The sequence below is a fragment of the Rattus norvegicus genome, chromosome 15, assembly GCF_036323735.1.
Source record: "Rattus norvegicus strain BN/NHsdMcwi chromosome 15, GRCr8, whole genome shotgun sequence".
NCBI classification, from domain to species: Eukaryota; Metazoa; Chordata; class Mammalia; order Rodentia; family Muridae; genus Rattus; species Rattus norvegicus.
This window is the reverse complement of record NC_086033.1, coordinates 69,700,863-69,946,825: the sequence shown is the minus strand read 5'-3', so window position 1 is coordinate 69,946,825 and position 245,963 is coordinate 69,700,863. Positions and strand designations below refer to the sequence as shown.

Here is a 245,963-nt window from a genome sequence, read left to right as displayed (position 1 = left end):
GTGTGAGAAAGCATCCTCACTTGGGCCTTCCTTCTTGTTGAACTTCTTTGGGTCTGTGGGGTTTATCATGGGTATTCTGTAATTTATGGCTAATACCCACTTATCAGCCAGTGTATTCCATGCATGCCCTTCGGGGTCTGAGTTACCTAACTCAGGATAATATTTTCTAGTTCCATCCTTTTGCCTGAAATATTCATGATGTCCTTGTTTTTAATAGCTGTATAGTATTCCATTGTGTAAATGAATCACATTTTCTGTATCCACTTTTCAGTTGAGGGACATCTGGGTTGCTTCCAGTTTCTGGCTATTATGAATAAAGCTACTGTGAACATAGTGGAGCACGTGTCCTTGTGGGATGATGGAGCATCTTTTTTGTATATGCCCAGAAATGGTAGACCTACTTCCAATTTTCTGAGAAGCCGCCAGATTGATTTCCCAATTTGCAATCTCACCAGCAATGGAGGAGTGTTCCTCTTCCTCTACATCCTCACCAACATGTGCTGTCACCTGGGTTTTTGATCTTAGCCATTCTGATTGGTGCAATATGGAATCTCAGGGTCATTTTGTTTTGCATTTCCCTGATGACTAAAACTGCTGAGCTCTTACATTCAGCTGCCCTTCGCCTTTGTCGTCTGAGCATTCTTCCCTCTGAAGCTAACATCTAGGAGAATGAATTAAGGACTTTGAAGTCAAGTGCCCAGGATACTGTCTACTCTCCAATGGATACTCCCTTGCTTAACCCATGATGTCAAAATACAATTGGATAGTACTTCAGCTCCCCACAGCTCACCCCTCTCTTTGTGTTCCCATTCTTTAAAAATCTTGTACATTCTCCCTTTGGTTTAGATCCCAAACTGGCCACCTCCCTGAGCACTCAAAAGTTTTCATTTTTAAACTTTCATATCTGAAGTGAGTTGTCTCGACTCTCACACCAAACCCAGCAAGCATTAAAGAGACTCCATTGCTAAAGAGAAACCAGGAACTTTTCACTGGGACAATAGGAACGTTTAATGTCAAAACGACCCATCAAAGGTTCTAATTTATAAAATGTAGACTCATTAGAAAAACTTGCTTTTGAAAAGAAAGTATTCAAATAAAGAGCTTCTAGGACAAACCATTCTAATAGATACATCTGGAGAAGTGTTTCCATAGGTTTAACCTCAAAGGCACCCAGAACCCACCACATCTGTGACCCAAAGGGGCCAGGCCTTATTAGGGAATAATAATAAATTTCAATATCATCCATGTGGTGTTGATTTTTTTAAGCGTACTACATACAATTAAGAGAATTTCAGATGCTTGCACAGCAGTTTCAGTAAGATGCTAAAGCCATGCAATATGTAATAAGGTTACATTAACTGTGTGCAGTTCCCAAGTAGGCTGTACATAAATGTGTGAGGGTTAAGTCCTAAACTACAGTAGAGACTATGAGATATTTGAGATGTCAGAAATGGGAGACATCAGCTAAGGAAAGTAGCAGGCACAAGTGGAGCCAGCTTAAGAGAGAGGTCATAGTTGTCAAAGGCAGCAGCCACAGAAGGAAAGGATTGCCGAAATCGGTTGCATCCTGTTAGATGCTAACATGAGCCCATCGATGCAGACATGGAGCTGCAGTTCGGTGTTTGCCTTGCTTAGTTTCCATTTTGCTTTGTTATGATGATTCCCTGCTTTGCAACAACTCTTCCCCTCTGGAAAGGAATGTTCACTCTGTGTCATTGGTTATTGGAAGCACATAATTTGGTTTGTTGTTTCCAAGAGTCCCTTAAGTCTAAGAAAGGACTTTGGAGTTTGTATTTTGCATATTAAACTCTTAAAAAGTTGAGGACTCTTAGAGACAAATTAAATGCACTTTTTTTTTATTATGTGCCTTTTAGGAGACAGGGTTGGGGGACTATTCTTCAATAGAGCAATATATCTGACACGTGATAAGGAGTGACTTACGGTGACTAATCTTATTAACGTGGTCAAATTAAGAAACATCTAGGGCACCTGTGTGTCTGTGAGGGTATTTTAAAACAGTAAAGAGGCTAAACCTGAATGAGAATGCCATCATGCTATAGACAATGTTCCCAGTCTAAATAAAAAGAGAACAAGGAGAAAACTCTCCTAGTACGACCACTACCCTTTTCTCTGTATCCTGGTCTGTTCTGATGCCAGCAAGCATCCTCACATTCCTGTCACCAGAGCTGAGGGCCACTCTCACCATCATGCCTTCCCAGCCACAATAGACTGTATTCTTAAATCATAAACACAAATTAATTCTTCCTCCTCTAGTTGCTTCTTGCCCAGTATTTGGTCATAGCAATGAGAAAATTAACTAATACAGTAAATGTACTATTATGTAAATTTTTATGAGCTCATATATCATGAAATTGAATTTAAACTTAAAATACATATTTCAAAATTTTGTCGCAGGCAGTCAGTCCTGTCCCCAGCACATGGAACACCTCTCCATGGAAATGAGGCTTCTCAGAAGCCTTTACCTTCAGCCACTGGCCTTTCCCTCCCTGGATATTCTCATGCCCTTCCTCAAAAGGATATAACCCTTAATTCACCCTGAATAAAATGTATGCATTCAAACCTACCCCCAATAAAAAAAAGTTCGAGCAAGCGAGGATCATCTCATAGAACTGCTTCATCGAAGATCATTGGGGAAGGACTTTGTCTAAAAGAATTGTCCTCCCCCACCCCACATTTGCTCCCAACCATACTGAGATCCTGCTCATCGTAGACTCCTGTTCCCTCTTCGAGCCTGGCAGGCAACAGCATCTGACAGCCCAAAAAGAGAGACTGCAGATCCCACCCATTCTTTGCCCTGTCCTTGCCTGACCGGAGTACTAGCAATGCCAACACAATCTGAATGTCACCTTGTCTTCTCCCAGCCAGTGTATGATGTATCTGAGGTGTCCAGACACCTCGAGAGTAGAGGCAGAACCTGGCACCACAGACTAATCTAGAATTGCTTTCAACAATCTTACTGAATACATCACTGTATTTCTCCCTGGAATTTCCTGGCTTTGTGTGCCTCACAGATCTGTAATCACAAAACACTAATGATAGAAAGGGGAGTTTACAATATTCTATGAAGGTTTTAGAAGACAGTGAAGTAAGATCATACGTAAAGAGCTCAGAAGTACAGAAGTTGTAAGTGGCAAACACAAGCATCCAAACAAACTAAATATCACAGAAACTATCAGGCTCCATTTAAATCCCAACAACCTGAATGACATGTGTTGAAAGTGTCACCAAAGACTCAAGTAAGACCCAATGATGGTGCCCCAGGCCAAACAAAGATGCTCAGGAGAACTGGACTACTCTAAAGATTTTTTTTTTTTTTTTTTGGTTTTTAAAACATTTTTCTTTTTTTTTTTTTTTTTTATTAACTTGAGTATTTCTTATATACATTTCGAGTGTTATTCCCTTTCCCGGTTTCCGGGCAAACATCCCCCTCCCCCCTCCCCTTCCTTATGGGTGTTCCCCTCCCAACCCTCCCCCCATTGCCGCCCTCCCCCCATAGACTAGTTCACTGGGGGTTCAGTCTTAGCAGGACCCAGGGCTTCCCCTTCCACTGGTGCTCTTACTAGGATATTCATTGCTACCTATGGGGTCAGAGTCCAGGGTCAGTCCATGTATAGTCTTTAGGTAGTGGCTTAGTCCCTGGAAGCTCTGGTTGCTTGGCATTGTTGTACTTTTGGGGTCTCGAGCCCCTTCAAGCTCTTCCAGTTCTTTCTCTGATTCCTTCAATAGGGGACCTATTCTCAGTTCAGTGGTTTGCTGCTGGCATTCGCCTCTATATTTGCTGTATTCTGGCTGTGTCTCTCAGGAGCGATCTACATCCGGCTCCTGTCGGTCTGCACTTCTTTGCTTCATCCATCTTGTCTAATTGGGTGGCTGTATATGTATGGGCCACATGTGGGGCAGGCTCTGAATGGGTGTTCCTTCAGTCTCTGTTTTAATCTTTGCCTCTCCCTTCCCTGCCAAGGGTATTCTTTTTCCTCATTTAAAGAAGGAGTGAAGCATTCACATTTTGATCATCCGTCTTGAGTTTCGTTTGTTCTAGGGATCTAGGGTAATTCAAGCATTTGGGCTAATAGCCACTTATCAATGAGTGCATACCATGTATGTCTTTCTGTGATTGGGTTAGCTCACTCAGGATGATATTTTCCAGTTCCAACCATTTGCCTACGAATTTCATAAACTCGTTGTTTTTGATAGCTGAGTAATATTCCATTGTGTAGATGTACCACATTTTCTGTATCCATTCCTCTGTTGAAGGGCATCTGGGTTCTTTCCAGCTTCTGGCTATTATAAATAAGGCTGCGATGAACATAGTGGAGCACGTGTCTCTTTTATATGTTGAGGCGTCTTTTGGGTATATGCCCAAGAGAGGTATAGCTGGATCCTCAGGCTCTAAAGATTTTTTTTAGCCCCATGTTTCTCCTCTAAGGAATATAGTTTGAATAATAATAATTGGTTCCCCATCTCTAAGTCTCTATATAGTTTACAATTAAGTGACCTAAAAATTAAAATGCTAAAATATTTCTATGAAAGTAAGAGAAATAAACTGGTAAGTAAACTTTGGTCCTCCCAGGGATGAAAGGGAAATCCAGTCTTACTATAGTAGCTGGGAGTTGAGCAAAGAGAAAAGTGGGAAATCCCACAAAAGTCAGGGAAACAAGAGAAGGGACAAGAAAGCATGAAAAATTGAAAAATTGAAAGACATGAACTTTATGGTTTACCCAAGATCTACATCAATTAGAAAGACAAAAACAAAAAACAGACTTAGTGCTATGTGGAAAAAGACTCAGACGCTCAGATAGATATGGGCTCATTTGAGATGGGAAAAGCAAAATGAGCAGTGATGTTTCCAACTCCTCCTCCCCTTTTGCTCCTATTTCAGAAAGAACGCTGCCTCCTCACATACCATATGTTGGAGTCACACAAAAGGTCAAGACTGAGCAGAGCCAGCACCACCAAACATGTTGTATCTCAGAGAACAAGCCCATGGGAAACAGCTTCTCTGTTACTATGTATGGGAACTCAAGTACCTTAACTGTTCGAATAAGATGGAGATAATAATTCTAACATCACTGGGTAGTTGTTATTTATTCTATATGAATTATTTAATATAGTACTTGTTATATAATAGGTGTTTGCTTTCACCTCCTAATCTATAAAACAGACCAAATACAACAAGACAAATTACAATACTACGGGAAGAGTCCAGAGTTGATTTAATGATGTATTTAAAATGCATTCATGATTATCATACATTGGAATAAAAAATGAGACCGTTGCTCATTACATTATTGTTGTAGTGATTTGGGGCTGTTATAGTAAGCAGTAGGGCATCTCAGGCTAGTTAAACTGGACTACTCTAAAGGTTTTTTAGTCCCATGTTTCTCCTCTAAGGAATGTAGTTTGAAGGATAATAATTGGCCCCCCGTCTCTGAGTGGGCTTGGGAGAAATAATTTATTGAGAAACTCCCGAGCATTTCAGGAGACAAACCTGCACTGAAAGACCAAAGCACAGATAGGAAAGGGTGCTAAGTGTACTTGAGGCCTGAACTTGTGAGCATAAAGTCCCCTGAGCCTGAATAAGCTAATAAGAATAAATGATAGAGAGTTTGGTGTTCAGGTAGATAGCATTAGAAGGCACTCCTGCTGGGAAAGATACAAATGGACAGAATCTCCTGCCTGGGCATTATAGGAAAAAGTGGAATTTGTGAAGAAAAGGCTAAGGGAGGTGATCTTCATGTGTCTTTCTTCCTTTCTTTCTCTCTTTCTCTCTTTCTTTCTTTCTTTCTTTCTCAGTCCATTTTCTCAGTATGCTCAAATCTACTCAAATTATTTTGGTAAGAATTCTTATTCTTAATAGGTTGTATGATCTTTGCTGCAATGCTGCTCTTGGTGCTGCTGTGGCTTTTTCTGTGAAAGATAACTGAGGCCATCTAACACAGAGCCTGCAAGAAAGTAGGGAGCTAATTATGAGAGAACAAAATGAGCAAGAGTTATTGGGCTGCAGAGCTCTCTCAGCATGTGGAAGGGTTAGTTAGTCAATAATCCTCGGTTGACCAGATACCTGTATCAATGAAGAGTGGGCCAGCTTCATCTATTTCTTATGCTAGTCTCTCTGCAGGTATGATCAGAAATTGTCTCATTTGGAGAAATCTGAGATGAGTCTTAATCATAAGAGATTTCATCTGACTATCTGCCTAATAACTGCCAAACTAACAAATGTTCCCTTTTCCATGGAATTTTTTAGGTTTTAGCACCATCCCAGGCAAAGTAGGATACATGTTGATACTACACCACAGAGTCTGTTCAAGGACCTTTCCTTAAAACCCTCATGAACAGTATGCCTGGGTCCCCACCAATCAAGACACAGAGAGCTGATTGGACTCCTTTGGTCAATGGAAAGTTACCATTCACACTTGGTCTTTAATTGATGCAGCAAAGCCTCAAACAGGAGAAGTCTTTCCTCATAAAAGTTTTGCTAAGCTCGTGAGGACATGCTGTGTCTCCTTCTGGGATCCGCTTTTAAATAGGATTATGGAATAAAAGAAGATGGGGAAAGAATTCGTCTCCATACTCACAGCTAATTAGACCTCCAAACCAACCTACCTTCGCAATGAAAAGCTGTCTCTAGCAGCTGAAAGACAAGTGGTGAGGCAAAGCACCTGCTTAGCAGTAAACATAGCTACAAGGCTGACTTAACAGATGAAAATGAAAGGCAGTCACCTAGACACAGTGAAGAATTCATTAACATTAAGTCAGTCAGATTCCATTACCGTGATCTTCCACCAGCACAGAAACAAGGTGGGCATTAGCTAAGTCCTTTTGATCATCTGGGTAAATGGAGATTTTTAACATGAAAACATCCATTGCTATGAGATCTATTGGTCCCAATTACACCAGCCAGGGAAGTGATTCTGGTGCGATATTGATTTGTTCCTAAGTGCCAAAACATTGATGTCATGACTGGAGACTCCTTAACTGATGGGCATATTTATGTAAGACATTAAAAATAAAATTAGTAGAGAGAAAAGGCAAGCAATTCAAATGCACGAATAAATACTTCAAGAATTTGAATGCTTTCCTACTCCAATTTGTGCTACTTGCCTAGGACGATGTTTATCCCGTAAAATTTGCTCACAACTGAAGCTTAATTTAGATCTGATAAAACTGAGTCCATAAGATAGAAAGGAGCAGATTTCCTATAGTTGTTTTGTTATTTTGTTTGGGTTTTGTTTTTCTGTTGTTGTTGTTGTTGCTGCTGCTGCTGCTGCTGCTGCTGCTGCTGCTGCTGCTGCTGCTGCTGCTGCTGCTGTGGTTGCTGTCATAGTTGCTCTGTACGGGTAGTTTGAAAGAGAGGTTCCCTGTGTAGCCCAAACTAGCTTCAATCCACCATCATTCTGCCTTAGCCTCCCTCCCCAGTACTAAAGTAAGAAGTATGAGTGCCACCTAGCCTGGTTTACCTTTCCCTTGACTGCTTGTTATATTACAACTAGATTTAACCATAGTAAACATGTTTTAGCCAACTCCCTCATGTAGGTCTAATAAATTAATTATAATCTCCATTGTGTATGATTCTATATTTCTGAAGACTTGAGTATACTCAAGTCTTTAGTTCAAAAATAGTAAATGGAAATTTTCAGAAAACAAACAATTATGACAAACCCCACGGAATTTCAAATGCACACAATTCTGGGCAACATGATGGAATCTCATGCATGGGTCTGTTCCAGTCCATACAAATACAAATACCATATCTAATATACAATGAATACTCTACTCTCTAATAAGTCACCATTGTGTGACAAAAAAAAGTTTCCTGGGGAGACAGAACACACAGATCTACTCACCCCAGATAGGGAACCCATGACAGACCATTGTCTGTCACCAGTTTGGTGAATCAATGAGTTTTATTGGGGTTACATACAGAAATATGGGTGAGGGGCTACTTACAGTAACAGAAATGACTCAAAGGCAGCTGCACCACCAAAGCCCACTTCAATACAGGTGACAGCTCATAAAGCTGGGAACTCCACTAATGCTCTACTGCTCTGCAAAGCCTGCAGGTAGCTCAACAGGTCGAGGAGTCATTTCCAAGTGATTCTTTGGTCTGAACCTCTTCCAAGCAGCCCTCCAGAGCTCTGCTTCTTCCAAGCTGCTGGTCTGGGTTTCAGAATCTCTCTGCATCTTGGCTTATCTGAGAACCTTCATGTCAGTTATTGCTTACTCTGAGAGGCAGGGTCCTAGTAATCTAGTTAATTCTAGAGATTTCCTGGAGCTGTATTGAGTTAGTTTTCCTTAAGGAGCTTCCGCTGCTGGGTGGAAAGTTTCAGTTGTTTTAGTCTCAGAGCACACTGTTACACACAATCACTTAGGACTACCTCAGTTTTCAAGTTGACTGTCCCCACTACTAGAATATCTGTTTGCAAGTAACTCTTGCCTTAGCTAATCATGCTCTTGTTGCTCAAAAGTGTGATGAAAAGGAGGTATTAGGATATAGGACAAAGGCAGACAGATTAAATCAGGTACTATGTGGAGACATAGTCACTTCAGGCTAAGTAAGAAACATCACTGTACAGATGGATTTCTAGGTAAGATTTCAGGCATCTAGTAGGAGTGTTAGGCAATCTCCTTAGACAAAACAGACCATTGAGTGCACTTTTAATGATGAGGACAGGAAGGAACATGGTAAAGTATTAGAGTTGTAAACAAACTACTGGAGGATATAAAGTGGGTGAATCAGTAGTCACCAAGGAAGCAAAGAAAAGGTAGCAAAACCTGACTTCTCAGGGAACAGTAACTAGAAACTGTGATCCATCCTTTAGAGCTAAAGTGTTACAGCTCAGAAGCTGGCTGAATCCTCTTTAGGGAGCCACTCAACACCAAGTTTTCTTTGGTCAACTGGTTAGGCAATTCTCCTTGTGTGTGAGCATCCCAATAAGATCAGATCTTACTCCCTTGAAGAATCAAAAGTGATACAGTAAGTAAGTAAGTAAGTAAATAAATAAATAAATAAATAAATAAATAAATAATGAAAAAGAAAAGAAAGAAAAATAGCAATTACCTGAAAGTCTACTTACAGGTCCCCTGACAATTCTTTAAAAAAAAAAAAAAAAAAAAAAACTTCTTGTACTTAGACTGTACTGCAGTCCCAGTAAACTGGCAGCTCTCTCAGAGCTATGGTTTTTCAAAAACCCTAAATGACTCTTCAGCAAATACCAATGATACTGATAGTTGATAGCTGCAAAGAACACATTTCCTCATAGTAACTCCTAGGTAAAGCCACAAGTCAGTTATCTAATTTTGCAAACAGAACCTTCCAGAAGCTTTGGACATCTCCCTGTGTTTCGATAAAGAGACGGGGAACACTGGCCATTTGAGAAATCCTCCAACATTCAAGAGGCAAAACGGAAAAATTATACACGCAGCTTGACAGCTTGATTTTTATCAGAAATGCTTCAGATCAAAAGTGTTTCAGGCTTTGGAGTCTCAATATAAAATATTAAAGGCAATGTTTAAATGTTTTCGATGTGCATCCTTTTTTTCTTTTTTGGTTGAAAAATGTTTTATTGACAAAATATTTCATTGAAAAACAATTATCTGATCATGCTTTCTCCTCCCCCAACTTCTCCCAGATCCTTCGGACCAACTGCGCCACTCACTTTGTCTCTGTTTCTCTGTCTTTTGTCTCTGCCCCTCTCTGTTTCTCTCTTTCAGACTCTCTGGCTCTCTCAAGCAAACAAAGAAGGAGAGAGAGAGAGAGAGAGAGAGAGAGAGAGAGAGAGAGAGAGAGAGAGAGAGAGAGAGAGAAAGGAAGGAAAAGAAATGCATAAAACTAAACATGGAAACCCTTGTAATATGCAAGCAAAAGATCAATACAACCAAAACTGCCCAATAGAGCAATATGAGGTAAAAAGTTTATCACATGAGATCAAATGTGGAATTTTCCACTTGTGGTGTCATATGGACATATAAAAATTGGAGATTTTGAAGCATTCCAGGGTACAGATTTTCAAGTAAGAAATTCCCAAACTGTACTAGAAAAAAAAAAAGAACTTTTAAGAGCAAAATCGGTGGCCTCAATGGAACACCTCAAACTAGCCAAGAAAACTGAAATAGTAAAGCTGAAATAAGAGGTCAGAGATTTTTAAATCTGTGATTTGAAATTTGTCTTAAATATATAAAAGAAATATAAGACAATGGCAGAACATGAAGTAAAACTATGGACATCAACCTGAGAGATTCTAAGAGAATTATCAGAAGATCTAACCTAAAACCTATTTTCATGAACCAAAAGAAAGGCAGAAGAACACGGAGAACTATGCAGTATTTCTCAAAGCATCGCCATGGTTGTGCAATCCACCCACAGGAGGAAACAGCTATAGGGCCCATCTATTTTTAGCAGAATTCTGCAGGAAACTGGGTAGCAATTATTCCTTTAAATACATATGCATGTCTCAACTTGCTAAGTTCACTACACTCCTCCACCTCCCTGATACCATGCACTGTTATATTTATAATTTTCATAGTATACTGCTTTATGCTAGCAATAAAAATCAAATTATCTTTCTGTATCTGTGGAACACAAAGAAAAGGAGAAGAAGTGATTGCATCAAAAAGTCCACCTTCATGTACACTCTTATGTTTCCTGACGAAAGTCATTTTGGTCCTGATCCTTTAATAAGCCTGTTTTGTCTAAACCTAATTTTAAATAATCTGCTGGATCTTATGCCATCCAAGACATTCTCTGTCACTAGGCCACTAATAATTTGTATTCAATGCAATCTTGTGTGCTTCTCTATCTGCTTGATTGATCTCAGATTACCTCAGGGCCTGTTATAATACACGTGGACAGGTTATTCTGGAGTAGAATAGGAGTAGGGTCTAATTCTCAGTCTACGAAAGACTATGACCTTAGCATCTTTGTAGATGTCATGTTAAGATGAGATCACAACAGGATGGAACAAGTTCTCAATCCTCTATAAGAAAAAAGACAGGAAATAGGACTAGAGAGATGACCTAGGAGGTTATATGCTTACTTACCACACACAGATGACCAGCTTCGGGTCCTCAGAAGCCATCTATAAGTAACTGGGTATGCACCTTCACCTGCAACACCAGGAACTTCCAGGTTAGAACCTCCCACTTCCTCCCTATCTCCTGTTTGCTATGTTCTCTGAGGCAAACTCAACATCTTTGAGTTTATGCACTGCCCCCTGAGTTCCATTGCCAAGCCCAAGGCTGCTACCTGAGGCCTGGGAACATCCTTCCCAGTAGGCCCACCTTCATAATACTTGCTATACCAGGAATATCGAGGGACAACCAGATGCTTAAAAGCCAACATTCAAGCACAATCAAGAAAAGCCAGGGCAATATGGCACCTCCAGAACACAGCTACCCTGGTATGGCAAGCCCTGGACATCCTAATACAACAGGAGCACAAGAAAATGATATTAAAGCCAATCTTATAATAATGATGGAAGTCTTGAAAGAGGAAACAAGTAAATCCTTTAGAGAAATATAGGAAAATATAATTAAGCATGTGAAGAAAATTAATAAAACTGTCCAACAACATAAAATGCAAATAGAAGCCACAAGAAAAACAGAAACTTAAGGAATTCTGGAGATGGAAAACCTAGGGAAGAGAACAGGAACAGCAGATGCAAGCATCACCAACAGAATACAAGGGGTGGAAAAAAGAATCTCAGACATAGAAGATATGATAGAAGAACTAGATACATCAGTCAAAGAAAGTGTTAAATCTAAAAAATTTCTGAGACAAAACATCCAGAAAATCTGGTTATTAAAAAAACACCAGATCTAAGAATAATAGGAATAGAAGAAGGTGAAGAGTCCCAGCTCTAAGGACCAGAAAATACTCTCAACGAAAGTATAGAAGAAAATTTCCCCAACCTAAAAAAAGAAGTGTCTATAAACATACAAGAAGCTTACAGAACAGAACCCATTGAATCAGATTGAATCAGAAAAGAAAATCCTCCTGCCACATAATAGTCAAATTACTAAATCTACAGAACAAAGAAAGACTATTAAAAGCTGCAAGGGAAAATAGCCAAGTAACATACAAAGGCAGAACTATCAGACTTATACCAGGCTTATCAAGAGAGACTCTAAAAGACAGAAGGGACTGGACAGATGTCTTTTAACCTCTAAGAAACCACAGATGATAACCTAGACTACTATACCAAGGGAAACCCAATCAACATAGATAGAGAAAACAAAATATTCTAAGAAAACCAAGTTTAAACATTTACACACAATCCAGCCCTACAGAAAATACAAGAAATAAATAATTCCACCCCAGCAAAAAACAAAAGAAGGAAAGCACATACTAACACCACCAACATCAAAATAACAGGAATTAACAATCATTGTTCATTACTATCTCTCAACATCAATGGACTCAATTCCCCATAAAAAGCAAAGCCTAACAGAGTAAGTGTGAAAAAAGGATCCATCATTCTGCCACATGTAAGATATCCACCTCAGCAACAAAGATAATAAAAGGATGGAAAAAAGATTTCCAAGCAAAGGGAATAATATTTGAAATGTAAATAAATAAAATAGCAATAAGAAAGCTAGAGCAGCCATTCAATTATCTAATAAAATAGACTTTCAATGAAAATTAATCAAAAGAGATGCAAAATGTCACTTCATACTCATCAAAGGAAAAATCAACCAAGATGGCGTTTCAGTTCTGAATATCTATGCCCCAAATACAAAGAGACCTATCCAACAAAGGGGAGAGGGAACCTGTAGAGACCATATCCAGTGGTTAGGCATGGCCCCCCATTGAAGGATGGGGCCACCTACCTATCTCAAAAATATTAACCCAGAATTGCTCCTGTCCAAAGAAAATACAGGGACAAAGAGTGGAGCAGAGACTGAAGGAAAGGACATCCAGAAACTGCCCCACTTAGGGATCTATCCCATCTGCAGACACCAAACTCAGACACTATTGCTAATACCTAGAAGCTCTTGCTGACAGAATCTGATATAGCTGTCCCATGAGAGGCTCTGTCAGAGTCTGATCAATACAAATGAAGATGCTCACAGCCAACCATCATACTAAGCACAGGGACCCCAGTGGAGGAGTTAGGGGAAGGAATGAAGGAGCTGAAGGAGTTTGTAACCCCATAAGAAGAATACCATAATCAGCCAACCAGACCCCCAAAGCTCCCAGGGATTAAGCTACCAACCAAAGAGTACACATGGAGCGACCCATGGCTCCAGCTACAGATGTAGCAGAGGATTACCTTGTCTGGTATCAATGGAAGGGGTGGCCCTTGGTCCTGTGGAGGTTTGATATCCCAATATAGGGGAATGCTAGGGTGGTGAGGAAGGAGTGGATGCGGGGGGGACTCCCCCACAGAAGCAGGGAAGAGAGAGAGGGGATAGGGGATTTGTGGAGGGGAAATCTAGAAGGGGAATAACATTTGAAATGTAAATAAATAAAATAGCCAATTAAAAAAAGATTATGAAAGCTTAAATTACACATCAAATCCCAAACATTAATAATGGGAGACTTCAAATGCTCCTGTCTTAGTTAGGGTTTGCTGCTGTGAACAGACACCATGACCAAAGCAACTCCTACATGGACAACATTTAATTGGGGAAGGTTTACAGGTTCAGAGGTTCAGCCCATTATTATTAAGGCAGAAGCATGGCAATGTCCAAGCAGGAGGAGCTGAGAGTTCTACATCTTCATCTGAAGACTCCAGGTGGTTAGGAGGGTCTTAAAGTCCATGCCCCCAGTGATATACTTCTTCCAATAAGGCCAATCTATTCTAGTTAGGGGACACCTCCAAACAATGCCACTCCCCAGGCCAAGCATATTCAAACCACCACAACTCCACTCTCACCAATGGATGGAGAAAGAAACTAAACTGAGAAATAATGAAACTAAAAAAATATTATGAGTCAAATGGACCTAATAGATATCTACAGAACATTTCACTCAAACACAAAGGAATATACTTTCTTCTCAGAACCTCATAGAACCTTCTCCCAAAATAGCTATATAATTGCTCACAGAGCAAGTCTCAGCAGATACAAGTATATTGAAATAATTTCATTTATTTTATCAGACCACCATGGATTACACTAGTCTTTAGACACAACAGGAAGCCTACAAATTCATGGAAACTTGATAGAAGCCATCTAGGAAAGGCTATAGCAAGGCAAGCAAGTGAGTTTCCTAGAGATGGTCCACTAGTTTGCACAGCACTGATGGGTGCACTCTGGAAAGACACAGTCCTAGAGACTTCATCCCAGAATTGCTTCTCACTACTGATATCCCATTCATGCTCTTATTATATGACCTAATGATTCCTGGGCATCATCCCACCCTATTGGGAAAATTTCCTGCAAATCATCATGAAGATGAATTTCATGAATTAATGACTTTATAGAATTCCTGATTTGATTTAAATGTTTTTAGGAAGAAAGTTTAAGGAGATGGTTTTAGTTGTTTTGCCAGAAAGATGTAATTAGAACCAAGAATAGAATGTGCTCCCTTCTCGAAGAAGAGTAAGTAAAGAATGCATACTAAGGAACACAATGGTTATTCATAAATTGCACTAAGAAAGGAAACGGGTTTGGGACAGAATTTTTTAAATTTTTCTTAAATATTTTATATATTTACATGTCAAATGCTATCCCATTTCCCTTCCCTTCCATACTCCCTTTCCCCTCCCTCTGCTTCTATGAGGATGCTCCCACTCCTATCCACCCACTCCAATCTCAATGCCCCGGCATTATCCTATATTGGGAAAACAAGCCTTCACAGGACCAAGGGCTTTTCTTCTATTGATGTTGGACAATGCCATCCTCTGCTACATATGTAGAGAGTCATGGGTCCCTCCATATGTACTCATTGGTTGGTGGTTTAGTCCCTGAGAGTTCTGGTGGGTTCTGGTTACTTGATATTGTTGTTTTTCCTATGGCGTTGAAAACCCCTTCAGCTCCTTCAGTCTTTTATCTAACTCCTCCAATGGAGTCCCCTTGTTCAGTCCAATGGTTAGCTGCAACCATCGTCATCTGTATTTTTTGATCAAGGAAAAAACATTCATTCAAGGTCAGATTCAAGGATAAGGCCTCAGATGTGCACTATGATAAAGCAAGACCATGCAAAACTGTTGCTCTGAACTTGTAATTAACTTATAGAAAGAAACACTACTTTGAAATTACAACCAATATCTTCTTTGCTTTTGTGTAATATTTTATCTATGAGGTAATTTTATGAAAGAGTTTTATCTAAGAAGGTATAAGTTGTCAGAGAAAAGAAATAAAGTATAGGGGTTGGGGATTTAGCTCAGTGGTAGAGCACTTGCCTAGCAAGCGCACAGCCCTGGGTTCGGTCCTCAGCTCTGAAAAAAAAAAAAAAGAAATAAAGTATAACTGTTGGTGTTCTGCTCCATCTACCAAATGCATGTCTTTCTGTCTATATTGTGTACGTGTGTATGTATGTATGTATGTATGTATGTATGTATGTATGTATGTATATCAGTATGCATGTGCACTGATGAAACAGGTGATTAGGTCCAGCCAGTGTGTGTGGCACACGCATACACACACAAGCATGCATGCACACATGCACCTCTCTTTCTTTCTTTCCTTTTTCTTCTCTGTGAAATTTCTGAGACCAGCAGTCTCAATTTAATCTGGACCCCTGAGATCTCTCAGACCCTGAGTCACCAACCAAGAAGAATATATCAGCTGATATGAGGCCCCCAACTCCTATAGAGCAGAGGTCTGGGTTCAGCCAGGGAAGATGTAACTGACCCTCAAGAGACTGGAGGCATCAGGGAGTTTAGGTCTGGTGAGGTGGAGGAGGAGGTGGGATGGGGACATCCTCATGGAGACAGGGGGGCAGGGAGGAGGTATGGGATATGGAACAGTTGGAGGGTGGTCTAGGAGGGGAATAAAATCTGGAGTGTAAAAAATAAAATAAAAATGAAATCACACACACACACACACACACACACACACACACACATATATATATGCTGGCAAAGATTACAAACTTGTACAACCACTCTGGAAATCAATCTGGCCATTTTTCAGAAAATTAGGAGTATGTCTACCTCAAGACTCAGTTATGGCACCCCTGGGCATATATCCCAAAATTGTTCCATTATACCACAAAGACACTTGCCCAACTATTTTCATAGCAACTTTATTCATAAGAGTCAGAAAACTGGAAACAACCTAGATATCCTCCACCTGAAGAAGGGCTAAAGAAGATGTGGTTCATTCACACAATAAAATGCTACTGAGCTATTAAAAACAAAGGCATCATGAAATTTGCAGGCAAATAGATGGAACTAGAAAATATCATCCTGAGTGAGGTACTCACGTATAAGAACCTTAGCCATAAAGTACTGGTAACTATGCTACAATACACAGACCCAAAGAAACTATTAATAGAAAGACCCAAGAAAGGAAGCATGACTCTCGCTCAGAGGGGGAAATAAAACAGACATTGGAGGGAACTTGGTGTGAGATAGTGGGAAGAAGGAAATGGGGGTGTGGATCAAGTGTGGAATAGGTAGGGTGGAGAGGGCTGGAAGAGAGAGCAGAAATCAATGTAGGGCATCTCTGGGACTATCCAGAGACCTGAGATAGGAAAGGTTCTGGGGAGTCTATGGGGGTAACCCTAGCTGAGACTCCTACCAGAGGAGGATATGGAGAGTAAAATGGCCATCTCCTGTAGCCAGGTGCACTTGAAGTGGAGGGAGAGGAACATCAAACCATACACAAAACCTTCAATCTTTTTCCTGCTTACAGGATAGGCAGACATTAAAATGGAGCAGAGTTTGAGGGAATGGCCAACCAATGACTAGTCCAACTTGAGATGTATGCTATAGGAGACAGCCAACCCCTGATACTATTAATGATACTTTGTTATGGTTGCAGACAGAATAGCATAACTGTCTTCTGAGAGGCTTCATCAATCAGTGGATAGAAACAGAATTAGGGACCCACAGCCAAATATTAGTCAGAGCTTGGGAAGCTTCTGGAAGATTACAGGATAAGATTGAATGAGAAGGAGGGTCAAGGATGCCACAAGAAGACCTACAGAGTCAACTAAGCCCATGGGGGCTCATAGAGACTGAACCACCAACCAAAGACCATGCAGATGGGACCTAGGCCCCCTACACATTTGTAGCACATGTCCAGCTTGGTCTTCATGTGGGTCCCCTAACAATTAGAGTGGGGGCTATCTTTGACTGTGTTGCCAGCCTTTGGATGCCCCTCCCCTCACTGGACTGTCTGCTTTGGCCTCAATGGGAGAAGATGCTATTAGTCTGTTAGGATTGGATGTCTAAGGATGGGGCAGTACCCAACGGCGACTTCCCTGTCTTGGAGGAGGAGCGTGAGGGGAGGTATTTCTAAGGGTGGAACTGGGAGGAGAGTAAGAAAGACGGCTATAATAAGGATGTAGAGTGAATAGATAAATTAATGAATAAATGAAAATATGAATAAAAGAAACTAGGTGTGATAGCATTTGTTTATAATCCCAGGGGACGAGAGGTAGAAAGAGGAACACCTGTTATGGTCAAGCCAATGTAGCCTCAATTGTGACCTCCAGGTCAATGGAAGAACCTTTCTCAAAGTCAGTGGATGACATAGAGAAGGATGGTACTTGAGGCTGTTCCCCTGTACCTGCACCAACAGGAATACACAAACACACACACACACACACACACACACACACACACACACACACACACACACCTGGACACACAGAAACTAAAAATTAAACATGGGAGACACTCTGCAATGAAAAGAGTAAATTTCTACCACCAGCAGCCATCCACTGCCTAGGACTATAAAAAGCCCGGCCAACTTCCCCAGAGGGTGCAGAAAAAGTATGTCCTTCATCAGCACCTAGATTTCAGGCTTCTCACTTCCAGACCTGTGAGGGAATAAATTTGTTCTGTTTGAAGACAGTTGATCGTGACACTCTGGGAGCTAGCTCTCGAACCCAAATAGAGTGTTTTGGCCCCATGATGGAGTGTTTCTCAACTGAAAAAGCCAGAGGAGGACAGCACAGGCTCTTTTCTTGAGCTCATTCGTGAAGATTTATCTCGTTAAGTGTTTCAGGATGACATCGCTTCCCAAAGAATTCATTCTGTCCCTAACAACATCAGTCAGCAAGCCATACACAATTTAGTATCAGCTAGGTTAGGTGGGCACAGGACTGCACACTTTCTAGAGAGTCAAATTCTATAGCACCCATAATGCCATTAGGAAGCAGGGTCCTCCCACATACCAAGAGCACCAGTAATCATCATGAGTCCCAAGCAGCAGCAATCATAGGTAATTAGAGCTCTGAGCAGTGAGAAGGAAAGGAGGTCCAGGTGATCCTGTTGGGGTTAAAACCCAAACGTACAGGCAAGAACAAGAATAGTCCAGAAAGCAGTGTTGGGATTATGGCCTCTGATGCAAAACAAACAACAAAAACCATACAGAGAACTCCAGGCTCTACCGCCAGAGGGAGTCCTGAAGCAATTCCATCTTCCCTTGGGATCTGAAAGCTACCCAAGGGAAAGTTTCCACCAAGGAGAGAAAGCAGATGTGTGTCAAGTACCTGAACTGTGGGGCTGCTGAATTGTCAACGAGAAGAAATAGCCTATTTGCCTGTAAAGGCAGCGTTGATTGGGAAGATGAGCTTCTAATTGCCTTTGGAAGCACAGCCTTGCTTTTCATTCCACAGTTCAAGGCCTCCTGCCTTTTCAAGCACGTGAAAACTGGTCCTTCACTTCCCAGTTGGCAAGTTTTCCTTATTTTTTTTCTCACAGATCACAGGCTTTTTCATTATGAAATTACAGTGTGTGTTTTTATTTTCATTGTCTTAAATCATTTAAAATTCTCTTAACCATTTTGTACTTCTAGATATACCGAGGCGCATTGATATTAAAAGACTAATGAATTTGGACTTCCATCCTGTGTTTCTTCTCTGCCCTTTTAAGTAGTGCAGTCCAACTCCAAGTACAGGCATTCATTTCGCCGTACATAGTTGTTTATCTACATGGCACCCATGGGAAAATCATTAGGGAAAGAGTTTGCCATATAACGGACAACGAGAGAGGTATACAAATATGATGATGGAAAAGCACTTTTTTTTCAGATTTGGAATAGAGAATTACCATAATTGCATAATACGTTAATACATTCTAGTAAACATGAACGTATATATTGTTATCTTGGTTGGAATTTTATTTACTCATTTATTTTTCTTTGTTTATCAAAGTTCCAATAATTAGCACATATGTAAAAATTATATTTGCTTTGTTATTGTTCTGAAACAGAATTTTGTTAGGTATCAACAGCCCATTTCTTCTTTTGTTTCTTAAAGGGCCAAATAGTAAACTTTTAGACTTGGAACGGTACAGACTCCATTGCAACTACTTCAGCACTGCAATTATAGCACCTTAGAGCCATGGGCCATGCAAACAAAGCATAAGTTGCATGGCAGTAAGGTTTATTTGTAGAACACAGGCCATGGCTGTCTGACCCCCGCTTCAGAAGAATATGTTTCAAACTTTAATGCACTTACGGATCACCTGGAGGTTGCTAAAAGCTGACTCTGCTCAGTGGATCACAGTGCAGTGCTATCTGGGGGTCTGCATTTCTAACAGCCTCTCGAGGACACCACCTCTCCTTCTCTGAGCACAATACTTTGAGGGCTAAGTGCAGCATAGATTTCATCAGTTGCAAGATACTAATAGGTCTTAGCAAAAGAGATGGCCCAGCTGATATGGATGAGAACTTGAGTTTAGATCCCCAGGAATCACATAAAAGCCAAGCTGGGAAGCCCTTGTCTGAAATATAAGGGTTGGGTTTGGGATAGAGAGACAGGCAGATCCCTGAAATTTGCTAAATTGATGAATTCCAGACTCATTGACTGAACCTATTTCAAAAAAATGAAGTGGAAAGTGACCGAGAAAGTCATTCAGTCTACAGACTACACACACACACACACACACACACACACACACATACACACACACACGTATGGACTGCCACATATTCACACAAACACAATAAATGAAAAACTCTTACACAGGCTTCACCAAGAAACATAACAGATCATTTACCCACACACTTCATTCTGATAATGCTCTTTTTACTTAATAGCTTTTTACTATATGCTGTTTTATTGAAATGAATTAAAGACATTAAGTGGAAGACAAATAGCTTTAAATATTAAAAAATATTTTATTTTATAATAATGTTTGTCATAATTAAAGAAGTCATTCTATATGGTAAGCAAACTCTATAAAAATACTTTGCTTGAGAAAAATAATTAGCTGGCTTTCATGTGAATCAAGTCATTTACTTATTAATTTAAAAGCATTTATTGGATATTTTTAAGACATAAAATTAACAACTGCTTGCAATACAGGCATAAAGAGAAGATAGTATCTGACTTCAAGAAGATCTTAAGCAACTCATGTAAGCACACACACAATTACTTTGATTAAAAGAAATCTATGAGAGGCAGACAAGCCTGGGAAACCAGAAGAGACTGCTCTCTGCACACACATCTCGGACGCCAGAGGAAAAAGCCAAAGACCATCTGGAACCCTGGTGCACTGAAGCTCCCGGAAACGGTGGCACAGGTCTTCCTGGTTGCTGCCGCTGCAGAGAGCCCGTGGGTAGCACCCCACGAGCGAACTTGAGCCTTGGGACCACAGGTAAGACCAACTTTTCTGCTGCAAGAAAGCTGCCTAGTGAACTCAAGACACAGGCCCACAGGAACAGCTGAAGACCTGTAGAGAGGAAAAACCACACGCCGGAAAGCAGAACACTCTGTCCCCATAACTGACTGAAAGAGAGGAAAACAGGTCTACAGCACTCCTGACACACAGGCTTATAGGACAGTCTAGCCACTGTCAGAAATAGCAGAACAAAGTAACACTAGAGATAATCTGATGGCGAGAGGCAAGTGCAGGAATCCAAGCAACAGAAACCAAGACTACATGGCACCATCGGAGCCCAATTCTCCCATCAAAACAAACATGGATATCCAAACACACCAGAAAAGCAAGATCTAGTTCCAAAATCATTTTTGATCATGATGCTGGAGGACTTCAAGAAAGACGTGAAGAACTCCCTTAGAGAACAAGTAGAAGCCTACAGAGAGGAATCGCAAAAATGCCTGAAAGAATCGCAAAAATCCCTGAAAGAATTCCAGGAAAACATAAATAAACAAGTAGAAGCCCATAGAGAGGAGACACAAAAATCCCTGAAAGAATTCCAGGAAAACACAATCAAACAGTTGAAGGAATTAAAAATGGAAATAGAAGCAATCAAGAAAGAACACATGGAAACAACCCTGGATATAGAAAACCAAAAGAAGAGACAAGGAGCTGTAGATACAAGCTTCACCAACAGAATACAAGAGATGGAAGAGAGAATCTCAGGAGCAGAAGATTCCATAGAAATCATTGACTCAACTGTCAAAGATAATGTAAAGCAGAAAAAGCTACTGGTCCAAAACATACAGGAAATCCAGGACTCAATGAGAAGATCAAACCTAATGATAATAGGTATAGAAGAGAGTGAAGACTCCCAGCTCAAAGGACCAGTAAATACCTTCAACAAAATCATAGAAGAAAACTTCCCTAACCTAAAAAAAGAGATACCCATAGGCATACAAGAAGCCTACAGAACTCCAAATAGATTGGACCAGAAAAGAAACACCTCCCGTCACATAATTGTCAAAACACCAAACGCACAAAATAAAGAAAGAATATTAAAAGCAGTAAGGGAAAAAGGTCAAGTAACATATAAAGGGAGACCTATCAGAATCACACCAGACTTCTCGCCAGAAACTATGAAGGCCAGAAGATCCTGGACTGATGTCATACAGACCCTAAGAGAACACAAATGCCAGCCCAGGTTACTGTATCCAGCAAAACTCTCAATTAACATTGATGGAGAAACCAAGATATTCCATGACAAAACCAAATTTACACAATATCTTTCCACAAATCCAGCACTACAAAGGATAATAAATGGTAAAGCCCAACATAAGGAGGCAAGCTATACCCTAGAAGAAGCAAGAAACTAATCGTCTTGGCAACAAAACAAAGAGAATGAAAGCACACAAACATAACCTCACATCCAAATATGAATATAACGGGAAGCAATAATCACTATTCCTTAATATCTCTCAATATCAATGGCCTCAACTCCCCAATAAAAAGACATAGATTAACAAACTGGATACACAACGAGGACCCTGCATTCTGCTGCCTACAGGAAACACACCTCAGAGACAAAGACAGACACTACCTCAGAATGAAAGGTTGGAAAACAACTTTCCAAGCAAATGGTCAGAAGAAGCAAGCTGGAGTAGCCATTCTAATATCAAATAAAATCAATTTCCAACTAAAAGTCATCAAAAAAGATAAGGAAGGACACTTCATATTCATCAAAGGAAAAATCCACCAAGATGAACTCTCAATCCTAAATATCTATGCCCCAAATACAAGGGCACCTACATACGTAAAAGAAACCTTACTAAAGCTCAAAGCACACATTGCACCTCACACAATAATAGTGGGAGATTTCAACACACCACTCTCATCAATGGACAGATCATGGAAACAGAAATTAAACAGAGATGTAGACAGACTAAGAGAAGTCATGAGCCAAATGGACTTAACGGATATTTATAGAACATTCTATCCTAAAGCAAAAGGATATACCTTCTTCTCAGCTCCTCATGGTACTTTCTCCAAAATTGACCATATAATTGGTCAAAAAACGGGCCTCAACATGTACAGAAAGATAGAAATAATCCCATGCGTGCTATCGGACCACCACGGCCTAAAACTGGTCTTCAATAAAAATAAGGGAAGAATGCCCACATATACGTGGAAATTGAACAACGCTCTACTCAATGATAACCTGGTCAAGGAAGAAATAAAGAAAGAAATTAAAAACTTTTTAGAATTTAATGAAAATGAAGATACAACATACCCAAACTTATGGGACACAATGAAAGCTGTGCTAAGAGGAAAAGTCATAGCGCTGAGTGCCTGCAGAAAGAAACAGGAAAGAGCATATGTCAGCAGCTTGACAGCACACCTAAAAGCTCTAGAACAAAAAGAAGCAAATACACCCAGGAGGAGTAGAAGGCAGGAAATAATCAAACTCAGAGCTGAAATCAACCAAGTAGAAACAAAAAGGACCATAGAAAGAATCAACAGAACCAAAAGTTGGTTCTTTGAGAAAATCAACAAGATAAACCCTTAGCCAGACTAACGAGAGGACACAGAGAGTGCATCCAAATTAACAAAATCAGAAATGAAAAGGGAGACATAACTACAGATTCAGAGGAAATTCAAAAAATCATCAGATCTTACTATAAAAACCTATATTCAACAAAACTTGAAAATCTTCAGGAAATGGACAATTTCCTAGACAGATACCAGGTATCGAAGGTAAATCAGGAACAGATAAACCAGTTAAACAACCCCATAACTCCTAAGGAAATAGAAGCAGTCATTAAAGGTCTCCCAACCAAAAAGAGCCCAGGTCCAGACGGGTTTAGTGCAGAATTCTATCAAACCTTCATAGAAGACCTCATACCAATATTATCCAAACTATTCCACAAAATTGAAACAGATGGAGCACTACCGAATTCCTTCTACGAAGCCACAATTACTCTTATACCTAAACCACACAAAAACACAACAAAGAAAGAGAACTTCAGACCAATTTCCCTTATGAATATCGATGCAAAAATACTCAATAAAATTCTGGCAAACCGAATTCAAGAGCACATCAAAACAATCATCCACCATGATCAAGTAGGCTTCATCCCAGGCATGCAGGGATGGTTTAATATACGGAAAACCATCAACGTGATCCATTATATAAACAAACTGAAAGAACAGAACCACATGATCATTTCATTAGATGCTGAGAAAGCATTGGACAAGATTCAACACCCCTTCATGATAAAAGTCCTGGAAAGAATAGGAATTCAAGGCCCATACCTAAACATAGTAAAAGCCATATACAGCAAACCAGTTGCTAACATTAAACTAAATGGAGAGAAACTTGAAGCAATCCCACTAAAATCAGGGACTAGACAAGGCTGCCCACTCTCTCCCTACTTATTCAATATAGTTCTTGAAGTTCTAGCCAGAGCAATCCGACAACAAAAGGAGATCAAGGGGATACAGATCGGAAAAGAAGAGGTCAAAATATCACTATTTGCAGATGACATGATAGTATATTTAAGTGATCCCAAAAGTTCCACCAGAGAACTACTAAAGCTGATAAACAACTTCAGCAAAGTGGCTGGGTATAAAATTAACTCAAATAAATCAGTTGCCTTCCTCTATACAAAAGAGAAACAAGCCGAGAAAGAAATTAGAGAAACGACACCCTTCATAATAGACCCAAATAATATAAAGTACCTCGGTGTGACTTTAACCAAGCAAGTAAAAGATCTGTACAATAAGAACTTCAAGACACTGAGGAAAGAAATTGAAGAAGACCTCAGAAGATGGAAAGATCTCCCATGCTCATGGATTGGCAGGATTAATATAGTAAAAATGGCCATTTTACCAAAAGCAATCTACAGATTCAATGCAATCCCCATCAAAATACCAATCCAATTCTTCAAAGAGTTAGACAGAACAATTTGCAAATTCATCTGGAATAACAAAAAAACCCAGGATAGCTAAAGCTATCCTCAACAATAAAAGGACTTCAGGGGGAATCACTATCCCTGAACTCAAGCAGTATTACAGAGCAATAGTGATAAAAACTGCATGGTATTGGTACAGAGACAGACAGATAGACCAGTGGAATAGAACTGAATACCCAGAAATGAACCCACACACCTATGGTCACTTGATTTTTGACAAAGGAGCCAAAACCATCCAATGGAAAAAAGATAGCATTTTCAGCAAATGGTGCTGGTTCAACTGGAGGTCAACATGTAGAAGAATGCAGATCGATCCATGCTTATCACCCTGTACAAAGCTTAAGTCCAAGTGGATCAAGGACCTCCACATCAAACCAGACACACTCAAACTAATAGAAGAAAAACTAGGGAAGCATCTGGAACACATGGGCACTGGAAAAAATTTCCTGAACAAAACACCAATGGCTTATGCTCTAAGATCAAGAATCGACAAATGGGATCTCATAAAACTGCAAAGCTTCTGTAAGGCAAAGGACACTGTGGTTAGGACAAAACGGCAACCAACAGATTGGGAAAAGATCTTTACCAATCCTACAACAGATAGAGGCCTTATATCCAAAATATACAAAGAACTCAAGAAGTTAGACAGCAGGGAAACAAATAACCCTATTAAAAAATGGGGCTCAGAGCTAAACAAAGAATTCACAGCTGAGGAATGCCGAATGGCTGAGAAACACCTAAAGAAATGTTCAACATCTTTAGTCATAAGGGAAATGCAAATCAAAACAACCCTGAGATTTCACCTCACACCAGTGAGAATGGCTAAGATCAAAAACTCAGGTGACAGCAGATGCTGGCGAGGATGTGGAGAAAGAGGAACACTCCTCCATTGTTGGTGGGATTGCAGACTGGTAAAACCATTCTGGAAATCAGTCTGGAGGTTCCTCAGAAAATTGGACATTGAACTGCCTGAGGATCCAGCTATACCTCTCTTGGGCATATACCCAAAAGATGCCCCAACATATAAAAGAGACACGTGCTCCACTATGTTCATCGCAGCCTTATTTATAATAGCCAGAAACTGGAAAGAACCCAGATGCCCTTCAACAGAGGAATGGATACAGAAAATGTGGTACATCTACACAATGGAATATTACTCAGCTATCAAAAACAACGAGTTTATGAAATTCGTAGGCAAATGGTTGGAACTGGAAAATATCATCCTGAGTGAGCTAACCCAATCACAGAAAGACATACATGGTATGCACTCATTGATAAGTGGCTATTAGCCCAAATGCTTGAATTACCCTAGATCCCTAGAACAAAGGAAACTCAAGACGGATGATCAAAATGTGAATGCTTCATTCCTTCTTTAAATGAGGAAAAAGAATACCCTTGGCTGGGAAGGGAGAGGCAAAGATTAAAACAGAGACTGAAGGAACACCCATTCAGAGCCTGCCCCACAGGTGGCCCATACATATACAGCCACCCAATTGGACAAGATGGATGAAGCAAAGAAGTGCAGACCGACAGGAGCCGGATGTAGATCGCTCCTGAGAGACACAGCCAGAATACAGCAAATACAGAGGCGAATGCCAGCAGCAAACCACTGAACTGAGAATAGGTCCCCCGTTGAAGGAATCAGAGAAAGAACTGGAAGAGCTTGAAGGGGCTCGAGACCCCAAAAGTACAACAATGCCAAGCAACCAGAGCTTCCAGGGACTAAGCCACTACCTAAAGACTATACATGGACTGACTGTGGACTCTGACCTCATAGATAGCAATGAATATCCTAGTAAGAGCACCAGTGGAAGGGGAAGCCCTGGGTCCTGCTAAGACTGAACCCCCAGTGAACTAGACTATGGGGGGAGGGCGGCAATGGGGGGAGGGTTGGGAGGGGGACACCCATAAGGAAGGGGAGGGGGGAAGGGGATGTTTGCCCGGAAACTGGGAAAGGGAATAACACTCGAAATGTATATAAGAAATACTCAAGTTAATAAAAAATAATAATAATAAAAAAATTTAAAAAAAAAAGAAATCTATGAATCACAAATTTGGTTTTCCTGGATCATTCATATCTTTTCACTGAAAACACAACTGTTTGTGATACTGTGTGATGGACTCATCTAACTTCTACTAGGTCAAGATGACTACACAAAAATCTATTTAAAATGTGCTACACATTGTGGTGTGTCTTAATTAGGGTTTCTATTGCTGTGAAGAGACACCGTGACCACAGCAACTCTTATAACGGAAACCCATTCAACTGGGACAGGCTTACAGTTTCAGAATATTGAATCAATTATCATCATGGCATAAAGTATGGTGGTATGCAGGCAGACACAGTGCTGGAGAAGAAGCTGAGAGTTCTACATCTTGATCTGAAGACATCAGAAGGAGACTGTCACACTAGCCTAGCTTGAGCATATGAGACCTCCTCCAACAAGGCCACACCTCCTAATAGTGCCACTCTTTTTGTTACACCATGTCCATTGTGTACTATGAGGAATGGGAGAGACTGTACCTGTGGGCTCATGAAAAGTAAAATCTTTTATTATTCATACTACATAGCAGAGGTGCTGATCAAACACGGCCACCAGACAAGGACTTGGGAGTCTTATTTCTTTTGAGAGTCCAAAGTAGGGGCTAAAGCAGGATTTATAGGCATAAAAATCACAAGCATCTGAGTCCAGTTACAATTGTAATATTTTACCAATCAGAACTTTGGGGATTAGGGACCTTTCCAAATGTCCCATCACTGTCAACTGACACTGAATTGTAAGTATTTTTGCCCAATCAATTCATTTGTTCTTTCTGTTGTTAGCAACAGGCAGTGTGTTTTGGAGAACTACTGTTGCTTAGAGAGGGAGTTGATCAGCTTAGTAAATGGAATCTGAAGTCAAAATGGCACTGCTTAAGTTCCTTTACCTATTTCCAACACCTATGGGCCAAACATTCAAACACATGTCTACCCTGTTTTATAGGCTCACATCAGGAACAAACCATGATGTAATCCATATTTCTCAGGAATCCCTCACCTGTACCAATCCTAATGTTGGGCTAATTGAAATACTTCAAGTCTACCAGTGGCCATCCCAAAGTAAATATTCCAGAAGAAACCCCTGAGCATCTCACTTGCCTACCTTGACAAGGCTCTCCTGCCCTCTGCTCTGGTCTTCCATCCTTGACACCCTTTTCTCTTCAACCCAACAAATTCTCCTTGTTTTGTGTACAAAATATATCTCCAGTCTAACCACTTCAGATTCCAGATCCCTTGTTTTATTCTTTTACCTCATCTCCTAGATTCTAGATCATCCTCAACACGGAAGTCCAAGAGATCTATAGATCCTTAGATATAATTATATAATTGTCAACTTAAAACTTCACATATCTGTTCATTTCATAAGGGATATGTATGTTTCTTACAAAAGTCTGTAAGACCTTTGTGATTTGGCCCCAGTGAATTTTTTTATGATTTTTTTATGAATTCGTTTATTCCCTTTTAATCATGATGGCTTCCTTAGGATTAGTAGAAGGTGCCAACTGTTTTCTTACCTTAGAATCATTGTCTAAGCAATCTTCTGACTTAAACATAGTTCTCTTGGGTACTTTTCTAATGTCTTTCAATTCTTTTGAAATTGTCTCCTTCAATTCTTTACTGAGATGTCATCTTCTTAATAAGTCAGACCAGCTTCTTACCTTACCCCTTTCCGTTCCTAACTCATTTATTCTGTTCTACTTTATTTTACAGTTTATACCACTTTATACATTACGTAGCTTGTGTATTTTTTAGCACTGTCAAGTGTATATGTTATGTGTGTTCCATGGTGTAGGATAGGATCTTCTCTATTTAGTACTCTATCTAGAGTTCTAAGAGAAGTATCTGGTAGAGATTTTTTTAAGTACTAAATAAGTTCTATCCCATTGGGCCTTGTTTATCCTTCAAAGTCTTATCACCAATATGGGAGTCTCTGAAAGGGTCAACCATGAGTTAGTTCATAGTCTGCTCAGATCTTTGTCTTTGGTGATCCTGGTGTCCATGATGCTTTTTCCCCCAGACAAGGTCTCATATTGTAACTCAAGATACAAGTCCCATGCCAGTTTCCCAAGTTCTGATGTCACAGGTATACATCGGCATGTATGGAAACTATGCCCAATGCTTCCCAAGACAACTTCCAATTCATCTCTACTTCTAAACCAGTGGCCGCTCTCCCACTCTGGCCTTTACCAAGGACGAAGCACAAAGCTCTAAAGCAGAAATGCTCGGCTACATTCCCTGAGCCCCTCACTGAACTGGAACATTGTGTTCTGGAAGCAGGGCAGAGAGTTCACTTCCGAATCTGTGAACACACTTGTCCTAAGAACGTTATAGCAGAAATACAGGTAGAAGTCTTTGGACCACTGTCTTTCCCACTCCTCAAAAAAAAAAACCCAGAAAAAGTCTGAGTCCCTTGGGTGGATGTGACTTAGGGTCAGACAAGAATCTCTCTCCTTCCCCCGACAAATTTCTAATTCTTCATAAGCTGATTCTTCCAAATTGTGTTGAGCAATGGTCAGACAATGTAACTTGATGATTTGTTATGCTGTATCTCTGGTATTAATGTTGTTTTATAAGCTCACATCAGGAATATAGAACCCCAAATGCTAAAGTTAAATGAAAAAGCATGTAGGCCAAAAACTACATCTACAGCACAAATATTTGTAGTTCTTAGAAAGAAAACCACTGACTGAAGAAGGAAACCATCCCCACTATATATTATTCAAAGGCAATTTGAATATACATACCCTTATAAATTATTGAAATGCAGTTTCACAATAACAAATAAATACTCCAAAATGCTGCTATGCTAAAGGATATATCAATATTGAATGAAATTCATTCACAATCTTTTATTAGAAAAAAGAATTTTAAAGCCAGACTGTAATATTTTGGGAAATGTACATTTGGTGACTTTTGTCTTTGTTCAATTACATCTAAAGTCTGTTCTCTCAGTTACTCTAACTGCAGTATTTCTTCTCTCAGAAGAGGCAATATAAGTGCATCGAAGTGGTTCTGGTAACAGTGGGCTGTGCAATGGAGAGCACCATTGCTTCTTTTCAATTTCCTTGTCAATAAAAGAAAGTGGTTGGCAAGGAAATGTTAACTGTTTGATGGATAGGCCAATTACCTGGGTCTGATCATAACACACCGTATGCATTTGATGAAATAGCATGCTGTACCTTATAGCTATGTACAATGATTGTATCAATTTAAAAAGGTAAAAATATATATATGGAGTTGTAAAACAAAACAAAAAGAGTAGTTTGGTCAGATCACCTATAATACCTTCCCAGGCATAGGTCTTTATATTTTGTTTTAATATGAAACCATAAAATTTTAAGGGTTGAAAATGAGTCATTCTTAGTGGATTCAAACTCAAGATCAAGTAATACACTGAAACTTCAGTTCACCTTTGAAAGCTCAAAAAACAATTACTCATGTAAATTTAAGATTTCCACAAATATTACCTGACAATAAATTTTGAAGTATGATATGCATGCATTATTAATCCAATTTTAAAGATTTATTCATATGATAGTCAATTCTCATCTTATTTTTCAGCACTATTACATACAATGTGTTGTATTAGATTCCAATACAAAGTTATCTGTACTATCTACCTTTAGGCATTCAATTAATAACCAACAGAATAATGATAACAAAGTTGCTTCAAATCTAGAGTAGAACCCTGTGCAGGAGACAATGTGGATGTAAAGGAAAAGAAGTCAACATACCTGAAGGAATGGGCTAAGGAAAGGTTTCCCAGTTGAAATGAAGCTCTCCCCAGAGTTAAAAGGGAAGTTGCTAACACACATGTGGGTGGGATCATAGACTGGATAAAGAAGACAAACCTCTAAAAACAATAAATCAGGAAAGATGGCACGCTGGGGGATGAAGTAACAGAATGGCCTTGGCACATCAGTAGGGAAAGGGAGGTGAAAGAAGATAGTTGGGAACCTCAGCTCCTGTGCCAAGGAAGTAGGTTTTATCCAGCAACCTGTAACTCCACTTGGGAATTTTTGGCAGATACGTAATTTGATGGATGCCTATTTCTTGAAAGTTTCTTCTAATGCCATCTTAAAAGGTGAGTCCGATGACACCAAAGGCAGAAATATCGTGAGTTTGAGTACAGCTGCTGTAATAAAATACAAGATGATTGGCTTTCCCCAGACTCAAAAAGGAAGTTGTTTTACAGATGGATGGGATAATAGACTGGATATATGGTAATCTGGACAAGGAAGATAAACCTCTTAAAACAATAAAGCACGAAAGATGGCAACTTTCCTAGAGTTTCCTACAATTCATTTGTTTACAGATTTTTAGGCTAGAAGTCTAAGGTCAAAGAGCATTTTTAGAAATTCTTTCCCCTGGGTAGCTGTAAGCAAAAGGCAATGTACAATATACAGTGACTAACCAAAGCATGATTTCACCAAAATCCAACGTGAAGAACCAATGAGTGTACTGAACTCACTGACAGAGCATGGGCAAGAGGTTAATTACAGTAGCAAGGGTGTCTGCAAAGCAGCAGCACCACTGGAAGTCATAGTGCAAGCATAATGACTCTCCCACTGCTGTGCTAATGAATTCCCCCTTTCTTACAACTTTCTACACCCCATTTGCTCTAGGACTTCCCAAGGCCACATGCCTTTAGAGCAGAATTCCATACAGCTATCAGGGAAGACAGGAAAGAGTGATTAATGTTTCAGGTTGAGCTCCTACAACCCCTCACAACTCTCCTATTATGAAAGAATGTCAAGAGGCCAGATCTTGAGGGTCTCTAACGAATGTTCACACAGCTGTGGTAATAGTGGTTATTATTCTTGCAGGACAGCACTATGTAGCAAGGAGTGAACAGGGTGCTTCTCCTATGGCTTTTCTCCCTCCTTCTCGTCATCTTCCCTCCACATACACTGCTGTCTCCTCACATGCTCTTTGTTGAAGGACATCCATCAGTGGTGGACACCACCCACATGACCTCATTTTACATGACTGCCTCTTTAACACTTTATCTCCGTATATTGTCACATTTGGACTTACAAGAGCATAGGACCTGCACATAAGTTTGGGGTCACGACTCAGCTCATCACGGATAGGTTAGGTAGTGTCCTCTGCAATAGTTCAGGTGAGACAAGATGAAGGTATTCAGGAACAAAGGATCACATACATCTTAAAGAGTCAGGCTTAAATCACAGAGACAATAATTGCTCCTCCCATCCACTCTCTATAGACCTTCTACTCCCCAGAACAATCATCCCAATCCTTCATCTCTTTCAGCAGGCATTTTCCTGTTTATGTCTAAAGAAGGCTCATACTCTGCAAAAGGATCGAGGCAATTTTCTTTCTTTCAGGTTCAGAATTGATTGGGGCCAGCACATGTTCTTTAGATGGCTAAAGAACAAAGCATTGACTGGATCACTGGACCCTGTAAGAAGCTCCCAAAGAGTTCATCCTGAATTAGCTTCCTCGTCCAGTTAGTCACTCATCCAGTCATCCAACGGAATCAGAAATTAAATCAACTCAGGATACCACTGACAAGATTAAGGAATTGTTATTCATTATGTATTATGGGAACATCCCAGTTATACATTTTAAATATACATTTATTTTCTTGTAGGAGCACAAACTGAAATGCTGATGGGTAAAATAACAAGATGCCTGGGGTTTCCTCTAATTCATAGGAGCAGGGAATGAGTGAAAAGTCTCCATGGAACGAGATTGGAGGTTGAAATATGCCTGATTTTCATTATTATTCTTTTCTTATTTTTGCATGTGTTTATAATTCTCCATAATAAGAAGTTAAAAAGAGAAGAAAATAGATGTTATAAAGACCAAAAGTGACTTCAGAAGTAAGTTGTGAAGAATGGTAAAAACTAAAATAAGAATCCAGAGTCCTTTGATGGTGAAGGCACAGTTCTTTAGCAAGAACTATGTGCTGTCACACTGTGAGCACTGGGCTCATAATGGTGTCTAGAAGAGATAAGATGCCTGGCCTTATAGAGGCTACCTTCTAGTGACACAAGAACCTTTATCTGGTGAGTCTGAGGACAACAGTATACCTGTATACTTGGCATACTATCATATGTGCATGTGTATATACACATACATACATATGTATACACACACATATATACTTGTATAGTGGTGGACTTAATGGGCTATGAGGGGAGTATTAAAAGGCAGACTAAAACATGCAGGGAAAACAAATCCAGCATCTACAGTGCTTTTGCATATACAATAACTGAATTGAGAGTACACACAGGTTAGGTGATAGAGGCAGTTGATATAAAACAATTGTATAACCAGATAACCAGTACATTTCTGAGATAGCTGGAAAGGAGTCGAATTAAATCAGGCTATAATCACTGTGGAAACAATAATGAAAATTTTCCTTTGTCTAAAGCAGTGGTTCTGAACCTTCCAAGTGCCGTGATTCTTTAATACAGTTCATGTTGAGGTGTCCCCCCAAACCATAAAAGTATTTTTGTTGCTACTTCATAATTGTAATTTGCTTATGTTATGAATTTTAATGTAATCATCTGTGTTGTCCTATGGTCTTAGGTGACCACTGTGAAAGGGTCATTCAACATTCAAAGGGGTAACAACCCACAAGTTGAGAACCACTGCTCTGAAGGAAGGGAGTGAAAGTAGATTGTAGGCTGGTCAGGTTGCATCCAGTAAGACACAGGTGCAGTTGCTCTGACTCCTAGGTGACCTGAAGTGAGTGTTTTTCCCTATAACACAATATCCACCAGAGGCTTAGGTCGTGCATATTTCTACTTCATTTACTTCCTTAAAGTCTATCCCATATTCATTTTAGTGTAAAATAGCTCTCTGTGTATTAATTAGAATTTGTTTTAATTGTCAGAATCTTTAAACCTCACTGACAGCAACTTACAAATAGCAAGAATGCTGTTGATGTTGATTTGAAGATCCTAATCCTACTCATTCCTTGATTACTGCATTTACTCATTATCCAATACTCATTCAATATGGCTGCTGTACCACCAGATAGCCCATTCTAAACCCGAAGAACAGGAAAAATATAGCACCAGGTGTATCAGAGAAGCTAAAGACTCTTCCAACTGCAAACCTTCTGGCATGCAGTTCTCAACCTGTGGACGTTGCATCCTAAATATCAGATGTTAACATTGTGATTCATAACAGTTGTGGAGAAGCAATGAAATAATTTTATGGTTGGGACTCACCACAGTATGAGGAACTGTGCTAAAGGGTCACGGTATCAGAAGGGTTTAGGATGACAGATTTAGCAGAATTCGGTTTGCAAATTGCTGGGGTTTGAATGTGAAATGTTCCCCAGAAGGCCAAGTGGCTAAACAGTTGGCCCCCAGGTGGATTAGAAGATTGTCAACTCTTGAGAGGGTGAGAACTTGCTAGAGAAAATGAGTGAAAGTGACTGTTGACCTTTGAGAGTCCAGTTCCACTCCCTTTCTGCTCTCTGTGGCCAGTCTATGAGCACATGAAGACCAGCTGCCACATGTTCCCGCTGCCACCCTGCCTTTTCACCAGGACAGACCGTACCCTCAAACTGTGAGACAAAAAGAAGTTGTTCTCCCGTAAGTAACGTCTTATTAGGTATGTGGTCACAATGTCAAGAAAATTAATCAATCCATACATACTGGCCAAATCTATGTCAGTTGGCCATTGCTAGTTACAGGCAAGACTGTACCAGTGTATCATTGCTTGAACTAACACAGGCAAAGAAAACGCAGCCTGAAAATGAGTGTTAGTAGACAACTAACACTATCCTCCATATCATGGCCTTTTGTTGTTGCTTCATTTTTGGTTTTTTGGTTTTGGTTTTGTCTTATATAAAAAATTTATAATCCATGGCCCATTATCCTCATTCAAAATGTACAAGTTACTAATTTTTAATATATTCACTAAATTACTTCCCATCTAATTTGACAAGGATTCCATACCTCCAGAAAATACCTCATAGCTGTAAGCAGTCACATCTCCTTCCTCCCAGCTTCTAACCTGTCTAACTATACCTGTTGTACCTTCTCGTTGGACCAGAGATCCACAAAATTGTATTGCTCTGTGGTGATTCTCTCTGTTCTGTATTATATGGTACATGGAATACCACCATTATATGTTTTTTCCTTTTTGCAAACATAGCTATCATCATTGTACCTACATTTACCAATGTATACCATATCTCCCTGACACAAAATATGCAGGAGAGACACCTGAAAATTTTGATAGCCCAGTACCCATCCTTTGCCTTCTGTTGATAACAGACCTTGTCTCTCCCTTGGGGTGTGTATGAGGCCTTACCAGGTCCCTATCCTTTCAAGCTGGCCCAGGAAGCAGTTCAAGTTAATCTGTTACCTTGTTTCCTGGGAGGTAAAAATTTTAAATGCCAGGTGAAGGGATAAGTGGGTTAGATGTCAGGAGAGATTATTTTTCCTGTCCCCAAATCCTTGGGGTTTCTGTAGATGCTCTTCTGGGAGCCTTCTTGGGACACTTTCCCAAGCTCTTACTCATACTCTCGTTATAAATTCTTTTGTTTATATTTTTCCTTCTCAAATTCAACAAGGAAGCGTGAGTATTGAGAGCAGATGTTTAAGGATTATTCGTTGAATGAGTGATGCTTCGACGAATGATACAATATAAAGCAGAGGGGCCTAAAAACCAAACTAAAGTAAGAATTCGACTCTGGTTTGTGGCCAGCTTCCTTGAATTCCCTCCGTTATTTTACTTTCAGAGGCAGCAAAATGATCCTCTTTGCCAATCTCTTCATCTTAAATGTCAGCGATTATGCTTTCAGGTCTGATTTAGCTGCTCGTGCTGTTCCCACTCTGATTTCTGCTCTCAGCTGAGCCGGTGCCCTCCTTGTCCTTTTTCCTACGTACCTTGAACAGCTGCAGTCATCTCTAGCAGGCAGCTATCAGAGGAATCCTTTTCACACGCATCCTCCCGGGTTGTCAGGATGACAGTCTCTCAGGGCTGCTATATCACTGACTGCAACTCTGAATGGCACATTTTCTTCTTCTTCAGGTTTGTCCCCTGGATTTACAGTTTGGAGGTCATCTGTTGGACCTTTCGGTTTATAGCTGAGTTCTCAATCAATGCTCCTAGAGCTCCTACTTCAGCCAGAGAGAAGTTTGGAATAGAAAAAAAAAAAAACAACGAAAAACTGGGAAGATATTTGGATCCAACTTCTTCCTCTTGTGGGACAGAACAAGACAGCCAGGTCAGGGGCTAAGAAGCCAATGTGGACACACTTCCTACTAGTCCCTCTGTTATTCATCCCATAAGACTGCTTTCTGCTCATTACTCTTTGCTCATTTTCCTCTAGAATTCCATACAATTGAGAATATGAAATATGCCTGCTTAAATTCAGTACCCATTACCTTTAATTATTCTTTAACTTCAACTGGAAGATGGTATAAATAGTTTTCTTGCTAACAGATTCTGAGCTGGGATTTTGATGCACCAAATACCATTAGGAATTACCTTGGGCAAACAGTCAAAGAAGCAAGGATTCAAAAACAGGAATGAAGGCTGGGGAGATAGCCAGTAGATAAAGTGCCCGTTGTCATGAAGACCTGAGATCAAGCCCTACCCCCATACAAGAAAACCAGGTATGGTGGTACTAGCTTATAATCCTGGGCAGGCAGAGACAGATGGATACCCCAGAGACACTGGCTAGCCAGCCCAGTCCACTCTTTTAGTCCCAGGTTCTAATGAGAAACCCTATCTCAAAAAACAAGGTGGGTGGATCCCAAAAACAACACTGGAGATTGAACTTTGGCTTTCAAACATACACTACCAGATATACACATAGATAGATGAGAGACAGACAGAGAGAGAGAGAGAGAGAGAGAGAGAGAGAGAGAGAGAGAGAGAGAAACATATAACCAGAAGTGGTCAAAGAGAACAGTCAGCTTGCAAAAGCCACCAATAGCATTAGACAAGCCCACCATCTCTATGGGTCTAGAACACCCCCCTCAGAGTTGCACCCGCTAGGTACAGATGACTATTCCAGGCACTAGATGTGGCCATCTTCCAAAACTGTTCCTTTTGAGGTGAGGCAGCCCTGGGTAGGTTGGGTCATTCCTAGGGATTGGTTGGACGCTAAAGCTGTGTGCTGACAGCCCCCCAGATACCAAGTCCGTACGTGAAAGAGATTACGTGGAAGGTGCACCTATCTGAAGCCTCTCACAGACATCACCTTTCAGACAGCTGAGTCACAGATACATTTTAGACAAATACTGTTTTAGACGTTTCTCCCAATCCCTGACCTGGGGGAGTTGAAAGTCTAGTAGGAAAGACAGCTCATAAATCATGATGGTGATGTGAAGGGCAAAACAATACATTCAAAACAAAACAAAACAAAACAAAAACAGACAGCCGTACAGGAGGGGGTGTGGTGACCGGGGAACACTGAGAATACCTGACTCTTGGCTGAGGGAAGTCTCGGTAGACTGGAGAGTGGCTGCAGAGCCTCCTGATAGACCAGAGGTTCTCACCCATTCTAACGCTGCTACCCTTTAACGCAGTTCCTCCTGCTGTGGTGACTCCCAACCACAAGATTATTTCGTGCTACTCCATAACTGTAATTTTGCTACAGTTATGAATCATAACGGAAATATCTGTGTTTCGGGATGATATTAGGCAACCCCTATGCAAGGTCTTTCTACACCCAAGGGGTTCTGACACACAGTTGCAAGCCACCGAATTAGAGGACTCCCTCTTCTCTTTCAGTCTGCATTTCCTCTTTGCTTCAGTCTCTCCCTCCTTGCCAATGTCTTTTGTGGAGACATAATCCACTTCATTTCATTTCTCACTATTTCAGCCACTTTCCTGATTTGCTCTACCGTCTCCAGAGCAATTTCTCTCCATCTAAAGAGGTAGTCTCTCAGACCGTTGTTAAGTTAAGCTTTAAAACCTAATTGTTGTGCGACATTTTTGCACATTGACTGTGATTGCACACCTGGCAAATGGCATTTTCGGGGGATCTGTAGACTTAATGGGTTCAGGTTTCAAATATGTACATAATTAAATTTCTGATCTTAATAAAAAGACATTGCAGGCTACATGCTAAGTAGAAATGAAACCCTGAAAGGGGAGGGGAGTGGTGACTAGAGTCAACTAACAAATGTTTTCTGGCGAGATTTCTAACAGGTTATACTGCTAGCCCTCAAAGGTTATGTTACAAAATTTACAAAGGGAATATTATCAAAAGATGCGATATTGGGGCTTAAAATGTTGTGGCCCGAAATCCACCGAGCAAATGGAAAAACAGTTTATGGCGTTCTGACTCCATGACTGGAGGGAAGTAGCACCGCACATTGACAATAATTGGAGGATTGTGAGCGTCCTGCAAGCACCTGGCAGCCTTCCACCGCTTGAGAGCTTCCAACCCTGGGAGGAGAAGATCCGTGATAAGCTGGGCGTGCCCAGCCACAACCTCTTCCCGGGGGAGCTTCCCACACACGGCGAGAGCAAGTGGGAACAAACCCTAGCCCCCAGCACACCACCCAGGAACGCTTTCAAGCCCAGCACATTGACAGCACACTGGCGGCATAGACTTGGCGTGTGAAAAATGGAAAGTTCCCGAAGCGCTGTGGTCTCTGCCAAGAAAAGCCTGTGCAGTCAGGGGTTATGGGCTTCTGAGCCCAGAGGGCGTCACAAGGTGGGTGGGGAGGTTATCAAGATCCAACAATTAAAGCTGCCTCCAATACCTCCTCGCCTCCGAAATGGGGCAAACCCCATCAGCCTTTGATGCTCTATGAGAATCTGAAAGCCAAGGCATTCACTCTGGGATGCAGAGTGATCTCTGCTGCTCAGCCACCTGCAGCGCTTGGAAGTCGCCCCGGGAAAGATTCATCCTGTCAGTGACAAGGCAGCTTCCGACTGCTTTGACCTTCGGGATGGAAATCCCTTGGCTCTAGAGATGAAATAGAGCCTAAATACACGGCCCAAAGGTGTGCCAGAGCCCTGTAAATCCGAGAATTACTTCTGGTAGTGAGAGGAGGAAGCAGATCATTAAAGTTTCCTGGGTTCTGGCATGGATCCCTGCTGCCTTAGAGCTCAAAGTCACGCTGACTGCCCCGTGAAGACAGCCATGTAACACCAGAAACCAAACGCAAATCTCATGCCTGAGTCCCTAGGCTGTTCCAGTAACGGAGAATAACTGGATGGGTGCCTGGATTCCTGCCTAGGTTACTGGGAATGAAGGCAGCTCCGCCCCAGCCCAGCCACCAGAACCTGAGATGCTCTCTCTTTGATACAACTCAAAACCCATTTTCGTTCTTTGAAAATAAGCTAGTTATCCAGTTATTCACTGTGCCTGTTGAGTTCTTCACATAGTCAGTCATCAGCTGGGTACATGCTTTGTGACAAGTGGTGAGAGATTTTACATATATCATAAATAACCACATAATAAATAAAACTTTAAAAGAGGAATTTGGGACTAAGGTTTAACTAGTACACCAGAACATTAGTTTGTATTTAAAGTGCTTTTCTTGTAAAGAATCCTGAAGAATTAACTGGTCACTGTGTCAGAGTGCTCATGGTGAGACTTTGAAAGGAAACACAGTTTGCAAGAATTCTGAGAGGAATACTAGTAACCGTCACAGTAAGTTGCTTACGTGCTCTTTTTCCTTTATGAAATAACGGCAGTTATCTTCAAGTGCAGAAACCATGCACAGAGGAGTTGGATGACCTGCTCAAGGGCACACAGCAGAGGATGTTTGGGCTGTGAGACTTGGATGTTGCAGTTTTGTCGCCCCCTGCAGGCAGCATTGTGCACTTCCTCGCCTCTTCTCGCTGCAGTTTAATGAGTAGATTTTTTAAAAGAGTTTCTTAGCTATTTGTTGAAAACCTCTCCATAGGACATGTTTATGGATTATCAGTTGCCAAGGCAACCAGAACTCTGTATTCTCAGCTCCGTCTTCCAGGGCAAAGGCAGTGTGCTCTTTTCTCCCCCTTGATTCCCTTACTGATTTCTCTTACTGCTCTCTCTCCTCTGTTAAGTGGTTAGACTCTTCAGGGACTTTGAGTCTTTGCATCCCTACCACGGATCGAGGTATCCTGTATGCTATATGTATTCAGTGAATGTCTAAGTCATTGGAAAAAAAATAAATGAACCAGAGGATTGGGTATAAAACAGGAAAAACAAAGAACCAAAGGGAATCAAACGCAAGAAGTAAGACTGCATTTATTGAGTACTTACCATGTGCAAAGTATCACGATTTATTTATTTCAAAAATTATTTAGAACGAGGTACTTACCCTGAGAGCAAACTTGTAAAGTAATGCCGGAATATTTTCCTCTCGTTTATAGACAAGGGGATTAAGATGGGATGGGTTAAACAGATTGCCTGGATCCCACAGAGAATAAAGCATAGCACGGAATCGGAAACTAGGTGCTCTGGCTCCGAAGCCCAGGGTTTTTTTATTATCTGTCTTTCTGAGGCTTTTAAAGAGCATGTGTCTTGTTAAATGCTTCCTGTGAGCTCAAAGCAAGTCCTCCTGACTCATAGCATACCTTCACTCTAAAGTCCCATAAAGGCAAGCTCAAAATGCTAATCCTATTAGAATCTAGCAGAGTCTCTGAAGTGTGTGGTTGCTCTGGCTTGCCCCTGAGCGTCCCTCAATGGCTTTGCTGCCAATCTTTGGCATAACTAGGAGATGGTGAGACCTTGAACAGGTAGAAACCTGTGAGAGAAAATGTGGTCACTGCCAGCATCCTCTGGTGGGGAAATTGGGGACTGCAGTTTCTTCCTCTATTCTGGGTTCATTCCAGCTTCCAGGAGGTGAGCCCTGACTGCTACATCTCCCCACAGACCCCAAGGCAACAAAGACAACTCCAAGTGTAATGATGCCCCTGGAATCGTGAGTCCAAGTAAACTCGTTTTCCTGTCAAATTGGTTATTTCAGCTTTTTCTGATAGCCACGGACAGTTAGCTAGCACAGTGGTGAAAATATAAATTAATGGCTGACTGATGCCCACAATGGTGGTAGTTGGATGGCGAAATCGATGGTTAGGTGGGCTTGTTAATGCCTTGCTTATCTTGTTATTAAAGCAAAGATAATGGAAAAACCAGAGATTAAATGTTTACTTGTACAGCAAGGACGTTATCCGCTCTATTTGCTCAAGTAGAAGCACAACAGTTTCAAATTTAATTGGTTTTACAGTAAGCATAGAAGTAAAATTTATTTTCATTTCTGTCTGCCTTGATTTGTAATTAAATAGTTTTAAAGATATTTAAATTGCATATTTAGCCACTTAAAATGAAACAATTGGATTTAATAATAAAAACCAAAATGTTCATGCAGTCCAAAGGATTTATTGAAAGAGAATTGAAGATACATCACAATATCCTGTAATGAGCTCTGCGTGTTGTTCTGCCTTTGCGTCCCTCCTGTGATACTTGAGTGCACCAATTATGGAGTAGGAACAATGAGCCTGAAGCACTGGTTGGAGAAACTATCTGTAATCTCACGATAGGAGAATGTGCAAAAGACATTGTCCCTGACGTTCTGTGAAACGGTAGGAGAAACATTTACATTAATTTGTAAGTGGGCGTATGCACAAACGTAATTTGTCTCACAAATTACAAGACATTCCTCCACAGAAGCCATAATATAAGTCCACAATTCCATATCGGAAACATCATGGACTTCATGTGCTTTAAATTCAGAAATATCAGAGCGTTGGCAATACATGCTATGTGTAGCATGTGGAACAGCACTCATCTTTAACATCAATGTTCCACTCGTGAAAACAGGAGAACTGTTGCACTAAATGAGGTATCTAAGTTCCATATAAAGTTTGGCATCATTTCAGGTGCGATTTGGCTGCAAATGGCTTTGTCAAAACCTTATCAGCAAGTGACTATCCAAACCCCTCGTCCTCAGAATTGCAGAGGAAGGTGGGGAAGTTGTTTTCTTGGTTATTTTTTTTTTTTTGCATGCATCATTAAAGCTGGGAAACTGCAGGAAAATGGACACATATCAAACCACATAGAGGACCTAGTAAATAATTCATCCATCCATTTGCTTGCTCTTAATTCAACGAGTGTGACAACCTATGGAAAATAAGCCACTTAGACTTGATGGTGCATTTGTGATATGGGGCTGATGAAACTGAACCTGGGGAAAATCTGATTGTAAAAGCCCTGCCCACCTTTCCTCCTTGAGGCAGGTCTCTTCTTGACGATACCATAGCAAGCAGTGCATTTGCTCTCACAGGGCCCCGTTTCTGGTGAAGCAATTTCACATGGTCTGATCTGAATTCTACTTACTCTAAAAGCCTTATGAGGGGCCTTCAACGAGGCAGACGAGTAGCTTTTCTGTGGTTTAAAAAAAGGAATGGGGCGGTAGAAGCAGGGGGACAAGTGGTGAAATGAAGATAGTGCCACGGGACAGCACTTGCAGGGCAGAGACTGGCAGGGGGATTGGTAGTCGAAGCCAGCCTGGTGTACATGAGCTCTTGCTGCAGTCGACAAATGCAGCTCAAATAAGGTTGGTGGGCTGTTTTTGTCGCTTTCTTTTACAGTTTCTAATTCCCACTCATCACCGAACTAAAAGACTCAGTGTGTCAAACTGTGAGGATGGGCTTGCCCTCTCTCAGATCACATTGATTTTCCCACTCGATGATTGCCATACACCATGCTGCTTAACAGGGAGACTCTGAGCCCAAGGCCCAGGGTGATGTAAGAAGGGAGGCAGGGTCCTGGGCAAGCCTGGAAAGAGTTTAAAGCGTGAGCAATCTCCTCACTGCCTATGGGGTAGGATGATAAATCATGTCAGTTGATAGCAAGCTAGGTCCAAAGAGAGGACAGAAATATCACAGAGGAAAGAGTGATTCATCTTGTGGGGGATAGCTTCCACAGCATTCGGAAGGCCAGCTTTTGCATTCCCACAGCCCATGCAGGGCAGGTACTCAGTGAGCGAGAGCAGTTCCTCCTGAGACTACTGAACTGAGAGGCTGAGTAAAAGGGATCACCAGAGCTGACCCAGAAGAAGCAGGTAAGAGCAATCTGTGTATGCCCAGGACTGGCCACTCATTTCCACCTCCACACACACACACACAACTGGCCAGCACCGTCACCAGGTACTCGTCAAGGGACCTAACCTTATAGTTCTATGGCAATCCTTGGGGGCTGGCTTCTGGCCCCAGTGGCCATGGAGTAAGCTACAGTTTCTATACAAAACTCCCTGTTTCTCCTGGGGAACCTGTGATAAAAAAATATTGCCTGTTGCTAGGGCAATGGCATACAATAAAATCTTCCCTCGACCCAGAAAACCTCTCCACAAAGATAGCAGAGACAGAAACAAATCAGTTTAATTAGAGAATAAACATGAAGTCGGGAAGTGGCACACACATGGTAGGCAGTTCACTAAGAAGTAGTAAGCCAATCACATGCTGCCTATTAATTACACAGGTCTCAAAATTAACCACCTGCCCACAAGTCAGAGGACTAGACAGTCTGGATGGCATCTGGTAACTGTTGCTTTATTTGGATCAACCAGAAGGAAAATGACCTTTTTCTGGTAGGAGACAGTTCTGTAGTTTGGAGCAAGGTGCTACAGAAGTGAAGCTCCTACCGCCTCATAGAGACAGCAAGGGTGAGATTGGGTGCCATCTCCCTTGATGTCTAAGTTTCAGAGAGATGGAGGCCAGGTTCTTGAGAAAGACGTTCCCCAGTCATCAGACTCACAGACTCACAAAAGACCCAATTAGTTTCAAAAGATGCTCAAACATTTCAGATAGAAAAGAGAGTATTTATAATTATAGGTTTCTAACATAAATGGTCTAGGATAAAGAGGAGGGGAGGGAATCATAGTTTTTTTCTTTTCTTTTCTTTTTTTCGGAGCTGGGGACCGAACCCAGGGCCTTGTGCTTACTAGGCAAGAACTCTTCCACTGAGCTAAATCCCTATAGTTTATTTTTAACAGGGAGAGTTTATGCTTTTTTTTTTTTTCAATTGTCTTCCCACATCTCACTGCTAGGTACTTAGACCCCTGGTCTGTATTTTTGGTTTTATTGTTGTTGTTTGTAGATGTTTTTGGGTGTGTGAGTGTGTGTGTGTGTGTGTGTGTGTGTGTGTGTGTGTGTGTGTGTGTGTGTGTGTTTAATTCTCTGGTAGATTCTAACAGGCTATTCAAAACAGTGATTTTGAACACGGAAACCAACTGTGAGCTTTGTGGCCTCTCCTGGAGATTAATTAAAAGATGTCCTCAGAATCAGAATCCGTGGAAAGAAGTGGCAGGTGCATTTACAGAAGTCCATGGGTGGCTGCCGATGCTACTTCAGGGAAAGGTCTCTCAGTCTAAATGACAACATCCAACTCCACCAACAGATAGAAGTCTCCCCAGTTGAGACAGAATAGTCCTGTACAAGGCACACAGATATGAAGAGTCTGAAGGAATTATTTTCTAGATCCTCAAATCTCTTTTCTCATTCTTCAAAAACGGATATCCCATTAGAATATTGCTATGGTCTTCTCCCCACTTCTTTTCCTTCCGAGTGCTTCTGGTCATCTCTCTCCTTCTGTATGAATGGGAAGACACAAAAAGGAGGTGTGTGTTTTCAAGTGGTCAATACTCTGACCTGATCTGCAAGCTTTTACTAAAACTCTATACATTTCCAAATAGAAGAATGTAGTTCTTCATTACTCTGTCTTAAAGATGATGTTTTCTTCCCTGGGTGTGTACAGTCCAGAAAATCCTAGAAGAAATAATTGCTGAGGGACAGTTCTGTAACAATGGAGTTCAAAGAAGGAGTCCAGATGACACCTCTTTCACCTTGACATTAACCACATGGACTGTCTACCTCAGAGTTTGGGAGTGAAATGACTGTCTGGCAGGGAGGTTTACTGTGTTGACTTCATTTAGGGAAAAAATAAAGTTAGATGCTTCTTGAATCTAATAACATTCTCCTTTTTTTGGCTCTTTTTTTGGTTGATTGTTGTGACAAAAAAGATCTTTTTTTAACCAATCTTTGGAAAATTGTGAATTGTACACGATTGAATGGGTTAAACCCACAGCTCCCAGACTTTGAATAAAATATATAAATACATGTTTCTAACATGTATTTCTTCTCATAATATGCACATTTCTAATGTGGCAGAAATGATTTTCTTTACAACTTATAAACTTCAAGTGTAATTGATGTAATTATTAATCACTATTTCTGACTTGACTGGACTTAGAATCACCATGGAAATATCTCTGGAGTATTTACAGAAAGATTTAATGTAATGGAGGGGGAAGACCCACTTGAATGTGGGTAGAACCATTCCATGGCTGGAGTCCTTTACTGAATAAGAAGGAGAAAGCTCTCTTAGTAGCAGCACTCAGCTCTCATTGCTTTCTGACTCTATATGATAGACTATACCCTACAACCTGAACCAGAGTAAATCCTTCTACCCAGAAGTAGCTTTTCTCTAGTTATTTTTTATAGCAACAAGAAGAGAAATTAATACATTTGTTCATTGTCAGATCTTTTAAAGGTTGCTTGTTTTGTCAGTTGAGACAAAGCAATAGTTGAGGAACCAGGGAATTCTGTCTTTCCTGTCCTGTGTGAGCATTAGGTTCTTTCTTCTCTCTCACCATAGATGGACTTCCTGTTCCCTAAGTCATGTGCCAAAATACTTCCATAACTTCTCAATCTCCCTTATTATATTTCTACTTATTTGAAGAGAAACCTAGGTTAATCCACCAGGCCATTTCCTGAGCCAGTGAACTGTGGATAAATGAATTAGATCGTATTTCATACAACGTACTTGAGGATTTCAATGTTTCTAGTCACCGGACTTCACATTCACTGCCCTCTTCTCTCATGTCATCACCAACCGAAGACCAACATAAATCCACAGTCCATGAGTCAACTTAAGTTGGCAGCCTCAATTCACTGAATGAGATCACATGCCAAGGAAAGCATGGGATGTCTTATTGACAGGAGGCTGGGAAAAGACTTAACACGGGTAGTGAAAGAGATCTGGTTTCTTCAGGTTTAGTGAGCACAAGAATCAGGAGATGATAACTATTAAGAATATGACTTATTCCTCAGTTTTCAAGAGGAAGGAATATGCCAGGCTGCACAGAGTTGAGGTAATAAAAACATGATTAGCCTCCAGCATAAGTGTTGCCTATGCCCTGGACAGCTCTCTGCCTGACCCTACCTGCTCTTGGTGGTTGGGAGCAGGTTGGTGCAGAGTCAATGACTCCAGGAGCTCCTCTGAGAACTGCTGCAAGCTCCTTTAATGGAGACCCACACCCTCATTGGTTCTATTCTGAACAGCAGTTCCTGATTGTCTGGCATTATTTGCACCAGCAATCCTTGCTCTCTCAGGCAGTCCTCAAATAGGTCCTCCTGCAGGAGATGCTTCTGCAGCTGAATGGCCCCAGAGTTTACATAGAGGCAGTCCTGCGTTCCTGCTACATATCTACATTGTTCTTTTTAAATTTTGACAGCCTAGCGAGAGTTGGGGTGCCATTGCATTGACATTGTTGACCCAACCTCGGACGATTCTGGTAGACTGTACTGTGCCTGTCTTCACTTGTCCTGTCTTCCAGAATCTTTCCTGTCATTGACTACCAGCCCTCAAAGAGATATCACTCTGGAGGCAAGTCACACAAGGGGGAGACAAGGAACAGCCTACATGGTGGTCTCACAGATCTCTACCATCCATGCTTTGATCACTTCCTTAGGGGGTTCCAATTGGGATTTTCGAGAGCCATCAGCACCTGGAGGAGGGTTGCCTTATTTATGGAAAGCTGCCTGGAGATATGCTGTATGAGACACTTAAACAGAATAATTATTAGTATGACCATTCCTCCCATCATAGTATAAGTGGCTATCCATGCAGGGTCAAACAGCCTCTTAATATTGTTCCATTAAAGAGATGACCACCCTTTAGACGAGTAAGGGGGCATAAATCAAGACAATTAGAAAAACCATGTGAATCCATGTGAAAACAATTGTTCATGATGGGGTCATATCAGAATTTAATGGGATCCTTATTAACATAGGGAGTGATATTGGAAGTATCATATGATCGGGTGGTCCCCAGCAAATTTTACACCTCTCCATCACACGGCCATGTCTACTTTGATATGACTGTAGAGGCACACATGACAAAATGTGGCCACAGCTTTGGCTACAGTGTATCCACCAGAGTCTGAAGGACAGTAATATTATGTTGTGGACAATACTGACCATCTCTAATTTCCTGGTGAATGAGCTCATTCTCAAACAGAAGCAAAGATTTGAGGGAAAGAGGTTCAAATCGGATCATTTCAGTGAGTAGCACCAATGGGCATAGATGGCAGATTTTTCCAGATTTGCTAGGAACTGGTCAGACCTTAATTTGGCCAATGTCAAACTCATGTTGGAATTACTAGTGCAGGCTGGCAGTGCACCTGAGGGATAGGTAGTCCAGTGAAAGTGGGCATTTGAGGGACCCTTGGAAAGCGAAGCAGTAGTGGATGTGAAGTCCATGAAGGGCAAACCCAAACTCACATTGGAAAAGAGCAGGGAAGGATGGGGAGTTAACTGCCACAGGTAAGAGAATGGGAGTGGGGGCAGGGGTACTAAAGCCCAGAGTTCATCAGCCCTCCCAGGCTGAAGAAAAATTAATAGACACAGTATGTAATTATGTCTCCATATCCTGGTCCTCTTTTGGTTCTTTCACTGCCTCCTGTCCATGGGCAGTAAGCATGTCAAAAGGAACATTAAGATTATATTCCAGGTTAGTCCTAGCCTGTTTCTCAACCAACTCATGATATGCAGCCCTCCAATTAAGGAAAACAGTAGGGTTGAGCACCGCCTTAAGGAGATTATACCAATCGCAATAGGTCTGGAGATGCATGGCTCATTGCTTCGATGCCTGTTCAAATTAAGGGGAATCTGGGACAGAATCACTGGCAGCTTTTATGATTAGTGCCAAATCTGCCAGAGGAGTTGGAATCCAGGGACTAGCTGCCACATCAGAGCCAAGATTGACAGGGAAGGCCTCTTGATATACCTGAGGAGAATGAGGCCCCTGGGGAAGAGGCAGTCCAGCATGACTGACAGGCATTGTAGCAATGACTACTGGAAGACTGCTAGAAGACAAAGTCCCCCTAGATCACACCAGGTACATCCAATGGAGCCAGAGCAGAAGGGCTAGTGAGGGCCTTTGGACAGTGACACTAGAGGCCAGCTTGGAGCCTGACTGCTGGAGGGCTGGAGCAGAGACATCCTCATCCTCATGGCTAAAGTCAACCTGTTTTCCTGGAGAAAGCAAGATGGAGTCAGTAAAGGAAAGGTGAGTTTTAGCCTGATCCTGGCAGTGTTTGTTATGGGCAGCCAACACTTCCTCTGGAGAAGAATTCTTAAGACTGGCAATGACTGCAAGGAGGATGGAGACAAAGAACAAGGGAGGGATAATACCAGACTGTACCTCATATTTTCCGGCAAGGAAGAGAACATGCATCTAGAGGTCAGGTTCCTACATGTTCTCTGGGGATATACAGGGGGCCAATATAGCAGCCTCCTCCCAAAATTGGCCCAGATCATGAGTCTTAACCTTGAGACCACAAGTAACCAGAAGGGTTTTCAGAGCCCTAATCTAGGCTTCCTTGATGGTAGAGGGGAGAGAATCCATGATGACAGCAAGCACAGAGGAAACAAACGAACTGATGTGACAATATGACAAAAGAGACAACGAAAGTCAGTGTTCTAAGCAGGGGACTCCCTCAGGTGGAGTTCAAGGCCTTATGCTGGATGGTGTGTGTACCCAGGAAGGAAAAGGAATTTCGGAGCCAATCCCTGGTACTACAACCTTGGAAACCAGTCCCTATGTCAGGTACCCAGGATGAATCCAGACCAAAAGTGAAAAATGGACAAAGACAAGGAAGAACAAAAATGGCCACTGCATGCTCATCGCACGCTCACTGCACACTTGCCTCATGCTAGATGCATGCTTACCTCATGCTCGAACTGAACCAAGACCAAAAGCAAGATTACCAGGGTGGACAGACAGAAATAACAAAGAAGACAGAAATGAGGTCCACGCATTCACCTTCGCAGGACTCACAACATGAAACACTAAGGGGCCAACTCACCGAAGAAGCGACTGAAGGGGGCACAACAGCAGCACCGAGAGGAGAAGAGCAGAGCAGGTCAAACTACGAGCACAGTCCTTGCCGAGAAAATGAGTGCTTTGGAGCATTTAGGATAGAGGGTTAGCGTTTCTGAAAGGTTAAGTGGGCTTTAGCCGGGCCAATTCAAAAATAAAAGACAAACTCAATATGGTCTGTTATTAACCCAGCAATGGACAGCATTTATTAACAGCAGTTATTAATCCAGCAATTTTCCCTGTCAGTAAATCCTCAGATGTCCAAATATCACATACAGAAACTAGAAGCACAGTGAACAGAATACAATCTGACTACGTGGTGTAAAATGTCAATGGCTTAAGAAAAGTGGGCTTTGCCCAGCAAGGGAGGTTGTGAAGAAGGAGAATGTCTTAAATGGATGTGAAAAGGCCAGACAGGGTACCTCGATGATAATCTAGAAATGAAGAGAGAGCATTAAGAGCCAATGGCCTTATTAGTTAGAAAAGGAACATACTTGGTCACTGGTGTGGTTTAAACGATATTCTGTGAATTTGGGCTTGCTTGACCACTTAATGGTGTATAGATATGACTATCAGTTAGTTTGTTTGGTTTTGGTATCAATAGTCATACAGATGATGGCCTCTGTGAAGTTATTTGTCAGCAGTAAAAACCAGAATCAGGCAGCTTTGGATACCAAGGGAATAAAGTTTGAAAGATGAGGCTATTGGATTAAATTCACAAAGCCAAGAAGTGACAAAGCCCTCACTCCTCATTACTGCTGTGAATGCTGTCTTCCTCTTTAAACTGCATGATTAGGAGACAACACTGCAGCACATGCCCAGATTCCTGAAACTCCAAGCCGAAACAAACCCTTCCCTCCTTAACTTGGCTGTATATTTTATCACAGCAACAGGAAACCTCAGGACAAACTGTCCCAAAGAAAGAATATACATAGATACCTCAGGACATTTCCCTAGGCCCTTCTAATGCTGCCAGACAAGCTAGCCAGAGGAACTCTAGAGAGTAGGCCTTTATCTCCCTCCATATCAACTGCCTACAGACAGCCAGTACTCAGACTGCAGGAGAGAGGCTAAGAGGAGTTACTGTTTTCATGTCTCTCTGAAAGAAATAAAAATATCTGGATTTCCTTGGTGGTGGTGGTGTTATTGTTGTTGCTGCTGTTGCTGTTGTTATTGTTGGGTTTTTGTTGGTTGGTTGGTTGGTTGGTTGTTTGGTTGGCATGGTTAGAAAGAGTGAAAAACGGTGCTGAGAAAGCAGACATGGGCAATGTGTGTAATTCAGCTTCCCACCTCTGTATGAAGAACTGAAATAAATGAAATTAAAAAGATAGAAGGGTTATTTGGGCTCAAGGTTTCAGTCTGCGTGCTGTTTGACTCTACTGCTATGGGTCTGTGGCAAGGCAGAACACCACGGCTGGGCCATGAAGAATGAGGATAGGAAATGAAAGAAGAGGCAGGGATGAACGGTCCAACGTTCTGCCCATGCATGCCTCTAATGGCCCACCTCCTCCAGCTAGACTCCAGCTCCTCACACTCCTACAGCCTCTCAACAGCCAAGGTTTGTGACTCAAGCACTTAACATAAGATTGATGGGCGCTGTTCCAGACTAAAAGCATATATATATATATATATATATATATATATATATATATATATATATATATATACATACATACACAGTCAAAAGGCATCCCAATTGTACAAGGACATCTAAGAGGATCCACAAGCATTCCCACTGCAACACCGGACTGTTATTCTGACAATATCATTTTCTTTTATCTGTGTCCAGAGTGTGGCACAGGCTCTAATTCAAAAGTGAAAATATCAACAAAAATAACAAAAATCCCAACCAAGAAAGAGACGGTGACTCTGATACCCTATGAACTGTGCCCATGAGGATTCCAACGATTAAGTCCCAGGAAGTGGTATAAATTGTACTAAAATGGAGCAATTTCTGCTAAATATATTTGGTTTCATACAAACAGCTTATTTGTAACATATGGCACAATTTTTGTCTGTATTTGCTGCATTAATTAAATTAATTCATGGAAGAAGTCACTTTAGGAGATGACTAAATCGTTAACCCAGCCAGCCCAAGATCTATTTCTAACCATGTGTCCTCAGATCACTTCAGCTTATTACCAGGAAGATAAAGAAATGACTTTCTCAAAGTTTTAAGGGGATACAAAGAAGGTCAATAGGGACTACTGTACACAACAGCTATTTCTTATTTCTTATGATACACTGATTTCAGGAAGAGCCAATGAGGCTCATGTGAAAATTGAGTGCTTTATACAAAATGGCTATAGAAATTTCAACCTGTGTTTATCACACTTGTCTTTTGAGTCCATAAGTTTTATTATTTTAGAAGCTGGTGCAACATGTTAAGACCAAGTGGGCATTTATTCTGTGTACGAATAAATCTTGAAGAATAGTTTCAGAAGATTTTGGATGGAATGTCAGTGTTTCTATATGAATGTTCAGTGTGGTATTTTTCTGTAGTGTATATGTAATATGAAAATAGGAAGAAATTACATCATATTTAAAGCCATACCATGTGAAATTTTGAAAATTTTAGAATATGGTAAAAATATTATGGCTATTGGCACATGAACTGTATTTTCCCAAGAATTTAAAAAGTTCCATGAGATTCAAAACACTTAGCCTATTAGGGAAAAAATAGATACCTGAACTATGTCTGTTAACATTTGAATCTAAAAACAAACACTGAGAAACAACTAGGAAGGCCTCAAATAGATGATGACTTTCTATTTAAGAAAGAAAGGAGGGATTGTTTAAAAAGAAAAGTGCCTAGATCTACTGGTGAACTTAAGATTAACCATAGAAAAATCTAGATGTATACACACACACACACACACACACACACACACACACGTACACACACACACACGTACACACACATGTGCATACACACACATGGAGATAGAGACAGAGAGAGAGAATAGAAAAAATATTGTAAAAATCTAAAGTAACTGGATGAAAATGACAATAATTATAGCAGTTTATATATTCTCCCTAAATCAAGGATTAAATATGAAAGTAACAATTTACTTTTAATTGTTTAACTGTCCTACCAAGGAGGGTTATTGTTGTCATTGGTTTTTTTTTCCACAGTCCACTGAAGATAGAATCATTATAACTTAATTTTTCAAATGAGTAGAGTTTGATATTATCTTAATAAGTTATATAAAGGGTATGAAAACAACCCACATTAGAATCACAACTGCTTTTTTAAAGCAGTTTTATAAAGGTTTAACTAACATATTTTTAAAAAGCACACATTGGAAATACATAGAAAGAACTATTTGATGATCTGTACATGAATATGTATACACACAGAGGAAAACAAGATAGCTGACATGCCCACAGTTCAAAAAGTTTCTTCATGTGCTTTGGTTATTTTATTCTTCCCTCTGGCAGCCATTTCCTGGTGTGTCACTTGTCACCATGAGTTATAAAGTTTTCTGTGAATGTAGTCATATAGCATGTCTCCTGACACCTCCGAGTTCTGACCTCCTTTACTTAGCATAGTTATTTTGAGATTCATCCAAGGTGGTGTGGTCCTCAGTGGTTCATTCCTCTTTATTGCTTTTTAAAATTCCTTTTATTTTACATTTCATTTATAGATAGCCTCAATTTGTTTATACATTCTGCATGTTAATGAACACTGTGTTGTTTTCATTTGGGAACTATCACAGATTAAAATATGAGTGACTCATATGCAAACACAAATATGAACATGTTTTCACTGTCATGGGTAAAGAAGTATGGGTAGAATGAGCAACGGCAAAGGTTTAACTTTTTATCCTCTTAGGGTCTCACTATATAGACCTAGGTGCCGGCTGGCCTAGAACATTATATATAATGTAAATATTGTGTATACATACACACACACACACACACACACACACACACACACACATATTTAGTGACAGAACTTACTGTCCTCAAACTCAGAGTTCCAGCTGTGTGTGTGTGTGTGTGTGTGTGTGTGTGTGTGTGTGTGTGTGTGTGTGTGTGTGTGTGTGTTTCTGTGATGCTGGTCTCCACAGAGTTCTCAGATGTAACACCAATGAACAATCCACAAAAGAACAAACAGTTAAATTGTACATATCCTGAATTAAGAATCTGTCTTAGGAAATACTATTAAGGAAGTGAGAAGATAATAAATGTAATGTAAGTTATGCAACTCTTAACGTAAAAGAAATATTAACAGCCTTGTGATCAGTTTTGAGACCTAAAATCTTCATATGGATAAGAATTAAAAATATTTACATATCTGATAAAAGAGAATATGTAGAGAATTCTCAACATACTGAAAATGTCCAAAAGTCACTAGAAATAACAACTAAGCAATGACTACAATTATCATTAGCCATTAAGGAAATGCAAACTGACACCATAAGGTGACTACTACCACACCTGCTAACATGACGTGTGGGAAACATCTGTCCTCACAAGGGATGATGACTTTCGGCCTTGAACTTAATGGGAATGTAAAGCATACTGACCTTGCTCAGCTCACATTCAGGCAGTCATGTTGGTGAGACTCTATGGACACAGCTCCTGACAGTACAGTTCCCAGTGTTACCTTTAGGGTGGAGAGCCTTTTATGCTATTTGTCATACAGTTCTTCCTAACACCCACCACCATTCCCATCTCTGAGATAGTAGTATTTCCTGGGTCCCCCCGCAGTACTCCACTGTCCTGGACTTCTCTCCAAGCAGCCATCTGGACCATTTGGGACCCATCTGGTCTCTGTTTTCTAAGACCCCTGTGTCCTTGCCTGGTACCTAGTAACTTGAGTGCAACATTTCCTATGTTTTAACTATTTCAGATGAAGAGATGAGCCCATGCCCTGTGGTTCTCTTCTAAGCATACGCAGGAATCCTGCAAACACTTAGACTTGTACAAACTGAATCTTTTGTGGTCAATGAGCCATCTGAAGTTAGAATACATTCTAATCCTTTAAATTGTGTTCTTTGCTTACAAACCCAAGGCATTTAAAAACCTTGCTAATGATGGATGTTTCCTTTCAAGCTACCTGACATAAAATAGCTATTTAAAAACAATTCTACACAAGACAGGCAGTCTATGCTCCAATAGATAGCCCTACAGATACTGATACTGGCAGCACTAGCTGGATTTAATAAATTAAAAAAAAAAAATGGCCATGAAATTGGCGGGAGGGATCACGGGAGTATGGCTGGCAGGAGTTAGGGGGAAAAGGAAGCAGTTATGATGAAAATACATCATATACATGTATGAAATTCCCAAAGAATGCAAAATATGTAAAAAGGGGTATTATTCCTACTCTTTCACAAAGATACATTTTTTAAAGGTTTGGGGCGTGTGTGTGTGTGTGTGTGTGTGTGTGTGTGTGTGTGTGTGTGTGTGTGTGTTATATGGTGTATGCCACATGTATGGGTGTCTGCAGACACTAAGAGAGAGCAACAGGTCTCCTGAAGCTGGAGTTACACACGGGGAGGGCAACAGGAGCAATCCCTCCAGCCCCTCGAGGGTACTTTTGCTTAGGGCAGAATAACTAAGGTAATTAATTAAGAAAAATTATTTAAAAAAATATAATTTCCCAAAGCCGGGCAGCTAGCCTCTCACACACTTTTATAAAGGTTGGCCCCAGTGGCCTGAGACAAATCTCTGTATTCCTTCACTTCAGTCCCTTCAAGTACGAACTAAGAATGGTGTCAATGGAAACTTTCGGACATTAGGGTTCAGCACTCTTGACAAGAGACACAGAGCAGTGGCTAATGGTGGTTGCCAACTTGATGAGATCAAATAAAACCCAAGCTGTGGGGCATTCTTCTAACCAGGCATGTGAATAAGAAGACTCACCCTAAATCTGGGTTCCATCTTCTGGTGGTTGTCCAGATAATACGGGGAAGTGGAAATTCAAGGTTTCTTTGGAAAATCAGTTGTGCTGGATGATGTTTTGCTGGGGCAAACACATGAAGGAGACAAAGGTGAGAGGATGTGTTGCTAAAGGATGCATGGTGAAGGATTCCTCACTAACAACATGCATGTATTGGTTCACCTTATATCGCAGAGAGAGAAATGCACCAAAAATTTCTGGTGGTGTTCTGGTGGCTTTTTTGCTGCGTCTGCTCAGCTGATTGGAGAGTGATGTCATCTGGTATGGGCTCACGTGGAGTTTTGCTAAGAAATTCATGTGGTGAGGCAATACACAGGGAGGACATGTTGTTTGGAGGGACCAGTGATGGGAGGCTTGCACAGCTAGCGCTGCAGTCCATCCTGTGTCTCGGGTGACCTTCACTTCATTAAGGCACAGGCAGAGAACTTCTCCTGGCAGCCCTATAGGTCCTGGTTACCCCACTGCCTCACACTGATTTAACAGACGCTGGTTGTTTCTGCATTGTCGTGCCACCTCCGCTGACTCATGTCTGTTACCCAACAGTACTGAACTGAACTGCTGGTATATTCAGGAAGTGTGTGTGAGCGGCTCGAGCTGCCGCTGCTGATCCTGTGATGAATTTCTGACAATGCAGATGGGATTCGCTCCAAAGAACAATTTCTAAAGAACCCATCTTAAAATTATGGTTGACAAAAATGCAAGCCTACAATGGGGCATGGTAAAAAGAACCTTTGCCTCTTGCCTAAGTCCATCTATCCTGTTGCTATAGCATCTCTCCTCTGAGATTATAACCAATTTCTTTGGGAATCCAAAATAGATTAATGACAAACAGCTCTCCAAGAATTCCCCACATCACCAGAGCCACACTGGGACTGGTGAGATGTCCAGCCCTGTAGACAGACCAAGTCCTCGACTCTCTGCCTCTCCAGTGTGAGACGCCACTTTCGGACGACCTGGATCATATCCTCTAAGAGAGTCTAATAAATCCCCTTTGGATACATGTACTATTTTAATATATTTAATATATATTCATTCTAGCTCTTCTGTTCCATTAGATAACTAATATACCTTGTAATTAATAAAATGAGCTGTTGTTTGAAAAGAGGACAGATGAAAAATATAGCAAGAAAACCCCTTCATGGGATGTCAGAAAAGGCCATGCTGTACAGACTGTCCGCTGTGGGGAGTGAGCGACCCCTTAAGTGCAGACACTGGGCCAGATGCATCTCTATTAACCCTGCGTCCCTCACCATCTGTCGAATATTCAGTGGCGCTGAGCCCCAAAAGTTTCCACTGGGGTATGTAGAACAGAACTCTCTCTGAGTTACCACTTCCATTAACTGATTTTTTTCACTTTCAAATTGTGTAAACTATGACACAAAACCCAATGTTTAACTTCGGTAGTCATAATAACTGAGATAGCCCTGTGTTTTTCCTGCATATACAAAGCTATATTTAGCACCTGTGACCTTGCCTTTTTCTTTCTACAAACATGCTAATGAACACTTTGGTCTTCAGTATTTTAATTCAAGATATTCCTGGAATGGTAGATTAAAGAATAGTATCTCAGACAGTTTTTACTTTCAAAAAGAGTAAAGAAACTGAAGATATATTTAGAGTTGAGCAACTAGGAGTTAGATTTTTCTGGTAGGCAGACTGATAGGGAAGGGGAGGCCATGGCTAGGTTAACAAAAGGTGGTGAAATTCCAAGATGGCTGGCTTCCTCCTCACCCTTCTGACTTACAAAAATCTCACAGCTTAAAACAAAGGCCTTGTAGTCTTTTTCTCCTGCCAGTTGGGTTCCTGTTGAAGGTCTAGCTTAGTAAGTTCAAGGACATCTTATACAACAGTTGTAGGCCATTCTGTCTTTCTGATCAACCCTAAAATTTGGGAGGAAAAATCTTTGGGGACTTGAGAAACTCCAGCCCTCAAGAGGAGACTGGATTTTTCAGTTTCTCAGCAGCGCAGCAGCAGCAGCAGTTATTATTATTATTTTTTTTTTTGGGAGTGGGGGGTCAAGGGGATCTTTTTCTTTGTGTGTTTGCTATATGTATGTATTTCTCACCCCAATAAAAGTCTTTCTTCAACTACTACCTGATTCTCTCTGTTCCTGTCTACTGTATTTTCCTTCTTTTAATTCTGAAACTGGCAGAAAAAAATGAACCTGATCAAGACTGCTAGAGGGTAACAGTATTATAAAACCTCCTACCCACCAAACCCTTACCTTGCTTACATAGGATATGGTCTCGTGGTTCAGTGTGTGCCGAAGGCTAATGCTGGCAAGTGTCTGGCTCCTTGGCTACATGTGCCAAGTTTTTATTTCCTTCCTCTGTGCCCCGGGGAAATGGTATGGGATTAGTTAGGGCGTGTTGGTAAAGTCACAAACTCAGGCTCCTAAGAGAAGTAAGAAACTCTATAGGAAACATAGATACAGTGAGCTTTGGGGTGTTTTCACTGTGACCTAAGGCTGGAAGATGAAGTACACTACAAACTTCTCCTATCCAGGACAAGGGCAGCCTGCCCACAGTCTCAGTCTCCTGTAAACAGAAGTGAAAGTTTAAACAGGGAGGAAGGAAGTGGAAGTCAAGTCCTATGGTCAAAACCACAAACCACACTTAGTAAATGGCTTAGAAAGAGAACATATTAAGCCATCTCTTGGCACCTCTTACCGCTTAGTTTTCCTTATTAGCTCAATGTTGTTTCTCCACAATCCTAACCACGCCTTAGGCTAGGTTCTAGTTGGGAAAATGGCAAAATTTTAGAGATTCAACCTGTTTCCTCATGCCTTGACCATAACTTTCTTTAGAAAAATAACACTCCTACCTGTAGGTGAAAACATCCTAAAATTGAAAGGAATATTTTTTAAAAAGTAGTAAACATAAAATAATAAAGTAATATTGTAGTTTTAAGAGTTTAAAAAATGGAGGTTAATAAAAATTACATTAAAGAAATGAAGTTCTGATAAATAAATGGAACATGAAAAGTATAGCACACAGATATTGTATAAAACAGAGTAACGAAGGGAACTTGACCATGAACTCTCTGAAGCCTGCGATAAGGTTGACTGCAGCACAATGTCCAGAACACAGCACTTAATAAATGTTTACTGAGTAAATTCATACGAAAGGTGTTTAAACTACAGATACTCTGCATTGGTAGGGAAAGAACAACCTGAGCTAAGAATACAAATGTGAAAAGTCGAAGGGAAAGCAGAGGTTTGAAACAAGGAAAACTGAAGAGAGGAGAGGAGACGCAATGCAGGTGAGGAGAAAGAGCCGTAGGAGAAAAGCCGATCTGCTTGGGAGTCAGAAGGAAAACAGTGAAAAGCATCGCTCAGTATGCAAGACAAACTTAAAATGAATCTACGGTGCTACTGTGTTAGTCAGGGTTCTCTAGAGAAGCAGAGCTCACAGACTTAGAGAATTTATAATGACTTAATAGGCTGTGGCCCAACTAATGCAAACAATGGCTGGTTATGAATGGAAAGTCCAAGAATATAGAAGTTGTTCAGTGCACAAGACTGAATGTCCTTGCTGGTCTTCAGTATGTGCTGGAATCCCAAAGAAGTAGCACAAGATCTTCCCAGCACAAGATCTGGACCTTCCTACTTTAAATTAAGCAAAATATCCCTCACTGGTGTGCCCTCCATTTTTAAATTTTAGTCAATTTCAGATGTAGTCAAGTTGGTAGCCATCACAGCTATCAACATGGCAGAAGAGTCTATAACCATGCCAAACTAAACCTGGGGAAAGGGGGGCATGTAAAATCATCTTGGCACCCTGACAGTGGAGGTGGTTTCCTGTGACTTATCTGTTTTGGAACTTCGCTCTATCCAACACTTCTACTCTGTGGCCTTGGTAAGTTGACTTAACTTTCCAGAGGCCATCTCCTACTATACTGTGGAATACAAACAGTAATCCATGCTTCCCAGAGCTGTGGTAAAAATTAGAACTTTTAAATCAACAATCTGTTGCATTGGTCTGGACACAGAAAAGCCTTGGCAATACCAGTGATTATTAATACACACATCAATTACACATCTAAGCCTACAGCTGCCCTAAATAGCAAAAAGTCACATCGGAAATAAAGTAGATATATTCATCCAAATACGCTTTGTTATGTCAGAAATAGACACCCATTCTTTAGTGCCTACAAGTGTCCTCCAGCAGTCAGTAAGTTAGGCTGATTTCTTATGACAATTTGAACTTTTCTTCGTGTCTTTGGGTCAACTCAAATGTTAAATGTCAATAATATTCTTATGAACTAATAAGGAATGGTAATTACCAGTTAACATGATTGCCTTCTATGGAGTATCTATGACAGATGAGCTCTGTATTAGTACTGTCATCCCCAGCTAAGGACAAAGATGCAGTTTTCTAAACCACAGGTTCTCCAACCGGGCTTCACAACCCCATACAAGATTGCAGCAAGGAATGAGAGGGTTGTAATCAATCCGGAAACAGTAGGGTTCTGAATACTCAGTGGCCAAATAGGAATTTAAGGCATGCCTGGAAGCACTTACCCATGTACTGTGTAACTGCAATGAAGCCTTCTTTTGAAACACACACCTTTCATGCATACTCTGTGGTGTCTGTGCCTGAAATACCTTGGCAGAGATTTCTAGCATAACATGTTAAGGAATTGTAGTGTATTTAATACACACGCAAACACACAAAGTTTTCTGTTGAAAGGTAATAGTCTAATTATGGAAATAGTGTATCTTTTGGATATACTACAACTGTGGTTTACAACCCTATACAGTGTTGTGACAGTGAATGAGAGGGTTATAAACCTCTAGGAACAGTAGGTTTCTGAATGCTCATTGGCCTAATATTAGTACAAAATCAAAATACGCTCAGTGACTCTGAGGCGGGCCAGACAGCACTTATCCATGTGTATTGACACAGTGTATAATATATTACATATATAATACTTTAAATTTTACACTTATTATTTTTAAAATCATTAAATCAACTTTGGTTTGGGATCATAGCAATATTTCCACTGCTTTATGAAATGGCCCTAAAAAGACTGCCATTCTGTAATATGTATTTATGCAAAGTGGTAGTCTTAGCATTGACAGTTATAAATTAATATATTAACCAAGCTGGAAAAATACCAAAGATGCTCTATATCCTACGAAAAATCACATATCCAGTTAAGATTACATCTTTAAATATTGACTCATCACAGTAGTATATAAATTCACCTATATATTTAATGGTAAAATGAATATGTATCCCAAAGAATTATTATAAAATATTTGTCAGTGAATGTTTGACTTATATACCTGTATTCAAATATTCAGGAAGAAAGGGGTCAAAACAGAGTAAGTCCAAGAACCCTACTCTAAATGCTCTCAGTTTCCTAAGTTCTTCTGCCTCTAACCTTATTAAGTTTTCAAACTTCAAAACTACTGTGGGCAGCCTGTAGACACACATCAAAGTCATTTGGAAATCTTTAATATGACAATCAGAATTCAGACCTACCCCACTGTGATATCCAGGAATAAAAGCCAAAAGGTATTGCCAGTCACATCCACAAGCAAGGGTGGGTTAAAAACAAAGAGTGTGTAGGTCATGAGAGAATCTAAGTTCTCCACTTTCATTTCCCTCCTTTCTTCTCTTCCTCTCTCCTCAATCCTCCCTCCTCAATCCTCCATTTAATTGATCACTCTGGCTTCCAGCTGGTATGATAAGAAAACCGCCCACTGCAGGAGATGCTGCCAGGTATGCCGAGTACCACAGAAACTGTGGTACATCTACACGATGGGAGTACTACTCAGCTATCGAAAACAATGCCTTCCTGAGTGAGGTAACCCAATCACCAAAAACACAGATGGTATGCACTCACTGAGACCCACAACCACAATACCCAAGGTACAATTTACAGGCACAGAAAGCTCAAGAAGGATGACCAAAATGCAGATGCTTCAGTCCTTTTTAGAAGGGGGAACAAAATATAGGACGAAATACAGAGACAAAGTATAGAGCAGAGACTGAAGGAAAGGCCATCCAGAGACTGTCCCACCTGGGGAATCCATCCCATATAGAGTCACCAAACCCAGACACTTGCTGATGCCAAAAAGTACATGCTGCCAGGAGCCTGATATAGCTGTCTCACAAATACAGAGGCAGATGCTCACAGACAACCACTGGTCTGAGAATAGGGTCCCCAATGGAGGAGTTAAGAGAAAGGATTGGAGGAGCTGAAGGGGTTTGCAATCCCATAGGAAGAACAACAATATCAACCAACCAGATACCTCAGAACTCCCAGGGACTAAACCACCAATAAAAGAGTACACCTGAAGGGACCCATGGCTCCTGCAGCATATGTAGCAGAGGATGGCATTGTCTGGCATCAACAGGAGAGGCCCTTGGTCCTCTGAAGACTTGATGTCCCAGTGTAGGGGAATGCCAGGGTTAGGAGGAGGGAGGAAGTGGTGGGGTGGGGGGAGCACCCTCATTGAAGCAGGGGGAGGGGGACAGGATACAAGGTCTCTGGAGGGGAAACCAGGAAAGGGGATAACATTTGAAATGTAAATAAAATATCCAATAAAAGAAAAATAAAGCAAGCAAGCAAGCTGTCCACTGAATGAAGAATTTGTAGCTAAGGTAACTGTCATTAGCTTCTCCAGAACACCGTCCTCTCCTCTCAGGAGGCTGTCGATCAGGTGCATAAGCTCTGCCTCCAATCCACCCACTGACTCCTCCTTCTAAAGCTGTGAGACTCAAGCCTAACACACTGGTAGAGTTTCTAGTTACAAGAAGACAAACTGTCCAATGCAATACATGTGGCCTCAGCTTCGTCTTCTAAACACACTTCACTGGGTAGCCCTCACCTACACAGTGGGAATTCCCAGGTACCATCTGGGGTCAAATGTGGCAAGTCTGTTCTAGACAGAAGCCGATCGCAGGGAAATCAGAAATGAGAGATACAAAAATCAATCTTTCATAGCATTTCTGGGATATGCATCACTAAATTAAGTCAATCCTGAAACACGGAAGACATAGTCATGTGGTGGGTCAGTCAATACCCATCTGTGATCCAGGGCTGTGAGATGGCTTCTTTGTGACTTGCAACCAAATACATCCTAAGAACACAACTGAAATGTAAATGAAAGGGTATGCCTGCTATTCCATTACATCTGTAAAAACTGTGAGGGTACTAGAAACTACAAGCCTAGCTTTTCATTCTTCTGCCATATTTGATAGCTGTTACCATACTAATAACTGCTATTTGGCTTCAGGTTGTATTAACAGAAAATACTGTAAGCTATGCAGTCAGTATAGTATGTAATTATAGGGAAAGGCTTCCACAGGATGTTTGGTAGATGGCAATTAGTGTGGGGCTAATGCCAGATCAACAAGGAAACAAGAGGCAAGTCAAACAGCACAGCATATATAATAACACACTGGTTTTATTGATGGCAGAAGAAAAGTTTTCCATTGTAAAGATATTTGCTCTATCAGACTCAGTATTTCCCCCCTTGCTTTGTGTAGGTTGAATCTTTCCCCTAAAATTTCCTTATTTTTTTTTTCTTTCTCTAAAAATCATATCCAGCACGTTGAGTCACAGTCTGAAGAAGTGGAAATCTATGAATGGGCTGCCAGGATCTTTCAGTCAGTGGTTCTTCCTTCACAAAAACCCTGTTTCAAAAAGAAGAAAGTAAAATTGAACCTAAGATACCTCTTCTATACTTTATCAAGGCAGAACTTGGCTGAAACCTTTTTTAAAAAATGTCAAATGTTCATATACATATCAGTAATCTCAGTAATCAGTAACCAGAATGAATTAGAAAAACAATCTCACTCATAAACTTACATCTCTATTAAAAAACAACACTGAAACACCAAAATTTAGGCCAGGCTGTGGTGGCCCAGGCCTTTAGTTATAATACTGGAAGGGCAGATCTTTGAATTCAAAGCCAGCCTGGTCTACAGAGTGAGTTCCAGGATAGCCATGACTACTCAGAGAAAGTATGTTTTGAAAAACCAAAACAAAACAAAAACCCCATCTCTAAAAACATATGAAGTTATTTTTCTTTTGAAAGTATTATCTCTCTGGTGCTGCTAGATCCTTCCGTTTTAGGTACTGACTGCAGGAACCTGGATTAAGTGAATACCTTCTTCACAAGGAAGACTTAAATGAGAGGCAGTCAGCCAGTCGGGCTCTCCACCCTATGCTACCTACTTCAACATTTTCTTAGGAGACCTCTGGCCTGAGTTAGTTCACCTAGGTCATTTATCACTTACTTTGTTCTGTCATTGTTTTCTGCCTTGTCAGATATCTGTATTTTTAAAAATTCATTTTAATTTCTTTGAATGAGTGTGTGTGTTCTCACGTGCAGGTGTTCTCAGAGAATACAATAGGATGTTAGGCCTCTAAGGCTAGAGTTACAGGTGCTGGGGACCTCCCCGTATTGATGATGGGAGCTGAAATCAATTCCCTGTGAGAGCAAGCAGCAAGCGCTCCTAACTGCTGAGCCATCCCTCCAGCTCCAGGTATTATACTATTTGAAACCACAACCATTATCAGTGGTGATAACGTAAGAGCTGAGATACATAACGAGAGCTTGAGTTAGCATCATGAGCAAAACAGTTTGTGGGAAGGAAGAGGTAATCTACCACTGGAAACATTAGCTCCTAAGTCTTTCAAAGTGAGTAGACTTCCTGACCAATACATAGGTCCCCTAGATCCTGCTTTTCTTTAATTACATAAGTATATACGTGCATGATGGAGGGGCAGCATATGTACCATGGTGTACATGTGGATGTCAGGAGGCAATTTTGTGAAGTATGTTCTTTTCTTTCTTTATGCAGGCTCCATAAACAGACTCAGGTGGTCAGGCTTGTGTGAAAAGTACTGTACCCACTGGACCATTCTGCCAACTGGAACTCTGGATACGACATTCTTACATAATGCCAGTCCTACTGGCATCACAGGCTAATAGCTCTGTTCATAAAGATTGTTTTCCTAATTACTGATATAAAAAAGAATCATGTGTCTACAAAGAATGCTGCACAAATGCATCCAAAAATAATCTACATGTTAAAACATACCTTCTACTAGCTAAATATGTTGTCTTCAAGAAGAAACATACAGTATCTACAGATAACTATTCGTTTCAAGGTTTTGGGTTAATTAACTCTGAATATTATTCTTCCATTAAATAAGAAACTAGGACCAAAGTTCAGGATGCGTTCACAGTACATATTGCTAGTCTTCATAACACTAAGGAATTCTAGCTAACCTGCCTTACAATTTCTCTCTTCATAGGCAAACATGCAACTTGAACTACTTAAGCAGTAGATGCACCAGTTCTCTAGTCCTACTGACACCCAACAGCAATAATTCTTAAATTCAGTAGTGATCTTACCGTTACTCCAAAGTTCACGACCATGCCAAGCACATCACATTAAAACTCAAGCATCAGTAAGTATCCCTAACAGGCTTTGGGTTCACGGCTTACTGGAGCCACTTGCTAGGGACAGCTGTGTGCTCCTTTCCACCTATCCTCCTTCTCAGGACTCTCAGACGCCATCATACAATGAGTTCAGTGACTGGTCCTGTGGATTTAGATAGCTCCTAAGACTCAAGTCATATTATGAACTCCTCTTATTGTCCAAGGATCAGCCCGATTTGCTGTCTAAAAGCTTTGTATAGACTCACTTCGATATCCACTCCCGTTTCTAAACTGCACAGAACAATTCCAGGCAGTGTCCAGGTACTAGAATTTGGGGAACCTAGGCTAACAGCTCCCCTCCAATCTCAGGCCTGATTTATCAGCACTTTTCCTCACACCTGGAGCTGTCTTTTCACTCCACTGATTCCCTTCTCTCACTGGGCCCTGCCTCTGAGCTCTGTGTTTCATGAGTCTCTGGTGCTGGCCTTAGGGTAAGACCCAGGTGACTCCAATGTGTCTCCATCCTGGAGAAGAAGGAAATAGGGTTGTATAGAGAGTTCAAGGAAATGTTCCTGGGAACTAACATGCAGATGCCTAACTCAAATTCCATGTAATTTACACTTCAGGAACACAATCCAAATATAAATGAACGGATTTTAAAATTATATTTTTGGAAGTGATAGCAGAAATGCCTAGAGTATTTCTCACCATCCTATATAATTTTTGAGAAAAAAATAGTACTTGACCATACATAACTTTATATTTATATTTATGGAAAGTCATAGAGCTGACTACCAAATATGCTCTTCTTATTGGATATTTAAATTAATAGAAACATAAGGGAAGTGAAAAGGAAAGTTTTCAATTTTGTGACAAGAACAGAAGTTTCTGCACCTCACTTCTGAACATCCCATTAAGACCGTTTGGCAGGAGTATTTCATTACATTACATGGGCTTTGATGATGTATTTCTGAGTTACAATGCCAAGTCTTCCTAGCCAACATTGCATGTCTTGCTCACTTTACTTTTATGTAAACTTTACAGCAAAGTTGTTTTTACAATGATACAGAATACGATTACCAACAATCTAAATTTTCAGTGTCACCTTTCTTCCCTGAAAACAGTCCAAGCCAAGCAAGCATCTGGACCATGAGGAAGACTGACTTATTAATATTACTTCATGGCAGAACACAGAACTCAGGGCCTGCCACATGCTAAGTATGCAAGCTCTACCAGAGCTGTACCCCAGCATCCAAGATGAAAGCTTTAACTTAGGGGGCATGAAAAGTAAGACTATGACACTTAAGTTGATTAGGAAATGTTTGCATTGTATGATTTGATATGGTTAGGCCAAAATTACCCTCAGGGCTATGGTGTATAATGTATTTTTAAGCAGTGTACTTTTTCAAAGAAAAATTTCCATGGAACCTAAACATACAAAATACATGAAAGACACTCCTGGGAGGCTGGGAGGACTTAGCCCTCCCCACTGGGTGCGTGCTAGCTTTCCACTGCTTCCAGCCATCCAACCCTCTCCATCAACCCAAACAGCAGAGCCAGAGAGCTCACATCCCGCTCAGAACCTTTAGTTTCATTAAAAACTGTTTTAAGTGATGTAAAAATCCCCAGAAAGTAGGAAAAAGATCTCTATTTTCATTTACTTTAAAGTGTCATTTAATTGTAAGCACAAGGAACTTATTTTAAGAGTATACACTCAATCTTCTGCAGTGTATAAGCTCCTTAAATCCTTGTATATACTTTGATTCTGCTTTTTAAAAAAGACCATGAGAACTGGTTCCTGTATGCTACAGAAAAATGCCCAGAGTTATGCAGCAGCTCCTCTTTGATCTGCGTCTGGGTCAGAACTGTTTGCTTGATAGCCTTGTTCTGAGCGCAAAGAGGAGGTGGTGATAAAAGGGAAAGAGCTACACTGGCTGGCTCTGAGGGTCAGAAGTCAATTAGCATTAGGCTTTTGCTTAAGGCTGACTGAGATATGAAGTTAAATGTCAGGAAAGTTCTGCGTTTCTATTAGAATACTGTAAATAGTTTCAGACATAAGTAAGTTTTGGGAGCCGAAGGACACATGGCTCAGGAACACTGCATTCATCTGAAGTTCGGGAAATGTGAATAGTTTAAATGTTGGTCACAGTTCAATATGTTTAAAACATTATTTAACTTAGATCAACATTAAATTATTGAGATAATTTCCTTTTCCCCCCTCTTTGATTTTTTTTTCCTTCCACCCATATCACACCTCAATTAACACTCTGACTTCAAGGATTCCATAGCCACTGCTGGCTACTGGTCAGGAGAAAAGAGAACCTGATTAAAAACCTTGGCAGAACTAAGTGTAAAATGAGGAACTGAGGAGTTCCTAGAAATTTCTCATTCTTGCTACTGAAGACAGAAAAATATAGTTAAGTCCAGAATAGTCTATAGGACAATAAATACCTGATAGAAAATTCATTTTCAATTCTCCAAAAGTAGCAGAATGGACTGAAAACAGTAAGAAGACAAGCTGTTTGCCAAATGTGAAAGTATTTTCTTCTAGAAACATATTAGAAAATAAGGTCTTTGTCAAGCATGTGATGTCTGAGACAGTTTCCTAAATCTCCTTCCTGCTCCTTCTCCCTAGTAAAGATAATTTTTAGACAGCTGTTCTTTCTGAAAGAGGTATGAATGCTTCTAGATAAGCAAACAGCCTCCAACTGAGTAAGAGGCATGTTGTCTTTCTGACCTCTTCCTTAAATAAGCTCAACTAGATGAAACCATACAAGAGCACTCAGAAACGAGGCATGCTCTCACATATCTGTGGGTTCTAGTTCTCGATCTTCAGATGTGAGTATTCAATTAGATTAACTGCAAAACCCAGAAAAGAGAGAAGGGATGGGAAGAGCATTAGAGAGAGAGAGAGAGAGAGAGAGAGAGAGAGAGAGAGAGAGAGAGAGAGATTCAGAGAGAGGGAGGGAGTACACAGGGGGAGCTGGAGTCAGGGGTAGATACTGCATTCATTTATGAAATTCTCAAAAAAATATAATAAAACTATGAGAGAGAGAGAGAGAGAGAGAGAGAGAGAGAGAGAGAGAGAGAGAGAACGAACACAAAATACGTACAGTGGTTTGGACCAGAATGTTTGCTCATGTTTGCTTGGTCCACAGTTAGTAGGAACTGTTTGGAAAGGATTAAGAGGCGTGGCCTTGTTGGAATGAGTACAGGTTTGTTGAGGAAGGTGAGTCATATGGGTGGACTTTGAGGTCCATTTTCCATCTCTGACTGTATCTTATGGAGCAGGTGTGAATTGTCAGCTACTGCTCCATCCCCATGACTGCAGGCTGTCATACTCCCTGCCACAATGGTCACAGACTAAAAGCCTCTGAAGCAAGGTCCCACTTAAATGTTTCATTTATGCAATGCCTTGGTCATGGTGTTTCTTTACAACAGAGCAGTAACTAACATAGCAGAAGTGGAGCAATAGATTTCTAGAAGGATTTGTGGGGAAAGGCTAGTGGAAAAGTGGCAAATCACACTGTCACTTGAAAGCTGAATCACAAAATCGGCTTTTTCTATGTGCATTATTATGAAACATCAGTAGCTGAACTTGTATTGAACACAAAGTACATCTTTTTTATATGAAAACTATCTGGCAATGTCGCCTTACCTTTCACATTAGTTCCGAGCTCGAGGAGGCTGGTAAAACTGCTGTGTTGGCCGAGTGGACCTTCGAGGCTGTCCGTCACCCCCTCTCCGGAACTCAATGGTGTGATCATAGGTACCCTCTTCTTCCTATTTGCAAGAATAATGATTTAGTATCTTCAAAGTAGCTCCCACTTTCCTAAGTTAAACATGGTTTATAGTCTTCATGTTAATATACCTTCTGAAGCTGTCAACAGAGAGAGGCAGGGGTAAGGAGTAAAGACAGAGATCTTAAAGGAAACGATTTCCAAATAACAGTACGACTATCACATCAAGTGATGAAACGTAAGGAGCACAGAGAAAGTCAAATATAATTTTCTTGATTATTTCTTCTGAATATATTTCAGGTGTTTATTACAGAAAGGAGTCTTGGTAAGATACCAAAAAGGGTTGTTGAAGAGCCAGAGGCCATTCACCAACTATCCATCCTCATTTGATGAAATCTTCCACATTAAGAATCTTACATCTACAGATAGAGAAAATAATAAATTGGAATGGAGGTGGGGTTATGCAATTTAAATATACAAAAAGCTTCATGCAAGAGAAAGCAGAGTAAAGCATTTATTCACTCCCGTCCTTACTGTGAGAGGGTGGATCCACTAGCTTAAGGGAGAACACAGGGAAATTAGGAGACTCTGATTAAAGAGCGAGCAGAGAAAGTACAGTTCATTATAACAGTGGAAAAGGACTTAAAGGCAACAAAATATCGTCAAAAAGCACACTGGTTTCTTACTGAGTACTGCTGCCCTGGTTTTTGTTCCTCTGTGTGTGTGCTTTCTAAAACATAATTTGGCTATGAATTAGGTACCCTATCAGAAATGGGGAAGAAACTGGCTCTCAATTTTATTTATGCATCTATTTTTACTTTTTAGAATTTAAATTCCAACTAAATTATCAGAGTACAATAATTTGCATGATTTGGAAATTTATTCTTTCTCCCTCCTCCTCATGTTATGGAAATCTTTTTATCTCACAGCTTTCCTTTGACTCTAATAATAACGTAGGAAATTATCAGAAAGTCTGAGTGACATTTCAAGTTTCATGTATCCTACCACTGCCCTGGAACCTGCCAGAAACAGGGAGATGATAAGACATCCTGCCTGAAGAAGTCCTGTCACGGAAGAGTGAGTTAGTGATGAGTAGGAAAATGCACGAACACTCGCCTCATTGTTAAGCATCCTCCATGGTATTCAAAAGAAAGCACCATATTTCATTACTCTTAGGAAGGACACTGAAGTCCAAGAGCTGTATAAGACAACTAAAACAGATTTAGTTTGAATTCAAACTTTGCTCTTTAAATGTGTCTCCATCTGTATGTAGAAGAAATGAGCTGTAGCCAAAAGAATTAATGATCATTTTCAAGGACCTGTCATGCCACAAAGAATAGTGAAATCTAACAATTCATCTGATATTAATTCAGCAGCCACTTTTTAGAGAAAAGTGTCAGATACGTTCTCCTTTCCCCAAACCCCTTTCAAAGGTCAAGCTCAAACAGTTTGGATCTGGAACTCAGCACAGCAATTAAAGTGCAGGAAGAAAAGTTAAAAGGTTCTTGGGAAAGGAGAGAGCTATCGCTTTATTATTCCGGTCACTATTCTGAATGATGATTATCAAATATTACTGCAAATTTGAAAAGGAGATATACTTAATTTTATGACAAATGACAACACTTAAAGCTTTGCATATTAAGTGAAAAGGATGAAGATATATCTGGTACTTTAGGAGAGGAAGTAATTATTGCAGGAATCAGAATAGAATGTTAATTTTCTCTACACTGCAGAGCTGGCTGAGAACATCTGAAAGTCCTTGCTTTACAATGAACCACATTGTTAGAAGTTAAGACACTGCATGTGCTGATCAAGTGCCTAATAAAAATGATATTGCTATTGAAAAGCTGTCTCTTCTGGCCTTAAAAGATTCAGACTGTACTCACTAGAGCCAATTAGTGTTATAGAGATGACCAACCATGAAATTTCTTTCACATAATTTGATGTCTTCACAAGCTTTTTATACAAAATAGCAGTCAAAAACTGAGATTCCCAAAGCTTACTATTCAATTACTGTCAAAGGCAGTCTTTGCTTTCATTAATTTTAAATTTCTCCTGCAATGCAGCTGAGGGCAAGCATTGTTTACATGCAATACCCACTACAGTCAGCAGGAGGAACGCTTGAGTGTTGAGCACATCCCAGTCTCACCTCAGACTGCATAGTTCTATTTACGGATGAGACATCTGACCTGTGTCTAATGAAATCTGTCCATTGTCTTGGCCTATTTCTTCCTTTAAGCTTCAAAACTCTACTAGAGATTGAAAATTCCAAAAATTATTTCATATTTCATGAGCATTTTAAAAACGACAAAACCTGCCACTGAATTAGAGTCAGTACCATCCCAGAAGGCCATCTAGTGCATCCCTTTAGATGGACATATCTGTCAACCGAAAGAGATAAAGTATCTCTCCCAAGGCACAGAGCTCAATATAAGAAGTCCTGGTGGGAATTATTTTGTTTCTGACTCTCAACGAGATTCTTTTTGTGCCGTGGAATAACTTCATGTGATAAAACATCCAAGTCATCTCTTTTCAGACTTCATATTAGTTATTAGGACTCCAACTTTTGCTCACTTCACCCATTTTATCAAATAAAGCCAGGTTTCAAAGAACAAAAATTCAAAATGAGCTTATATTCACTAGCCCACTGAAACCTTTCATGAGCAGACACACACACAAACACACAGGCACACAGACATACACAGACACACAGACACATGCACACACGTGCGCGCGAACACACACACACACACACACACACACACTCCTGCAAGAACCAGTCTGGCAAGCACATTTCAAACATATTTCAAAGCAAAGCAAAATAACCAACAGAGATGATATTAATAATTTCAACAATAAAAAATTGAAAATTTACAAGTACTTGTCTTCTGCATATTGCCTTTGACCTCTGTGTTTAAAGAGCACACATCCAACTACGCATGTTCCACCTGACAGTGAACTGTTCTATGAAGCTTCATCATCACCTGGTCACTGAAACCTACAAGTAGAGCTTTTAAACATGCTTACATCACATGGTCTCTGTACTCGAGGAGCTGACGGATGCGGAGGCTTACTAGGAGCTGCTTGGTCTTTTTGTACAGCAAAGGACATCAGCATTTGAGTGAACAGACAGTCCGGAGAATGAGAATAGGTTTTCAAAATTAACTCTCAGGACAAAACAATTTTAAAATGAGGCATGCATGGACCTAAAGAGAGTTCTCAAGAGATAAAACACAAACAGCTAAGAAACATCTTTAAAATGACCAACATCCTCAACCATCAGGGCCTTACATATTAAAATTACTTTTATCCCAGTCAGAATGACTAAGACCCAAAGAAACAAACAATGACAAATGCTGGCATGGACCTGGACATAGGGGCGCACACTCGCGCACTGCTGGTGGAAGTGCACTCACAACCTGGGGCAGCCCCCAGCGAAATCAGCGCAGACCATCTCCAACAAGAGCTGGAGACTCATTCACAACCCAGATGCACTGCCTTGGCAAAAAGATGAGACTATCCCTTACTCTAGAGGTACCTGCTCAGCCATGGTCATTGCTGCTCTATTCACAACAGCTAGGACACAATCTAATGTCCACCAACTGGGGGATGGATAATGAAAATATCACATATCCAGAGTAGAATAGTACCCAGCTAGTAAGAAAAATGAAATTATGAAATCCAAAAGTAAATGGATAGAACTTAAAACAACCACCTCTGGGAGATAATTCAGACCCAGAAAGACAAACATTTCATGTTTTCTCCACTTACAGATGCTGGCTTTGGATGTTTACATACGCATTTCATTAGGAACCCCACAGAGGTCAAAGAAAGAAATAAGGGTCCATGGGCAGGGCAGAAAAAAATAGTAGTAAAGGACTAAAAGGACATTGTGGAACAGAAAGGGCAAATCATGGTGGAGGAGGATTAGAAGAGGGAAACTGGGAGGGATAAAGAAAACAATGACTTTTTAAGAAGCCATAATATGGAAACCTAATACTATAGAAGCTCCTAGAAAGTATCTATCTACAAACATTTTTTAAAAATTGAAATGAAATTGTCCTGTAATAGGGGAATAGTGGCCCCAAAAGATACCAGTTAGCAAACGAAATACTCAACGGCAAGAACAAGTTACTTCTCAGGAGTCCTTGGCCAGGGAGGTCCCAAAGGCCACCAAACACTATAGGCTGCTGCAAGTGCTCTTGGTTACAACCCAGAGCTTGACAGTAAGACTGGATTGCTGAATTCACAACATACTTGAATCACACAACATGGAGAAACCAAGCTAGTAATGACTGGAAGATTTGCCATGGATTTTATAAAATACATATGAAGTTCGATATACTTAAAGATCTTTGAAACTTAGGCTATTTTACATAATGCTAATGAATTACATATCTTGCAGTGATTCATAAACAAAAAGTTTACTTTATACATCACTAGGCTATACCTTGTGTGGTCAGGTTATATTTAGAGGAATACAAGCAAACTTGGTATGAAAGCTAAGCAAACAATCACTATACACACAAACGTCCCTTCACAAACCATTGTGCATAGACTCAAAGTTACAACTAGAAATTCTGTAAGTGATCTGTTCATAAGTTAAGTCACATTAATATTTTATTGTACTAGAACAGGTGAAAACTGAAATTAAGGATGACTCGGCCTTTATTTCCTGGAGGTTTGTGCATAGCCAGCTCTATGCTCTGAACAGTTACATGTTATCAACACTAAACTTTACCATTTGCCTTCTTTGGGACATGTTCTATGTTAGCATTTATAGTTCTAACACAAAACAGCAAGGCCCATGATATCCCAGAACCACAAACTATTGGGCAAAGTTGTAAAAAAAATAACAAACTAAGGCATTATTATTTTCTTAAGTAATTAATTCCACAACTTGAACTAAGGCCCAGGCCCCTTTCACACTCCTGGTTTCCCCTCTGCTATGCTTCCAAACGGTGACACAGACATCACACACTTCAGTACTCTAAAGGGCACTGGAGAAGATATGGGAAGATTTTCTCATTTCTATATTGTCATTAATTCAGAGGATAAAAGCGGTGCTCCTTTTTTTTCCCAAATGGAATCTTGTTAATACCAGTGTGAGACAGATGGGCTGAGGTTGAGAAAACTAGCTGTGCACACACCGGTCAACAGTGTCCCGGCGTTCTCTTCCTCAGTGCTACCACACTTTGGAACCTGTGAAGCACAAACAGTGCAAACTCAAGCCAGCTTCCCTTTGCCGTATGCTACAACTACAAGGTGGAGCGTGTGGCTGGAAGGAGAGGAACTGCAGCACGGTCTCCAGCTGCTCACAGGAAGAAAACCCATGGCCTATCAATCGGCTCACTGGTTACAAAGAACTCACCGAGTGTAGCTAAGTAGAAAAAAACTTAGACTCAACAATATATGAGATAGCTGTTGCAATACAAAACCAAATACAGTAAATGTTAGAATAAGAATGATTTAGTTTAGGCTTAAGAAATTTTAGAAAATAAATACCATTTAAAAATAAAACGAGGGAGGAAATTCACCTTCCATTTTTATGTACCATATCTGGTAATGTTTTATTTAAAATAAAACATTTATGGCAAAAGAGAGGGCAGGAACATTAATTGAAGAAAGAAAAAATCAGATTCAAAATCTAATTACCAGGGGCTGGGGATTTAGCTCAGTGGTAGAGCGCTTACCTAGGAAGCGCAAGGCCCTGGGTTCGGTCCCCAGCTCCGAAAAAAAGAACCAAAAAAAAAAAAAAATCTAATTACCAAACAACTGTTTCTAAATCTACAACACTATACATAACAATACTGTTCTCATTCTGATAAAATACAGAATTTCAGAAGTTCTGTGGACCATGTTACTGACTAAATGGCTTCTGACCTTTGCTTTGTAAAGACTTTATTTCCCATGGAAGGAATGGCTGAGAATACCTGCCGTCCTGGCAATGGAAGACAGAGGCAGGGCCTGTAGGCCAGTCTCAACTAGAGGGCAAGGAAGAGGCCAGCCTGAACCACAGAAGCACTTCCCAATTAACCAAAGCAAATAAGCACATGGCAGATATGAAGAACAAGTGCCAAGCAAATTTAAATGTGCTGAGATTACACTGAAATTGATTCTACAGGGCAACACAAAGTGATCTGAATGCATGCATAGCTAAAGGTTTCCGCTCCTCACTCTGCTAAATAAAGCAAAATGTAAAGACAACAACATTGTAACGTGGATTTCCAGTGACAGCTGAAGCAAACACAGCAGTATCATTATTCTGTCCTGACTAACACCAGTAAGTGTTCTCCCCATTAATGCAAAGTAAACTGCCTTGATCAGTGTAGGCATCCAGGAAAATTCAATTAACTATCAAAAGGCTGCACTGTGTCTTAAGTTGGGAAAAGGAGCTTTTTAAAAGAAAGAGTAGTAAACTTACATAGTAAAAGTCATGGGCCCTCTTCAATACAACGCTACCTCTAATACATATCTACAATTTGCAATAGGTTTGGGGCGTGTTAACTTTGGTATGTGACATGTATTTGTAAGGTTTTTATAATAAAGGCTCTAAAATTCAAGAAATAGAAAAGGGGGTTAGATGTTTATCTTACTGTAGTCTGACACTTTTAAAAAAGATTCATTTATTTATTTCATGTATATGATGAGTACACTGTCGCTGTCTTCAGACACACCAAAACATGCCCATTACAGAGGGTTGTGAGCCACCATGTGGTTGCTGGGAACTGAACTCAGGACCCATGGAAAAGCAGCCAGTGCACTTAACCGCCAAGCCATCTCTCCAGCCCAGTAGTCTGGCATTTTTAATGTTATTTAGTATTTACACTAATTATTTGAATTACTTCATCTCACCACTTTCTAGAAGAAAGTAATGCTCAGAATAATTTGTTCCACAGTATTTAGTGGACACCTTTCAGCAAGACTGTTAAACTATACAATGTAAAAGCCTTCATTTTGAACAGCACGGCACTTTATTACTATTTCTCGATTTGAATAGCTTTCCTTTAGTTTGCTAGTAGTTTACATTTTCTAGGCTCACTCTTTAGACATCGACATTTTCCAGCTTTCCTAAGGAATATTTGAAAAAGGAGTTATACATTTCGAAAATATACATGGAAATAAAATATGTATGTGTATACCATGAAATGATTACAAGCCAATCATCACCCATCACCTCATAGTTACCATGCCCTGATGGTTCCTTCTGTCCTTGTGTTTCCTGTGAAACAGTGAGGAGCTATTCACCGAGCACTGCGCAAGTGCACATCACATGCACGCTAACCACCACCACCAAGCCACACAGCCACAGGGCCCTGCCCTTCTGCACAATGACCCTTTGTTCTGTAGAACATCTCATTTAACTGAGCCTTAATCCTGGAATCACTGTCCTACTCACGGGTTCTTTTAATTAAATTTGACTGTATTAATCCTCTGTATGGATGAAATCATACACTCCCATTTTACATAGCATGCTTTTAGAAGATTTTAAAATCATGAGTGCCTGTGTGTGGATTGTGAACATGTGAATGCAGACCTCCAGAGTCCAGAGACAGGCACTGGTCCCCTGGAGCTACCATGTGGGTGACGGATCTTAACTACTGAGACTGTAATCAACTATCATCATGTTGTTGGAAGAGCAAGAGCAGTAGGAGCTCTTACTGTCCAAACATTTCCCTAGTTCTGAGCATAATATCGTGAGTCCCGTGTTGTGTGGTTATATGCACAGCCTTAGCACAATCATCATTTAACCAATGGCCACTATCTTTGATGAAATGCTACAGTTAAATCCAAAGGATTATCCCTTAGAAAAAGAAAACCCATCTCTCTTGAAACCAACAGTCTTAATAGGTTACAGACTTGCCAGGAGTCCAAACAGGAAGTGTGTATCTACTCTAAAGACATCAGTGTGCTGAACGCCTTCTGAGAGATTCAGGAGTCTCAAGAACACTATCTTTAACCAGGTCTAAAACTTGGCATAGAGTCAATCATGTCCAAGACACACTACTTCAATATTCCCATCGCGTTTTCAGGTAGGAAATTGTAATGATGTGAGTATATGAGAATTAGATGAGAAAATAAAGATGCCAACAAGTAGGCAATGCATTCGACATTAATCCAAACTGCGTAACTGTTAATAAAATACACGCTTCCTTCAACTGAACTACGTAGATTGAGATACTCTGCTGAGAAGGAACTAGAATGTGCATTACACTCGCTCTACAGCACAGTAAACACGTAAGTTATATACTGTATAGTGAGCACTAATTACAATAATAAACTCCTACTGCACTCTCATAATCTATATTTTTTACAATTTACAAGAATAGGCTAATATAATAGAATTTAAGATAATAAAACTAACTCTGTGGAAGCAGTAACTGCTCGACCTGCTGCTTTCACTGCTTTAACACCAAACTGGTTTTTATTGTAAAAATTCCTTTAAGGGACCAACTGAAACAGATATATATGGTATGCTACAGGGACCTGAATACAGATTTCAAAAACTGAATTAGAGAAACAACAAGAACAACATTTTATGTACAGCTGATAAATTAAAGACATCTCTGCATTTTAAAGTGTCCTGTAGACTGAGGGAAGAAAGGGATAGTTGATGGGAAATGTCTCATAAAATTATCAATATCATAATAATTGATACTGAGATAATGTCCTGCTGTTTTCTCTTTACTAAGAACTAAGGAACTTAGTAAAATAAAAATTAATCTTAAAGCATGTACAACCTCAAGTATCCTGCCAAATTTATAATCAAACATATGCAACAAAACATGTGCATGACAAACCATGGCCATTTCTCCTGAGTGAAGAAAAACACATTTAAACCACTCCTGCGGGCTAGCTCAGCGGCTAAGGCTGCAGTCCAAGGAGTGTGGGGTGGTTAGAGGCACAGCTTTTCCCAAGCACAGGAACGGAGGTGGGGCTTCCTTGAGATCAGGGCCTAGGCACTGGAGATTCTGCCTTTCCTACATAGGCAGCACTTTTACAAACGCTGACTGGGTTTTCCAGCCGGACTGCTTCCTCCTCCATGTATCAGGCAATACCATGGTAAGATGAATGATTTTACCTTTCCTCGTTCTTTCAGTAAGAGTCACTTGTCAAATGTCATTATTTCCAGAATCTCCATCACTGTGAATATTTTTAGTACCGATTCTACATAACCTGCTACTTGGGCTATCATTTCAAATATGACTTGTCTAGAGTATACTATTAAATATCTCTCATGAAGAAAGTACTCTCCTCTCCTTGACAAATATACGAAGCAGTTTCTTTAAAGCTTTTATCAGTTGCTCAACTAGTTTATTCATATTGTGCTTGACACTGAGTGAAATCCTTACAACAGACTCCCAAGGCTAGTTCATAATTCATTACATCTTCATGGGGAGATTCTTTTCCAAACCTAAGCACAGAGCTCTACACTAATATAGCTGAAGTTTATGCAGTGGGCGTAACCTGATCTGGACCCAATATTCTTACTAGTATATTGTGAATAACTGTGCACAACAGACCATACAGCTTTTGAGTGATTTGTCAGCCTTCATTTTTGCAGAATGGGTAGAAGGTAGAGCATTACTATCCAAAAGGGAAACGTCTAGGCAGGCAGTTACAGTACAACTGAACCTTGATGTAGCTGGACTAACTCATAGTACATTCAGAAATTGAAAATACAACACAGCACAAGATTAAAGTCTTCCGGCAGTGGGCTGTATGAGAAAGGAAGAAGTTGGCTGACTTTCTAACTCCTGCCCACCCTTGAGTAACATGAGCTGATACTTCTAGACTTAAATAACATAGAGAGTTACTCGTGTGTTTGGAGAAATAAGGGAACTCAGGTGACTGACTCTGTCATAACTAACACTGGTTGAAAGACATTTTGTCAGACAAACGTATGAAAATATAAGCTTACCACAATGATGTACATTAGTTAACCTGGCATACACCTGGAGAGTGAGTAACCTTTACTCCCATCCGGAGAGGATTGTACTCTTGTTTCAGAAACTGTCAAATCTAAATCAGTCCTTCATCTTAACAGTGCAAAGATTTTAGGTAGGTAAGTTAATGGCTCAGACTTTGTGATTTTTCTTGTGTGAAGTGGAGATACTGATATTTACTTCATAGGGATCCCAGTGTGGGTGTTTTGTCTGTCTGTATATATGTACAACATACATGTGCAGTGTCCATGGAGGACAGGCAGCATGGGATCCCCTGGAACCAAAGCTACAGATGGTTGTGAGCCATGTAAGAGTCCTTGGAATTGAACGTGGGTCCTCTGGAAGAACTGTTAGTATTAATCACCATTACTAGCAGACCACAACCAACATTTTTGGTTTTCACTTTCTCTACAAACGAAAGTCTTTTTCCTCTGTATAATATGAAATCCTTCACATGAACATAAGTTGGGTGTATTAAAAAGTAAATAAGTAGTAAAAAGGCAGAAGAAGTAATACATGTTTGTAATCCTATCATTAAATAGTCAGGAGGATCAAAAATTCAAGGTCATCCACAGGTACAAAGCAAGTTTGAGACCACTGTGGGCTCTGTGAGACTCTATCTCAAAATAAGTAAGTAAATAAATAAATAAATAAAAACTATTAAAAACATAGTAAGTAGGTCTAATAGGATTCGAGGGAATGGCCAGCTATTGGTAATAGTGTTTAAATCACAAGGCAATTTACAAATGATAACAGTGAGACTCAACAACAAATCAGAGATTTCCTATACAAACCACTTCCCTAGTGTAAAATCCATGATTCAGATATCACACTCAGCACAGGGTTCAATACTAAGGTATGGACAACAATCCAGCCAATGTCAAAAAGCAGGTCCATGTACTGTGTGACTGGCTGAAAGCACCGTGTCTGCGCCCAAGCAGAAGCCATCCACTTATGAACGCTATGACACGCCACAGGGTTTCAGAGGTGTAGAGGTAAAAAAACTTTAGAACTGTAGAACAAGTCCTACAAAGAACTGTGTGCTACAAGGAAAACTAATTTACTTAAAAAGATTTGTGAAATTTATATTAGACCCACATTTCAAGAGTCCATGAAGACCTCCATTTTATTAGTAACATTAAAATGGAAACGTTTAATAGCAAGGAAAAAACGGTGTGAAAAAGTGTTTGGTTTCCTTCCAAGAGAAGTAACGTGGGACAGGTGTGCAGCTCCTAGCTCTGGTCCAAGCTGTTTCTGCAGTTCGGAAAACTCCATCTCGCTTAGGAACTGAACAATAGCGTGGTTCTTCCTTCCCAAGCCACAGAAGCAGGCACTTTGATATGAACAGATGTTCTGTTGCTCACCATAACTATGAGTTTGTCTTTTGGTTGGAGTTTTCGGAGAAGAGCGCACGGCTGAGACTGTAAAGTACATGCCTTACCCAGGCCGTGCTGGCCTGGACTTCATGCTCTCTCTGCTCATTGGTGGCAGTGATGAACAGGCTGGATGAGCTTACATCCATCATGGTAAATCCTAATGCGGTTTATACAGTTACAGACCTCACATTTAATAAGACAACAGTATCTGTATGCTAATGTAGAACACAAATCAACCACAAGGTTCTCTAGAGTGAGCACAGTCTACTTCACTCTAAGGTACCCTAAAGTACCACCTCGCCCACAGCAGCTGTGGTACCTAATGCATTAACATTACGTAAAGACCCAATCCCTTCAAGTGAGATATTAGTTCCTAAATGTGAAATTCTAATTCTTTACAATATTAGATACAGCACAGTCTCCCTCCCTGGCCCCCTCTCTCTACAAGACAGGGTTTGTCCATCTAGTCCTGGCTGTCCTGGAACTTGCTCTGTCGACCAGACTGGCCTCATGTGGATCATGGACAATCACGTGCCTCTGTCTCCAAGTGTTGGGATCAAAGGTGTGCACCACCTCAGCCTAGCTCACTTTTTTATCGGTTTGAACCAAACTAGTCTCCTCTTTTATCACTAGTGACTTACAGAGGGGATGGACCTAACACTTGATGTCAAACTAGCTTTTACTTTGCCTTTTAACTAACAAAATTATTTTTACCAGTTGTTCACATTAATAACCAACATAATACTGAAAACAGAGTAAGAACTGTTAAGACTTACTAACAGAGTAAGTTAGTACCATGTTTGTTCATTTTGCTTCCAATCAAAAAGAAACCTCAAGGCAGTCTTCACAGAGACAAGTCACACCAGCATATCAAATACATTAATTTTATTACTAAGTTTTTCAAAATATAAAGGTTTTCTCTTCCTTGGTATCTGCTGAAATGGAGCCTAACTCCTTCAAGGACATGATTACTAGAAAAAAAAATGAAGTAGTCAAGTTCCTGAAGGCAATTATTTTCACAACACATTCTTTATATTTACAGTTCTAGATTCTAATATATTTACCTCCAGAAGTTTCGATGAACATAAATATCTCCCTACAATATATTTAATTTGCTAGTTCCTAAATTTACCCAAGAATGGGCCACCATGGCACATTTTAAGTAAGGGAGGCTTATCCCTCTTATGATTTAAAAAAAAAAACATCTTTAGTATTTATTTTAATGAGTAAACAGCAAGGTCTCTGAAGCAAGCTCTTTTGCTAAGTTCTGTGGTCTTAGTGGAAGATTATAAGCCAGTGGTTCTCGCGTGTGGGTCACAACCCCTTTGGAGATTGAAAGACCCTTGCACAGGGGTCGCATATCAGATGTCCTGCATATCAGATATCACATTTCAATTCATAACAGTAGCATTCATACAGGTATGAAATAACAATGAAATAATTTTTAGGTGGGGATCACCACAACATAAGGTACTGTATTAAAGGGTCACAACATAAGGAAGGCTGAAAACCAATGTTATTCTATTCTAGGTTGTCCTTAGAAGTTATGCCAATATTTTGGCATGGTAGCAATTAGAGATCAATTGTCCATGACAGGATCTACTCTCCTGTGACACACAGAACTATAAGGTAATCTACAAATTAACTTTAATTCTCTGATCATTAAAACAACAATCTGTTCTAAATAGGATTTCCTAGTTTCCTATTTGCATTCTACTTTTAAATTCTATAGCTGTAGATGGGTAATATATTATTACAATACAAAAATTATGATGAACACGTATGAGTTTTCCTTCACTTTAAACTGTTCCATGTTCAGAAAATTTCTCTTAATGAAAGAGTCAATAATAAACAGATAAATCAATGGGTTAAGTTAAACTTGATGAGATTACAGATTTTCTGTTTTGCTTTTCTTAATCATTTACTGTTGCTAGTTTTAGGTCTGGTTTCCTGTCACCTAGCTTGATTTCAAAGTCTTCAGCTCAGGTCATCTGCTTGCCTCAGCTTTCTTAGTGAAGGGATTTGGCATATATCAACACAGCCAACAACACAGTAGTTTTTAAAAGTAATTTCCCACCAAACTTTCTTGCTTTTTTTTAACTGAGATAACCCCACCACGACCACCACCACAACCAAAGAAACAATAAATACAGCAAACATCAGAATTTAAATCACCTTCCCTACCAAACACATGGGAATCTAACATGTGATACTGAATGTCTGGGTATCTGGCATCAAGCTAAAAGCCATACTGTATGGAGTTAGAGTACCAGCTGCTCTTCCAGAGCTCCCAGCACCCACACGGCAGCTCAAAGCCGTCCCTTAATTCCAGTTCCAGGGGACGTGATGCCCTCTTCTGCCTCTCGGGCACATCACACTTATGATGGACAAAGATACATGGAGGCAAAGGACCCAAAATAAAATCTCAGACAGGAGGCTGGAAGGGGTTAATATTCTCATGATCATATAAATATTAATAGCAAATTCTGAAAAACCATTTCTAGAGGCATTTTCTAAAAACTGAATTTTATTGATGTCTTTGGGCAGCATGTGGTAATTACTCTAGACACTTTGAAAGGAGTTCACAATAAGAACCTCAACTTGAAACTAGATGCAAGGCATACTGTTAGCTTGTGCTTAATAAACACAGAAAGGCTGTCTCCTTTGTACATCACGTGTTTTTCATGCAGGTATGAAAAAACTAGAAACAGAGAATGAACTATCACAGAACGAATCTCGATCAGTTTACTTGCTTTTGACTTTTCTAATTGAAGACATAATGGAAAGTTATAGGAAATTTATAAGACAGAGTGTGTGTGTGTGTGTGTGTGTGTGTGTGTGTGTGTGTGTGTGCACCCCACAATTATGTCTAACTTTATTTATTACTTTAAAACAACTATGTTGATATATTTTCATTCAGGTCTAGAAATTCTTTTTATTCACTAACACATATATTTGTCATATTTCTGTCAGGTAATATTTCAACATTTTTGTTGTCAGACACTTATATGGCTTTAAGGATGGTATTGTAATCCATTATTGATTCCTTGGAGACTATTGAATGACTGGCTGTAAATTTGAGTACTCTGAAATCTTGGAGGTAGGGCTGGAGTGTCAAAAAGGTCTTGTCAATTTTCCCTGCCTTCAGCACTGTACTAGGGTCCAGATTTCCCTACGTCCTTGACAGCATGAACGTATCATTAAACTTTTCCACTGACTGATAAGTCTACACTGTACTGTGTATTGTGTCAACCTGCATTTGTCACCATGGTTTAATTATAAAAGATGGCACTGCTACTTCAGCAAGAAACCATATGAAGTATAAGTCAATGGTTCAAGGCCAAAAAAAAAAAAAAGCAAAATACTTAAAAAAAAAATCTAGTAATGGTATGAGTGTTACTACGCTGCATGGCAACCAGGCATTAATGGCAAGCAATCCTCAGTAAATGGCTACTGTTATTTCCAGTGCCAGACCAAGCACTCTTGGACTGTGGGAGAAGTTACACCACACTTTCTTCTTTAAGCCCTATAAGCATCATTTGGTCTGAAATGTGATCCAGAAAGCATATCATAGTCCTCAGTTCCATGCATCCTTCAGGACTAGACACTCAGAAAGGCAAGCATTATGAACTAAGGTGGGCCAGCAATTTCCTAACAGAAGAAGCTATACCATGTACTCCTAAAAGAGCTGACCAAAAGAAAGAGCTATCAAATTTCTCTCTTCTCTATGATTCTCCTCAGGTCAAGGATCTAGGTTTTCAGTGAGACTTCTGAGGAACTGATTTACACATAGAAAGTGACAGTGAAGAACATTTACACTGTTTTCCCAGTCAAACCTGCTTAACAAAGGAGGTGGGAACAAGACTAAAAGGCCTTCCTTCTACCTAAGTCCTTCTCTTCAACACTTCCTGATTCTTCATGCATCAGACTTACTCTTGGATGCTCATGAACATGCAATTCTGAGATTAAAGAGAGGTGACAGGAGGGTAAGAAGGGATAGGAATATCCCGCAGTCCAGCGTGAGGATTAGTCCATGTAGTTTTCCACTGTGAGAAGCATGCAGAGGGCAGGGCCAATGGTCCCTATGCAGAGAGGGCAAGGGAGAAGCAAAAGGAGTGCAGTCATCTGGACTGCTTCAAGAAGGCACACGTCAGAACACTTGAGAGGAACAGGGAGGAGGCCAAGCCCATGGTGATAAAAATTGTCTCTACAGATGTTGGGAGGCTACAAATCACATTTGTGTAGACCATATTATTTAATCCTCACAACATCCTGTAGCGAAATTGAGATGTCAGATAACTTACCCAAGGTCACATAGGCAGTAAGTGGCAGAACCGGGACTGGAACCCAGGTCTTCTGATTCCTCCTGTGCACTCACAGCTCCCCTGGAGCTGAAGCAGGGGCAAAAAGGGAGGTGGAAGTAATTTGCCCACAACCAGCCCTGCCCTGGCCCTTCTTTCAGAGGCTGAGCAGAGCAGACATTTACTCTCTTTCTGGGAGCCTTTACACAAAATCCTTTCAGGACAGAGCACAGAGACTCTCAGTGTTTGCCAACCTTGGACTCAAGAATGGCAATAAATGTTAATGTCCAAAGTTATATCTTGCTCCACTTTACCATTTAGGTAAAATTCATTGAAATCTCAAAGCATTGTAATTTCTCACTTCAGAAAATAAAACTTTAGTTTTTACAATTAAGTTTTTTAAAAGCGGTTTGCTCAGTTTGTAGAACAGCTTCAGTTACACCTTTGAAATTACACTGTAAGAATGATTCTGAAAACCGATGATGAGCCAAGACACCAACCTACCAGCAGTGTCCCACGGTGAGAAACCACTTTTCACCCACATAGTCATCTTAACTCAGTGGTTAATGCCATATTTAAAAATTATAATCATTAGAATGAAAGTTCATGTATTGTTTTTTCATAGTTCACATTTTCAACAGAAGCATGTATGTATATATTATTATTTAGATATAACCTATATTCTTTGCTATATTATGTCAAATACTTTTAGTGCTGTGTTTTAGAATTACATTTCTATAACAAAATTTAGACCTTCTAACATCTAGCTTGGAGAATATAACTTCTCCGAAGGAAATACATCTTAATTTTTTATTTACATTTCTAACAAAATATAAACAAATTCAGTGAGAAATTTTATTTCCTTTTCTAATATCCTAAGAATATAAGGATACAATTCAAATTGCCTGTGCCTGGGGCCACCTTTTCATCATTTCTGGACCTTCTGCAGTTAAGTCTTCACACATTTCAGACCCTGAGCATCTTTGTGAGAACAGGTAGGGTCATGTGCAAAGTATGTGTTTAATATGGATCCAGCAGGAAAGATGGGAAGTCTTCGCTCCCATCGCTGTTTTCTAAGCCTCCAACGCTACTTTAATCAGAAAGTAGTTGAACCACAGTACTGTCTGAGCTAGAAAGCATCCACCCTAATAGTCAATCACTTGACATCTTCCAAATGAGCAGGCTAACAAAGGGGACAAAACAACAGGGGAAAGACTTGGATAGGAACAAGAGAGGCAGAGAAGGAGGACAAAAATGAGGGGGAATTACCTAAAAGATATAAAAAGTTTACAGTACCCTGTTAAAGATTTGTTTCATACTTTAAAATACTGAAATCTTTACGCCATCTTATCAGAAAAAGTATGTTTCTGTGCTTTATTTACATATCATTGCAAATTTTTTAACCTAAGTCTTGTAAGGTAAGTGCTTATTATGTAGTCCTAAGTCATTCATTAAGTGATACTAAAAATAATTATCAACACTTAAAAGATTATATGATCACAATTTTTATAGAGTTTGAACCATACAGAGATAAATTAAGCTAATGTCTAATGTCATGCTTTGCATAGTAAGCTCTTTGTAAATCATGACTCAAAGGAGTGACCCTAATATCCTAATTTTACCATCTAAGAAAATAAAGTATATTTATTCATAATTTTTAAATTACCAGGAAATTATTATCTAAAAAAAAAAAAAGTCAGTCTCAGAAAATCAATGCTGGGCTTCCAAGGTTACTTTCTTCACACTGTCCCTTCCCATGGCATGTGCTTCAACAGCTGTGACCCAGAGCCACACCAGCCATGTTCCCGGACCGTGCCATTTCAGTCTGATGGTTGTCTTACCAGTATTTACCACATAACTACCAGAGAGAAGACAGAACTCACGTCACATAAGCAAGCAGCCTATTTTCCAAAAAGATTACAAGAAAATAACACAGTCCTTGGGAAAAACTCTCATATGGAGCTGTGATGTTGGTGTCTAGAAAGGAGTTTTTGATACTGCAGCTATAATAATTACTCAATACTTACTGACTTTCACTGTTGAGCTCAACTCAGTGAAATCTATATGAATTTAAAAGTCTGATGCTGTCAACCTCAGGAGAGATAGCACTTGCAGGACAGGACCACTGATTATTATGATATGATTATTATATTATTTTATTATATGTAATATAATATGATTATTATAATGATTCCTATTATTTCTACCAGCTCTACCAACAGTCAATTCTGACTCCCTTTTTAAGTACCTGGAAAGAGGGTATTTTTTAAAGTAAGAATACTCTTCCAACTCCAACAGATCTTAGAAATAAGCTCTGAAATTAGACTCTGGATCATGCATTCATCTGATTTAAGGAATGGTGCTAGGGATACAAGGAGAAGAAATCCTGAGAAGAAGACAAGAGTCTCTTTCCTCAGAGGCTTACAGTATCGGCTTCTAATGAGTCAACATTACAGTATGTGAAGACTGGGAGACTGTATTAAGCTACTAGTAAGGGAACCATGTAGTGCCGAGAGCAGAGGCGCTGTCATCCTGTCATCCACCCCTCCACTTAGAAATGCCCAGCTGAATTAACTGATTTAGATACTTTTTTATTCAGTAACCACTGGCAGCTTAACGAAAAAATAGGAGCTAGATTGTTGGAGAAAAATAAATATGAAAATACCTCATTGTAGGAATAGAGAAATATTATGAACTATTAGGTCGAGTCGTCAGAAAAGGACTTATTAGAAATGTTACAATAGAAATCCCAAGGAGCAATTTTTTAAAATTAATATATAAAAACTTGCAAAATTAGATAAAAAATCATTCTCTTTATGCAATAAAATCCAATTACTAAAAACATAAGGACAGAAAATGTCATAGTTTTAGAAAACATATTTTGCTGTTTACAGAAAGTAGAAATCTTGGGATGTTGGAGAAAACTGGTTTTATATATTTAGGTGCCATCTTATAGATGGAAATATTAAAGTAAGGGAGGGAAACACTTATACTGTACAGGCTCAAGAAAGGGAACTAAAGATTCCGTGAGCAAGTAAGTCTGTGAAGCTCTGTATATTAACTCTTTTTCTTGGTCCACCTACAGTTCTTATTAATTTGACATCAAATCAAAGAAGCTCTGTAATGAAAAATTAGACTTAATTATGTTAGCTGACATTTTCCAAATCTGTTTCCATGCTGACATGTTCCCAGAGCATAGTTGAGAAAAGCAGATCATTCAGGCATGAGGGAGCCCACGCACAATGACTTGCTGCCTTAGGCTGCTGCTCTAAGCTGCGGGACTAGAACCTCTGCCTCCATTGCGAAGGCAACTGAACCATTCACTCACTGCTCCAGCAGCTCCTTCCCTTCCAAGTGGCACTCTAAACCGATGACAGGGAGTCACGTCACGCCAAGCCAGAGGATAAGGAAACACTTGCCAGTAGTTACCAAGTTTAACAGAGGGAGAAACTGCAACACCAAAGTGTTTCTCACAAGAAAATGGGACAAGTCTGCTTCTTCACTAGAGATATGATGCTAAAACCTGCTGTATATGATTCTATAAAAAGTAGCATTGGTCCAGTAAAGTATGGAAAATTAAATCACAAGGAATCAGCCTATCAGATGATTTGAAAAATTAAGATAAAGACAAGATCTTTAGAAAGAAAAATGAAAACAATGGTGCTGATAATATAAATAACATTAAGAAAGGAAACACTGACAACACAAGAATTTAAAAGATGTGGATTATCCATAACTAACTCTACTATAAAATCAAATATGTACCATATGTTCACTGCTCAATACTGTCAGGGTTCATCAGTGTCACTGACTAAGGATAGGCAGAAAGCTGCACTGATAGAATTCCAACTGAAAAGAAACTGAGCTACGGTACATAATGAGGGACAACACTGTCTCCCATTACAGATGCAGGTGAAATCATCCAAAACTTAACTCAAGAAGAATCAGACAATCTAATCTAACAGAATCTTTAAAAAGAACTATCATTTAATATTGTTAGGATACATCCCCAACATAAGGCTGAAATTCAGGAACACAGAAACAAACATAACAAAAAATATCATCTATATTTATTAATTTTGCTACTTGCTTTCCCAGACAATAAGCAGATTAGCAAATATACTCTGCATAGTTTTGAAAAAAAAATGGTAGGACTCACAACAGTGAAATCACGGCTTCAAGGCAAACAGGAAGGCACTATTTACACATAGAACTCTTCACCTGTTGACTCAGGTGACAGAGGGAAAGAAAGTGCAGGTGACAACTCCAAGCCTGTCAGCTGTGGCCCTCACCCACTAGACCCATAAAACTGCTTTGAAGGAAAATGTTAAAATCATATTCAGTAAATGATAGTCATAAATTAATTCCTTAATTAACCAACATAATATATTCATAAGTCCATACTTTAGGTTGGCATCAGTAAAGGAGAGACTTAAGAGATAACAGATTAATGTAATGTCTCCTAGAATTATTCAAATATGCAAAAGGGCAATTTTATGCTAACTTGATATGTGATATTAATATTTAATTTCAGGCATAAATTACTTTATAAACTCTAATTAAGTTAGGAACAAATCTGAGGAAAATCATTAAAACAACTTTAAATTAAGGCATCAAGGGATTGCTAGTACCTGCCATGTTACTCACCTTCAGAAAAAAGAATACAATAATACAATCTATACTTTTACTAATCAATAAAAGGTATCTCAAATTAGACTAAAACTGTTTGAAAAGGTCTTTAAATATGGAGTAAAGAGATCACAACATTTTTTATCAAAATTTTGACATACATTTTCATCGATCCTGAAAATTATATATTTTCAATGAAGGCATAAAATATTTCTGTAATACACTCTAAGTGCATCAAAGCTAAATCTCAAGGTTTTCATCATCTTCTATTTACTTTATCTGCTACCACTGATTCTGAGTTTCAAGGGTTACGCGGACTGTGCATTTGTAAATATGGAGTGCACTTATGAGTGAACGAGGTCCCTCCCCCATGTTAGCAGCTTTTGTATCTCCAGTCAAGGGCTCAAGTACAGCCCACAGTGTATGGTAAGAACCGTAGGATGCTGAGCAATAGATAAAGAAGAAATAAAGAAATCACATCAAAGGTAAGAAATGTATTAAAGGAAGCTTAAACACCATTTGTAGTTCATCTGAGGAATGACGTGCTTACAGCATGCATGGGTAAGGGTTCAATCGCCAGCATAATTAAAATTAATTAAAGACACTAAAAAGAAAATACATTGATGAGGTTCTGGATCTATAATTTAAAAGGATGTTTTAGATTTAAACTAGATATACAGTTTGCTTCTGACTTTATACCACAAAAGAAAATGAACACTGTCCACACGTTTCCCAAAAGATGGTGAAAACAAACAAAACATGCTTTTAGTGTCTTCAGAGGCCAAAGCCAATCTGGCCTTAGCACTAACAGGGGCACTAATCTATCAGAACATTTATCAGCAAGAATGGCAAGTTTATGATCAAACAGGCATTTGGACTAAATATGAATTGTCAAAGCCTCACTGCTACATAATTCAACCCCCTTTTGAAGTTGATAATTTGTATAAAAATTGTCTTCATTTTAATACATCCTATGACTTTGATATCCTGTACAAGTTGCACATAGCCTAACTAATTTATAAACATAACTCATTGTCCCATCTGTCCTAACCCTATCTTCCAAGGAAGTACCTATGTTGGTAGGTACTGTATGCTTTTTAGAAAAGTATTTTTAGTGGAATAATTTATGACTTTTTATAATGTTATTTGAATTTGAAAGAGTAATTTTTAAGTGTGTTTTCCAGGATGCTATAATTGGACAGGAAAAAAAAACTTGCCCAAAGTTATTTCAAAACTAAAACCTCAGATAGAGTCTAAGTATCTAACTGCAGGTAGAAGCACAGAGTCCGCACGCAGTCCAGCATGATCTTGAAAGGGTGGACGTCCTGTCTCAGCCTTCTGAATGCTGTCATTTCTAGCACATGACAGCTAGCCAGGCTAAATTTTATTGTGTAAATAGGAAGCAGAGACAGTAATAGTATAATACACCTATACTTCTCCATACTCAAGATTGTCTAAGCCCAGGAGAGTTCAAGGCAGGCCTGGACAGCATAATAATTTGATTAAAAATCCAAAATCAAGATGTAATAATGAAATAAATGGAAAAATATGTTTTTCTTGTCCATTAGTAGTATTGTGTATGCCTGCGTGTGTGTGTGTGTGTTGGGTGGGGTGGGGTGGGGTGCGTACGCCTTGCATATCTGCACATGTATGTATGCACATGTATGTATGCACATGTGTATGCATGTATACAGGGAGCCTGAAGCTAGATGCCACAGCCTTTTACACTTTACACTTTGTTTTGGGGAAGGGTCTCTCGCTGAACCTCACTGGCCGTCCAGTGAGCCCAGGATTCTCCTGTCTTCAATTCCTAGCCCTGGGATGAAAGATGTAAAACTCTATGCCTGATTTTTACATGGGTGCTAGGGAACAAACTTCAGGCCCTCTTGCTTGTACAGCAGGCATTTTATCCACTGAGTCATCCCGTCAGCTGCGGGAAAAGAAAGGGTTGCAATACATAAGTTCCTTAATGTATTTCCTTCAACAACAATTTTATCTTTAAACTAAAGTGGAATAAAGAATCATCTACTGGTATCTTGCTTTAAGAGTTCAAGAGGTAAGAAAACACAATGAAGATAACTTCATGTAACGAAAATATGCTTCTTACTTTTGTGTATGGAATGGAGACTTTAATGGGCTTATTATATACACTCATTACAGGAATAATGCCTTTCACCTGGAGGTAAGTAAGGAGTATTTGCCCTGTAATCTAATGATCCCAGAGAAAAACACAGGACAGGACGATTCCCTACAACCCATCTGCCACTTCCAGAATTACTACCCAAGACTATGTGCATGGTAAGGTCGAAGAATTAACATTACACAATGTTTACTGTCTGCTTGGAATAACAGCAGTTATTTCCTGACAGAAAAAGTACATGATGACAACACTTTTAAGGGAAGCCTTGGATACCAGCATGCTCCAAAACACTTCTTAGAACATAACCATCCTACAGGGTCTAAGTCTTGAAGGCACTTGAAAACTCAGGAGACAGCGGTGCCCCAAGTGTAAAGGAGTCTTCAGAAACAACTCCAGGAAAACGAAGGATGAATTTGTGCAACACAGCCAACTACTCCAAAGGTTTTTCCAAACTGCCTGTAGCAACTTTGAACTGGTTTCCTCTTACTAGTTTTGAAGTTCAAAGGAGCCAATTTGGAAGAAGCCTGCAGGGAGCACCATTAGCAGATTTTCTTGCTTGCTAATGTTTTCCCATACAATAGAGAGGATTAATAAACATAATGGGTTTTTCCATGTATGTATATTTCCATAATGCATCAACCATCTATAGCTCTATAATGTTTCAATAAGACACACATGTGAATATCAGCATACAATATACGAACACAAAATAAAAAGAAACTTATTTTCTATTTATTTTATTTTAAAATGTTTTCTGTTTTGTCTGGGGACACTACAGGGTCCCAAAGGAAGAAGAATAGGGACAACTGGAGCATTTATAGAGTTAAAAGTGAACTGGAAATAGCACTTTACGAGAGAGAAATAGAACGTTCATTACAAGACAGATATTAAAATAAAACTTATTTTATCTTATTACTCTTAGATGCCTGTTTTTCTAATGGAAGGAAGGGAGGGAGGGAGGGAGGGAGGGAGGGAGGGAGGGAGGGAATGGACTTGTGTGGGAAGGGAAGTGGTGAGGATCTGAAGGGAGTTGGGGGAGGGGAAACTGCAATCAGAATATACTGCATGGAAAAAAGCTTTCCAATAAAAAAAAAAAAAAAAAGAAAAAAAATACCTTCCTACAGTAGTGAAAAGATCCAAATAAAATCTAGTTGTAATAACAACAATCGTTCAAGGTTAACACAAGATGTTTAATAAACCATTTTCAAAGAAATAAAGTATTCATTCAAAATCAGAACATATATTTTGAGTGTCTAAAATATCATCCCTGATAAGTTCTGGAAATAAAAAGGTGGGCACATCCAGATTGAAAAGGGAAATAAATATTTGGCCACCAACATAGGCAAGATAAATAACCCCTAAACCTCATGAGAAAAACATTAACACTTAGATTTAAAGCATTAATTTTTATTTTAATTTTCCATACAACCAGCTATTAACTCAGTCTTTATATCTCTTAATATTTCATGCTTTTTACTTGCCAATTTATCCTTAAATCGCTGAGAAGCAGTACAAGCAACTGGTTTTTATAAACGCTTTTTTGGTTTATATTCAAGCTATTTTTGATTGTTCTGTACTGGAAAAGCACACCTTTGCTAAATGATCACTGGTATTTTTAGAAAACTTAAGAGGCAATTTTCCAACATCTTGCACCAGTAACAAACATGAATATTAATCAAATAAACATAGTATTTCATAAAAATGCACACATATGTAGTGTAAGAAGGTCAGAGCTGAAAGTCCAATAATCCACAATTAAATGAACAACTATGCCAAGGCCTATTAGCAGTTCTCTGCAGCCCTTTAAATCTATACAGTGAGTCGGTCAACTAGGACTGCCTTCCTATTGATACAGTGGATGCTTTCCTTATAATTTTGTAGAGCTTTGATTAACTTAACCTTGAGACAGTCCCAAGGTACAGAAAGAAATGTGCTCACAGACTGCAACACAAATACTCTCAGAGCTAAGAGAATTCTACCTTGACTCTAGATCACATGTACTGACATCTGCATAGATTGTATTACTGTGTGGATTCTTATGTATGTATCTATGCACACATAGATATTGCTTAAATGGATAGAGAAGAGAAATGTTAAGCTGGTGGCATCCATATTTCAAGGAAATGTTTCTCTCAAGTAACTACTCTTGCAGAGATAGAAGAATGGCTGACCTTTCCTCAACAATGAGGCCCCCAGTCCAAACTGTGCATATAAACCAGTATACACTAATTTATGCAAACTCTGCACACAGGAGGAAAAGAATGGCAAAACCTTCAGAAGATGCAGTGATCTTCTCCTGCTTCTGAAAACAGTTTAGGTGTCGCATTCCAGATTAAAAATACATGAAAGTAAATCATAAATGAGTATTTAACAGAGTATATTGTGGCTTCAAATACAATCAGCAAACTAGTTATGACGTCTGATAAAGCCATCATGAGCTATGTTTACACAAATAAAAATCAAGGTAAGGGCCATGAAGACTGTTAGGGCAGAAAAGTGACAGTGCTGACTGTAGCACTTCAGGGCCACACACCTCTGAAGGAGAGGATCAGTGTGGAACAAAAACCGTCATCGGGTCTGACTGCCCTAGAAGAACAAAAAGACAGGAAGAAAACCGAACATTTCCTTTAGGAGAACAGAGTAAAACCAATCCCTCACTAAGACTTCTGAAACCATAAAAACTAAATTACATAAAAACTTTACTTTGAAGCCGGCATAAGAATGCACACCTGTAATGCCAGGTAGAGGCAGAAGGGTTGGTTTAAGGTCATCCTTGGCTACACGATAAGTACAGCCTGAGCTATATGATACCACCTTTTATCATGTAAGCCTCTAGATAAAGTAAGTATAATTTACATATTAAAAATATGACTTCCACTTTAACACTGAATGCTATGACTAAAAACAACTGGGAGCATGTAAAAATAGCCAGTCTTAATTCAACTTCTAGAAATACAGAGCAAATAATAAACTTTACCATTAAAATCAGGTTAGAAAATATTAGCAGAAAATGGGGAGAATGAAAATAGCCATCACCTGAGACCAAGAAGTGTAAAGCTAGGTGAAACCATGCTTTCCCAAGAGAGAAAAAATATAATTTACATAATGATGGTATTTTGGTCTTTTAGAGAAAAACTCTGAAGCTGATGGAGGTGTCCTCTTAATTACACTAAGGAACCAACAGTGACATCACACTGTAAGGTAAAATGATAAATTACCTTACGAAATGACAGCTCTTCTTGAATAAAAGAGCAACAAACATCCTTGGCTCTGAATTTGAGTGCTGCAATTGAGTTTTGTGTTCTTGCTTTATTTATACTGGAGGATGAAGACACCAATGAAGACATTTCAGAAAAACCTTAAAACATCAAATCTAAAGCAGCTCATGAAAGGACAATGCAAGGTTCCAAAGATGGGGTGAGGGCTCCTGGCAGAGGGATATCATTTTCTGTTTATTTGACCCTTTAGGGAAACTGTGAGAAATCAATGAAAATAAAAAGTGTAGGGCAGCACTTGGCCAATGGATGGTAATCCCTGCATAAAGTCAGGGAGTCCTAAATAACACACGCTCTATGAGGCCAGGGAAATCCTAACGTAATATGATCAACATATGACACAGCTCAGACAAGCTATTTCTATTGAAATAGTTACTCCAAACATAGACATATATGTGTAAAGATGTTCATGTGGTAAACACTGTGCAAAGCCATATATAATTTAAAGTGCTTTTCTCAATTGTATAGGTACCTAAAATAATAAACAAAACATGTATCCTTTAGAGATTGAAATTTGACAACTTTTGGCATAATTTAGCCACATTTAAAGTAACAATTTGAAAAAGATGCATAAAACCCAATTTTATACATACAAATATTTGTCAAACATGTAAGCAAGGGTATCTATTTCCAAAGCATGATATAACAACACATTATACACGGAAGTAACTGCAATGCATTTGTTTTAAGTTCCAATAAAGCTGCACTCTTTAGCTGGAGTAGCCACTCTCAAACAAAATCAATACTTTTCACTTGCAAATTTTGTATGACTATGTCTAATCCTTTAGAGCTATTTATTTTCTTCAAAGTAGCCTTTGTACAGAATGTGGATCACGTACCCATGCCTCTGTCTGAACAGGCTTGATGTTGCTTAGAAGCACCTCTTCGTAGTTTCCGTAGTCCGTGAACTTCACAACCGCTGTCATGCCCGAAGAATGCAGGGCTTCAACTTCTGCTCGGTAAAACTGAAGGGGCAAAAGAAGTTTGAAACAGGACATCAGTGCTGCCTACACAGCCAGTGTCTAGGTAACAAGTTCATGCTCTCCACATCCTTCTAAAAGCTGGGTTATCTAAGTATGTACCAGGAAAGAGTGGTTCTTTGGTATTATAGTAGTAACTAGTACCAACTAGTAGTAGTTAGTCCCTGATGTTTCCTTCTCATGTCTGGGTGCTAATAACTTTAGAGCAACATTATCCATTCCTTCCTCCCTTCCTGTATTGTTTCAGACTCACTAAGATTATATATTTCAATCTTTAACTTCTCAAACTGCCTTAGTTCACATAAGTTCAATAGTTACCCTGTACCACAGGAAAACAAATACCTGCTTTGCAACTTAACAGTTTAATCGTTAGCTCCTGTAAGCCCATAGAGTAATTGAGGGTGCAGGATGCAATTTGTCTGGATTTTATCTTCAACTCTCTAAAATACAACCCTGACACCAAGGTGAGTTTTTAAAAGCCTTATGAGAAACTAGCCACAAATAAAGCCATATATTTAATTTCTTTTTTTTTAAAAAAGTACCTATAGTTTTATAAGGTTATAACAGCAACAAAACTTCTCTATGATGTGGAAATTAGTGTATACAGTTTATATGGTCAGCATTTAAAAATGGTGAGACCTCAGGAAGAGCTTCCTGTGGATGGAACACATTTAAAGACAAAGAATATTCAGCCAACTCAAGTATTTCCAGGGCAAGTTACAGGGCCATAAGCATGCACACAGGGAACTAATAGAGGTTTTAAAGTAATTATGATATGACATGACTGCCCAACAAATAAAAAATTGGGACTAGTAAGTAATAACTATCATATCATTATGACTAACAGTTTGTACTTCATACACAGGTTAGATTTTAAGTGGAATGGATCATAATAATGCAGTATCAATGAAAAACATGGAAGATCTGATTGCGGGCCAAAACAACAATTTGGAGGCTATTATTATTATAATCAAGTTCAAAGGAAAAAATTAATTGAGTTAATTTTATAGTGTAATGAGAAATGGAAAACTAACTCAAATTTTCAGTTCTTCTGTGGAAATAAAACAAGTATTGTGAAGAATTATGTAAACATGAGAATATACCTGTTGGACACCTCCAGAACGTAATTATTGTAAAAATTCAGATATGGCTTCTTAATGGAAGTTATACCCATTTCTTTTCTTACATTTCTATCTTTGCTTTTATGGGAAAAAAATGTGAATGTTGTCTCTTCTTGACAAAACATTTAAATTTGCCTCTTAAGCAGGGTAGCTTTGGGGGTAACCGTGAATAGTGCCAATTTCTAAAACTTGAGTATAAGCTAGAATCCTAAAACACCCATCTCACTGAAAGTATATATGCCCATGTAAATGAAAGTGATCACCTTAAAAGATCCTTCAGTTGTTCTAAGAACACTATAATAGCTCAAAATATCAAGATAGTCTGAACTATCGTTATAAATCTATTCAACACAAGCAACAAATGAATTTAGCATATTGTTTTTCTTTCCTAAATTTTTAGGCAGTCTTTATTTTGATAAAGTACCTATTAAGTATAGGTTACCATAATAATAAATTAGACTGTTTCATTGAAAAGAATGTTGTCTTTCATCCTACATGAACACTGATTTTTTTTTAGACACTTATAATTAAGATTAAAGTTTTATTAAAAAGTGTGCCAAGTTCTGGGAGGCATTTGGGTATACACAGTCAGAACTAACCAACCTATATATCCCCAACCTAGTGCTTAGAAACTACTGGGTTATGATTTGTTTAACACTCAATTTTTGCAGAAGGAACTTGTCTGCCAATTTCGCTTGGAAAACAGAGAGATCTATTCTCCTCTGTTGCTCCATTTACCTCTGGCTGATCATGTACATCTAAACCTTTTCTGTCTTTTGGCAGTGGACAAGGATACCAAGGAGATACCCCTTTTCAAAGAAGGCGGTTTTAGGCTTGCCAGCTTGGCTAATGGAGGGCTGCTATCACTAACAGAGGTATAATTCTAATAGAATGTCAGTGAAATACTGCCTCATTTGCCACATCTTTCCAACATGGTTAAACTTCAAACCTAATCTCTTCTTTCTCTGGCTCTAGTACAGATCAGCTCATCACAGCACTGATCACCCAATATAGAAAACAATACCTAACCTCTCACACACAAGTGTGACCAAGAATCATGTTTCTAAGGTCTACAATGTAAGCTTTCTATTCATTTACTACCTTTTCCTTGCCTCTGAATGGTGATGAAGTAGCTAAATACAAAGAAATTTTTAATATTCAAATCAAGCATTTTCTCTTGACCTCCAGGGGCAACAGACATGAACATGTTCAAAACCATCTGTAACTTCAGTTCCCAGAGACTCTAACCCCCTCGCCTGACCTCTGTGGGCACCAATCATACACTGGTACACATACATACATGCAGGCAAAACATTCATACACATAAAATAAAATGACTAAATTTTTTTCAAGTAAAGTATCTTGCATAAATCTACCAATAAAATAAAAGACTTACATAGTGAAAGCTCTGATACGAAAGAAAAAAGGAAACAACAAACAAACCAGAAAATGGAAAGAACATCCCATGCTCGTTGAAAGATTAATACTGTGAAAATGACTATTCTGCCAAAAGTAATACTACGCTGCTAAATAAACACAATATTAAACCAACTTCGAACTTGTTAAACTCATAGATCGATCTGAGAAGCCATTTTAGTAGATGGTAATTAGTACAGTTATCCACAACTAGTTCATCTTCAGAGAATAAGAGACATAGAATGCTAATCCCTAGCATAACACAAATACTTCAATTGACCTCCCAAGCCACGGGGAAGTGAAGAAGCCCAAGGTTGTGGATGACTGCAGGAAAACATTGTCTTCTGGACACAGCAGGGCAGTGTATAAACTCACAGCAGTTGTGACAGCATGTACAAAATCTGTATAAGCCGAGGCTACACCAAATCCCAGCAAGGAAACATAAGTTGGACACACAGTTCTATTCCCGCTCCAAGCCTTGAAGCTAAGGGTACAGCCTTTTAAAGTTTGAAATTATATTTTAAAACGGAGCATGAAACTAAACAGAGTTCTCAAAAGATGAAAAACGAATGGCCAAGAAACAATTTTTAAAATGTTCAATATCCTTAACCGCCAGGGATATGAAAATTAAAACTAAAACGACTTTCATTTTATCCCAGTCAGAAAGACAAATGACAGTAAGCACCAGGATGAATGAGGGAAAGCCACAGTCACTCATTGAGGTGAGAGGAGGAACTGGTGCACCCACTGTGAACCTCAGTAAAGCAGATCTCCCACAAGACGCAGCCACGTCACTTCAGACTGACAGAACAACAAAAGGACTCTAGACCCTGCCAGAGATACCTGCCCATCCATGTTCACCAATGCTCAACTCACCGCAACAGCTAAGGAGGAAACAGCTAGATGTCTGTCAACTTATGAATGGATAATGGGAACCTGTTATATTCACACAATGCAATATTGTTCAGCTGTTAAGGAAAACACAATATTTAATTCACAGGTAAATGGAGGTAAACAAGACTAATAAAGACAAACGTCACGTTCTCTCTCATTTGTGAATATTAGCTTCAATCATCAGGTCTGCATGCTTCATTTGGAATAGCCAAAAAGGTATGGAAATTAGTAAGAACCAACAGGTGGAAAGGGAGGAAAGTGGAAGGAAGATAAGAATGAAATAACAGGAAGAGTTAAATTGGGGTGGAAATGGGAGACCAGGGGGCAGGGTCAAGGAAGGAACACGGATAAATGACAATACAGACCTTTAGAAAAAACCTTATAGAAACCTGCTACTATACTTCAGAAGCCTCATCTTACACACTTACACACACACACACACACACACACACACACACACACACAAAGAGGGAGGGAGGGAGAGAGGGAGGGAGGGAGGGAGGGAATAGACTTACCCTATAAGATGACAATACCTTTCTTTGCCATTCACAAGCTAACAAACAAAAGCTCTATGCCAAGAATGGATTACTGCTTTTCGAATTGTTGGCCAGTACGTTCTGACAGACTCCAAACATTACAAGTTAGTGCCAATGGCACTGGCTACCCTCCAGAACTTGATGGTAAGACCCAGCTGCTGAAGAGAGTACATACTTAAGTCATAGGACGTGGGGATACCAAGCTGTCACTAACCGGGAGCTCCATTTCTACTGGCTAGCACTGATAGTTCCGAGAGGTGCTATGCACACTACTATATAAGAAAAGTAAGCATCGGGAAGTCCCACACCCGCGGATCCCGGCCCGCAGCAGCTCTCTGCTCCCAGACCCGGTGAGAGAGAGACCCAACCGCCTGGTCAGGTGGGCACTCCTGAGGCTGCAGAGCGGAAGAGACCACCAACACTGCTCACCCCTGCCCACATCCCTGGCCCAAGAGGAAACTGTATAAGGCCTCTGGGCTCCCGTGGGGGAGGGCCCAGGAGCGGCAGGACCCCTGAGCCTGAGACACCGCCGGACCCTGAAGGAAACAGACCGGATAAACAGTTCTCTGCACCCAAATCCCGTGGGAGGGAGAGCTAAACCTTCAGAGAGGCAGACAGGCCTGGGAAACCAGAAGAGACTGCTCCCTGCACACACATCTCGGACGCCAGAGGAAAAAGCCAAAGACCATCTGGAACCCTGGTGCACTGAAGCTCCCGGAAGGGGCGGCACAGGTCTTCCTGGTTGCTGCCGCTGCAGAGAGCCCCTGGGCAGCACCCCACGAGCGAACCTGAGCCTCGGGACCACAGGTAAGACCAAATTTTCTGCTGCAAGAAAGCTGCCTGGTGAGCTTGGGACACACGGAAGCAGAATTTCTCTAGAACCGGGCACGTTCTGTGTATACCGGAAGTCCCACACCCGCGGATCCCGGCCCGCAGCAGCTCTCTGCTCCCAGACCCGGTGAGAGAGAGACCCAACCGCCTGGTCAGGTGGGCACTCCTGAGGCTGCAGAGCGGAAGAGACCACCAACACTGCTCACCCCTGCCCACATCCCTGGCCCAAGAGGAAACTGTATAAGGCCTCTGGGCTCCCGTGGGGGAGGGCCCAGGAGCGGCAGGACCCCTGCCACAGACACCGCCGGACCCTGAAGGAAACAGACCGGATAAACAGTTCTCTGCACCCAAATCCCGTGGGAGGGAGAGCTAAACCTTCAGAGAGGCAGACAGGCCTGGGAAACCAGAAGAGAGTGCTCCCTGCACACACATCTCGGACGCCAGAGGAAAAAGCCAAAGACCATCTGGAACCCTGGTGCACTGAAGCTCCCGGAAGAGGCGGCACAGGTCTTCCTGGTTGCTGCCGCTGCAGAGAGCCCCTGGGCAGCACCCCACGAGCGAACTTGAGCCTCGGGACCACAGGTAAGACCAAATTTTCTGCTGCAAGAAAGCTGCCTGGTGAGCTTGGGACACACGGAAGCAGAATTTCTCTAGAACCGGGCACGTTCTGTGTTTACCGGAAGTCCCACACCCGCGGATCCCGGCCCGCAGCAGCTCTCTGCTCCCAGACCCGGTGAGAGAGAGACCCAACCGCCTGGTCAGGTGGGCACTCCTGAGGCTGCAGAGCGGAAGAGACCACCAACACTGCTCACCCCTGCCCACATCCCTGGCCCAAGAGGAAACTGTATAAGGCCTCTGGGCTCCCGTGGGGGAGGGCCCAGGAGCGGCAGGACCCCTGCCGGAGACACCGCCGGACCCTGAAGGAAACAGACCGGATAAACAGTTCTCTGCACCCAAATCCCGTGGGAGGGAGAGCTAAACCTTCAGAGAGGCAGACAGGCCTGGGAAACCAGAAGAGACTGCTCCCTGCACACACATCTCGGACGCCAGAGGAAAAAGCCAAAGACCATCTGGAACCCTGGTGCACTGAAGCTCCCGGAAGGGGCGGCACAGGTCTTCCTGGTTGCTGCCGCTGCAGAGAGCCCCTGAACAGCACCCCACGAGCAAACCTGAGCCTCGGGACCACAGGTAAGACCAAATTTTCTGCTGCAAGAAAGCTGCCTGGTGAACTCAAGACACAGGCCCACAGGAACAGCTGAAGACCTGTAGAGAGGAAAAACTACACGCCCGAAAGCAGAACACTCTGTCCCCATAACTGACTGAAAGAGAGGAAAACAGGTATACAGCACTCCTGACACACAGGCTTATAAGACAGTCTAGCCACTGTCAGAAATAGCAGAACAAAGTAACACTAGAGATAATCTGATGGCGAGAGGCAAGCGCAGGAACCCAAGCAACAGAAACCAAGACTACATGCCATCATCGGAGCCCAATTCTCCCACCAAAACAAACATGGAATATCCAAACACACCAGAAAAGCAAGATCTAGTTTCAAAATCATATTTGATCATGATGCTGGAGGACTTCAGGAAAGACCTGAACACACTTAGGGAAGCACAGGAAAACATTAATAAACAAGTAAAAGCCTACAGAGAGGAATCGCAAAAATCCCTGAAAGAATTCCAGGAAAACACAATCAAACAGTTGAAGGAATTAAAAATGGAAATAGAAGCAATCAAGAAAGAACACATGGAAACAACCCTGGATATAGAAAACCAAAAGAAGAGACAAGGAGCTGTAGATACAAGCTTCACCAACAGAATACAAGAGATGGAAGAGAGAATCTCAGGAGCAGAAGATTCCATAGAAATCATTGACTCAACTGTCAAAGATAATGTAAAGCGGAAAAAGCTACTGGTCCAAAACATACAGGAAATCCAGGACTCAATGAGAAGATCAAACCTAAGGATAATAGGTATAGAAGAGAGTGAAGACTCCCAGCTCAAAGGACCAGTAAATATCTTCAACAAAATCATAGAAGAAAACTTCCCTAACCTAAAAAAAGAGATACCCATAGACATACAGGAAGCCTACAGAACTCCAAATAGATTGGACCAGAAAAGAAACACCTCCCGTCACATAATTGTCAAAACACCAAACGCACAAAATAAAGAAAGAATATTAAAAGCAGTAAGGGAAAAAGGTCAAGTAACATATAAAGGGAGACCTATCAGAATCACACCAGACTTCTCGCCAGAAACTATGAAGGCCAGAAGATCCTGGACTGATGTTATACAGACCCTAAGAGAACACAAATGCCAGCCCAGATTACTGTATCCAGCAAAACTCTCAATTAACATTGATGGAGAAACCAAGATATTCCATGACAAAACCAAATTTACACAATATCTTTCTACAAATCCAGCACTACAAAGGATAATAAATGGTAAAGCCCAACATAAGGAGGCAAGCTATACCCTAGAAGAAGCAAGAAACTAATCGTCTTGGCAACAAAACAAAGAGAATGAAAGCACACAAACATAACCTCACATCAAATATGAATATAACGGGAAGCAATAATCACTATTCCTTAATATCTCTCAATATCAATGGCCTCAACTCCCCAATAAAAAGACATAGATTAACAAACTGGATACGCAACGAGGACCCTGCATTCTGCTGCCTACAGGAAACACACCTCAGAGACAAAGACAGACACTACCTCAGAGTGAAAGGCTGGAAAACAACTTTCCAAGCAAATGGTCAGAAGAAGCAAGCTGGAGTAGCCATTCTAATATCAAATAAAATCAATTTCCAACTAAAAGTCATCAAAAAAGATAAGGAAGGACACTTCATATTCATCAAAGGAAAAATCAACCAAGATGAACTCTCAATCCTAAATATCTATGCCCCAAATACAAGGGCACCTACATATGTAAAAGAAACCTTACTAAAGCTCAAAACACACATTGCACCTCACACAATAATAGTGGGAGATTTCAACACCCCACTCTCATCAATGGACAGATCAGGGAAACAGAAATTAAACAGTGATGTAGACAGACTAAGAGAAGTCATGAGCCAAATGGACTTAACGGATATTTATAGAACATTCTATCCTAAAGCAAAAGGATATACCTTCTTCTCAGCTCCTCATGGTACTTTCTCCAAAATTGACCATATAATTGGTCAAAAAACGGGCCTCAACAGGTACAGAAAGATAGAAATAATCCCATGCGTGCTATCGGACCACCACGGCCTAAAACTGGTCTTCAATAACAATAAGGGAAGAATGCCCACATATACGTGGAAATTGAACAATGCTCTACTCAATGATAACCTGGTCAAGGAAGAAATAAAGAAAGAAATTAAAAACTTTTTAGAATTTAATGAAAATGAAGATACAACATACTCAAACTTATGGGACACAATGAAAGCTGTGCTAAGAGGAAAACTCATAGCGCTGAGTGCCTGCAGAAAGAAACAGGAAAGAGCATATGTCAGCAGCTTGACAGCACACCTAAAAGCTCTAGAACAAAAAGAAGCAAATACACCCAGGAGGAGTAGAAGGCAGGAAATAATCAAACTCAGAGCTGAAATCAACCAAGTAGAAACAAAAAGGACCATAGAAAGAATCAACAGAACCAAAAGTTGGTTCTTTGAGAAAATCAACAAGATAGATAAACCCTTAGCCAGACTAACGAGAGGACACAGAGAGTGTGTCCAAATTAACAAAATCAGAAATGAAAAGGGAGACATAACTACAGATTCGGAGGAAATTCAAAAAATCATCAGATCTTACTATAAAAACCTATATTCAACAAAATTTGAAAATCTTCAGGAAATGGACAATTTCCTAGACAGATACCAGGTATCGAAGTTAAATCAGGAACAGATAAACCAGTTAAACAACCCCATAACTCCTAAGGAAATAGAAGCAGTCATTAAAGGTCTCCCAACCAAAAAGAGCCCAGGTCCAGACGGGTTTAGTGCAGAATTCTATCAAACCTTCATAGAAGACCTCATACCAATATTATCCAAACTATTCCACAAAATTGAAACAGATGGAGCCCTACCGAATTCCTTCTACGAAGCCACAATTACTCTTATACCTAAACCACACAAAGACACAACAAAGAAAGAGAACTTCAGACCAATTTCCCTTATGAATATCGACGCAAAAATACTCAATAAAATTCTGGCAAACCGAATTCAAGAGCACATCAAAACAATCATCCACCATGATCAAGTAGGCTTCATCCCAGGCATGCAGGGATGGTTTAATATACGGAAAACCATCAACGTGATCCATTATATAAACAAACTGAAAGAACAGAACCACATGATCATTTCATTAGATGCTGAGAAAGCATTTGACAAAATTCAACACCCCTTCATGATAAAAGTCCTGGAAAGAATAGGAATTCAAGGCCCATACCTAAACATAGTAAAAGCCATATACAGCAAACCAGTTGCTAACATTAAACTAAATGGAGAGAAACTTGAAGCAATCCCACTAAAATCAGGGACTAGACAAGGCTGCCCACTCTCTCCCTACTTATTCAATATAGTTCTTGAAGTTCTAGCCAGAGCAATCAGACAACAAAAGGAGATCAAAGGGATACAGATCGGAAAAGAAGAGGTCAAAATATCACTATTTGCAGATGACATGATAGTATATTTAAGTGATCCCAAAAGTTCCACCAGAGAACTACTAAAGCTGATAAACAACTTCAGCAAAGTGGCTGGGTATAAAATTAACTCAAATAAATCAGTTGCCTTCCTCTATACAAAAGAGAAACAAGCCGAGAAAGAAATTAGGGAAACGACACCCTTCATAATAGACCCAAATAATATAAAGTACCTCGGTGTGACTCTAACCAAGCAAGTAAAAGATCTGTACAATAAGAACTTCAAGACACTGAGGAAAGAAATTGAAGAAGACCTCAGAAGATGGAAAGATCTCCCATGCTCATGGATTGGCAGGATTAATATGGTAAAAATGGCCATTTTACCAAAAGCAATCTACAGATTCAATGCAATCCCCATCAAAATACCAATCCAATTCTTCAAAGAGTTAGACAGAACAATTTGCAAATTCATCTGGAATAACAAAAAACCCAGGATAGCTAAAGCTATCCTCAACAATAAAAGGACTTCAGGGGGAATCACTATCCCTGAACTCAAGCAGTATTACAGAGCAATAGTGATAAAAACTGCATGGTATTGGTACAGAGACAGACAGATAGACCAATGGAATAGAATTGAAGACCCAGAAATGAACCCACACACCTATGGTCACTTGATTTTTGACAAAGGAGCCAAAACCATCCAATGGAAAAAAGATAGTATTTTCAGCAAATGGTGCTGGTTCAACTGGAGGGCAACATGTAGAAGAATGCAGATCGATCCATCCTTATCACCCTGTACAAAGCTTAAGTCCAAGTGGATCAAGGACCTCCACATCAAACCAGACACACTCAAACTAATAGAAGAAAAACTAGGGAAGCATCTGGAACACATGGGCACTGGAAAAAATTTCCTGAACAAAACACCAATGGCTTATGCTCTAAGATCAAGAATCGACAAATGGGATCTCATAAAACTGCAAAGCTTCTGTAAGGCAAAGGACACTGTGGTTAGGACAAAACGGCAACCAACAGATTGGGAAAAGATCTTTACCAATCCTACAACAGATAGAGGCCTTATTTCCAAAATATACAAAGAACTCAAGAAGTTAGACCGCAGGGAAACAAATAACCCTATTAAAAAATGGGGTTCAGAGCTAAACAAAGAATTCACAGCTGAGGAATGCCGAATGGCTGAGAAACACCTAAAGAAATGTTCAACATCTTTAGTCATAAGGGAAATGCAAATCAAAACAACCCTGAGATTTCACCTCACACCAGTGCGATTGGCTAAGATCAAAAACTCAGGTGACAGCAGATGCTGGCGAGGATGTGGAGAAAGAGGAACACTCCTCCATTGTTGGTGGGATTGCAGACTGGTAAAACCATTCTGGAAATCAGTCTGGAGGTTCCTCAGAAAATTGGACATTGAACTGCCTGAGGATCCAGCTATACCTCTCTTGGGCATATACCCAAAAGATGCCTCAACATATAAAAGAGACACGTGCTCCACTATGTTCATCGCAGCCTTATTTATAATAGCCAGAAAATGGAAAGAACCCAGATGCCCTTCAACAGAGGAATGGATACAGAAAATGTGGTACATCTACACAATGGAATATTACTCAGCTATCAAAAACAACGAGTTTATGAAATTCGTAGGCAAATGGTTGGAACTGGAAAATATCATCCTGAGTGAGCTAACCCAATCACAGAAAGACATACATGGTATGCACTCATTGATAAGTGGCTATTAGCCCAAATGCTTGAATTACCCTAGATCCCTAGAACAAACGAAACTCAAGACGGATGATCAAAATGTGAATGCTTCACTCCTTCTTTAAATGAGGAAAAAGAATACCCTTGGCAGGGAAGGGAGAGGCAAAGATTAAAACAGAGACTGAAGGAACACCCATTCAGAGCCTGCCCCACATGTGGCCCATACATATACAGCCACCCAATTAGACAAGATGGATGAAGCAAAGAAGTGCAGACCGACAGGAGCCGGATGTAGATCGCTCCTGAGAGACACAGCCAGAATACAGCAAATATAGAGGCGAATGCCAGCAGCAAACCACTGAACTGAGAATAGGTCCCCTATTGAAGGAATCAGAGAAAGAACTGGAAGAGCTTGAAGGGGCTCGAGACCCCAAAAGTACAACAATGCCAAGCAACCAGAGCTTCCAGGGACTAAGCCACTACCTAAAGACTATACATGGACTGACCCTGGACTCTGACCCCATAGGTAGCAATGAATATCCTAGTAAGAGCACCAGTGGAAGGGGAAGCCCTGGGTCCTGCTAAGACTGAACCCACAGTGAACTAGTCTATGGGGGGAGGGCGGCAATGGGGGGAGGGTTGGGAGGGGAACACCCATAAGGAAGGGGAGGGGGGAGGGGGATGTTTGCCCGGAAACCGGGAAAGGGAATAACACTCGAAATGTATATAAGAAATACTCAAGTTAATAAAAAAAAAAAAAAAAAAAAAAAAAAAAAAAAAAAGAAAAGTAAGCATCAATCTTATCCAGCTATAAACGCTGCAGACAATAATAATGACTGCCCCAGCAAGACATGCCCAATAGTACAACAGAGGCATGAATAGAATGAGTATAGCCAAGCACTGTTTAATTGGATCTAAGGTCCACTTCACAAACTGAAAGCCATACTTGGCACCATTGTTGGGGCTGAGGATCTATGGCTGGAGAGGTCCTAGTCCCTATGGTAGAACCTACTACTACTATTCAGCTAAAGAGACACAGTATTAGACTGTTATACCCAGAGATTAACGCACCTATCAACTCACATCTGAAAAGCTTCTATTTACAAAAGATGGCGATTAACAGAGAGATCCACAACTAGTCAAGGTGCAGAGAACAAAAGACTGTGTAATGTTCAGCCCTAAGTGCAGCATATAAGTCATACCCCTACCCCTATGATCCCAGGACCATGGAAGGGGAGGGAACAAAAAAGAGGCAGAGGTAGTGGATGACTAAAGAGAAAACGCTGTCTGGACATAGCAGGAAGTTGCACATATGAACTCACAGTGGTCGTGAGAGCATGCCTAAGACCTGTAACAGGCCGAAGTCAGACTAAATCACAGAGTGGAGAGGAGAGGACTATACAAGGCCCTGCCTCTAGCTGAGGACCTACTGGCCGCTGACAGTTGCTGCAAGAGGGAGGGAGGGAGGGTCAGTTTTCTTTAAGAGTATATTCCCTGGTAAGTTGACTATGCTACAGTCAAAGACTCCACATCTAACACTATTGAGGGCAGCACAAATTGGACTTGGTGTAATAATTTTTTAAAGATTTATTTTTTATGTGTCTTGCCTGTGTATATATCTGGATGAGGGTATGAGATATATACCCTGGGACTGGAGTTACAGACTCTGCTGGTGACATGTGAGTACTGGGAATTGAACCCTAGTCCTCTGGAAGAGCAGCCAGTCTCTCCAGCCCCTGTGTATAATAAATTTCTAAATTAAAAACTTAAAAAGAGGACACAAATTTGGGTGGGTAGGGAGCAAGAAGTGGATCTGAGTAGACTTAGGAAAGGTGGCAAATGTAATTAAAACACACTATACAAAATCTTCATTGAACTCATAAAATTAACAACATTCTAGGTTCTCTTCCCTTTCTGTGCCAACCCAGTCTCCAAGCTCTCATAAGATTCTTCTCATTCTATTCTTTTCCTTTTCCCCATCTTCTCCTTTCCCACCATGGTTTCTTTCAGTCCCTTTTAGCCAACAAATAAGTATTAATTTATTACAAGGTGAAAGCTAGCTTATATGTATCTTTATAGGCTATATATATATATACATATATATACATATATATATATATTCTCTTTAAATGAAAACTCACATAATTTTGTACCACCAAAATGAGTTTCACCGTTGAAACTGAGGAAAATTTGCAAGAAAGTCAGCACCTCTAATTCACCAAACGTATGTGAACTATGACTGAACTAAGTGTAATCGCTTTTCAGATGGTTCTCACACGGAAGCTAAAACAAATTCTGCCTATGCATTCACAAAAAATGTTAAATTGTTTTTATGAATTACATACCTATAAATCCCATTAGGTGCTCAAAACAGGTATGTTTACAGAATAAAACATACAGATCCTGTCTAGAGTCCTGCAAGAATATCACATAACACGTAGCAGCATGTTTACAACATTCATACCTTGTTGTCTTCCCAATAAAGTGCAAAACATTCATCTCCAGGTTTCCACATTTTTGCATACTCCACAGGAATAGATGATTCTATCACCTTTTCAGGCTTAATTGGCCCAGATCTTCTTTTGGGCCCACTATTATAAAATATTTTATCATCGTAGGGCACAGCTGTGACAGGTCCTGCTGGCTTAATTGGTCCTACTCGTCTTCCTTTCATAGGCATATCTGTTTCTCCATTTGGAACACCAACAAAACTATTACTTTGGACAGGATTCTGATAATCAGTATTTGCACTAAAATGTTTTTCAATTTTTAGACCACTAAACGCTTCACTATTCATTGTTCGTGATTTCCTGTCATAAAAATGATCAGGATTACTGGTTTGGTTTTCTCTTTTCCCACGTTTTTGATTATTATAATCTACAAATTCTGAAGGATGTGGGTTTTCTTTTGCCTCTGCATACAACGGGCCTCTTCCTGATCTGTTTTGCATAGAGTTATCTCTCCTTTTAAAAGCACCATCATTGTGCTGAAAACCTAAAGGATACGAAGCGTCTTTAGTTCTGTCATATCTAGAATACGGCCTATCACACTTGATCCTCTCTTCTGCCCACACATCAGAACCTGAAGAACTGCTTGGTCTTTCGGAGCCTCTATTTCTAGATAATACGCTGTTTTCTAAGGCTGACTTCAAATTGGGGGTGTCTCTTTGAAAGCGAGGAGGTTTCTCATTTCTCGGCTGCCTGGGGTCGTTCCGAGGAAGATGTCTTGATTGATTGCCATCCTTTATCCCATTTTGCTCAGTATTCGATACTCTGTGCTGTCCTTGATAAAGGTGCTGTGGCTGTGACCTAGGTTCTAAAAGGCAGAAGTACAGCATGCACATTAGAATTAAGACAGCACTGAGAGTTTCTTAATTTTTAAATGCCTAAACTTACACTAGTAGAAGATTACTAAGCTAATACCTTGTTACCTTACATCTCAGCAACTTCTGAGTTCTAGCTATCTATCATGAAATCTTCCTGGTTAGCACATAAGAAAGTTAAGCAATGATATGAATGATGATAAAAGTAGTTTATCAGCTACAAATTTGTCCTATATCAAGTATACACTTGTGTGTGTGTGTATACTTTCTTCTACCGTTTCACAAAAAAATGCCTACAGTATTACCAAATATATGATTTATATTTGATAAACATGTTTGGGATTCTTCGACTGTTTATTTTGACATAAATAAGTGTCAAGATACAGGTCCTTGTTCATTGCCTGGGATCACCAGATTTCACAAGCTGGCACTAACAACCTAAATATGGTTGACCTATTTCCTGCATTGCAAGAAAACTACCCTCATTGTTCTCCAGATAGTAAATGCCAACTTATTGTGTAGCTATATGTTTCCAATGCTTACTAGAAGCAAAAGAATTGTCACATAAACTATTAGGTGCACAAGATTAAAAAAGATGTTTAGAAACCTAAGTCCAGATTATAAATTGAGATTCAAAATGGGAAGATAAACAAGCAAATAAAAGAAAACTCATCTTAGCAGATGTACTTACCGTGCTTGACATTTAAAGGAAAATGGATCATTTTCTAGCTAAGTTTCTACATGCAGGCTAACCAGCTATTAATTATGACAAAAAAAAAAAAATACCCAAGGCTTCAACTGCCTGCCAATTAGATTTATGAGAAACTTTCCCTAAGAATATCTATTTTATAAACATACTCAAATGTCTTATTTTTAATAATTATACTCAATATAGAAATCCATCTTATTTTTTTAATCTGTGTTTATGGGGGGGTGGGGAATATATATGTATACACGCACGCACACACACACACACACACACACACACACACACACACACACACACACGTATATTGTGTACGACATGGGTTGTACACTGGCCAGAGATCCTAGAGCTGGAATTAGAAGTGGATGTAATCCACCTGATGAGTGCTGGGAACTGAACTCAGGTCCTTTGGAAAACCAGCAAGCACTCAACTGCTGAGTCATCTCTCTAGCCCTTAGGCTGTTTTAGACTTTGCCAACATTAGGAATTGTCTAGGAATAAAGACTTAATGAAGAGAGAAGACTGGTGACACACACAATGTGAATGCTCAACAGAAAGGCATGTCAAAGACCAAAGCAGCAGTGCTCTCTGAGAGCTACTCATGCACCCTTCACACAGTGTTCTAATACAGAAACATGGATGCTTAACTAACAAAACAGGATAAGGTTCCTTATAAACTGTACTCAGGAAAATTTTGACGCCAAAATAAATCAAATATAAAGATGTTTGACTTGCCACCAGCTAGATATGTTAATATATCTGGGGAATAAGCTTTTGGGGTTGTTATGTTTAGGATCTGTTTTTCCCTTAACTATTTTAGTCGGGGTCACTGATGATAGTCAAAGGATATTAGAAAAGAAGCAGGTTACTGTGAGAGTAGCTGATAAAAAATGCACAGAAGGAAGGTTCAACTGGACTTGATAGCTAGCTATGATTGATCTCAGTGTCGATAGAAAAGAAAAGCAAAATTTTATAGTCTATAATTGGGTTTAGATGCCTCTTATGTAACAATTTAACTTGTTTACTCCAGAACAAATATCCACAAGAAATTCTGAGGTAGCTTATCTTTTTTAAAAAAAAAAACAAATAACCAAGCATAGAAAACTGTACAAGCGTAAAGAGGAAATGTCATTCCTTTTAACTATTAAAATATCATTTCTAAGTATTGGCTATACATGATAACATAAAGCAAGTAATTTTAACAATAAAGAACATATACTTCATTTTCATTACTATGCTGAGATACGCCAAGGTCCAGCCTCCACTTGGAGAGGGATTCCTGAGAGAAGGGGTATCTGGAAACTTCAAATCAAATGACTCAAAGTCAAATCGTGGGTCCAAGCTGAGGCCTGTGTTCTGCTCAGGGTGGCTCCTTAGCCAGCTCTCTCTCTGTAGATAGTTCTTTGCCCAAAATCTGCTTGAGACAGCTTTTTGCTCCAAAAAGCTCTGATGCTAGGAAAAACTCTGAGAGCTCTAAAACCCATGAATAGTTCATGGGTTTTCTGACCAGAGTCAGAAATTTCTGGTATAAAGCAGAAATCCTACTAAAAAAAATTCTAAAAGAGCCATGAAAAATTCTTTAAAAAAAAAAAAAAAAGAAAAAAAAACTATATTTGCTTTTCATGGATTTTCTGGCCAAAATCAGAAATCATTTTAGAAAAAAATTCCTGAAGAGCTGTGTTTGCTCTCCAGAGACCTCCAGACAGCTCAGCTCTTGTTAGGAAAAGTTCTTAAAAAAAAAAAAAAAAAAAAAAAAAATTGCTATGACTGTCAGCTAGCTCATCTCAGGCAGACCAAAAGTCCAGCTTTAATTTTCATATCAATTCAGTCCTTTATTTCAGTTTACCTCTTTTTTTTTCTTTATATTTCTTTCTTTTTTTTTTTATTAACTTGAGTATTTCTTATATACATTTCAAGTGTTATTCCCTTTCCCGGTTTCCGGGCAAACATCCCCCTCCCCCCTCCCCTTCCTTATGGGTGTTCCCCTCCCAACCCTCCCCCCATTGCCGCCCTCCCCCCATAGTCTAGTTCACTGGGGGTTCAGTCTTAGCAGGACCCAGGGCTTCCCCTTCCACTGGTGCTCTTACTAGGATATTCATTGCTACCTATGGGGTCAGAGTCCAGGGTCAGTTACCTCTTTTTTTTTTTTTTTTTTTTTTTTTTTTTATTAACTTGAGTATTTCTTATATTCAGTTTACCTCTTGATCAACCCATGAACCAGCATTTCATTACCATAGTCGATTGACTCTTAGGAAAAGAGTGGAAAGTACATTTTCATTTAACAACACAAAAGAATTCAGAGATCTGCCTGCCCTTGTAAACTTGGCTGGGTTGGATCCTCTCCTGAAATTCCCATTCCACTGGAAATGTATTCTGTCTTAGGCTGATCTTGAACTTGGGGAACCGCCTGCCTTTGTAAGCATAAACAAAACAACTCAGCAGAGTGGGGTTCTTGCCTTTGGACCAACACACCCTAAATCTCTTTACGTCCTTCCTTACTATCTTTCTCACAAGCTGGCTCTTAATGCAGCTGCCTCTGTTCCTTTAGATTTGTGAAGCTCCTTACACAATTCATATTGCCTCCTTATATATATTTTCAGGGTTCCCACAGCCTTAAGGGTTGTCCTGAAGATCACAACACTCTACCATTTTGCTGAGACATTAACCACAGACTCACGCTCTGTCTGATTATCATGGAGCATTAACCTTGGCAGAGAGGACATTCCTGGAAAATACTTAATTATATGAACAACCCTTACACCTAAGGCAACCATCAACAATCATAAAGGCCCACACCCTGCTTGCTCTGTTCCAGGGGAAGTACCATGCCATTCAGTCCCTAACATGGCTTCAGTATCAGTCAGAATCCAGGAACTTTCTGCCACTCTTTCAGAGAATCAGGAATCCACATTGTAGCACTCCAAACACCACCTGATGCTAAATCTATAACCACTCCAATAATACAAATGTATAAGAAAGAAATTCATAAGCTTTTAAACCTTAGCCTAAAGAAAATAATACCAAAAAGAAGCAGAAACAGTTCAGAATTTTTTTTTTTAATCTTAATGCTTCTGATTCAAAATGGGATCTTCCTGGAAATACATGGAACATTGAAGACTGCATAGCAGAATACAGGAAAGATTAGCAGAATACAATGAACAGTATTATACAATAGACAAACCATGAACACAATAACAGCTCAAAAAGAAAAAAATATCAAGGAGTATTGCTGTGAGTTAGCATGAATGAACTGAATATGGTTATGCCAGATCATGGATTTCAAAATGTGTGTTTATAACAACTAAAATGGTTACAGCACTATATTAGATTCAAGAATCATCCAGAAAGAAACCATCGTCAAAAATCAACTACTTCTACCAGTATTAAGAATGCTGAGTTAAACAGGCATCTTACAGTATGAATAATTCTTCGCAAAATATTCACTCTACGAGGGCAGCTCCACCTTCCCGTTAAGGTAATGCTTGAATGTGATCTACAGCCATCTAAGCAGACTGGGTAACTGTAGCTCTTCACCTCCCCATCTAATCCCCAGCTATGTAGTGTTGCAGTCCCCACCCCACCCCACCCCCTCATTCCCAGAGACCTTACAGGCCACACAGGAAGGGTGGAGGCAATTTCACCCCTCCCACCATTCCTCTAAATCAATATTACAGTCTTATCCCCAGGTCTGTAGGAGACGAGACTACTGTAGCCTCCCCTACTGTCTGCCTCCCTCTCCAGTGCATCTAGCAGATCTGCTGTAACCTTCCTCCCAACTCAGCCTATTCATTATCCCAGCCCACAACTCTAGAAGGCACTGCCTGGGAACTCACGTGCCACTCAGGCCACAGAAGCAGGAGGCATCACTGAAGACCATGATTACTCTCTCTTCTCTACATCCAATCCTTCAGACTCAGCACCACCTCTGTAGGGAACTGCCTGTTATGGCCTCTGCACTCTGACTCCATTCCCAGGGCAATAAGTATATCCTACAAGAATCCTTGCTTTCTTCCTCCCTCAGTCCCTTCCACATTCTTGAGCATCAGCTCTCACCAACCAGGAACAATTTTACCCCCACAGGGCCACACCCATCAGGATCCCAGAACAAACTCCTACCAGGCAACACACAGCCATCACACTAAGAATCAGAGAGCGCAACAGAAGCCAAGGAACAAAACACCCACCAAGAGACAAGACTAGATGTCAGCACCTAGAATTACAACCTTCCCACACCCAGATGCCTAGACTGGCATAAAAACATAATTAATGAAGGACAGGCTAGTATGTCCCAACTGGAGGCCAGCAAAGCCCTAGGCCCTGAGAACTGCAACACAGCTGAAGCATAAGAGAGCGTGCCACCTTGCGTTCTCTGTCATCTGAAGGTGAGGAGTACAGTAAAGCACACGGGAGCACATTCCAAGTGCGCACAAATGATCACAGGAAAGAAGAGTATAGCACACATACAAAGTAAGCATCTAAAGCTGTTCTCTCCTGTGCACGAAAGAGCTGAACTGCAAACCAAACAAGGAGCTTCTCCTGCTTCCTAGGCTTGTCTCTGACAAACTCACAAGCACCTCAGTTTCTTTATCTAAGAAGTAACTCTTATCACAGAATCAGGAAAACTTAACTTGAAATGCCTAAGGGCATCTAGAATTATAAGTATCATTGGGAATGATCCCAGTCCTATCCTTGAACAGAGCTCTGATGTGAAAACTAGCACAGTGATGCTAGTTCTTCACCTCTTTCTCATGGTGGTTAGTGAACACTGAAGCAGATGGTGTCAGGACTGTCCTCGTCACTATACATGGGCACAGGACAGAACCACAACCCTCTATCCTCTGGCGGCCATTTATAGTGGGGAAGGTGAACAACCACACACTCATGTACAAACTAACAGAACCCAAATTAACCTGTCTCAAAGGAAATAGATGACTATGGTGAGACTAGTAGAACTTCTGCTTTGTAGTTTAGTTGAGCCCTAAAGAACGAGAAATGTAGAAGAAGCTGGGGAGAGTGCTCCAAGGAGAGGAAACACACAGCCACCTCAGGTCTAACTAAAAACATCACCTTTACTGCTGTCAAAGGGAAAGTACTGTGTGCTCCAAAATGTCCAAACTGATACTCATTTGTGTTAAATAAAGACACCAAATCCAGAACTGATTACACATAAATTAGCATTTCTTTTAATCTGATAAGGCTTTCATTCACTATTTAAAAATATACATTGCTTTCCTAGGCTCATTAAATTCTATCAAAGGTATGATACATATTAAACTAAATACCAAGCTTAAGATGAAAATATTTATTAAAATTTTAATGTCCAAAACTTCCTTAAGTAAAACTCCATATTAGAAAGTTACAAAGCATATCATTGTTACTATTAAGTAATAAATCATGGAAACTCTGAGAAACAACATAATAGACAGCATCCTATCCACAGTCGGGTTCCTATCCAGCCAGGGCCAGGCTTAAACCGCACACCGTGAGGTGCTGGTTGCAGACGTAATGAATAAGTAGTTCAATCTAGAGGATGTCCCTCTATATGTAAAGAACAGATAAATGTGCTGTAGGCTCCAGTTATGGTAACAGTCCATGTTGTACATTAGGAAGCTGAAGAGGCTAACAGGGGTCACGTATCCGTGTACAGCTGGATGTGACCAGTCCGTCAGGCTCCTACGCACACAGTCAAGCTATTAGCTCTAGATCACTCATCAATTTGAGTTACCTTTACAATTTTCTTGTAAAACTCTGAATTATCATGAAAGAGTTTTTGCAAGAGACACTTTTTAAAAAGGCACTGTGTGAACAAATCTGTATGAAATAAGAACACATCTTTGGGGCAACCTTGGTTGACTCTTCTCCCTTCTCTCCAAACATCACAGGAATACGGATATGTCACAATTCCACAGAAAATACTGAAATGAGGAGAATGTAACTGCTGTCTCTGGCAGTCTCTGCTGTCTCTGCATTAGTTACCAGCTGCCACTCTAACACAGTACTTTGCATGTACTCTGGGGGAAATGAGGGCCGTGTTCCCAGCACTTTCCATTCTGCATCTTCACCCACACCCACATGCCTGCACAGTGTGCACACGCTCCAGGCCGCTCCTCTCGCATCTCTTCAGGTCTCCACTCAGAATCCATTTTGAAAGTACCATCTCAGCAACCCTGGGATTAAGTCAGATTCCTTCACGTGTACACAGCAGCAGCGACTGAGCAGAACGGCTTTGCTCACTCGCTGCCCTCACAGACTGTAAGAGCTCACGCTTTTCTTTGGTTTGCTACCCTTCTCCTCCAACAGTATCTAGTACATAGTAAGCCCCAATTCATATGCGCACTGAATGAATCAAACTTCTCTCCAGTACTTTCTAAAACAAATTACAGAAACTTTTCTTCTGAACTGAGTATGTTTTCCTGGACCAAGACCACAATAAATTTTAGGTTTAATATTCTCCCTAAAATACATATTCTTGAAAACTCCAAACTAGATTACAGCAAGATAAAAACCAAATTCTTGCAATTTAAAGCCAAAACATGCTGATAAAATACAAAGCTGTCTTAGGGAAAAAAACATCAAAGTAGATTGAGAAGATGAAATTCAAAACGAACGTCACATGTTCTGATAACATTGTCCTTTACAGCACAGTACCTGCTCAGCAGGTCACTAGTGTGTGGCTGAACCAAGGGACACAGCTGAACCTTCAACAGTTCTGCAAGGCAACTGTGAGCCACTGAAGACACTTACTATATAGGATGGATTAATGGAGAAGTATGGAAGTGTATACCCCAGCATAGGCACAACACTCTATGACAGGCGTCTACACATTATACACAACACATGCAAACATATACATATGGAGAGAGATTATATATCTTTTACACCTCGAAAATTTCAACTAGTTTGTCAGTTGTACAAACCAGGATATTTTGTATAAATCTTTAAAGTAGTGAGGACATTTCATACTAGATCCTACTCTAAAAATTAACCCATTTAAACTTTATAACTTTATTTCCAAAAGGAACACTCCTCCATTGCTGATGGGAGTGCAAGCTGGTTTAACCACTCTGGAAATCAGTCTGGAGGTTCCTCAGAAAATTGGACATAATACAATATACCTCTCTTGGGCATATACCCAAAAGATGCCCCAACATACAACAAGGACACATGTTCCACTATGTTCATAGAAGCCTTATTTATAATAGCCAGAAGCTGGAAAGAACCCAGATGACCTTCAACAGAGGAATGGATACAGAACATGTGGTACATCTACACAATGGAGTACTACTCAGCTATTAAAAACAATGAACTCACAAAATTCACAGCCAAATGGATGGAACTAGAAAATGTCATTCTGAGTGAGGTAACCCAATCACGAAAAAACACACATAGCATGTTCTCACTGATAAGTGGATATTAGGCAAAAAGCTTGGAACACCCAAGATACAATCCACAGACCATATGAAGCTCAAGAAGAAGGAAGACCTAAGTTGATGCTTCAGTCCCACTTAGAAGGAGGAACAAAATAATCACAGGAGGTAGAGGGAGGCAGGGAAAGAGGAAGGGGAGGGAAAGGAGGGGGGCAGGATCAGATGTTGGCAGAGCCAGGGGCTGGGAAACAGAGGGTCAGGAAATTGAAAGGAGGTGTGTAGTAGGGGATGGGGAACTGAAAGTAGCCACAAGAAAGCCCCAGATGCCAGAAAAGCAAGAGGCTCCCAGGACCCAATGGGGATTAGATTAGCTGAAATGCCCAAAAAAGGGGAGGGAGAACCTGTAGAGACCATAGACGGAAGTAAGGCAAGGCCCCTGGTTGAGGGATGGGGCCACTCACCCATCTCAACAATATTAACCCAGAATTGCTCCTGTCTAAAGGAAATGCAGGGACAAAGAGTGGAGCAGAGACTGAAGGAAAAGACATCCAGAGACTGCCCCACTTGGGGATCCATCCCATATGCAGACACCAAACCCAGACACTATTTCAATAAACAGATGCAATGCTCACAGCCAACCACTGGACTGGGCATGGGGACCCCAATGAAGTAGTTAGGGAAAAGACTGAAGGAGCTTGAAGGAGTTTTGCAACCCCATAGAAAGAACCATATCAACCAACCAGACACCCCCAGAGCTCCCAGAGACGTAACCACCAACCAAAGAGTACACACGGAAGCACCCATGGCTCCAGCTGCTTATGTAGTAAAGGATAGTGTTATTGGGAGAGAAAAGTCCTTGGTCCTGTGGAAACTCGATGCCCCAGTGTAGGGCAATGCTAGAGCAGTAAGGCAGTGGGTGGGTGGGTTGGGGAGCACCCTCATAGAGGCAGGGGAGAGGGGGAAGGGGATAAGGGGCTTGTGGAGGGGAAATCGGGAGGGGAGATAACATTTGAAATGTAAATAAATAAAATTACTAATAAAAATATGTGGAAAAAAATCTCTTCTAAAATTGTATTTTTCTATGATTCTGACTTAAACTGCAGAGCCTAAGGTCAGAAACTATCATTCCTATCAAGTATACAAACAAAGAGTCATGAAATCATCTTGTGTTTATACAAAGTTTACAAACAAAATAAAATCTTTTAAAAAAATACAGTAATAGGCAGACTGAGAGAAGGTTCAGCAGTTAGGACTCAGCCCACAGCTACCTGTAACTAGAGTGCTACAGGATCACATGCCCTCCTCTGGTCTTTGCAGCACACACACACAAAGCATTTATGCAGACACAAATACATACACATAAAATAGAAATGACAAAATAAATCATAAAAAATTGCAGAGTCTACCAGAAGAAATAATCCACTGACCTAAACCCATTTGTGCTGGTTAATTCTGGTTGTCGTATAGTTGAACTAAGAAAGTATGCGGTACTTTGAGGCACGCCTTTAGATGGATCCTGTGAGGGCATAGAGGGTAGCCGAGGAGTACAGATCCACCGCTCATATGGAGAGCTCGATGGTAAAACAGAGTGTCAGCTGGGCACCAGCTCTCCCCAGGCTCACCCCTTTCTGGGCAGCACAGATATAAGTGAACTGCCCACCAGGCCTGCGCTGGCAGCAAGGCCTTCACTGTCACCGGCAGATCATGAGATGAAATACCTCCTCCCCTCAGCTTCTTCTTGTCTGGGATTCAGTCCTACTAAGCTTCCATACTGGACTGAGTATAGTACCCTGGCTGACTCTCTAAAACATCCATCTCAATGTCCACACAGCCTCTGTATTCCCTAGCCTGAGTTCTAAATCGGCCACTTCACAGCCTTTGTGAGAGTCTGTAATCAGGGGTGGACTGAACTCAGCTTGAACATCTTACAAAAGCTGATTTTTAAATTTTCATGAAAATGTATGAGTTAGTTTTTAAATTGCCAATAGTGTGAAATCAAACATGGTGGAGTAACTAGTATGAGCAAAATGAAAAGGCCAGGTCTCCCTGCCTGCTCTGGTCCTCGTCTAACAGCACACTACCTACCCTTTCTCTCAGCATCCTCTTCACATTGCTCCCTCTCACAGCAGCTGCTCAAGTGCCTTTGCTGGCTCCTGCACCTGGGCTTGATCTCTAAATTTGACTGCTTATTGATCTCACTCTTTGATTTTCCAGACTTAATATGTCTTAAAGCTGAGCTCCTGACTGCTCTTTCCCAACATGAATACCGGCTCAGCAATGCCAAGTCAAAGAACATTATGAATTGGAAATAAAATCCCAAACCCTAGTTCCTTAGTTCTTCGGAGTGCTTTAGTTCTCTTTTCAAGCACATGGAAATCACAACATCATTTACTGCTGGCAAGCCGTTAGTTAGCACAGTCCCTAGAATGCAGCAGTTCTCCGTACACAGCATCCATCACTTTATTTATTTTTTTCTTATTTTTTTTCATCTTTATTAACTTGAGTATTTCTTATTTACATTTTGATTATTATTCCCCTTCCCGGTTTCCAGGCCAACATTCCCCTTCCCCTTCTCTAGGTGTTCCCCTCCCTATCCTCCCCTCATTACCACCCTCCCTCCAACAATCACATTCACTGGGGGTTCAGTCTTAGCAGGACCCAGGGCTTCCCCTTCCACTGGTGCTCTTACTAGGATATTCATTGCTACCTATGAGGTCAGAGTCCAGGGTCAGTCCATGTATAGTCTTTAGGTAGTGGCTTAGTCCCTGGAAGCTCTGGTTGCTTGGCATTGTTGTTCATATGGGGTCTCAAGCCCCTTCAAGTTCTTCCAGTCCTTTTTCTGATTCCTTCAACGGGGGTCCTGTTCTCAGTTCAGTGGTTTGCTGCTGGCATTCGCCTATGTATTTGCTGTATTCTGGCTGTGTCTCTCAGGAGCGATCTACATCCGGCTCCTGTCGGTCTGCACTTCTTTGCTTCATCCATCTTGTCTAATTGGGTGGCTGTATATGTATGGGCCACATGTGGGGCAGGCTCTGAATGGGTGTTCCTTCTGCCTCTGTTCTAAACTTTGCCTCCCTATTCCCTGAAGAAAATCTTAGAACAGGGAAAGTGAAAGAAAAGCTCGTGTTTTAGTAAGTTTGCATTTAATAAAACAAAATATCCAAGAAAATTAGTTATATATTACACCTCAAAATAAAATGATAAAAATTTAGTATGCAGTCTCTTCAACAGGGGTAACCTTACACAAGTAACTAATATTCAATTATTTGATATGTAATATCCATACAGAAAACTTCAAAACTCCAGAGGAATGTACATTTAGATCACCTTGAACTAAAAGCACAGTTAATGGTATTGTAATGAAGCTGTAGTCTGCAAGTAAATCACAGACGCACACAGTCTCTTTTCAGGGTAGTTTACAGACTCTCTTAACATCTAAGTCCTTTGGTGGTTTAGCTGCTAGTAAATTCTAGAGATGTGTATAGCTTACTGCTAACTAAATTACTAGTTTAAGGAACTATCTATATAGTAATGCATATAAAATAATTAAGATTTCTACAATATGCAGGCTGGAAATCACAAGAAATTAGATGTTCTATTGCTGTGATTAAACCCCCTGAGAGGGCTGGAGAGATGGCTCAGTGGTTAGGAGCACTGACTGCTCTTCCCTAGGTCCTGAGTTCAAATCCCAGCAACCACATGGTGGCTCACAACCATCTGCAATGATATCCGATGACCTCATCTGGTGTGTCTGAAGAAGGCGACAGTGTACTCACATACATAAAATAAATAAATCTTTAAAAAAAAAAAAACACCCTGAGAAATGACATGCGAAGCAAAGCATCTAACTGCCTGACACGTCCAGGTCACAGTCCCTCACAGACTAGACATGCAGCTCCGTTGTCGAATACTTGGCTAGTATGCACGAAGCACTGGGTTCCTCAGCCTGCACTGAGAGAGAAAGGTCTTTAAAGCTACGCTAGAAGAAACTTTCTAAGAAGCGAGCAGTGCCTTCTGATGAAATATTTAAAAAATAAAAGTGAAGAAAGAAGTGGCAGCACGGCTGGGTCTTCCAGAAGAATTACGTATGATATGAAAGCAAAGGTTCGTACTAACTCGTACTAAATTTAACAGAAAAAGCCTATCCTTAGAATATTCTTGAGAATATGTTTCCTAAATAAATTTAAAACACTACAGAATGTGACACATATTCAACATTCCTCAAACAAAACACTTGAAAATATTTGTATTCTATATTTTAGCACATTGACATGATTTAGGGATGGGCTGGAAGTACAAATAAATATCCCAGTGCTTTTAGCATGCCTACATTTTGACTGCCATATAAGTTCAGATATGAAATCTCCCACTTTCCAGCATGACATCATAACCCAAAAAGATTCATATTTTATAGCATGTTGGGTTTTATAATTTTAGTTTAGAAGTGCATAATCAAAAGGACACAAGAAGTCCATCCATAACCAGCTTGCTGTGCACACTGGGTGTTGTCAGCTTCTTCCAGGGAACCGAATTGGCCTGCAGGAACATCTGTGAGGCATTTCTTAATTAGTGATCGCTATGGGAAGGCCCACTTACTGAGAGAGGGGCCAGCCCTGTGTAGGTGATCCTATGTGAGAAAATCGTCTGAGCATACCATGGGGAGCAAGTCAGGAAACAGCACTCCTCTATGGTTCTACTTCATTTCCTGTCTATAGGTTCCTATGTTGAGTTCCTGCTGTGATTTCCCTTCACTGTAGACTGTAAACTCTAAGACAAAACAGACTCTTTCTTCCCAAGGTGCTTGTGGCCATGGTGTTTATCCAGCTCTAGAAACTAAACGAAGACACTTGCTAAGCCAACCATAGACTTTTGGGAATCCTAAAACTAAACAAAATCCTGAGACAGCTTGAAGTAAACAGAATCAAAACACAGATGATAAGGAAAACTCTGTTACTCAATGATAGCATTAGAATTGTTCATGTGAGTGTGTGCATGCATGTGCATATAAGTAGTGCATGTCTACATGGATGTAAGGTGTGTTATATGTACATATATATGCACATGCATGTATGTTTGTGTATATTTCTGTGAGCATGTATGTGTGTGCATGTGTACGTGTGTGATATATGTGCAAGTTTGTGTTTTACTGAAAACTGAAGTCAGAGCCTCGGGCATACTGAGCAACTGCAGTCCACCAAGTCACAAGCATTTCTTGAAACTCTAAATCCATACGCCTCTCTCTATAAAAACCCAAATAGCTATACTGATACAAACCTAAACCAAATCATGAGATCAGAGCAATGTTCAGAAGCTCACCTATCCATTTGTATGTTGTGAAGAATACCCTGAAAAGCTTTCTAGACGTTCCTTAGAAAAATGTTCACCATCTCCTAGCATCAGTGAAGATATAATATTAGAATATAATCCAAGTAATATATTCCAGGCTTTCACTCCAATTAAAAGGAAAGGATGGAATTGTAAAATTACCTAAGTACCAGTTCAGACACTGGTCTCAACGGCTCTTTTCTATAAACTCCAGGTCAGTTAAGAATGCTGTCACCTAGTGAGGTATAGTAACGTAAGAGAATAACAAAACATGTTTTAAAAAAAATAAGCTTGTGAACAACCACAAATCAAGCTCTCTCGTCAATCCTACAGACTTCGATGTATCCATGAATTCATGGCCAGGAGAACAGAGAAAATCTGTAAGCACAATGACTTCTGTCTGTAAACCTATTCATTTATTGTAGAGCTTTTATACTTATGTGTGGAAACATGCATCTTTTCTGTATGTGTCCATATCATTAGAGCCTGGACAGAAAGCTGCAGTTGATGGAATCAATGACTGCTCAGACAGTATTAACAATGGTGCAGTAAGTCAGCAGCCGTCCCATGTCACCCTGATTAAAGCACTGCCTAACCCACCCGAAACGAACAGCTGGCCTTATTCTGACAAAGTTTTCAATAAAGGTCTAATCACATTACAGATTACAAAAATGTCTGAAAATGTACCGCCACTTATGAACAAAACAAAAATTCAACTAAGGAGCTTAGAAATGATTATTAAAGAGGATTTAATTATTTACTTAGTGAATGTTATAATTTACTTAATATAAACTTCGCACAAAATAAGGGGGCTTAACAGAAAATATCATAATATGATAATCAGATATGATCTGGCAGAGTTATAAACTACGATAGTATTTCATTTCCATATGCCAGATCACAGATGAATTACATACTCAATCCCACTAAAAAGAAATATGAAATCAAAGTCAGGATTTAGGAGACACTGAAGATGCGAGTACAGGAATCAAGAGATGAAATGATAACAGAGGTTTGAACGGGGCCCTCAGAGGATGCGAGGCTTAGCACGCTGAGAAGTCAGTCAGGAAGAAGTGCGATGTGAATGAAGATGCAGCAGACTCCCCTGCTGACTTTGTAGAGCAAAACCTCTGTACATTGTCCATGTGGCAACACAAAGGCTCTTCGAAAGAGCAGATAGCAGCCTCAGCCGCGAGAGGCAAAATAAAACAACTACAACAAAAGAATCAGTCCACACACACGAGGAACCGATTTCATAGCTTACGGCACATGAGCCCGCGAGAGGAACATGGATACCAGCTTAGCTCACAAACTCAACCAAACCTTAGTTGGAAACTGTGGTCATTTTGTTACACAGTAATAGAAACTGAGGTGCCAGTCTCATGTCAGCAAACGCTGCTCTTCTATGTTATCCTCTACAAACTGTCCTCATCAAACACTGACTTCATTCAAACATCTTCAAAATGTCTTTCTATAATTTATATATTATAATATATAATCTATATATGTATATAAACTATATATGTAAATAAGTATATTTAAGTATACGTTATACTTACATACATTTAAGTATGTGAGTATATAAGAACATATTTACATATAATTTGCGTAAATTATATATATAATGTAAAATCCAATGATAAACCCCGGTTTTCATGAAATATAGACACTTAGATTTTGTATTAAAAGTATTTTGCTTCTAACTTTACTTGGCTGAATTAAAAAGTAAATCTAAAAGATAATATGATTTCAATCTTTAATATTTTAATTATAATATTTGAAAACACTTCTCATATTCTATTTGTAGAAAGATACATATTGAACAGACTTCTTTCCCTCCCACTATTTATGTTTTTCATTACTGTACATCATAGGAAACAGTGGGGAAAGTATATTCTCCCAGCAACACTTTCAGCCACTTAGGAACATGTGAAGAACGACAAACAAACCGATTTCAGAAATGATGTAAACACCACAAGTTATGCTACAGTAAATTGTCCATCACAACTATCTGTACATCTAGCTTCCCAATGTACTAGGAGCTGTGGGTGCAGTACTGTGGTGATATCACTCAACACACCATTAGAAGCATCGTAAGCTGATTTTGTTTCAGAATGTAAATATTAAAACTTTCTCCTGTGTTTTGGCCAAATGAAATTCACTATAAAAATTCTAAGCAACCATCCAGAATAGAAATCATTTGTACAACTGTAAATGAGGTTGGTCTTTTAAAAAGAAATTGATATATTTTTAATACTATTTTCAAGTTAGCTTACCTTCCATATTCAGAGTTCCCATTTTAGACTCCAAGAAATCAAATAATGTGCTTGGTGCTGACGGTCTTGCGTTTCCTAGGTCTTCTTCATCTTCTGATCGTACTCGCCCCCTGCCTTTCCCTCTACCTTAGGTTGAAAAGCACATACATATATACATGGTGTGTGAAAAGCAACGGAAGACACCACTAAGACACAGTCAGCAATCTTGTAAACAGGACTGTACATGCATTTCCTCTCACTGGCTTGAGTGAATTTCTTTAACAATAAAATAGCTTTAAATACAGCTATTAAGAGGGGGAGGGGAGAGAGTATGGGGGTTTCTGCAGGGGAAACCAGGAAAGGGAATAACATTTGAAATGTAAACAAATAAAATATCCAATAAGAAAGAGGTACTTTTACTACTCTATATGATCTATCAAAGATTTGTCAAATGAATACAGGACTTAGATTTAAAATAAACACAAATTACTGTTTTTAAATTTAAAAATATTTTACCTTAAAATATATTTTCTTTCTACAAAAAAATAAAGTTGACTTAGCATAATTATATCTCTGTTTAGTAAAACTCTGTAAGCATTGCTGTACCATAAAGGCATCTAACATGTTCACATAAAATTTAGAATATTATTCTACATACTACAATGCATATGCATGGTTATTTATGTCATGTACAGGGATTCTCAATCTGATTCTCCAACAGTACTACTTTATCCAAGTAAAAGATACTGTTTGGTTTATTTTAGGTGGTAAGTCTTTAATACAAATGGCACAGATCTATCTAGACATAAGTAACAGAACAAGCCAGTGTGCATCATGGTCTCTCTCTTACCTCTAACAACCCTGCTAAGCAAGTCCCTCTTAGACACAGTCTATATAAACACTCACAGGAAGCAGCCTGCATGACCTGCATGGTTCCAAGCCTCACGCTTCTAAGAACCAGTGTTACCTAACGGTATAGCTCTCCAAGTATAACACTCGGCCTTGGTCCTTCACGTATTCGCTGCACATGAGCTATACCTCTGGGAGGAGGACCCACGACAGGCTTCTGTTTACTGCTGTTCAGAAGTACGTTCAAGGCTGCCTCTAGGTTGTTGGCATTATCCATCAGTGCTTGCCTCGACGCCTCCTTACTGAAGCCCATTTCCGTTATGTGCTTCAGCGCTTTCTCATCAACCTGAAGGGAACAGAGACAGCTGTGCTAATGACGTACAAATACCCATTTCAACTGTCCTTTACTCAGATTTTCATTCCTAGCTATAGCAAAACTGTCGCACTAGCACAGCATTCTGACTTACTGTTTCACCACACTGATGGTCAAGGAGGAACCTAAGTTACAGCAACTTTCATTGAAAATCCAAAACAAGAAAAACTTATGCTATATTAGAATAAACTCTTAGAAAAATAATATGGCAAAGAAAACATGGACTCATAAATTTTTATAGTAAAAACAAACAAGCAAAATAAATAAGTATACTTCCCTATTCACTCCAAAACACGTATTTTATACAGCACCTCAACAAAATTACAAAGAAGAATTACTAAAAAGAAGAAGGAGGGGGAGGAGGAGGAAGATGTCCAAAGCATAGTCTAGCTCTTCTGTGGCTGGTCCATTACGTTACACTTACCAGTTCTCTATAGACACCTTCATTTTTGCTCTCTGACTTGGAAGCCTTTTCCTTCTGTGAAACCTCCCGATTTCGGTGCCCGCCAGCACCAATATTGAGATGACTTCTGACTCCACCTCCACCTCCTCCAAATGTCTTGGTCTTCAGATAAGAGAAAAACAAAGAAGATGTAAGTAAATAGTATTTTAAATATCATACACAGATTATTACTTAAAAAACTGGAAAAAGTAATCACTTAAAGCTTAATTACTTTTTATAAGTAAAATTAAAATAACTGACACTTATGAATAGCATAGAGCACAAACATCTGCAAGCCAAAGCATTTTCTTTCTACAAAAAAAATTACTAGATTTTAATTAAGTCACCAAAACAAATCTATGTGTGCATCAATACAGACTAAAATGAGATGATATAAACGTCATAAAGATTAGTTGTCTCAATTACTCCAGTAAAATATTTGAATACATCTTGGATTCCAGCCCTAGAACCATCTACAGCTCAAGGTTAGTCTAAACAAAGTACTAAGCTGAGCCAAGAGTCAATGACAGCGTGTCACGCCTGATATGGATCATTATATAATCTTAGAATTAAATATAGCATGAACAAAGAGTAAATTTGATTATTAATTCATTATCTACATTCATCATATATGTCATTCCTTACCAACAATATGTAGAAGGCTGAGTCTATATATTATTTTGTTGATGTACTTGAATAAATTTGAAATGTGATTTAATTTCATTAATCATCTCTTTTCAAAATAATTATGAAAAAAATAGAACATGAAGATCATTGGCTTGGAAAGATACAAGATCATGGCTGAAAAGCATTCCACAGCTGATACATCAAAAGAGAAATCTTATATAGTTTTTTTTTCTGTCTGATACCTTTGGTAAAATTAAAAGCAAGTTAAAAGTTGATTTTTTTATTAGTGATAATTGTTGAAAATATATTTTAAATAAAAAAGCACATTTTAAATGATTTTATATATACTATGTATTATTAAATATTATAATAACAAAGCATCTTAATTTATTCAACATTGAGAACTACATAAAAATGTAAAGTAGAATGTAAAAAATGAGAAATTTATACTAGACATACATTAGTACACAACATTTTCAGTACTTGAATATCATGTTATTTAAGTTTGATAAAATTAAGAAGTCTTCATTGTCATTCCATGTTCAACTGTTCAACTAGGTGGGCACTGCAGCACACGCTCAGCTTTCAACTGTCTAGACAAGCTAGTTTATGGGATCTCTGCTTCTTCCCTCAGGCAAACCACTTAACTTTCACCTTTCACTGCTTCTCAAGGTTTTTATCCCTACAAAAGGAATGAGAAAATCAATCCTGTGAGGCCATCATCAACAGTATTACCTCAGTAACGCACAGGGCAAATGGTCTAATGCAGATGGCAATTACTATTTTGGTAGAACACAGTTACCTAAAAAGTCTGGAGTCTGACTTGTTTGAATTAAGATTTATATTCCACAACTCCAAAGTGCTTTTGCTTTTGGTGACAATAAAATATGCCCATCATCTATATTTATTTCCTTAATATTTTCTTTGCATTTTGTGGGTTACAAATGGGAGAACAGCATTTTCAGTTGTAAGGATTTAAACAGCTGCCGACTCCCAAGCCATAAATAATGCAGAGCAGTGCAATGACATCATGGTGGGTGGATGAGGCATCCCTAAGACCATCACAGCTGCCTGTCAATCTTACTGCACTTCACAGTCCACACATTTTTACACCTCATGATCCAGTCCTCCAATCACTGCTTTGCCATTGTCCCTGTTGAGCCTGCTTGCTCTTTTACTTTTAAAAAGTTCAAGTGTTCACCACGCCAGGATGAGCATCGAGGAAGTCAATAACTTCAATACTCCAGCATCAGTCAATAGCCTACAACACTTTTCATCTAGCCTTGGTAAGCACTCCTTACTCCCTTACCCATGACACTTACCCCAAATTGTCTTATTTCTCTCTATACTAATGATCAGTCTGGAGGAACTGACTTCTATTCATCTATCCTCCAGAGCTAAAATCTTATCCAGTGTGTTACCTTTTGTCTTTTCTATAAACACTCATTCCTTTGGTGATCTGACTTAGCCTAATACCATCTGTCTTAGGGTTTTACTGCTGTGAACAGACACCATGACCAAGGCAACTCTTATAAAGAACAATATCTAATTGGGGCTGGCTTACAGGTTCAGAGATTTAGTCCACTATCATCATGGTGGGCGTATGGCAGTGTCCAGGCAGCCATGGAGTGGAAGGAACTGAGGGTTCTACATCCTGTTGTGAAGGCCACTGGGAAGACTGGCTTCCAGACAGCTAGGACAAGGGTCTTAAAGCCCACATCCTCAGTGACACACCTACTCCCACAAGGCCACACATCAAACCATCCGACTACATAGAACCCTCAACTGTAGGCTATCTATACCAAAGCTCTTTTCACTCTTTTGGCTCACTGCTTATTAAACATTACAACATCTCTAGTATGCATCTCAATATTCATATGTTCCAAATGGAGTACCAGAGTACCTCAACTTACATATTCCCCACTCTAATCTTCTGGATTTCAAGGTATCCAGACAATATCCCAGCATAAAAATCTTTAGTCATTCTTTACTTCTCCACTGCTATAATTCCCTGTATCTCTCAGAAGCCTTCCTAATTTCAAAATTTCTGAAACCGACAATTTTTCTCAGCCTATAGAGAATGAAGAAAGATATCATCACTTCTTTTCCAGAATCAGTTTGTCTACAATTCCAATCTTCCTTTGTTATAACCCATCTCAATGAAGCAGTCAGAAGTAGCCCTTTTAGATACAGATTAGCTGATGTTACTGCTGTGAGCAAAAGACTCAAAAGCTGGAAATGTCTAAGTAGTAAGTCAGTCTTTTCAACAGTTTGTGAATGCCGCAGTAGACCCCCCATTACTCTGTTCCTGCCTCTTGCAGAGCACATTTCTGTAAACAGCTTTTTCTGCAGCTTTCTTTTTCCATAAATTATTCTTCCTTAGCTATAACACAGTTAATTTCTCACCTCCTTGAAATCACCCATCAAATTTCATTATCCTGAGGTATAAGGTCTATGCATATAAAATTGTCATGTGAATTTCAACTGTATCTTTTGTTATTTACAATGCAGATCATTCAAACATGTCAATTTACTCCTAAAGATGGCTACTGGGTAACACTGGATAAGTCCTGAGTTCATTAACTTCGAACTTCAACACTCTCATTCAGAAATTAAAGAATCCTGAAATCTGTTTCTGTCCTAAAACGTATGATTCTTTATACTTGTAAAGGAAGCATGATCAATTATAACACTGAAGTACATTATAATGTAAACCATATACTCTAATATATAGACATTTGTAACTATAGCAAATAAAACCTTAGGAAGAAAGCTTGAGATTCACATCAACCCATGGAACAGGCTATATCAAATATCCTCTTCTACAGTTTACAATCTAAAATATAAATCTACACTTTAGAATCAGATAATATTTGGGGGGAAATGAATATATTCAGATAAACTACATAAAAATACACTTAATTTAATGGTCTTAAGTGCCTTAGAAAGAAGAGCATCCTGCAGAACACCAACATTTGTGGTAACTGTCACAAAAGGATGTCACAATCTGTGCAGGGTGTAGGGAGGATGGCCAATTACAACACCCACAGCAGTCAGGACAGTTCACTGCTGCTCCTATTTGACAGTTGTAGCAAACGGAGCACCAAAGCTCATCAGTTTAGCATTGTCAGCATGACATGCTCTGGGCTGTCTGGTTCCAGAGGGTTTGCTTTCAGCCCTACCCTAAACAGGAGCAAGAAAGACAAGAAGGAGGACAAGCAAATGTCATGTTTTCTGGTGAAACTTTGAAGTTATGTAGAAAAGTGATTGCTCACAAACATTCATTGTATTCTGAACACGGCAAACTATTTCAATCTTAAAAAGTAAGAATTCTAACCAAGAAACTCACAAACAAAAATTCATATTAAACTGAAAATAAAAATCAATCAACAGAGAAAAAACCTAGTCCAAGTAAGCAAGAAATTAAAACCAATTTGGCCTATGATGGAGAGCGTGTGTGTGTGCATGTCCATGTGTCTGTCCCGTGTCACTATACAGCCACATAAAATCCTAAGATTAACATGTTTGCTCTACTCTAGTCAACATAAAATAAGCTAGCAAGACATAATTCTGATGTACTAATTGACCCCGCTCGTAAGTCATCCCTCACAAATCTCCCTTTTCAGAGGGAGCACTACTGAGGAACAGTATCTTGGGAAAGTAGTAACTAGTCCAGCTAATAACAGGACGCCCTCTGCTGTCACGCAAAAGAAAGATGCGTTTAGTTATTTTGCTGAGAAAAAAAAGGAAGGACATTGGGTGGATGACATGTTAACAGAAATATTTTCAGGATTTGCCAAGGTGACTTGGAATACAGCAGGCAGGCCTAACGCAGAGGAGCATAGCCTCCCTCTGCTTGGACAGTCTGTAAAGAGAGGAGCATGAGGACTCTGGGGATGTGTATTGTGAAAAGCAATAATGACCACAGGCAACTCTAGAGAACGCCAGGGGAGAAGTTTGCAAACACCCACTTCTTACCTCTTTGCTCTTTGCGACCTCTGCAATGGCAGCAGTCCTTTGCTTTTCAAACTCATCATTATCATTTGTAGGTTTGGCAGGCAATGAAACTTGTAATGTCTTTCTTCGATCAAGTTCTCTGCTATCCACTTGGACAGTAGATGCACATTTCTGAGAAAATACATTCATATCACTCAGTAATTCCAAGAGAAATTCCAAGAAATACAGTTCTTCATAAGAACTATTTCCTCAAACAAAATGTTTATATTTCTTATCATTGGGTAAAGGCAAAACAACCACTCTATCCAATAGACTTAAAAAAAAAAAACAAAAAACAAAAACCACATACACACAAAAACTAGGAAGCTGATTACAATGTAACTTTTAAATAGATATAAATTAAAGATTATATCTGTGTATATACATACATAATACATACATACATACACACATATATCACCTAAATAAGGCCACACATTTACAAAACATACTGGACTGCAAGACCCAAGTTTAATTCTAGGACAATAACTTAAAAGCTATTGTAGATTTCAAGTTGTCTACAATAATTAAGATCAGGTAAATTTGATTTGTAATTAGATTTCAATTTTCACATCACACCACAATATCCATGAGTCAGGCAGTACACTTATTAACATGTAACAAATGTGTTGGAACTTGTAAGTCAAAGGCTAAAACCATGCCCAATTAAGATGCAAAGTTTTATTTGTTGTTAAGGTTTAAACTTTTAATATCATAATTTAAAACAGGTGTCTCTATCTGAAAACAGTCTCTGAATTCTCAACTCCACACTAGTATAAGCCTTCTAAAGTAACAGGGTTTTTTTTCCTCAGCTCATTAACTATATGAAAGAGAGAAGGGGAAATACTCAAACGTGTTACACAAATATAGTATTTTTCCTCCAAGATAAACATGCCATTTATAGCAACACGGAGAGAGCTAGCACTATAATTTTAGCTACCTACCTGCTGTACTCTGCTGCACAAACTCTTCACAATGAAGAAAAAAAACATCACGGAAACTAAACCTTCTGCTATACTTCCTAGTCCTACATTTATAACAATATGCATTTCAATTCTGGACAGTAATGACAAGTAACTAAATCATTAATTCTCTCTAGAAAAAAGTCATTTTTATATCTTAAGCAATTTAAGAAAAATTTTACAAATGGCTCAGGAAAAAATAAAATTGTACAAGTGTCAATTATTATTTTCAAGCATACATTACTATAATATTTCATTCTGGGTTCTTTTATTACAAGCAGAATGTTACTAACATGGACCACAACACTGGACTTTTTAATCTACCTTTATCTTTAAAAGGGGGGAGGGGGCACACCTATAATACAGGAATGGCTCTAATTTAAATCTAAGTATAGCTCATAAAAATTGTTTTAAAGATACCAACCAATTGATCCTATCCCATATCTTTTTATCAACTAGGTATATTTTTAGTACCAAAGTTTCAAACAAAATTCAAGTAACATACAAAATAAAATGTTGGTTTCAATTTCATATTTTTATGTCCCAATTCACCTTCGGTTTAGCCAGTATTCTGTAAGAAAAGCACAGAATAAAAAGTTTAAAACTGTGCTAGGGGTTGAGCGCTTGCCTAGCAAGCACAAGGCCCTGGGTTCAGTCCTCAGCTCCAAAAAAAAAAAAAAAACAAAACTGTGCTGGCCCGCAAGCAAGGCAAAGCCAACGACCACAGGGAGTGCTCTCCGGCTCATCTAGGGAGAAGCAAGAGAAGACAGAAGAGATCTTGGAGAACACAGGTCCAGGCTGAGTACAGAAAGGAAGACAAGACACAGGGCCAGCTCAAACCGTCCACAAATCTCCTTCACAGTAGGAAAGATGTGGTGGTCTGAATGAGAATGGCTCCCATGGCTCACATGTCTGAATGCCCAGACCCTGGTTGGTAAAACTGGGAAAGATTAGGAGGTGTGGGCTTGGTGGAAGACTTGTGTCACTGACCTCGAGTTTTGAAGTTTCTAAAACCCAGGCCATTCCCAGTTGGCTTTCTCTCTCTCTCTCTCATGCTACTGGATCAAAATGTAACCTCTCAGCTACAGGCCCAGCACCATGCTTGTCTGCCTGCCTCTGTTTCCTGCCAGGATAGTCTTTACCTCTGAAACCTTAAGCCCCAATTAAATAATTCCTTTTAAAAGTTACCTTGGTCACAGTCTTTTGTTACAGTAATACTTAACTAAGACAAGAGGTTAAAAATTAAAGACTACACATTGACTTATTTATTTCCTATAGAAGAATAATCCAGGCTGCTGTAGTTGAAAACATCAGCATACAACAAAATTAGGTGTCTGACTAATAAGAATAAGTGAATGGAGGCTAAGCTGAAAACAGAATTTGGGGGAAATTTTTGCCATATATATTTTAATCCCCTTACTTTTAAATTTCTCATTTAAATACTATTTTCTATTAACCTATCTAGCTGTAATTTGCTCTACATACATAACTCTTAATGGCTTCAATCTTTGGAATAAGAGCAGTATTATTAAATTTCTTGGCCTTCATGTTTTGATATAATTCTATGATGTCTGAGTAAACAGTATGGCACAAAACCATATACAACTTAAGTACAATAAAGAATGTTTTCCTGACTGAATCCACCCGCCAGAGGAAATTGCTTACCTGTCCGAAAGGTAAAAAAGGAGGCGGGCCACCTTCAGCTCCAATATTGCTTCTGTTGTGTTTTAGTAAGCTCTATTTAAAAACAGAATCGGTCATAAAGCATCAAACACACATTTAAACACACTAGCCGCACATACCAGAAACACATAGCTTAGAGTAGAATATTAAGAGACACAATAGACTTCTTTAAAGCATTTCAAACTACAAGACAGAAAAAATACTGTGATCTTTATTTCTATAAGCTGGAAAAGTTCTTTCGTCATCACTCTGACCAAAATACGATCAAGTTTAATTTTTAGAAATACTTTTCAAGCTGGTATCCTTTGGAGAAAACAGACCTCCTTAAACTATAGTCAATTCACAGAAAATATGCTCTGGCAAGAACAATTTTACTCTGAAGCACATAACCAATAGAAGAATAATGCCTGAAAGTTTTCTACAAAAATAACATTTTTAGAGATAATACTAGAAAAAAGTCATTACTGATAAGGGTGATTTCTAGTTCTTTAAATACTAGAATCCTATAGTTGATAAAATATAAAGTCACACAATAACATTTTTCAAATTATCTTATATTAATTCATACTTTGAAGAAATATTCAACCAACTGAATTTTTTAAAAGTTCTGTCGTACTTTGTATGCATGTGAGTATGTACACAAACGCACTAACACACAAGCGTAAGTATGTAAGGGTAGAAGACAACTTTCATGAGTCAGTTCTCCCCGTCCCCCATGTGGATTCCAGGAATCAAACTCAAGGTCTGAGGTAAACTCCAGCCATGAAGTTTGACAGCAAACATCTTTACCTGCTGAGCCTCTGATTGGTATTTAATATACGCAAGCTTCCAAACTCTTATGAGTTTCAGGTATTTTTTTTTAAGCTTGCCTAATCAGAATTAGAAGAACAACAAAGCACTTTCTCACATTCTGAAGTCCTTCCTAGGACCAAAGGAAACTCAGCAGCACCCCGTTCTGTATCCTTCCATTGACGGTATTAACATGCATCTGTTAATTATAAAGTTACCTTCTAAACTTTAAACTTGTGCTAATTAATATTACACATGTTATGATGAAAATACAGTGTAAAAGAGTCACAAAGTACTTTTAAAACTTCACTGTGTACTGTATTGTTTAACATATTCCAGAGTCCCTGGATTCTGTAAACACTCATATGTGTCATGTAAACCACAGATTGAATAATAAACCTAAGAGAACACAGCATCAGCTTAGTGAGCAAAGGACCGTCAACACAGTACAGGAGCGCATCTCTGCATGATCTCCATATGTTAACAATCTCTCTCACTCAAGAAGAACAGCATGGCCCTTAGCTCAGTTTCATTCCCTTACAAGGAAAGGATTACGTAAACAGCTATAAACCAATTCAATTTACATTAAGACATGAATTAACATTTCTTGTTAACATGAAAAATTAAAAACAACTTAGAAGAATTCTATTTCTTGCACTAATGAAGGTACAAAAGCCAGGCCTAAGTTCCCTTTCCACACAATGAGTGTGGCCTGGTCAGAAACCCAGTCCTATGTAGCATAGGAACGCCATTCCTAAGGGAAGAAGTAAATCCAGCTTCAGAGTACAATGCAGAAAGCAGAGCACAGAGGGTTCAGTAAGAACAACAACCAAGCGACGAGACATTCAGCAGCATTATGCCTTGATAAATATACACAGAAACTAAAGTGGTACTATCACACACACACACACACACACACACACACACACACACACACAGAATAGGTACTATGAGAAAATAACCAGTGTAGAAGTCAGAACCATATTAAAAGAATAAAAACAAAATTACATTATAACCCAGCAATTCTACAAATAAACATGCAAACGACCTGAAAGGGGCTATTATTTGCGCACCCATGTTCACAGCAGCTTTATTATAGTGAGCAAAAGACAAGTACAACACTAATGCCCACTGACAGAGGAAAAACAAAATATAGTATTCATAGCCAGTGGAGTACTATTGAGCCTATAAAAGAGTAACTCTGACATCCTACATTATAGATATTACCTTATACAGAATAAGCTGGACACAAAGGAACAAATACTAGTATATAACATGTCTAAGAGATATTCAAATAGTCAAGCCCACAGAGACAGAAAGTAGACTGGTGGACAGAGGCAAGAGTGCATGCATGCTTGTCTGTGTGTCTTTACTGGAAGTGAGTAAGTTCCTACCTGACTTCATAGTTCTAAGTGGAATGATTCTTGCTGAGATGTTGGAAAATTATATAAGCATTGATCTGACTTTAATATATCTTTTTCTTAACTGACAAATTTCAAACCTGTCAAGATATTATAATATTAATATTTAAAACATGAGTAAAATGGACCAAGTACTGAAAATTGTCACTTCCTTTTGAGGAAGAATGTTGTTAGAGTACAGCAGATAGTTTTTCTACTGAGCATGTGCTAGTTTAATAATCCTGACACAAAAGACTAATGCTACTGCTCACTGTGGGAAGAGCTCAAGAGAATGCAGTCAGAAACGCTGATGTTCTAATAGTCTGAGCTAGTTGTATTGCACACTTACTCTCTGTAACGCCCACTTGTCAATTAGGTGTTCCACTTCACCACCAAGAACTGTGGTATTAGAGTCACTTAACAGCAGGAATCCGTTCTTTATGTCCACAGTGCCGGAGAGCTTCACTTTTGTGCCAGGTGGTGTGTTCAGGCTGACACAGGAGAAACAAAAGGAGTCAGCAGTTAAAGCTGCAATGACACTCGTCCACAAACTGAAAAGGAGTCTTACTTAATCACAATACGCTAACATCCAAACTAGATTTCAAGAGAACTAGCTATAAAGTAAAAATAGATCATCATAAATGAAGACCAAGCGATAAATGAATAGATAAAATGAGCCTCAGTTTCCACAAGTTAACAAATCACACCTCACAAAGCTGTGGTAAAGAAAAAGGAAAAGACAGAGAAGAATTTTCTCCTTCTCTTTTAAAATTCTATTTTATGTTTCTGGGTGTTTTGTCTGCATGTATGGAATCAGATCCTGTGGATCTGGAGTTACAGATGATTGTGAGCTGCCATGAGGGTGCTGGGAATTGAGCTGGAGTTGAAATGGAAGAGCATTTAGTGCTTTTAACTACTGATTCATCTCTCCAGCCAGGAAAGTACTTTCAACTCATGAATACAATACCTCCCCCCCTTTCCTTTTTATAAGGTTTTGCTATACAGGACAAAAATATATCATTATTTTTTTTTTTTCTTTTCGGAGCTGGGGACCGAACCCAGGGCCTTGCGCTTCCTAGGCAAGCGCACTACCACTGAGCTAAATCCCCAACCCCAAAAATATATCATTATTAAACTAAATTTTAATATAGAAAAATATTTGTCTAGTAATAAACACAGAAAGTTAACACCTATATGAGCTATAGTAATCTATAAAAATCCTTTTGTTAGTCATCTAGTCGTGTTAACCATATGAACATGAGAATTAGTTATTCAATAACTTTAAAAAGACTCTTACGCACTGACTTGAAAGTACATGAGCATTGACCATAGCGAGACTGTTCTACGGAAGGTCAATGTTAATCAGATGCTTGGTAAACCTTGCATCACAAATCCTTGCACAAAAACCAGATACAAGATGCTTATCTTCCCACCAACTCTGCTAAAGGAAACTCAGGATGAAGTTCACTTCATCATGTAGGTTTGTTCTGAAGTAAAAGCATAGATATAAACCCTACTCCATCTCTTCCCACATACAGCAAGGGGGAAGCTCTCCAAATAGGACTCCTAAAATAGTCTGCATGAAACACTTGGGATGAATTAGAAATTATTCTGCAATGGCTTCATTATTCACATTTTTAAGGCTCATGAAATTCATCACATGCTAATACATGCAACATCAAGTCAGTGAGTATTAATACCACATCCTTTTAAAAGATGGCTAATAAAAATCATTAGTGAAAAGAAGTAAGAATATGCCTAGTTCTCAAACTTCAAAGAACCCATACAGAGGAAGAGATTAGATATTGTTCTGTATATCATTGCATATTATCAACCCTACCTCAAGAAAGCCATTACAATTGTTCTGAGCTTCATAAGCTTAACATTCCTAGTCATAACTCAAAATTGACAGATGAATAGTCACGAACAACCCTTACAGAGGGTTTTCCCTTCCCTTACAGAGCTCTGTGGTCAGAAGGGCAGTCACTGAGAGCAATGTCCCATCTCCAAGTTCAGCAGTAATCAGCAGCAGCACAATTATACTAACAAGGTTTTGCCAATACCAGGAAATCAGCATGGCTAAGGAGTGGTAGTGGATTTAGGAGGAATTCCAGGAGGGGACAAAATTATCAAAATACATTATATTAAATGCTCAAAGATTTAATAAAAACATATTTTAAATTAAATAAGAATGTGGAAGATTGTTCCTTAAAGAATTCTTTCTTACAAAGTAGGAAGCCATAAGACTCTTTAACTTTAATTATCTCCTCAGAAAGTATATTAGCTTCCCTTGGCTAGAATCTTAGATAGTGTAATAACACATCACTGTGTACAGTCGGCTGCTAACCTGTTAGGGAAAAAAATATTAAAGATATTCTAATGTGTTCTAAACAGTGAATAACCAAAGATTTTCTGGGAAAAAAACATGCATATGTATCTTAAATTTGTTTTATAGTTACCACAAAATAAAGAATAACTAATTTCATCCCTAGTTGTCTTTTAGACAAAACAGACATAAAAATCCCAAAAATTTCTTATGGAAAATTACAGCATTCACTTAAGACTCCTTTCCTGCTTTTTCAAGTTCTGACGATGAATTCAGGTTTGAAAAGCACCCTCAGATCCTCTTAACAAGTTACATGAGTCACCTTATCTTTGAAATGTAACTGAATTCTACTGCAGTACAACTCGTGTGCCCGTCCGTCATCTGCACACGCAGCATCCTTGGCGCAGCTTGGGACTCCTCATTATCCCTCGGCGCAGCCACATTGCGGACCTTCTGAATTTGTAAAACACATGGACCTTCGAGCTGTCACAAACAGAACAGAAGTCATTTGTACATCACTGCTCTACTTTCAATTACACAGTTCTCCTATCTTTAATGGTTATTTATTATGATTTATAGAGATAGCTTGAATTGAAGTCAAACTGCAATCCTTTGTTAATTCACAGAGGTAAAATTTCAAGAGACCTGCAGAAGGACAACTTTTCAAATCCTCTTTCAGATAATTTCAAGGCACGAAAGCACTAAGAAAGCAGTTCTAGTTTTGAACTTTGAGTCCTATGTGTTGGAAATAGTTCCCATGAATCCCGCTGCTCCCCTTTCACAGGAACAGGCATTCAGGAGACAACACAACCCGACAGGATTTTAAGAGCCATCAACTTAAGGCAGTAGTTCAAAGGGATGCTTCCTATTCAAACACCAGCTTTACAGTGCTCCACAGTGCAAGACACACCAAGTTCAAATAAGTGTTTCACATATTTCTACACTTTTCTTTGAAAATAATATTATAAGCTATATGACAAGGAGAGAATAAATGTTCTCTCTTGCCAACTTTCAATCAAAATACAAAATAAATCAATGGAGTAATTAGCTATAAAGCTAAAAGTTTTCTATAATAATATGCTGATAAAGAAACTGGGGAAAGACAGTTGAATTCGCTTACATGTAGAAAAAATAAATTCAACAGAAATGAAAATTTCCACATAGCAAAATAGATCTTTAAGTTAGCATCACAGTTTAGGGAGAAGGGCTATTTTAAAATTAAAGTTTTTCAAGTAAATATTTCTGTATGTAAAAAAAAAAATAATACATATTTTCAGAAAAGAAATAACAGTTGACAAACAGTTACACATTATTTCCCAAGCAAGCAAGTCTCTAAACTGAAAATCTACTAGCCGGCACTAACCAGGAACAACAATGTCACACATTCAGTTTTATCTGGTCTAACCTTTATCTAATCTAAGCTTTAGCTATGAAAGAAGAATACTGTTCTCAGAAGGATGGTAGACTAGAGGTGGCTTCTGAGAGAGCCAGTAAAAGAAAAAAGAGTTGTAATAGAGGAAAATGGATGGGAGTTATTACACAAGGGAAGAAATGCCTCAGAAATCCACAAAGGCAGTGGCAAGATACTGAGAAGAGCAGGAGTAAGGACGGTCACTCAGTGAATACAGGCAGAGCAGCAGCAGTGCACGTCCTTGCTGCAGAAGCCAACAGAAGCCACATACAAAGGCAGCTTCCAGTCAGGGAAATGGCTCAGTGGGTAAAGGTGCTTGCTGTCAAGCCTAAAGACCTGAGTTCAATCCTGGGACCCCACATGATACAAAGAGAGATCTCCCAAAAGTTGTGTTCTGACTTCCACATATATGCCATGGTGTAAACACACATACACAATACACACACTATTTTTAATGTTTTAATAAAAAATTTAAATTTTATATATATAATAAAAATATAAAGGTTTGCTTCTCACTGGAGGTATTAGAGACTATTATAAAGGGCAATTACTCTATATGATTAAGAAAGAATCCATAGATAGAGCTAAGATAAACACTAAAGGCATAAAGACTCTATCTTTGAAATTATGAAAGATAGATCTCCAAAATGACAAATACAAGAGACAAATACAAGAGACATATAGAATTCAAGATTTGCAGAGACTGATAAGGAATTCTACAACATACTAGAGATAGTCCAATGTTTAATTCCCAATTATATAGCATAGCCACAGTAAAAACAAAAATAGCAGTAAGAACAACGAAGTGGCACAGACACAGACATGCACACCTATGGACGCAAACAGAGGACTCAGAAATAAGCCACAGCTACAGATTCAGACACCTACTTATTTTTAATTTTACAAATGTTAAAACATATACTGGAGAAATGACAATCTCTAAACCAAAAGTTGATTGGAAAACTTGTTTTCCACATGTAAAAGAATAAAACTAAATCCATCTCTCTGATAAAAAAAAATCAATGAAAATATACCATAGACTTTAACATAAAACATAAACTTGGAAACCACTAAAAAAACATAGCTGATGCAACTCGAAGTGCAGGACTAGACAGGATTTTCTGAAGAGACTCCAATAGCACAGAAAATAATGCCAAGAGCTGACAAGTGAACTGCGGGACCTCTAGGTTTTGCAGAACAAAAGCCATAATCCCCAGAGTGAAGAGATAACCACAAAGGGAAACAAGATTGTCACCTGAGCATTAGACATGTAATTACATACATATGTACACATGTATATAACCGCAAAAATTAAACAGCAAAAACATCATCATAAATAAATGAACTAAATAGACATTTTATTTTTCTCTTGAAAAATAAATTGATTAGCCAATCAATACCTGAAAAAAAATGTTTAACATCATTAGTCATCCAGAAAATGGCCAATAAATATTTTTTAAAGTATTCATTAACTATTTTTTAAATATTCTGATGGATTTAGTCATTAGGGAAAAGCAAATTATAACTATTTTGAGGTTCATGTCAAGAATCTTAAATTCTTTTAATTATTATCAAGAAATCAAATACAACAAATGCTGGTGAGGACAGAGGGGAAAGGAACACCCTTACTCGGTGCTGGTGGGAATGTAACATGTGCAACCTGTGGAAATCAGTATGGGATGTTCCTCAAAAACCTGAAAACAGAACCAGCAACCACAGGACACCACCACTCCACTAGGATGTATGTCCTAGGTTAGCACAGCACAAGTGTGACGGTTTGCATATGCTTGCGCCAGGGAGTGGCACGATTAGAAGGTGTGGCCTTGTTGGAGGAAGTGTGTCACTGTGGGGGGGTGGGCTTGGAGACCCTCCTCCTAGCTGCCTGAGGATGCTCAGTCTGTTCCTGGCTTCCTTCAGGTGAAGATGTAGAACTCAGCTCCTCCTGCACCATGCCTGCCTAGATGCTGCCATGCTCCCACCTTGATGATACTGGACTGAACCTCTGAACCTGTAAGCCAGCCCCAATTTAATGTTGTCCTTTATAACACTTACATTGCCATGGTATCTGTTCACAGCAGTAAAACCTGAACTAAGACAACAAGGATGCTTGTGTAAGCATATGCATAACTGCAGTATTTACAGCAGATAGAAAATGCAACCAGCCTACTTATCCATCAACAAACAAACAGATAAAGAAAATGCAGTACACATCACAGCGGAATTCTATGCAGCTGTAAAGGAAGTGCAATCACAGTGTTCACAGAAAAACTAATGCAACTGAAAATCATTATATTAAACAAAGCAAGCCAGACTCAGGAAAATACAACATTTTCTCTGAAATACAGAACCTAAATTTAAAATTACACCCGTGTGTATGAATGTATATATTTACACGTGTGGCTGGAGGTCATGAAACTAGCTATCTTGGGCTAATCCACAGGAAGTCATTCTGTGTGTTTCTTCAAAATTCCAGGTTCAGTGGTTTCATGCTGCAGTTTAACACACTCATTAAACCACAGAGAGGTAAACGCTCCACACTGAGGCTCTTTTCTCTCTTCAGATGGGCAGTTTACCAGCATTTGATTGGTAGCATCACATCATATCCTATAAAGATGTCAATTGTCTTTGAGCTGATCTGCAGCTTCAGTAAAAATTCTAGCACACTTTAAGAGATTTAATAATTTGATTCTAAAATTTATTGGGAGAAAAAATAATAACCTAAGGAATGATATTGTATTTTACAACCACAAGTTCAGAAAAAAATTGGTAATTTCAAGTGTCATAAAGGTACCTTTCAAATAGATCCTACATACTCTACTGAAAGCAATATAAATGATGCAACTCTTTGTAAAGTTATTTGGCATCATCTTATAAAAAGGACACTGACTTAACTCTATCCTGCACTGATTCAGTCCCTGAATTCGTCTCATTATATGTTGCTTCTTAGAAGTAGTGCCTATTTTCAAAATCAAAAAAATAATAAAAATAGCCAAAGGAATTGATACACATTTACTGTAACTGCTTATGCAACCAAAATGTACTTAAAATCAATGAACAATGCAATTGTTTCTTAGTGTAGAAAGGGGTGGGGACAGAACACCTGAGTAGAACCATTCAGATATTCCAGTGTTTATCTCAGAAGATGCTTCAGGGAACCGACTTTAATATTAAATCTCATTGATCCCTAAATGTACATATATCAATATTTTAAATAATTTATGTTTTAAAATTAATATTCTGGTCAGTGAAATTTCATAATTGAAAAGCTAAATCTACAACCTACACACAACAAATACACTCAAAGCCATACCACAGAGCAAGTTTGTTGCCATAAGTGTTAATAAAATCACTTCTAAGAGGGACAATAATGGAAAAGTCACCCTTAAAACTGTTTGGCAATTTCCCTTGCCAATATAACCATCTAGATACAGCTACGGCCGACACCAAGAGGAGCCGTGCAGCAGCCAGCGCCATGAGCATCAGGGCACACTGGTCTGCTCACGGCAGCGTGTTCTGGGCTTTGTGCTCACTGCCTCCCGGCTCTGGACACAGCCTACTTCCGCAGCAACTGCTACAGCAGAGACGCAATCTGATGCTCTCCGCCTGCCACTACATGATTCTTCTGCACTAAGCAAAGCTGAGACAATGGCGTGCTGCAGCTCTACACCAGGAAAAGCTAGGACATCTGTCTGCTTCCTCCCCTACGTATCTTTAGTTCTAGTGATTACAAACATCAACCACATGTCTCTTCCATGCATAATTATCAGTCAAAAAGTTTGATTAGGCCCCATTTCCTGTAATTGTAAAAACAACATGGTCTATCTTAAAATAAAAATATTAAATGATATGTATATTGTTTTACATGTATCTACTAAATACATATACTATTTTTACATATATATTTTAAAACCGTACTGCAGGAAGATGCGCATATAGAGTATGTGTATTGTAAGGGTTTTTTCCCAAGGATTTATTTTTTCTTTTATATGACATTTTTTTTTTTTATTAACTTGAGTATTTCTTATATACATTTCGAGTGTTATTCCCTTTCCCGGTATCCGGGCAAACATCCCCCTCCCCCCTCCCCTTCCTTATGGGTGTTCCCCTCCCAACCCTCCCCCCATTGCCGCCCTCCCCCCATAGACTAGTTCACTGGGGGTTCAGTCTTAGCAGGACCCAGGGCTTCCCCTTCCACTGGTGCTCTTACTAGGATATTCATTGCTACCTATGGGGTCAGAGTCCAGGGTCAGTCCATGTATAGTCTTTAGGTAGTGGCTTAGTCCCTGGAAGCTCTGGTTGCTTGGCATTGTTGTACTTTTGGGGTCTCGAGCCCCTTCAAGCTCTTCCAGTTCTTTCTCTGATTCCTTCAATAGGGGACCTATTCTCAGTTCAGTGGTTTGCTGCTGGCATTCGCCTCTGTATTTGCTGTATTCTGGCTGTGTCTCTCAGGAGCGATCTACATCCGGCTCCTGTCGGTCTGCACTTCTTTGCTTCATCCATCTAGTCCAATTGGGTGGCTGTATATGTATGGGCCAAATGTGGGGCAGGCTCTGAATGGGTGTTCCTTCAGTCTCTGTTTTAATCTTTGCCTCTCCCTTCCCTGCCAAGGGTATTCTTTTTCCTCATTTAAAGAAGGAGTGAAGCATTCACATTTTGATCATCCGTCTTGAGTTTCGTTTGTTCTAGGGATCTAGGGTAATACAAGCATTTGGGCTAATAGCCACTTATCAATGAGTGCATACCATGTATGTCTTTCTGTGATTGGGTTAGTTCACTCAGGATGATATTTTCCAGTTCCAACCATTTGCCTACGAATTTCATAAACTCGTTGTTTTTGATAGCTGAGTAGTATTCCATTGTGTAGATGTACCACATTTTCTGTATCCATTCCTCTGTTGAAGGGCATCTGGGTTCTTTCCATTTTCTGGCTATTATAAATAAGGCTGCGATGAACATAGTGGAGCACATGTTTCTTTTATATGTTGAGGCATCTTTTGGGTATATGCCCAAGAGAGGTATAGCTGGATCCTCAGGCAGTTCAATGTCCAATTTTCTGAGGAACCTCCAGACTGATTTCCAGAATGGTTTTACCAGTCTGCAATCCCACCAACAATGGAGGAGTGTTCCTCTTTCTCCACAACCTCGCCAGCATCTGCTGTCACCTGAGTTTTTGATCTTAGCCAATCGCACTGGTGTGAGGTGAAATCTCAGGGTTGTTTTGATTTGCATTTCCCTTATGACTAAAGATGTTGAACATTTCTTTAGGTGTTTCTCAGCCATTCGGCATTCCTCAGCTGTGAATTCTTTGTTTAGCTCTGAACCCCATTTTTTAATAGGGTTATTTGTTTCCCTGCGGTCTAACTTCTTGAGTTCTTTGTATATTTTGGATATAAGGCCTCTATCTGTTGTAGGGTTGGTAAAGATCTTTTCCCAGTCTGTTGGTTGCCGTTTTGTCCTAACCACAGTGTCCTTTGCCTTACAGAAGCTTTGCAGTTTTATGAGATCCCATTTGTCAATTCTTGATCTTAGAGCATAAGCCATTGGTGTTTTGTTCAGGAAATTTTTTCCAGTGCCCATGTGTTCCAGATGCTTCCCTAGTTTTTCTTCTATTAGTTTGAGTGTGTCTGGTTTGATGTGGAGGTCCTTGATCCACTTCGACTTAAGCTTTGTACAGGGTGATAAGCATGGATCGATCTGCATTCTTCTACATGTTGCCCTCCAGTTGACCCAGCACCATTTGCTGAAAATGCTATCTTTTTTCCATTGGATGGTTTTGGCTCCTTTGTCAAAAATCAAGTGACCATAGGTGTGTGGGTTCATTTCTGGGTCTTCAATTCTATTCCATTGGTCTATCTGTCTGTCTCTGTACCAATACCATGCAGTTTTTATCACTATTGCTCTGTAATACTGCTTGAGTTCAGGGATAGTGATTCCCCCTGAAGTCCTTTTATTGTTGAGGATAGCTTTAGCTATCCTGGGTTTTTTGTTATTCCAGATGAATTTGCAAATTGTTCTGTCTAACTCTTTGAAGAATTGGATTGGTATTTTGATGGGGATTGCATTGAATCTGTAGATTGCTTTTGGTAAAAGGGCCATTTTTACTATATTAATCCTGCCAATCCATGAGCATGGGAGATCTTTCCATCTTCTGAGGTCTTCTTCAATTTCTTTCTTCAGTGTCTTGAAGTTCTTATTGTACAGATCTTTTACTTGCTTGGTTAAAGTCACACCGAGGTACTTTATATTATTTGGGTCTATTATGAAGGGTGTCGTTTCCCTAATTTCTTTCTCGGCTTGTTTCTCTTTTGTATAGAGGAAGGCAACTGATTTATTTGAGTTAATTTTATACCCAGCCACTTTGCTGAAGTTGTTTATCAGCTTTAGTAGTTCTCTGGTGGAACTTTTGGGATCACTTAAATATACTATCATATCATCTGCAAATAGTGATATTTTGACCTCTTCTTTTCCGATCTGTATCCCTTTGATCTCCTTTTGTTGTCTGATTGCTCTGGCTAGAACTTCAAGAACTATATTGAATAAGTAGGGAGAGAGTGGGCAGCCTTGTCTAGTCCCTGATTTTAGTGGGATTGCTTCAAGTTTCTCTCCATTTAGTTTAATGTTAGCAACTGGTTTGCTGTATATGGCTTTTACTATGTTTAGGTATGGGCCTTGAATTCCTATTCTTTCCAGGACTTTTATCATGAAGTGGTGTTGAATTTTGTCAAATGCTTTCTCAGCATCTAATGAAATGATCATGTGGTTCTGTTCTTTCAGTTTGTTTATATAATGGATCACGTTGATGGTTTTCCGTATATTAAACCATCCCTGCATGCCTGGGATGAAGCCTACTTGATCATGGTGGATGATTGTTTTGATGTGCTCTTGAATTCGGTTTGCCAGAATTTTATTGAGTATTTTTGCGTCGATATTCATAGGGAAATTGGTATGAAGTTCTCTTTCTTTGTTGTGTCTTTGTGTGGTTTAGGTATAAGAGTGATTGTGGCTTCGTAGAAGGAATTCGGTAGGGCTCCATCTGTTTCAATTTTGTGGAATAGTTTGGATAATATTGGTATGAGGTCTTCTATGAAGGTTTGATAGAATTCTGCACTAAACCCGTCTGGACCTGGGCTCTTTTTGGTTGGGAGACCTTTAATGACTGCTTCTATTTCCTTAGGAGTTATGGGGTTGTTTAACTGGTTTATCTGTTCCTGACTTAACTTCCATACCTGGTATCTGTCTAGGAAATTGTCCATTTCCTGAAGATTTTCAAATTTTGTTGAATATAGGTTTTTATAGTAAGATCTGATGATTTTTTTGAATTTCCTCTGAATCTGTAGTTATGTCTCCCTTTTCATTTCTGATTTTGTTAATTTGGACGCACTCTCTGTGTCCTCTCGTTAGTCTGGCTAAGGGTTTATCTATCTTGTTGATTTTCTCAAAGAACCAACTTTTGGTTCTGTTGATTCTTTCTATGGTCCTTTTTGTTTCTACTTGGTTGATTTCAGCTCTGAGTTTGATTATTTCCTGCCTTCTACTCCTCCTGGGTGTATTTGCTTCTTTTTGTTCTAGAGCTTTTAGGTGTGCTGTCAAGCTGCTGACATATGCTCTTTCCTGTTTCTTTCTGCAGGCACTCAGCGCTATGAGTTTTCCTCTTAGCACAGCTTTCATTGTGTCCCATAAGTTTGGGTATGTTGTATCTTCATTTTCATTAAATTCTAAAAAGTTTTTAATTTCTTTCTTTATTTCTTCCTTGACCAGGTTATCATTGAGTAGAGCATTGTTCAATTTCCACGTATATGTGGGCATTCTTCCCTTATTGTTATTGAAGACCAGTTTTAGGCCGTGGTGGTCCGATAGCACGCATGGGATTATTTCTATCTTTCTGTACCTGTTGAGGCCCGTTTTCTGACCAATTATATGGTCAATTTTGGAGAAAGTACCATGAGGAGCTGAGAAGAAGGTATATCCTTTTGCTTTAGGATAGAATGTTCTATAAATATCCGTTAAGTCCATTTGGCTCATGACTTCTCTTAGTCTGTCGACATCACTGTTTAATTTCTGTTTCCATGATCTGTCCATTGATGAGAGTGGGGTGTTGAAATCTCCCACTATTATTGTGTGAGGTGCAATGTGTGTTTTGAGCTTTAGTAAGGTTTCTTTTACGTATGTAGGTGCCCTTGTATTTGGGGCATAGATATTTAGGATTGAGAGTTCATCTTGGTGGATTTTTCCTTTGATGAATATGAAGTGTCCTTCCTTATCTTTTTTGATGACTTTTAGTTGGAAATTGATTTTATTTGATATTAGAATGGCTACTCCAGCTTGCTTCTTCTGACCATTTGCTTGGAAAGTTGTTTTCCAGCCTTTCACTCTGAGGTAGTGTCTGTCTTTGTCTCTGAGGTGTGTTTCCTGTAGGCAGCAGAATGCAGGGTCCTCGTTGCGTATCCAGTTTGTTAATCTATGTCTTTTTATTGGGGAGTTGAGGCCATTGATATTGAGAGATATTAAGGAATAGTGATATTGCTTCCCGTTATATTCATATTTGGATGTGAGGTTATGTTTGTGTGCTTTCATTCTCTTTGTTTTGTTGCCAAGACGATTAGTTTCTTGCTTCTTCTAGGGTATAGCTTGCCTCCTTATGTTGGGCTTTACCATTTATTATCCTTTGTAGTGCTGGATTTGTAGAAAGATATTGTGTAAATTTGGTTTTGTCATGGAATATCTTGGTTTCTCCATCAATGTTAATTGAGAGTTTTGCTGGATACAGTAACCTGGGCTGGCATTGTGTTCTCTTAGCGTCTGTATGACATCAGTCCAGGATCTTCTGGCCTTCATAGTTTCTGGCGAGAAGTCTGGTGTGATTCTGATAGGTCTCCCTTTATATGTTACTTGACCTTTTTCCCTTACTGCTTTTAATATTCTTTCTTTATTTTGTGCGTTTGGTGTTTTGACAATTATGTGACGGGAGGTGTTTCTTTTCTGGTCCAATCTATTTGGAGTTCTGTAGGCTTCTTGTATGCCTATGGGTATCTCTTTTTTTAGGTTAGGGAAGTTTTCTTCTATGATTTTGTTGAAGATATTTACTGGTCCTTTGAGCTGGGAGTCTTCACTCTCTTCTATACCTATTATCCTTAGGTTTGATCTTCTCATTGAGTCCTGGATTTCCTGTATGTTTTGGACCAGTAGCTTTTTCCGCTTTACATTATCTTTGACAGTTGAGTCAATGATTTCTATGGAATCTTCTGCTCCTGAGATTCTCTCTTCCATCTCTTGTATTCTGTTGGTGAAGCTTGTATCTACAGCTCCTTGTCTCTTCTTTTGGTTTTCTATATCCAGGGTTGTTTCCATGTGTTCTTTCTTGATTGCTTCTATTTCCATTTTTAATTCCTTCATCTGTTTGATTGTGTTTTCCTGGAATTCTTTCAGGGATTTTTGCCATTCCTCTCTGTAGGCTTCTACTTGTTTATTAATGATTTCCTGTGTTTCCCTAAGTGTGTTCATGTCTTTCTTGAAGTCCTCCAGCATCATGATCAAATATGATTTTGAAACTAGATCTTGCTTTTCTGGTGTGTTTGGATATTCCATGTTTGTTTTGGTGGGAGAATTGGGCTCCGATGATGGCATGCAGTCTTGGTTTCTGTTGCTTGGGTTCCTGCGCTTGCCTCTCGCCATCAGATTATCTCTAGTGTTACTTTGTTCTGCTATTTCTGACAGTGGCTAGACTGACCTATAAGCCTGTGTGTCAGGAGTGCTGTAGACCTGTTTTCCTCTCTTTCAGTCAGTTATGGGGACAGTGTGTTCTGCTTTCGGGCGTGTAGTTTTTCCTCTCTACAGGTCTTCAGCTGTTCCTGTGGGCCTGTGTCTTGAGTTCACCAGGCAGCTTTCTTGCAGCAGAAAATTTGGTCTTACCTGTGGTCCCGAGGCTCAGGTTCGCTCGTGGGGTGCTGCCCAGGGGTTCTCTGCAGTGGCAGCAACCAGGAAGACCTGTGCAGCCCCTTCCGGGAGCTTCAGTGCACCAGGGTTCCAGATGGTCTTTGGCTTTTTCCTCTGGCGTCCGAGATGTGTGTGCAGGGAGCAGTCTCTTCTGGTTTCCCAGGCTTGTCTGCCTCTCTGAAGGTTTAGCTCTCCCTCCCACGGGTTTTGGGTGTAGAGAACTGTTTATCTGGTCTGTTTCTTTCAGGTTCCGGCGGTGTCTCAGGCGCAGAAGTCCTGCCGCTCCTGGGCCCTCCCCCACGGGAGCCCAGAGGCCTTATACAGTTTCCTCTTGGGCCAGGGATGTGGGCAGGGGTGAGCAGTGTTGGTGGTCTCTTCCGCTCTGCAGCCTCAGGAGTGCCCACCTGATCAGGCGGTTGGGTCTCTCTCTCACCGGGTCTGGGAGCAGAGAGCTGCTGCGGGCCAGGATCCGCGGGTGTGGGACTTCCGGTAAACACAGACTGTGCCTCCTAGAGAAATTCTGCTTCCGTGTCCCAAGCTCACCAGGCAGCTTTCTTGCAGCAGAAAATTTGGTCTTACCTGTGGTCCCGAGGCTCAGGTTCGCTCGTGGGGTGCTGCCCAGGGGCTCTCTGCAGCGGCAGCAGCCAGGAAGACCTGTGCAGCCCCTTCCGGGAGCTTCAGTGCACCAGGGTTCCAGATGGTCTTTGGCTTTTTCCTCTGGCGTCCGAGATGTGTGTGCAGGGAGCAGTCTCTTCTGGTTTCCCAGGCTTGTCTGCCTCTCTGAAGGTTTAGCTCTCCCTCCCCCCAAGGATTTATTTTTACGTGTACATGTATTTGTCTACATGCATCTGCACACATATACAGGTGCTCATAGAGGCCAAAAGAGGGTATCAGATCAGGAAGCTGGAGTTACTGGTGGTTGTCAACATGGGTGCTGGGAACCATACTCAAGTCCTGTGCGAAAGCAGCAAGAAGCATTAAATGTTGAGCCATCGTTCCAGCCCACATACAATGTACTCTAAGATGTTAAATATGCCTCCACTATGGAGAGCTACCCATTACTCCATAGCCAGCAGGCTAGAGAGGAAGGCTGCATCTGTAACTGAGCTCAGATAGCCCTCCTGTTATGGAGCTCTTCATCTCTTTCACTGCTAGAGGGCCAATGAGGTGGCTAGGCAAGAAAGGCACATGCCAGGAAGCATGAAGATCTGAGTTCAAGTCCTAAGGCCCTCGTGGTAAAAGGGGAGAACCAACTCCTAAAAGCTGTCTTCTGACCAACACACACACAAATACACAGATTACACAGACACACAGACACACACACACACACCTCTATTAAGTACATAAATGAATAAATGGAATCATTTTTTACCTGCTTGAATAAAAATACTTCTACAGGCTAAGAGAAATGCCTCAGTAGTTAAGAGCACTGACTGCTCTTTCCGGGGAGTTTAGTGGCTAACAGCCATCTGTCTGAAACCTCCATTCCAGATGCTCTACTACTTTCTTCTGCCCTCTACAGGCACCAGGTACACATGGGGTGCACAGACATACATGCAGGCAAAGCACCCACACATATGAAACTAATAATAAGATAAATACTCCTGAGCAGAGAGCACACTGGGAACACTAGCACCTGGGAGGCTAAGGCCCAGAGAATCACAAAGATGAGGACACCCTCTGCTGAACAGCAAGTTTCAAGCTGTTCTGGGATGTGTGGCAAACCTCTCTCAAACAACAGGAAGAATAAAATAAACAAAAATTATTTTCCAATGCTATACTATAATTTAATTAACATTCAAAAATATACCAAGAGCCCAGGCAGGTGCTTTACAGACACTACTGAATTCACCTGTGGAAGTACACAGTCCATTAGGATTGTTCTCTATCTCCATGTAAAGAGACCTGACAGCCCAGGGAAAGAAATACTTTGCCAGAGGTCATCAGCGACTGTAGCACAGAAACAGAATGCAAACATGGAGCAGTCTCCCCAAAGCACATTGGTTTTCTACTGCACCTTCTACAGCTAACACTAAAAGCAGAACATGGCATACAGAGCAATAAGAATATCATTTTTTAAAGTCTAGCTGGAGTCAAGAGGTCAGAAGAGTAGAAGAGACGCTGCACTCGAGTTGGAAACTACAGACGAAGTGGCAGTTTGCCTACAGCTGAAGACATCTGGGCACTGCAGCGACAGCTCTGAATTCACAGTGGTAGTTTCTGCTTTAATGGGTTTCCAGACTATACCAATAATAAAGACCAGGAGATCCTTGAACAAAGCCTCAAAAAGACAACAAACAGAGATTGTGCAGAAAAGAAGCTCTAAACAAGTTAAGACTTGACATTCCAAAGATGGAGAGGGGAAGAGACCAAAACTGTCTATAATTTTCAAGTGATAGACAGAGAGACCAAACATAAAGTGACCATACAGAATATACAAACATACAGAAAGACCATTGAAGTGAAGATAACAATGATGTTAATGTAATAATACAAAGAAAGTGTATAGATTATAATGTAGTAGTATATTTACAATATGGCTAAAATGTTTATCCTTTAGAAATGGTAAAACCCTTCAAAATACTACCTTGAAGCTAGGCATGATGGTGCATACCTTTAATCCCAGTATTGGGGAGGTAAAGGCAGGTGGATTTCTGTGAGTTCTAGGCCAATCTGATGTATAGGGTGAGTTCAAAGACAGTCAAGGGTACACAGAGAAACCCTGTCTCAAAAAATATAAAACAAATAAAAAACATCTTGAATAATTTCCCAAACTTGGAATTCCTGAACAAAAGCAACAGTTATAAACAAATGGCCTTCCATTATGTTGAGTAGTTACAGCAATTGACCCAGGATAGGAGCATGTGGAGGCCCCACTCAGAGGCCGCAATTCCCACTCTTGACTTTTACTGCTTCTGACAGAACTTACTTTTATTTTAATTTTTTTTAACTTATTAAGTCTTACACCCTGCTCACTGCTCCCTGCCCAGTCAACCCCTCCCACATCCTTCCCCCATGCCTCCTCTCTTCATTGAGCAGGTGAGGCCCTGGGTTTCCCCCCAACCCTAGCACTTCAAGTCTTTGTGAGGCAGCTCCTCTCCCACTGAGGCCAGACAAGGCAGCCCAGGTAGCAGAAGAGCATGTCTCCTGAACAGACAGCAGCTTTGGGGACAAACCCCACTCCAGCTGCAGAACTTACTTTTTAAAGTTTCGTTGTTGTTATTGTTATTTTAGTTTTCAGAATTTATCTGTCTACACTTAAAAAGATTCAGACCAAAATAATAGGAAATTGCATTACTAAACCCTAGTAAATAAAACACAAATTCCTAATTTTATTCATTTTTCTAAAAAAATACAAGAACATGCCTAATTTTAATCACTTACTAAATGGAACACTAATAAGCTATTATTTACCAGACTACATTAACAAAGTAGAAAGAAAACAGCTTTCGACTAAACCTGAACCTTTTACCTGCTTTTTTTTTTTCCTTAAAAATATTCACCCTCTAAACTTCAGAACTAGGTTGGTTCCTTCTGAATTTTAAGCCAAGACAGACATCTTGTGGCTCACGCTGGTATTGCTGAAGCTCTGAGACAGTGACTTCAGCTTCCAAAACTGAAGCATTAAATCAGCTTCACATTTGAAGAAGTCATATGTAAGTCAGTGCGAGCGAGGACGACAAGTTAAAGACATAACTCTGGAGCATGACTGCTGTGCATCAGTTTATTTCGGGTTGAAACCGTGCATCCTGCAGGGTAGCTCAAGAGACTCCAGGTCTCCATCAAGCCTTGCAGAGCTGACACTAAGATTAATGAGGCCCTCCCTTGGACGGGGAGGGGAGATGGCTGCTCTGAGTCCTCACTTCTCTGAATGATGAGTCCAAGTGCGTGGAGAAGATTCTCCAACCTGCTGAGCCAGCCATAGGGTGGACATTTCCATGACGCCACTGCCTTTGAGCCAACACCTGCTCCTGTAGACAACCCTCTCAGCTACTTCTGTAAGGAACCACAATAAACTTCTTGGTTCATCTAACTGGACATTTTACTTAGTTGGTTGTTGGTTCCCTATTTGTAATGAAGAGACATTTGTACCCCTCTCTCCAGGATACTGTCACTAAACAATCTGACACATTTCCTGTCAGGCTTCTTCCACAACAGTGCAAAAGTCCTCATGTAAATGGACTGAACACAAAACTTTCAACTAAGCTATCTTACAATTACCAAGCCTACTTTGTTTTAGACATCTATGAAAATAACAAAAATTTAAAATTAAACAGAAAAACATTAAATATCCATACTGCATTTACATTATGACTATTTCCCATGGCCTCCCTCCAGCTTCTACACTACCAGCTAGCTGTCCCAACACTTCAGAATAGCTAAGAAACAGAAACTCTGCCCTTAAAAAAAACCAGAAAAGAGGTTGTGTGAGATATAACATATTCTGCGTTCCTGCCTGCCTGCCTGCCTACCTTCCTCTCTGGGTCTCTCTCACATACACAACATACCAAACACAACACAACACAACACAACACACACAACACACACACACACACACACACACACACACACACACACACACACACACACACACACACAGTCTCCAACATTCAGGGCTTGAGTGGGGAAACTCTAAGAACCATGCGGCCTGGACTGGAAAACTGGAGAAAAACCTGTCTACCTTCTCACCACTTTTCAAGTCTCTGCTTGAAATATACAAAATCATGGTCAGACACTATCCAGAGTACATAAATATTTCAAAATAATGCCACAGATAGAATGAGAGGGGAAAGGCCCTCAGGGAAAAATAACATACTAATTACTAAAAAAGTAATTTCACTTTTTGCAATTCTATATTCTCCCAAAATAATCAGTAATATTAGCAATGACTAAGACTTCAGCTGCAAAATCCAAATGGCAGTATCTTTCTGAAGGCCAAGAAAGACGTCTTGAAATGAGATTAAATTCATAGTAGACTACAAACCTACCATCTTTCTTCCCTGACCACAAATCTACTAGCTCTCCAATTCTCTTTCTATCTGAATTACCAAATCGTGAAAATGGTGTTATCTTAGTCTCACTAATCCTAACAGGAACAACACAGACACCAGCCTTTCAGGAAATGAAATGTAGCCTCCTCCCACCTTCCTCCGCAGATAATTACTGATCTGTCTAGAAAGGCTCCAGAGCACTGTGAAGAGCCTCACGCTTAGTGACTTAGCCTCTGAAGGAGCTAGGGGATACACTTAGGGGAGGCTTTTTTCAAACTAAGTCACATATAACTAACAAATGAAGGAAGTTCCTACAAGGGTGATGGCTACCTCTCCTCCTGGCTTCTAACTACGTGGGAAATTCCCCCAATCCTCAAATGTCTGCCTCTCTCTGAAATGGAAGCATCATAGACAAACTGGGAATTCAGTAGAATCGTTCAGAACAGGGCTTCAGGCCATCTTTGATCCTATCACAAAGATCCGTCTGGCTCAAAGACACTCAGGACTAAATCCTAAGCAATAAAGATGAGTCCACTTGCTTGCTTCTTTCACTGAATTCTTTTGGAGAGCTTAGTAACAAGCAACCAAGCAGAGGGGTAGGTTGATGTCATCATGCAGGTGAAGGCAGATAAGATCAAATGAGGTCTGTCATTGGATGAAAAGGAAGGGAGGAGGGAACAGAGGTTTTAGAAGGAGAGGGAGAAGCAAGAGAGAGGGAACTAGGAGAATCAAGATGGAGACAGGGAGGGATGATCCAGATCTGGGTGGTCTTGAATTGCCAAGGAAGTTGGGATGGATTTCTGTAGGCAAATTTATCTTATCTAGGAGGGCGGTTTATATCCTTATCAACTGATTGTGAGTTTATCATGTTTGAAAATTTAACAAATAAATCTGATTGTTGGTTTGCAGTTTGTTAAGTCTTGATTTTACTGAGCTGTTAGGAGTGTGAGTCCATGACAGGGAGCTGCAATAGGCCAGCCCATGCTGGACATCTAGAGCCCTAATTTTTACCAGGTAGCTGGTACGGTAGAGTTCTCCACTAGCAGAGAGCCACCAGGAGAGATACTAACCAGAAAGCTAAATTACGGTTAGTTCCATTTGGCCCCATGGGTGCCAAACTAAGTCTAGAGACCAGCATGGCAAGGTGCCGCGCTGGAATGGCTCAGATTGCCCAGGTCAGAGAGTATTTGGGGCAGCGTGGAGCCGCTGGGATAAATTAACACTACTTCCTATGGCCCAACGGAGCCGGAACAAGTGAGCGAGCACTACCTGGGTCAAAGAGCCAGGGAGAGAAGCACAGAGTACGGAACCGGTTCTGCTGAATTTATTTTTTTTTTTTAACCACAACCTCAGCGATTTCAGAGAAAAACATACAATCCTGAATGGCTCATGACATGACAAAGTCACCATGTGCAGTACACTACATTGAACATTTTAAGTTCAATATCATTTAATATTTCAATGGCATAAAGGAATAGTGCTTTCATAATATAAATATTAACCTCTAGAAAGATTAAGTAACTTAAGAAGAATCACTAAACTTAATAATTAGAGAAATGGGGTTTGGATAAGGCCAATGGCTGTCCTCATGGTTTCCTGGTCTGTTACTGGTCCCATCATACCCTCACACCTAATCTGCCTCATGGCTTCCCTGCCTCTTAAGCCATATACTGTAAACTGTCTTTTTAATTATGTTTGAAATATTGGAAAGTTGCTTTCCACATTTTCTGTGTTTGAGAGCTGGCCATGCACTCTAGCTTGCTGTGTTTCCCTCTCACTCTCCTTTGGCTTCTCACCTCCTTTACCAACCTTTCTTCCTTTCCTAATATAAAAGGGGAACTAGAGAATATTAATTCTTACTAAAATCCTGCAACTACACTTCATGTCAGAAGCTGCTAGTGAAAGAAAAATATAATCACTAACAACATAAAAAGAATGCTCTGACAATTTCTATTCATTCTATATATAAATTAACATCATATTTAGGTATAATTTACATAATAATTTACACAGCAAAGTAAATGGCAGATTTGTAATTAAAATACCACACTTACGGGGCTGGGGATTTAGGTCAGTGGTAGAGCGCTTGCCTAGGAAGCGCAAGGCCCTGGGTTCGGTCCCCAGCTCCGAAAAAAAGAACCAAAAAAAAAAAAAAAAAATACCACACTTAACTAATATAGCCCTATAGCTTATTTACAGATTAAGATAAAGCTTATTTTAAACTAGAACATGTGTCACATAGGTAATTTAGTGGTAGATTATATCAGGTACTATTAACATGATGAAATGCTAGGCAGTAAATCTTTGTAATAAAGGCACAAATAAAATATAGTGAGTGGCATTAATCTTCAACTCATACTAAAAGTATATCTCTTAAATGTTTTAGCCTAAATACAGCTGTATTAAATACAGTGTGTAGAGTTAGTTCTAACCAATGGTGAACAAAATGAGTATAATCTATGTATCAGCTTTTAAATTTTCTATTAAACTTGTTTTCAAAACCTTTTCATTCCTGCTGTGAAAGGAATTGTATCTTGTCTCAGCAGCTGTTAGTAAAAGGGAAAATATAATCAATGAGAAAGAACAGAAAAAGAAACACCTAGAAATTCCTATTTCATACAAAAAGGGAGTCTTTAATCTATTCATTCTATGTATAAATTAGCATCACATTTAAGTATGTTTTAAGTGATAATATTTATCACAGAAGATTCCACATTACAAAGTTTTGTTTATTGTTATGAACTGCCTACAAAGGAAACCTTTAAAAAATACTGCCCACAACTTTCAAAGCAAAACTGTGCTCAGAAAGTGACCAAGACAACGAAAGTCTCCATCTGCTGGTGAGCTCAAGGCAGCAGCAAGGTGAGCTCTGAGTCTTAAGGACACAGAGACAATAGGTGAACGAACAGTAAAACACTACACAGAAAGCGCTCATTGTCTTAACCCAATAGTACAGAGATGTGCATGAACTCTCATGTGGTTACTGTCCACCAGAGCTATGCACGACTGCCACCAATCTGCAGTTATAATGTGGGATCTTTCCTGAGGATGTCCCCACCCACAGCCAACATCACCTAAAGAGGACCAACATGCACATTATCAGGTTCCTTCTAGGGAATGCTAGGGACTGGAAACTCAGCAGGGGTAAAACTACACCTGAGAACAACTACTTCTGTAACAAAAAGTAAAAATTAGGAACAAATTGAAGGACTTTGTAAAAACACACTAAAACTCAGAAATCAATACTTGAAATTAACAATAAGTAAAAGATCCAAGATAAATGGGAAAAAAATTGGGGCAGTGACAGAAGTACAAAGAATTATTGAGAGGAAAGTAACCACCTGCTCCCTATTCCCCTAGGGAATGTAAAGAAGACGCTAGACTATAACACAGCCAAGAAACAAGACTAACAGTTCAATACAAGACCAAAAGCACAGTTTAAATTCTTTACTAAAATATTATATTTCTTTTCAAATTAAAAAATAACTAAACAGAAATATACAGGAAATTCCATCCCTAACTGGTTATTTTTAAAGGGTATTCCTGCATTTGGAGAAACGCCACAGGAACACCTGTGCGAAGCACACCATGACGGCAGACCCAAACATGGACCTTTGCCAAACCAGTGCCGTCACAACCACATGCTTCCATGTCCATGTACTGAGTACACGTAAGTTTACAAAGGAAACAACAACACAAACAGAAGGGAGGACTTGCTGGCCACTTCAATAATGTGACAAGAGTTACATGCCAAACTAATACACCATATCCATAATTTCTGAATGAAGTTTTTAACATTTAAAATTCACCAGAATTTTACTTTTAATAACATTCAACATGTGAAGCGAAACAGCATCCTAAGTCTGAGACCGTCCAGCCTGTCTGTCAGGTAACTTAGTGCACATTCCAACTTGTAATGGCTGCCACCAGAGCGAGAGTCGGCCTCCTCTTTACCTTTTCTACCTTTCCACCGCTGATGTCACTGGGGAGGAACTTCTTGCCAATTGTTCTCAAATCTGTCTAAAATAAATATTTTATTATTAAAATAGAATTATAGAAAGGTAAACCTAAATTCAGGCTTATGATCAAAAGAGATTACGTTATGTTTGTGGAACAAAACCTAAGCAAACATCGTGAACTAGTTATAAAATACATAGTCACTATTTTCAAATCATTTGGTGACATCTGTACATTGTTCCAGTAAACAAACGGAAGCATCATATATCATTGTTACTCTTCTACCACAGTCACTCTTTTCCATTAAAATCCCCAACAAATTACATCATTATGGTCTTACTGAAAACTAATGCCATAATCCAAATATCAAGTGATAGCTTTGGACTACAGAAACCAGTACATGTTTTAATAACTAAATCCCATATAATCTTAGCATCCAGAGCCATGAAAATCGATCACTCCACAGCTCTGACACTGCTAGCATAGCAAAGCAAGGGAACGACAGGGACGGCTCTGGAGCGGCCGCGCTAGCACAGCAGCAGCACCTGTAGAGCACGGACATGTCCCTGTTTATGGAAGCACAGCAAGAGAAAACGGTCAAGAAACCGCTACAAAAAAACACAGAAATATGTGTAATTCAGCAAACCATCACACACAAAAGGTAAAGCATAGAGACAGCTTACAAGGGTTACAGTAGCATCCTGACTGTGAGAAGTCTACACAGTCCACACACAAAGTGGGCTTTTCAGAACTATGGGAGGGACTGTCTTCAAGAGGAAAACCTATGATCACGTGGAAGGTCATTCTATGGAATATGGATCTCAAGAGACATAACAGACTGTGTTTTATACTTACAAAACACTAATAGTGCTCAACAAATTAAGACTGCACTTAATTTTTTCTGAATAACTCAAATATTTGAACCTAGACCACATTAAGATTTTAATGCTATTTCTTAAGATTTTTATTTTCCTACTTTACAAATGAAAAAAATAAGACTTGTCCTTTTCAACACAAAAATCTCAGCATAAAGAAAACATCTAAGGGGTTGGGGATTTAGCTCAGTGGTAGAACGCTTGCCTAGCAAGCGCAAGGCCCTGGGTTCGGTCCCCAGCTTCCAAAAAAAAGAAAAAGAAAAGAAAACATCTAGACAGGAGTTACAGAGGGAGAGCGGTGGCTCACAAGCACGTGAGGGCAACAACCTCATCCGACTTCCCAGAACACCAGGTACACTTTATACAGGCAAGCAAATCACTCATACACATAAGATAAAATAAATGTTTTAAGATAAATTAAGGCTATAGCTAATTTAATGCAAGTCAAATGGAAAACTGTTTTAAAGAACTGTCAGTTCTTACTATTATGAAACTACTAAAAATATGGATTTTATAGTGAACTTTTTCCTTCTCAATACATTGTATATGATATTTACAACTAGTTAATATTAGGTCACTAAATTCAACAAACATCTCTATAACTTAAAAGGGACAAAAATTAAAGATTTCCTCTTGTTTACTTATCATAAAACATAGTTTATGATGTATTTTTCATTGCTATAGCTTTAAATTTAAAAAGTCTAATTAAAGTCAATAAACTTAACCTACATTGAGAGCAATCAGGATGATGTCATTTATATTGACTTTCCCAGGAGAGCTTGTACAAGCTTCAATGCCTTCATCTGAAAGATACCTGTTAAAATAAAATAAACAGCTTAATATTATCTAAACTTAATATTAAGCAAAATTTTATAATATCCAGTTTTATTTTCTATTAAATATTAAGAGTGGAACATCCTAGTCTGTATACTATTCTAATAAGAATAGTATATATACATACATATTCTCTATACCCTTATTGGGATATTATATCAAAATAAAACTATTTATATGATTTGTGAGAAAAGCCACTGAATTCCAAGTCTGTCTGTGATGTTCTGTCTTAATTTCAGTAGAAATGCCACATTATATAAGTTTAATCAGCTTACAAAATTTTCAAAATGGTTTAAAAAAATGAACAAAAGTTTCCTTAGAATTGTTTCCCCAGGGAAGAGCACAGTGATTGGTCATCCAATACCAACTAGTCAGTTAAAATAATCAAGTTCAAGTAACATTATACAGACTGAGCAGTTTGTATTTATGTATTTAAGAATATATATGCACAAACACATATGTATGCAACATAATTAATAAAAATAGAGACCATTTATTTGCAAAAGAGCAAGGAGAGGTGTATGGGAAGGTTTAGAGAAAGGAGAGAAGGGAAAACTATGTCATTATACTTTAATCTCGAAAAGAAAAAAAACAGAATGCATTGTTTTCAAATGACTCCTGAGTTAGCAAGAAGGCTGTTGGACAATGCACTTACAGTAGTCCTGATAACTCTAGTTTGATCCCTGTCACCCATGTGGTATAAGAAGAGAGTCAACTCCCACAAGTTGTCCTCTGACCACCATGCTTGTACCATGGTACAAGAGTGCCCACACAAAAAATAATAAAATTATTAGTGTCACTTAATTGCCAATCCCACACATTTTATTTAACTTCAAAAATGAGCATTTAAAATTAGCAGTAAACTGGCAATTAGATGGAGAATTACAGAGTGGCAGAACCTAAGGGTCACTAGAAACAGACGTGCCCAAACCCTGCAATCATCTGAACCCACAGAACACCAGGATAAAAGACAGGCTAGTGTTTCAACCTCACTTGCTACATCCTGATCGTAGGTCTCAGGAACATCCATTATAACCAGGATCATCAAAACAAAGCCAGCTTGCCCTGATCTACTCTCTGAAGCTGGTACAATCCATAGATCCACTGGCCAGCCTAAACGAGCACACTTCCGCTGTGTGCATGAGGACAGGAGAGGCAGGTACTGTCTGATCTCATTTTCAGCCTTCATGTTTTTGTTAAGCCAAACAAAATAGGTTCAGCTCACACAGGCACATCCACTGTGAGCTATGTAGAAGAGCTTATTTAGGTTATCCAGAGAGCTGCTCCTGCTCACTCCTGAGTGTCACGTGACACTGTGGCTATTTCACTAATAGTTAACAGTCACAGCTAACCTTTTCAGGTAAAAGTGGAAGGTATCACAGTCACACCTGCAAATAATGTCGTTACGAGCGGCTGTCAGGCTGAAGGTGTCAAGCATTTATGCTTGTTTTGTCAAGAGTTCACAAATTCAATATTATATAGATATATATATATTATATATATATTCAACAGATATATACACATATATACCTAATATTGAATAGATATATATGTGTGTGTATATGTATATATACATGTATATCTCCACTCATTGAGATAATCAATGCCCACTTAATTGTGTACTGAACCTTGAACTTCTAAAACAACAGAACAGAATCTATCAGTACATACTTACAGCAAGTAGGCTTTAAAATGTCAATGAGAAAAAAGAGTGAAACCATTCTCTGAATTAACAGGGGCTCTGTAAACCAAGACACAGGAGCCATGTGACAATGAAGCAATAGCCTTGTCTCTGAATTAATGGTCTTCCTGGGATTCTTACTGCTATTTTGTGGGTCTGTGGTTTTTTTGGGTTTTTTTTTGGGGGGGGGGTTGGCAGGGACATGTCTTTGACTATATTGATTATTTGCTGCCACATTGAGTCACTAGCTCCTATATGATATGTAGATATCAAATTGGAAATTTAATATGTAAACTCCTGCTGGAACATGAAGATAACTAAAATCCAATATCCAAGCTACTGTGGGCACAGCAGAGATACGAAATGTAAAACTCACTGATAATCCCACTAGAAGCACTTAATACATTGAGACTGCAGAGAGAAGGGCTTCCACTTACCATTCCACACTACCGAAAGGAGCCTGCTGGAGGCAAGGGAATTTGAGAACACAGCCTTTCAACTCACACAGAACCAGCTGTTTCCTCTATAGTATTCCTTTTATTTCTAATTTTCTATCATTTGATCCCATTCGTGCATATATGCCTCATGATAGTTATGTTTTTGTCTGCATATTGCTGTTAGGTTTTATGATTCTGTGTATGTTCCTCCATGGACTCTACTAAAAGGCATTTTTTATTGTATCTCTCAAGCACATCACTTGCACTTCCTCTCTTATTCCTAAGATCTCCTTCTCTCTTTCTTCCCTCCTACATTTTAATTGCTAGCTCTAAGCTTCCCAGGCTGGAAGAACCTCTAGCGTTGGTGGGGCTAACAGTCCCTCAGCCTTCCCCTCCTGAATACTTTGCCGTCCTCAGTTATTTTTTTCCTTTCTAAAGTAAAACTAACATTTATCCCAACCTCATCTTTGTGCCAATCCTAATCTTACTAAGTAAAACCTCAGTATATTCCATACTATAACTCTTATTAAACAGTTATACATTCAATAGTTATTAAAGTCAAGGGGACTGCTGTTGTTAATTGGCTAGGTTAACATTAACAGTGGTAATATCCAGCAACAATGGTTCTCACAGTTAACATTCTACTCTTGGATTAATGCAGAGTTCACACCAGATATTCCGAGTTCCTGAACTGTTGTCTGAACTATACACCCCAAAGACACCTAAGTCCCACCTGAACACCCCAAGTACTGAAATTGAAAAAACAAATAATTAAAAAAAATTCATCCCAATCAGTCATGTTTTCTCAACACAGGAACACAAGAAAACCAAAACAACACAACTTCGAAATCCATCAATCATACAACCAACAATGGCACCCAGTGAGAGTTGAGTTAGACAGTCCCAGAGAACTCACAAGTGATCATAAATATGTCCAAAGAAACCAAAAACAAGTTCCCGGTTAGAAACAAAAACAAATCACTGAGGAAGGTGACACAGAATATGAAAGATCCAAGAACGAGAAAGACGTACTAAGGAAACCCAGTGTGGATGCTTGAGGTGGAAGCACAGAGTCAATGAGACGCTCTGTGGGTGAAGGGGAGAACAGACCAGGTGAGCTTGGTCAATCGTGAGAACGCACCGTGAAACCTCCACGACATCCATGACACTGTGGACAACAGTCCATGGCTAAGTGAGCATCAAAGGAGGGAACCTAATTCTAATGCCATAGAAAACGTTCAAAAGAATCTTAAGAAACTCCCCAGTATTAGTAAAAGATATGTCAGTCCAGTTACAGAAGACATTTAGAACAACAAACAGCAAAGGACCGGAGAAGAACCTCCCCTCTGTCCTTAGATCCACCGCAGTATTCCCCACACACAAAATAGCAGTACTGGACAGCATTCTAACCAGATCTCCTGAGGAGGCTTCTGGTTACCAGGAACCTTGGACGCTTAGTTCCCAGTCACTCTGTAGATCAAAAACCACACTCTGTTGTCACGTAAATGTGTTTGCTTTTCCATCCTTTTACTCAGTGCTCTGCTGCCCTCCACTGCAGACAACACAGCCTCAGCAATCTGGTCTCCAATAAACCTTTCTTTCTACCATGGAGCAGTCTAGTTTACTGTGCCTTGCTTAAATCATATTAAAAATTCAAACAATATACAGATAAAAACAGAACAAAATACTGAAAGTAGCAAGAAAACACTTAAATCACATATAAAAAGGCAGGCCCATAAAAATAACACATTATTGAAACAAAACTTTTAAAGCCAGAGGGCACGGAAGGATTCCCTACTGTGTCAAGCAAAATTTTGTGACATAATTGAAGAGAAAATACTTTCCATGATAAAAATTGACTAAAGGGTTTTTATGATCACTTAGCAAGCTCTACAGAAGGGAGTTTGTGGTGATTTGAATTAAGAATGACCTCCACAGATTCAATATTTGAATGCATAGTCACCAGGGAGCAGCACTACTTGAGAAGGATTAGGAGGTGTGGCCTTATTGGAGCAAGTGTGTCACTGGGGGCTTCAGAAGCACAAGGCAGACCCAGCATCGCTGTCTCTTCCTGCTGAATGCAGATAAGGATGTAGAACTCTCAGCTACTTCTCCAGCAGTGTCTGCCTGTGTAAAGTCAGGCTCCCAGTCATGATGATAATAGACTAAACCTCTGAATCCTCTGAATCCTCTGAAGCAAGCTGCAATTACATGCTTCCTTTCATGAGAGTTGCCATGGTCATTGCGTCTCTTCACAGCAATAGCAGTGATCAAGATACACTTGAAGGAATCCTTTTGCAAATCCATCCATAAGTACACAGGAAAGAACAAGCCACACTAGAACCACCTGATGAGGACACCATGGAACTGTGGTATCTACACAAAATGGAAGTTCATTCTCTCTAAAGAAAGTGAAATGACAAGGAAAATAGATGCAACAGGAATTATTATACTAAGTGAGGTAACCCAAAACAACACTTGCAATGTCTTATACATGGATCTTCAAGATTTTCAATCTGTGTGCTAAATTTAGACTGCCCAGCCATAGAGACCAGAAAAGGAGAAAGGTCCATGAAAGGAGAAAGGGTGCAAGAACTTAACATGGCTGAGAAAAGTAGAACACACGACAAAAGCAGATGAGAATTCTGTGGGTTCAAGGTTCAAGTGTAGGTGGGGAGATGAGAGACAGGCAGGATGAGAGACTGAAGAGAAGGAGAGGGAGAGATGAGTGTGTGTAAATGAATGAAATGTATGTTAATGGAAATGAGAAAAGTTAACAACAGCGAAAGGATGAGCACAGGTCCCCTGCGTGGATGAGCATTTTTCTTCCCAAAGGAAGCGTTGGTTATAAAATGAAAGTCTCAGAGCAAGGGAGGCTCAGCCTCAGCTGTTGCTTTCAGATGCCCATCATACCTAGGTTAGAGATGCTGCTAGAGACCTAATACACTTCGGCTGCAGGACAGAAATCAAGCTGGAAATACTTTTGTGTGTGTGTGTGTGTGTGTGTGTGTGTGTGTGTGTGTGTGTGTGTTTTTAAAGTCCCTCTGAGTATAAGCCCTTGGTGTTTGTCTTAATTTAGTAAAGTTCACCCAATACAACATTTATTTCATTCAACTATCTCAAGAATTGTTTTTCTCAGTGTTTACTTTTATGATTTATGTACAAATGGAAGGTATTTTTGCTGCTATATTAATCTGTGATAATAATTTTCTTGCATTTGCATACACAGTACATTAAACATTAATGTCTTTTACATCAACTTTTTAGTTAATTATAAAAACAGAGACCTAAAGAAAAAGAAAGTCAAAGAAATAATTATAAAAGCCATAGTACACAAAAGGCAAATACTTCATAAAATTAATCTGTAGCAGAAATAAGGGCAAATATGCAAAACCTTACTTACTTTATCCTAAAAAGCTATTTCAGGAAATGCAAAACAATATAAACACTTAATAATTAACAACCTGCTGGTCAACTTTAAGTACTTGCCAGAGGAAAGGCAATTTAAAAGTTCCAGTGGAAATCTTTTATAAAGCTATATCTAAGTTAACATTTAAAAGCATTTAAAATTTGGAAATTAAAAACCAAACGTTGTTTTTGTTAAGGATTTTCTTTGAAGAGCTGACATTAACATAGCCTAATTATGAAGGCTGCACTACCTGAAAACACCACAAGATGGCAACCTTGTTTCACAAGTAAAATAACTGCTTTGCTATGGCAAAGCAAGGTCTCAAGTAAACGTACTAAAGCAAGCTAGGACATTTCATTGTTGACGCTGTTGTTGTTGCCTGGAAATAAAGAGATTATAAAACGGACTATTAGAATTTCTGAATTGGTTTGATATAAAAATCATTCAAATTTAGAAGAAACTCCTTTAGTGGATATTCAAAGTTACAACTGATAAAGCCAAAAAAAAAAAAAAAAACAAAAAAAAAAAAAAACAAAACAAAACAAAAAAAAATGAAAAGATAACATTTGTCTACTTTGTTTCTACATTTACCCTTTGGAAATGCAGAAATTTATGAATAAAGATAGTGTGTGTGTGTGTGTGTGTGTGTGTGTGTGTGTGTGTGTGCGCGTGCTGCATAAGTGCATGTGAGTGTCCAAGGTTAACATGGGGTACCTTCCTTGAACACCACCTTAGTCCCCAGGGCACTGCACTGATCCTGGAGCTCACCTTCTCCTTGGCTATGGAGCTATCTATAGTCAGCTGCTATGTGCTAGCATTGTCTGTCTGCTGAATGCTAGGGTTACAGGCAGTCACAGCTGCACTACCTTTATGTCTGTTTGGGGAAGCTTAACTCTGGTGCTCAATTTGTACAGTGAGCACCTAATTCTTTTTTTGATTTGTAATAGATGCTTACAAAGATGCTTTCAATATTGCTTCAATAACTGTTTCTCTCTGAAGTCAAAACAAATATATGATATTTGAAGACTAACTTTAAAAGGTAGGAAACAATAGATCATAAAATTGTTTCCCTATTTAAAATATTAAAACACTTTCCATACCAAACCAACCCATAAGGACACTAACCCTGGAAGGTTTATTAGAACAGCTGAGCAAATAATAATTTGAAAAGAATTTCTATAAAATTTCATATTTGGTATATTACAAAAACCACAGTAGTCAAGGTAACCTAACAACGTTATTCATTTAGTAAACTTTCATAAAATTCCAAGTGTAAAATGAAGGTCTGGGTATTATTTCTTTTATCGAGGTTATATTTCATGACCTAATTCAAGATTTTCATACTTTAATTTAGAAACAGAGTATAGTTATTTTCAATAAGCCATGTTTTAATATAAGAAATGGTTGGATATTTCTGTCTCCTTTCTTGACACAAATGTGATATGGCTTGAAAACCACACATCAAGTCCAAAGCTCAGCTGGCACTTACTATCCGTAAGTGCCTGCTGTCTTCCTGCCACAGGCCTCAGGAGAGCAAGCCCACCTGGGATTAAGCAAGAGGGGATCACACATCAGGTCCATTCGTGCTTTTGTAAGGAGCATAACAAGTCATCTACCTGCACTTTAGTAAAGCAGAGCTAGCTGCACTCCACACTTAACAAGCAGATCTTAGTCAGTCTCATCTTTTCATGCCTCGGTTTCTCTCCTCAACAGGCAGAAATACTAGAAATACTGATCCATAAAGTTGTTCTAATATAAATGAAACATGAAATACTCAGTACATAGCTGGACAAAAACAGAGGCTAATCAAATACTAATCTCTTCTGTATTGAGAATTGTGGTTTCTTAAAAAAACCAGTTGTGTGAGTATGTGTTTGTTTTAATCCCAGGTGAGGGATATGAGGCTGCTTCACAGCAGCTGACTATGATGTGCCTCGGGCTCTAGCAGGGGCGTGGTTTCGCCAGCTGCAGATAGTTTCTGTGTGTGACATTTGGAATTCTGGGAACTTTTGAAAGGGTATAAATGCCAGAGCCCTGAGATGGGCCTGGGCACTTGGATGAGGCTGTTGCTCCATTGTGGTTTGTCAAGTGATCATGAGGAAAGAGATAAGAAGAAACTGGATATCCTGACAACAGAGACTGGACTTACCCCAAGGAACTTGACACCCCAATCAGCAGAAAGTAATCTAAAGATGTATATACCACATCTCCCCTCTTACCTCCTTTCTCTCATACCTAGTGTTGGGGGGTTGGAACATGTGGTGTGAATATGCTTGGTCCATGGGAAGGGCACTATTAGGAGGTGTGGTCTTGTTGGAGGAAATGTGTCACTGTAGGCATGTTTTGAGGTCTCCTAATGCTCAAGATCTGCCCAGTGCGGAAGAGAGCCTCCTCTTAGCTGTCTTCCGGAAACAGTCTCCTTTTGGCTTCCTTCAGACCAAGATGTAGAACTCTCCACTCCTCCAACGCCATGTTAGCCTACACACTGCCGTGCTTCCCGTCATGATAGTAATGGACTCTGAAACTGTAAATCAGCCCCAATTAAATATTTTCTTTTATAAGAGTTACCTTGGTCATGGTTTCACTTCACAGCAAAAAAATAAAAACAAAAACAAACCTAAGACAGAAGGGATTGGGAAGAAGGGTTGAAAAGGTGGTGGATATAAAGGCCCAGTAAAGTAGCACCAGAAAAGCATGGCTATACTCTTCCAAGTCCAATACCACTGTTTACTTTGGAAAATATTTTCAAAATCTGACATCTAAGGATTATTTCTAATGAGGAAAAATATGCCAAATAGTGAAGGGAATTTCTTCAAAGGTTACTACTAAAAATTAAAGTGTACACATTTCTCTGTACATGTCTGAGCAACGTGTTGCCTAGATGCTTCTCACACGCAGTCCACTGAGAACTGAAGAAATGTCAACTAGATGGAAATCATTACGTATCTGTGTAATTCTTTCAATGTTTTTATTATCCTACATTATATGTATGGTGGTTTTGCCTCCACATATGTCCGTGTAAAACATGTGTGCAGGAAATGCCAGAAGGTGTCATCCCCTAGAACTGGCATTACAGTTTTGAGCTACTATGTGGGTGCTGAAAATCCAATTCCAGTTCTCTGGAAGAGCAGCAAGTCCTCCTTACCAAGGCATCCTTAAGTCTCTCTTCCAACTATTTATAAATGGAGGGGTGCATGCAGGTTGTGTCTCTTTGGTTGACTTTTGGTTTTCTTACTCCCATATCTGACTTCCAACTCACTCTGTACTCCAGGTTGGCTTCAAACTCAAAACCAACCTATTTCAGCCTCTCAAGCTAATAACAAGAAAACCACTTAGTCTGTTCAAAACTATTTCTGCCCTAATTTTCTTATATAAAATACATGATGACAATTCTGCTCAGTCTATCATTATGGCAGTAATTATGACATGATATAGATAATAGATGATGTTTAAAATTCTATAGTAAAGGAAAACTAGACATTGCAGTTTACATTTACAATTTATTTAGATTCATATTAATCACTGAACATTTTAGAACTGAAAGGTTCTCCAATTATTATGGGCATTCATATAATCTATCTAATAACAGCAATTCCTCATAGAAGACTTATGTAAAAAGCACAATATTAAAACCAAAAAGGGAACTCGCTTAAGTATACTACAATATGTGAAATACATGCATAAATATTTTCAAATTTAATTTCTTCAAAATGTACCTTAGATATAAAATGTTCATGTTGACTAAATTTCTAAAGTCAAAATGCTACAAATAAATAGACAGCCATGTTCTAGTCTTTGGAAAATGTGACAATTTACTTGAAAAGAAAACAGGTTTCAATGACGGTAGCAAGAATCATGAAAACAGAAGGGCCTGGTGACGAACATCTTTAAACCACACTACAGAACCGTGGATCTCTGTGACTGGAGGTTAGCCTAACCATGTGATGAAACCCTGTCTCAAAAAGATACAAGGAGGAGGAGAGAGGAAATCATCCATTCATCCCAGATTGTCTAGGGGTTCTCTAGTTCTACGTAAGGGAAAAGCAGAGATACAGAGGGTCCTCGGACACAGGAAAGAGACACAAAAGAGCAAACCACACACCATGACACACAGCAAGTGCCAGGAGCTGAGAGGACACGCCACCCACCCCTCCCTTGTCATCTCTGACTGAAGTGCAGCTCTGGAGACCTTCATTTCAGACATGTGGCCCACAGAACTGGTAGGAAATTACTGCTGCAATAGATGATCACAAACCAGTGGACTATAGGATTTAATATATTCATATAAATTTAACTGTGGGGAAAGTACAGATTCAATTAAATTTTAAGAATCAAGATCATCCCTTAGGATTTATTAGGGCTATTTTCTATTCAGTGTAAAATGCCTTATTGCTTCAAGTGTTCAATAAACTTGACTAGTAGGTGTAAGTCTATAAATAATTTAATTTTTATTTTACTGGAGTGCACAATTGAGAGACTTTAAAGTTTAAAAGTCTTTGGATTTTAAAAGAAATTAGCTATTTTAAAGGGCCTGAAACTTTAATGTATTTGAATTTGTAAAGATTGTGGAATTTTAAAAAGTTCTTAATGTAAGCTCTTGGGGATAAAGAAGAAAGGAAAGGTTGCAGCTTAATTGTGATTTACTTATGTGTCAAGTTGACAAGGGGTCCGTTGTACTGGCTGGTGTCAATCTGACACACATTAAAGTCATCAGAGAGGAAGGCACTTCAGTTGGCATAAGGCCTCCATGAGATCCAGCTGTAGGGCACTTTCTCAAATAGTGACCAATAGTGAAGTATCCAGCTTATGTTGCACGATGCCATCCCTGGGCTGGTGGTCCTGGATTCTATAAGAAAGCAGGCTGAGAAAGCCAGGTGAAGCGAGTCAATAAGCAGCACCCCTACATGGCTACTCTTTTAGGTCCTGCCTCCAGGTTCTTGCTCTGCTAGAGTTCCTATCCTGACTCCCTTCAATGATGAACAGCAACGTGGAGTAGGAGCTAAATGACCCATTCTCCCCAAGTTGCTTTTTAGTCATGGTTTTTGTCACTGAGATAGAAACCCTAACTGAGACAGATAATACAGGGGGCAAATGTGCAAGAGGAGGTTAAAGGAGAGGGGAGGAGAAGGAATATGGCAGTGGCGCATAAACCAAAGTATAGCTGTAAAAAATTAAATGGATAAATGAAATGAATTTAAAATGAAAAAAAGAAAAAAAGGAAACGAATCCCTAGAAATTCTTAGAAGTAGGGGAGTTCGGTGGTGGAAAGCAAAGATGTATTTCACGAGGCTGGATGGGAGGGAAGGGGAACACAGAACCATTAAAATCTTCATTCTAAGAAAGGTTCATTTCGTTAGTAAATTTTACCTCAATATATTACACTTTAAGTGGGAACAGTGAGCTAATATAACTTCAAAATTAAAAACTAACTCCTTCAGGGTTAGGTATAAACAGTTTCTGGGGCTGCAAACAACTAGGACTTGTTGTTACTGTAAAAACATAGTAAAATGCAGTTGTACAGACCTGGGTTATACCCGACTACACAACTAAGTTACAGAGTATATAGTTATATTTAGTGCATGTATAAAATCATACATGTGTTTGTGTGCATGCATACATGCACCCATGCATGCAGAGTGCGCAGAGGTGGAGGAGACACTGAGAAGCCCATTGCTAGAGGCTGAATTCAAAATGTTTAATTCTGTTCTAGTACAATCCATGTGACATATCTCTATATTAAAAAGTCCTGGGGCGCATTAGGAACAAAGCAAAAGATTAAATTAGGCCCATGAAAAGATACTGTAAATGACAAGTCATGGGAGGAGGAGGACTCTCAACACAATAACTGTTTGACAGTAAGGAGGATACCATACAATAATCAACAGTAAATACCCTAACATGACCAGTCATCATTACCAACTACCAACTATTTAGCACTATATATAATTATATGGACCACAAACTTGCAATCTAGCAACACAGGAGGTTTAATGACAGCAGACACGTGATACAAGGCACTATGACTTTTACAATAGCCTTGCTATTCTAAGTGAAAAGGAATTTTCCATCTCTATTAGATTTTCACAAGAAAACCAACAATTATACAGTCTGCCATTGACCAAACTGTAGGAGATATGATTCTACCAAGTAAAGTATACATGAGAACTTAAATAATCCAGAGTTCTACATTCACATAACAACTCCCTGGAGAGAAGAGATAAGTTATAGAGAAGAAATCAGCCAAGCAAGAGAGCAGTAGCACCTCCTGTAAAGGAATTACTAGTAGTATTTCAAGAACCCCGTGAAAGGCAAGTTCTCAGTACAATAAAGGGAACGAGAGGTGGGATATGTGGGCTCCTATCTGGATTTTCAGCACACACAACAAAATCTACAACCAGCAAAGACTACTAAGTAGGAAAGAGGTTGGGAATCACATGATGTTACGGTGCCTTGGGTACACGACAGCTTCTGGCCCAGACTCAGCATCACACCCCTCTTGCCATCTCATAAAGAAGGGGTCAGAAGGAAATACGGCAGGAGGCAGGAGGAAACTGCAAGGAAATGTTAAATCCTACAACTATAATACATTCATGACACATACAAAAGCAATCAAACAAATCATACAGTAGTGCAAAATTCCTCATAATAAAACACAAGGAACCAGAGTTACCTAAGGTCATTTTAGCTGGATCACTTCTTAGAAAAGACAGAAAAAACACTTACTTGGTTTTTATTTTTTTTTAAATAAACAAGTATTTTTCTATATTTTACTTAATAAATTTAACTATCAACTGAAAATATTTAGTAACAGAATTTAGCACTTTACCAGGTAGAAAGTTTACATAAAGCATCTCTATACTCTTTGTCTTTTTAATCATTTAAAAAATATTAAAACACACACATGCTAGCACCTGTCCCTGGGAAACTACACCTAATATTCTTATGTTCTCCCAAATGGATGGATGGCTAGTAATCTCTAATTACTTGCTGCAAAGCCCAAATGAGAGCTTAACTTCTTATTTTTATGATCAAGGCACAAAGTTTATGAAATACTATATTCTGCCACTTAAAAAATTTAAATAGAAACATTATTTATAAGTACTAATTTGTACTTTGTATAAATTACTATATTCACATTTAGAACACTTTGATTTAATGCCAATATAAAACATTAAATTCTTTATACCTACATTGTATTATGTCTCTGGAAAAAACAAAAAAACTAACACCCAGAAAAAGAATTTGTCTTTTCTAGGTATTTTTAAAGTTCAAAGTCTGAACAATAAGGTAACCACCATAGACTAAAAATTATGAAGAAAAAACCTAAAATATAAAAATACTATGCAAAATGACAAATAAAAACGTTAATAAAAGTTAACTGCAGATAACTAAGAAGCATACTAATTTCTAAATGGCTTGCTAGCTAGAGCACAGTAACTTTCCAAAGAGGACTGGCTGCAAGACCACATGGATCCCTTCTCAACAGCTCTGTGACACAACGAACAAGAAGGACATTCAAAAAAACTTTTGCTCTGGGGCAATACGCTAGGTTTACTATTCAAGTAAAAGCTGCCACATCAAGATTCTACCATAAATGTAAAAAACGTAGAATGTAAGTAAATTTCAAGAACACAGATGACTTACCAGTTACTAATTTTCAAAGATGATGTTTTGCCACTGTAAGAAAGCTCTTTGTAAAAATCTGCAATAATAGGAGGAAAAATAAGGATGTCTACAAGGAAGCTAGAGGTCATCTTTCTCTATGAAACAAGCGACAAATGGGGCAAAAATCATGGAATTTTGAACACACCATAGAGCTAAGACTACGAGGAAATATGTATGACCTAACACACACACAAAAATTCCACACCTAGATACTCCAAGCTTTACCTAAGAAACACATGACAGGGTTGAAAGAGATGCCCAAGCACAAAAAGCAGAATTCTCAAGCAAGGGAGGAAAGCTCAGAGGTCAGTGTATCACCCACATTTTCAAAGTTGGCAGCTGAGCTCTCAAGAAAAAGCCACTCTCTCTGTGATGTCCCATGCTTAGCCCAGGTCTGCTGGAGGGAAAAGTTAAGGCTCCAAACTGAAAGCATCTGAAAGCAGTAGTGATTTGACTCTAGCTAACACCAAAGGAGCTGAATAGACAACAGCAAATAAAACAAAAACCTAGAGCAAAACACATCACTGTCATACCTCTGCAGAAAACAAAAAGGAACAAAGCTAACTGTGCTGACAGCACAAATGAGCATTACAAAGGATGAAGAAATACGCATCTCGTAAACTTCCCCTTAGAAAGAATTCATCCCAGAAGAAAGTAAAATCACATCAATAAAATACTTCGAAGAGTCAACATACAATCTGTAGAGAACCTACAATCAAGAACCAAACAATCTTTTGGTGTGAAAATAAAGTCAATGAGAGATTCCTAGGTAAAAGCTATGAGCATTTACTACTAGCAGACTCAGTACATATAATAAAAGAAATTATTCAGCTCAGCAAATTACATGATGAGGAGAGACATGAAGGGAAGAATTAAAAGCATTTGAGAAAGGAAAGGAGATAGAAAACTTTTCACTTAGAAATATATATGGGGAGAATTTTTTAACTACCATTACATCATACATTACGCACAAATTTATTTAATACTTTAGAATATTTCAGGCAAAATAAAAACATTATAAAGGACTTATATATCTACTAGATATGAGAAATATTGTTAAACAATAGGACAATGGACAGAAATAAAAACAAAACATTATACTGAAAAGACCCTACAATGTTCATCAAGTATCATTACTTCAAACAGACCTTGACAACTTAAAAACATGACATACAGGCTAAAGGAGCAACCACTTAAAAAGAGAGACCAGAAAAGACAAGTAAAAGCAAGGTAGAAAGCATGAGATGATAAAGAGAATACACTTCACCACAAATACAACAAAGGAGCTGAAAAAACAAAATGGTAGAGATTAGGCCAACCAAATTAGCAATTACCTTTAGTGAGATGAAAATCAAGCCCAGATAATTTTTCTAAATAGTGACTTAACATTCTAGGTTTTCAGCTACTAAACACAAGACGTAGGGCAAAAGAATGGAGCAAAGTTCCTGATACTCAAGTTATTCACCTACCAAGGCCAAAGTGAAAGAAAAGCGTTAGGAGAGTCCAGTTTCTGAAGCCAGCTGGGCAAAGAAAGTAGCAGGCTCCTGTCTTCCTCCACAATGTGTCTGCCTCCAATGCCTGTGTGGACACTCTAGTTCTGCTGTGCTAGGTTAGTAAACAGGGCTTCGCAAGGTACTTAGCTCATGGCGTGGAGCCCTCCTGATGGGATTGGTGCCATTAGAAGCACTGAATGTGTTCTCGGTCCTTTGATAAGTAAGGGTACATTAAGGAGTCCACTTGCAACCCAGGAAGAGGCTCCTCACTGGGCACTAACTCTACCACATGGCTCTTGTATGCCCCATCCTCTAGAAATTTGAGAAATAGATTTCTACTACTTAAGCTATCTATTCTAAGGAATTTTCTGTAATAAACTCTGCAACAACATGTATGTGTGTTTAATCAGAATACTTTGCCACATTTGTGGGAAAGAAAATTTGTCACATAAAAACCTTTAGGCCAGAATTCCAGGTAGCTGGTGTCACAGCAGCATGCTGACACATTAGTGTGCATTGTTCTCCCTCCCCACCCCACTCCCAGGTGACTAATGCCTTTTCTGATTTCTGAGGACATACATCCCATTACTCCTCAATTTCCTACTTCTCATTTTATTGTTTAGAATCATTTTTATTTGGGTGTGAACTGTCCTCACACATTTTCCTGATTCTTTGTTCAAGTTTTTGTTCATCTGTCCCTTCATTTTGAAAGATTCTTTATATATTAGAACTAAGAAAGAGAAAACTCAGACTACAAAAAAAGAAAAATCACAGCACATGCCTCTGATTTTAATAGTATCATTGCTAGTTGTGCTCTGACATAGGTGATATTTCTGAAGTAGTATGTAAATAAAGCTGTAATTAAAACATGCTTTAGTTATTTTTATTAATTATTTTTTCCTAAGTGTGGCTTTGCCTTTTGGGAAGATGTTTGACTGGGCTGGAGAGATGGCTCAGCTGTGAGGGTACCTGTGCACACATATGGCCTTTTACATGGGTGCTAGGAATCTGAATTCCAGCCACTTCACTTACCACCCCCTCATTTTTTTAAAAATCTTTACACTTTTTAAGATATCTATTTCTGAGTCTCAATGAAGTCCTAGAGTGGGTTGCTTCTTACTAACTTAAAATGAGGCCACACTAAATCTTAATGGGCCATTTTTGAGGCATCCAATAAACTTAGTTGTTAAGCCAAAGACATGAAGCACTGTCTTCTGGCACTACTACCAAAAGAATAGGTGTTGTCCATTAATTTTATGTTTTAATAGGGTTTACCAGAGTCAAGAACATGGAAATTCTCACAGAATTCCCTTAAGAAAACCTCATTAAATTTATCTCAAAAATAAAAAGGTCTTATTTAAAGTATCCTTAATTGACAATGTATCTCTTAACAAACTCTGAAGTAAAAGCCAAAGTGACATTTGTAAGAACAACTAATCTGACCTTCTTATGGGAATTATTTAACACTTTCAGAGGACCACTAAACCAGAGGGCTTGCCACTAAATCCATAAAGTATTCATTCAAAGTCTGGCCATTTGAGAAAAGAAAACCATCTTATATTTTTATGATATTTCACAATTTTATACATAAAGTTAATTATAATTTTTACAGAACTATCCTACAAATCTCTCATATTTGCTTTGATCTGTCTTAAGTCAATGTTCTCTTGCTGTTAAGAGACACTATAAGCACAGCAACTCTTGTAAAGAAAGAAAGCATTTAGAGGTTTCACTCAGAGCTTTAGTCCACTGTCATCATGGAGTCATGGAGGCAGACATGGTACTTGAAAAGTAGCTGAGAGTTCTACATCCAGATTGGAAGGCAGCAGGCATAGTAGATACTGGGTCTGTCTTGTATATTTGAAACCCCAAAGCCCACCCTGACACACTTCCTCCGACAAGGCCACACCTCCCAATTCCTACCAAGTAGCACCACTCCATAATGAAGAAGCATTTATATATGAGCCTATGGGGTCCATTAATCAAACCAGATTTTACTCCCTGCCCCCCAAAGACCTGTAGTCATATCATAATGCAGAAATGTATCAGTCCAACTTCAAAAGGTCCCCATAGTCTTTCACAGTCTCAACACTGTTTAAAAGTTCAAAATTCAAAGTCTCTTCTAAGACTCAAGGCACTCTCTTAACTCTAACCCCTGTAAAAATCAAAATAAAGCAGAGGACATCCTTCCAACATACACTGGCAGAGGATACATATTACCATTCCAAAAGGGAGGAAAGGGTGCAAAGTGAGGAAATAGTAAACCAATACAAGACCCAAAACTAGCAAACTCCAAACTGTATCTCCATGTCTGGTGTCATCAAAAGGCTCTTCAGATCTCCTACTCCTGCAACAACACACTTCTTTCTCATGGGCTGCTTCTACTCTGAGGTAGAAATTTCTGGTTTCTTTAGAAACTCAGTTGTATCACATGATGCTTTTGGGCAAGTTGTCTTGTAAGAGGATGTTTTGCTGAAGTGAGAAGGCATGTGATATTTTGCCAGAGCAGATGCTTGAGAGGGTGTATGATGTTTGGAAAAAATATAAGCAGAATCTGACAGACAGTGAAAGGACACTCTTGCACTGCTACGCTTTGCAATGCCTCACTGGTCTTCACTTCATGTAGAGAAATGGCCCAAAGAACTTCCCATAGTATTTTGGTTGATTCTTGTCGTGTCCACTGACTCATGCTGGTTTGGCTGAACTTTGTGATTTCTGCTGGATGGAGTAGCTGCTGCTGAATCATGCTTGGTGTGTGTTATTGGACTGGCCTTCTGGTGTCTTGACAACGATCATAAAATCACCCCAAAGAATTACTTCAAAACAGGTTCACAACCCCCTTTTTCTATAAACCTTCTTTTCCTCCTACCTCTGGTTGGTGGGCTAAAAGAGAGGTTGAAGTATTCTAGAACCCAAAATAAAATAAGTTTAGAAAACCCTAAGCCTCCAACTTCCTGTTAGCAGCTTTCCTCAGCAGGTTTCCCAGGGCTCTGATATCTTCAGGACTCCAAGACAATCCAGGTTTTACTTAAAAACCTCTCTGGGCCTCTGTGCAGGGACACCCCCAACCCATGTGTGGCCTTAGTGGCTTTCCTTAATCACAGAGGGATTGCAGAGTTCGTGTCTAATAGCCTAGACCCTTGACTCAAGGACAAGAACCATGTGGCTAAGCTGTGCTGGGGATGGAGCATGGCCTTGTTCAAAGACATTTCTACCAGCTTTCTTTTCAGTTTCCTTCACTGCCTAAGTTTGGTGTCCTGGAACATGCTTTGTAGAACAGGCTGGCCCAGAACAGCCTCCCAGTGCTTAGGGCCACAGGTGGTCCTAAGTTTTCTTTAATTCCTTTCCACAAATTGGAAGCTTTGCTGCATGGGGTCTTGCCCTGGGGTTAGTATCAGGATTTTCTTTAGTCTGCTTGTCTCCATGAACATGGGACTTAGCGGCACTACACTTCCTGGTGCCCCTTTTCTTCTCAAACTACATTTTGTATTTTTACTTGCTCCACTTGCAACTTCTCATTTAAAGATCTACATAAGACTTGTTACCAATAACCAGTTGACACAGTCACTACTAGGCTATTTGAAATCTTCTCTGCTAACACCATTAAACCAACAGTCTTCAAGTTAGCCTCAGGTAGTCTTTTTATTTGCCAAACATCACAAGAACAGTCTCTAGGCTATAAACAGAATTCTTCTCCTCTGAAACATCTTAAGCTAGGCCATCATGATACACATTCCTCTTAGCACCAATGACTTCTCTGCTCCTGCTAGTATGGCCCATGAAAGCCCACTTAAAGCATTTCTCTGTTTCCCTAATCCAAAGTCAGTCCCAAAGTGCACACATCCCACCAACAGGAAGCATGGTCAGACAGGTCACAATACCCTACTCCTGGTACCAACCTCTGTCTTAGTCAATGGTCTCCTGCTAGGAAATGACATCATGACCCTAGCAACTCTTATAAAGGAAAGTATTTAATTGGGCTTGCTTACAGTTCAGAAGTTTAGTCTATTGTCATTCTGTTTGAAGCATGGTGGCATTCAGGCAGACATGGTGCTAGTGTGTAGATTAGAGTTCTACATCCAAAGTGAAAGGCAGTGGGCAGAGTGAAACACTGGGCCTGGCTTGGGTATTTGAAACCCCAAAGCCCACCCACAATGACACACTTCCTCCAACAAGGCCACACCTCCTAATACCTGTAAAGTAGGATCACTCTCTAATAAGCAAGCATTCAGGTATATGAGCCTATGGGAGCTATTCAAACCGCCCACAAGTGCTTAAGTTAGTACACTCAGGACCTGGCTTTCCCAGTAATAGTACCTGTCTGCTATTGATTCCATTTAAGAGAGTACGTTTGCTTTTAAATCACTCTGTTCATTTCAGTCTCAATACATAAATTGCCTTTACTGTAAACATTTAAGAAGCAGTAGCATAATTTCTATATCAGAATGATATTAAAAATTCAAATTGTGTAATGAATCCCAGTGACTAGATCTCTACAAGGTAAAACTAGTGATCCTGGAAGTTTGAGAGTCATATCTTCAAAAAGTCAAGGATATGACAAGCTTGTCCTTAAACCCTATTACAAAACATCATCAACCTTTGTCAATCAAAACATTAATTTTCCTTGGGCTCAATTTCGAATAAGCATTCTGATGATCTCAAGTAAGGTAAACTTAAATATGATGGATTACCAAAATATGTTTCACTGTTTAAAAGCAAAACACCTACATTTTATTCAGGATTAATGACTGGGAGTTCTCTTTGGTGTTTTCTAATTTTGTTTTGTTTCTTCCTGGCTGATCTGGAACTTGCTATGTAGAGCAAGCCGGTCTGGAACTGACAATGACCAGCCTACCTCTGTCTCCACATCCGGAGTGCCATTATTAATGGCATGGGCTATTGTGCCTGGTGAGGACTGGTATGTTTTAATTTTTTTTTCCAAGCTCAGACACATACGCTTTTCTGTATTAAAAAGTTCTAATTCAAAAGTCACATAGATGGCCCTTGTTAAACTAAATGGAACACAAACCACCCAAAAGTCATTAATCTCAAAAAGGAATGCACAGGACAGGGTGCACGAGAAGAAGTATGTGGAAGGAGATGTGGGGAAAGAATAATCAGAATGCATTATACACATGTATAAAATTGTCAAAAAACAAATTTAATTTAAAAATTTTCTCTTTAAAAATAAGCTTGCATTTCAGCAAAACAAAATCCCTTCTGTTTTAGACATTCTAAAGCATGTGGAAGTTGTCCCTGTGATAGAAATCTAGAGTAAAGGCAATGCAAGATTTGTATCCACCTCAGGGTATAATGGAAAAGCTCTACTGAAATCAGTAGACCATTTCAAATGCCACTTACAAATCTGCATCTGACAAAGGCCAATTGCAAGTCCTTGCATTTTCCAATCAAATACTTGGGGCTGACTAATTTGTCCTCACCCCTCATCTCACCAGTCACTGTGTAAGGGGAAGATCAACGGTTGTGATGGTTTTGCTATACTGTTTGACAAATTCTGGAATAAGTAGCATACACTACCTATTCTGTTGGCTTTTTTTGTTTTTGTTTTTTTTTCTCACAACAGAGTAATACATCTATGTCACTAATTACTTACAAATTACTCAGAGCAGACATCAGCAAACTTTACTGTAAGGGCTACAAAGTACAAACTGTAGACTTTATAAGCCATCTTATTTCTGTTATGAATACTTAACTCTTCCTCTGTAGCATAAAATGAGACACGAACCATGGGTACATTAATTCTTATGGATGTGTCTAAATAAAGCTTTATTGACAAAAATAGGCAGCAAGCCAGCTCTGAGTCTTCAGCCATGCTTTCTAATTCCATATGTCAGGTATAATTACATAATCTTTCCCTGTAAAGATAGTCTTTCTCATTCAAACAGTTTTCTTTTAAAAAAAAATTAGCACTGTTCCATAAATTTTCACATTACATAATTGGTTCCGCACATTTCATTTTAAGGGCAGAATCCCATTACTCAGGAGAAACCCAAGTTTACAAAAATAAAATCAAAATACTAAAGCAACAACATTTCAATGAGAATATGAAATCACCTTCCTTCACTTTCTGAGATTTACTAGTCACAGTAAGGGACTGGATACTCACAAATCCATAGCAAACTTCTATTTGTAATATGCAAATAAAATAAAATATCAATATTCCATCTTCCTGGGCCATTTCATGTTTGAGAGATTACCAAACATTACTGGACGCTAGAAAATTAGAAATCCCTAAAATAGTCCTCTCAAAAGAAAAAAATACTATAAAATAAAGAATATCAACTTTAAAAAAAAAAAAAAGGCTGATCTATGCATCTTGTTTGTGGTGCAAGTCATCGAGTTATTTAACTGGGGACAAGCTTGATAAGAAAGCATCTATCATGTGCTCATCAAATGCCAAGCATTTGTTCTAAGTAAGATCTGGATTAACTTCTAATCTTCCTAATTACACCCCATGAGGCCTACAGCCATTCATGCCATTATATGCATCAGCAAACAGAGAAAAGTGGGTACTAAAAAAAAATGCCCAAAATAAAGTTGAACCAGCATTGACCTCAGTTTAGGAGAATTGTGTTTCAGAGCCCATACTCTTAAGCACAAACTACACAGCTTAAAAAGTAGATGGACCTGCTTGCCACCAGGGACCCCACGGCCGACACACACGGTGCAGACCCAGGGAAGCTACTTGCATCTGCCCTCTCCCACTTCCACTCTGCTTGCCCAAGTCCCAAGACTGCATGCCAGGGACAGAACTCTCCTCTCAGCCCGTCTCCTTCCCTTTCGGACTCATAAGATTCCGGTTCTTCTTGATACCTGGGGCCTTGCAGCCAGCACACATAGATGTCAAGAGTGGAGAGACAAAGTGTAGTAGTACAGAGGGTTAAAGTGGTACAGGGAAGATTCAATGGGAAGAGAACAGTAGGGCAGGGTACATGAGTCATTATACAGAGGGATAACACTAAAGACATTTTGAAAAAAATCATAAACTGTATGACTTTCATAAAATATATACATACATAAAGAGTTTAAATGAAGTTATCCTATAGCAAGGCAACAGTGACCCTATGGAATACCATAGGATAACAGATTAAAAGCTCAGCATCAGGAATGGGTTACTTTCTTCAGATTTGCTGACAAATCAACTCCCACAACCCCCAAACATTAGAGGCTATTTCCAGTACTATTGGTTACCCTCTAGAACTTGACAGTAAGACCCTATTATTGAAGGTATTTGAGTCACAGAACATGTCGAAATCAAACCAGTACTGACCTAGAAGCTTCATCCCTCAAGGGTGTCTTTCATAATGCTGGAAAGCATCATGCATGTATTACCAGAGAAGAAGGAATTAGCAATCTTGCCCAACTGTGAACCATGACAGCTACAACAATGAAGTGCCTAAAAAAACATGCTCACTGACACACTAGTAGCACAAATGTTATAGTAGCAACCAAACACTTTCTGCTGGGTCTAAGACCCAATCCAAAAGTTGAAACCCATACCTGGCATTATTATCAGGGCCAAGAACCTGTGGCTAGACAGGAAGAGGCTCTAGGGAGAACCCAGGAGTATTACTCTGATAAAGGGACATAGAACTAAACCAACTCTTGATGACTTATCATCGTGCACATAGATTAATGAACTTCTCAACCCCCATCTGAGAAGACTGTAGTACAGCAGACTGCAGTTAGCACAGAGACCCACAGCAATCAAGGTGCAGAGAGCAAGAGACTACAGAGACAGTTGAGCCTTAAACAGAACATCTCTATCAGAAGCCCTACTCCAAGTCCTGGGAGAATGATGGCAAAGAGGGCAGAAAGACTGTAAAAGCCATAGGAGGTAGACAACTACAAGGAAACAATGTTGCCTCGATATAGAAAGGCAGCACATAGGAATTCAGAGAACTTCGGTATGCACAAGCCCTGTACAGAGTAAGAAAAGACAAAATTCTAGCATGGAGACAGAAGTGGGCAGTAAGTTCCACCCTTAGCCAAGGAGCTATTGGTGGGTGATTGTAGTTAGGAAAAAGAGAGTCAGTTTTAAGGTAGACTTCTCTCCAGTGAAGGCCACACATCCAAAAGTATATGGCCAGCATAAACTGTACTTTATGGGTTTAAAAATATATAATAATAATAAATAGTAATTAAAAATAAAAATAAACAGTATAAAGTTGGGTGGGTAGGAAAGGGGGATGGATGTAGGAGTCAGGAGAAAAGTGAATGTGATCCAAATGCATTGTACAAAATCCTCAAAGAACTAATGAAAAAGAAAAAGGTTAGATGAAATCTAATTGAATATAACACTAAACAGTGATATTTTTGTTACTATTTTCTTTTTCTCAACAATCTCTCATGATAATCTACTTTTGTTGTATACTATTATAACTAACAAATTCTATATAAACATTTATTCACAGTAATTTATTAATCTGAATGTGAATGAAGTTATAATTAAAACATGCTTTAGTAATTTTTATTAAGTATTTTTTCTCTAAGTGTGACTTTGCCTTTTGGGAAGATGTTTGACTGGGTTGGAGAGATGGCTCAGCTGTGAGGGTACCTATGTACCTATGCATACAGATGGCCTTTTACATGGGTGCTAGGAATCTGAATTCCAGCCACTTCACTTACTGGGCCATCTCCACCCCCTCACTTTGTTTAAATTCTTTACACTTTAAGATATCTACTGCTAAGTCTCAATGAAGTCCTACAGTGGGTTGCTAACTTAAAACGAAGCCACACTAAATCTTAATGGGAATTCAGGAATGATGATGATGATGATGATGATGATGATGATGATGATGATGATATATTGTTGAGAGAAGAGTAAGGAAGTGTCTATAGAGAGAATACAAGGCAGACTATCATAGCAACAAGCAAGGTAAATATAACAAAAATATTCTGCCAAGCACTAGCCTACCTTGAACTCTGAAAGTATGTCTTACAGAAAGGTAATCTTCAGGATGTATTCCTCACAATTCCAAAAGAGAAATGTCAACAAGTGAGCCACAAACCCTTTATCTACAATGGTGTCCTGCCTGCGAGATATGCTAGGGCAATGGTGGTACAGGTTTATGGGAGTGACCAACTCATGTCTGATTCGACCGAAGACCCATTCCATGAGCTGGAACCCATACCCAGCAATGCCTGGGAGACCAAGAACCTGAGACAAGATACACAGCCCAGGGACCTTGGGTAAAAGTCAGACAATTCTGCTCCTAAAAAAATGTCATGATAAAATGATTCCTAATATTCTGCCAAACTCATATAGATAAGATGGCCCTTGTTCAGCCATCATCAGAGAAGCTTCCTCTTATAGCAGATAGAGAAACTAATACCACAGACAGACTTTCCACAGAGAATGAGACACTATTTAACTCTCAGCCCCAATTGGGATATCTCCATTAAATCACAGCTCAGTGGAAGAGGAGGAGGAAAGAATTTAGGAGCTAGATAGGTTAGAGGACACCAAGAAAACAAGACCATCTAGATTAGCATAAACAAGATATGAATTCAGAGTGAAGCATGCACCGGGCCTGCACAGGTCTGCACCAGGTCCTCTGTGTACATATTATAGCTTCCAGTTTAGAGTTTTAGGGGATTTATGAGTGTTAGAATAAATGGGTTTCTGACTCTTGTGCCTTCTCTTGGTTTGTCCTATCCAATTTCAATGAGATGGCTTTTATTTTATCTTATTATATATTGTTTTGTTATATTTTATTACTATCTCTTAGAAACCTGTTCATTTCTAATAAGAGAAAGAAAGGGAGTAGGTCTGGATGAGAGGAGAGGTAGGGATCAGCAGGGTGGAATAGAGAGAAAAGAAACCAAAATCAGGATATATTATGTGAGAAAATCTATTTTCAAAAAAAGAAAAATATAAGAAAACATTATATCTTAGATACATAGAAACCTGTACCTATATGTATTTTCTTTATATTTTTGCTTAAAACATTACCAATAACCATTAACAATTCAATTTATACAAAAAAACTATTGTAATAAGGTAAGCATTTTAAAGACTACCAACAACCCAGTTCGAACTTACTTTTCATGAAAATATGAAGCAGGACTAATTCAAAAGGTAAAATGTACCCAATATAACGGCAGCTAAGCTTCATAATACCAAATGTGGCCTACTACTAATTCATAGCTAAAAGTGAGAAAAGTCCTGAAATACTAAAGAGGCCTCAGAAACCTACGATGTGATGTATCTACCTACAATGAGGCTTGCAATATTTATATATGACATAGGTGTGATATAAAATATATGTACAATATATAATATCCATATACCTATTTAACTCATTGTCAGTTTTGAAATGGTCTTATGTAGGACTAGCCACCCAAGTACTGAGACTACATCCATACACCATCACTAATATTTATAATTCCCCATTTATAAGCAAGTTTATTACTGAGAAATGTGATATAAAATAGGAAGGATTTGTAAGTTGAAGAGATATTTATAAGCATGAGTTATCACTTTAATTTTTATAAATGTCAAATTAAATCAAAAAGTGTAAAAGGCCCCCCAAAAGTAGAGCTTTGCCTATTCCTACCAATTTACCCAAATTTAACATAATTCCAAGTATCACTATTTCAAAATTTCTGTTTCCAGATAGAACTGTTTCATGTAGGAGCCACAGATCAAATCAATGCCAACCTACAAACTCTCTCGCTGCTGGGTGATGGAACAGGGAGAGAAACCGTGGTGAGCACAGAATTGTGGAATAAACTAACACTACCTCACGACTGTACAATTTGCAAGTCACTAATCTGACACACTGGAAATACGTTAGTTGACAGATAACTTAAGAATCACTGAGTTGGGCCACGGTTCTCAAAATGTCTTTCAGGAGGACATGAGATTAAAATTCTTAGAAACAAAGGATGTGACGAATGTCATCTCATCATCAAAGAACAGGCTCTGTGGTTTTCTTTCCACTGTCCTTCCCTTTCCTGACAACACTTCTCTTTGAAACTGAGATACGACAGCTGCTTGGGTTTGCCCATGCAAGCAGTTACAATATTCTGGAATGGTCTTCCTTGACTCTAATATGCCAAAGATTCACCAAGGGACACCTGTTAAACTACAGAAGACAACTGAGCAGGTGCTTGGAGTCCATCATACCGACAGGTGCCAAGTGATACCACACACTACTGTGTGGCTCACATGTGCAACCAGCAAGGTGACCAAAACACAAAGCAGAACTGACCCAGAACACTGGGCTGTTTTAAGACAGAGGGAAATGGCTGGAACTTAGACGTCTTTACTATGAGAACTCTGCTGCGCCCAAAGCCTAACCCCAACTAACTAAAGTAGGCCATTTAGTAGTGGATGCCTCAGTCCATTCTGCATATTCATGTAAGGCTAAATTTATTCATTTATGGATAAACAAAACGCAAAGTTCTGTTGTGCTTTTAAGAGAGCCAGACTTCAGTATACAGATTGAATTGTGTCATGATCATTTATATATTAAGTATATCTCATTATCCCATACTTGTTAACACATATTCTAACACTGAACTCTTCCATTACTGCAAATAAATCCCACCTTAAACTCTCAATTCCTTAAGAGGACACATATAGTCATATAAAGACAGATGTCTTTTCTTTATTCCATCTCTGCAAAATCTTCACAACTGCTAGAAAATTTAGTGAGTACAATACTGGTAATTGGGGCAGCAGAAAACAGATGAGGTGTTCATCAGCATATTCAAATATAAGCCAGGCAGTGGTGGCCCACACCCTTAATCCCAACAGTCAGACACACATGTTATGTACTCATTGGTAAGTGGATATTAGCCCAAATGCTCGAATTACCCTAGATGCACAGAACACATGAAACTCAAGAAGGATGACCAAACTGCGAATGCTTCACTCCTTTAAAAAGGGAACAAGAATACCCTTGGGAGGGAATAGGGAGGCAAAGTTTAGAACAGAGGCAGAAGGAACACCCATTCAGAGCCTGCGCCACATGTGGCCCACACATATACAGCCACCAAACTAGATAAGATGGATGAAGGAAAGAAGTGCAGGCTGACAGGAACCGGATGTAGATCTCTCCTGAGAGACACAGCCAGAATACAGCAAATACAGAGGCGAATGCCAGCAGCAAACCACTGAACTGAGAACAGGACCCCCGTTGAAGGATTCAGAGAAAGAACTGGAAGAGTTTGAAGGGGCTTGAGACCCCATATGAACAACAATGCCAAGCAACCAGAGCTTCCAGGGACTAAGTCACTACCCCAAGACTATACATGGACTGACCCTGGGCTCCAACTGCATAGGTAGCAATGAATATCCTAGTAAGAGCACCAGTGGAAGGGGAAGCCCTTGGTCCTGCCAAGTGAACTTGATTGTTTCAGGGAGGGGTAATGGGGGGAGGATGGGGAAGGGAATACCCTTATAGAAGGGGAGGGGGAGAGGTTGGAGGATGTTGGCCTGGAACCAGGAAAGGGAATAACAATTGAAATGTAAATGGAGGAAAAAAAAAAAAAAGAAGGCAGAGGCAGGCTGAATCTCTGTGTTAGAAGCCAGCCTGGCCTACAGAGGGAGCTCCAGGACAACCAGAACTATACAGAAAAACTCTATCTTGAAAAATAAACAAACAATAACAAAAACCCACAAAGTCAAATACTACTTAAGGTGGCTATTTTGCACCAACAAATATGTAGTAGACATGAAAAGAAAAACAACTACAAAAGTTGTACTGTATCCACATAACCATAATGTGTTTAACATTTGCATTTGAAAACCTTCAAAGTGAATCAACTTTTAATTATCAAAGAAACAATAAAGACTTCTGATGAAGTGCAACTGATTAAATAAACAAGGATAAAAATGGTTTAATAACAAAACAAGACAAGCAACCAGATAAAGTCAGTAGAAAACTGCCAACAGCAACCAAACCGAGAGAAAAGGTGTATCCCCGTCTCTCAACGACAGGATGATTCAGACATCCTGGGCACTGACCCTTCCCTCCCACGCCAAGTCAAACACAGGAAAAAGTCAAATGGACACAATCCAGCCAAAATCTCATTGGCTAAGCTTAGCATATGCTTTTCCTCTTCAAAACTCATGGTGGAGCTTAATCTCCGCTCTGAAGTATTAGAGGGTGGGCACATGGTGTTTACAAAAAGATCTGTGGAAGGCACTAGATCAGAAACCTCCAAGATTACAGCTGCTTTCTAAGAAAGGGACATACCCTTGCTCTATTGCTATTGCCACTTAATATCCTACACCACCTCAAGACTTCCATCAGGAAGGCTATCACCAGAGGCAGTTGCCTGTGCTCTATTAGGAGTCTTGGGAACTAAGTGGAGACAGACAAGTCATCTGCACATGCTTCCTGTCCTAACCAGAAACCAATAAACAGTGTTTTCCATGGCTCATGATTGAAAGTTAACAAAAGAGCAACCTACGCTTAATCCTTTCCTTTCAGAAGTTTATAAAATCATAAGCCATCAAGTATGACTCTACTTAGAAAATTTTTCCACCAATATTTAATATTTAATGTTTCATGTTAGGTATTTTACAAAATTCGCCTTAATTAATGTCCAAGCTCTGCAAAGTCAGTCCCAAGAATTTAGTAACACTTTTTATTTTTATTCCACTTACTTATAGAAGTAGATCAGCAGATCCTGAGAGCGGGTACAAGTCAGGATTGGTCTGGAACAGTGTCTCGGGAGACAGCCTCAGTGAGAAGGGTCATTTAATGGAGGGGAATGTTAAACTGTTGGGGCAATAGAGCCTTTTGGTATAAGTGTACATCACTTATAAGGAGGAATTCCAGGTGTTGCCACACATGGCCTGATAAGGGGAGGGGAAATTTAACCTGGCTACCAGGCTACATGAACTCCTGGGGTTGGGGGAACCCAGGACAGGAGGCAAGCAAACGAACTCCTGCCAATCTCAGGATGAGATTTTTGGGGCTTGTGCATGCCTTGACCCCACTCTCACTCTGGGGCAGCTCCTCTGGTCCCATAGCTCCTCAGCCCACAGTAGGACACATAGGCCAGAGGGCACTTTTGAAGATCAAAGAACAATTTTCAGGAGTTGGCTTTCCTTCCAACATGGGAGTTCCAGGGATTAAACTCAAGTCTTGGCTTGGCTGCAAATGCCTTCACCTGAGTCTTCATGGCAGAGTCTTCTGAACGTCTACACTTGAACTTTTTTACTTGAACTTTAGATCTAGATCATGTGGGGTATGGGCACATTTTTAAAGAACCTTTAGATTATTTATGACTCAAACTGCTCTATCTCTATTGTTAATAAGTCAATAAAATACTGGCCAAATCACATGCTCTGAGAACTCTTAAAAGAAATGTCCATTTTCTGTTAGAAGAATGAATGGCTTTATAATACACTCTAAAGCATTTTTCCCTACCTCTCAGTGCTTAAAGGATCTCCTCTAAAAATGCTGAAATTTTTCAGTATTTGAACATAGCTTCTCAGAGACTGGTTCTCAGAGCCAGAGTCCAACAGAGATAAAATATTTTAAAGATGTGTGCATCTGTGTCTGTGTGTGGGTATATGTCCCTGAGGGCAGGTGCCCCAGACTCCCTGCAGCCTCTGGAGCTGGACAACAAGGTGCAGCCACACGCTTGCCATAAGTGCGGGGAGCTGAACGCAGGTCCTCGGCAAGAGCAGTGTTCCTAGCACTGGGCCACCTTCCAGCCCTCTAGCAGTCACAGTTTACAGTGAATAGAAATAGAAAGACTAACTTCATAATTTTAATATTAATATATTGAAAATATTATTTTAATATATAAACAATAAAATACTGCAAAATTTATACGTTTACACTAAATTTTCCAAACTCACTACATGTTATAACATATCTGACCTTGGACTAGACACATTTGAAGTGTTCAGTAGCTACATATGGACATTACAGTACACTAAAATGTCCCCAAAGGTTCTTATATTGAAGGTTTAGAATTCAAAGCAGCCATGTTTAAGATGAGATTTTTGAAGAAATAATATTTCTTTTGGCTTATGACCGAACCATCTGAAAAATATGGTAATCTTCTCATAGTCTCCATAAAAACTAAACTATAACTGATTAATGTGAGTAAGCCTGAAAAGTAGAATCAATTCCTTACCACTCCCTTTGTCACTCTTGTAGCAGTTGTTATGGGATAACATAAAACTTCTAATACCCTTTTTGTAAACTCTTCATGCTTTGACAAGACATTCACAAGTATCTCAGAAATCAACCTATTGATCTCCATCTCAACTGTCACCTTCTACTTCTGCTCAGCTCCAACTACTGCAGTGCAGAGTGACATCACCTCTACCTCACCCCCATCCCCTGACTAAAACTCATCAACTTCTATTAACTACAAAATGAAAGTTAAACGTACTGATTATAAGTGCCTGCCACAACACCATGTTCAATAATTATTTGTTACACAGACAAATTGCTGGATCTACCTGATTTTCCCTAGACAAAAATCAGACACAGTGTTAAGACAGGACGTACAACAAGCAAGGCACATATGTTACTACACTGGAAAGTTCTCCAGGCTCCCAAGTCTGGATTAATTGCTTTCAGATGTTTTTCAACACCACTCAGCAAGAAAAACAACAGTGCAGAACATGTTTAAATTCTACCTGTCATACACCACTACACTCCAAAACAAACACAGTACCTTGCTCAGAGGAAGCATAAATGTTTTCTAAGAGTACTTCAGTACATACAGTACTGCTGGGGCTATGTTTCTTTATATTAACTTATTAATATAAAGAGAGCATACATGTAATACCACTGAGATGATCTATTTGTCTCTACCTTAAAAACCACAAAGCTGCAATGATGTAAAGAGGCCCTATGTACACACAGGAATGTGCTGGTATACACACACACACACACACACACACATGCACACACACAAACTCACATACACAAACTCACACACACACATATACATACACACACATATACACATATACAAACTCACACACACACACAGGCACACAAGTGCACATACTGAGGTTACAGTACATATTAGGCTGAGTCCTCCCCTTCCACCATCATGACTTTCTTCTCTGTTCTCTTCATCTTTGACCTGACAATTTCTTAACATGTCAGATTATCGCATATTTCTTTTCCCCTTTCTGCTTTTCTTTGTTGGACTATGGTTCCACAAGTATTTCTCACGTTTTTCTATTGCTGATAGGATAGTCTACTTATTGTACAAATGATATTCTCTTACCTATACATTGTAGACCTTAAGAAGTTTCGACTGCAGAACTTATGTGTAATATAAATAAAATGCTAATATTCTCCTTTTGTCAGAATGAGAAAACATAAGCTAAAGTAAGCTGATGTGCTATTTTTATGATTCTTGAACTGTTACTATGTGGTTTTTAGTTGATTTAGCAAATGCTGCTGTGTGAAAGAAGAAATTTATTTTCAACCTGCTGAGGCAGCAAGTTTCTTTATAGACCTCCTTCATGCTTGAGGCAGTCAAGCCTACAGGCAGCTGAAACTAGATTTATAGGTGAGTCACCAAAAATGACTGCAAACAGCACCTTAAAAAAATCACACAGTCTGACAAAATACCCAGTTTACACCATCAAGAGAAGCAGCAAGGGATGTGTAACATATTCTATGGCCAAATGTTAACAAAGGCATACTCCTTTCAACATTTTAACTTTGCAAATAATATAAACTACAGAGAGATTATCAATGTGCACTAGAGGGGGAAATATCTTCATATAGAAGGTGTTGCCAAGCTGGATATTGTGGTGCATGCCTTTACTTCCAGCACTTGGAAGATGGAGGCAGAGGTAGGCAGATGTCTGTGGGTTCAAAGCGAACCTGATCTACATAGCAAGTTCTAGGCTGGCAGCCAGAGTTACATAGTGAGAACCTGGCTAAAAATAATGGAAGGAAATGAAGAAGGGTGTTTCCAATAAGCCTCCTTGAAAACCAAATAAAAACAACTGGTTTCTTATAGTGTCTCTTCAGCATCTAAAAGATACTATGATTTTTGATCCTTCCCAAAAGAGTACACAAGAACATCTGTATGAAAGTGGTGATGAAATGCATAAACCAGGTGTGGTGGAACATACCTTTAATCTCAGCACTCAGGAGGCTTATGCAGGTGGAGCTCTGGGAGTTCCAGTCTAGCCTGCCTTCTGCATAGTGAGTTCCTGGACAGCCATAGCTATGTAGTGAGACTGTCTCAAAGAAAAAGTGGATAGGAGGAAGGGTAGAAAAAAAGAAAAAGGAAAGAAAATGCATTTCACAATTTCAGAAATAAATGAATAATATGTAGTTAATAAGTAGCTTAAGTAGCTACAGTAGACTTCATATAGCCGCCCACAGCTGTAACTGGCTACAGTGCCAGCCAGCACTAGGAGAGCTGAAGCAAAAGTCATAGTTGAAGGTCAGCTTAGAGTATACAGTGAGGCCATGTGGGAGAGAAGGCACAATACTGTGCTTACATGTGTGTGAGAGACCATGTGGGAGAGAAGGCACAATACTGTTCTTACATGTGTGTGAGAGTTGCTACAGAATAACAAGGCTGAATAAAAATTCCTATATCCTGTTCATAAACATATTATGCAACTACTAGCACTACTGTCAGTAGTTACACTGACGCTTCTACCTACCAAAGGTTCTGTCAGTGCTGCTAAGACACGGTTTTCAGTTAAGACTGAGTGCTCACTCACCAGCAGTCTCCTGGGGAAGAGAGTGCCTCTAAGAAAACTGAAACCAACCAAACAAGAAAAGCACAGAGGGTGGGCTGAAGAATGACAATCGTACTCTTTATTGTGATTATTAATAAGGCTACAGAGAAGCTTCTACTGGTGGGATATGAAAGGAAGAAGAAGGACCTTAAATCCAGCCATGATGAGTCTGAACATTGCTCCACTTCTTTTCCTTAGGGCTAGATGTGCAGAAGAGTGACTCCCTCTGTACTCTACAGGACACTATTTCCATTGCACTATTTAGCCAATGGTGGCTCTCCAGCACTGGAGCTGACTGCACTTTCTTAATTGTAGAAGAGTAACAAATGTACATGGGCCAGAAGATGGTAGTGTGGTCCCAGGAGCCAAAGTGAGATGGCCCAAAGGAAGGGCGGGAAGGGGATCTTTAACATCAGACTCTATCTCCTCCATTCTATTTTAAAAAAAAAAAAAAAAAAAAGAGTCAGATACCTGGAGTGTTCTGTGATTAAACCATCAGTGTTCTGTGTTTCAAAAACATACTTTAAAATAAAATTTTGTTTTCTTTAGTTTTTGTTTCAGACAAGGTGTCTCTCTACAGCCCAGAGTGGCCTGGAATTTACAGCAATCCTCTAGCTTCATCCAGGGTCTACAGCTGTGAGTCACCATGCCCCCGCCTAAAACACACATTAACTACTTTATACATCTTCAACCCTAAACTGCTTAAGAAAACAAAACACACAATATAGTGTTTTGTTTTGTTTTCAGAACTTAAGACTTCAAAACATAGGTCTAGATGATCCAATTAAAGTGATGAGTTCTTTCACTGTGACATAACCCCACACACTAAACTTCTGTCCCAAACAAAAAAAAAAAACAAACAATTCCACTTTTAAATATAGGATTTAATCCTGTCTTTGTTGATGGGTTTTCTGACAGCCTCAGTATAAAGCCCAGGCTAGGATTACAAGCACAGAGCAATGTATTATTTTTAATCAACCATTTAAATGAGAAGTAATCACAATGCACTACAAGTACTGGATTTTTCTCTGAATATTTGAGCATACTCTTGGTTCTACAACTTAGAAATTGAGCAAACTATTACTCTTGCAATTTGGTTAAACTACACAACATTAATTCTATAGACAACATGGTCTCACAAACATAAATTCAATGATTACATTCTCCCTAACACATTTAAAAGGAGGAAAAAGAGAAGGAAGAAAGAGAGACTGGGCAGGGAGGAAGGGAGGGAGGGGAAAATGGCTCAGATAAGAGACTTGGTGTGACACAGGAACCTGTAAAGCAAGCCCCAGTGAGACGTGATGACCACAGGAGCTTGCTAGGTAACAGTCAATCCAAAACCAAGGAACAAGCTCCATATTCTGTGAGAAACTCTATCTCAGTGTAATCAGGAGAGAATGATGGAGGACTCCCAGCATCCTCTTCTGGCTTCTGAATGTGCACTCATATGCACAGACGTATATACACATGCCTGGCTCATTCACATCACATGCAAAATGTTTTAAAAAATAAAAGATTCAGAAACATAATGTGAATGTGTACAGTAAGTAGAAACCAACAATTCTCTCTATAGATGACTGAGGAAAAACAAGACACACGACATGATTAATACTGTTCCCTACACAAATATAAAGCCAAATCCCTTCTATGAAGTTATTTTATGCATAGAAGTAGACATTACGAAAGACCAAGGTACCATTTTAGATATTTAAACCAATTTACTGCAAAAAATCCCTACATTTGAAAGTGACGTCCATAAAATCTAATCCTCTGTGCTACAGGCCGGGGGTGTGGGGCTGTTGGGAGTATAATACTGCTTAATTTATATTGTAAAGCCCTGAATTTGGCTGGAATATTACTGAACATCTGAGAGTTAAAATATTCATAAACAACCCAATAGATTTCAATAAATTGGTCTTCTGCATCTAATTATCAACATAAGCCATTCACTATTATCTCCCTACTTCACATACAGTGAATAAACAGATTAGTAACTGTGTAGCTGTTTTAGCATTTCAGTTTACCTACAACTACTTTAGTACCATTGAGTCCCAAATTATTTTGTTTAGAGTCAACAACAACCCCAGAGGGGAAATCTGGATGTCAGAACTGAGTTGTTCAAAGCTGTTCTCTAAACTTCTCTTCACAGCACTCTTATCCCTTTAGACCTTTGAAATTCTAATGAGAGCATGCTTAAGTCTCTAATTAAAGGCCCAGTACAAGCCACATCACTGAGGAGAGTCCAGGCCTTCCTTCCTTGGCACAAACTTTGACTGGTCAACATGGGTCAGGATTCTAGAAAACTCCTACCAGCCTCAGTGATCCTAGCCTTTATCTGGGCTCTTCTGATGTAGAGCAGATTGGTAGAAGGGAAATGTGTAAATCTAACTTGCAATACAAAGTGGCAAAGGATTAAATGTAACCACTGGAGACTTGCAGCTCTAAGAAAGGAGGAAAGCATTCTAAGTGGGCATCTGTGACTGACCGGGCTACTTCAAGGTCAACTCTTTCAACTTACTATGCAGTATATTTCTAGGTATCAAAGATCCCACAGAAAAATAATACACAGTTCTCTGCTTTAAGAGGAGCTTTAAGAGTCCAAAGAAAACAAATTTAGAATCTTGGATCCCAATAAAGTAACAAACCTACCTAGAGGATATAGCCCTGTTTCAGAATTTATTCCAAAGACCCTATTTGTAAGTAAAGGGGTATCACTAGTTTCTAAGAGTAAGACTCAATGAAGAACTCAAATAGATGCCAGGTCTGATGTGATGCAAACCAGCAATTCCATCAGGAGTTGGAGGCCAGCCTGGGCTACATAAACTGAAATGAAGACAGACTTAAGATTATTGTGGACAACTTTGTAAAAAAAAAAAAAAAAAATCAAGAAAATGGAAGGAGGCATTCCAGTATAAAAGTAAAACTGAATAAAGTGAAATTTTTAACTACTGTACCAGTAATGGGAGGAGGAAGAGGTCTGTATTTATCTATTAAATAAATAGTAAACACACTGGACTGGACCAGTCTCATTACATCAACATTTATTTCAACCACTTTCTAGTCATGTCAGGGGAGAAAGTTAATTAACAATTCTTTGCCTTCAACTTCACACCTGTGAGTAAAGTAGGGGGAAAAAAGGCCTCTCAAGTCACTTAGCAAAACCTTCACTGGCAGGGTTGTGATGACCCTGCCCTATTCATCAAAACTTTATGATCAAAGTCAAATTCCAATCCTTTAACCCTCCTTGGTTTTAATCCTCAAACACCTTCCTACTTCCAGGAACCATTGGGACCCAGCGTCCTTTCTCCCAAACAATAAGCACTTTCCTAACTCTAGACATCTACAAAGCCTTTCTTCACCATCTGTCAGAACCCACTTCTCTCCTTCAGTCATAAAGTACGCTCTGTCTTGACGGTTTGCTAACACTGCAATAGTTTTCTTGATGCTTCGCCCTTCTCACTAAAGTGTAGCTTCAGAAATCTGGGGAAAATAATCTGTGTTTCACCCTCATCCCTAACCATCAGTCCAGAAGGTACCTATGCCAGGCTGGGAAAAGCGACGCTGGATTAAACTGGATGTTTACAACTGGAATTGCTGAACTTCCAGAAACTGCTTAATTTCGAATAATTTGTAATAATCTGTAATATCAGATCCCGAAAAGTCACGGCTGAAAAAGTCTTTTTTAAAAAATCAGACCAACGCCATCCTTTCAAGAAAAGTTCCACGGGGCAATCCCGGCACGAGTAACGGGGTGGTCATTCTCTGCTTCGCAAGTTGAGCGTGCAGCAAGGGCAGCGGCGCTCCTGTCGGCGCGGTAGTTTGAAACCAGGGCAGCCGGCCGGCTCCGGCCGCCGCGCGGGGCTGGGCTCCGTGCTCCCGCCAACTTCCCACAGGCCGCCGCCTCCCGCGTCCGCCGCAGCGACACCCGCCAGGGGCGGCGGCGCGTCGTGCTCGGCTCCGCGGGTCCTCCCTAGCGGCGCAGCTCGGGCCTGGCCACCGCCCGCTCCCCGGCCCGGAGGCCTCGCTCTCTCCCCGCGGGCGGTCGCTCCGCTCCGGGTCGCAGGCCGCCGCCCCTAGGGGAGCGGGGACACTCGCCGAGCTCCGCGTGGCGCCGGGGGCGGAGCCGGCCCCGAGGGCCCCCAAGAGGACGGGGGCGGGTGGCTGTGTCCGCCTTCCCCGCCGCATCCCCGGCGCCCCTCTCCCGACCTTCCCTGGGGCCCGACCAGAGCCCGCGGCCGGGCGGCCGGCGCGACGCGGCACTTACCAACCCGCCTGGGACAACGCGGCGCCGGACACCTCGGCCATGGTTAGCTGCTCAGGCTCGGGGACGGCGGGGGTCTGAACTGAGGGTGGGGGACAGGCCTCCTGCTGGAGACCCAGAAAAAAGAAAAAGAAGAAAGAGAGAAAAAAGAAGAAAGAAAAGAAAAAGAAAAAAAACTCCTCTGTTCGACTGTGCCACTGGGCATGCTCAGTGCGACGGGCGCTTCCGCGTGCGGGTTCCGCTCGCCGCGTTTTGCGAGCGGCCGCAGGGGCCGGCCAGGGCTAGGAGCGGCGAGCCGCCAAACGCGGTCTGGGCCGGGGGATCGGACGCGGCGCAGCGGGGACCGCACTAGGCTGGCACCTCTCCTGCCCTGCAGCTCGGTCACTTTCTAAGTTGCACACACGGGAGCCGCGCTTTCCAGGGCCGTCTCACGGGGCGGGACACGGACCCCGCGGCCCGGGCGGCGCATCGGGGATGATGCTACCACGGCCACGTTTAGGGCGGTGTAGCCCAGCCCATTCTGCACCAGAGCTGATTGTTCTGGTCAGGGCCGGCTCCATTCACCCGGCCTAGTGGTCGGCTGAGACTCAAAAGACTGCAACTCGAGCCCCCTCTGAGTCCCAGCCGACAGATGGGTGAGCTAGGCACCCTAATCCTGTACTTAGGGGAGTTAGCGTTGAACTTGGTGGAGGTGACAACTGCTTTTTCTTGTCACCCTCCTGCTGGGCGTCGCCCTGTCCCAGCGCGGCGCCGCGACCTTGGCACCAGCACCTAGCCGGGTTAGCACCGCCCTACACCGTGCCCTTTGCCGCACGCGGGAGAACCGGGGTGCACGGCGTGTCCCCGACTGAGCATGCGCGACTACGCCACCGAGCTGCGCCGAAACGCTCCAAACGTGATTGGACAATCGGGAGTCACACAGGCCAATCAGAGAAAAGGAGTCCGGATGGGGCGCGGATGTGTGGGTGCTCTTAAAAAGTTTGCTATGAGATCTGGTCCTTCTCCAGAACCATGGCAGAGTAGGAGAGGTGGCATCCCGGTGATTTTGCGGAGTTAAGGGCTATTTAAGAACTCAGATTCTCAGAGAAAGAACTGGAAGAGCTTGAAGGGGCTCGAGACCCCAAAAGTACAACAATGTCAAGCAACCAGAGCTTCCAGGGACTAAGCCACTACCTAAAGACTATATATGGACTGACCCTGGACTCTGACCCCATAGGTAGCAATGAATATCCTAGTAAGAGCACCAGTGCAAGGGGAAGCCCTGGGTCCTGCTAAGACTGAACCCCCAGTGAACTAGACTATGGGGGGAGGGCGGCAATGGGGGGAGGGTTGGGAGGGGAACACCCATAAGGAAGGGGAGGGGGGAGGGGGATGTTTGCCCGGAAACCGGGAAAGGGAATAACACTTGAAATGTATATAAGAAATACTCAAGTTAATAAAAAAAAAAAAAAAAAAAAAAAAAACTCAGATTCTGTCTGCAACCCGTCGCGGTTGCTACTTCACCTTTACTGTCACCATCACAGAGCCAGACTTGGGAGAGACTGCAAAACTGGCAGTTGCTCCTGAGACTTAGAAGCAACTTGTTAGAGAAAGAAGGGTGTTAAGTATCCTGAAGTTAGCTGAAATCCCCATTTTCTCACTTTAGCTGGTCACAATTCTAAAGTCAGTGTGCCTTTGGAGAATAAGCTGTGATGTGTGTTTCCGAACACAAATTTGTTTCTAGGTAGATTTTAGTATGTACGCTATGTTCAGAATCAGTAATACATTTTCTTTCCTGGTATTTACAGTAGTAAAAGATGTTTTAAATCATTCATGAGTGGTGTGTTTATATGTACCAGGTGAACTGAGGACAGACAGAAAAAATCTAATGGATAACTCAATTGCCACTTTTGTTATTAAATACATCTTACCAAACATATCTTTTTATTCGTGTAGTTGTTAAGTGAAAATTATTATGTCCCAATAACCAGCATCACTGAATAAATAAGCCTTTATACTGGTTCTCACATTGAGTGTAATACAGTAAGAATTTACCATTGCAGGTACTTATGTTAAACAATGCACAAAATACTAAATCCACTTCAAGAGCATGATTCCTACTGGAGAAATTTGTTACAATAAAAGCATCAAAAACTAAAATAATGACATTAATGGCACATTGAAATTTTTAGATAAACTGGATAAAAGTCCATAGGGATGCAAAGTCCTCACATTACAGCGTATAAAATGATAGGGTACAGAAAAGGGGGGAATGTGCCTTACATCAAGGAATGAGTGCCCTAAACAAGTGGTGGAATCAGAGGCTTCAAATGATGTGTGCTCCCTTCCACTAGACATTAACCTCTCTTAGGAAATACACTTGCCAGGGTTCTTTTAACCTTAACTTAATCAAGCTTCTAGGTAATGATTCTCTTTCAGATGCTGGGTCAGCAGTCCCTGGGCACATTTAATAATGTCTGGGGACACTTTAGGATGCTACAGCCTTGGAGAATGTGCAGGTCAATTGGATTTGGTAGGTAGAGACCAGGGTTGGAGCCCAAGAACCTGCAATGCACAGGACACTTGCAGAACCCTCAAGAACAGCTGAAATCAGAGTCAAGATTGAAGCTCACATTAAGATACTCTTAGAAAATAATGGACGACTTAGAAGTGAAGAACATGTTATGCTGCACAAAAATAGGACCTGGGTTGTTAAAAATAAGGTAATGACAAAAGAGAGCATTCTTCTAGGTTAAAAATATGCAAGAGATGCTGGACATGGTGACAAACACCTTTAATCCCAGCACTTGCGAGGCAGAGGCAAGAGAACCTCTGATGTTCCAGGCCAGCCTGGTGTACATAGATATTTTCAGGCCAGCCAGAGTTACATACTCAGACCCAGAGTCACACACACACACACACACACACACACACACACACACACACACACACACACAGACGGGCTCAAGAGATATAACAAAATCTCTAAATCTACAGAAATTTTATAAAACTTTATAGCAACTACAGAAATTTGAAAATAGACCAGATATTGAATACCCAATTACAGTGTGTTAATGGAGTTATCATTCGATATTATAATGGAATCTTGCAAATCCTATGCCAGTGTATTTATTTATGAAGAATTGAACTATAACTTATTTAACCTACAATATATATTAAAGTATACATATGTGTATGCATGTGATAGAGGAGAAAATAGAGCAAGATACTAAAAATGAATCCATCCAAGGGTCATGGTGCTTGTTTTTCTTTAACATTCCCCAAGATTTTAGATATTTCCAAATTTTAAAAAGCCATAATGAATTATACTAACAACACCAAAAATTTTTCATTGAAATATTATTCTTTAAAGATAATTAATAGCGTGGAAAATGATAACAGCCGACTAGATGAATTTTATCTTGAATTAGATAAATTATTGATTCACTGTAAATACAAAGTCTTCAATGAGCTGAATTTGAAAGAAAAATCCTAAGAATGGGAAAAAAAGATTTTGGTTGATTAAAAAAAAAGAAGAAATTGAATCTATTGGGAATTTAAGATATGAATTAATATCCAAAAAAGAAGTGAACAAAATTGTCATTTCGGTGAAGAAAAAAGTTCTCATACCGAAAGGGCAGAAGAACACAGCTGAGCAGGGATGAAAGCAAAAACTATGATCCGCCTGGAATGCAGACATGCCTTGGGTTACAGTTGGATCTGGCCCCAGCATTCCCTGGGACCACAAAGGACATTCCTCCGAAACCCAGAAGCACAGACTTCTGCATAAAAACACAATCAGTAATAGCCGAGACAATATATCTCCACCTGAGCTCAGCAACCCTATGGATTCCCTCACTCCAAGAATTTGTTAAATCTAAAAAATTCCAGGCACAAAACATCCAAAAAACCTGGGACATTAAAATGTCCCAGACAACAACAAATATGAGAATGATAAAAAATAGGAGAAAAGCCCCAGATCAAAGGCACAGAAAACATTTCAACAAAATCGTAGAAGAAAATTTTCCTAGCCTAAAGATGTCAATCAAGGTACAAAAAGCATAGAAAATACCAAAGAAACTGGGCTGGAAAAGAAAGTCAGCTTGGCACTCCAAAACACCAAACACACGGAATTAAAAAGGAAATTTAAAAACTGCAAAGGAAAGAGTTACAATGATCAAAGTAACATGTAAAGGCAGGTCTATTAGAACAGCACCTGACTTCTCACTGGAGACTCTAAAGGCCCTAAGAGCTTAGACAGATGTTCTACAGACTCTAAGAGACCACAGGTGCCAGCCTAGACTACTATACCCAGCAAAGTTTTCAATTACCATAGAATGAGAAAATAAGACATTTCATGATTTAAAAAACAAATTCAAGCAATAGTTGTTTAAAACTCCTATAGACGGCACTAGAAGGAAAACTCCAACCTAAAGAGGTTTACTACACCCAGGAAAACACAAACAAAGAATAAATAATCCCAGGCCAGCACATCAAAAGAGGGGAAACACACACACACACACACACACACACACACACACACACACATACACACACACACACACACACACACACACACACACACATACACACACACACACACACACGCCACTACCACCAATACGACCACCAATACAACTACAAAATAATAGGAGTCATCAAACACTGCTCAATGATATCTCTCAATATCCAGGGTCTCAGTTCCCCAATAAAAAGACACAATCTAACAAAATATATATGAAAAAAAAGAAATTCACCCTTCACTGCATCCAAGAAAGACACCTTAGCATCAAGGATATCACTTCAACTTAAAAATATGAAACAAGGCATTCTAAGCAAATGTACCTAAGAAGAAAGCTGGTGTAGCCATCTTAATATCTGACAAAATAGACTTCAGACCAAAGCTAGTCAGAAGAGCTGGGGAAGGACTCTACATACTCATCTAAGGTCAAATCGACAAAGAAGACATTGCAATTCTTAACACGTATGCAACAAACACAAGAGCATCCAAGTTCATAAAAGAAACAATACTACAACTTACTTATACAATAAGAAGGGTGACTTAAAAACTAAACTCTTGGGCTGGAGTGACTGCTCTTCCAGAGGTACTGAGTTCAATTCCCAGCAACCGCATGGTGGCTCACAACCATCTCTAATGGGACCCCATGCACTCCTCTGGGGTGTGTCTGAAGACAGCTACAGTGTACACATATAAATAAAATTAAATAAATAAAAAAAACTAAGGGTTGGAGATTTAGCTCAGTGGTAGAGCGCTTGCCTAGCAAGTGCAAGGCCCTGGGTTCGGTCCCCAGCTCCGAAAAAAAAAGAAAAAAAAAAAAACAAAAACAAAAACAAAAACAAAAACTAAACTCTTGCCAACAGACAGGTAGGTCAACCAGACAAAAACTAAACAGAAATGCTTTATAAAACAGATGGACCTTTGAACCTTCTCTAAATTATTTCCTTTTCTTTTTTTATTGGATATTTTATTTATTTACATTTTAAATGTTATCCCCCATCCTGGTTTCCCTCTGGAAACAAGTTATCCCATCTCCCCTCCCCCTGCTTCTATGAGGATACTCCCCTACCCACCCATCCACTCCCTCCTGTCTCCCTGCCCTGGCATTCCCCTACACTGGGGCATCAAGCCTTCACAGAACCAAGGGCCTCTCCTCCCAACAAGGCCATCCTCTGCTACATATTCGGGAATCTTCTCCAGATTTAAACACACATTCTGACACAAATCAATTCTCAACAAATACCAGAAAATTGAAAGAATACCCTGAATCCTATCAGATCACCCTAGATGAAAGCTGGATCCCAACATCAGAAAGTTACCAACTCCTGAAAACTGGACAGCTCTCTGCTGAATGGGAAAAGGTGTCAAGACGGAAATTAAGACAGGAGAGTTTTCTAGGATTGAATGAAAATGAATACACAACTTATATAAATGAACAGTACTAAATGTCTACATTTACAAATGGAGATATCCCATACTAATCACAGCACACCCGAAAGCTCTCTAACAACTAGAAGAAATCACACTCAAATGGAGTAAAAGGTAAAAATAATCAACTCAGGGCTGAAATCATTAAAATAGAAACAAGCAAAAACAACCAAAGGAATTAATGAAACAAATAATTTACTCTTTGAGAAACTCAATAAGATTAACTAACTTTTGTCTGAATTAAGTAAAAAGGCAGAGAGAGAATATCCAAATTAGCAAAATCAGAAATGAAAAGGGACACTTAACAGTAGGAACTGAGGAAATCCAGAAAATCGCAAAGACATATATTAAAAACATACACTCTACCAAACTGGAAATTCTAAAAAGAAGTGGATAATTTTCTAGAAACATAACACTTATCAAAGCTAAATCACATAAACAGTTTAAACAGACCTAAAATCCCTATTGAAATAGCAGTCACTCTTCCAACGAAAATTAAAAAGCTCAGGTCAGTCTAATGGACTTTTAAAGAAGAGTTAACCCCAATACTCCTTAAGTTATTTGACAGAATGGAAACAGAAGGAACTGACAAATTATTTTTCCAACGGTGGATTAAGCCAATTCAAGTCAGATTAAATGCAGGTTTATTGGGAAGCTGCCTTTTGGCACATTCACTGGCCCCAAGAACCAAGGCCAAGAAAGTCACCATGGAGGTGGGAGTATGACTTTTACAGAGATAGACATGAGAAAGAACAGAGGAGAGAAGAGAGAGAGAGAGAGGGAGAGGGGAAGATACCTAAATGTCTAGATTATATAGGAAAGAACTCTGGAAGACAGGCAGCCCAGCCTCTGGGCTGTAAAGATCTGGGTTGGAGGCAGGTTATGGACTGAGGGATTTTGAAAGAACCCAGAAACCAGGTCTTCCCAGATATGAAAAACATGCACCTAAATTCCTTGTCCTGGAGTTCAAAACCAAACAGAAACATTTCCCAATTCATTTTATGAGGTCACAGCCACCCTGATACCTAAACTATATAAACTGCATAGAACTTCAACAAAGAAAGAGAATTACACAGCAAATTCTCTCATGAACATAGGTGCAAAATAAATCTCAAAAAAAATCCTTGTAAACCAAACCCAAGAACACATCAAAAAGATCATCCACTGTGACCAAATAGGTCCCAGAGATGGGACAGTTTATCCCAGAGATGCAAGGACAGTTCAACATATGAAAATCTGTCAGTATAATCAACCATGAAAACCAACTGAAAGAAAAAAAAAGCTACATGCTTATTTCATTAGATGCAGAAAAGGCCTTTGACAACCTCAAACTCCCCTTCATGATAAAAGACCTGGAGAGATTGGGGATACAAGGGATACACATAAAAATAGTAAAGGAAATTGTCTTAGGGTTTTACTGCTGTGAACAGACACTATGACCAAAACAACTCTTATAAAAGACATTTAACTGGGCCATAATCAAGGAAGCATGGCAGTATCCAGGCAGGCATGGTGCTGGAGCAGCTGAGAGTTCTACATCTTGTTATGAAGACAAACAAGAGAAGACTGGCGTCCTCGGGCAGCTAGGAGGAAGTTCTCAAAGCCCACACCTGCAGTGATTCACTTCCTCCAAAAAAATGCCACGCCTCCTAATAGGGCCATTCTCTGAGCTAAGCATATTCAGAGAGATGAGAGAGGAGACGAGAGGAGGGGAAGGGAGGGGAGGGAAGGGGAGGGGAGGAGGGGAGGGGAGGGGAGGGGAGGAGAGGAACTAAAACAATCCTGATCAATAAAAGCTGCTGAAAAGATTGGGGATGCTAAAATCCCACCATCCCCAATTTCAAGTTGTAGTACAGCGCTACAGTAATAAAAATAGCAAGGTATTGGCAGAAAAATGGACGTTTTGATCAATGAAATCTAGTTGAAGACCTAGACATAAATACACATACATATGGACACTTGAAACTACATGAGAGAAAATATAAATACACCTCACTCTTTACCATGTGATTTTCAACCAATGTTAACCACTCAGACAGGTCAATTGAATGTCACCTGTGTGCTAGATGCATTTTTCTATGGTTTGTTCCTATCTCCAATGCTCTTGAAAGGTGGGAAGTTGGAAATATAAGTGTTATAGTATTTATATATCTAAACTCTAGGAACACAAGTTATATATGATCTTATTGATGAGTAACTTTTTGGAATTTCATTATTCTAGGATTACAGAATATTCTGACTCCAACAGCACTCCTACCTTCATAAGAAACAAGAAATGGTGCAAGTTCTGAATATGAAATGTCCCTAATAGGTTCATATGATTGTCCCCAGCTGGTGGCACTGTTTTAGGATTTTATGGAGATTTTCCAGGGACAGTGAGTAGCTAGAGAAAGAGTGTCTCAGAGACAAGAATTGAGGCCCATTGGCTACTTCTTTGAGAGCTCTCTTCTTGGCTACAAGTGATTGGACCAGACACCTCCCACTTTTGCTCTGCTGTTGTGCTTCTTGTCAGCTCTTCTTATCGTGCTAAACAGACAGTTGGGTTGCTAAAACAAAAAACATTATACACTTGCTCATGGTTTGAATATCAATAGACACCATAGGCTCACAAGCAGTGGCACTATTAGGAGGTGTGGCCTTGTTGAAGTGAGTGTGGCTTTGTTGGAGGAAGTATGACAGTGGGTGGGAGTGGGCTTGGGGTTTTCAGATACTCAAGACAGACTGTCTTACGGTTTTACTGCTGTGAGCAGACACCATGACCCAGGCAACTCTTATAAAATCAACAATTAATTGGGGCTGGCTTACACATTCAGTCCATTATCTTCAAGAGCATGACAGCATCCAGGCAGGCATGGTGCAGGAGGATCAGAGAGATCTACATCTTCATCTGAGGGCTGCTGGTGGAAGACTGGCTTCCAGGCAGCTGGGTGAGGATCTTAAGTCCACGCCCACAGTGACACAGCTACTCCAACCATGTCTCACCTAAACATCTATTCCAACAAGGCCACACCTGCAAATAGTGCCATGCCACGCCCTGTGCTAAGCATATACAAACCAGATTCTCTCTCTCTCTCTCTCTCTCTCTCTCTCTCTCTCTCTCTCTCTCTCTCTCTTCCCCTCCCTCCCCCGTCTCTCTCTCTCTCTCTCTCTCTCTCTCTCTCTCTCTCTCTCTCTCTCTCTCTCTCTCTTCCAGCTCCTTCTCCAGCACCACATATGCTTTTTTGCCAGCATATCGCCCTCCATAATTAGAATGGACTAAACCACACATTAAATATTTTCCTTTACAAGAATTGCAATGGTCATGGTCTCTTCACAGCGATAAAACCTTAATTTTTTAATACATTCTTAGACCTTCTTAGAAGGGGTAACAAAAATACTCACAGGAGGAACTACAAAGACAAAAGTGTGGATCAGAGACTTGAAAGGCCATCCAGAGACTGCCCCGTGTGAGGATGCATCCCATATACAGCCACCAAACCCAGACAATATTGTAGATGACAAGAAGTGCTTGCTGACAGGAGCCTGATATAGCTGTCTGCTGAGAAGGATGCTCTCAGCCATCCACTGAACTGAGAACAGGGTTCTCAATGGAGGAGTTAGAGAAAGGACTGAAGTAGCTGAAGGGGTTTGCAACCCCATAAGAACAACAATATCAACCAGAGCTCCCAGGGACTAAACCACCATCCCAGGAGAACACAGGGCTGGCCTATGGCTCCATCTGCATATGCAGCAGAGGATGGCCTTGTCAGCATCAATGGGAGGAGAGGACCTTGGTCCTGTCAAGGGTCCATGTTTCAGTGTACTGGAAGGTCAGGGCAGGGAGGTGGGAGGCAATGGGTGTGTAGGTGAGGGAGCACACTCACAGAAGCAGGGTGGGGTGGGATAGCAGGTTTCTAGAGGGGAAACATGGCTTCCTTCACCTTGACAGTATTGTGATTATGAAGGGCCCTAGGGGCTTTTCCAGCCTTACAGCAACAGCCTCAGGTCAAGATTAGGCCAAGTACCAGCTTCCCACCTCGGGTCAAGGTCTGGCCAAGTTCCATTTTCCACCAACAGTTCTCAGGAGGAGCAGGGACATTCTTGAAAAACCACAGAATATACTGACTGTTAGTCACCTGACTCTCTGGTCCCTGATAGAGTTCGAATGCATGTCATTCAATGCTTGCTAGCCAATAGAGTCAAAGGTCAATATGCTTAGCCAATAAGTTTCAACTGTAATCTTAACTAATGTAACCTGTACCTCTAAAAAGTATAAAAACTGCTTGTTATAGCCATTCCGGGTCACCTTCTAGTCACTTGCCATGAGGGGCTGATGAGGGTCAACTCCGACACAGCAGAAAAATAAACCTCTTGTGTTTGCATCGAACTCCATTCTCGTGTCTCACTTGGGGTAGTTAAGACTTGAGCCTTACAATTGTAAGACTGTGCCGCTATGCCTGGCTTCTGCTCCACCAGAGAAAGACTATTTGACACACGCAGAGGGGTGTTATGTGAGCAGCTATTAAGGGAGATGCTAAAAAAAAGAACCAAAAAAAAAAAAAAAGGGAGACGCTAAGCACAGATGGCTTTATCTGATTAGCGTGATGGGGTTTTTTTTATTTTATTATTTTTTTAATTTTATTACATTTTTTATGTGTACGGATGTTTTGCCTGCTTGTATAGCAGGGGACCACATGAGTGCCTGGGTCCAGAGGAGACTAAAGAGAACATACAATCCCTTGGAGCTGGAGTTACAGATGGTTGGTTAAGAGCTGCTTTGTGAGTGCTGGGAATACAACCTGAGCCCTCTGGAAGTGAGGACAGTACTTTTATTTCATTGGATATTTTAAGTATTTACATTTTAAATGCTATCCCCTTTCCCAGTTGTCCCCTCCCCCTGCTTCTTTGAGGGTGCTCCCCTACCCACTCACCCAATCCCATCATACCACCCTGGCACTCCCCTACCCTGGGGTATTGAGTTAATACCCTGGGGTATTAACTTCACAGGACCAAGGGCTTCTCCTCGTATTGATGCCAGACAATGCCATCACCTCATATGCAGCTGGAGCCATGGGGTACCTCATGTGTACTCTTTGGTCTAGTCCCTGGGAGTTCTGGCTGGGTCTGGTTGGTTGATATTGTTGTTCTTCCTATGGGGTTGCAAACCCCTTCAGCTCCTTCAGTCCTTTATCTAACTCCTATATTGGGGTCCCTGTGCTCAGTGTGATGGTTAGCTGCAAGCATCCTCAACTGTATAAGTAAGGCTCTGGCAGAGCCTCTCTCAAAAGACATCCATATCAGATTCCTGTGAGCAAGCACTTCTTGGCATCAACAATAGTGACTGGGATAGGTAACTGCATATGGGATGGATCCCCAGGTGAGGCAGTCTCTGGATGGCCTTTCCTTCAGTCTCTATTCTACTCTTTGACCCTGTATTTCCTTTACACAGGATCAATTCTGGGTTAAAATTTTGAGAAGGGTGGGTGACCTAACCTTGCCTAACCTCTGGATATGATCTCTACGGGTTCTCTCTCCCCTTTGTTGGGCATTTCAGCTAATCTCATGCCTGTTGGGTACTGGGAGCCTCTTGCTTTCCTGGCATCTGGGACTTGCTGGTGGCTACCCCCAGTTCCCCATTCCCCATTGCTACAGACCTCTATTCAAAGTCCTGACTCTCTGTATATCATTCCTGCTTCCTCTCCTACTGGATCCTACCCCCATTTTGATCCTTCCACCTCCTCTTTTCATTCAAGTCCCACCCACCCACTACCTCCTGTGAGTATTTTGTTCCCCCTTTTAAAAAGACTGAAGATCCACATTTTGGTCTTTCTTCTTCTTGAGCTTCATATGGTCTGTGAATTATATCTTGGGAATTCCGTGCTTTTGGGTATGCAATAAAATGCAGGGTCTTGTTTATATATCCAGTCTATTAGTCTATGTCTTTTTATTGGGAAATTGAGTCCATTTATGTTAAGAAATATTAAAGAATAGTGATTGTTGTTTCCTGTTATTTTTATTGTTATAGGTGGAATTAAGTTTGTGTGTTTCTATTCTTTTGGGTTTGTTGCAAGAAGATTACTTTCTTGCTTTTTCTAGAGTGTAGTTTCCATCTTTGTGTTGGAGCTTTCCATCTATTATCCTTTGTAGGACTGGATTTGTGGAAAGATACTGTGTAAATTTGCTTTGTCATGGACTATCTTGGTTTCTCCATCTATGTTAATAGAGAGTTTTGCTGGATATAGTAGCCTGGGCAGCACTTGTGTGTGACATATGCCCAGGATCTTCTGGCTTTCATAGTCTCTGGTGAGAAGTCTGGTGTGACTCTGATAGGTCTGCCTTTCTATGTTACTTGACCTTTTTTCCTTACTGCTTTTAATATTCTTTATTTTGTGCATTTGATGATTTGACTATTATGTGACAGGAGAAATTTCTTTTCTGGTGCAATATATTTGGAATTCTGTAGGCTTCTTGTTGTTCACCCGCATTTGTTTTTTTAGGTTAGGGAAGTTTTCTTCTATAATTTTGCTTAAGATATTTACTGGTCCTTTAAGTTTGGAATCTTCGCTCTCTTTTATACCTATTATCCTTAGGTTTGCTCTTCAAATTGTGTCCTGCATTTCCTGGATGTTTTGTGTTAGGAGTTTTTTGCATTTTGTATTTTCTTTTACTATTGTGTCAATGTTTTCTATTGCATCTTTTGCCCCTGAGGTTCTTTCTTTCTATCTTTTTTATTCTGTTGGTGATGCTTGGGTCTATGACTCCTGATCTCTTTCCCAGGTTTTCTCTCTCCAGGGTTGTCTCCCTTTGTGCTTTCTTTATTGTTTCTATTTCCATTTTTAGATCCTGGATGATTTTGTTAAATTCCTCCCTTTGTGTTTTCCTGTAATTCTTTAAGGGATTTTTGTGTTTCCTCTTTAATGGCTTCTACTTGTTTACCTGTGTTCTCCTATATTTCGTTAAGACAATTATTTATGTCCTTCTTAAAGTCTTCGAACATCTTCATGAGTTGTGATTTTAAATTAAAATCTTGTTTTTCTGGTGTTTTGGGGGTATCCAGGACTTGCTGTGGTGGGAGAACTGGGTTCTGATGATGCCAAGTAGCCTTGGTTTCTGTTGCTTAGGTTCCTGCACTTGCCTCTTCCCACCTGCTTATCTCTGTTGTTAGTTGGTCTTGCTGTCTCTGACTGGAGCTTGCCCCTCTTGTGGGCCTATGAGCCTGTTGTCTTAGGAGTGAAATCACTCCTGGGAGATCAGTTTTCTCAGGGCTGGATTTGGGTACAAAGGGCTGTGGGACAGCCTTGCTCTGGGCACAGATGGAGATTGGAAGGATCCCATTTTCAGCTGTTCCATGGTTCCTGTGCCCTGTGTGTTTCTGACAGATCCCTCTTTGGACGGTTACTGGTGTGAAAGTCTCACTCCTGTGGACTTAGGAGTGAGAGCACTTCTGGAGACCAGATCTCTCCTGGCATGATTTGGATTTGGATGGTTATGGGACAGCCTTAGGTCTGGGCACAGATGGAGACTGGAAGGATCGAGTATTATGTTTTAAAGTAATAAATTTAAACTTGGAGTATGATCCCCCTGTGGCCCATGTAATACTACTTTTTTTTTTTTTTTCCGCAGCTGGGGACCAAACCCAGGACCTTGTGCTTCCTAGGCAAGCGCTCTACCACTGAGCTAAATCCCCAACCCCTGTGATACTACTTTTTATACTGAATATCACACCTTTCATAAGTTAGTGATCTGTTGTTCACCACTTACCCCCTATTCAGCCTCATTCCGCTTGCTCTCACTATTTCATATGTACCATTTTCTTTAACTTTCAAGGCCATCCTCTATTTTAGCTTGAAGAGATTTGGAAGTTGAGGATTGATATTCTAATAACATTAAAAAAAATGAGAGAGTAAGCAAGGTGTCCAGACTGAAGATGCTAAGGATCTCCAAGTTTTAACAAGAACAACTGTAACCCCATTACAATGCTTTCAGATGAATGCTTTATTATGTGTTTTCATAGATGATTGGGACCATTTTAAAGCTTCTCCTTGTCTCTAAATGAGAAGGCAAGCAAGTAACCCTTTAGATTTTTTTTAGACAAAATGCATGTAAATAACCCTTATAAACAACTTTCCGAATTCTAAAAAGTCAAATAAAACTGTTGTTATCAGCCATAGATAATTTATTAATGTGGCCCAAATGCTCTAAAGCTTCTTTCATGGACAGACAGATACGAAGCATCATTATCATTTAGACTTGGGATTTATTGTCAGTCTTCATAACACAACCACAAACCTTGTTCCAAAATATGAGAGGGTAATATGAAAGCTGCTAAGAGAGAGAAAAGCAAGCAATAGTCCTACCAAGTTATGACACCCATGAAATAAAACAATGATCAGCATGGGAAAATATCCCTACAGGCAATATAGTGCCACTGTTATCTTGGTAGTAAACAACAGTTGTCTAAATTGGACTCAAGACTCACTTAATGGGAGAGAAATTATGCCCATTACTGTAAACCTAGTCAGACTCACATGACTAATGAGGCCATGGATCTTATAGGAAGACCTACTACTGCAACTTTGTCAAACCAGTATAATTTATAACTACATTCTGAGTAATTATATTTATTTCAAGAGATAAGTATAGTTCTCATCCTCCACCTCCATTAAAGAAGCTTCATTTGGAGCCAAACGAAACCAATACAGAAAGCTACAAATGATCAAAATGCAGGAAATAATTTCTTATGATGTGCCCAGCCCTCATTGATGCATCTATACCACAGCTTCTGCACCCAAAACTCAGGAACATTGGTGATGAGTGGGTGAAAAGATTATAAGAGCCAGAAGACCAAGAAATCTGGGAGAGCTATGTCTTTTAGCTATGACAGGGAGATTATACCAAATGACTCAAGTGTTTGAACTAACCAAGCAGTAAAGAGAATGAAGACAGGACAGAGAAAGAGATGGGGAGGGAGGGGAGAGAGAAGTGGGACGAGAGAGAGGCAGAGGGAGAGAAGTTGAGATTATGTGATCTGGAATCTCAGGTAGAGAAGTCCAGCATTGCTGAAGTTCAGCTTGTCTTTTGTTTGTTTGTTTGTTTGTTTTTGTTTTTTATATACAGTTTAAAAGGAAGGCGTATTTATTGTATATAGCTAAAAAATAAAAGACAGGATTTATGGTATACAGCTGAACAAGGGGCCTTAGCTATGTAGAGGAGTAGTCTTCAGGCTAGAAACATGGAGGTGGAGAGAAAGTGAAAACAGACATTTTATGCACACACACTATCAACATTCACACACAGACTCCAGAGGGAAGGCTTTGTCATTTCCCATGGGTCTAAGGCTTTAGTCCTTGACCTGGCCTTGCCCATGTGAACATACATACTCATTTAAGACTTCAATGGATCCCTACAGTACACCCTTAAAATTGCAACACGACTACCCAAACAAGACCAGAACATTTCCAACAACAATTGACATGCCATTGTAGATGGGGAAATTTCACTGGGGTTCAACACTAAATGAAAACCTACATGCAATTAACAACTACTTAGGGAGAGATAGTCTTCCCCAGCCATGAGTTCCCTAATTGGTTGTCAGATAGATACTGAGTGGTCAGCCCTAGAAACACACACACACACACACACACACACACACACACACACACACACACACACAAAGTGAGAATGAAAAAGGAAGGGAGAAATAAGGAAATGGAGAGTGGGAGGGAGAGAGAGAGAGAGAGAGAGAGAGAGAGAGAGGAAGAGAGAGAGAGAGATATTCAGTAGGAAAAACTGAATATCCTCAAGCTATATTATATGTCGGTTTGTTTTACAGATGTACTGGTTTGACTATGCTTAATCCCAGGAGTGGTGCTGTTGGGGTGGGCTTTGAAATCCTTCTTCTAGCTGCCTGAGGATGCCAGTCATCTTCTGTTTGCCTTTACCAGTGCCATGCCAACCTGGAGGCTAGCATGCTTCTGTCTTGATCATAATGGACCAAACCTCTGCACCTGTAGGTTGTCCTTTATAACAGTTGCCTTGGTCATGGTTCTCTTTATAGCAATAGAATCCCTAAGATAACTGTAGATGTAACAACAATGTCTAAAGAAGAGGAGAGTGTGTTGTTTGAAGGAGGCAGACATGGGAGGTATAGAAGAGAGGAGAGAAGAAGAGCAAATGATGTAATTATATTTTAATTAAATAAAACTAAGTCCTCCAGAAACTCCTACTTTCTTCAATTTACAGTGTAAATTTATTACTTCAGGTCATTGCTAGGTTGGCAAAATTCATTTTTCCACACATTGGATATATAGCTCAACAGTGTTCTATAAATATTGTATGTGACACACATGCCTCTCATTAGCATTGGACTTGACTTGAGTGAGGTGACAAGGGACTGAAGAAAGGCTAGATACAAGGACACACATAACAAAAAGCTGGGTTGGTGGGTCATACACTGTGGTGGAGATGAACCAGCAGTGAGGAAACTCAGCATGTTTATTATATACTGGTGGGCAATGAGGTGTCTTTACTCTATTCAGCTGTTCAAGGAGGGCTGTAGGCTATTCTTGGTAAAATAGTTGATAGTTTCTGTACACAGTGATTTTACATAAAGGCCAATGGTTCCTCAACAATGTTGCTTGAAACTGGACTAGAGAGGCTTTGCTATTCCTTTGAGCTTGACCTTGGGAAGGCTTCTGAGGCATTAGGGTCCTTGATTTGGACACAAACATGTCAGCTGTACATATTTACCCAGGACTTTGCCTGCTCACTGCATCCCATAAAAGATCAAGTTCATATTTCCTTCCTTTGAGCTTGTGATTTTATTTTTGAACAGTAGAATGTGATAAAAGCAAGGTTGCTCAATTTCTGAGGCTAGATCATTGGAAAAAAATCTCTCTATCTCTCTCTCCTCCTCCTCCTCCTCCCCTTCCCCCTCCTCTTCCTCCTCCCCCTCCTCCTCCTCCCCCTCCTCCTCTTCTTCTTCTTCTTCTTCTTCTTCTTCTTCTTCTTCTTCTTCTTCTTCTTCTTCTTCTTCTTCTTCTTCTTCTTCTTCTTCTTCTTCTTCTCCCACTCTCCTTCTTTCTCCCTTTTTTCTTTATTCTCTCTCTGTGTCTATCTGTCCATAAACCATCAACTTAGCTTTTTCATTATTTGTCTTTTCATCTCAACTACTATGTCTGTGGATAGTCGGTCAACCCAGAGAGACTAGGTGGAGATGTTATAACCAACAGCCCTATAGTTCCCAACAGATGCCATCATCTACTACCGCAGGTGTGACTGAATGAATCTTCTGAAGTTTCTTCCCACTGTTGATGAATCTTTTGCTGAGGCTTCAGCATTCCTGACCCTTAAGAAGCATACTTGGAATAAGTGATCACTAAATTGTTTTAAACTAAATTCGGTGGCAATGTGTTACACAGTCAAAGTAACCTAAAGCTCACATATATCTTTTGCTTTCTATGTGCAAAACACTATTGTTCGGCCTTATAAGATTTCACTTAGTCTACGCACTAAATCTCAACATTTTCTTTTAAGCTGTAGCATTAGGTTTTATGTTTTTGGTTTTTGGTTTTTTTTTAATACCAGATGTTTGATCAGCAATGCAGTTATAAAATATATCATTGATCCTTATGAAAAATAATTACTTCTCTAGGGTATTCTTCTTCCTAATACTGTTCCCTAAAATGCCACCTGCTCAGTACAAAGGAAATCCTACAAAGAGGTAATGAGGAGTCATTTTAGGACCACTGCTTAGAGAGAAATGTTTTGACTATAATATTTTATTTTTTTTAAAGTATTATTTATTATTACCGTATTTGTGTGTATGTGCATGCTGTGTGCAGATGTACCTTTGCCACATTATGTGTGTGGAGAACAGAAAACAAGTCACTTCTCTCCTTGCACCTTTCAGTGGGCTGTGGGGACTGAACTCAAGTTGTTAGGGTATTGAATCAAAAACTTTGTCTATTGAGCCATTGAGTCACCCTCACGAACCCCAAAAATATTTTTAACATAATTACAGTTAAGTTCTAAACTTATAGACTGCATTGAGGCTTAATTCTATAAAGTTAACAATATAATACTTTTCCGATTTCTTTTAATAAAACCTTGGCTGATAGTCTAAAAAAATAATTTCACCTGTTTTCTACATAATAACTAATCTTATTTTTCTTAAATATTGGTGAAGGGAACAAGGAAAAATCTGATCAAATGAGATATAGGCTGTTGTTCTTCTATTTCTTTATTTAAGCTATTTATTAAGTTATGTCAGACTCTAGTGTGTTATGTAAATGCAGCCAGATTTTGTAGCTGATATCGAGTAAAGACCCAAGTTCCCTCAAACTCTTTCATGCAAAGGTTAAAAATAGCAAATAAAAACAACAAAACTACAGATGTCCATACATGCTGATCAAAATGTTTATGCTAATTAATCAGAAGTACTACAACTTATCACAGGTATTGGAATATGGCCCTTCAAATATTGCTATTATGTTGAACCACATAGGGTGAAAATTCAACCCATGTTGAGTTCAAGGCAGCGACTCAAACTGCTCTGTTTCATCAGTTATCAACTCATGGAACAAACGCAGTGTTTTGTTGACAGATAATATTCAGTGGTCTATTGGATGTTGAGCTAGAAACACTGGCGAATATTAAAATCATAAATAATTCAATCCTTTGTTGCATCAGTGTATGACCTCGAAATGCCCCTGTTCAATCTGAAGACGCCATAATGGCCCAAAGTTCAGCAAGGCCAAATCATACCCTGCCATATATAGTAACAGACGATAATATAGAGTTTCAACAAAAAAATACACTTAGCATAGTAATGAGGCATTAGCTGAAATGCACACAGAATTGTTGACCTGAAACAAAAAATCCACAGAAAGGACGTGTTCTGAAGGATGCTGACAAAGTAATTAAAATAACTAGAGAAATAGAACTCCCTTAAAACTGAGCAAGTCTTAAGTCCTGTCTTAGTCACTTAACCCCTAACTTACACTCCCTGACCCTTATGTGCTATTTTAATATTCAGTTATTCTGTAGGGTAAATCCAGAGTCTTGCCAAATTAAATTCCATTGCTCCTGCTGCAAACACCCCTATGCCAGTACCGAAGTGCACAATTTCCATAATGTGGAAACATCTCCCAGTCTTCCATGGCCCCTTAGTTACTAAACCCTTAGACTTGATTCCCTCTCTTCTCCTGTCTTTCTTTCCTTTCAGCCTCAGAAACCACTTCAATGACCCTCTTACCTGGTTTGTACAGAAGTATCTACATTTTTTATGTCTTTTTAAAAATACAGTTCTCGGGGTTGGGGATTTAGCTCAGTGGTAGAGCGCTTGCCTAGCAAGCGCAAGGCCCTGGGTTCGGTCCCCAGCTCCAAAAAAATAAAATAAAATAAATACTAAAAAATACAGTTCTCACAATACCACACTGACCTCATTTATGTGTTCATGCATTTATTTCTGGGAAGTGAAGCCTGAACGTTAGAGACCGTTATTCCACCCTTTAACCTTACAGCTTGCTGTGGCCTGGGAATACTGGCTCCACCTCTCATTGATATGAAGAACTCTTTTTTGTTTTGCTTTTTGTTCTTGTTGTTGTTTTGGATGTGTGTGTTTGTGTACACCTGTGTACACTGGTGGTAAGAAGACAACTAGTGGGAGCCTTTTCTCCCCTTCTATTAGCTAGGTCAATCAGGCTTGGCAAGAAACGCCTTTACCTGCCTGTGAGACACTACTCCTGGAGAGATGTGTACAAATGTCTATTAACTCTGGATAGGAAGCTGATGACGGACCAAAGTAAAAATATCATGGATGCCCAACTTGACAAACCACTGAGCTTCTCAGGGTTACTCATAGAGAATGGGTCGGGAGTTTATTACAGGAGTTGAAATCATTCAAAGGTAGCTGCAATTCAGCAAGCTCACCCCATCATGGGTAACAACTCACACATCCTGGAAACACAGAGTTCACTACACGACTGTCAAGCAGGTTGGCCAGATGGAGAGGAAGCCCAATAGACGGTGACTCATCAGGTGACTCGGTCTGTGCTTCTTTCTGGCAGCCTACCTGTTCTGAGTGTCTCTTAGCAATCCTTACTGCGTATATAACCTTAGAGAGAGAAGGGTGTAGTGCATCTAGTCAGTTTTAGGGACTTCTTGAGACTTCTGAGTTGTTTAATTTCTGAATTTTAAGGAGCTCTCCTGAAGAAAGGAATGTTTCACTTCTCTTTAGAACATCTTGAATCTCAGGGAGCTTCCTTCCAATGTGGAATATTTTGTCTCAGAGGAAATTGCTTCATAACATCTCTGGGCCATCTGTCTCACTGACACTTGAGATAGGATTTTACTCTGTAGCTCAGGCTAACTTCAACTCATTATCTTCCTACCTTGGTCTCCAGAGTGTGGAGGTTATATGTATCCTCCACCATATGAGGCACAACCTTTATTTTGCAATGGATCCCCTCAAAAGGATTCCTTTGGGGATCAAGTGAGGCTAAATATATATACTGCCTGGTATATAGCAATAAATTCAAATACCAGTTAATTCCTGATTGAAATATCTTCATCTGTGTTACACAACACATCTCCAATGCATCATAGAAAGCAAGAAAAGCATGCATAAAAATGTTAAGTGGGGGTTTTCATCTGTTCCAGGACCTTCTGAAAATAACAAAATGGTAATTATAATAGTTATTAATGCTACCAAATTCATTCCTTCATAATCTTTCTATATTAATGTGAAAATGCATTTAATTAGACACATTTAAATTAATATATTAAATTTTAAACATAAAAATGAATATGTTTTTAAAATTACAGAAATATTATATATAAAAGGTTCAAGATATATTAATTTTAATATCTTTATATCTTTGGAGATGTTGATTAATGGTAAAGAAACTGTGGTAAAATAAAAGTTTGTTTCTTCTTGAAACTTAGCATTAAAATTAGCCCTAAACTAAAAGTCAGTCTTCCAAACTATGCATCTACATGCTTACATGACATATAAAAGCAAAATCTAGGTTGTGAACTATGCGAGTGGAGCAGGAGAATAAAGCGAACTTGTGCACTCTTGCATCGATCTAGGAGCTTGAAACACTTTGCATTTCTCAGTGTAACTTGTACTGAGGGAGGATTTAGTCTGGATAATTGACTAATAATAAGTTAACCTCATCCATTGCCCTAGACAGTAATACTAATGAGCTGCCAACTGCCTGAGGCCATCGTCCTAAATACAGGACAGTAGATGAATGAAGGGGGAAAGAACCAGATGTCCTTCCTAGGGGAATTAGAATCTCTTTCCAAAAAGATGAGAAAATGAAGCTTGTCTCTTTCATCCAAACCAACCTCTTTGTCTTATAAGGACTGGAGATGTAACCTTCTTCCCCACAGGGAAAGGCAAAGAAACTCTAAGAAGCTCCTCTCTGGCTTAAAGCAGCAGACAGAAGGTGGAGGCAGAGTCTGGGATGCATAGTGGCTCTGCACACGTTATCCTCCAGGATCACGGCTCTTCATCCCTGCTTGTACTTAAGCTTTTGGCAGAAATGTCAAGCAAATAGCCAATAGGGTATTACCTCAAAATGCACATTCTATCCACAAATAATGAAGAGGTTTTGATCCTATTATATATAAACTTTAAGGCTTTTAAATTTTAAGGCTCTTAGGAAAGCCTAAGTAAATGCATTCATTCTGAAATTTAGATCTTCCAGCCCATGATAACTTAGGCACTGATTACTCTGCTTTTCACAGAATAAAATGAGATTTCCTGAAAGTACTAATAAGTGGAATTAAATGGAAATAAGTTAAGATATCATTTTTGTTCATCAGATCTTAAACTACTTAGTATCTTTCTGTCGTTCTTGTTTGTGATGATTCGAATGAGAGTGGCCCCCCAGAGTTCATGCATTGAACACTTGGTCTGGAATTGGTGGTATGTTTGGAAAGGATTATGAGGTCTAGGCTTTGAGGGAAGAGGTATGTCACTGGGACTCAGCTTTTGAGGTTTCATCCTAGGTCACTCTCTTTGCCTCAAGATTGTGAATCAAGATGTAACCTCTCCGCTATGCTCCAGTGCCACACCTGCCTGCCTGCTATATACTCTCTGTCATGGTGCTCATGAACTCTAATGCTCTGAAACTGTTAACCCCAAATAAACTTTTCTAGAAGTTTCTTTGGTATGGGGTCTTACCACAGTAGTAAAAAAGTAACAAAAACATTGTTACAGCATTTATGGATGTTTCTATAATCGTAATCTTATTAATGAAGAAAATCTATATGAGGGCTAAGCAGCTATCTATTGATAAGTTGTTGTTCTTGTTGTTGTCCTCAAAGTTGTTGTTTTGAGACAGTCTTCTTAAGGGGTTCTGGCTGGCCTCTAACTGTGGTAATATCCTTGCCTCAGACTCCTGAGTACCAGATTATAAGCATGTATCCACTTTTCTTTAAATGAACTAAAAAGACAACTCTTAGATCCTAAACAATTCATGTGACTTAATATATTGGTCACTGCAAGTTGTCAATCAGATAGCTCTGTCTGTGTCACTAGTTGTGTTGAAAAGCTCTCAGGGAGAACTTTCCCTCAGGATGGAGACCCTCCAACTCTAAGGACCAGACCGAGACACCACAGGATGCAATCAGCAAGAGTATTTGGTTTATTGTCGGGATACACAGGCACAGGCACCTGCGGGCGCTTCAGTCACTCGGGGGACTGGCGCGCCCCACGGAACCAAGGATGGGCTTTTTATAGGATTTTGGGGAGCAGAAGCAAGCATACAGAAGCAGATGCATGGTTACAGGGATATAATTGGTGGATTCTAATGTGGCAAGGGTTCAGCCCGGGGGCAAGTTTCTTAGCTACCTTTCTGGAACATAACGGCTGACTCGGCCCCCCACCAGGGTGTGGGACCTCTCCCGGGGCTTTTTTTCATTGTCAGGTGCTCAACCGAAGTCGTCCTGTTGCCAGGCCTTCAACCAAACACATCCTGCTTGGCAGCCGCTGTGTACTCAGTGTTCTAACCTTTCCCTGAACCAGTCATCTTAAGTACAGCCTTGCAAAATGGCGTTACTGCTGCTAAGCTGGGGTCTTTCAGTGTTACTATGGTGGTATGAATATGCTTGGGCTAGGGAGTGGCACTACATGCTTTTGTTTAGAAGAATGTGGATTTGGGATTTCGAAAGCAGTAGAATACTGAAAATGTAGATTAATGGGCTATCCTAGTAAGAATACGGAAGACTTTGGAAGACTTTGTTGCTGAGAGTGATTTGAACTGTGCAGACTTGGCCCAAGAGGTTTCAGTGGAGAACAATTTCAGTATGTGACCTACAGACTGTTGGTTTGTTTTTGTTTTTTGGTAGTATTTTGGTGAAGAATGTGGCTGCTTTTTGCCCTTGTCTGAGGAGTCTAACTGAGGCTAAGGTAGAGATTTATATTAATTGCCTTGTCAAAGGAAGTCTCAGAAGAGCCCAGCAGAGCCTTTGTTCTCTGGTTAAGTCTCATGAAGAGCATTTTGAAGCATTTCTAAGCATAGCAAGCTTAGAAAGGAAAAATATAAAATAAATGGATTGAGCATTAAAGGGGCACCAGGAAGTGAAATGAATATCCTGTGCTCAAGGATATTACATTGAATTAAGGCAGTGGTGACCTTGGGGTAAAATCCCATCCAGTTAAATTTAGATTCATAGTAGTACAAGCCTTTAATTCCAAGAGGCAAAGGCAAGCAGATCTCTAAGTTCAAAACCAGCATAGGACAGAACAAGTTCTAGGTGAGGAAAAGCTTAGGTCCAGGCCCAAGTATGATGGTATACGCCTTTTATCCCAGCATTCAGGAGCTAGAGTCACGAAAAGATCTCTGAGTTCAAAGTCAATCTACAGAGCAAGTTTCAAGACAGCCAAGCCTTGGCAGTAAGGGAATTGGAAAACAGACATCTGGTAATAGAATAAGGGAGGCCATGTTCTAGGTCCAGCAAGCAGCAAAATCAGGTGCTTCGGCCATGTGTCTCTGGCTTTAGAGTCAAGAATAGAAGGGACTAGTGGGATAATTGATGCTGGTTAGCTGGAGCTAAGAAATTAGCAGTGATTGAGACCAGCATCACTGAGATGTAATCTTCTGGGAAGTGTTTCCTGAGAGCACAAAGGAGCTATGTTCCAGAGATAGGCAAGGTTATACATCGTGTTGTAGCTAGACTTGGTAATGTATAAGAATCGCCCAGATGGTACTGGTTTTGAAGGTATGAAGGAGTCATGCAGAACAGCTGAGACTTGAACTGTGAGAGGCCAGGAAAGGCCATCAGTAAAGGTGCAGCCTCAGTTGCAGTTGACACCCCAGGACTGAAAGGGTCACGTAAAGAAGTTGAGGCTTGGCACCATGAAGACAGCCTATGAGAGACAGCAATGAAACCCTAATTAAGATAATTACCACCTACAAAAAGTGACTATTTCAATTCCTCTCTGTAATTTCTACAGGTGTTTGTATTAAGTGACAATTCACTTTGAGTAGACATAGAAATATAACAGAGATGAGGGAGAAGTAGCTTTCTCACTGGAGGAAGACTACTCCGTGACATAAAGTCAGAGATGATCAGAGGTAGAAATGATATATAAGCTCTTTATTTTACAGAAAAGAAAAAAAAAAGTTCTCCAGTTCTTCTCCAACTCTTGCTGTAAATCCATTCCATTCTGCCTCAGTTACCTCACTGGGACTGATGTTATCATCCCCACTGTAGATCTTCACATTGTCAACCGTGTGCCTGCTCTTTCCTCACCATTTGGACACGTAAGTCTTAACTGTGTGCCCTTTTCCTCCCTGGTACACATTAGCTCACAGGACACAAAAGTATTTAGATTTTCCTTCTAGAAAGCAACACCTTCATAGGGACTGACCTACTGAAAAAATTTAAATAAATATATATTGAAAAGGCAAAATACATTGTCACAAAGGCATTCTTTGCTAATACTGTATAATTCAAGTTGCTTGTGACCCAAGTGATCTGAAGATTTGGAACACTATAAAATTCTTTTCATCACAGAAATAAAAACAGAGCAAGAAGTGCAAAGCACAGGATAAGGGAAAGTTGAGGCTTAGAAGAAGTTTGACGGCCAGCCTCCTACCTATCATCTCTTATGAATTCTCTTCCTGCAAAGGGGCTAATTATCTTAATTGCAAATGTTCACTTAGCAAGCAGCTTAGGGGCCAAAGGTGATTAGCTCTTGCCTCTTCACCTGCAGACCATATGTTCACTGTGCTCTGAGACAAAGGCCAAATAAAGGGACTGACAAATCCCAAAGAAACTGGAGGTAGCTGCCAAAAGGTAGCGATTCCTTGCCTCAATTCTAAATCAAAATATTCCAACTGAATAAGATTAAGCAATTTTTTTCTTCACTCATGGAGCCAGGATCAATGACTTTATGAAGAAAATTACATATCCAGAGAAATCTTGAGCTTTATAAGCCAATGATGGTAATTATTCCAGTACTCCCTTGTAGTCCTGTCAGAAATGTTCTGGTAAATGGTGGAAATGGCTTACAAGTGCAGACTCCATTCTTGACTCAGCCTTTGCTGACTCCTGTGTGATTTATACGATGGCTATTTCCAGCTACAGTGTGCACCATTGAAAGTCCCGTTGAGAATACATATCAAACTCCATACACTCCTCTCTCCTCTATGCCAATGAGAAGTGGCTAAAGAAGCACTACCACCATGTCCAGGATCTGTGGAGATGGTAGAGACGGGGGTTGGGAGGAGCTTTACCCAGAGAGAAGACTAGAGGCAGCCAGACTGGCGGTCTGCCATGCTTCTTCTGTGCTCAAACAAAAGATGCTTTATCTGTGGTGTATCACATGTACTGTTGGTTTACTTGTCCCCCTTTCTTCTTCTCTATGACTTCTATTTTCTTTCTTTTTTTTTTTTTTCGGAGCTGGGGACCGAACCCAGGGCCTTGCGCTTGTTAGGCAAGCGCTCTACCACTGAGCTAAATCCCCAACCCCTCTCTATGACTTCTAAATTGAATCCATGGAGAGCAAGTGAATCCTTCAAAATAGTGGAAGGATTAGAACTATCATGTATCCATAGGTTCTGAAAACAGGCAGTATATCCACATGTGGTTGAAAACATGTATCAACCTTATAGCCTCAGCAGAGAGTTTGAGTAGTAACAGGACTAACTTCAGAATTACTTGTGTGACAGAAGATAAGGTACCCAGGAAAATGAAGCATTACTCAGTTGGACCTTCATGTGGTCAAGTGAAAAGGAAAGTTAGGTTGGCTGAAGTGGAAAGAAATATTGTCTTTTTTTTTTTTTAATATGTCAGAATATATTCTGGAGATGCCAGAAGCCACCAAGTGGAAATTTCTTGTTTCTTACAACTAAGTTGTGTCATGTGATGATTTTCTGGAAGCTGTCTTGTGAGAGGGAATGCGATGTTTTGCTGTGTAAGGGTTCATGATTCACCGAAGAATGATACTTCAGACTCAAATAGTATGTAAGCACAAAGAGTGTTTTATTTTACAGAAGTCCAGCATGCCGAGGTCTCCCCATTACCAAGTTAGAGAGACAACCAAATTAGCTTGCAAGCCTAATTTAAAACACTTAGGGAATTCCAGGGTTGGTGACTTCTGTGGTAATCTGTTGGGACCATCTCTATAGACCAAGTGTTGGGGCTGGAAACTTGCTGGGGAGATCTGGGAACTCTTGCTGAGGAAGTCTGGAAATTGCTGCTGACCCATTGACCTTGCTTCAGGCCAGGCGGCTCAGACATTCCATTACCTGGGCATGAAGGCTGGAGCCTGGGAGTTTTTTCTATTAGTAATTGAACTTGCCCAGTTCTTAGGCCTAGTCTCTGTAACCGCCAATTTGAAGCCTGCTATGGGTCAAATTGCCTCATCCCTCTCAACTGAAAACAGATACTGAAAGAATAAAAAATGCAGCTAAGAAGTCAGAAGTTTAAAAAAGCCCTAAATACCTCAAATTCCAGACCCTGCCCTCTACCTGTACTAGCTGACCATAAAGTTAGATTAAAATCTTAGAGAATAATCTTGAGAAGCAGGAAGCCTCTCCCAGGAACTGATGGACCATAAAGTAAACAATCTTGAGAAACAGGAAGTTCCTCCTTGTGATTTTTCACTGGTGTTCTGGACATTTTCCAATGACGCCCTCCCTAACCGCTTGGGTTGAGGTTTCTTCCTTCAAATTCCCCTTGTCTTAGTTACTGGGGGTCGAACTCCACTGCCCCTGCGTGGGATACGAGTCTCGACCCCAGTGCACTGGTTCCTATCAATAAACCTCATGTTTATTACAACAAGGACGGTCTCACGTGAGTTCTTGGGGGGTCGCATCATCCTGAGACTTGAGTGAGGGTCTCCCGGCTCCGGGGGTCTTTCAATACCTTAGCATACCTTTGCTGTTTAGAAGGAATAAAAATAGAACCCCACTGTTGCATTGCTATGCAATCACATGCTTCCCTGGTCTTTGCTGGATTTTACTTAGTAAAGAGAAATTGAAGTGGAAACTTAAGGGTTCTTTGGAAAGTCGGTTGGATGGTGTATTGCTGGGGCAAACATGGGAAGGAGTATTTTCCTGACATGGATATGTAAGACCCAAACCCTCGGTCAGTAGTACTTACTTTGATATGCCCCGAGTGAGACACCGAGATTCAGATCGATGCAAAAGCAAGAGGTTTATTTTCCAGCGCTTTAGGATTGACCTTTCATTAGTCCCTCAAGGTGAGTAACTAGAAGGTGACCCCAAATGGCTATTGCAAGCAGTTTTTACACTTTTGTAAGGGGTTACATCAGCAAGGTTATGAAAGATCCTAGAGGCTTTTGCCAGCCTCACACCCACCACCTCAGGTCAAGATTAGGCCAAGTACCAGCTTCTCGCCTCGGGTCAAGGCTAGGCCAAGTTCCATTTTCTACCCACAGTTCTTGGGAGGAGCAGGGACATTCTTGAAAAACCATAGATAGTCATCTGACCCTCTGGTGCCAGATAGAATTCCATTGCATGTCATATGCTTGCTAGCCAATAGATTCAAAGGTCAATATGCTTAGCCAATAAGTTTAAACTGTAACCTTGCTGATGTGACCTGACCCCTAAAAAGTATAAAAATTGCTTGTTATAGCTATTCGGGGTCATCTTCTAGTCACTCACCAAGAGGAGCTGATTGAGGGTCGACTCTGACGTGCTGGAAAAATAAACCTCTTGCATTTGCATTGAACAAACTCTGTTCTCATGTCTCACTGGGGGGCAGGGGGGGCAGTAGTTAAGACTCACTTTGAGCCTTAACAGTTACTGAAAGATAAAAGTTTTAAAGTTGCCCCCCTAGACACAAAGTTTAGAGCAGAAAAACAAAACAAAACAAAACAAAACAAAACAAAACAAAAAAAAAAAACAGGTTAGGCCCCAGAATTGTATGTTCCAAAAAGCCTCTCCTAGGGCTATAGAATAGATAATTACATTGGCCAGCTCAACAGCTTTCTCCCAGAAACTAGCTGACCATAAATCTTAGAGAACAATCTTGAGAAGCAGGAAACAACTTCTCCTAGGAACTATCGGACCATGAAGTTAAACAATCTGAGAAGTAGGAGACAGCTTCTCCTAGGAAACAATCTTGGGGGATAGAGAGTTCTTCCTTCTGATTTTTCACTGTTATTCTACACACTTTCCAATGACGCCATCCCTGCCCCCTCGGGTTGTGGTTTCTCCCTTTAAATACCTCTTCTCCCAGCCTCTCCGGGTCGAACTCCACTGCCCCTGTGTGGGATAGGAGTCTCGACCCCAGTGCACTGGTTGCTATCGATAAACCTCATGTGATTACAACAAGGACGGTCTTGTGTGAGTTCTTGGGGGGTTACGTCATCCCGAGACTTGAGTGAGGGTCTCCCCACTCTGGGGGTCTTTCATTACAATTCAAACTTATTGGCTAAGCATATCGACCTTTAAATCTATTGGCTAGCAAGCATCAGTCAGTACATTCTGAAAATTTTCTACTCAAGAAGGTTCCTGTGGGTGGAGAATGGAACCTGGCCTAGCCTTGTGCCCTCGCCAGCGGGGACTCAGTTATTCGTGGGGACCAAAGGGGACCCATACCTGCGGGAGAACGGGTGAGAAAGAGGAACGAGACCAAGCAGTGTCTTTGTCAAGGTCTGTTTATTGAGAGGAATGTACAGCATTTAAAGCTCTGAAGCAGGAATTGAAGCTTAGGCTGGGGGGAGTACTGGGAAGTGCCCAAGGACATAAGGTGAATCATTAAACTGCAAGACGTTCTTCTTCTTTGAAAAGGTCAAGCCCTTCTCAGGAATCTGCTCAGGGCAGGGCTCTAGCTTTGCCTAGTCCGAGAGTCCGAGAGTCCGATTCCGCACAGCCTTGACCCAAGTCAAGTGGCTTTAAGGCTGGCAAAAGTCCCTCGGGCCCTTCAGACACAGGTGAAAGACTAAGGCAGACTAATGAAGGAATGATCAACTGAAGCAGACACAGGAGAGAGGATGTTCTGCTAAACGAAGCATATGAAAGGACACATGATGAAGATTCTTTTTTTTTTTTTTTTTTTTTGGTTCTTTTTTTTGGAGCTGGGGACCGAACCCAGGGCCTTGCGCTTGCTAGGCAAGCGCTCTACCACTGAGCTAAATCCCCAACCCCATGATGAAGATTCTTTGCTAAGAAAATGAATGATTGGTTTGCCTCTGTTGCATTAGTTGAGCTGCATTTGTCAGGACTCCATAGAAAGAAACTCAACAAAAAACTTCTGGTGGTGTGCTTCAGTTTCTTGCCGTTTCTTTCGACTTGGGCTGATTGGCAGAGTGATGTCAGCTGAGACAAGACCCATGGAGGACCTGTGATATTTGGAGAGAATAAATTGGCTGACAGACAGTGATGGGGGTTGGCTGAGCTTGGCTTGCTTAAAGAGCTAGCTGTGCAACACTTGCGGGTCTCCAGTCTTCACACTGATCTTCACTTCCCTGAGAAAGACACAGCTGAGAACTTCTATGGGGCAGCATTGTGAAAAGAGTTAAAAAGACTTAGTTTACCTCTGAATCAAGCCAAACCTGAAGAAATGAGTTGCATAAGCCAACAATTATTCTAGCACAGATAGTACTTCTCTCAGAGTATTTCAAACTGAAAGGAAAAAACTCACATAATTACATGTGCTTTATTTTTAAAGTAATATGCTTCACTGGATACCTTTAGCTGTACGTCTACTTCTTGAATTACATGGGATATGACCACTTTTCATTAAAAACAAATCAGATTTAGGAAAGATAGAACATAGATTACCTCATTCCTATCTGATACTTTTCAGACATACAGACATTAATTTGGGAAATAAACAAGGCATATTTCATGTTTACCAGATTGCACTGATGAACTGAGATTTTTTTCACAGTAGCTGGTTTCTGAGACATTACCTTGGCCCTGCCATCTTATGATCAAATATTCTATCCACATCAAAGGTTTGTCTCTGCTGAGTTCCATTCAATTCTATCGACCTGCAGACCTGTCAGGTTCTTTTTGTCACTACAGAAATCAAGATGACAAATACTTCACATAATTAATTTACATTATTAAATAGGAGAAGGACATACTTACTAAAATGTCCCCTGTTGCCATGATACAGAAATATTTACTCATTGTGTCCTTTAAACCGAAATTTTACTGTAAACTAAGGTCTTGTCAAATTGTTCCAACAATATTAATTATGCTTTTTTAAAATAACAAGTTTAATTTCTTTTGAAAAAGCAGGAAAGTTTGATCAAGACAAAGGTATTTATTATATTGATTATGATTAAATATTGCTTGATGCAAGTAATTTCCATGCAGAAATTCTATGCCTCTAATTTACATTTAATGATCTATAGGTTTTTCATAAAACAAAGACGCTGCATTTTAGGTTTTTTTAAAAAGCAATATGGGTCTTTTGTTTTAGCATTCTTTTATTTATAAGGAATATTTAGACATACATTGGACCATAGAAATCCAGGAGACATTTGCTCTTAATCTGCTGTGCTAAGGCTAGACTAACACACCTTCAGACAACAGCCAAGTCAAGAGTAAAGATTCCTTTTCCTCAGAATAGGTATTTGTTAGTCTGATTGGTTTGCTTTTGTTGTTATTATTCTTTTGTTTTTTCTTCTCTATTCCACCTTTTTGTTTTTTATTTAGAGACAGGACTTCTCTGAGTAACCCTGACTGTCCCAAAACTCACTTTGGAGACCAGGTTAGCCTCAAACTCAGATATCTGTCAGCCTCTGCCTTTGCTTCCTTAGTGCTGGGATTAAAGACATGTGCCACCATGCCTTTGATTATATGTTATGTGTTCTATGTTATATATATATATATATATATATATATATATATATATATATATATGTATATATATATATATCATCAGTTTAAACCACTGTTTATCTTTCTACTGTGTACTAAAACCGTTGAAGAAGTTTTGAATTTTGTTAATTTGCCCCAGGGAAACTGCCTTGGAGTACAACATTGTGAGGTGGGAGCGTTTTCCTGTCATCACTAGCTGTTTCAGTACAGGAGTGGATTCCAAGATTTGTGCTGTACTACTTTGAATGGACACACTCGTCATGTTAATCCTTAGATGTTGACTTCCTTATTGATTATGAAAACCAGAGGTCTCAAAATAGCCTCTTTCGGTAGAGGATTCCTCCCCTCACAGAAATTTTAAAATTGCATGCGGACTTTATCAAGAAGGAACTTTGAAGCTGCAACTTCTCTAAATTTTCAATAATAATTGCAAGAGGAAAGACTAAATTATCTTTCTATTCCATAGATTTTAGAAAATGTATTCTGAAATTGGTATCCTAGGAAGAGATGAAGCACGAATGTGCTCATGTAGCTTATAAGGAAATGGGTATATTAAAGATATATTATTTATAATATTAAAGGTACATTAGTGAGTTCATTAGTAAAAGTGTTACCTTTCAAGTTTTTGTGATCTGCGGAGACTTTCAACTTTTCAATAGTTGTAATTTGTTGTGATTCCCAATATTTTTGTAAAAAACTACTGATGTAGATGGAATCCACTGTTCTCATCTCAAAGGGAATAAAAGATTATGAATTCAGAGCGAAGTATAAGTGACAATGGCGCAGGAACACAGCTTCAGGTTGTTCCACACAGTAATGTCCAGTGTGCAAGCAGTCACATGAGCAGTCACAGTTTGGTAGTAACAGAACAAAAGAAAATCGTGTCGGTGCATTTTCTAAATATGTTGGTGTGTATATCAGGTAGAGAGATCAGAAAATCGAAGAAATTTCCACAACAGATTTTAGATGTCGTCTGATGACATTCTTTGAGGTTGGTGGAAGCTATTACTTTGGAAGGTGCTAGCTGATAATTAAAAGAATACTGGGTCAGACACAGAAATAGCCAATGAATGTCTGTTAATGAGACTAAAGATGATACAAGAGGTTGGGGATTTAGCTCAGTGGTAGAGCACTTGCCTAGCAAGCATAAGGCCCTGGGTTCAGTCCCCAGCTCCGAAGAAAAGAAAAGAAAAAAAAGATGATACAAGACAATTTGGCTTTAGGTATATGACATTTCAAATCTCACAACCACAAATTTCTTTTTAATCTATAACCCTTGTAGAATCTTTAATTTATGTTCTTTCTTCCTTCCTTCTTTCTTTCTCTCTTTCTTCCTTCCTTCCTTCCTTTCTTTCTTTCTTCTCTTTCTTTTTTCTTTTCCTGAGAAAGCTTCAGTTCACATTTTCTTATTCAGTCAGTATTACATGCATAATTTTTTAACGTAACATTTTATTGATTATTTTGAAATTTCCACAATGGTCCTGATTGCATTCTCTTCCCAGTCCTCCTAGTTCCATCCCCACTTTGTGACCCCCTCCAACACAAGAAGAAATGAAATAGACAGAAAAAAAGAAGAAAAGAATACCAAGTTCAATTTGTGCTGCCCATATACTCACTGGAGCGTGGTCAAACTTCCAGTGGCCAGCCCTTTAATGAAAGTTGGGTCTTTCCCCATCCCAATCATAACCACTTCCCCAATCTCACCAGAAACTATTAGCTGTGAAGACCTACACTTCAGCATCCCTATCAAAAAAAATTTAAGAGTTCTTTTCAATGGCTTCCTATCTCCACTTTCTTTGGGGATGGAGGAGGTTGGGGTAGAGTGGGCATAGGTTCTCACAGAAGCCATCTGTGTCTCTCATTCTCAACTGTGAGTTTGCAGTCATTGATGAGGCTGTAAAACAAGCTTCCTTGACCTTTATAGTCAGTGACAGCACAGATAGACATCAGCATGGCTTCAGGTGGCAGCACAGATCATGGATGTCCCTGTGATCTTTGGTGGTTACATAGGCCATCAACATGGTCCTCAGCCACAGCAGGGACCACAGAAACTGACAGAACTGTTGGGTGGCCAATTGAACCACAGATACAACATAGCCTCAGGCAGTAACACAGGCCACGGCCATCAACTTGGCTTCCAATGGCAGCACAGATCATGGATTCTAACATGGTCTTTGGTGGCATCATGGGTCTGGACCCTCAACAGCCGCATGGATCATGGTTATCATCCTGGTTTGCAGTGGCAGCACAGGGTATGGGCATGGACATGGCCTCTAGCAGCAACACAGATCATGGACATCCTCATGAACCTTGAGCATCAATGGTGCCTAGAAAGCATCGGGGACCATTGACACCAGTATGTTCCCTGACTGCAGCTTGGCTCACAGATACCAACGTGGCCTCCAGGGGTAGCACGGACAATGAAGGGCTTGCCAAAAAAAAAGGCCCAATCCAGGAAATGGAGCATTTTCTATCTTAAATATCCTATCTCTATTCTGAGCCAGTGCAGCCATGCAGCTGGGCAGTGTGTTTGGAAGCAAAGCCTGTGCTAACTCCAGGCTGCTGCCTACCACCCTGCCTACAATGTTCTGCGTCAATGCTCCACTCTTCATTGCACCACCACCGTGGAATCTCTAGTTCTGCCTCTCTCCACCGGGCACACACTGCTCGGTTTCTTCATCTTTCCCACCTCTCTACATATTTGTTCATTGTAGTGGCATTGAAAACTGCAGAGTGTCGCATGATATGAACATATTTGCCCAAACAGCTTTATATGCAAATACTCGTTACAATGAGTCATTGGTCTGGTTCAAGGTTTCTAGTCTCTGAAGTACCGTAAACACTGAACCATGGCTGAGACTCATCTTTAATATCCTGCTGTTGCCCAGACTCAGGGTGATCTTGTGGCTAGGCAGAGTATCTGGAAACATGACACATGTGAGCTTCAAACTATTACAAATCTCCAAGCTTTTGATGCCAACCATCCGAAGGTTCATCAGGCAGGACCATTGTGTTTGCAGCCTGAAAACAGTGGCCAGGTCCAGTGATTTTCTTCTCAGTATAGCGAGCAGCAGCAGCAGCTCCATGCCAGCCCGTCAAGGTCGGGCCCTATTTGTCTGTTGTGACTGTTGTGGTAGGTGGTATTGCATATAGCTCCAAAACCCCCGTCTGGAGTTTGGCCATTCTCCCCTGCACTGGTGGCTCTGTTCCTGAACTTTCCTTCCAATTTCATGAGTCCAGGTTTTAAAAAGCATCTTCCCATGGGACCTGCCCTTCTCTAGCTGTTCTAGGGACAGTGCAGGCTCTGGAGACTCCCCTGCCACCACCGTGGAGCTCTCAGGTTCCTTGGAGCTGCTCCGAGGTCCTGAGGAGCGCTACCCTCTTGAATCACAGCTATGCTTCAGGTTTTCACTTGGATAATGTGCTCCCGATCTGGTTCTGCAGGACCACCTCCTCCTCGCACTCCAGCAGATCGCAGACGGAGTAGATATTGGGTTGGATCTACTCCAAACACTGGATCTGGGCTCAAATAACAACTGAGTTGATGAGGGTGGGCCTGCAGTGTAAATGGCTCCTCCCACACGGGCCACAAAAGTTTGTAGTCCCTATTCAAAGAACACACACACACACACACACACACACACACACACACACACACACACTGAGATCCTTAGACTATATAAACTTCAGTGTACACAAAACCTGGTTCTACACATGCATGAAATTAAGGATCAATACAATTTGATGTAAATGCAAAGTAAATGTATATATTGTGGTTTGAATATAAAGTGCGCCCATAGGCTCACAGGTTTGAGCACTTGATTCCCAGTTGTGGCTACTTCGAATAAGGTTATGGAATTTTTAGGAGGTGGAGGCTTGCTAGAGGAAGTTGTCAATGGGGATGGGCTTTGAGGTTTTAAAGTCCAGCCCCACTTCCTGTTCACTCTTTTCTTCTGGACTGTGGCTGTAAAATGACAAGCAGGCATCATACTCCTGATGCTAAGCTTTCTTCACCAGGTCTCCTGTGAGTTGGACTGGAACCATAAACCAAAAACAAACCATGTCTCCCTTAAATAGCTTTTGTCGGGCTGGAGAGATGGCTCAGTGGTTAAGAGCACCCGACTGCTCTTCCAGAGGTTCTGAGTTCAATTCCCAGCAACCACATGGTGGCTCACAACCATCTGTAAAGAGATCCAGTGCCCTCTTCTTGTGTATCTGAAGACAACTACAGTGTACTTATATATAATAAATGAATAAATCTTTAAAAGAAATAGTTTTTGTCAAGGTATTGTATCACAGAAAAGTGTGTGTGTGTGTGTGTGTGTGTGTGTGTGTGTGTAATAATACAAGATCAAGATCTTTTCCAAATAACTCAATAGCAAATAATTAATATTGCTGAATATTTTAAAAAATCTCATTAGAATCTTTAGCATCCAATAGCCATAGTTAATGACTGGCAATCTAAGTATAAACACATGAGAATTTGATTTAAAGTCTGTCAATTCCTCATATAATGAAATCTCATCTGTTTGAAGGTTCCATTCCACTAAAGATTAGAGAAAAGTTTCAAATTACTCTGTTTATCCTGGAAAATCACTCCTTGCTACCCCATCATACAGTTCTTCTCATCTAAACACAGCAAGTCCTTCCTTTACATGTTTATTCAATATCTTTCGGCTAAGCATAAAACACTATCAATTTCTCACCAGTTTCTGAACATTTCTAAGTTGAAATTATTTTAGAGTAGTTATTCATGGGGGCTTGCAAGATGAAATGAAAAAGCACTGAAAATCAATTTCATTATAAGCTTTGAAGTAAAGGGATGTTGCATCAAAAAAAAAAAAAACTTGACGGGCTGGTAGGTGGTATTGCTTATTTTATTCTGGAATGCTACAGCACAGCAGCTTTTAAACCGTTGAAAAACCCAGCTGGTGATTTGCTGAATACATTCCGTACATAACCAGGGAAGTCTCAGCTTGACTGGGTGTTTGCACGGAATTCACTGAAAAGAATACATCTGTATTATTTCATGGCAGTGACTTCATTTATCACATCATGCCCTTTCATGTCATAGTGGCTGCTTTACTTAACAATCCTGTTCCTTAGCAGGCTGGATATATTCTCCAAACAGTGAGACTCACAGTTTACAAAACCCCGAGCACAGTTCAAATTGAAGTTTACAATATTTAATGATCCAAAATCCTAAGGTTTTAAAGCCATACGTACCCAAGTAATGTGATGTGGGATATCAATTGACATCTAGACATTGTAGTATTCAAAGTGTTAGTCACATGATAACATCTAAGAGAAGCCACATCGAGTCCCGCTTATCAGAACTACTGACAATGTCAAGGGCAAAATGGAGTCCTAGACAGACCAAAGTTAGGTTTTTGTTCTCATAGAAGAGCAATTTAGAGGGAAGTAGAGAGTTAATAAGGTAGAGTTAATATTTTTTCAAGAATTGTTTATTGTTATTTTATATGTATGAGTGTTTTGCCTGAATGTATATTTGTGTAGCATGTTCATTTCTGGTGCCGGAGGACAGAGAGGGTGTCCCTTGGGACTGGACTTACTGTGAGTCTCCTTGTGGGCACTGAGAGCCCACAAGGTCTTAACTGCTGAGCCACCTCTTCAGCTCCCAGGGTCAATAATATGACCATCACCCTCACTGGACTGATACACTCATGATACCCTGGACTGATTCTTGTCAAGGCAGAATTTGAACATGGTGGGAACCTAACCTTTCTGCGCTACATTGTAAACCTTTCTCAGTGCTGGGACATTCAAGAACAGAGGGTTGTTATCCAGCAAAATTCCCATTGAACATGCTTTAACCAGAAGGTTGAACAGATACCTGGGTAAGCAAGGGGAGAAGGCATGCAAGTCCCTTGCTAGGATATCATGAGAAAGACGGCTGTTTTTCTCTACCTGAGTATCAAGGTTAATGTAGTATTGCTCTGAATAGATACCATGATCAAAGCAACATATAAAAGAAAGCACTTTATTGCTTATAGTTTGAGAGGGTGTGTCCATGACTATCATGGTGGGCAGTGTGGTAGAGGACAGGAAGACATGGTCCTAGAGCAGCAGTTGAAAGCTTACTTAAGCAGCCATGGGTTCTAGGAAGCCTGGTGTGGACTTTATAAACATCAAAATCCATCCTCCTATGATACACCTCTGGCAACAAGACCACACCTTGTAATCCTTCCTAAAGCACTCAACCAAGTAGGGGCCAATCCTTTAAATATGAGTCTATGGGAGCCATTTCCATTCAAACAACCACATCATGTTTTAGGTCCATGCACCAGTGCAGATCAAGGAACTAAACCCCAACATGACTTTAGTGTACACTAAAGAAATTCTCCAAGGTCTCCTGGCAACGACATCACCATATAGAGGCAAATGTTTTTCAGATTACAGTGCCTGAGGATGAGGCAAGAAACATGGCAGAATCAGACTTGACAGATGCAAGGAAGCCAGCGAACACCAAGATAAGTGACTGGTGCTGCTCAGCGTGAGAGATGGAAGGACCGGAGCTTGGGCAGATTGGCATGCTTCACGGGCTCAAAGGCCACAGTCCCCCTTCCAGGTTCTTCCTACCAAACATCATGAACCTGTAGAGCAATCGAAAACTTTGGTTTTATGTGAAATCTACCAAAATTTTTAGTTTTTCAGTTAATTGAAACTTTAATAAAAAACACTATGGTTAACGCCTTTTAGTCTAAGCAAGAAAATGTCTATATGCAGATGTGATTTATGGGCCAGCCATTTTTACTTTCACTGTCATTTCCATCCTTCGTGTCCTGTCTTGTGACTGTAGCAAAGGCTATGTAAGGGTTCAACATAATTGTCATTCTACTTCCTTACATTCTGCTACCTACTTTATACAATAGAGCTAATATTTTTATATTTATCGCTATTAAAGATTAATCCTTATTTATGTGTCTGTGGAAATGTAAGTGGATGTCACATCTGTGGGAGTGCTCTTAGAGCCCAGAAAACCATGGAATTGGACTTACAAGCACTTGTGAGCCACAAATGAATGTTGCGACCAGAACTCGGCTCCCCTGTGAGCAGCAAGGTCTTCTAACTGCTGACCCTCTCTTCAATCCATCCCCATCAGCTAACTCCAAGAAGTCTCCAACTTCTATTTATGTGAATGAGGATTGAACCCAAGGAGGTCAGAGGACACCTTGAGGAATTTGTTTCCTTGTTTCCAACATGGTGGAATCTAGGGATTGAATTCTGGGAGCCAGACTTGATAGTAATTGCTTTTGCCTGCTAACCCATCTTCTCATGGGACACTGTAAATAATATATTCTAAAAAACAAAAGGGAGAGTACAACTATATGTTAAAAAATGGTGTTGGATTTGCCCCTATTTTCATTCTAAAGCAAGCTAGAAAAGGAAAAGCCATTGGAAAAAAAAGCTACAAACTTCAATGCAAATTGAACAAGAAGATAGTGCTATGAAAGACCCTCATTGATAATACATAATGTAAGGTTCTAAGGTATATTATTAGAATACATTATTTGATTCTCTGATTTTTCAGAATGGGCTGTTCATTTGAATTGAACTGTGAGAATAGAAAAGACCTTTCTCTAGAAAGCCTGAAATTTACTACTAGCATATGAACTTGTTACCGTATCATTGAATTCAAAGGCTAAAGATGACTACATTTACTTCATTTTACACATGCAAAAATGTAAGTTCATTTATTGAAAAATAATCACAGATTAGTTTAAGGAAGCAAGCGATAGGCTCTCTACATATAATTGCAAATGAACCACTGAGGTCTTAATGAAATATTATGACGTGAATTAAAATGTTGGTTTTTTGGAAGAAAAAATCTTCACAGTGAGTTGAAACCTTTTAAAAATGCAATGTCAAGAATGACCTTAGACTATCCCTTTAAAAACATCGATATGGTGGGGGGTGCTTTTATGCACTGTGTATTCCGATTCTGATTCCTAGCCCAGATATTTGATTATAGTTCAGATAATGTCATAGTCAAGCATCTCTGATCTGAATGTTATGTAAATATTGTTTTCCTTCACCTCTGAATAGTTAATAAAGAGCTGGTCAACCAATAAGCTTGGCAGAAGAGAATAGGACTAGACTTCCTATCTCAGTCAGGGGGGTCCCAGAAAGAGAGAGAGAAATAGAGAGAGGAATAGAGAGAGGAAGAGAAGAAAGATGTGGGAGACCATGTGGATGGACCAGGAAGTTTCGACATGAGGTCACAATGAGAGAGCAGCCACAACGCCATACATGGACCAGAGCAAGCCAGGGCAAGACCAAATGGCAAGTAATGGGACATTGACTGGGTGTCAGCAGCCTAGTCGGGTTAGAATAGCTCAGAATCTGCCTAGCTTAAAGCCAGCAGCTTTTTAACAAACATGCCAGGTCTCTGTGTCTTTATTCTGGAGGTAAACGAAAAGAGCAGTGTAGAGATGCCCTGAGGTATTTTAGGAGCAGAAGAGCAGAAGAGAGTCTTACCGGGGATTACATTTACATAAACAAATGGGCTGGGTAGATAGTTCAATAGGAAAAAAACCTGGCACAAAATCCCAAAAAACCTGAGTACAATTTGTGGAACCCATGTAAAGACTGGACAACACTGTCTTGGTCACGGTTTTACTGCTATGAAGAGGTACATGGCCAAGGCAGTGCTTGTTTTTTTAAACAAGCATGTAATTGGGGACTTGCTTGCAGTTTTAGAAATTTAACTTATTGTGATGATTATGGAGAGCGTGGTGGCATGTAGGCAGGAACTGAAATAGCAGTTGAGAGTTTTACATCGTGATCCAGATACATTGTAAGCGGAGAGAGAGAGACAGAGAGAGACAGAGACAGCCGGGGGGGGGGGGGTTGGCATTGCCTTTTGAAGCCTTAAAGCCTACCCCGAGCTACACATTTCTTCCATCAATGCCACCCCTCCTAATCCTTTTCAAAGAATTCTACTACCTGAAAATTAAGCATTCAAATATATGAGCCTATGGAGAGTCATTCTTATTCAAACTACCGTACATCTATACCATGTAATACACTGTAATAATGCATAAAGGAAGTTTAAAACATAGAAAAACTAAGCATGCAAACTTCAAGGTGAAACAGAGCACTAGAAGCTGCCTCTGTGTGATCTGCTCTAAGGGTAAGGGGGAAAAATGCTATCCAAAGAAAGAGAGACAGGCTTTTGAAGTGATAAGAAGTAGAAAACACAAAAGAAACATTTACCTCAATTTACAGTTATTTGCCTCTGTCATTTTGGGCATGTTTAGAGCAGAGTGTCATGACCAGGAGCATAGGTAGAGCATGACCACCCGGAAAAATACATATATGCGCGCGCGCGCACACACACACACACACACACACACACACACACACACACACACGGAATCACTAGCCACTAGTAACACAATTAAATAAAGCAAATTACAAGAGGATTATCCTTATACAACAATGAGAGTTCTTCATAAACATAACTATTAAATACCTCAGAAATAGCACTTTTTAAAAAATTACATTTAGAGTGTATGGAGGGGGCGGGAAGAAGAGCAAGGGAGAGGTCAGAGGACCACTTGCAGGAGTCTCTAGGAGCCTCTACTCCCCTTCCACCAGGTGGGTTACAGACTGAACTCAGGTCATGAAACTTAACAGCCAGCTCCTTTTTCTGCTAAGCCATGGGGCCAATCCCAAACCACACTTTTATGACTCACTTAACTTAATTCACATAATTCTAGGAAGTAGGACCTACTATTATGCTCCTTTTATATACATGGGAAGCCAACAAAAAGTCAACTGACTTTGCAGTCAAACAATTTAGTTTAGGAAAGTCAGATTCTGAGCAGAGACATTTCCTTGAAGGTCCGTGCTTTGCAGACAATTGCTCTTTTGTTTATCATTTTTAGGGGACAAATGAAAATAAAATTAAAGCATGATCAAGTATCTATATGCACACATCAATATAGGGTTTATATAGCTTAAACAAACATTTTATTTTGCTAAATAAGACTATTCTGGAAGTGAGTTTCCTATATATTAATAGAAATGTCTTTCTTACTTTTTTTCTTTTGTAAATGTGCATGGGCATTTTGCCTGCATGTTTGTCTGTGCCTTGTGCCTATAAAGGCCAAATGAGGACATCATAGCTCCTGGACTGTATCTTAGTCAATGTTCTATTGCTGTAAAGGAATACAATGGCCAAGACCATTTTTATGAAAGATAGCATTTAACTGGGGTCTTGCTCACAGTTTCAGAGAGGAGTCTTAACATCAGGGCAGAGAGTATGAGGCCGTGCAGACATGAAGCTGGAGATGTAGCTGAGAGCTTTACATACTGATCCACAGGCAGCAAGCAGAGAGCCAGAGACACTGGGCCTGGTGAGAGCTTTTAAAGCTTCAAAGTCCACTCCTAGTGACATACTTCCTTCAACAAGGACACACCTACTCCAACAAGGATGTACCTCTTAATCCTTGCAAACAGTTAATCAACTGTTGACTAAGCATGCAAATATATGATGGGGTGGGGAGTGGTGAGCATTCTCATTCAAACCAGCACAGATTGGAAGGAAGGTTTCCTGCCACAAGGTTGGTGCTAGGAATTGATCAGGGAAGAACAGCAAGTGCTCTTAAGTGCTGGGCCTTCTCTCCAGTCCCCTCCCCATATTCTGTTTTGTTTTGTTTTGTTTTGTTTTGTTTTGAGATAATGTCTCATTCTATTGCCTAGACTGATCTTGAAATCTCTGTGATGTCCAGAATGTCCTCAAACTTACAACAAGCTTCTTAATTCAGCCTTCTGAAAGCATGGATTGCAGACAATCAACCTGGCTCAATAGAAATGTTCCTCATGAGTGACCAACCAGTATAGACACTGTTTTAAAAGTAGAAATGGATTAACTCTCGCCTAAATGATTCTAGAGAGAGACTTCTAAATAATCAAAGTAATTTCAGGATAAGGAAACAATGACTCAGGTGGAGAAAACTGGTATATGGTTGTCTCTGGAAGGAGTCACTCAGTGGCTCAAAAACAAAGGCGGTTAGAAACATACTCACCACCATATATCCTTCTAACCTTTCGAGTCCTCTTTCTCTAAACTGTGTATGTGTCTATGAAAAGAAATAATTTGATTGTCCAGTTTGCTATTACTGGATAGGGTCTCAAACAAATTATACTTGGGTAGTTACTGGGTTATATAGACCTTGGCTTCAAACCAAAACGGCATATTTAAATTATTAACTCTCTCAAAAATAATCTCATTACCAACTACTTAACTACTTTTCTTTGTGGGCATCTCCAGCTCTCATTATTAATATTTAGTTAAGATTTTAAAGATGTCTTCAGACCCGTACTGGACAGTGTGCAGAGAGAGAGAGAGAGAGAGAGAGAGAGAGAGAGAGAGAGAGAGAGAGAGAGAGAAATCTTAGAGTGCTCAGTCCTACATGGGATGTCTTCATCAAACATCCCTTTCCCCACAAGGCCCAGGGATCTATGTGGAAGAGGAAGAAAGATTGCAAAGGTGGTTGATGACTCCAAGGAAACAGTATCTTCCAGATACAACAGAAAAAAAAATGTGCACATGAACCCACAGAGACTGTAACAACATGCACAAGACAAGTACAGGTTCTAGAAGCCAAACTGAATTTCAGTACTAAGAAGGAGAAGTGGGCATGAAATCCCACCCCTAACCAAAAACTATTTACATGGACTATTTACATGGACTGTCGCTGAGAATACCAACTCCACTCTAGGACAGGATCCATGCTTCAGAGCAATTGTCCAATACAAAGGAACCCCATGCGTTGTGGTTGTTTGTTCGTTTTGTGAGCTTTTCCTTTTGTTTTGTTTCTTGCTTGGCTTGACTTTTGTTTTGTGGCTGTGTTTTTGTTGAGAGATGGAAAATTGAATGGGTAGGGAGGTGGGGAGGATCTAAGAAGAGTGGTGGGAAAGGAGAATATGGTCAAAAAGTACTGTATGAAAATATATTAAATAAAAAGAGGAAGAAAAAGTTTGCTTCAGCTTCGTATTTTTCCTTGCCTGTCTGATGCAATGACAGTGAATGTGGTGGTGGGCTAATTAAGGGCTTTTCAAAATGTCCTGTCCTAATCCCCAGAGCCTACATCATCTTCCATGGCCAAAGGACATTGTAGATGTGACTGAATTAGGGAACTTAGGTGAAAATATCTTCTGGATTTTCCTTGCAGACCCAATGTCAACACAAAGGATCTTAAAAGAGGAAGGCAGAGACAGATTTATGTCTACAACAGAGGTGAGAGCAATCTTCCATAAGCCAAGAAACATGGGCAGCCCATGGAAACTAAGAGTCGAAGAGCCAATTCTTCTCTAGGTCTCTGGTAGGACATATCTTCATCTTAGCTCAGTGACAATCATTCTGATCCCCAAGACTCAAAAAAAAATATTGTTGTTTTGCAACCCTTAATCTAAGGCTCAAAGAATATTAAAAACAAACAAACAAACAAAACCCAAACAAACAAAAGGAGGTGGATTTTTTTTAAAGGGGGGAAAGAAAGATTGTAAGAATTAGGGGGCTGAGTTTGCTACAAGATCATCAAGGATAAGAGTTCTTGTAGAGGGGGTTGGGGATTTAGCTCAGTGGTAGAGCGCTTGCCTAGGAAGCGCAAGGCCCTGGGTTCGGTCCCCAGCTCCAATTAAAAAAAAAAAAGAACCCCCCCAAAAAAAAAGAGTTCTTGTAGAGAAAGAGACTGGACAGGAGTAGAGATGCAATGGCTTGACCAGAGGAGAGAGCTGAGAGGAAGAAGGAAGCAACACCTACACCTGTCTGTTTGCTGGTGCTGCATTTCTGCCTGGTTTCCATCTGTACCTGCCTCTATACCTCTTCCTACACCTTACTGCACTTCTGCCTGCATGTGCACCTGCGTCCATCGGGAAGGGTAGTTATTAGGCTTTTCTCATACAATTATGATGCTTGCCATGATTTTCTTGATTGTTTCATCCTTCAGTAGCAACCCTATCATCTACAAAAGACAGGTGAAGCTTCCCTATTTGGGACCACACTGTAGAGGGATTATGAAACATTTGTGACAATCTACTCAATAATCTTAGTTTTAATCGTCTTTAGCATGCATTTTGTGAACATGACACAAGTTCAAAGCACTTTGTTCAGCTTAGAGCAATTTACCAGTAGCTAGTTAGATAAGTATTTTTTTTTTTCGTAGACACTGAAAATAGGAAAAGGAGCTGTTACTCAACAGAATGGCCATTGGTAAAACATAATTACTATTTTAAGGTAAAAACTATATAAAATGTTAAGTTTCACATTTCACTGATGGAACCATTTAACTTTCTTAACTTTTAACACAAATTTACCTAACTTCTAATACAAATTGAAAAAGTTAGCTGTGTTAATTTATTTTAAATATGTTAAATGTGTTATGATTAGATGGGAATCATTTAACTATAGCTCAGAGTTAATTCAGAGAAATACTAACATAATATGACACTGTTAAACTTAGCTCGTACTTTCTGTACTCAAAGTAATCACCTCATTATCACCGACTTACAATTCTCTTCACTCATTAAACACAGTTTGTTATATATTAAAGGATGTCACTTGAAAATAATAATTAGATAAGCATATGATATGATCAGAAAATCAAATTAACTTGACTCTAGATTAAAGATAATAGGACAAAATCTATTTTTACAAAGAGTGTTACAAGAGATCGAGAATGTTAAGACATAATACTTTGTGTTTTTCATTTATCCTGTCTCATTTGAATGGGGCTTATATTGAGCCTTGAATGTGGATCTAGGTAGTTACTGCCCAAACTTTTGACTTTATATGTTGAGGTTTGGGCAAAGTGTTAAAGATTCCACTTAGAGAGTTAAAATTTCCCTAGACATAGTGATGAGACCGAGCAGTGAGCACAGGCTCTAGAAATGGTGTTGGAGGTCCTGCAACTGTGATCCTAGGAGATGAACAGGCACTAGAGCTGAGCCCTTGGGAACCTTCTCAATAGGGAATCTTGACAAATTATGAACAAAGTTGCCTTCTGCTCCTTCTATTCTCTTTATACTACCATTGCCAGAGCTCCAATAACTTCAGCTTGCCCAAGTTCATGGTCAAGTTTCTTCTCTAACTCTACCTCAGCAACACTTAATGGAATTATCTTCTAGTTTACACTTTGGTCATCTTTAAAATGCTTCTTGTGGTTTTGATGACACCACAGATTTGTTGGTTTCCCCCAGTGTTCTGGCTTTGACTTCTTAGAGCTCTTGGTTGACTGCCTTCTCAGCTGCTCTAAATGTTCAAGTTTTGTTCTATTGCTGTGAAGAGACACCATGACAATGGCAACTCTTATAAAGGAAAACATTTCATTGGGTTGGCTTACAGAGGTGTAGTTCATTATGGTCATGGTGGGAAACATGGTAGCACACTGGCAGATGTGGTGCTGAAGAGGTGGCCAAGAGTTCTACATGTGGACCAGCAGACAGGAGAGAGAGAGAGAGAGAGAGAGAGAGAGAGAGAGACAGAGAGACAGAGAGACAGAGAGACAGAGAGACAGAGAGACAGAGAGACAGAGAGACAGAGACAGACAGAGAGACAGACAGAGAGACAGAGACACAGAGAGAGACAGACAGAGACAGAGACGGGTTTGAATTGATCATTTGAAAATCCCAAAACCCACCTCCAATGACACATTTCCTTCAGTAAGGCATCAGTACTTCAAAATGACCATACATCCTAATTCCTGTTAAGTAGCACCACTCCCTAATGACCAAGCATCCAAACATAATAGAGCTTACTGGGGCTATTAAATTTAAATCAACACAAGTTTAGTGTTACTATTTTTAATAGTCTTCTCTTTCTGTCTACATTTTGACCTTGAAGATTCCTACCTTGATCCTAAAATTTAAAAGTTATCTATGTGATAATGATGCCAAAATATCTCTGTACAAATCCACTTTCTCACATCAAGACAGAAATAACATCACAGTAAAGGATTAGGAACAGATATTTAGAGCAAATGGACCTAGGAAGTATCTAACAAAACATACTTTAAACCAAATCTAGTCAAACTAGTTAGGTAAGGATACTACATATTTATCAAAGGCAAAATCCACCATGATGACATTTCAATTCTTAAAGTTTATGACCCAAACTTATGGTCACCCACTTTTATAAAAGAAATGCTACTACAGCTTAAATCACATATTGACCCCACACACTGTCAATGGGAGATTTCACTCTCCAACTCTCACAGATCATCCAGATAAAATCTAAACACAGAAATATTGGAACTAAGAGACATTATATAGAGACCTAACAAATAGACCTAACGAATACTTATAGAATGTTTTACTAAAACACACAACACACACACACACACACACACACACACACACACACACACACACACACAAACATCTTCTCAGCACTTCCTGGACCTTTCTCTAAAATTGACCGATTAGACAGAAAGCAAGATTCAACAAATACAAGAACATTTAAATAACTTCCTGCGCTCAATCAGACCACCACAGACTAAAGCTGGATATCAACAACAGAAACAACAGAAAGCTTATAAACTCATGAAAACTGAATAACTCTCTACAGAATGGAAAATTGGTCAAGGCAGAAATAGAGGAAAAAATTTAAGACTTCTTATAATTCAATGAAAATTAATACACAAAATATCCAAACTTTTGCAACACAATGAAAATGGTTTTAAGAAGAAAGTTTATGGCACTAATTGCTGTCATTAAAAAAAATCTAGAGAGATCTCATAATAGCAACTTAACAGAACACTTAAAGGTCTGGAAGAAAAAGAAATAAGAATATCTAAGAGGAGTAGATGGCAAGAAACAATCAAACTGAGGGCTGAAATTAATAAAATATAAGCAGAAAAATTACAAAGAATCAGTGAAATAAAGACTTAGTTCTTTGAGAAAATTAACAATATAGACAAACCATAATACAAATGAATTAAAACGCAGAGATAGACAATATACAAATCAACAAAATCAGGAATAAAACGGAGGCATAACAACAGGAACCAGGGAAATCCAAAGATTCATAAAAACATACTTAAAAAACCTGTACTTCAATAATTAGAAAAATCTGAAAGAAATAGATAATTCTTCTGATAATTACAATTTCCAAAAGTTAAATCAAGATGAGATAAATAATTTAAATAGACTTATAACCCCTAATGAACCCCCAAGTAGACATTAAAACCCAGTGTTAGATGGTCTTAACATAGAATTCTACCAGACTTTAAAAAAGAGTTAACACTAATACTCCTCAAGTTATCTCACTAAACAGAAATAAAAGGAACAGTAAACAATTCATTTCATAAGGCTACAGTTCCTCTGATACCAAAGCCATATAAAGACTCATCAAAGAAAGAGAATTATCTAACAATTCCCTTTATGAACATAAATGCAAAATTCTCAAAGAAATACTTGCAAACCAAATCTAAGAACACATCAAAAAGATCACCTACCACAATCAAACAGGATTTAACCCAGAGATGCAAGGATGATTCAACATATGAAAATCTGTCAATGCAATCCACTATATAAATAAATTGAAAGAAAAAAATCCAATGATTATCCAATGAGATTCAGAAAAGGCCTTTGATAAAATCCAACACTCATTCATGATAAAAGTTCTGAAGAGATCAGGGATGCTAAGGACATTTAAACATAAAAAGGGTAATTTATAGCAAGTGTATAGCCAACAGTAAATAAAATGGAGAGTGACCCCAATTCCACTAAAATCAGGAACAAGAATAGGTTGCCCACTCTATACCTGTTCAGGGTAATACTTGATGTCGTAGGTAGAGCAATAAGACAACTGAAGGAGACCAAGGGGAGAGGAAGGAGCCAAAGTATTTTTATTTGTAGATGATATGATAGTATACACAAGTGACCCCGAAAATTCTACTAGGGAACTCCTACGGCTGATAAACACTTTCAACAAAGTAGTCAGAAAATTAACTCATAAAAATCAGTAGGTCTTCTATATATAAATGACAAACAGACTGAGTGAGGATGAAATCAGGGAAGCAACACCTTTGACGATGGCCTCAAATAACAGAAAATATGTTGAGATAACCACAACCAAGCAAGTGAAAGACTTTTATAATAAAAACTTTGAGTCTTTGAAAAAAGAATTGAAGACGATATCAGAAGATAAACAGATCGCCATTACTCATGGATTGGTACTCAATGGCCATCCTACCAAAAGCAATCTATGATACAATGCAATCCCCATTAAAATTGAAACAATTATTTACAGACCTTGAAAGGACAATTCTCAACATCATATGCAAAAACAACAAACAAACAAACAAACAAACAAAAAGCCAGAGAAAGCTAAGACAATCCTGAACACAGAAAAAGAACTTCTGAAAGGATCACCATTCCTGATCTCATATTGTGCTAACTATAGTAACAGAAATCTGCATGGTATTGGCACAAAATCTGACACATTCATCAATGGAATCAAATTGAAGACCTGGACATAAATTCACACACCTATGGACACCTGATGTTTTTATCAAGAAGACATATGCACTGGAAAAAAGACAGAATCTCTTACTAATGGTGCTGGTAAAACTGGATGTCAGTGAGTACTAGAATGCAAGTAGATAGACACTTGATGCCTTGCACAAAATTCAAGTCCAAGTGAATCAAAGACCTCCACACAATACCAGATTCACTGACCCTGACAGATGAGAAAGTGGAGAATACTTATGAACACATTGGCACAGGAGACAACTTTCTGAACAGAACACTGTTAACGCAGAACCTACGATCAACAATTAATAGATGGGATTTCATGAAACTGAAAATTTCTGTAAGACAAAAGGCACTGTCAATCAGACAAAGCAGCAGCCTACAGAGCAGGAAAAAAAATTTATCAATGCTATATCCAATAGAGGGTTAATA

At 39.8% G+C, this 245,963-nt stretch overlaps 1 protein-coding gene across 7 annotated transcripts; it reads right to left on the bottom strand.

The window, feature by feature from the left end:
• Positions 1-35,220: 35,220 nt before the first annotated feature.
• Tdrd3 (tudor domain containing 3) lies at positions 35,221-198,072 on the bottom strand. Of its 7 annotated transcripts, none has more exons than XM_039093362.2 (14): positions 196,806-198,071; positions 160,024-160,108; positions 158,417-158,482; positions 138,450-138,610; positions 136,151-136,292; positions 133,595-133,666; positions 130,950-131,099; positions 126,327-126,467; positions 125,719-125,875; positions 124,702-124,827; positions 108,170-109,020; positions 94,420-94,545; positions 67,831-67,955; positions 35,221-44,282 (listed from the first exon to the last, which is right to left on the bottom strand). In XM_039093362.2, the coding sequence occupies exons 1-13, from the start codon at positions 196,844-196,846 to the stop codon at positions 67,839-67,841; spliced, it is 2,235 nt and encodes a 744-aa protein (XP_038949290.1). In that variant the 5' UTR covers positions 196,847-198,071; the 3' UTR covers positions 35,221-44,282; positions 67,831-67,838. The 7 variants fall into 7 exon arrangements, 5 of the variants coding, with proteins under 5 accessions (XP_038949290.1, XP_038949289.1, NP_001012043.1 ...); XM_039093361.2 differs by lacking the exon at positions 35,221-44,282 and adding an exon at positions 62,169-62,415 and having other exon boundaries at positions 196,806-198,070; NM_001012043.1 differs by lacking the exon at positions 35,221-44,282 and adding an exon at positions 62,169-62,415 and having other exon boundaries at positions 158,417-158,478; positions 196,806-196,996.
• Between the last annotated feature and the right edge of the window lie 47,891 nt (positions 198,073-245,963).

Coding starts and splice junctions, on each gene's coding strand:
- Tdrd3 (XM_039093362.2), bottom strand. CDS start 196,846: ATGGCCGAGGTGTCCGGCGCCGCGTTGTCCCAGGCGGGTTG. Junction 160,109..196,805: donor GCGTTGTCCCAGGCGGGTTG/GTAAGTGCCGCG, acceptor TTATTTTAACAG/GTATCTTTCAGATGAAGGCA. Junction 138,611..158,416: donor GCGGTGGAAAGGTAGAAAAG/GTAAAGAGGAGG, acceptor TGTTTGTGACAG/CTCGAAGGTCCATGTGTTTT.